The sequence below is a fragment of the Myodes glareolus genome, chromosome 18, assembly GCF_982192425.1.
Source record: "Myodes glareolus chromosome 18, mMyoGla1.1, whole genome shotgun sequence".
Taxonomy (NCBI): Eukaryota; Metazoa; Chordata; class Mammalia; order Rodentia; family Cricetidae; genus Myodes; species Myodes glareolus.
This window is the reverse complement of record NC_142043.1, coordinates 19,695,869-19,961,662: the sequence shown is the minus strand read 5'-3', so window position 1 is coordinate 19,961,662 and position 265,794 is coordinate 19,695,869. Positions and strand designations below refer to the sequence as shown.

The 265,794-nt window shown below is 45.6% G+C and overlaps 3 protein-coding genes and 1 long non-coding RNA gene across 5 annotated transcripts; 2 read left to right on the top strand and 2 right to left on the bottom strand.

Annotated features, from left to right (window-relative positions):
- The first annotated feature begins 65,106 nt into the window (after positions 1-65,106).
- Positions 65,107-141,770, top strand: Tram2 (translocation associated membrane protein 2). The gene is made up of 11 exons (XM_048445705.3): positions 65,107-65,334; positions 106,315-106,378; positions 125,708-125,817; positions 126,325-126,441; positions 131,306-131,364; positions 132,112-132,196; positions 132,681-132,751; positions 134,046-134,150; positions 134,426-134,569; positions 135,400-135,563; positions 136,771-141,770. The coding sequence occupies exons 1-11, from the start codon at positions 65,215-65,217 to the stop codon at positions 136,842-136,844; spliced, it is 1,113 nt and encodes a 370-aa protein (XP_048301662.1). The 5' UTR covers positions 65,107-65,214; the 3' UTR covers positions 136,845-141,770.
- A 2,029-nt stretch (positions 141,771-143,799) lies between these two features.
- Efhc1 (EF-hand domain containing 1) lies at positions 143,800-187,561 on the bottom strand. Its single transcript, XM_087898014.1, has 11 exons — positions 187,394-187,561; positions 179,996-180,217; positions 175,805-176,092; positions 174,977-175,126; positions 172,737-172,929; positions 164,808-165,028; positions 161,815-161,955; positions 158,620-158,833; positions 157,870-158,026; positions 145,439-145,649; positions 143,800-144,026 (listed from the first exon to the last, which is right to left on the bottom strand). Exons 1-11 carry the CDS (start codon positions 187,520-187,522, stop codon positions 143,955-143,957), a joined length of 1,998 nt encoding a protein of 665 aa, XP_087754140.1. The 5' UTR covers positions 187,523-187,561; the 3' UTR covers positions 143,800-143,954.
- A 153-nt stretch (positions 187,562-187,714) lies between these two features.
- Positions 187,715-245,329, top strand: LOC146890732 (uncharacterized). The gene is made up of 3 exons (XR_014998255.2): positions 187,715-187,943; positions 192,491-192,599; positions 244,874-245,329. It is a non-coding gene; the product is annotated as an uncharacterized LOC146890732 (long non-coding RNA).
- Paqr8 (progestin and adipoQ receptor family member 8) lies at positions 203,570-250,582 on the bottom strand. 2 transcript variants are annotated; one of them, XM_087898013.1, is made up of 3 exons: positions 250,468-250,582; positions 211,252-211,437; positions 203,570-208,354 (listed from the first exon to the last, which is right to left on the bottom strand). In XM_087898013.1, exon 3 carries the CDS (start codon positions 208,311-208,313, stop codon positions 207,249-207,251), a length of 1,065 nt encoding a protein of 354 aa, XP_087754139.1. In that variant the 5' UTR covers positions 208,314-208,354; positions 211,252-211,437; positions 250,468-250,582; the 3' UTR covers positions 203,570-207,248. The 2 variants fall into 2 exon arrangements, with proteins under 2 accessions (XP_087754139.1, XP_048301644.1); XM_048445687.3 differs by lacking the exon at positions 250,468-250,582 and adding an exon at positions 233,001-233,223.
- Positions 250,583-265,794: the final 15,212 nt, after the last annotated feature.

Genomic DNA, 265,794 nt, shown 5'->3' with positions numbered 1-265,794 from the left:
GAGGAGAAGCAGGAAGTGGACATGATCAAAACACATTGTGTGTACAAAATTCCCAAAGAATTCAAAAAAATTAATAATAAAAATCGCTGGTTCTCTGAAAGAGGAACAAATTCTTTTTATCACCAAGGCAACTCTTCTGACCTCAAACATTTTTTCATTTTTTCTTTCATTTTTGAGATAATAGTATAACTATAGAGATAATAGTATAAAAGCCACACACTTGAAAATAATATCCCTAACACTTTATAGGTATAGCTTCATCATTACTAGGTCTCAGAACAAACTCCTGATCCTCTGGTTCTTACAATCTTTCCACCTCCTCTTCGAAAGTGTTCCCTGAGTCTTGGGTATGGGAATTATTTTGTAGATGTATCCATTGGGATTAGGATCCCACAACTCTGTATTTTGACTGGCTGTGGCTTTCTGTAATGGTGTCCATCTGTTGCCAAGAGAAGTTTCTTTGATGAAGGGTGAGGACTACACTTCTCTGTGGGTGGAATGACCAATATTTAGAATGTAGTTAGGGATGATGCTTGTTTAGTAAAGGGATGGTTGCAGATTCTCCTCAAAAATTCATTAGTCCTGGGTAGTTGACTAGTTTTCCAGTATCCAGAATGGTTTCCTTCTTGTTAAACAGGTCTTAAGTCCAACTGGAGAGTAGTTGGTTACCATCAAGGTATGTGTACCATTGCAGCACCCTTAGATGTATCATCCCATGCTCGTCATTGTGGTTCATGGCTGTCATAGCTGGGTGGGACAGTTGCTTGATTCCCTCCTTTTGAAGGCTTCATGGTGCTTTCTGATCATGAAAGCTAGTCCTCATGGAGGGGGCATTCAGGACAGTTTTGGCAGGGACCTCTGGGCTCTGTCTGAAGAGCACAGTGTCTTCATCAACAGGGACTTACCTTCCACCTCCAGGGCGCAACCAAAAGCAATATCAATAGTCTGAACTGTTTGGAGAGTCTCTTAGACAATCCTGACCAACAACTCAAAAGAGGGCTTCACACATCTGGTGCTGGGATTTAGTAGGTGGTCTTTGGATCTTGGACAGAGCAATGTCAGTCAAGATGAGAAAAGTTCATTTAAACTATAAGTGTGTATTTATACACATAGGGTATTTTTTAGTAAACTATTCATGGTATAAATGCTTATGATTATTTTCTCTTTTCTTTTCTTTCTTTATCTCTCTCTCTCTCTGTCTCTCTCTGTCTCTCTCTGTCTCTCTCTGTCTCTCTCTCTCTCTCTCTCTCTCTCTCTCTCTCTTTCTTTGGTTTTTCAAGACATGGTTTCTCTCAAGCTTTGGAGCCTGTTCTGGAGTTCACTCTGTAGACCACGCTGGCCTTGAACTCACAGAGATCCACCTGCCTCTGCCTCCCAAGTGTTGTGTTTAAAGGAGTGCACCACCACCATCTGGCACTTATGACTTTTTCAAACATCCTTGCTGTTTTTTAACACACACTCCCTCTCCTTCTTCTATACAAATAAAGTGAAATAAAGGTGGAAAAAAACTGCTCTGAGATCACATGTTACCCCAGTCACAGTGACATCATCAAGACAACAGATAACACCTAATGGTGAGGATGTAGGGAGAGAAGCCATATTCACTGCTGGGGGGAAATATAAACCTGTTCATCCACAATGGAAGTCAGTGTGGAGGGTCCTCAAATAACTACCGCTAAAATTATCATAGGACGCAGCTATAATACTCTTGTGTGGATAACATGACGACTCTACATCCTAAGTCTTCACACCAGAGAGGGTCCTGCACATCCGTGTTTGCTGCTGCACTACTCAGGTTTACCAGGAGATGGACCTAGCCTGTATGACCATCCCTAAACTGCTGCTCCCTTCATTCTCCTTCCAAGGATTTCTTCTACTTTTAATTTTTTTATTTTATTTTTGTATAGGGGTGGGTAGGGTCTTATTTTGTAGTCTTAACTGGACTAGAACTCAAGTTCAAGGCAATGCCCCTGCCTTCCTGCCCCATGTGCTAGACTTGCAGGCCCAAGCCACCATGCCCAGCTCTCTCTTCTCTGCTTCCATTTGCCGGTTCTGTTTTAAAAGCCTTGGTTAGGCGCCTTACATCTTTCTCCAGTCTAGAGGGTGTACATGCCACCTAGTAGCATCAGGCATCTGAGCAGTGATCTCTCCCAGGTTCAGTTTGTAGTGTATCATGGTCATGGTTAGATCCTAGCATGCCCATCTATGAGAATAGGCACAAATTCATATTTATTTTGGTGAGTAACTTTCCCAGTTCCTTCTCTGAATTCTCTCTGGTTTTTTCTGACTCACTGAAGTTTCTCTATTTTACTCCTCTGTGCCCTGCATCTCCCAGCCGGTTGCATTTCTCCTCTTGAGGGTATTGATGCCACTTTAAGAAAATGATGGACCCTGAACTCCAAATTTGCTTTGAATGTTGAGGTTAAATGTTGCTCCCTGTGAAGTGAGAGAGTCCAGGGAAGCTTTCTTGGAAGAAGGATGCTATGAACATGTCTGGGGTAGCCAAGAGCAGAGAGTGGCTTGGCTTTTGTGGTGATTCAAAAGCAAGGTGGAGTCAGAGCCCTAGCATGTGTCCTGAGTCTTCATGTTTGAATTTTTCACCAGAGCCAGGGAGCATCTAGGCTTCTATGTCAGCTGGGGTCAGGTATGAGGCTAAAGAGAAGAGAGGGCCTGAAATCTATCAGTAGCCAAACGTCAAGATAGAACCACTGTTTTCCAGGCATGGTGGCACACACCTGGCGTCTCAGCGCTCAGGGAGTATGAGCTCAGCTTGGACTTTATAAGATATTCAAAGCTAACTGGATCACATCTGAAACCTTATACAAAGGGAAGTAGATGGAAGGGGAAAGAAAAGGGAATCGAAGAAGGAGGAGGAAGAGGGGAGAGGAGGGAAAAGGGAGAGAAAGAGGGAAGAAAAGGTAAAGGAGAAAGAGGAGGAGGGGGAAGAGGACAAGGGGAGAAACCAGATTTTTTTATTACAGAGGTCTAATGTTAAGGATAAACCAAAAACAAAGCCGAATGTTTTACCATCCTTCTAGAACCAGAGCTTCCTCCAACCCCCACCACCACCACACACACATAAGATTTTGGGGTGCCTGAGAACCCTCACAAGCAGGACTGTAAGAACTGTTGTAGAGAAAAGGAAGGAAAACTAAGAAGTTATGATCCCCTTCTGTACCCCTGTATCAGAACAATTGTCTCCCCTGCCCTCTGTGACTGACAATGCCCACTTCTATGTCCAAGGGCATCATGGACGGCAAGTCAGTGGACATCAGAGCAGGGAACAGTTGGAAAATTGCCACCAGGAAGATAGTAATTGAATTCCAGTCTATCTGCTACTGTCTACTTTCCATGCAATCTCACGATGTTTCACAACTGCATTAGATGGGAAGACTAAGGATACACACTCCAGCTTAATATTACCACAGAACCACAATTTCTCACAGTCAGTCTTTCATGGCACTGTTAATTTAGCTTTTTTATTTTATGCATATGAGTGTTTTGCCTGCATGTGTGTATACCACTTATGTGCTCGGTACCCAGGGAGGCCAGAAGCAGGCATCAGATTCCCTGAAATTGGAGTTGCAGATGGCTGTGAACCACCATGTGGGTGCTGGGAATCGACTTTGAACTAGCTAGAAGATCAACAAGTGTTCTTAACCTCTGAGCCATTTCTCCAGCCCTAAATCAGATAAGACTTACAAAACCCCAAAGTTTTCTATGTCCCTAGAAAGTTTAGCACACCCAAGTTGGCTTACACTTTCTTAAACCCTGTACCTCCTATCCGTATTTACAGATTAAAATGAAACAAACAAAAATGACAAAAGTTCCTGACACAAGCACTTCCTTTAGTGTATAGTTACCACCCAAACAGGATGGACTGTGTGTTTCAAAAGGCCACTGTCTGCTTCCCCTCAGTGGTCTGCACATAAATTACCGGATCCACTTACAGCCTGTCTGCTAGGAAGCCCCATGGATTTGAACAGCGGGCTCTTTCATTTTTGTCCCCTCTGTGCTAAATGACTCTGACCCGTAACAGCATCAGAACTTAGCCAGAGACTCCAACACAAGATAGACTCCAGCTCATCTCTTCATTCTCGAGTTTGGCTTTGATGAGGACCACGGGAGCCAACAGGACTGCTGTGTGTGGATGAGATTCCCAGGAGAGGAGAAGGGCCCCCTGAGACCTGATATAAAACACCCCAAGGGGGTTCTTCTTCTCTTTGATTCTGCAGTGGATTTTGAACAGAGATGCCGATAAAGACAAAATTCCCATCAAGAGCTAAACAGGATCCCCGACACAGAGGAAACGTGAGCTTCTGCGAACAGATCCAGTTAAATTAACACAGAGGCTCCATCAACGCGAAGGCAAGCAGCCAAGTAGGGTGCTCAGTCTTCTAAGAGTGTCGGGGATGTGACCCCTTCTAAAGAAGCCGTCCCCACTGTCTGATTGTGAAAGCGCCGTTATCTTCCCTTAGTCATCAGACTCTCGTCGTTCCTTTGGCTCCCTGGACAATTCAGCCTCCTGAATAGCGTTTTCTGTCTTGGTTTACCACCGAGGTGAGTTGCATCGATACTGAGTGTTCTCTCTTGTGGCAGCTTTGAGGCTACACAGAGGAGCTAAAATCTTCCATGAGTCAAATCCAAGTCCCCGGGAGCTCCAAGGAAGCGTCCAGAAATTTCTGGCACAGTAGCGTTGATTTCAACACTGGGTATCTTTCACTGCAGCGTGGAACTTGTTTAGCTACGGAAGAATTTCCACTGGAAAGACGTGGGTTTAGCCACAGAATCTGTCCTAATATCACAGTATCCTGCCATGGTTCATTCCGTGAGTAGGGCTCTAGGGTGGCTTTGGTCCTCTGAAGACCCGGTCTTCCTCAGGAGCCGCTACTTTGCTTCTGGTTGCTCACTGAGAATCGCTGTCCTTTCTTTCGTTGCTGGATTCACCTGATGGGGAAGACAGCGACACTGTCTGTGATTTTTTGTTTGTTTGTTTGTTTGAATTGCTTTGTGTTTAATTTCCTCTATCTTTTCTCCCCTCCAAAAACATGTAAGGGGGGGCTATAGTCATAAATTCATCTTTACCATAGACACCCTGAGTTGCTTTTTATTGCAAAAAAGATCTATCTGAAATAGTTGTGCAGGATAAAAATGTATGTTATAGGAAAATTAGATGAAGGAATAAAGAAAAAGAAAGTAAAACATCCAAAATGTTTTCACTGGTGCTAGGTACACTCCTAGAATCCCAGCATCCTAATGTTACCCTAGCAACCACCGGGGTTTCCACTAGCAAAGCTGCTTTAAGAAAGTTTCCTCCCAGATAAAATAATAAGGAACAGTCAGGTACAAGGAGGGGTAGAGAGAGAGGAAGAAAGTGGGAGAGGAAGCGAGATGGGGACCATATATCTCAGGCTGTCTTCAAACTCATGAACTTTTGCCTCAACCTCCTGAGGGCTGAGGCTAGAGGCCTGTTTCACCAAACCAGGATAAAATAAATGTTTTGAAAACACAATTCAGAGACTTCTCTGGGAAGCCAGCAAGTCTGTCCTGTTTCTTAGCGAGCTTCTACCAACCTCAGTCTCTGTGTTTCTTGATCCTTGAGAATTTGTAACTGACTTTGAAATGCTCTGTATCCTTGAAAAGCAGTTGCTGGCCAGACAAGATCAATCACTCCCGTCCTGCCACACTCACATTGCTGGGAGAGGTTTCCTTCCCTTGAAGAGTCTAGACCCCTACCAACCCCTCCCCTTTTTTTGGTTTTTCAAGACGGAATTCCTCTGTAGTTTTGGAGCCTGACCTGGAACTAGCTCTTGTAGACCAGGTTGACCTCAAACTCACAGAGATCCTCCTACCTCTGCCTCCCGAGTCTTGGGATTGAAGGCGTGTGCCACCACCGCCTAGCCCAATTCCCCCTTTTTGAGCTATAGCGCATAAAAACACCTCAGTGTTCAAAAACAGGCATATAACAAATTTAAAAATCCTTATTTTCTAATACCTTAACTTATTTTCTTCTTCAGTCCTCCATATCATCCAAAAACAAGAGCTTCATCCATCACTATGGGATTTAGACACATACTCACACTCTTCTGGTGTGGGGAACTTGTTTTGAGTCACAGCCTATTTACACAGGCCTCTGCCAAGGCATGCCTGCTCCTCTCCCCTTCAGACTTTGTCCCAGTGACCACTGTGTCATCCTGGACCTGACATTCCCAGCCCCACCTCCCTCTCCCCTCAATTCTTTACTTCCGTTGCAGTGCATAGGATAAAGCTTTTGTTCCCACACAAAGTTGGAGAGAGTGAACATTTGTTAAACTATCAATGGAATTTGATTACTTCTCTGTAGCTCCTGGCCACAGAGGTCTCTGTGGGTTATTTTGGGTCAGTGCCAAGACCTTTCAGACCTAAAGCAAAAAAAAAAATAAATAAAGGCTGAGGACAAGAGATGTCACCCTCCTCTTCCCATGAGCCCACAGCAGAAGGGTAACCTCAAAAGAAAGCCTACTTCGTGGCTAAACACATTTAGTCCCTGGATTGAGGCTGCAGAATTCCAGCAAACAGTCAAGGCCCACAGAGTTTAGGACCAACAGGTTGTTGCCTGGGCCTCTCCCCATGATGCAATGCTTTCCAGATGCAGACTTCTTGACCTTGAATGTATTAGGGCTCTGGTCCCTGACAACCATGGAAGGGACAACAGAACAGGGCCCAGGAAAAGAAGCCAAGTGTACAAGTACATAGTACAACTCGGGGAACAAGTGGGAAAGAAACCACCATGGAAAGCAAGGAGAACAAGAGTTCACAGGCTCCAGGGCTGAAGCCTTGGATCACATACCATCGTTTTCACTAGACTTTTCAAGCAGATATTCAAAGATAAAATCATAATAATGATTGGCAAGGTGTCTTCAGAATCATGTCCCATGTTCAGGACCTTTCTTATTGTGGCATTCTGAACCTACACTGGCTACAAACCCATGAGCAGGCTTTCCCATCTTTCTGATACATGAGAGGTAAGTAAAAGACATCTTGTTCCCCAGACTGTACTACTTCATCCCTTGATATGATGGGAACAGACCGGTTCCAGGTGTTGTCAAGGATGGAAACAGGGAGAAGCATTGAAGAAGCGCCTAGAATTATAAGGATGATAGAAAAGGGACTGCGGGAAATTGCGTTTTAAAAATGCTTTCCAATAACCCAACTCCTGGCTGATTTAATATCTCTGGCCTTCTGAGTGTAGTTTGATGTCTTAGTCACGAGTAGGCATGCCAGCCTGGGAACAAGAGCCCAGTGACCAGGCGCTGCCTCAAGCTCTCAAGCTCTGCTAGGTGGGGCTTGAGTCCTAGGACGGGAGCAGACCAGCTGTAAGGGGTTTGTTACCTTCCTAAGATCTCTTGTACTTCCATGTTTAAGTATGATAAATGAGTCCAAAATGTACTCAGGACTACATTAGCACCACTTGGGAGCGTGTTAAAAATATTGATTCTCTGACCCCACCCTTTTAAACCCATTGAATCTGCATGAAGATCTGCACTCTGTTTTTCCTCCAGCAATCCCTAATCTAGGAATCTTGATCAGTACTATTTCAGGGGTTTCCCTGTTCATTTTTTTTGGACTATTACAAAATAGTATTACACTGTCTTAAGGCTTCTCTTGCTATGAAGAGACACCATGACCAAGGCAACTCTTACAAAGGAAAATATTTCACTGGGGCCTACTTACAGATTCAGAGGTCTAGTTCATTATCATCATGGAAGGAAGCATAGCTGCATTCAGGCAGACACCGTGCTGGAGAGGTAGCTGAGAGTGATACATCTGATTGGCAGGCAGCAGGAAGAGAATGCCACACTGGACCTGGCTTGAGCTTCTGAGACTTCAAAGCCCACCCCCAGTGACACACTTCCTCCAACAAGGCCACACCTATTCCAACAAGGCCACACTTCCTAATTGTACCACCATGCCTATGAGGTCATTTTCTTTCAAACCAATACACACACACATCTAGTGCTCCAGGCTGACAGTTCAGAGAATTCTAAGATTTGACAACTCTAGAATATGTTCCTCTTGTAATGATTGTTCTGTCTCTTTAAGAGACAAGCCATGCCCATTCCCTCCCCCATCCGCTGAGGCAGGCTGATCTTCAGCTTCTGGCCTGAGCTCGCTCTCTTTTCTGGCTTCCTTTCAGAGAGGCAGGTTCGCTTCTGCCTCTCTCCCCACTTCTCTGCTTTCCCCCTACTCCATCTCTTTCTCCTCTTCTCTCTCTCTCTCTCTCTCTCTCTCTCTCTCTCTCTCTCTCTCCCTCCCTCTGTGCCCCCCCTTCTTCCTTCCCCCTCCATAACCCCCTGAATAAATATTCAACCTCACTCTGCATGTCATGTCTATCCATGTCTCTGTCTCTTGTCCACCCGCCATGTGTCTCCCTGTCGGGACCAGCCACTGCTTGGGGAGAGGCAGCTGTCTCTGCCTGGGACTGGCTGCTCTCAGGGCCCACTGTCTGCCGCCACATGGCCCACTACCACCATTTGGGACTTACAGCATTTCTGCTGCTTACTGCTACCAGGGATCTTGCAGCAGTTTTTTAAAAAAAATCATAAAACCTCTTTTCTTCTCTTTTGTGGAGGCCCAGAAACGTGAGCCTATTTCCACCTTGACCAAAGGTCAGAGAGTTAGAACTTACCTCTATTCCTTCAAGATTATTGTGTTTTTACCCAAACAAAGATCCCACCTAGATTTAGACCAGAGATTTCTGCTGTCTCAAGGTTATTGTCAACAGGTGTGACTAATATCCAGATCTAGTATTTCAGGAATAGAGAAGAGATATATTTCTACCTCAAACAAAAGTCTAAGGGTTGAACTAAGGTTTCAGTTCCTTTAAGGAGATAACATCGGATTCCATCCAGGGAATGGTTTGCCTACAGAAGGTTCTGGTCGAGGGTATGAGCATGACTTGTTTTGCTCTAACAACAGAATTTTTAACTATGAATGTAGACTGTGACCTTCAATGGGTATGTTTATTTCCTTGTATCATGTTAATGCAGTTTTTTTTTTATCTTACTTCTACCTCTTGAAGTTGGGGTATTTTAAGCAATTGTAAATTATATGTGGGTGATTTCAGTATTTACTGAAAATCCCTCCCAGCACTACTCTATGTTTTCAATTTTATTATTTTTATGTCTTCATACTCTTTACTTATATTTCTAGTCCCCACACCCCTACCCTGGCAAGTGATATTTTTGTCGAGGCTGGTCCCCGATAGTATGTACTCACTTATAAGTAGATACTAGATGCAAAACAAAGGATAACCACTCTACCATCCACAGATCCAGAGAAGTTAGGTAACAAGGAGTACCTAAGAGGGATGCATGGATCACCCTGGGAAGGGTAAATTAATGAGATTTCCTGTATAAATTGGGGGGGGGGACAGTAGAGGGAAGGGGATGGGGGATAAGAATCTGAGGGAAGGAGATGGTTGAACTGGGGAAGGGACAGAGTGGGAGAGCAATGGAAGAGATATCTTGATAGGGGGAGCCATTACGGGATTAGGGAGAAACTTGCTGCTAGGGAAATTCCCAGGAATCCGCAAGGATGACCCCAGCTAAGACCCCTAGCAATAATGGATAGGGTTCCTAAACTTGCCTTCCCCTGTAATCAGATTAGAGAATACCCTAACTATCTTCATAGAGCCTTCATTCGCTAACTGATAGAAGCAGATGCAGAGATCCCCAGCCAAGCACCAGTCCAAGCTCCGGGAGTCCAGTTGAAGAGAGGGAAGAGTGATTGCATGAGTGGGAGGAGGGGGTGGAGCCAAGATCATGATGAGGAAATCTACAGAGACAGCTGAACCAAGCTCGTGGGAAATGATGAACTCTAGAGCAACAGCTGAGGAGCCTGCATGGGACCAGAGTAGGCCATCTGCGTATGGGCGCCGGTTGTATAGTTTGGTCTGTTTGAAGGGCCCCGGAATGGGACCAGGATCTTTCCCTGGTGCATGAGCTGGCTTTCTGAAGCCCATTTCCTTTGGTGGGCTGCCTTGCAGAGCCTTAATGCAGGGGGAGGGGCTTGGTTCTGCTTCAACTTAATGTACCAGACTTTGCTGACTCCCCATGGGAGGCCTTACCCTTCCTAAAGAGTCTAAGGGGGAAGCTGGGGGATGCGAGGAGAGCAGGTGGAGGGGTGGGAGAGGGATCTGTGATTGGTATGTAAAATAAATAAATTTAAAAAAAAAAGAAAGCACACACACAAAAAAACAAATAAAAAACAAATTTAAAAAAAAAAAGAATACAAATACTGGTGAGGATACGGAGATAGAAGATCTGAATTCACTGCTGGTGGGAATGTGAATTTCCTCAGCCACTACAGAAATCATGTAAATGCTATTTTGCTTTTTAAGCAGATACACACTCTACTCCTGGATGTATGCAAGGGAATCAAAGTCAACACACCATAGACACTAACACATCAGTCTACTGCTGAGCTACTCCCAGTTGCCAGGAAATGAAACCAGCTGAGACAGCCACCAACATATCAATTCATAAGGGAACTGTGCACATGCCTGTGCAAGTGCCAGCAAGCTATGTATGCACACTCATATATATACACACACACAAGCACACATGTACACACAAGTACAAACACAAGGATTGCTGTAAAGAAGAATGAAATCATGGCCTTTGCAGGGAAATGATTTTAATTAGAAGCCATAATGTTAAGTGAAACTAGTCAGAAAGACAAATATCTTAGTCTCCCGTATAAGGGAAACCTAAATTTCAAATATTACAAATATATTTATATATGTGCACAGGGGTAGGTATGAAGCTTGAAAAAGGATCATATGTGAAGGAAATGATCGTAGAGAGGGAGGAAACAGAGGGGAGAGGGGAGAGGGTAGTGGAATGTGTGTGATAAGATGCAACGGGTCAGAATGGTGCTTCACTAAACAGTTTTGCTGACTGCATGTCCTAATCCTCATGTTTATAATAGTAAATGAGCACTGCTCTCAGCCTGGCTTAGGCTCGTAGGAGGCCACAGCTAATGCAAAGATCCTTGACTGGTCAGGGTGCTAAGAATAGGGAACTACCGAGTGTTGGACTGGGACTGAACAAGCACATGATCCAACCAGATTCTCTGAATGTGGCCGGATTCTCTGAATGTGGCTGGCCCAGAGTCTTTCTGAAAAGCCATTGACAGTGACACTGGGGCTTGTTTCCTCTGCATATACTGGATTTTTGGGATCCAGTCTGTTTGGATATTCACCTTCCTGGACCTGGAGGGAGGGGGGAGGAACTTGAACTTCCCACAGGGCAGGAAACCCTGACTGCTCTTAGGGATGGAGAGGGAGGAGGAGAGGGAGTGAGAGGAATGGGAGGGTGTTGGGAGGAGGGGCAGAAATAGAAACTTTTATAATTTAATAAACTTTGGGGAAAAAAAAGAATAGGGAACTACCGAGTGTTCAAATATACTAAATATACAGCCTAAATGTGCCACGGCCCTCCCCACACACAAGCCTCAGGGAACACAGCAGAGCAGGGGATGAAGGTGTCAGGGCATTGGAAGGAATGTGGCGAGTGCTGTCATTAGAACATGACATGGCATTGCTCCCATGAACTCACTGCAGATGGGCTTAAGATGGGGCCTGCCAACATTCCATCCTGAATGGGAGGACAACTCAGGAGGCTCCACCCATCCTGGAGAGCAATGACAGCTTGGGGGAGGGAGGACCATATTCTTCAGTGGTGTAGCCACTGGCAAGGTGCCCATGCCCCAGCCATCACCCTCACCCTTGCTCACACAAGCAGCTCTAATTAAAGTCAGTGTGTCAAAAAAACTTCTGTTTTGTTTTGTTTTGAGGGTTTATTTGAGACAAGTCTGTCCTGGAACTCACTCCAAAGACCAGGCTAACCTAGAACCCAAGAAGATCTGCCTGCCTCTGATTCCTGAGAGCTGGGATTAAAAACATGCACCACTGCCGACTGGCATAATTAATATGAAAGTAGTCAAGGTACTTGTTGGAAAAAAATAAAGGATTCATCAGGAATGGGGGCATAAGAAGGAGTAATGGTGCTTGAAAATAACCCAAATATATTATATGCAGGGATGAATTTGCCAAAGAATGAAAAGAAAAAAGAAAGGAAGGAAGGAAGGAAGGAAGGAAGGAAGGAAGGAAGGAAGGAAGGAAGGAAGGAAGGAAGGAAAAAGGGGGGAAAGGAGGGAGGAAGGAAGGAAGGAAGGAAGGAATATCGGTTAAAGGAAGAAATATAGAGGAGTTGGGAGTGGGTTAGGGAACAAATAAGAACAAAATATAATGACACACGTATATATGAAGATAACATAGCAAAACACATCACTCTGTATGTTAATCTGAAATTTTAATTTGAATACATTATATGTAGGCTGGGGATGTGGCTCAATGGTTAAGAGCACTTACTGTTCTTACAGAGGACCTGAGTTTAGTTGCCAGCACCCACGTGGTGGCTCATAATAGTTTCTAACTCCAGTTATGTGGGTTCTAAAGCCTTTTTTGACCTCTATAAGGACTGCACATATTATGGTGCACATGCATACATTTAAAGAAATGTATTTGTAGAGATGTCTCAGTGGTTAAGTGCACTGACTTCTCATCCAGAGGACCTAGGTTTGATTCCCAGACATTCTCAACTGTCTTTAACTTCAGTTTGAAGAGATCCAATGCCTTCCGGCTTCTGATAGCCCTACATGACCATGATACATAGACATACATGCAGGTAAAACACTCATAAATGTTTATGAATAAAAGAAAGATTGATTTGTTTTTCTGGATTGGGGGTGCACACTTTTAATCCCAGCCTTTGGGAAGCAGTGCCAAGTAAATCTTTGTGAACTGGAAGCCAGCTTGGTTTATACAGAGAGCTGTAGGCCAGCCAGAAAATTGGTTGGTAAGTGACATCCAAGAGATTATGCCAAGTGGGATTTAATTGTGGGCAATAGAAAATACAGTCTGAACTGGTTTAACTTTTTTAGAGTAGTCTATTGACTTTTGTAATAAAAGGCCTAAAGATAATTTTGAAACAACTGTTCAGAAGAGAATTGTTCAATTAGTTGTAAGCTATTCCATGAACTACCTTCATTTTTTAGTTTTGTGGATGCCCCAGTTTAGTCAAACACATCTGTTTTGTGAAATAATCCTTCTGTACACTGTCAATATGTATGACTCTCGCTGGTTAAATAAGAGCTGATAGGCAGATAGCCACACAGGAAGTTAGGTGGGAAAACCAAAGTGAGACTGATAGAAAGAAGGAGGACAGAGTCAGAGGGTCACCAGCCACATGGAGAAAAAGTAAGACACACAAAATGGGATAGAGGTAAAAGCTACAAGTCTCAGGGCATTACACAGATTGACATAATGGGCTAAGTTGTAAGAGTTAGTTTGTAATAAACCTAAGCTACTGGTTGAGCATTTACAATTAATATAAGCTTCTGTGTGATGGTCTGAAAGCAGTTCCCAGGATGGAAAAACTTCACCAACACATCTCAATGCTTTTAGCAGACATTTAAGGACAAACCCTGAAGACCCAGCAACCCCACATAAATGAGACTCGTGGGCTGACATTTCCTTCCCTGAGTTATATACCTATCCCTGGAACAAACACTGCCTCCAGGAGAAGCTAGTCATAGGAAGGGAGGTGAGATTCCATCAACTCCAGAGAAGTCGCAGGAGCTGAAAGTAGGGGAAGAGTGGCTCTGCCCAAAAGTAAAGGCTCTTACTAGAAACTTTAAAGATAGTAACTGGCCAGGAAGTCACAGACATTCACCTCAAGGACTTCTGTTCCAGTTCTTACTCCCTGAGGTCCCAATGGTCTAGAGCCAAGGTGTTGGGACTCCCTGCAGACAGAGCTGGTATGGGATGAGCAGAAGACATCCCGCTTCTGCTTAGAAGACTACACGTGTGCCCTCCAGCAGCCCTGGTGAGGAAGATTGAACGTTCCAGACAAACCACACTAGTACTTGTGTTCTCTGTGAGCTTTCCAAAGTGCAACCTGGCAATGTCACCCTATTCCCCCAACCCACTGCTGCCCTCTGTGCTCAGTGTGACTGTCTGTCAGCACGACTCTCTGTCTCCTAACCTCCTCTGGTTCTCTCTAGTCAGCCTCCCTTTGTCTCTCTCTCCTCTCCATCTCTCACCCTATCTGTGTGTTCTTCTCTAAATCTGCCCATTTTAGTTTTCAAGTTTTTCTTTCTCCTTCTGCTTTCAAGACCACTTTTCTTTTCTCATAAAACAATTCGCATTTTAACAAATAGGAGTCTGAAATGCTCACAGGTTTTGCTTGTTCAAAACATTTACCAGCAGACCAACCAAGTTTGTGAGGATAGAGGAGACGCCCTTACAGGGAAAACGGAAGCAGCAGCAAGACATGGGAGATTTGAGTAAATAGCATCCATTCATTTCGAGACCCTAATGGCCGGCTTCTTTCGTCTATTAGAACTTCCCGATTTGCATAGAAAACTCAGAAGACCTGAGTCTGTGTTCTGATATGAAGATAATTGTGTTCCTTAGAAATATCCCACTGTGCATCCCACTGCAGTGGAAATCCAAGTCTCATGACCACTGGGTTTGGAAGAATCCATTAGCTGTGTGATTATTTTATACTCAACAGTCAGTGGCTCCTATATTAACTGTATATTCAAGGACTCAGAATTTACACTTGGGCCATAATTCACAAGAATTAATTTCTTCAATTTACAAATATTTCCTACTCTTGAAAAATTATTTAAAATGAAACAAAAAGGTCTCTTTATTTGAAAATAAGCACATGCTGAACATACCATTCAGTGGTATGCACTGGAGGTTTTTTTCTGCACAGAATGAGCATTTCTTATCCAAAATTCATAGAAATTTTGTAGCCTTTGGCCACCCTGTCATTTCTTCTAACCACCAGCACTGCACTCCAGCCTCTGGCAACCACCATTCCACTCTGTTTCTGGAACTCTAGTTTTAAATCTGAAGACAGAAGGGAGTGGAGATGTTCTATGTGTACATGTACAGAATTCTTTGCTTGGCGACCCTGTTGATATGCTCTAGAAGTGGAAAGTGTGTCTGCTTTTCTCTACTCTTCACTGTTGCTCTCAGTTTAGAGATGAGACGTCAGCATAAAAGGAGGCACATAAAAGACGACTCAATCAGGAGACTCCACATGAGTCGTGTTGAACATTTGCCCTTCGAGCCATTGTTGGGATGTCATCTTAGCCCTGGTGCCTGCATCTTCACCTTCCTTCATCACAGACTGTACTTGAGGGGAGAGTACCCAAGTTTGTTTGGCTGGATCACCTCATTGAAAAGCTCTAAAAAGTAATTGAAGGAGCACCCAATCATGATGGCTAGTCTAGTGAGAAAGATGTAAAGCCAGGAGGCCAGAGTTCAAGGCTTGAGTTTGGTCTTTGCCTTCTATATAAGACCAAACATGCATATAAACTCTTTGAGCCTCAATTTCCTCATTATGAAATGAGAGGGCTTATATTCATCTACTTTGTTGACATAACAAAGCATCTAAAGCTGGCTGCTTTGTAAAGAAAAAAAATATATGTAATTCCTAATTGGAAAGCTGAATGTTCAAGACTGAGCAGCCCCACTTGTTGGAGCTCTGGTAAATGTCTCCTTGTCTGTGCTACAGCATGGAGGAGAAACAGCATGCTTTGTGCAGAGGTAGACAAACACATTGGATGGTCTTTAAACAACGCAATTTAGACAGGGCTGGGGAGGTGGTTCAGAAGTTAAGAGCACTTGTTGCAAATATTCAGCCCATGAGAAAAGTAGAGAATGAGGGCAATATTTGCATCCGCTGCTGTTATGAAACCTTCATGATGCTCTAATGCCGTGGTTCTCAACCTGTGGACCATGATCCTTTGGGGGTCAAACAACCCTTTCACAGGGGCCATATCAGACATCCTGCATAGCAGATATTTATATTATGACTCATCACAGTAGCAAACCTACAGTTATGAAGGAACAATGAAAAATAATTTTATGTCTGGGGGTCACCATAACATGAGGAACTGTGTTAAAGGGTCACAGCAAAAGGTTGAAAACCACTGCTGTACTTTGATAAAAACTGGGACATCTCAATCCACCCAGTGTCACCTTCTCCAGTTCATTGCCACCTCATTCTAAAACAGTTCAAACAGTTGTGTATAGTTTACAAAAAGAACGACCAGATTTCTGAGTGTCTTAGCTCTGCTATGGAGAATGAAGGACAGTATTTGCCTTAGGGTTTCAATTGCTGTGATAAAATACCATGGCCAAAAGCAATTTCTAGAGGAAAGTGTTTATTTCACCTCACTGCTTGTGGTCCCTCATCCAGGAGAGTCAGGCAGGAACTTGAGGCAGGAACCTAGAGGCAGGAGCTGATGCAGGCCATGGAGGAATGTTGCTTACCTGCTCATCAAGGCTTGCTTGGCCTGCTTTCTTATACACCCAGAACCACCAGCCCAGGAGAGGCACCACCCACATGGAGGTGAACAACCACACAACTGTTGTTAATAAGGAAAATGCCCCCAACAGACTTGCCCACAGCCCTATCTGGTGGGGAGGCATTTTCTCATTTGGGGTTTCCTCTTCCCAAGTGAGTCTAGCTTGTAGCAAGCTGACATAAAGCCGTACATCAGTGTCCTGCCTCCCTGCTCTCTGACGAAGAGTTAAGGAAGGTTAGGTACCCTAGTCTGAGCTCGCAACACATGGCAAGGGCTCTCTAGTGGAAATTCTCATGCCTGCTACTGCAGAATGGACAGTCAGTAAGAAATGTATTAGAGATCACACAGTTCTTAGGAACCAGAGGTTTCTCCGCAATCTGCTTCATTCTTCTTATCAATTCGTCTTCCAATCTGTGAATGGAAGGTAGTGTAGCAGTAACTAACCATCTGTTTCCTTGATGGGATACCAAAACTAACAATATGACTTTAAAACAAATGCATCAATGCAAAGTGTTCCCTTTTAAAAGATGACATTGGCCAAAAATGCCCTAAAAGACAAAGTCTTTTTGATACTTTAAAACGACCAAGATTTTCAGTAGACCTCTCTGGGCCAGACTGTGACATTCCAGTGGCATCCCTGGAAAGACAAAGTGGCACCATTTCTGACGCCATGGGGACTGCTGGGAGGGACACGAGGAGCCTTTCACTAGAAAATAAGATCACACTGCTCTTGGTTCAAAATGCATAGGAGGAAGTTGTGCTGCGCACCTTACACAGTCTGTTGCCGATGGCTGACGCTAGCAAATGACTCAGACAAGCTGGAGAGCCCATTCCAGCATCTGTTCTAGTTCGCATGTATTATTCCATAATACAAAGATTCCTGTTCTGGTTCTTTTTCATTTTCACCCCTTGTTATTGAAAAATCACTTACACCCAGGGAAATAAGAAGCCGAACAAGTCTCACACCCGTGTATCACACGTCTCCTTAAGATATTCACGATGAGGGGCTGAAGAGGTGGCTCAAGGCTTAGGAGTGGTTGCTGCTCTTACAGAGGACCCGAGTGTGGTTCACAGTCCCCACATGGTGACTCACAGCCACCTGCAACTCAAGTTCCAAGGATCCAAAACCCTCTTCTGACTTTGTGGTACTCATATATACATTGAGGTCCATATATCACTTTTTTTTTTTTTAAAGAAAGGCATGTCGTATATAAGCTGTTGTAAAGTCAAGAGTATGCCGTAACTCCTAAAATACCCACCCTGGACCATTTTTCTCATCCCAACTCCACTGTTATCCCCCATTTCTGATTATTTTTCTCTGATACAGTTTTTCCTGGCCCAGAACCTCATAAAAATGGAATCATACAGTATATGCTCCTCTCTGTCTGACTTCTCACACTCACTATATTAACACTGAGGTCTGTCCACTTGTTATAACAGCGTTAGGACTCTCGATGCTGTTATTTCCGAGTGACATTCATTTGACAAGACATATTCAGGTGGTGATTAATTCTTTTTTAATGAGGCCAAGGCTGGAAAAGGGGGAAATATTTAAAGTAAGTGTGTGTGTGTGTGTGTGTGTGTGTGTGTGTGTTGGGAACTGGACTCTGGGCCTCATGCTTGCTAAACATGCCAGCTACCACTGAGCTATACTCCTGGCTGGGTAAAGTTTTTCAAGTGTAATTTTTCTCCAGGAGTATTCTGCATGAATAACCCTGCTATGAACACTTGTGTACAAGCCTGTCCTGTGTCCAGATTTCCTTTTGTGTGGTACTAAGGATTGGAATCAGGGACTTGTGCACGCTACTCTATCACTGTGCAAGAACTCTAGCAGCGAGCTACATCCCTGGCCCCAAATATTCTCAGTTGTCCTGAGTAAATCCCTAGACGCATCTTTCCTGGGTCATGGTGCGGATGCATATTTATGAGAATCTACCTTACCAGGTCCCAAGGTGGTTATGTAATTATCTTCTCACACCAGAAAAGAATGTTCTCATTGCTTTGCACTCTTCCTAGTGTGTGGTACTGTCTATGGGCTTCAGTTAGCCTTTGCCTGATGACTACTGATATTGAGCACTTTTTCAATGTGCTTGCTCAATGTGTGTGTGTGCATGTGCGTGTGCGTGTGTGATATACATGTGCATGTATGTGGAACAGTGCATTCATCCAAATATACACACATGGAGGCCAGAGGTCAGCACTGAATGTCTTCCAAACATTCTCCATTTTACTTTTACAGGCAGGGTCCCTCCATGAACCTAGATTGATTGGCCAGGGATCCTCCTGTCTCTATCCCAGCCTTGGTATCATAGGCATGCACCACCACATCCAGCTTGTTACTTGAATATTGGGGATCTGAACTGAGTAAGCAGAGATTGGAGGCTCATGAGTTCTAGTCCAGCCTGGGGTACAAAGCAAAACCCCATCTCAAAAAAAAAAAAAAAAAGGTTCAGCTAGCATTACCTATTTTGTATTTTATTTTCATTTTCATTTACTAATTGGTCAAAACTATCTTTCCACATTAATAAATATCCTTACATACCTTCATGTTTACTTGTTTAAGTGGTTTTTTTTTAGTGAGTAGACAAAAAATATGTGGTATCTCTCTGTACATTGGATGCCACCCAGTAATGAAAGGCTCAGTAATAAAGGCAACAACCACACAAACCTTCCCTCTGTAGACTGCTGAATGGCAGGCACTTGGAACCTCTGAGAGCCAAGTCTAAATCCTCTAACGTAAACGCTGGGAGAGGGCATACTTGCCTCAATCCTAACTTCAGGGGGAAGTGTTCTGACATTTCAACATTAAATACATTAGCTGCAGACATTTCAGAGAGGTCCCATGGCAAGTGGGACGTTTCCTTTAGTTTATATATTGAAGTGGGTATATGTGTCGTCATCGTCATCATTGTCTCCATAGTTGTCATGGTCGGCTTCCTTCTTCTTCTTCTTCTTCTTCTTCTTCTTCTTCTTCTTCTTCTTCTTCTTCTTCTTCTTCTTCTCCTTCTCCTTCTCCTTCTCCTTCTCCTTTTCCTTCCTCCTCCCCTTCCTCTTCTTCCTCTTCTTCCTCTTCTTCCTCTTCCTCCTCCTCCTCCTCTTCTTTTTCTTCTTCTCCTCCTCCTCCTCCTCCTCCATCTCCTCCTCCTCCTCCTTCACCTCCTCCTCCTCCTTCACCTCCTCCTTTTTCACCTCCTCCTCCTTCATGTATCTGTTTGAATTTTGGCAGATATTTCTATTACATCTACTAAGACAATCATACGAATCATACTTCTCTTTTTAAATCCCCTCCATTCCTATCTAAAGTCCTGCTAAGTTAGCCGTCTTATAATAAACCTATCTAATCATAATAGCTGCCCTTTTCCTGTGGTGCTGAATACAGGTTGGTAGCAATTACAGGCTTTTGCATCTTAGTTACTGACAGTATGAGGCAGTAATATTCTCTTTATATTGTGCTTTTTTGTGTGGTTTTGTTATCACTCAAATCCTGGCCTTATAAAATGAGCTCTAAAGTGTTATCTCCCGGCTTTCCCCTATAAACAGTTTGTGTGCGGTGATATTATTTCCCTCTTAATGTTTGAATTCGCTGGTAAAGTCATGTTTTGTGCTCAGTTTATCTGTATTCTTCACCTCTGGGAGTCCCAGCCTCCGTATAGTCTAATGTCCTCAAACCTTCATTTAATATGCACACAGCATGGTATTGAGGCTAAGAAGCAGGGATGCCCTGGGTTGTAAATTTATAGAGGATAAACAAGATGCCTCTGGTGAAAAGCATGTTTGTATTAATGCTACTTATTCCTGGAATAGTTTTAGATTAAATGGATTCAATATTATCCCAGTATTCGGCTCTAATGGATTGTACTATTGCATATCTATCGAGTCTAACAACTTGAATTAAATGATAATATAATTATCATAATGCCTTAGTCACAAATGCTAATACAAAGAACAAGTCCTAAGCCAGGTGTGGTAGTGCATACCTGTAATTCCAACCCTGAGGATGCTGAGGTAGGAGGATCAGCCACATGTCCAAGACCAGCCTAGACAAATAATAGGTGTTATGTACCCCAATAATAGGCTTTTCCACGGACACAGTAAGCCAAATCAAGCAGAAATGAAAAAGTATAACAGCAGGCTTATTTGAGCAAAGGAACTCCCTGACTGTTTCTCCAGTCACAGAGATTGAGGCCTGAGAAGCCATGTGCCTGAACTAAAGCAGGGATATTATATAGCCTGTAGGCAAGGGGCGATGACACCTCCACAAGCTGGGTTTGTGCCCAAGTCAAGAGCTGGAAAGCTTAGGCAAGGCCTTGGCAACTGGATGCAACAATGAAGGAAGTTGTGATAGCCGCCAGGAATGCAGAACTGGGCTTTTGGGGGCCTTTTCTTTGCTGGAAATTCTCTGAGATGGCAGGGTTTAGAGAGAGAGAGAGAGAGAGAGAGAGAGAGAGAGAGAGAGAGAGAGGAGTAGGATTTTCCAGATCATGTGGGGTGAGCTGCCGATTCCAACCAAACAACACAGAGAAAGACGGTCTCAAAATTCAAAACAAATTAACAGAATGAGGCTTATATCTATTACTTGGATTACATCATTAATAATGTTTTGCTTCCTCCTATTCTGCTATGCTTCGTTGTATGAATGCAAAGCAGCACACTTAAGGGTAACGTGCTGCATATTTCTAATCCCTCTCAGGAATATTTCGCAGTAACTAAACTTCCATTATTTGGATATTTGTGTAAACCCAGAAAGAAAGACTATTCTTTCGATCCAAATCCCCCTACCCACAAAGATGCGTATATATCTCTAAACATCATAGCAGAAATAGGGAGGTTCCCGGTGGCCTGTATGAGAGACTTTTACAAAATCATTTTACAGAATGATTAAGCTTCAAGGTAAGTGAGAACATTAGTAGCCTTCGGGCTACCCACGTGGGACCCAGGACAGAGATCCAGTACATTGCTTATCGGGCTTCCTTTGAGCACAGCTCTGCTTTCTTAGGCAAACAACAAACAACAGCACTTCAACTTCCTCTTTGCAGATTAAGCTTTAATTTAAACAACTGATAACATGGAATTAAAAGCCACCAGGCAGTTGTGGTTCCTGCCTTTTTCACTTAGAGTAAACAGAACGGCCTTTGCTCACCTAACGTGCCTGTCACTCCCCCTTTGGGCCACCTGCGTGCCATGGACCAAACAGCCAGAGTTTGGGGTTACCATGGTACAGCGCTATGACCTTTGACATGGGAGTCAATAAAAGAGAAAAGCGTTGCCGATTGTGATGTTGACATTGGAGTCAAGGAGAACATTACCTCCTTTGAAAACATCTGAAATGATATCGCTGTGTAGAAAGCGTGGGAGAACACGTTCCCTGGACAGCTTATGTGGAGAAAGTGATAATATACAGTCCACACTGGTGGCTCTGGGAAGTCCTATGATCACTATGGACGTTCTTGGCCTTCTGATGTTATTTGTCTCTGACCAGAATTAATCACTGCAACAATGTGCCTTAACAAACGTTATCAGTCTCTCTCAATTTGGGGTCAACAGGAGGTTGGCAGTTTACTTAATCCAGTAGGTTGCAAAAATTACAGTCCCTTAAAAACCATCAAATACCGGCCGGGCGGTGGTGGTGCACGCCTTTAATCCCAGCACTCGGGAGGCAGAGGCAGGCGGATCTCTGTGAGTTCGAGGCCAGCCTGGTCTACAAGAGCTAGTTCCAGGACAAGGCACCAAAAACTACAGAGAAACCCGTCTGTAAAAAAAAATCAAAAAAAAAAAAACCATCAAATACCACAAAAAGCTAAAATGTCCAGACCAGGTCCCTAGAGGTCTGAGTTTTTACTGAGAATTGATTTCTATCACCCCAGTAGTATGAGGTTTTATTTTGTTTTAACGTGAACTAAGACTCAATATTCTTTAGACAACCTTTCCCAGCAACCTCTTCCAGTGCTAACTGACTCTCCTGTGACAAATCCTTCTCTGCCTTCCTTATCCATCACTTTGTTCCTGTTCCTAACTAGATTTTAACCCCCTGGGCTCTAGCACACCTGTATATACCTGCAGCCTGCCCAGATCCCAAGGACTCCAACTCCAGGCTCTTTCTCAAGTGTCTGCTCACTATTTCCTTTGCTTGTTTGTTGGATGGATTGCTTATTTTAGTTTCTGGTTAACTGTTTTGGTTGGGTGTTTGGGGTCTTTCCCTTTGGGTTCTTGGTTTCTGATGAGACCTTCCTCTGGGGTTGACAATATCACTTTTTAAAAAGCTTTAAATCCTTTAAAAATTACAATCAATGGCTTGGATCAGTGGCAGAACACTTGCTGTGAATATGCAAGGTCCTGAGTTCTACCCAAGCACCACAAAAGTGAAAGGAGGAAGTTACTTAATTAACTTAAATAAAACAAAATGAATTTATAATCTTACATTAAAATCTAAACATAACAAGAGTTTTTTATTTGTATAGGTTTGGTTTGGTTTTATGAAAGTAACCTCTGCTATGCATCCTCAAACCTGAGGTCCTCTGGTTTCTGCATCCTGAGTGCTGTAGTAAGCATTTGTAGTTCATTTGTATGCAGTGCATCAGGATGGGATCTAATTTCAGTCTTTTGCTTGTGTGCATCCACTTTCCCAGCACCGTGGTCTTGGCCACCTGTCTTAGCTACTCTTCTGCTGCTGTGTTAAAAACAAAGTGTTTCATTTGGTGCTAATGGTTTCTGAAAGTTAGAGTCCATGATCATCAGGCTATGGAGCTTGGCAGGCGTGGTACTGAAACAGTAACTGAGTGCTGACATCTTGAGACCCAAACACAAAGCAGAGAGAGAGAGAGACTTGGAAAGGTTCAAGTCTTTTGAGGCCTCAAAGCCCACCCCCAGTGACATACCTACTCCACTGAAACCACACCTCCTAATCCTTCCCAAAAGGCTTCACTAACTGCAGTTTCAAGTATATGAGCCTACTAGGGCCATTCTCATTCAACCCACCATAGCGCTTTCATCAAAGATTATTCAACCTTGATACATGAGGGCTCACCTCTGGGTTCCATTCAGTTCCACTATTCTCTATGCCTATACATACACCATACTGTTTATAGTATGTCATCATTTTACGTAATCATTTTGAAGTATAAGAAGTGAGGTTAAACACATTTTGGGCTTCATAGTGAATTCAAGCCCAACTTGAGTAATTTTGTGAATCCCTGTCTCAGAAACATTTTTACAGGGATAGAGAGATAACTGAATGATGGAGTCCCTGCCTAGCCTGTGACGAACCCCATTTGATACAAAATTATTTGTTCATATTTTTACATTTTTGAATTCTGATTAAATGCCATGACCAAAAGAGCTAATTAGGCTTACATGTCCTGATAACAGTCCATTATGAAGGGAAATCAGGACAGGAACTTGAACAGGAGACAGAAACTCAAGCAGAATCTTGGAGAAATTCACTTATTGATTTACTCAGCTTGCCTTCGTATCCAACTCAGGACCATCCACTGAGGGCTGGCACCATCCACCGGGGGTTAAGCCCTTCCATATCAATCACTGATCAAGCAAAAGCCCCACAGGCTTGTCTATATGCCAATCTACGGTGGCATTTTCTAAAATGAGATTCCACCTCCCTGGATGACTAGAGATAAAGTAAAGTTGAAAAAAATTAGCACAGACACTAACATGTTTTTGAACTGAGAGTTAACTGTACAAAGTAGATACCTACTTCTGGCTAACCTACTCACATCTTTGTCCAGAATTCCCCTCTCCTCTAACCACAAAGATGAAGTGGGGCAGCCACCATTTCAGTGTACACTAAGCCACAGTCCATGGCTCCCGTGATGGCATGAACTCCAGTGGTTAGATACAGCTTCCACCTCACCCTGACACAGCCTTAAATTTGTTCCAACAGTTTTCTCTCACTGGTACCAACAATTCTAACTAGTTCTGTTCTTTCTTATTTCTGTGACCAAATATCTGACAATAGCAGGGAGGGAGGGAAGAAGGGAGGGAGGAAGAAAGGGAGGGAGGAAGGGAGGGAGGGAGGGAGGGAGGAAGGAAGGAAGGAAAGAAGGGAGGGAGGGAGGGAGGAAGGAAGGAAGGAAGGAAGGAAGGAAGGAAGGAAGGAAGGAAGGAGGAGGTTAGGGAGGAAGGAGGGGGGGAGAAGGAAGGAAGAGGGAGGGAAGGAGGAAGGGAAGAAGGAAGGAAGGAAGGAAGGAAGGGAGGGAGGGAGGGAGGGAGGAAGAGAGGGAGGGAGGGAAGGAGGAAGAATTTACTCTAGCCCATGTTTTGAGGGCATCATTTCATCATTGTGAGAAAGTTCTGGCAGCAGTCGGACAAGGCATGGTGGCATAAACAGGAAACTGACTGATCACATTGCATTCACACACAGGAAGCAGAAAGTTGTACAGGAAGGGAGGCTGGGTGGCAAGTCTCAAGTTCTGCCTCTAATGACCCATACTCAGTGAAGTTCCACAGCCTAAAGGTTCCACAACCTTCTCAAACAGTGCCACCAGCTGGGGACCAAGTATTCAAACACAGGAGGCTATGGGTGACAGTTTACATTCAAATCGCAAGTGCATGTGTTCAGCTATTCACTTCGCAAATATCCTAAACATAAGATGCAGGCACTGTTGCAGATTCAGGGAATATAGGAGTGATCGAACTGGGCACAGTCTCTACTCTTGAAGAGCTGTGGTCAAAGGGCAGGGGGATGTAAACAGAGAAAAAACAAACACACAGCGCATCAGCGGCACATTTGTAATCTCGGTTTCATTTCTGTTGCTAGTATAAAGCACTATGATAAGAAGGGACTTAGAGGAAAAGGGACAAGATTCTCAGGGAAGGCTGAGTAACAATGAGCAAAATATGACATTCATGTCTAAAGATGAACAATGAAAGTTGTTAATTTGAATGGGTGTTTTTTAAAAAAAATTAAATTTATGGGCATGAGTATTTTGCCTGTATGTGTGTAAGGACACCACATGTGTCCCTGGTGCCTATGGAGGTCAGAAGAGGGTGTCAGATCCCCTACAAGTGGAATTACAGGTGGTTGTGAGCTGCCATGGGAGTGCCAGGAACTGAACTTGGATCCTCTGCAAGAGCAGCAAGTGCCCTTAACCACTGAGCCATCTCTCTAGTGTCCTATACGTTATATTTTTTTCAAGACGATATATCAATACTAGCAAAGGGACAACCTATTAAAAAGCAAGAGGTCTGAAGACAGTAAAGAGGAGAGTCTAGAGACAATGGGAAGAGTTCATGTGAAGGCCAGGCACTGGCATCTACTGGGTATTTTAAAGGTAAAGTAACAGCGAAGCTAGAGTCACCTAAGCAAAAGAGAAGGCAGAGAAAGGGAGCCCTGGGGAGCTAGGGCCACTGGATTCTGCTCTTTGCTGAGAATACTACAGATGTCACTGAACAACTCTGAGCAGAGAGGGAGGCCATCTGCTGGGTGTTGGAAGGATCACTGTGTGTTTTGCTCTGTTATATATGTTGAAGAAACACTTTTTGCATTCTACATATATTTGAGAAAACACACACACACACACAAGCCCTGCAAGCAGATATGCAGATATGCAGACTTCAAGAATCTCAGGTTCTTTCCCTGAAATTTTACAACCCAGAAACCCTCAACAACTTGACCATCCGGGCCAGGCATAGTAAGGCACACCTTTAATCCTAGCACTTGGGAAACAGACAGGAGGATCTCTGGGAGTTTAAGGTTAGCCTGATCCACATGGTGAGTTCTAGGGTAGCGAGGGCTACATAATGAAATCATGTCTCAAAAACTAACTCTCCCAACACACACTTTTCTCTGTCCCCAAAATGCAACCTTTCAATTTTTAAAGAACAGCTTTATTATTTTAATTAGTATACTAAATGGTGGGTTCCAGTATGACATTTTATACATACATATGAGTACACTTTTCTCATATCCCCGCTTCATCTCTACCCCTCTTGTTGGCTTCATTTAAGCAGTTAGTTGGCTGTTTGCTTATTTATTTATTTTGAGACAACATCCCATTATATCACTCACATTAGCATGGAACTCAGTACATACTCCATGCCAGCCTTGAACTCAAAAGTCTTCTACCTCAGACTCCTTTGTGCTGGTATTACAAGCATAAGTTCTCACACCTGGTGAACCTTATAAAATATCAATGTAAACTATTTTTTTACTTTCACCATTGGAATGTGACATTTTTCATTCATTAGTAGGCAGACAGGCAAACTGACTTGCAGGCCATATTCTATTCTGTTGCACCAATCTATTTGATTTTTCTGTCGAAAATAGAAATATAAAGCTTGAAGCTCTGCATGCTGTACTTTAAAATAGCATAAGTCAAGAAGTCGCATCTGGGGTGGGATGGGGGGAGCCGAGGGAGGCAGGGGAAGGAGAGGGAAGGGAAACTGGGATAGTATGCAAAATGAAAAAAGATTTAAATAAAAAAATAAGCTTCTTGATTTTTCTCATCAACGTGTTTTTTGAATTCAAAATCATGTCTTCAAATTAAATAGAGTTAAGAAGATGAAATTCCATTGGGGTTTCCTGATTTTGTAATTAATTCAGAAAAGTTTGTTCACATTATATCACTAAGGAACATAGTCCATCTTTTCCCAATGATTTCAATCTTCTGGTTGATTTCTTAATTAAGTTTTGATTACATAAGTTCGCTACAACATAGGACATTTGCTTTTTTTTCTGTTCTCACTGGCAGAAGCTCCCATTACCACTTTTTTAAAAATTATTCTTTTTAATTGTTCTTAACTTGAAAAAAAACACTAGATATTTCTCAGTACTACTAAATTTAGGGGGAGATATTTATTACTCCAGTATAATTATTAAATGTTTCCCAATGACAACATTTTGGGCTGTGTGTCGTAAGGCATCCCTATACTCTCAGCATTTGGCAGGTAGACACGGAAGAATCAGACATTCAAGAGCAGCTTCAGCTACAGAGCAAGTGGGAGACTAGCCTGGGCTACATGAGACACCATTTCAGAAAAATAATGAATGAATAAATAATTAAATTGAACAATTATCATAAGTAAATCTTCAAAATTTCATTTTGTTGCTGATTTAATAGTACCAAAAACAATACTTCACAATTACAATTTTTTTGCAAACACTTTCTTCTTTAACATAATTTTCTGGGACTGAGGATATAAGTCCTGTACTATGTTTAGCATATGTAGGGCCAAGGGTTCAGCCCTGGGTACCACCCAAAGGGAGAGAGATTTCTTTCCAGCATGAATTTGCCAGGCTGTCTAAGTAGGATTCTCACATTACTAACCAGATCATTTTTTAAAAAGTTATATTGTCATAATGTATTTTATAATGATCACTAATTTCTAATTACGAAGCATATATCTCTGGTTCCAATCCTGAAATCCCTGCCTTGTTCTCAGTTCTACTCTGTCCTTTCCAAAGGACAGAGTAGAACTATCAATCTTCCAAGTATTCAGGGCGTTTGCTCCCACAAAAGACAGAGATGCTCAAGTTTAGTTCCACCCTCATTTCCTGGTGTGTGTGTGTGTGTGTGTGTGTGTGTGTGTACTTAGTTTGGTGCCGTTGATTTTTTTTCCTAATCTACCAGAAATAAGGGCGCCAAGCACGAATTGGTACCATTACTCCCCTTTTCTGTCTGTACACTGCTCCTCATCACGGCTACTGTAGTTTACGAACCCTCCCCATTAGGGGATGCTTAGGTTTCCAGTTTTTGACACTCACACAGAACCATTGGTAGCTGTCATTTACACCCCTGGCTTTAGAATAGCCTGTTGATATTAGAACAGAATTCCTGAGAACTTTTTCTCTTGAGGTTCTAGCCTATTCTTAGGAATGTTCATTAATATTTGTATTTTTAAACAGTAAGATAACGTTGACCCCCTTCCCCCCGATGCAGAGTTTTACTCTCAGACTTGAACTGGCTAACGTGCAGGCTCGGGCGTTGTTTTCGTTACTGGGCAGGGCGATTCCTGGAAACATCATGCAAGCAAGCTCCCCGTGTTTGTTTTTCACTCTGCACAGTTTGGCTTGGAACATGGGTGAAGTCGCGCCGTTCCTACAGAGATAAATGAATGACTGTTTTTGGGTACAGGTTGGTTGGTGGTTTTTAAACCTGGCCGTGCGCCTGTGTTTTGGGGGCTGGGTTGTGTGCGCTTGGTCAAACCGTACAAGGGAGCCTTATGTGAGGAGCCATTCATTATGCTCCTCAAATGGGCCATGGGAGAGGAGCCATTTCGCTCCTGCCCACAAGTTATTACCATAAAGCCTGGGTATGATAGGAAGTTGGAGAGAAACACTAGACCTACTCACTGCATAGCTGACATTCTGCTAGCCAGCGTTTGAGTGACGCAGTCACCCCGGGTGCCCCTCCTCCATTGCCTAGAGTAGCTTTGCTGTGCTCATTTCTTTGAAAAAAAAAAAAAAAGTTCATGTGTAGGAACATCTTGCCTGCGTGTATGTTTGTGTACCACATCCATGCCTGGTGCCCTCAGAGGCCAGAAGAGGGTGTTGGAAGCTCTAGGACTGGAGTTACAGAGGGTCGTGAGCCCTGAGCGGGGGACTCGGAATTAAACCCGGGTCCTCTAGAAGAGCAGCCAGTGCTCCCAGTGCTCTTAACCACCGAGTCCCCACCCATTTCTTTATCCAGTGTTTCACACGTTTGCTGCATGCCGACCACTCTAGACAAAGTTTAGAGTGACCTGCCAACCTGGACCTAAGAGGAATGAGGAACCATGGCGGGAAGGAGCTTCTAAGGCACCTGTGAAGCCAGGTGTGGTAGCTCAAGCCTGTGACTCCGGCACTAAGAAGCCTAAGGCAGAGAGGATCACAAGTTTGAAGCCAGCCTGGGCTACATATATTGTATTTCATACCAGCCTGGGCTAAAGGGTGAGACTCTGCTTCAATTTTTTTTTTTGAATAAAATAAAACATCTCTGATCCATGGAATAAAGTTCAACTAAACTAAACCTTAATCTTCCCACCATTTGAAGTCAGACAGTTCCTAAATTTTGAATTGTTCTAAATGAGCAATTACAAATAACTCATCTCGTGCCAGTTATTCATTCTAGACTCGATTTTCAGACTACAGGACGGCACTATTGTACGTGTGTCTAAACGTTAATCCCCAATGCAATAATTCTACGAGATATTGCCTTTGAAGGGTGACTGCATCATGAAGACTCTGTCCTCAGAATGAATAACTGGAATTATCCAGTGGGTTAGTTATCATGGGGTGAATTCTGAATAAGAGAATAAATTCAATTTTTTCTCTCTTTCTCCATTTCCCTTGCTGTATCCCCCTGTACTTTCTAGCCTCCAGACTCACAAATTAAACTCTGGTTTTTCATTATAAAATATCAAGTCTTAGGTAGCTATCATAGTAACACAAAAGTGGTCTAAGAAAAGCAGAGTGTGGTGATGCATCCTTGTAGTACCAGCTTTTGGGCAGCAGAAGTGGAAAGGGCACAAGCTCATGGCCACCAAGGGCTACATAACAAGATCCTGTCTCAATTTTTTAAAATCATCGAAGGCACAAAAGGTATTGAGAAATCAGTCTGTGACAGATTTTTCCCCCTTTGGGCCACCAGATCACACGAAATGATGCAGAAACTTATTATTAATTATGAAAGCTCAGCCTTAGCTTAGGCTTGTTCTTAACTAGTTCTTATAACTTAAGTTAACCCATATTTTAAAATCTACATTCTTTTATGTGTGGCTTGGTTACCTTTAGTCTGTATTGCCATCCTGCCTCCTCGGCATCTGGCTGGCAACTCTGCCTTTCTTCTCCCCAGCGCTCTCTCTGTCCAGAAGCCCCTGCTATACCCCACCTAGCTATTGGCCGTCTCACTTTCTATGAAATCAATCACAGTGACACATCTTCACACAGTGAAGGAATACTCCACAGCATCAGTCTGCTGCTGTAACGAATGCCTGGAAATGTGCGAACATCCTTGGATCCACGTAGTGAGCAGAACCTAGAGGGTTTGGAGGGTCAGGCTGGAAAAAGTCTAGGATGCCACAAGTGGAGTCATAAGGAAGGTTCTGGTGATGTAGAGGAAGAGAGGATATGTTGATCACCTGCCACTTCTTTGAGACGACGATGCCAGCGGTGATGATCAGACTCCTGAGAGAGAGAGAGAGAGAGACAGACAGACAGACAGACAGACATAGAGATGTAAAGGCAACCCTGAGAAGACCTAAGGTTGACAGGAGGAGACAAGGACTGGGAAAGAGAATAAAAGCTGTCTTTGTTTTCACAAGCAAGCAATCTGCAAAAAGTGTGTCCAGTGCCTAGGACTGCATGGAAGGCAGAAATCAAGAGCAATGATAGGAGATATCTGGACAAAGAGCTATCTGAACAGCGAAGCACCAGAGAGATCGCAATGGCATGTCTCCACACATCATGTGGGCATGAGTGCGCACCAACACCCGGGGACAGACACTGTCTCTATCACAAGAGCCACTGCCCAATTACCTATTTACCTCTCTATTCACTGAGGAGCTCTCAACCCTTACAAGCTTGAGGCTCAGGGCGTGGTTCAAACAGAGGATTTAGACTTCCGGGATTAAAGCAGAATAGATAAAATATTTTTAAAAGATCATTAACAATAATCCCAGAAAGAAGTCTTACTTGTTAATGCTCCAGAACATTCAGTCTTTGTATCTGTATTCGCCTCATGCATCTTAATTAGACATCTGTTATGTGTTGGTTTCTGTGAGATATGGGTCATCAGACTACAAACTTCAGGACAGAGCTGACCTGTAGCTTGTTTTTATAAAGTTTTATCAAAACATATCTATTTGTTATGCATTTGTCTGTGGCTATGAAAGAAACTACATGTGGCCTGAAAAGTTTCAAATGCTATGTGAAACTGGGGGTGGTGGCACACATCAATAATCCTAGCACTCGGGAAGCCAAGACAGAAAGATCTTAGGTCCCATCTCAGCCTGAGATACATAGGTTGAGCTCAGTCTGGGTTACATAGCAAAATCTGTGTTACATGACCACACACACACACACACACACACACACACACACACACACACACACAGCTGTCAAGATCTTCATTTTTAAAGCTCACTAAGGAAATCTATAAAGACACGTCTATCTGAGCAGTATTAGCAACACTTGTAAATATAAGACACACAGCCAGTTGAATATTCATACAAACCTGTGCATGGTTAATACAAAATGACATGAGGGAAATAGTACATTATCTGCAAGCGCAAAAAGGCTCCCCTGCATGCTGATATGGCTAAAAGAGAGACAGCCGAGGATGCGGGGCTTGAGCTTGCTGTTAGGGGAAGGTTTGTGAAAACAGTGAAAACAGCAGACTGACAGGCATAGCAATGACAATGAGACAGAGGGAAGGCTGTCTCTAATACAATCCAGTCTAATAAGGCTCCATGGCTGTGCAGCAAAACGCCTTAGCTGGCTTATGAGCCCTCCAGTTATCAGGCCTTGCTGGCCTCTGCCCCTCCCTTCTTACCTTTTCGCTGACAGTACATACTCGCGCACATATACATGCGTGTGTACGTCATAATCTGAATTCTATTTTAAGTGAAATTTTCTCAGTCACTAAAATCCATATTCTCACAAGGGCACTAAACAGTTTCCTGTCTGATGCAGGCTGTTTTAAAATCATGTCAAACTTCTGCTCATTCATGTATCTTACATGATTCTCTCTCTCTCTCTCTCTCTCTCTCTCTCTCTCTCTCTCTCTCTCTCTCTCTCTTTCTCTCTCCTCCCCCCCTTCTCTGCTACATACTTTGTTGTTTTGCTGTGTTGCTGTTGTTGTTGTTTGTTTGGGTTTGTTTTTTTTCTTTTTTGTTTTTTTATTTGTTTGTTTGATTTTCAAGACATGGTTACTTTGTGTGGCTCTAGCTGTCCTGGTACTCGCTCTGTAGACCAGGCTGGCCTTAAACTCACAGAGATCCGCCTGCCTCTACCTCTTGAGTGCTGGGATTAAAGGAGTGAGCCACGGCCACCCAGCCATGGACTGCCTTCTTTCACATCTCCTAGGCTAGATTAAGGACAGAGTAGACTCCCGCCACAACTCCTCCAGCACTGCCACGGTCAACCCCGTGTCCATATCCTTGACCACACAAGGAACTCTTTGTGTGCAGAAGCCTCTCACCATAGCCCAGCCACGCAGAAAGCAGCCAGTGTGTTCACGGATGTGGTGGCTCATGTGGTGCCGGCTTGGACTAACTAGTGAGTTTCCTGGTGGCTACGGAGGGAGAGCATGTCTAGCAAGAAAATGAACCCTGTCTTTGAGCGTGAGCACTGACTCTCTGGATGGCTAATTAATGTGAACTTCAACTTTTCATCCCGCCTCAAGGAGATGAAATTCTAATCACTTTATCTGAGTAAATGGCGGTAGTGAGAAGAAATAAATCATGTTGTTCTCACGGTTGTCATTTTCGAGGGAAACTCTCTTGGGTAAGGTAGTAAAATGCGGTAAAAGCGATTAAATTTCCCCCCAATAAAAGGGCTCCAGCAGAGCCTAGAGGTCTCTATAGTCCAAGTTGGGGTTAAGTAAATGGTAATGACCCTTCATGCAGTTTTAATGAGAGCTGGTTTCCTTCCCTGCAAGGCATCAACTTTCAAATGTGCTTGGTCCAGGGTCTGTGAAGGTTTCGCAGCAGCTGTGAACCACATGCTGCCCACCCAGACAGCCTGCCCAGCCTTTCTCCAACAAACACACACACAACGTCACTCTCCTGTCACTGAGGTGAATGGGCCCTACTCATACACACACATGCACACACACACAGACAGAGAGAGAGAGAGAGAGAGAGAGAGAGAGAGAGAGATGCACACACATACACACACACACACACACACACATGCGTGCATGCGCACGCACATGCACACAGACACGCACACACACAAGCATAGACTACCCACCTCTTGCATGACTGCACTGCCTTTTGTAAGTGGGAGAAGATACTAAGGACCAATATGGACAACACATTTCTAGAACCCCTGAAGAGTTCAGCCTTCTCTGACAGCCAAGGGCATCACCTAGAGACGGAAACAGTATGAAATGCTAACCGAGTCTTATGGATGGTGTTTCAAAGCACCAAAGTGCTCTTTTATCATCTGTCGGGAAAGATGAAGAAGGGACCTGAGTCTGTAGGACAAAGAAGCAGCACCTACCAAAGAGACCAGTGACCTGCCGGACATGGGCTGTTACTGCTCTAACCTCCCCTCCCTAAGGCTAAGCAAAAAGAGGTCAACTGACTTACCAAGAGACAAAGCAATTGAAAAGCAGACTTCCTGGCCTGCCACAAACCCACATTCCGTCTCAAGACTTCTCTTCTGAACAATGGCAGGTTCTAACATAATATTTCTAGAATTTCTCAGTTGACCATTGTGTCTTTTACTGTGTGATAGCTTCACGTGTGTTGAATTTACTCTCACGGGACTGGTGTCAGCAAATAATATTCATGATGGAATTCTGTACCATCACAACTTCTTAGGGGGAACCCAACAGACCAACAGACCATGCTAGATAGGTGACCTCGTTGCTGAGATTCTGAAATTCAAAAAAGATCCAAGACTGCCACTTTATTCTTAGTAGAGAACACTGGTAGGGAGGCAACTCAACAGGTGAAATATATAGTCTTTCCTCATTCCTTCTGCCTTATAAATGAGGGAAAACAGCCCCAGGAACAGATTGTGTGAGGGTATTCATCTCCTCTTCTAATCTGAAAACCACAAGAAACCGAAAACCCACTACAAACTTTCCAGCATTGTGGTTGTTTGAAAACCTCAGAGAACATTTGTCTTAGTTAGTGTTACTATTACTGTATTGAAACACCATGACCAAAAGCAAATTGGGAAGGTTTTACTTGGTGTCTATTTTGCTTACTTTTCTGCATTACTGTTCATCATCAAAGGAAGTCAGGACATGAACTCAAACAGGGCAGGAAACCGGAGTCAAGAGCTGATGCAGAGGTGATGAAGGAAAGCTACTCACTGTCTTGCTCCCTATGGCTTGCTCAACTTGCTTTCTTATAGAACCCAAGATATCCTGTCCAGAGGTGGCACTACCCACTGGGCCCTCCTGCCCCAATCACTAGTTATGAAAATGTACTACAGACTTAGCTACAGACTGATCATATAAAGATATTTTCTAAGTTGAGGTCACCTCCTCTCAGATGACTCTAACTTGTGTCAAGTTGACATTAAAAACTAGCTGGCACACCAAACCAAGTGTGTTCTTTTGCTTTGAGTCCAGAACAGTTAGATGCTTGGGTATAGTGAAAAAATTCCATAGTTTCACCTTGAGACTGTGGTCCAAAATGGGTGGAGCAAAAGAGTGGTTTCAGCTGCAAGGGCAAGTCCAAGCTCCTTTTTTGTTCAAGCCTCTTCTAGCTGTGGAACATTCATGGCAGAACATTATCAGGACCTATTATTCTCTGACCAGTCTTCTGCAATAGTACATCACATCGCAGTGCAGTGAGGTCTTCTCCCATGTGAACTCCTCCTTGGATATAGACTATGGCACTCTCCTTTAGATTCTCAGGGTCTGCTTCGTGCCTGACACGCTGTCAGTATCCACCACTACATGCTGAATGAGTGTGTCCCTGGAGGAAAAGTGGAGAGACTGGAGATATAGTTCTCAATAACGATTTGCAGGAAGGGACGTTGGAGAACACCGTGTGGATGTGTCATAGAAACCCTGACGCTTCTTCCTCTTTGTGACTCTCTTGGATTGTGCACTTTTTATTGGCTTTGCAAATGGGGAATGCCATGTCTGTTTCTGTTAGTTCCTAAAAAATACTAACTTTGGGGAAAGAGAGGAGCCTCTGCTGTTATTGGACCAAACAAACTTACCCAGCATGCTACCATAGGACGCTGGAAGAGACACGATTGCCCTGGCATGATCACCCAGTGTGTACCCTAGTACCCTGGAGGGACCAGTATTGTCCTAACATAGTCATAGCCTCAGCTTGTCAGCAGAATAGAAGAAAGACCTCCGGAAAAGGCTAAAGGTGACCCAAGAGATGGTTTCCTTTCTCTCTAAAGTTGTCTCCTTCATCTTTGGTTCTCAACTAAATTCCTGAGGAAAGCCTCTCTCTCACTCTTCCCATGCCCTCACCTGAATTCCAGAAGTTCCTCTCTCAGGTGCAGCTGTTTTCTCAGGACCTTTGCATGGACCATTTCCCCTGTCAGAGAACTGTCCACCCTCCCCTCCTGTCTCAGTCTGGCTTTATACTGCTGTGATAAAACACCAAAAGCAAAATCAACTTGTGGAGGAAAGGGTTTATTCGTGTCCAAATACCCACACATAGACACAAACACACATGTACACAATTTTCAATTAGTAAAAGTAATCCTAAAAAAAATATTAGTGGATAAGAATGCTTGCTTCACAAGCATGAGGACCTGAGTTCAAATGTCCAGAACTCATGTGAAAAGCTGGGCGTTGCTGCATGTGCCCTGTAATGCCAGCATTGTACAGGCTGGAGGCAGGAGTATCACTGGGGTTTGATAATACCAGTCTTGATCCAGTGAGACCATCTCTCCAGATAATAAAGTACAAAATGATCACGTTAGATGCCTGATGCCTTCTTCTGGTTTCCATGTGTGTTCACAGGCACACACACACACTATTTTACACACAAATACACATACACACAAAAACACACGCATACACATACATGCACACACAAACACACATAGGCACAATTACATTGCCTTTCACTGTAGAGATAGGGAAAAATCTTAAAATTCATAGAAATCACAAATGATACGAGGTAGCCAAAGCAATCCTTGGCAAAAAAAAAAAAAGGAACAATTCATTATTTCATGTTATGCTGAAGAGTTTTAGTAACAAAGATAATACATTGCTGGTAGAAAAACAAACATGTCCATCAGGAATAAAGGACCCAAAAATAAAGAACCTATGCAGCTATGGGTACCTGATCTTTGATAAAGATGCCAAATGCATACACGGAAAAAAAAAAAAGACATGCACTCCAACCAGTGGTGTTGGGGAAAATGGAAATCCACATACAGAAGAATGAAACTAGATCTCTGTCTCTCGTGCTGCACAGAAATCGATCCAAATGGGTCAGAGAACACTTTGGAATACAGGCACAGACAAGGTCTTTCTTCTGATAAGGGCAGAAGCAAATCAGGAAATAAAAGCATGGACTGACAAGTGAGATTACACGGTATTAGGCAGCTTTCCCACAACGGAGGAAACAATCATGGGAGTGAAGAGACAGCCAAGGAATAAAAAACAAAGCAAGACATCTGGTCAGGATTGGCATCTGGAACACATGAAGAACTGAAGAGGAAAAGGAAAGGAGGAGGAACCTCTCCAAAATCAGAAAAGAAAAAAAAGAAACCACCGCAGTCAATAAATGGGTTAATGAAGTCAACAGGCCAGCAGACAGTTCTTAAAAGATGAAGCACAAATGACTAATAAGCATATGAAACAATGTTCAACACCTTTGGTCATCAAGAAAGTTTGAATAAAAACTACAAGGAGATCCACGTCAAAATGGCTGGCAGTAGGAGGTCAAAGACAGCCTATGGCGGTGACTCACTGGGTAAAATGCTGACTACACAAACTGAGGAGCCTGAATTTGGATTCCCCAGGAGCAAAAGACAGGTGGGACAGGTCTTAGCTGTCACCAGTGTGAGGGGACGGACAGGAGGATCCTGGAGCTGACTGGGGAGACTGTCTAGCTAAAGCGGTAAGCTGTAGGTTCAGTGAGCGACTGTTTCTCAAGGGAATCAGGTGGAGAACACACCCAGATGTCAATCTCTGCACTCTATACGTGCTCAGGTGGGTGAACGTAGCAACACACACACACACACACACACAGGGACACACACACAGGGACACACACACATTTCTATCTAACCCACTCATGCACACACATACACACATTCTCATGCATCTAACACACACATGCACACACACATTCTCATGCATCTAACACACACATGCACACACATACACACATTCTCATGCATGTAACCCACACACATACACACTATTTTTAGAAGGAAATAAGCAACAAATGCTGTCAAGGATGCAGAGGGAAAGAGAACTGGTATGTAGGCAGTGTGCACTTGTGTGTGTATCTATACGCACCCACATGTGCACAGGTGGAGGCCAGGGGAAGGCATCAGGTGTCCTGCCCAATCATCCTCCTGCGTATTCCCTTGAGGCAGAGTCTCTCACTGCACCTGGAGCTGGGCTGGCAGCCAGTGATCCTCTTGTCTCTACCCTTCCTAGCCCCGGCTAGTGGCTAACACCTGCAGCTACACCTTACCTTCCAGTGGGTACTGGCAATTCAAACTGGGTCCGAATGGTTGTCCATTGAGTGCTCTTACTCACTGAGTCAGCTCCCAAAAGCAGTTATCATTGTTACTGGCTCAGGGGCTAGAGAAATGACTTAGCGGCTTAGAGCACAGGTTTCTTTTGCAGGTTTTCATTTCCTGGTACCCACATGGTGGCTGCAGCCACCAGTAACTTCAAAGGGTCTGTTGTTCTCTTCTGGTCTCCACCGTCCTAGGGATGCACATGGTATACATACATACATACATGCAGGTAAAACACTCATACATATACATATATATGTATGTATATTAAATCTGAAAAATTACACACTCCTGGTCCAGCCACTATGAAATCAGTATGAAAATTCCTCCATAAAGTAAATATAGGACCATCATATGACCCAGCCATGTCACTCTTGAGCATATACCTGAAGAGTCTAAGTCATCACACAAGAGGGAGACTTGTACATCCTTGTCTATGATTCACAACAAGGGAGTCATGGAATCAGCCTAGCTGTCTGTCAGTGGATGAATAAAGAAAGGGTAAATATGCAGGATGGAGTACCAACTGGCCGTAAAGAAGAATGGAGTTGTGTGGCTTGCAGGAAAATTAATGTAGCTGGAGATCATCATGTAAAACGAAGGAGTCAGATTTAAAAAGATAAATACTGGCCAGGTGTCGTAGTACTTGCCTATAATGCCAGCATGCTGGAGGCAGAGACAGGGGACTAGAGTGGGCTGTGTAGCAAGATTGAGGCCAGCCTAGGCTATATGATGAAACTTTGTCTCTGGAAAATAAATAAATAAAAGGAAGGACAGAAGGAAAAAATAACATGTCCTCTCGTTTATATGAATACTTAAAATCACTTACATATATGTGGTCAAAGTAACTGATAAACTTGTAGGATATGAAAATGTCTTTATGAAACCCATTTCCATGTAAAATGAAGAGGCACTGATTAAAAAGAACTTAAAGCCTATGACTAGAGATGTTGCTCGGCAGGTAAGAGCATTTAACTGCTCTTTCAGAGGACTGGAGTTCAGTTCCCAGCATCCAGTTGAGTGACTCACAGCCACCTATAACTCCAGTGCCAGAGGATCCCAAGTCTTCCACCAGCTACCCCAAGCAACAACACACACGCACGCACGCACGCACACACGAGCACTTGCATAAAATAAATCTTTTACAAATTTACATTAAAACCATTTTTGTTGGCCATAGTGACAGATAAATATGATCCCAGCACTTAGGAAATGGAGACAGGAAGACAAAAGTTAGAGGTGACTCACAAGCACCTGCTAGGTTCAAGGCTTCCTTGAGCTGCATGAGATCTTTTCTCCAAGAACCTAACAAGCTGTTCTTAGGCCTTAGGCCGGTAAGGAAGTATATGTCTGCAATCTCTCTGTTCACAAAGGCTGAGAGTGAGTATTCAAGTGAGCATAAGACCAGCATGAGCTACATAGCAAGTATAAGGGAAGCTGGATGTCTCCGTCAATCAATCAATCAATCAATAAACAAAAACCTATTCTTAACAAACTCCAACTTTGCCCCCTAATTTTTTAATAAAGACAAAGGTTGATAACTTTCGATGACACGGTGAGTGAAGCAGAGGTACAGGGTCAGGGTAAAGCTGCAGAGATGGGGCCCTGTCCGAGCTAAAGCGGTGTCAGTGATGTAATCAGAGTCAGAACACTTAACACTGAGGTAGAGTCTACAAGACAAATGCCTGTCACACTCTGGCCAGGGCCAGAGCCTGACTTACGCTCTAAGCTGTGAGCAGTTACTTCTCCAACCTTTTCTTCACAGAGGCAAACCTGAGAATGCTGGACACCTGAAGGGACGCGATAGAGGGGGTCCTAAAGCCAGCAGAAGGAGGACGAGAAGCAGGATCAAGTGTATCCCAGAGCATGAAATATTAGGGACTGAGTGGGACTGGAAGACCTCAACAGTTCTTGGCCAAGGTCGGGACTCAGGATCAGGCTTCATCCCCACAGTGGCTGAAGGGATTCATGGAAGGCATTCTCCTTGAATTCCGTTTCTTCAAATATTAGGAATCAAGGGATTGGATCTGTATAGCCATCTTAGACGCTTCAATCAAACGGGATCTTGCTACTTTCAGAATCGTCTGTTCTCATTCCTTGTACACTTCTGCTGTTTTAATCACCCAAATCGTATTACTTCCGTGGTCTTTATAATAGCTAGCAAGTAACTGTGAGTGACTATTCAGCCAAACTTCCTGAGAAACCTTCCTGCTATCTGTAGGAATGGGAACGCCCTACCATTGCTTTGTGGTACATGCTTGGACTATCACTGTGGAAAAAAAATATTCAAAAAGTATGTAAAAAACTTCTCTGAAAATTGAAGTCAGGCATGGTAACATATGTCTGTAATTTCAGTAACTGGGAGGCTAAAGCAGGAGAATTGAAAGTTTAAGGCTAACCAGGGCTAATGTAATGAGAGCCTATCTCAGAAAAAACAACTATTGAGTACTTACTATATATAAAATTATAAACTCTAACTGGGAGGTGGTGGTGGTGCACGCCTTTAATCCCAGCAGTCAGGAGGCAGAGGCAGGCGGATCTCTGTGAATTCGAGGTCAGCCTGGTCTACATAGACAGTTACAGGACAGCCAAGGCTACACAAAGAATTCCTGTCTTGAAAAGCAAAACATCCAACCCACCCCCTCCCCAAAAGAGGAGCATGCTACCCAAAGGCTTGCTACCCAAGCGCATCCAAAGATTGGTGATGCCTTATTTATAGACAAGCCCATGAAATGTGAAAGTGAGTTATGGATACCCCATCTCCACCATCCTCACTACCCAAACTCCCTCTCCCATCTGTAAGACACACAATACCATGGACCATTGATGTCGATCATCAACTCATCGGTCTGTAAGCATGCATCAAAATGCAGACAACTACTCATGCAAATCGGCTATGCTTCCAGAAAAAGAAACTAAAATATTTCAGAACTTGGGTCAGCAAGCAGTCAGTGTGACCTGAAGAGGCAGAGATTGGGTTCCTATCATTGGCTTTCTCTATCTCCTTTCAATGCCAAACATACACTCACCAATACTGTCTTGCCAGCTTCTTCTTCCCAGCCCCAGAGGACTGGTCCTCCCTGACCCCTGAAGGTTCAGCTACCTGCAGAGGGGGCCAACATTTACAGTTTCAACCCTTAGATATTATTGATTCCATCCGGATTGGCTCCGTGGGAAAAAGAGGCCTGCGACCTTCAACAGCACAGGAAGTTTCAAGGATACACTTTAAGAAAAATAAAGAGCAGTGTAGATTAATTTACAGAAACTACAGAAATAAAAACCAACTCACAGACATATTAAAGCTGATTTTAGACCTGCTTTAAACCGTTCTTATGAACCTGTCTGTCAAAACTATTTTAAAAATGCATTTTGAAGCTGAATAAATAAGTAAAGTAGTTGAAATATTATCATCTGTGCTAATTTGATAAAATTGCCCGAGTGAGGGTGGGGGATGATATTAGTGAACCTTCTTTGGGTGTGTTGCTGTTATTGCTGCGGTTTTACAATATATTTACTTGATACCTCTGGAAGCCATTTCCGGGCTAGGGGGAAACCTGATACATGGGAATTTCCCAGGAACCCACAAAGACGACCTCAGCGAAGACTCCTAGAAGTAGTGGAAAGGTGAGTGAACTGGCCATTTACTGTCACCAGATTGGTGACCACCCTAATTGTCAACAGGGAGCCTTCATCCAGTAACTGATGGAAGCAGATGCAGAGATCCACAGCCAAGCACTGGGCTGAGAGTCCAGTTGAAGAGGAGGAGCAGGAATTGTATGAGCGGGGATGGGGGGGGTGAGGGGACTCACAGAGACAGCTGACCTGAGCTCCTGGGAACCCACGGACTCTGGAAAAATAGTTAGGGATCGTCATGGAACCGACCTAGGCCCTTGGCATGTGTGTGACAGTTGTGTAGCTTGGTCTGTTTGTCAGGCTCCCTGGCACTTAGCTGGCTTTTTGGGAACCTATTCTCCACACTGGATTGCCTAGCTCAGCCTTGATGCAGGGAGAAAAACTGGGTGCTACCTCAACTTGATATAGACTCCCATGGGAGGCTTGCCCCTTTCTGAATGGAGACAGAGGAGTGGATAGATCAGTGGTGAGAGTTGGAGGGGGATGGGAGGAGAGGAAGGAGGGGAAACTGTGGTAGGTATGTAAAATAAATGAAGAATGTTAATAAAATAAAATTAAATTAAAAAAAGAAAATTTTAAAAATAAAGTTGCATAAACTAAAAATGTATTTTTTTCTTACTTGGGGTGTGTGTGTGTGTGTGTGTGTGTGTGTGTGTGTGTGTGTGTGTTGTCATGGTTTGCAAGTAGAAATCCGAGAAAAGCTTTAAGCAGGAGCCAGTTCTCTCCTTCCACTGTGTGTGTTAGAGGGATTAAATTTAGATGATAAGGCTTAGCCAGCAGCAGCAAGCTCCTTTCCCTGCTGAATCATTTCACCATCCCCCCAAAGTAAAAGCTCTTCATGATACATCCTTCCCAGTTGTCTGAGCTCATGTAAGCCATCCCCAGGAAATGCAGTCTCTCGGCTTCTGTTTTGTTATGCGTGGGTCAGGAAGCTAGGGGGACAGAGGGTTTAAGCTCCAGTGTGGTCCTCCGGCAGCAAAGGGAGTTGGAAAGGCCTCAGGTCGCAGCCAGACCCACTGGGTACAAACCTACCATGTGCAAGATCCCAGATACTTAACGCACAGGTAGTGTGAGAAGCCAGTCACTTGGAGCCCCTTCCGGTCCCCCTGCCCTCCCCAAGGTGGAGCCCCATTGTCAAGATTTACCATAACTTTCACACCTCCTTGGTGTTGACCTAGCAATAAAACTTTCAACCCTGTGGGAGTAAATGCCTCCTGCTCTAGCCACAGCCCTGAGTTCTGGGAAAGCCCTAAAGGAATGACCTAGATCCCCTGAGGGTTGTGGAGCCTCCAAAGGGAAGCCAAGGTGAAGAGACAACTCTTTGCCTCCCTCATCAAAGTCCATAGCAGAGGCAGAGCTGTTGTGTTTGCTGTCCCTTAAGTCACAGAAAATCATTTGCCTCCGTGGGACAGTGGGGAGCCACATAGCACAGCTCTTTAAAGTCCCTAGGAAGACCCAACACAGCTCTAATTCCTTCCTGACCACATCCTTTCCTTCCTGACCCAGATGGTGTTTTTATCCTTTGCTCTTCCACCAGGGGGCGCAAGCAGGTGCTTGGGTTGGCCACCACCTCCAATCTGATGAGTTCAGATCCAGGACCTTGAGTGATAGAGGAAAAATAGAAACGACAGAAGCCAAAACAGTGGTGTCTGTCTGGGCTGCCAGCCACAACCATGCGTGATCATGAGAGCTTGTCAGAGTCAGAGTGGCCCAGACAACGCCTGCCAAAGGGCTGTGTCCCTCAGACCTAAGCAGGCAGCCACTGCAGCCCTTACAGAAGCAGCACCCTGCTAGGAATAGCTGCCTCTGTGGGAAGACCCAGCCTTCTCGCCTTGAGTTTGTTTTCTTCCTGACAATCGACAGCCGTCACAAGTCTGTGTGACCAGACACTGTGGTCCCTCTGCGTTTTGCCATCCACAACTTCTGTCTCTTTATCCCTACCAAACAATCCCGCTGGTCCCAGCCCTGGCCTTGGCTACCCAGTGCACTCCTGGCATCTGCCTCTCCTGAGCCTGGCTTGAGCTCTTTGGAAAATGACTTGCAGATCCTTCCACGGGAGCATATGGGTCACCTGTGGGGGTCTAGTGCTGGGTGCAGAGGGAGAAGTGAGGGATGTTATCAAGGACTGTTGCCTGACCTTGGGGAGCTCACAAATGTCACCCCTTTTGTCCTGGAAGCTCTCAACTATTTATAAAGTAACAGTATCAGAATACTTACTCTTTCTCTTTCTCTCTCTCTCTCTCTCTCTCTCTCTCTCTCTCTCTCTCTCTCTTATTTTAGAAGTCACTGAATGTAAATGGTTGAAACCTCAGACTCTGGAGCTGCACAGATTTCATCCAGGTTCTGGTTGCCTATTACTAGCAGACTGACCCACCAGGCCTTCGGTATTGTTTTAATTAGTTGTGTGTGTGTTCATAGGATGTGTGTATGTGGGTACACATGCCACAGTATGTGTCTGGTGGTCAGAGGACAACTTTGTGGAGTCAGTATTTCACTCTCTAAAATGGGACGGCAGGGTTAAGAGTGATTAAGAGTGGTTACTATTCTTCCAAGACACAAAAGCTTGCTGAGGAACTCTCCGCGACATGTCTACAACTCCAGCTCAAGTGATCTGATGCCCTCTGCTGGCCTCCATGGATGAGTATATGCACATATGCACACAACGTGCACAAACACACACACACACACACAAAATAACAAAGTGAATTTTTATAGTAAATAAATCGGGGCAGGATAGATGGTTCAGCAGTTAAAAGCACAGGCTGGTCTTCCAGAGGACCCCAGATTGGTTCTCAGCACACACATGGTGATTATCAACCATCTATACATATAGCACCAGTATCAGAGGGTTTGACCTCCTCTTCCAGGCACTGTTGAAAGTTCCTCTTGTGTTAGCTCATTTACTCCTTACTACATCCCCATTTTACATGTGAGGAAGCTGAGACACAGAAGTTGAGGGTCAAGCAGCTGGTGACAGAAGGAAGAGACGGAAGTGGCAATTCCGAGCCAGGCAGTCTGGCCCTGAGCCCGCCTTCTTATTCCTTGAAGCCTCCAGTAATGTAAAGACACCAATTGTGCCTGGGGAGCAGGGGACACTGTGTACTCGTGACAGATTGTGACTAAGTACCCGATCTCTTGGTGTTTGGTCTTCAGCTGGGATTCTTAACCAAACAAGGCACGGAGTTGGGGGACTGTTCTGAATGGCCCTGAGTGTTTGTCTCAGCGGCTAACAGTCCTGAATTCTGTGGCTAAAGGAAAAATGTGATGGCTTCTTAAGCCCCGGCAGAGCAGAATGTGATCTTATCAGGAAGTGGAACCTTTGCAAAGGTCATCAAGTTAACATGGAATCGCTGGAGTGGGCTCGCACAGATATGACTGCTGTCCTTTTGAAAGGGACAAGTTTGAAAGGAACAGACATGTTCTAAGAGAGGTCTCCGTGGAGACTCAAGCAGAGCTATGTGCTGGCATGATGGACTACAAAGCTAGGAGCACCTCAGGCTACAGACATGAGGAGACAGTCATGGGAAAGATGTTTCTCAGTCTCACTGAGCCAGGGAGAGTCTTGTAGACATACCTTCATCTTAGACTACCAGTGCCCACAACTGTGAGACAAACATTTCTGTTGTCCAAAGCCAACCAGTTTGTCATGATTTATTATGGTAGCCCAGTGTAGTAGCTGTGTGTGTATGTGTGTGTGTGCGTGTGTATGTGTGTGTATGCATGTGCATGTATATACATATATGTGTATTTTTGTATATGTATATATAGAGTGTGTGGTGTATGTACATGTTCATATGGATAAACACACATGTGCATGGAGGTACACTATTGTTCTCTACATTATTCTTGGAGACAGGATCTCTCATTACCCTGGTGCTCACCAATTAGACTAGACTGGCCAACCAGTGAGCTTCGGAAATCTTCAAGTATGCCTCACCAGGTTTGAGACTCTATGTTGGGTTGGTACACGGGCGTTCATTTTTCCTGCAAACCCCAGTTTCACAAGATTACATTCTGGTTGCCTACCTGCTTGCCTTCCGTCTTTCCTGCCTGCCTTCCTTCCTTCGTATGAACAGTGGACCGAAACATAGCGCCTGCAGCAAAGGCGCAGGTCATCAGGGGATAGCCAACATGTCCACAGCAACAGCAACAGTGCCCGGATAAAGATTGAGGACCTTAGCAGCACCCCTGGAATCCTCCAACCACTGACCAACAAAGGAGCCACTATCCTGACTTCTAACATCACAGATTGGTTTTGCCTGGTTGTGAGCTTGACATAAACGGGATTTCACAGTACTCTTTTGTGTCTGGATTCTTTGCTCCGCATTATGTTTGCGAGATTTGCCTGTGTTTTGCATAGCGAGCCATTCATTCTCACAGTGGAGTGGAGCGCGCTACACTTCCAGACTGTGGGATGCAATTAAGAAGTGCAGGGAGAAAGAGACGAGCTAGGGGTGGGGGAGTGGAGGGGAGATAAAGTAACTAAATTACCGAAAGAGGAAGAAAGAGAGAGTTGTTTCATTTATAAAGTAATGGACCTGTTAAGAGTCATTTTCCGAAATCACTACCCCATCACGCACCCCCCCCCCAATTCCATTTCCTTGCTTAGATTCCAAGGTCCTAGCTGTATCACACCAGGCTGGCTCTGCCTAAACAGATAGGACAGGACTGGCAGGTAAGGAGCTGTGCCTTGCCCACAGAATAATTCAGAGCCTGGACCTTCCCCAGTTGGCAATAGGGCCCCTGTGTCTTCAGTAGCATCAGAGAGCTGTTCATCCACAGCCAGAGAGGCTGACTGTTGTATTCAACTCTTCGGAGTTAGTCCAGTCAGCCCTGCTAACTCTGACCTGAGTCTGCCTCTGGCCATCAGTGGCTGGAGGGAGTCCACAGAAGGGGTCTGCGGCTCCCCTTTGAAGCCTCTACAAAGAATCACTCCCACGACTTTCTCAGGCTCAGCCCTTCATCGGCAAGCTCAGCTTGACTGCACCGAGGCTGTGCCCTCCTCCTTATCGTGGCCAGACTATAAATCATCTCAATCTCTTCATACTCACCAACTTTTCTGAGGTCTCCCTTTTCCTGGGAACAATGACCTAATCCCAAAATGCAACTTAAGAGGATCCCTGGGGCGAATCGTTATGACTGCTAGTCTGGAGCCTCAGTCCATATATGGTACAGTCTCTACCCCAACAGTAGAACAGACGATAATGCCACACAGCTGATCCTCCAGCTGTCCGCCTGCTCCCGAAGCTGTGCTGGTCCCCTCTAATTTCCACGGAGGTCAGCACAGCCTCCATAGCCAAAGGTTAAGATAGCTAAAATGCAGGGCTTTGAGCTTTTTGGTTTCTGCAATTTACTGCCCGCTTCTGTCTAGGATCCCAGTTCCTGGGAGGCTGTCCTTTCTGGGATGTAATAGAATCATATTCTGGGGGCTCCAGTTATCTTGTGGGTGTGGCTGGGATGTGGGAGGAGAGGAGACAGTTCTAGCAGAGACGCTTGCTCAAGTCCAGTTGCAGCTGAGCTCAGCTCCGCACTGGAAGCACTCAGCGAGCCCCACCCTGACCCTAGGCAGAGGTCAGGATTCACAGCCCAGAGCTGGAGCTTTCGCTCCTTTGTTCCTTCTCCACCCTCAAGTGCATTTCATTTGTTTGGGCCTCTGTAGAGTGTAAAGGAGACAGCCCAGGATCCTCAGACGGCAGAAACAGCACAAACCTTGGTCGCCAGCTATGGGAAAGTTCTTGAGAAGATAACCACACTCTTTATATTACCAGCTGCCCATTCATCCCAGGCCTGTTAGAAAACACAATATCCTATTAGACTCTACTAGTGTGTCCTGAGGCTGGCTTGGCTCAGCCTGTCAATCTGGTTACGTTTTCAGGAATTTTGCAAACAGATTGTTAAACATAATTATTAAAAGATTGAATTACATAGAATTACAATGGGGTAAATGAGTTTTAAAACAGCTATGGTGGATGAAATGGCTCTGTGGGTAAAGACACTTGACACTGGTTCTGGTGACCGGAGTTTGATCTCCTAGACCTGTATAGTAGAAAGACAGATGGACACCCAATAGTTGTCCTTTAACCTTCTCACATGTGCTGTGGCATGCACACACGAACACACACACACACACACGAACACACGAACACACACACGAACACACACGAACACACACATGCACACAAAATACACAGATAAGTAAGTAATAAATAATAAGCAAATAAGTAATAAATAAGTAAGATTTAAAATTTTTAGTCATTTTAAACAGCTGTAGAGATAGCTACCAAGCATCAGGACCAGAGTTCGGATCGCAGCACCCACACCACAAGCCAGGCTCCAGATCCTTCCTAACTCCAGGGCCTACAGGCATGGGCACCCCCACACACATGTGCATACGTTCACCCTGACACAAATAAGTAAAAAAAATAATCAGCTGTAACACAAACCCTGACCCATCCCACCCCCTGTGTTGACTCGGCGGTTACTCACTGTGTGATATCTGTATGGTGGCAACACTTTATGACGTTTGCCATCTCACACATCTTCCCAAATCAGTGCCCTCCTCGTTCTAGTAACTTGTAATCAGTCAGGAGGGGACTACTTACTCTAAAGGACATGTGACCCAGGACGTCTGTCTCCCGCTTGGACAAGCACACCGCTGCCAAGATGAGATAACAAATATCCTTGCCTGGGGGTTCTTTTAACACATGAAGGAAAACAAGTCTGTCAAGTCTTGGGTTGAGCACAGTTTCCTGAAAAATGCTAAAGAAGAGGGTGAGAGGACAGAGGAGAAGTCAGGGAGACTTGCCTTAGCAGTCCCACACTGCCTCGCGCTGACATGCCCGGCCTCGCCTCCAGAACTGTCCCACACTGCCTCGCGCTGACGTGTACCGGCCTCACCACCAGAACAGCAAGCTCTTGGTTTCAGTCACTTGCAAGTGAGGGATGGTGGCTTCTTCCCATTGTGCACAAAAACCTAAAAGCAAAAGATAAACTCCCACATTCAACAACCAGGCCATGACTACGTGACGTCCATGTCCTAGCTACTCATGCAGACACCTGGAACCTCACTCCTAAGAACCCATGTTGCCAGTTTCAAGAAAAAAGCTCAAGTTGTAAAATTTACTTCTTAATAAGGAAACGAGTCTTTTTAGATGTGGACACTACTGCGCCGATGGCCCCAAAATATGACCAAGTAACTTACTTCTCAGCTGTTAGAAAGAAAGGAAGGAGGGAGGGAGGGAGGAGGGAAAGAGGGAGGGAGGGAGGAGGAGGGAAGGAAAAAGAAGGGAGGGAGGGAGGGAGGGAGGAAGGAAGGAGGGAGAGATGAAGGAAAGAGGAAGGGAGGGAGGGAAGAGGACGGAAGGAAGGAAGGAAAAAGAAAATTCTGTTCACTCTCAGCCTTCCTTCTCAGTTTCCTTCTCTGGAAACTCATTCTGCCTCCTTCTAGTGTACTTCAATAAATTCTCTCTGCTTTCCCATGTTCTGGTAAATTCTTTTTACTGCTTATATTACCAGCTTTACTTATGGCTTTCACACTCACCTCCTTCCTCATAAGGCATTTCCAGTAATCCATGGGAAGAGGCAGAGAAATCAGAAGTTCAAAGCTAGCCTCTGCTACATAGTAAGAACAAGACTAGCCTGAGCTATATGAGATCCTGTCTCCAAAAACAAAAAAAGTGGAATTGTGGGAAATCTTTCAATGAAGACTCAGAGTAAAGACCTGTGGCCTCGAACCTGCCACAGTCATCCTTCCTTAGCTTCCTGAGTGCTAGGACTAGAGACGTAAATCATCACACCTGGCCGGCTAGAGGCATTTCTGACCAAGGGGCCAGAAACGACAAAGTAATACTAAAGACTAGTCAGGGCATGACTAGGGTCCAGCGTATGGAGATATTAAGATATATCAGGAACTTTGAGTGGGCAGAGTAGGGATGGTGAACTCCAGTAGCTCAAGATTGACAGGAAGGGTGGAGCCGGGACTGCAGGAGACAGGACTGAGGAAACTAGGGCGCTGCAAAGGAACCCAGCAATCTGATTCCTTGTGTTTGAGAGACAGCCGGGAGAAATTCAGTTACAAGGTTTAAAACATTTAACTAACAGGCAAAGGCTGTTTAAGAATCTCACAAGTGTGGAAGTGGAGGTAGGGCTGGTTCAGAGCTCAGCATGGTCACCAGCTGGCCAAACGCTCCATTCTGATATGGTCACTGCTGTTAGTGCGTCCGTTTTCATTCCTGCGGTTGACATCTGACACAACCCACATCATCTGAAGCAAAGCAGATGTGCCTGGGGCAAACACAACATGTGCCCAACATCTCTGCAATCAGGGAACAATGTTTTCGTCTGGTTCCCAGCAGATGTCTCTTTATGCATGTATCATTGGCCAGAGTGATCCGCACAGAGATGTTCACACTCTGGTCTCCTGCAGACCGTGGCAGTTTTCCTGCACACAGAAGGGACCTTGGATTAAGGTGTGAGCCCTGAGATAGTCAGGCTATCCTATCAAATGCTGTATTGAAGCATATCGGCCCAGCTTGGGGAGGGCAACGGCAGCATTGCAACAATTTCCTATTGATTCTGAGATCCAGTGTGAGAACTGGGGGAGGCTGCTAGGAACCCAGAAGGGGCTTGAGGTACAGCCAGCAAAGAACCAGGTCAGTAGTCCTAGAGCTTCAAGAAATCACAATTTGCCTGCACCCAGAAAGTAAGGAAACCAGGTCTCCCTTGAGTCCCCAGAAAGGAACTTGGCCATGATTTTAGACAGGTAAGACTCAGGGTTATCATCACAAAAGTATAACAAAATAATGTGGTTTATGCCATGCTTGTAGTGGCTACTGAGACAGCAATGGAAAAGTAATACACACGGCCACTCCTAAAGCCAATGGTGGTATAACCACATACAGTTTAGACCAATTGGGCATTTGCGGGATTGGAGTGGCAGGCTCAGTTTGCTCATGTGCTGTCAACTATCTATCAGTTAACTATTGAAGGCATGGAGGTGAAAGGTTGGGAACCAACAGTAATGAGACGGACAGACAAGCTGGGGAGCAGCAGGTGAGATCCAGGACAGACATGCCAGGTGCATTTGTGTGTATTCTGTTCTGGTTGTCATTAAAAACTTTGAACATCCCTCATGGGTATGACTAAGGGAAGCCTTAGTGCAGGTACCAGAGACCACTCCATAACCCAGGCACCTAGCCCTATACTGGGAGAAAAAGTGTCTAAGATTGCTCTTCCTAGTTCCTGGCCTCTGGCCAAGCAGCTAGCACTTGAATCTGGATACTTCACTAAGCATGAGGTGTCTTCAGCTGTAAGAAGGAATACCATTATATTAAGATGAGAGACAGCGAGCTGTCAATATGGCTTCCTGACCAAAAGGGCTTGCCATGCAAACTAGGCAGAGCTGAGTTTGAGCCCCCAGAACCCAAGTAAAGATGGGAGGAGAGAACCGCTCACAAAGTCGCCTTCTGACCTCTACATTGTGGAAAGCGCGCACACACACCCAACACAAACTATACACGAACGCACACAGTGGTAATAAATAGGACAATTTTTAAAAAGGAATGCTGCAAAATGAGCAATGGCAGACCAGTGATTTTAACATCTGTGCTGAAGTGACATGTTAGGAGGAGGTAAAACGTGCATTTTCTGCTCTATCAAATGTGCTAGACATTTTCCACCAGTGGTGAGCGGTATTCTTATGATTCTGTTGAGATTTCTAGACACCAGCTGCTTGCCACTTTCCCAGAAAGTCAGAGGCCAAGGTAAAATGGGGACATGAAGTTGCTTGAAGCCCAATAAGGGCCTTCCTTCCAGTTGCAGAAGGCTCTGACCCCGGGAAGCATCATTCCGGTCATGTGGTCTCTAGTACCTGAAACCGTACTTAGGACTCTTGAGTTGTGTCAAGGTTGAGAGGTCTGTACCCAGTGCAGGCGGACTGAAGTAACTGCTGGGTGACCTTTGTTTTTTGCTGTTTTGAGACAAAGTCTGGCTATGTAGATCAGGTTGGCCTTAAATTCATGATCTTCAGCCTCTGCCTCCTAAGTACTACAGCTACCGACATTCACCATGGTGTTTGACCTGAGGTCAACTTTGAATAGCACTAGCCGGAATGGTCACCTCTACACCAAATGAAAACGCTCAAGCTCCCTTCTCTTTCTTTTCTGCCTTTTTCCTTCCCCTCCCTTCTTTCCACCTCTGCTCCTCCAGTTCAACACATCACACACAGATATTCAAACAGATATAGAATACGGAAATATTCGCTACATTGAACCCCAGATCCATCCCCCCCACCTTTTACCATCCAATAATATTTATAACTTTGATAATGATAGAAGCTAATCAAATTTCAAAGTAAGCTCAGTTGCTCTTTGCAGGGTGGGATGTCTTAACCTTCCAGTTCAATTTTTGAAAAGGCTGACGTGTATTTGTATGACGTATATGTGTGTGTGGAGGGGGAAAATGTGTGCATGTGTGCAGGTATTTGAGGAAGTCAGATGGCTCCTGAGGCTGGGGCTGCAAGTGGTTGTGAGTTCCCCGACTGGAGCTGGGCCCCGAACTCCAGTCCTGCGTAGGAGAAGTACACGCTCTTGATGGTTGAGCCATCTCTTCAGTTCCTTTCAGTTTTGCAGCAGCATTCACAGTATCTTCACTGCTGCTCTTCTGAGCTTCCACGTCGTTTGTTCTGAAGACCTGTCCGAGTCTAGGCCTTAACGTCCGTGGCTGTTTCATCGGTTTCTTTCTCTCTACTCTTGACTTGCGCACATGGACACTGAGTGTATTTTTGAATGTCTAAGACAACTTCACCTTAAACAATGAGCTTTCAGAGGAGACTTTAGGAACCTCTGCCTCCAGTGGGCCCTAGCCTGATCTCACTCAACTTCAGCAGTTGCTGCCGTCTGCAAGGGTAGCTTGCTTTTATTGAGGAATTCACATTTGTTTGTCCTGATGTGCAGGCCCCCTGTGTGCTTTGTCCATTCCTGATAGACAAGTTCTCTTCATCCCTGCCTTGAGACTCTGATGGGGTGTAGGGGAGCAACTAAGCCTGCCTCAAGGACTTGATCCGGGCAGAGAGAATATTGCACAAATGGGAAACTTTAGGACCAACCAAAGACCCATTTGTTTCTTTTATCCCTTTGTTAGTGGTCGGTCGTGAATGTAGAAACTTCAGAGATTGTCCTGAGTGCTTTTATCATTAGGACAAAGCATCGTAGCTTTGGAATAGACTCTAAGCATTTCAGATCCCATTGCTTTCTGATGAGGAAATCGAGGCCTGGGGAAATGAGGGCTGGACTCAAGTAATTAGCTTGAAGGATGACAGAACTGACCTGGAATTCAGGTTTCCTGTCACTTTAGGCCAGAAAGCATGAACACTAGTGCAGAGCTTTATCCCTTGAGGAACAGTTAGCCTGTCTCACTAACCTAGTGCCTTAGGTGAGTTCTTTAACACCACTGGGCTTGCAAAATGGTGATATGGTGTGGGAAGTCCTTCTTTATATGTGTTGCTTTTATTGGTTAATGAATAAAGAAGCTGCTTTTGGCCAGTGACTTAATAGAACATACCCAGGCTGGAGGAGATATCTATAGAGAGAGAGTGCAGAATCAGAGACATGCCATGGAATCATCAAAGGAGAAAGATGCAAGCTGCTAGCTAGAACCTTGCTGGTAGGCCACGAGCCTCATGGTAAAATATAAAATAACAGAAATGGGTTAACCAAAGGTAAAAGAGCTAGCTAGCAATATGCTTAAGTGATTGGTCAGGCAGTGATTTAAATAATATAGTTTCTGTGTGATTATTTCAGGAATCTGGGTAGCCGAGAAATAAACAAGTGACTTCCTCACTACAGTGATAGTGACCGTTACCTACTGCCGCGTGTGGTGAAGATTAAATTTAAAACCACGTAGGAAGGGTTTAGGTGAATGGTGTCTGGTGACAGCTTCACAAAGAGTGACTGTCACTGTCGTGACTCTTTCCCACCATCCCCAGGGCGACCGCTAACTCGGTGTCTGAGAGCTGAACTTTGAGATTTCAAGGTAGAGACATCTACGGAATTTGTTCTCCTTTCTAAACTCACAAAATAAACAAGTCATTTCTGTCCAACCCGAGAGGAGCCTCTGGAGTTGGAGGGTCACAGCACGGGGAGGTTTCAGGTGAAGTGCCCCAAAACCTGCACAGAGAGAAGACAGCAGTAAGGATGGGGAGGGGAGAGATCTATGAGCCGTGAGGAGCCTGGGTGGGGGCACTTGGCATGGAAATGGGGTGGAGAAGGCCAGGGAGGGGGATGTGGTGTGGACATTCATAACTATAAAATAAGGAGACCCAGAGCACATGAAAAGAACCATTTTCTGCGGGTCTCAGGGAGGGCCTCTCACAGGGGATTTCCTACCCAGGGCTCCAGGCCTTGGCTGCCTTCCCAGGGAAAGGTGGTGTTTGCTATGGGGGACTTGAGCACTGTGTGGCCATAGTTTAGAGGCAAATGGTGCCCACTCCTGCTCTGGACAGCAGGCTGCCTGAGCCTTGTCCAGCTGGGAACAAATACGCTCTTTCCTTGAGCCATACGTTTCAGATGACGGAGAGAAAGGGACGCTGAGTTCAGGGCAGGGAAATCTGTGAGCAGTGCTGGAGGGAGGGAGGTGGAGCAGGGAGGGCTGTTCGGAGGAGCGAGCTTTTAGCATGGGGTGTTGTGTGTAGATGGTTGCCGGCCAGCTCCAGGCCGAGACCACAGAGACAGGGCTCCTCATAGGGCAGTGTGATCTAAAGCAAGGCTCCTTGGAGAAAAGGATTTCAAAATTAGAAACAGAACAAAATCAAAACACATGTGACCCCATTGTTTTTTCCCCCGACCTCAATAAAAAAATCAGTACGTGCTATTGAAGAAAAAAAAATCTATCTCGAGTGTGGAGGATGTGGTGGAATTCTCTCTTAGCACGTACAAGGCCCTAAGTTCTATGTACACGCAGGACTTTCTAAAAGAGGGATAAAAGTCACATCTCAGAAACAAGGTGCACGATCTGTCGGCATCCGCCTGGGTTTCTGATGGGAATGATAGAAATATGTTCCATTTTCATTTAGGATAATGAGTAGCTAGGAGTCCTCACACATATGCTCAGGCAAGATAATGATGACATCACTAGAGGCACCAGGCTGTAGATACTATAGTTGCGATTTTCTTTGGGCCGCCAACCAGCTCCCAAATAAAGACATAGAAACTTACTATTTATTGTGAATTCTCATCGTTAGCTTAGGATTGTCTCCCTAGCTCTTTTAACTTAATTTATCCTGTTTCTATTCATCTATATTTTGCCTCTGAGCTTTTAACCTTTCTTTCATTCTGTATGTCTTTCTTTCCTATTTCTTCTGTGTCTGTCTGTCTGGCCCCTTTCATCTCTCCTGCGTCTTTTTTTTCTTCTTTCTAGCCTAAATTCCTTCTTCTATTTCCTCCCCCTGCCCAGAAGTCCCACCTATACCTCCTGCCTTGATATTGGCTGTTCAGCTTTTTATTAGACCAATCAGGTGCGTTAGGCAGGCAAGGTAAAACAGCAGCATGTATTTACATAATAAACAAATGTAATGCATCTTTGCATAGTTAAGCGACTATTCTGCAACAACATGCCATCTGCTTTTCAATCCCTGCTCTTTTTGGCTTCACTTTGTTCCCTCTTTTCTTTCTGAGCTGCTCCCTGCTTCCTTCCCTGGGTTTCCCTTTGTACTCTCTCTTACCTTTCCATATCTTTCTTCTCCCTCTCTTTCATTTCATCTGTTCTCTTTTCTCCTTCCTTCCTAGTTTCTTTCTTTCTTTTGTAACTTTGAGAAAGGATCTCATTATGTAGCCCAGGCTGGCCTCTCAACTTCCCCAGCCTCAGCCTCCTGAATGCTAGGGTTGTAAACACAAGCTGACAATCTCTTATCTTCTCCCTCCTTTTTCTGCAGTGTCTTGGTGCCTGTTCAGTTTTCAGAAATTCACTGGACAAAGTGAGGAATTCCCATAGAATCAGGAGTGGGGGCTGCTGGGAAGCTGCTGGGATCAGAGACTGGGATCTGAGTTCTTCCCGACAATGATTCCTGCGGAAAAGACCCTTGCCTGTGTCTCAGCAAGAATCCATCATCTTAGTCAGAGAAGTGTCTGGCCCTGCCCAATGCATAGCCTCTTCAACAAAGAGTTAAGACAGACAGAGATAGTATGACCAGCTAATTGCTACCAAAGGGGAAAAAAAAACAAATAGAAAAGGTCTAGTGGCTTTTTCTTTTGGGGGGTAGTAAGCCTAGCCTTTAACAACTGAGACATCTCTCCAGCCCAGATCTAAAGTTCTAAACATTCAGGAAAGTTTTATACCATCAGTGGGGTCTCCTGGATGCCCAATTAATTAGTTAATTCTGAGGTAAATTCTCTCTCACTATGTATCCCAGCCTGGCCTACAACTTACTACGTAGCTCAGATTGACTTCATACATAAAGCAATACTACAGCTCCAGCCTCTGAAGTGTTGGGATGATAGCCATGAGTTACTTACTATGTCAGGCTTAGTTAATTTATAATGGTGCTTTAATTTTAGCACATACACTAAAGTCAAGTGTGGGGTTGAGCTTAGTATCAATGGAGAAATCTCTTGAGTTTCTTGAATCACTCATTCTGTTTTCCATTTTGCCTGTAGCATGTGGCAGAGAATAGGTTACTAACTAAGGTGCAGAGATAGAAAGCTGTGATGCCTGCCTTTCAGGTTTAAAGTCCACCTGAAGTCAAACTTCTATTAAGTGTCAACATAGCTTTAGTCCTGGACTTGTCTCCTGAGGGAGAGCAGAATCCTTTGAGGTTCCTTCACTATGCAAGTACTCTGCGTACCACTGTAAAAATGCAATAAAATGGATGAGTACACACTGATCCAATATGCCAGCTCTTCCATATATACAACCACCCATTATTCAGCCATTCATTTACTCATTTATCTCTGTACCCACTGATATACCCAACCTTCTGCCCATCCATCCAAAATATCAGTCCATTCATCCACCCATCTGTGGATCCCTCATCTGTCTGCCTTTCTCTGTCTGTCTATCTATTTGTCTATGTGCCTCCCTACATCTATCTATCTATCTATCTATCTATCTATCTATCTATCTATCTATCTATCTACCTACCTACCTATACCTGTCTGTCTGTCTGTCTGTCTATCTGTCTATGTGCCTACCTACATCTATTTATCTATCTATCTATCTATCTATCTATCATCTATCTATCTATCTATCTATCTATCTATCTATCTATCTATCTATCTATCTATCTATCTATGTGCCTACCTACCTATATCTATCTGTCTGTCTGTCTGTCCATCTGTCTATCTTTCCATACATCAATGAATTCTTTTATTCATCTATTTGCTTATCCCAGAGTGGGGCAAGAGGTCAGTTACTAATCCAGGGAGTCTTGGGATACGCCTGACTAATTGCTATAAAAGGTATCATCGGTGCAAAACAGAGCCTGTTTTTTTGTTTTTGTTTTTGTTTTTTACACACAGTGCCCACGCCTTATAATTTACAACTAAATAAATATTTCCTCAGCACTGGGCAGAGATTAGAGCAGAGATGGTGGGATAAATGTGGAGGAGAAGTTTAACTTTAGTCAAGATGGCATCTAAGTTTCCCTGCAGTCTAAAAAAAGTTGCTCTGAGAAGCGTGGTACAGCAGCCAAGTTTGGTCAGGGGGCCTCTTCTACTGCAGTTTCTCCTCAGTGTGACAGCCCACTCCATTGCAGCGTAACTCTGATTGTTTCCTACTTTCTCCCCATACATAGGAAAACTAAGGTTAAATAGTTTATTGGGCAGATTTAGGCTCACAATATGTTTTTCTTTCCCACCCATCAAAATGATCCAGTAATTTGAAGAACTTGGTGTCTTAAATTGTTGGCTGGCTTCACAGATGTGTGTTAGTATTTGTTTTGTGGTGGGAAATCTTACTGGTTTACTCATCTCGAACACAGGGTTGTAGCCCTTTCTAAACAGGCAGCCCTCTTCCTATCTGAAGGTCAGGCCATACAGTCGTTTGTCACCTGGAATTCTTCTGGAAAGAGGAAATGAGGGGCAGTGGCTAGTGTCCTGGAGCTGTCAGGAGAACTGCTTCCCATGCCTTAGGCTGGTACTGACTCACTAGGCTGTGCTAAATAAGGAAGTTCATGTGTCTGAGCGGCTGCCTGTCTGCTAAGAGGGAGCTAGCACTGGATGCAGTCGGTGCTGGGAGTGACATGCCAGCATGCAGGGGAGCGCTGCACTCAGCCACCTCTCCAGATCCTTATTAGTAACAGCAAATTTCTGGGTCCTCCTTTTCCTGTCTCTAAAGTGAGAGAGTGGATATATGACATTTAAGGTAGCTGCTAATGCATTGGGGTCTTAATCACCTCTCTCTTATACGTAGTCTATTTGATACCTGGGGCAGACCATGAGGGACACCTTGCATCTCTCTATGACGTGACAAATAAAAGAATTACAGAAATATAAATAAATGTAATGTTTCCCAGGAAACAACTCTTAGAATTAGAAATTTGACTACAAATGAAAGATTGAGCTGTGGAGGACGGATAGAAATAGGGTAACTTCTGTGTTTTCAACTTGTAACTGAAATGCAAGAACATGCAGTACCGTAGAGTTTATAGCACAGATGATTCCAGTTAGGTAAGATGACCGTGGGCATTTGAGACTGTGCATCCCAGTGACTAGGTGACACACGTCATAGGGCTAAATTGGGTACAGAAGACAGTGTTTATCAAAGGATAAGTAATAATATGTGCTAAATTAAAGGTTAAATACCGATGAAGGCCAGGTGTGGTGGTGACTATATGTAATTCCAGGAAGCCCTTGGCCAGCCTTGGCCACATGGTGGAACTCTGTCTCCAAAACCAAACGAAGCCAAAGGATCGCACTTAAAATGAAACAAATCACCCATAACAGTACCTCTAACAGTCATTTAGAATGTAGAGAAGAATATTTGAGGGAAGGAAAGGAACTAGGTTATCCCTAACGTTGCTTATAATGGGCAGTCCATGCAATAACAAAAGCAGAGAAGTAAAAAAAATAACAAAAGCAGAGAAGTAAAAAAAAAAAAAATCGTAGTTTGAACAATTTTAGGTTGGCAGAAAAGTTGGAAATCTAGTATGGAGAGTTCTCATGTATCTTCCTTTAGGTTTACACAGCCATTGTCTATTAACTAAAACAAATACGAACACTGGCACATCATGGTTAACCAAAGACAGACTTTATGTGGTCTTCTCCAGTGTTTCCAGCATAATCTCTCTTCTGTTGTGCGTTAGTTCAAGAATTACATTGCATTTACAGGCTTATTGCTGTTTAAAAATCCTCTTCCTAGCTACCCACAGACCCTTATTACTTGTCCCGGGAAGTGACCACTGCCAGCACACTCTGATCCCTGTTATACCATGAATTTCCCTAAGTTGTGATACTTTGGGGACCTGCAAACTGCAGAGTTTCTTCACCTCTGGATGTCTCAGCCTCCCTGAGGATGTGTTCTTGGAGATGTTAGTCTAATCAAGTCTGTCAGTGCTTGTTTTAGGAGTACATTTGGAAGGTGATTCTGGCCAATAGGTTATGAGAAGCCTGGGGTTTCTGGGTGAGTTCCCGTCACTCCTCAAATTACTCCTTTCCTTCTTGTCTGAATTTTGAGCCTTATGGTCTGAGTTATCCTTGGTTGAAGGACAGAATGCCTGGAGCTGTGGCAGCCGCTTTGTGACCATGATGGACAAACCTGAGACAGAAGCAAATATCATGTTCCCAGATGGAAAGACAGTGAAACCCGAACCTTAGATGCTTTCTTTATTCCTGGGAATGAACTGCCTCCTGACTTTATGTGAGGAAGTACACTTTCCTCTTCTAGGGGCACCTGTGGTTACTGACGATGGATGGAAAATCTTCATCAACGAAAAAAGCATGCTGTGAGGCCAGGCGTGGAGCACGTCTTTAATTCCAGCAATCTGGGGACAGAGTCAGCTGGATCTCTGTGAGTTCAATGCCAGCCTGGTCTACAGAGTGAGTTCCAGGGTAGACAGGACCCTGTCAGGAAAGGGGGCGGGGAGGGTGTGATGTGCTCCAAGTAGACAAGGCTAGAAGCAGTGGTCAGTGGTCAGCTTTTATAGAGTCCACAGCAGAATCGTCTGTCCTTCGATCATGAATTCAACACTTCCCAGATGTGGGATTCCTGGGCTTCACTCTCTATCAACGTGACAGCCATCTAGGGTGACGTTCTTGCCCTGCCATCTCTTTCTCTACTTCAAGAACGAGTTCAAAGGAGGAAGAGCTTGTTTAGGATCCTGCTTGGCGGGGGTGGGGGGTGGGGGTGTGCTCCGCAGGGGGGTGGCAGGCTCTATCGTTTCTGTGAGTCTGATGAGGCTCCAAAGCTTGGCAGATAGCTATGGAGCAGCCAAACGGCTCACTTCATGGCCACTGGAAGCAGGAAGCAAGAATTCTCCAGGGAGAAGATACGCCCTTGGTGACTTAATTTCTCCAGCTAGTGCCTACCCCTTACTATTCTGTTCTGCTTTGAACTCTTCAGTGGATTAACCCACTGGTACAACTGTCATCTTCTGTCTCATCACCTCTGTATGACAGCAGCAGCCGGGGCCCAAGGCATCACCATAAGAGCTTTTTGAGGGGATACTTCATATCCACCCCATAATACTGCCCTATAAAGGCCACACCATTCAGCGTGGAATGCAGAGGCATGCACACCTAATGCAGGAGCCCTTGGCGCTATTGGGGAGGTAAATACACGGTGCTGAGGATGCCACCAGACTGGAGTACGGAAACTTAGCCAAGGATGCAGTATCACTGTCTCGAAGGATGCTGTCCATCTAGGCAAAGGGATAAGGAACTCAGGCGCGGAGGCAAGCAAAGATACAGGGACTGGCAACTATCAGACCTTTGGGAAATTGAAATCGACCCGATTTAGATAACTTTTAATTGTTTTATTGTTTGGCAGTTCCACACATTTATATGATGAATTTTAATCACTTTTACCCTTTAGTCCCCTCCCTTATCCTTCTTCCTCTTCTGCTGGAACCCTTCTTTTTCACAAGTCTCTCTGTTGCTTTTTGGTGCTCCTTTGTTTGTGGCCCCCTAGGTTTAATTGCAGCTGTTTACTGAGCAAGGCTGGGAGGTTATTTTGTAGAGCTAGGGCAACTTACCCATGGCTGCACCACTGAAGAAGACACCCCTCCCCCAATGACCATTCATTGCCAGTGGGAGGAGTGAGGTGTCATGGCCCCCTCCCCCATCCCTAGTAAAATGTTAGCGTCCAATCTTGTGCAGGCCCTGTGCATATAAATGCAGCTGCGGTGAATTCAGAGTTGGGCCTGCTATGTCATACCCAGAAGACATCGGCCCCAAACTCAGTCTTATGTTCTTTCTACCTCCTCTTCTGTGCTCTTCCCAGAGCTTTAGAGGGGATGATGAGATAGCCTTTGATGTAGTCAAACTGTGGGCAGCCAGCACTGAGTCCATACAGTGAGATCCTTAGAAGGCTTCCCAGGCAGCAGTGTGGACCATCACCTGAGACTAGGCCCCGAGAGATGGACTCAAGCGTCTAAGTCCAGGTTTGCCACCCACTAATTACGTGGCCCCTGGGCATCATTGTGTCTTGGGACAGCCAGAAGAAGAGATTGGCAATCACTGCCGCTCTTCCTCACAGGGCATCTGCAGATGTATATGTAAGGGGTTATTATTCCCCCACTTCCAGAGGTACCTGCATGGCTGCCCACGCTGAGGTCCCTCTTCTATATCAGAGTTTTTCTTCTTTTTAAAACAATTTATTTTACAGGTTCTCAATCAGTAATCCTGTCTAGGCTAGAACAAACTAAGTAGCCCAGGCTGGCCTGAAACTCATAGTAATCCTCCTGCCTTTGCCTCTTCAGTGTTGGGATGCAAGCATGTTTTAAGATTTCCCATTGTTGCAGAATAAAGTCACAATCCTTAGCACAATTCTCAATCCAACTCTATCTCTCTTCAAATTTATTCCACGCCCCCTCTCTCCCCCTGCCTCTTTCCCTCTCCCATTTTGTTTTAAAAGAAAATCTATCTAAGTAGCTCAGGCTGGTCTTGAACTCTCAGTCTTCCTGTGTCAGCCTCCAGAGGGCTGAAAAACAGATGTGCGCCTCCGCACATGGCCTGCATTCTCTATCAGTAAAATGTGTGCAGATAAAGCCCCAGCCCAAATGTCATCTTCTTTTTAGAGCATGATCAAAATGAGTCTTTATATAGTGTACATATTACAAATTATTAGATGGTCCCTACCATCCCATTCAATTGTAATGATGTCTTTATTTTCTAAGAAGTACTAGAAGCTCCAGCAATGTGTAATAGTTACCTGTTGCTACAAAACAAATGACGAGATTTAATGCCTTTAGATATCAAATTCTTATTATCTTATCATTCCAGTGGGTCAGGAATGTAGGCGTGGCTTACACCTGGTCAGTTCTAGCTCAGGGTGGTTTACAGACTGTGGTCAAGAGGGTAGCTACAGGACTCATAGGGTTGAACAATTTGCTTTCAAAATTGCTTCTTCGCATGTACGATGCCAGCACTGGTTACTGGCAACAGATTTCAGATGTTGCTAGGTGAACTCTTACTATATATCTTTGAGCATACACAAAATATGGCAGCTGGTTTCTCCCAGAGAGGCTGATCCAAACTGAAGGAGAAACTCAAAAGACCTTTTATAACCTAGTATTGGAGGGAAAAGAAAAAAAAATCATATACCATTTTCTGTTAGAAGTAACCCCAGTAAGTCTTCCTGTGGGATAATGCTCTTGTACTCTGTAAAGATTTGTCACTCATATTGGTGTGACAAAATGCTGATTGGCCAATAGTCAGGCAAAAAACCAGACTAAAATTCTGGGAAGAGGATATGCAGAAAGGCAGTCACCAGCCAGACGCAGAGGAAGCAAGAAGAGAATACCTCACTGCGAAAAGGTACCAAGCCACATGGTTAAGCATAGACAAGAACTATGGGTGGATTTAAGTCATAAGGGCTAGTTAGTAATGAGCCCAAGCAATAGGCCAAACAGTTTATAATTAATATGAGCCTCTGTGTTTACTTGGGACTGAATGGCTGGGGGTCTGGGCAGGTTAGGAACCTCTGTCTGTGAAGTCTAGCCTACGGTCAAGGGAAGTTTAACCCACATTTGGATTTGAAGACATATAAACCCACCACGCCTAGGTTGTCATATGTCTTTGTTCTTGTAACTAAGGTGTTTGCCACCTGGTAGATGCCCATGGCCATTCCAGACGAAATGGGTGATAAACAGGATAATAACGAAGGTAGAGAAATGCATTGGTGATATGTGAGGGTCATGTGTAGAATGATGGAGATGAGGATTGGTGAGAGAGATTCTGCCATAAGAATTTACAGGACTCTGAGTGAATAAGAAGAGCTGGGAATAGGCTTGCAAAGTTTTTGCAAAATGTGGGATGCCGTCAGTTTTCAGTATCAGTGTGTATTGAGAGTACAGGGAGCTGGGCAGCGGAGGCATACGCCTTTAATCGCTGTATTTAGGAGGCAGAGGCAGGCAAATCTCTGTGAGTTCGAGGCCAGCCTGGTCTACAAAGGGAGTTCTAGGACCGCCAGAACTGTTGCACAGAGAAATCTGTCTCAAGAAAACAAAAATTAAAAAAAATATTTGGGGAAATGTTTAACTCATTGCTTGTATTAAGATGGTTTGGGCAGTTTAGAGACAACCAAGATGGTTGAAGGCAACTTTCAGCACTTCCTCTACTGGTGTCATTGCGATGCACTCACTATCAAACATCATCTTAGAATTTTATATCTGACTTCTCAACTGTATTTCAAAGGGAGAAGGACTGGCTACCAGCAGCAAGAGTATCGTCTAAGCCATCTCTTTTATTTCAAGTGTCTTATTTATAAATGGGGAAGCACTACTGTTTGTTTTCCCAGGGGTTTTGATCTAAAGTTTTGATGTTAGATTGACACTATTGCGCATTTGAAGGAAATTCCTACAGATCGTGTGGAATGTGGAGGACAGTTAGGCAGTGTCATTTCAAGTACTAAGATTCCAGCTTTCATTTTTTAAGAATTCAGTTTCCCAGGGCTCAGACTGATTGCCTGGGTTGCAATTTTGACCATTAGAACATGTTAACATAGTAAGTCAAGTCACTCCAGAGTTCTTAATCCTTTTGTTCTTCGAAAGGCTGGGAACCTGTTTAAGAAGAGTCTTGGTTGGGGGGCCGGCTCAGTGAGTGAAATGATTGCACAGTTATGCAAGCATGAGAACCTAAGTTTGAATCCCCAGAAGCAGTGTAAGAGTTGGCCACGTAGCAGGAGCATTTCTACTGGGGGAAGGGAGGTGGAGACAGAAAAGTGTTCAGAAGCAAGAGGAGTAGCTAGCCTGGGCTACATAGTCAGAAAACCAACAAGAAGAGACCATGGATCAACAAGGTGGAAGGTGAGGCCTGCCGGGTCAGCTGACCTCCACATGGAGTGAATACCTGCATGAAAACGTTCTAACGTGTGAGCTCATGCATGTGCACCCCCTATACATCACACACACACACACACACACACAGTCTTGACACACTACTTTGACACACCAGGTAGTTCAATATAGGCATTAATATGCTTTTTCTGTTTCCCTGGGAGTTTGAAGAACTCCATTCAGTTCCAGTTGCACTCATACTCTGCCATTTTTTTGCCAACTCATATTTACTCAGAAGTGAAATAACTGTGGAACTAATTTTAAAAAAGAAATTAAACAATTCTTTGTTCATTTTGCATTTCTGTACATTTAGAAGTGATTAGTTGCTCCTCAATTACTGGCAGGATTAAATCCAATATTTGCCAGTATAATTTATTTTAAAAGATCTTTTGTCCTTCCGGAAGTATTTTAAAAACTTAATGATTAAATGAAAACTTTGGATGAGAAAGTTTTTTTGTTTCTTCAGTGTTTATTCTTCCACTTCTGATCAATTAATACTGATTAGTAGATTTTGGGTGAGTCTTGGAAAACTAATTCAGGGTAACACCCGGTCTCTTAAAATGGGGGTTTGTGTCAAACCTTGGCTACTTGCACCCCATTGTAAAGTAGGCCCTACAAGGGCAGGGCCTTTGGGGAGCTGCAGGGAGGTTCTGAGCGGTTGAACCTAGCCTTGTGCAAGCCCTCAAACATTGGAGTAGCTAAGCATTCTTTGAAGGTCCAGTGCGGGGCTGAGGCCAGCAAGCAGGCCAGCACAAAGCTTCCCGCTCCGGGCCCATCCTGCGGAGGAAGAAGCTGGGAGCGAGGAGTGGGATCTCGGCCCACTTCCTGTCCGGCTGCGCGGGCACCGCCTCCTCTCGGAGCGGGAGGACAGGGCTTCTATTCCGCGTCTCAGCGATGATCACCCCGGTGTACCCCGGCAGAAACCGCAACCTGGGTACGGCCCGAGGGTTAAGTACTCCCGGCTCGCTTAGGGGGCGTGGTCGGCGGCGCTCGCTGCTGGGGTTTGGGGGCGGGACGGACGGAGGACGGGGGCGTGGTTGGAGCGCGCGCCTTTGCGGCCAGGGGGCGGGGCGGTCGAAGGAAGGAGGCGTGGCCAGAGGTCCGCGCCTGTGCGGCCGCGGCGGGGAACGGGCTGTGGCCAGGGGCGGTTCCGGGCGGCAGGCCGGGGGCGGGGCGGTCGGAGGAAGGGGGCGGGGCCCGAAGTTGTTCCGCGCTGGGCAGCGGGGCTGGCGGGCGGACCGGGCCGGGCCGGAGGAGAAGTTTTCGCTGCGGCTGCTGAACGAGCGAGGGTGCGGGCCCCCGCAAGCAGTGCACGCCCGCTGCCATGGCTTTCCGTAGGAGGACGAAAAGTTACCCGCTCTTCAGCCAGGAGTTCGTCATCCACAACCATGCAGACATCGGCTTCTGCTTGGTGCTCTGCGTCCTCATCGGGCTTATGTTCGAGGTGAGTAGAGCGGGGAGGGGTACTGCAGGGGCAGGCGGTCCCATCTCCAGGACACCGCGGTGAAGACAGGGATTCCCTGACCTCATCTGGCCTGGAGCGTGCCTGGCTGTCCCGCACGTCATCTGCACCTCTGGCTTTGTGCACTGTATCCACCCTGGCCTGGACCTAGGACACTATGGACAAGCACCCCTAGCTCCTGGCTGTTCGGGCCATGCCATGCTATGTCGCCCCCTTGGGCACCCATGGTACCCTGCAACTGTCTCTCTGCATCTCTGAAACCCACGCCTGGCCTCGAACCAATCGCAGCGCTGCCTTCTTGGCCCCAGGACTGGGGTTTCCTTTCTGGTGTCCTGGTGCCAAGCTGGGAGACTCCCAGATCCACAGTAATTGCACAATCCCCACTCCTCCCAAGTGGGGGCCGCCAGATCTTCTAGGTTCTTCCAGTGGGAGGGACCCTAACCCTTCACCTTTCGCTGTGGCTTTCTGGGCGTTCTTCATCCTAACTTCTGGAGCTTGCTCCAGGTGTTCACATGTGGCCCTGCCTCCATTCCAGGGGGCCTTCTGCGACCAACCTCTCTTTAATTGTGAGCTAAAGGGTTAGTTTTAAGATATCCTTTGGTCTGTTGGTCTCTCCCTGTGGACGGATGTGTGAATTAGACCCAGAGCCTCATCCTCCTTTGCAGGTTCGAGGAGAGGGGCGGGGATACCCTCTGCTTTTAGGTGAAAGGTGATTCTCTTGTAGCTGCAGGCGAATTGGGTGGGAGCAGAGAATGGAGCTCTAAATTGAGCAGTGTGCTGGTGTAGGCCTCAGAACTGTCTGTGTAAACCAAGGGGTCAGAATCCAAGGGGCTGGTGGTCCCTACTACAGAGTAGGAAAAACGATGATACTGAAAAGTGAGGACTGGAGGACACTGAGTATGGGTTTGCTGTGGTGTGTGCGTGTGTGTGTGTGTGTGTGTGTGTGTGTGTGTGTGTGATGTGATCCACTCCCTCGCTCTCACTGTAGCCTCCAGGTCCTGAAGTTCCTGTCCTCCCTTCGGGGTAAGGTTGCTGATCTGCATTCTAAAGGATATTAAGAAGCCATACCATTTAAAAGTTGCCTAACCATCCCTACAGCTACCCGCACGTCTCCCCTCTGTTACTGACATAGGTCCTATTTGGCTCATGAACCTGCCCTCTAGTAGTTTTGTGCCTCTTCTGGTGGCCAGCTCTTGGCTGGATGCATGCCCTTGGCCAGGCTGTAGGGTTTGCAGGAGAGAAGCTGTGACTGGGGTCCACACTCTATCAGTAATACTATCAGTTCTCTCCCCTCCCCTCCCCTCCCCTCCCCTTTCCTACCCCTCCGCTCCCCTTTCCTCCCTTTTCCTCCCTTCCCCTCCCCTCATGTTTCCCTTGAGCTTTTGGAGAAGAATGTTCCCTTGCAGCCTCAGTTTCTCCATCATTGAAGAAGCCATTAAAACCTGCCTTCCTTACAGCGGTTGTAAGGCTGTATTACCAACAAAAGCCCTTCTTCCCTATCAATGACAGAATCTGTTTCTTGCTCCTGGATCCTTCTTATTGTTTAACATAGTGGCTTAATGAGAAAGCAGAGGACCTGCTCTGCTTAGCGTTTGCTTTATGTCTATTTTGTTGTCCTCCATTCTAAGAGACTTCTCAGGGCCTTGCTCCAGTTCTTGAAGGGTAGGGTTGGAATGACACGTGTGTCAATCATAAACCTCGTAGCCATGTGCTCCGCAGCTGGCCACAGCCTCTTGCTTAGTCCCTGGCTCTGCTATCTCTAGCATTTGTTAAGATTTTTGGGTTTTCCTGCCTTCATGTTGTGCAAAAAGAGACGCTTAGTGTTTGTATTCCTGCCTCCTTTGTTCACTATCTTTAGCCTTGCGGGAAGTCCTTTGCCTTAGGTCTGTGGAATCTGCGACGTCAGGAATTGTCATTGCTAGTACCTGATGGAAGAGAAAGGACCAAGGTGAGAAAAAAAGAAAGCCATTTTCCTTCAAGTGGCCTTAGGGTCATAGAACAGATTTGGTGTAGATGCCAGGAGATGCCAGTCTTTCCACAGCCCATCTTTATCTGTAGTACTTTAGCCCTTTGGAACTCACAGGACAGATGTTTCTTTCAGAAGACGCTTTGAGGACTTACCACCTGTCTGAGCTGGCTTAGGAGGAAGGGGGCTCTCCCCTGAACCTCCTCTTCAAAGCTTCCTGATCTGTGCCTAGTGTGTAGTAGGTCTTCACCGTCCATTCTCACCCACTGACTGTAAAGAGATTGCGTCTGTATGTGTGTGTGTGCTTGTGCTGTGCACCCACACGTGTGGGCCTGCATGTGTGCGATCGGTTATCTTAGCACACTCTGCTATCATTGCTAAATGAGAACAGAACCATTCTGGAAAGTAGGGGCTGGGGAGACACTGACTTTTTCTGGGATCTTTCCAAGGGTGGTGATGGTGGTGCTGTGTGTGTGTGTGTGTGTGTGTGTGTGTGTGTGTGTGTAGACATCTAGTAGGAAGGTTTCTCTAGAAGTGAGGACAGAGGGAGCTGTAGGGGAGCAGGGATAAAAGTCCTCAGACCCCTGGATTTGAATCTTGGGCCAGGCTAGGGTTCCTTGATTTGGGAAGCTGAACCAGGAAAGCTGTATTTTAATTCTTCAAATAGAATGTGACTTCCGTCATCACCCCCTCCCAAAAGTCCTCTGCCTAGTCTCTGCTGTTTCCTGTACCCCCTCCTCACACTCTGGCAAGCCACAGACTTCATTTCCAGTCCACTTTCCATTGCTAGTCACCTCTGCAGCCCTCCTGGGTTTTGATTTCCCTCTCAGGGTCCCCAGGGCTTCAGTTCTGTCTTTAGGGAGATGTTGACGCCAAATTCCTTCCCTTGGGATCACTTCCTCTTGGGAGCACATGAAAGACTGTCTGGCCCCTGTTCCCCCAAGCCACACTCAGACGCATTTTTAGTTTAGTTTTGGGTTGTCTTATTTCCAAGGCAGGGACAGCTTCTTCCCCATCCCAGGTTTTGTCCCATCTTATGTCTGTTTGGAGTAGAGCTGTTCTGTGCAGCCGCTGCACTTGGCTAAAAAATGTCAGGAATGTGGAACTTTATCTCCCCCCCCTTCCTTTCCAGCTTTCTCTTTCTTAACTCTGCTTCGGGTGCTAGAGGCCGGTTTTCTTCTCCACAGTTCGAACTTTCTTAGGCGGAGTGTGGTTCTTTGGGGTGTGGGTGGCCAGTTGGGATGTGTGGAGAAGTCAGATTTGAAAGTAGCCACCCCTCCCCTTCCCTTCGCTTCCAGTGCCTTGTGCCACGTTTCCAGCCCGAAACAAGCAGGGAAAGAGGGCAACTCTTTCATTAGCGACCGGAGAATGAGGAGTAGGGGCGCCCGGAGCAGAGGAAGCAATTTCTGTACCACCTTGAAACCGTCATCTCAAGACAGAAACTAGATTCTTCTTCGGTTTCTGCAGCGGCGGGGAAATAGTTCTGAGGTTTTGAGGGTCATTTTTCGGTTTCGTGTTTGGTGTTTGTATCGGCCATGATGAGGATGGAAGGGTTTAGGATGCAGGGGAGTTTGGGAATGGTAGCTGGGTTGGGCTTTTAAACTTATTTCTGAGGCAGGTGTGGGAGGTGGTTCCTTTCTTCCAGAAACTGCTTTCTTCCCTGTTCCCGACCCCATGGCAGACTTGTCAGGAAGAAGTATCTGCAGCACATACAATGGAAGCCCATTGCAGGTGTCATAAGTGTTTAGACTGGGGGGAGGGGGCGGCGCGTGGATCTGTGGCACCAGTTCATTCTCATGGACGTACCTGTGGGTGTCACAACCTGCAACCAGACAGGCAGTCCTGTCTCCTGATGCTAGGTGAAAAGAAACGTTATGCATTGTGAAAAGATTCTTCTCTTGGGTTAATAGAAGCATGTACGTGGCCCATAGGTACACCTGTGGATGCCAGGTCTGTTTTCTTTCTTTCTTTCTTTCTTCCTTCCTTCCTTCCTTCCTTCCTTCCTTCCTTCCTTCCTTCCTTCCTTTCTTTCTTTCTTTTTCTAATTTCTAATGCACTTTTGGAGATTTTACTGTCAGTTTTTATAATATCTGACTCTAGCCTCCAGTCCAGGGGCTTGAGACAGCAGTCTGCTACGGACATTCAAGGCCCCCAGGAGGATTCCCTCATTCTCATGGGTGCCCTGCTTGGGTGAATTTCTGCATGTGACACTCAGTGATTTGAGCAACAGACCAGAAGCTTGGTGTTTGAGCTTCTCCTGATCAGGATTCCAGTTTAACCCTCACCTATGGGATGTAGGGGAATATTTATTATTCTTCCCTTGGCAAAGGTGAAGAATGCTATTGGTCAGCTGGTGAAATTTTGACTTCAAGTACAAGATGAAGACTGATATGTTGAAGATCTCCCAGCACAGGGGTGCTTCCCCGATTCTTCCACAGTCGCACGAGTCACCGTTGGCTCTCAGGGTCTGCTTTCCACTCTTAGACCTCTCATTTAGGGCCCTGGCTCTGTGTCGTTGTAGGGATGACATACTTTGAAATGAATACCTTTCTCTTAAATTCTCCCATCTAGATGACTGTCCCTGGCTTCCCTCATTCCCCCTTCCCCAAAGGATCCCTGGGCTGTGACTGTGCCACACACAACACGTTTTTCCTCTCGGACGTTTGTCTTCTTAGAACACAGGGTATGGGTTCCAGAGGGTCTTGATGCTGCCAGTGTCAGCTCTGGAGCAATAAAGACCACAAGGAAACCGTCCTGGAAGCTAAATAGGTGTCTCTTCTCTTACTGTTTCTGTCCTGTGAACCCTCACTGGCTTCTTTCTCAGAGGCCCTATCCAGGCTGGTCACAGCAGAGCAACTCAGTCCCGACTGTTTGTGGAATAGCATGTGTTGCTATGGTGAAAGCTTCACTCTGGCAGGCATGGACTTTTTTTTTTTTTTTTTTTTTAATGTGCTTCGTTGTGGGCAGGGGCCCCAGAAATCATCCTGTAGAAAATCATCCAGTGGTATAGCTGATGTACCTCTCAATCCAAGCCTGATAAGAGATGAAGCCAAAGGTCTGATAAGAGCGGATTAGGATTCCCACACGGCAGAAACGCTTTCTAATGGGCCACTGTGCTATTAGCTAGCCGTGGTGGGAAACTCTACTGATCCTATCTCTTAACCTTCTTATCCAGTGCTGTGTATCTGGTATCCATTGGTACCTAATGGTTTAAGAAAGGAGGGGCTGGGGTGGGGACGAAAACAGCAAAACTACAAATGGGGCTCCTGAGCAGGTCTCCTTCTTTCAGGGGCAGGCCTTTATCCTCCAAGTACTTGGTTACTTTGCCCTGATTTACCCCCGCTGTCTCAGATGTCCTGCTGTGGAGGAGAACCAGACTCAGCTTTGGCACAGCTGATTAGGTTGTGAGCTAACTGTGTGGTTTAAAGAGCTTTGCAAGGGTTTCTTCTGGGTGGTGTAAGTTCACATGGCCTTTCTTGCTTTTGAACAGAGGAAATGGAATCCTGGTTGTGAGTTGGGGGTGCCAAGTCCTCTGGGCCCTCTGGTGAGTGTGTTGGAGCCTGAGGTTGTGAGGAGGGCTACCACATTGCCTCTTGATGTCTTTCATTTGTCTGTAGGGACTGGCAGCATTTTGCATCTGTGAAATGTTTCACTGGCCTCACCCTGCAACCGGGATGGTTTCTGGGGAATGTCGCACTCATCCAGAGCCTTGGCTTCTCGAGCAGAGATTTGGCCAATGGCCGTCCACTGTAAGTTAGAGTCAGAACCAAAATAAGAACTCAGCAGTTTAGAACTCAGCTCCATTGCCTCCACGAATAGGGTGTCTGTGGAGTATAGGCAGAGGCGACTTTACTTTCCTTTGTCTGAATGGATCTGTTTATTACCTGGAAGTAATATCTGTGAGACATTCCACTGGGAAGCCTTTCTGCCTAGAATGATCATTGAAGTTCATATCTCCCTCAAGGAGACTAAAGAAGAACGGCCCAAGTGGGTGTGTCTGTCCTGTGTGAACACAGATGAATGGGCAAGAGCATTGCCTGCCACTGCCATTATCCAACATCTGTGTGAGATAAGAGGCTTCTGGTTGTAGTTGGCTCACTGACTTATCATCCAGTTAATCCTGTGGTCATAGCTCAAGGGCACATCTATTTTATGAGTTTCTATTTTATGAGTTCATGACCTTAGAGGGCAACTTAAGAAATTATCTGCTGTTTACGGAAGGGAAAAATAAGCCCCACCTCCAAAGAGGTTGAGAGATCTGTCCCAGACAATTAAAGTAAATGTTTCACAAACCTGGAGCCCACCCAGTCCATCTCTGGTGCATCTTCTGTATCTCTGCCTGGAACTCTAGACTCTGACCTTGAATGCCAGTCTCTGTGTGAAGTCTTGAAAGTAGCATAGGATACTGAAGAGCGCTGGGCCCATTCATTTGGCAAATGCTTATTAAATGACAGAGTACCAGTGAGGTGCTTGTGTGAGCTCAGGGAACGCAGAGATGAAGAAGGTTGGGTTCCTGTCCTCATAAAGTCCCAATGTGGTACCTTAACGCTGATGCAGAGCTGACCATGGTGGTCGAGGCCAGTGAACCTAGCTACTGAGGAGGCTGAGTCCAGAATGTTAAGAGTTCAAAGCTAGCCTGGGCAGCATAGTGAGATCCTGCATTATAAAGCAGAACATGGGCTGAGATATAGCTCATAGGTGGAATGCTTGCCTAGCATGCGCAAAGCCCTAGATTCAAACCCGTGGACCATGAGGAAAAAGTAATGAAAACTGTGGATGAGAGTCAGGCCTTAAGCTTGATGTGTGTGACAGGTGCAGCCTTAGACTCTTGGGCTCAACCTCAAGCCACTGTGCATGGTGGAAGAGCATTTATTAAGAACTAGCATCCTAGCGGTGGGCGTCAGGGTTTAGGGGAGACGAACGAGAACTTGCCAGGCACATCTGGCACCCGTACATCTGTTACTACTTTGAGCAGGTCATAGAGGCTACTATCAAAATCCCGTAGGTTTGCGGGCTTTAGGAAAGCAGCAATTCTTTATCACTGTTTTCAAGTCCAAGTAAATTTTGGCAGACCTGGTTTTGGGGGAAGGTCCGTTTCCTGGCTTGCAGTGGCAAATCTGTATCTTTACGTAGCAGAGCGAAGGGAAGGAAGGAAGGACAGAAAGGGGTGCTTGATTTCTGGGATCTCTTTAGTAAGGGCACTAAGCCCATAATGAGGGCTTTGTAATTGTGATTAATTATCCTTCAAAGTCCTACCTCTAAGGCCATCGCACTGGGGATAGGTTTTCGGCCTAGGAGTTTTTGATGGCAGGCATCAAAAGTTCCATCCATAACAGACTGTGTGTTGGGGGAAGGGGGGTGTCCCTGTGAGCACATATGTGTGCATGAGTGTGAAGGCCGGAAGTCAACCCGAGTGTCCTCCTCTGCTATTCTCTACCTTAGTTTTGGAGTCATGGTCTCTCACTGAACCCACAGTTTAACAGTCTGGCTAACATCGCTGGCCTGAGAGCTCCGGGATCCACTTCTTACAGTTACAGAGACTTGCTCCCATGACCAGCTCTGATGTGGGTGCTGAAGATCCAAATTTAGGTCCTCATGCTTGTGTGGCATGTGGGTTACCGACTCACCTGTCGCCCTAACTTGCCATATGGTGTCTTTAAGACTTTTGTTTCCAGGATTGAAAAGAAAAACTAGGCTTTGTGTATGCTAGGCAAGCATTCTGCCTCTGTGCTACACCCCACTCTGGGATTTTGTTGTTGTTTATTATTTATTTATTTATTTAGAGAGACCATCTCCCTCTGTAGCCTTGGTTGGCCTGAAGCTTGCTGTGTAGAACAAGCTGACCTCCAGCTCATAGAGAACTACCTGCCCCTTCTTCATGCCTGGCTCCCTGCTGCATTTTTGTTGTTGCTTCTTTGCTTGTTTGAGGTAGAGTCTCACCAGTGGCAAGGCTACCCTTAATCTCAAGGCTGTCCTCCTGTCTCAGCCTCCCAGTTACCGGAATTGCAACCCTAAGCCACCATATCAGTGGGAAGGAACTTTTTAATGAAACTGGATTTTACAGTCACAGAGTTTTGCTTCCCCAGGCTGTTCCACATCTTCATTATAAAGAAAGGTTCTAACACAGGGAGTGTTTCTTCTTTTTCTTCTCAGAATTTTTTTTATTTTTATTTTATTTTATTTTTACAGGAAATTCTATTGAGTGGCACACCACCAGCGCTAAACCGTCTGTGGCTAGGGAGGGAGAAAGATGTGTCCTCCAGGACAGCGGGTAGATACCGATGGAGTTTCTAGAGCTCTCTCCCCAACCCTGCTGACCTCTGCTCCATGAAGGGAAGATCTCTTTAGTTAATCAGCACTTACTGATTTCTGGTTAATGCCTAGTGTAGCGCCGGAATCTTTACCAAATGGGTGTTGAGTCAGTGAGAACATGGCTCGTGCTTAAAGGGACCACGGATAGTTTTAAGAGCAGTCTGGGGCCTCTTGGATATCTCTAGCCCTTGGGAAAATGAGCCTCCCCTCCAGCAATTCTTAGAGTTCTAAAGGAAACCCCAAGGTCTGCTCCACAATACCCAACTTCCGGCTGACACGAATTCCTCAGACCTCGGAGCAGAGTTGAACTTTCCAGATCCCATACTTCTAGACTTCAGAGTATGTTTTCAGCTTGTATTGGTGCTGGATCACCTTCTGACCTCAGTCGGCAAGGGGTAACTTATCTGTATGGAGTCTTTGACTGCTGGGTGAAATGGAGATGTTGAACTGGCAAAGAATGTTTGATGGTTGATGGATTGATTTCCTTTTTGTTCAGTAGCAGTTTTGTCTTTAGCTTGGGCAAAAAGTCGAGAGAGTTTTCCTCAGAGATGGATTGGTGGCTCGTGTCCTGTGGATGCAGGCAGCTGGGAGGTAGGTGTATAGTAGAAGCGCTGAACTCTGGGATGTGAATTTTTCCTGTAATTGTTGTGTGGTCCCTACAAGACCCTAACTTCTCTGTGCTGCCCTGGTTTTGTATGTGTGTGTGGGGGGGGTGAGGTGAGTGAGTGGGAGTAGGGTAGATTGGCTCCCCTGTAGCTCAGCTGCCTCTTCCGACCATGGGCCTGAACAACAAGGGCAGAGCCTAAACTGCCAGGGAGGAAGAGGAAGGGATTGAAGGAGGAACCTGCCTTCCTCCACCCACCCAGATTGTGACATTCTTTAGCTTGAGCACAGGGGTGCCTCCGTTAGATTAAAGCTTCTGCTTCTCTTTTTGATTTGAGCTGGAATCAGTGTCACACTCAAGTTTTGGTTTGACTTGTGGTTGCAGCGTAGCTGAACTCAGGTAGGAAAGGAGAACGTCCGTATTGAAAAGGAGTCATAGTCAGACCCCTAACGTGTTCTCCCAGGTTGACCAGGGGAGAGCACAGAGTAGCTACCCTGGTCCCTGCCTGGGCTGACTGCCCTATGCACTTTGCTCGGCAAGGCCCCGTTTTGTCACCCCGGCTCTTTGGGTGTACTCTGGGACCTTAGACTTCAAAAACTACTCTTCCCACCTCATGATAGATCGATGCCTCGCTCTGTGTGTTTCTGCCCCTCTCTCTGCCTTTTTCTCTACCCCTGCTCCCACTATCCCTCCACTCCCAGTGTTCTAGCTTGACCTTACTTCCCACTTCATCTCTCCTTTTCTACTCTGACCAACAGTGGCATGTTTTCTTCCACACACGCACTATTGGGGATGACAAGGGGCAGGGTAGAGGTTTGTTTGTTTGTTTTTTTAAGATAGGACCTCCTTCTGGTCCATGCTAGCCTGAAACCCACTTCTGAGTGCTGGATTACAGATGCGCACCACCGTGCCCACTGCATCAGTGCTTAATGCTCTTCTGATGCCTGCATTTAAGTAAGAATCAGCCATCCCATCTGACATGGAAGTGCTACAGTTTGGGGAACCAGAAAGATGGCTTTCTGTGGGTAAAGGGCCCTTGCTACTGAGCCTAATAACTTGAGTTCAGTCTCTGGACTAGAGAAAAATGGCTCCTACAACTTGTCCTGTGACTTACACACGCATACACACACACACACACACACACACACAATAAATGAATAGATAAATAAATATAATAACAAAATGAAATACCGAATTTTTATTAACCCCAGGTTGTTCACACTTATGCCTCTCAAAACAATAGCCACTTAATTAACTACCGTCATACTTAACTATAAATTAATTCGAAAAATCAGTAAGGTAGTTTTAGAGAGTATTTGGTTCACAAAATGTTCTCTTGGATGGTGCTATTTACCACATTGCTTTTCTGACTTTGTTTTTTATTTTCATAGTAACAAGATAGGAAGAGGTCCTTGTGACCTGGCTCTGTTAGGAAACTATTAGAGGCTATAGTTTACAGAGGTCAAGGTCAATCATGGACCTACGGCTAGACTGCTAGAGTTTGCATTCTGCCGACTATATATTCCCAATATAGCCCTGCCATAGTGGGTAACTTATTTAATTTTTGTATGCTTCGTTTTCCTCATCCTTAACATAGGATTAATCATATGCCATCGAGATATGGGGAGTGCTGGAAGTATTGCTATAAATACAGCGCATAAAAGGGGGTAGATGCAGCTCCTTGTAAGAGTCCCGTACCTGCTGCTTAGGTTATGACAATCAGAAAGTGCTGGGTGACAGCTCAGCTATGTATAACTTCTCTTTGTGGCTGTGTCATCCACTTGGAGCAGAGCCAAGAAACAGGATGCAGATTCGAGCTGATGATGATCCCAAACCCTTGCGAGGAACTCCATACTCAGCCTGCCCTCCGGGTCCACTTCACATCTCACCTGTAAACCTGAATGTGTTTCTTGGTTGATACTATGGTAGGGGTTGAACGCAGGGTATGGTGAATGCTAGCAAATTCTCTGCCACCAAGCTAATGCACTTCCTAAATACAAATGAATTTCATGTTTGTGGTTGGGTTTCTTCCCCCAAGATATCTCAGTACATATTTGCAAATATATTCCAAGTCCTGAAGAAAGAGCCTAGAATATTTTCCAACCTATGTACAATCATAGGGGTTTTTTTTGTTATTGTTGTTGGGTTTTTTTGTTTGTTTGTTTGATGTTTTATACAAGACAGAGTTTCTCCTGGCTGTCCTGGAACTCTCTTTGTAGACCAGGTTGGCCTTGAACTCACAGAGATCCACCTGCCTCTGCCTCCCAAGCGCTGGAATTAAAGGCGTGCGCCACCACCACCCTGCTAGGCGTAGATTTTTGTACATCCACAATAACTAATATTGGAGTTTGGAAACTAGAAATGGTTCTATTGGAAGTTAGGCAGTCTGGGACAATTCATTTCTAGAGTTCCTGGGAAGCACTAGTTTTATCACACTGAAATAAAAAGTAGAGCTTGTCTGCTGCCTAGTTTGTTTGTTGTTACCCCCACCCCCCAAATGTGAAAGAAACAGTTTTGGCTTTGTATCACACTCCCTGGGAGAGATCCGAATTAAGCACCCTTCACCCACCTGACCTCTTCCTCCCTTCCCTCCCTCCTTTTTTCACCTTTTCCTTCCCCCATTCATCAACCCCCCCCCCCCCCGACGTGCCAGGCCCTGAAAGCTGAATGGGAAGGCAGTTGACGTTTCTGTTGGCATACCCAGCTTGAGAAAGAAGAGAGCGTGGTGTGGCCCGTGGCCACGTTTCCCCGAGCTGTTTGAGTGGACACGACTCCAGGGATGGCAATTTTGGCTTCCCAGAGCGTGACTCCTCATGCCTTCAGCATTCAGCTGTTCCATAGCCAGGTGCAACTTGTCCCGTGTCTCTCGCCTCAGGGAGGTGCGCAGGGAGTGAGCTGGTTTGTGTCCCTCCTTCTGCAATGCTGACTGCTGGCTATTGGTCTCAGTCAGGGTGTCTATGGCTGTGATAAAACACCACGGCCAAAAGCAACGTGGGTAGGGAAGGGTTTATTTCATCTTGTTGCTGCTAGTCTGTCATCTATGGAAGTCAGGGAAGGCACTCGAAGCAGGAACCTGAAGGCAGGAGCTGATGCAGAGGCCATGGAGGAGTGCTGCTTACTGCCTTGCTCCTCATGACTTGCTCAGCCTGCTCTCTTACACCTCCCAGGGGCCATCAGCCCAGGGGTGGCACCCCCACAATGATCTGGGCCCTCCCACAACATCAGTCAAGAAAAGAAACACTAAAGGCTTGCCCACGGCTGGTAGGGCATTTTCTCTGCTGGGGTTCCCTCTTCTAAAGGACTTCAGCTTGTGTCAGGTTGACATCGAACTAGCTAGCAGTGTTTTTGTAAAGCCTTCACTATTGGGTGCTGAAAGCAGAGTGGAAAAGGATGTGTTGTATGACCACAAAGACATTACCTTTGCCCCTGGAAGGGAGACAGATCAGAAGCAAACAGTCACATCCATATTGAGTTGCGATATTGGTATTACATGTAGCCCCGAGTAGTGACGGGGGCATGGTCATCTACCAGAGAGAATGCTTTGAGAACAGGAAGGAAATATTCCCAATTAAGGAAGGACGGGGAATAGAGTGGATGCGGAAGGACCTAGGCAGAGGAGCAGTGTGTTTTCATGAAGAGTGGGACTCAGTGTGGGACCAGCACTCTCAGCCCATGAGTAATGCTGATTGTTCTGGAGGTAGGATGGAGGGGAGAGAAGATGCCAGGGGGGAGGTGGGCTCGGTCCTAGAGACCTTGGAAGTCATGCCCAGAGTTTAACTCTTATCCTGGAGGCAGTCAGGACCTTTTGAGGTGTATTCAGGAAGGTGGTGGCGTGATGAGGTTGCTCTGGGGCTGTGGAGAGACGCAGGGAGGGTGAACCTGGACGTAGAACCTGGGAAGGTGGCTGCGGGGTGGTCCGAGTGGGAACTTCCATTTGGGAAAGCTTTCTGTGCCAGTCTCTCTAGCCAGGAAGTAAGTTGTAAGAAGTAGCAGAGACCCACATAGCTGGGTGCTCCTAGTGTTGATTCTCCGCGGTCTTTTCCATATGTTTTCTACGACCCATGCTTAGTAGCAAGGCTCTGGTGTGAGCGTGGGGTGGGCTTGCATGGTTGAAACTGACAGTTACCTGCTATTTATCAGGAATGTTGCTTCCCAAACGTCTGTCTTTCCCACCTTTGCCCCACACACCCTGCCCTCTAATCTCGTCGTTAGCTACCCCCTCCACCCCTTATTTTATTCTTATTAGCACCTGCGTCTCCGCTAGTGCTCCCCCTTAGACCTCACCAAACACCTCTGCTTAGGACTCTGTCCTGGCCTTCCTCTTATGGAATTCATTCCTCCTGTAGGCCTTTTTTGTGGTTTCTTATGCACCCAGTTAGCCAGGCTTAAATGAGCATCTGCTGTCTACCGAGAGTTCTTGGGGCTGGAGATAAGGGATGAATAGAGCAGGTGGGGGTCTGACAAGGTTATGGGCTTCTTGTGTATATGAGGTCAGTAATGAAGGGAGCCCACCCCTTTTATATTTAAAAAGAGGCGCTTATCTAGGCCTAAAGCATGTTGGCTAGGCACACTTGTTATGGCTAGAGTGGGAAGCAATGGGTATCCAAATTCTCAAAAATATGCACTCTGATATTTGTTATCATTTAGAAGGGGTCTTGCTTGCTTTGAAGTTGCAGCTGACCTTGAACACATGGCCCTCCTCCCTCAGCCTCCCAAGGCTGGGATCACAGGTGTGTGCACCACACCCGGCTTTCGGGTTATGTGTGAATGGAAACACTAAGAAAGGATGTAGTGAGAGATGAGTCAGCTGTAACTGCGCTGCAGACCTTAAAGGCCCCTGGCCAAAGGCCCGGATTTAGCTGTAACAGGGAGCCATTAAAACAGTAGGGCGATATGGGTCCTTGCCCTTGCTAGGCCTCTCCCGCAGCAAGGGAAGGAAGCGTTTCACTCACCGTGCCCCCAGGACTGTACCCAAAGGAAGGAGGTGGACATTTACTGAGGTGTTCTCCCGTGTTCTTTCTGTCACCGATGGCCATTTCGAACTTGTCTCTCCATGCTCTCAGGTAACCAGTTAGAGGTGCTTGGAACCCTGAGAATCGCTGGCTACTTACATCCACAGACCCCGGGAGCTTTCAAAGGCCAGGGGGCTGGGGCTTGCAGTAGATACCATCCGGTAGTATGCTGATGACTCAGAAGCAGAACTGTGGCCCCAACACCTGTTCTCATCCATCTCTCCTCCACCCCCATCAAGAACCATTTTTGCTATTTTTGGTGTTTTCTAGTTGGGTTATTTATGACAGTGTAAGGAAGCCGTAAAAATGTTCTATAGGGCCAGCAAGACTGCTCGTTGAGTAAAGGTGATTTCCGCATAAGTCTGGTGGCCTGAGTTCGACCCCTGGAGCCCACATAAAGGTGGAAAGAGAGAACAGACTGCAGAAAGCTGATATCTGACTTCAGCATGGACATGGATGCTGTGGCACATGGGTTCACAGAAAGGCCACTCGAACATATAGGTGTGCACATATAGGTGTGCACACATGCACACACACTTACAAATAACAACAGTAACAATAATACTGATCATAATAATGATGATGATGAAAACTATGTTATCAGCTCAGTGTATCAGTACCGATGCACATATCTGTAGCTACATATATTGTTGTATCCTTTATGGTGCACAGCAAGACAAAATTATCCAAATTGGTTTGCACCCAGTGTTTCCTTTTAAGTCTGGGAGGACGTCCTGTCAGTGCGGAGACTCTGCTCATTCATGTGGTAGGGCAGATGGTCTTCCGTTGCACAGCTCAGCTGCATGCATTCTCTGGGCTCCCTTCTGATGGACACACGGACGTGTTTCCCGTCTTCCACTCATATAAGCCGTGCTACAGAGAATGTGTGGGCGTGTGCTTCTCTTTGCCCCTGTGTGGAAATACCTTTCAGAGTGGTTCGTAGAGAGGGCACTTGGGTTAAAGTATAAATGCATTTGTAGTTTTGAGAGATGGTGGCATTTTTTCCTCCCTGTCTTTTTAATACTGTGCTCAAATCCACTCACTGGTCATTTAACTATGTGACGGTGTGCAGTCGTATGTCGTTAGACACGGAAAGCTCTGCCCGTTTCCACAGTAAACTGTGTGCTGTTTCATTCATGTTCTCACCATCAAGCAGAGCCCCGGATAACGTAACAGCAGCAACAACAAAAATATATTGAATTTTTAAAAGCTGTACTGCTTCATAACTTTGGATAAGGGAGCTGTTTCTTACTGAATTTCTTTTAAAAAGTTTAAAAATGTATTTTTTTTATTCTTGAGAATTTCATACATTTGTATAATGAAATACGATCGTATCTACCACCATTCCCCTTCTCCAACTCCATCCTGGTCCCCACTCAGCATGTCCTTCTCCCACTAAATAACCCACTAAGTTCAGTTAGTGCTGCCCACATGTGCATAGTGTGGAGCCATCAATGGGAGCGTTGGAAACCAACCTACCAGTGGTCACAGTGACACAAGAGAATGATCCCCAGCCATCCTCCCCAGCCATCCTCCCCAGCCATCATCCCCAGCCATCCCACTCCCTCCCACTGAGTTTCTTGCCCACCTCCCCATTGTTTCTCTTGCTCTGGCCCTCCACAGTCTCCTCAGGACCAAGTCCACTCCCTCTGCAACTGTTTGTCCTTCCTCACACACCACAGGCCTTTTCTGGAAAAGCCTTCTTTTCCCCCTGACTGTGTAACAGTCCTTTCCTCAGCTCCCAGGTTCCCTGCACTTCCCTTCTGATGACAGCACCTCTGGGGGACACCTCTTCGTCCCACTTGACTGGCAGACCCTGGATGATAGACGTGACTGTGGCAGAGCATCCGGCATCCTGGCTACAATCATGTTATTTTCCACAGTTAAGTAGTGAGTTAGGATTACCAGCTGATAAACACCTTTTCGGAAACTTTGGCCTGAATTTTAGATTATGATACAACCCACTGTCCGTTTACTGCTCTGATGTCAACAGGCCAGTGCTTCTCAGAGCGTTTGCCAGTTTTTCCCGATGTGCATTATCACAGCCCCAGAAGGCTGCCTCATTCCCCAAAGAAATTTTAGCATTCATTTCTCACTGCTGCCTCCCACCCCTGTCACCACCCCAGAAACCACTAATCCTTCTCTGGACTTGCCTGTTCTGAACATTTCATATAAATGCAATCATACAACATATGGCCCTCGTATCTGGCTTTTATTTAGCATTATGTTTTTGAGATGTAGGCAGCTGTAGCATGTATCAGTGCTTCATTCGTGTTGTGCCTGACTCGTTCCATGGTATGGAGATAGCGTGTTTGTATAACCCGCATGTCGGATGATCAACATTTGAGTTGTTTCGGCTCTTTGGAGTTTTGAATGATGCCCCTCTGGACACTCCTATGTAAGCATTTGTGTAGATAGCATGTGTTTACTTCTCCTGAGTATATGCCTATGAATGGCATTGCTGGGTCAGTGAATAATTTCCGTGTAGGCAAGGAGCCAGGGCTGAAAGGATATTGAATAGTTTGTCCTTTGAATTCAAGAGTTTTTATCTCCAGTCCAGTATTGTGCATATTGCCCGTTATTCTGCCTTCACACGGCAGCTATTGAAGTTATATTTACGGACTGTAGGAGACTCATCTGTAATTCACAGGCAGATGTCTGAGTTCATACGACACTGCTTATTGCTTCCCAGGCGGGCTGTGCTTTGCTGACTATGGAGATGACAAGCGCCTATCTTGCCCTGATCCTATGATTCATTCCAAGCCACCAAATATCCATCTGTGTTGAGCCACTTAGTAAGTTATGGCTGCAGCCATGCAGGGGAACGCCATAGCTGTTTAAGACAGGATGAAGCCATGCTTTATGTATGGTCATGGACTGATGCCTGTGAACTAGATTAGCATGTATAGTGTCAGCCCATTTTTAATACAAAACGTATGTTTATGTCTGCAGAGGCAAAGTCAGGAAGGGTTGAAACAGACTGTCAATGTTGATTTTGTTTCCAGGAGAAAGACTAAAGAAAACTTTTTAGCTTGCATTGGTATGTTTCTCTTTTTAAAATAGGTCCCTCACCCCTACTCGTCAGTACGTGTGTACAGCTTTTAAATGGATTTTACATCCGCTAGTTCTCTTTTGGGGAAACAAAACACTTCAAATTAAGCCCTGCCAGAGCTGGGTGGTGGTGGTGTGCACCTTTAATCTCAGCACTCAGGAGGCAGAGGCAGGCAGATCTCTGTGAGTTCGAGGCCAGCCTGGTCTACAAGAGCTAGTTCTAGGACAGGCTCCAAAGCTACAGAGAAATCCTGTCTTGAAAAAAAGAAAAGCCAAAAAACAAAAATCCTATCTGAAGCACCAGGTATTACTGTAAGGTGTGGGCTCCATTGTCAACTCTATCTGGGGGGCCATCCATTCTCGGCTAGCGCATTCACTCACCAATTTCTTCCCAGAGGACAGAGAAGAGAGAGCTTCTAGGCTGGAGCCTGCAGGAAGTCGTCCTGAAAGAGATTGGGGTTGGGGACTGGCTCTCAGAGGATGGGGGGCCTGTGTGTGGCAATTGACTGTTGTGGAATTGGAGTGTGCCACACATGCATGGTGTTTGCTTCCCTGAGGACGGTAGTAGGTCCTTTGCCTCTATTCTCCCATCTGGTCTTCGCAGCCATCCCAGGCTGTAGTTGTTATTACTCTTGTTATACACAGGGGCGAACAAAGGGTTAGAAAGTGAAGTTGACCAGGTGACTCACATTGCTTGTAAATCCTAGAGCCAGAATTGAAAGCCACATATCTGAATTCTCAGCACTGTCCTCTGCTCCGTTTTAAACAGGAGATTGAAGCCCATAAAATGCCGTGCACTGGCCCCTGCTGACAGACAACTCTATAAGTTGGGGAGCGTATGGAGCTAAAGGATTTTTCCCAGAAACCTTTTGCTTATGTTACACGTATGATTCCTTGGGAGTTCCCAGGACGGACCAAGGGGCCTGGAAGGTTCTAGTCGGAGAGGCATGTGGAGTCTCTTGGAGATTCACTCATCATAGGGATTTGTGGATTCTTTGGGGCTTTGGGGCTTTTGTTTTGAGGCAGGATCTCATGTAGCCCAGGCTGGCTCTACACTTCCTATATAGCTGAGGCGTTGAGCTCCCAGTCTCTTGCCGCCACCTCTTAGCGCTAAAATGATCGACATTCATATTCTTCTCAGACCTGAGTGACCGTCTCTCTTCAAGTGGTACGAGGTGACTTCTGACAGGTTTCCCTTCCTGGATGGCCTCTTCGTAGCAGATGCTGGACCGCTGAACAAACTGAGCGGTCAGCACTTGCTCATCTGTACAAATCTCAATAAACAAGAGTGTCAGTTGGTGCTGGTCTGGGTTGAAGTAGAAACCCAGAGTTTGGGTAAAGTAGGGAGAGTGACTTAGTGGGTGGGTCTGGGCTGTCTGTCTAGCCTTCTGTATGTTTTATTAGTAACTTAGTGGGTGGGTTTGGGCTGTCTGTCTAGCCTTCTGTGTGTTTGATTGGATCGTCCTGCTTTAGGTCATGTGGGAGAGAACCTGCTTGTGGCATTTTGTTTGCATAGATCATGATTCATTGTTGATCAGTTGCTTAATTGATTTTTCTGTAGAGCCTAAATTCTTCAACCTACAGTACCAAATTCTAGCAACCATTTCTTCCTCCCCAACTTTCCCCTCCTCCATTGTCATCATAATATGTATCAATATTTCTTAAAGCGAATTATATATTTATATTATGTATAATTATATATAATGAAATATATAATATATATGTAATATATAATACATGTGAAATGTAAAGTCAGCCATCTTGACCATTTTGAGGTATAGTTACATAGTTCTGAATATAGTCACAAAATATAGTCAAGTCTCCAAAACTGTCCTCATTGGTTTCTCAGGTTTATTGAACATCATCCTAGGCGATGGTGAAGACAGACGTCCTGCTGGGTGTGACGGTGCACACTTGTAAGCCCAGCAGTTGGGAAACTGAGGTAGGAGGGTTGCCGTGAGATTGAGGGGAGCCTAGGCTACATAGCAAGGTTCAAACAACAACAACAACAAGCAAGCAAGCAAGCAAGCAAGCAAACAAACAAACAACAACAACAACAACAAACCCTGAAAATAAAAGACCCACTTCCACGCAATCCTGGGAGGATGCTCCAGAAGCGGGGTTAGAGTTCAGTGAGGCCAGAGAGGTGAAGCGTTACTTGAAGGACTGGATCCTTGGGGATCGTCGCCCAGAACTCAGGGCTGCCGATCCTCAGGCTCCCTGTCTGATGACACAGATTGTCCCTCACCCTCTCACTCTCTGGAGGAATCGTTCTGTGGAGCTGAGGGCTATCACCAAGTCTGCGGAATGACTGTGTAATTGTTGGGAACTTTGCTCTGTTGCTGTGCCCATGTGGCCTACGATGGGGGCAGGGCAGGAGAAGGACAGCTCTGCCAAAACCAGAACTTTACCAAACCCCAAATCAACGGTTTGCCCAAATATAGTGTCCTGGACCTTCGACCATGATGCTTAAGCTAAATATACTGTCTTTCTGTTTGGAGGCCTAGCTTCCTCCAGGAATGGCTGCTGTAATTATTATAAAGTGCCTTTCTCAATTTGTCTTGGAAAAGTGTCCATGGTGATGTGGCCCAAGTCGTAAAGACAAGGACCACGTGTAAGACTAAAGTAGATTAAAGAGAACCGGCCCCAGGTAGCCTATGGCTTTGTGCTTTTCCCCAGTGACCTCTCAGCAGTGATAGACAGTGGTGACATCGTACGTGGTTGGTGGGTGGTGTGCAGAGCTCCCAGGCAGAAGGGGGCAAAGGGGCTGTTACAATGGAAGCTGTCTTGCAAGCTCATTCCCCAGGAGAGCCAGCCTTGAGTCCCCATTGATTTCTCTGTGGTTATGCACTTTGAGCCTCTAGCTCGTGTTGCCATGTTGTGTTAGGCTTATAAACACGGGGGTCTTATGTGCATAGTGCCATGGCTGACTGGATCCAGAGCCCTTGCTTTTCTGCTAGCTCCCTCACTTAAGGGGACACCTTGGTTAAGTCACTTAATTGGGCCATTTTCTTCTCAGTAAAAGGGACTGAAAGTACAAAAGGACTTGTACTGCCTCACTGAGATCTCGGCAGGAGCAAGAACGCATGTGTAGTGCTCTTCACAGCGCCTGATACACAGTGACGGCTCGGTCCATTGAGGTTTTCATTGTGCATAATAACTTAGTCCATGAGAGTTGCCTCTATAACGAAGCTACTCTTTTTCTGCATTTCTTATTTTCCTCTTGAAGACAAGGTCTTGCTACATAGCCCTTGGCATAGCCTTGGCATGGTACTGGGTAGCCCAAGCTGGCCTCAAACTCATAGCTTTCTTCCTGCCTCGGCTTTCTGGGTGCTGAGGTTTTAGGGCTCTGCTGCTGTGCCTGGCTCTCATTTTCATTTAGATTACATTCACCCTGTTCTGCTCAGTGCCTCTGCTCCTCCCAGACACACCCTTCACCCCCAGCAGCGCTGGGAGGGCCACTGAAATTGGAACTTGCAGCCTGAGGAGACCTGCTCCGTGGTGGACTGTGGATCCCTTTCCTACCAAGTCCCTGGAACTGAGCTCCCATCTCAGGAGGCCTCTCACAAGCGCTTTAGGCCTCAGAGTTACCACTACCCTTTTCCTTTCTCAGGGGTCATGTGGCTTTGTCCTGCTGTCTTTCCCGCCGGGAAACAACTCTGTGGTTAAATTACACGGGAATCAGCTGCTTGGAGCATCTTATCCTGAAGCATAACCTGACCACCACAATGTTCCTTTTTTAAATACAGGGATTTGGCATTTTACAGGGTTCCTATTGTTGAAAGACCTTTTGTTTCTTAATTATGACTTCTGTAAATGGATTTCCTTAAGTTTTTACATACGGTTTAAAAGCAGTTCTGCCACCCTGAGGGGCAGGGTGGTGTTCAGTGCATGAGCCCACGGGAGACATTTCCTGATTCAGCCACAGCAGTCAGAAAAGGCTCAGTTAGGTTGATTCTTGTTGGAAAAGGGAGGGAATAAAGTTTGGATTCTTGGCAGGGCCATTTACTTGGAGAAGGGAGAAGTGTGTGGGACAGTGGCGGGGTTGGGGAGCTGGTACATGGGGAGGTGGGGAGAGATGAGGGACAGCGGAGCAGCTGGGAAGAGACTCACACCTTGACCTCAGAGACACCATTCCGCCTACTGTGATGAAGGCTTTGACTCAGAGGTGAAAAAACGGATATTCTAAGCTGTTGAGTGAGGCCTGTAAGAAAGTGGCAAGAAAAAAACTCAAGATGGGATTAGGAGTGGAAACCAACTTTTGTGTTGTTATTGTGAAGACAGGGTTTGCCCTTGAACTCCTGATCCTTCGGCCTCCACCTCCACAGTGGTGGACCAATTACAAGCATGCGTCACCACCTCTGGTGTTCTGTGGTGCTGGTGTGTGTGTGTGTGTGTGTGTGTGTGTGTGTGTGTGTGTGTGTGTCAAGTGCTAGATAAGCACCATACCGATTGAGGGACACTTCTGAGTTCCAGAGAGTAAGTATACAGGGTGGGAGGGAAATGGCCTCTGGCAAATTTTAACCTTTTAAAACAGGAATTGTGGGCCAGCAAGGTGGCTTCTGCTCAGTGGGTAAAGGTGCTCGCCACCAAGATTGGTGACATGAGTTTGATCTCAGAAACCTACATGGTAGAAGAAAAGAACTTACCTCATAGGTCCTCTGACATACACACACACATATGCAATAAATAAGTATGTATGTGTGTGTATATATATCTTTAATACATTATAAAATAATTGTAATTAATATATTGGTAATATAATATCATACTTAATATATTAATATACTTATATTAATATATCAGTAGTATATATTGATATATCATTAATAACATTTTAATAGTACATTATATATACTATTAATATGTATAATATTAATATATAATTCTATAATAGATGATGTAATACTAAAAATATACACTAATGATATGGAATGTTGTATAGTATGTGTAAAATATATCTCATATAATGTTATATATTATTGATGTATTAATATGCATAGTAATATGTAAATAAACAAACCCAACAGTGATTGAATAATTAGTTTATTCGTTGCTGCCTGATGGAGGTTTGGTGGAGTGGGTCTCCCAGTTCAGTTGTTGGTCAAAACTGTGTCCTGGGGTCCTTCTAGCAGGAAGGAAGGGGGAGCTGTGGGTGGGGTTGGTCTAGCCACTCACTTGTGAAACCCAGTATATGGTGCAAGGGCAGGAGAAGACCAAATCACAGGAAACAAAGTAACGATTTTAAGCAATGAAATGAAACCAGGCATGGTGGCTTGTAATCCTGTCACACAAGAGACCAAGGCAGGAGGATTTGTGAGTTTAAGGACAGTCTGCACCATGTAGTGAGTTCCAGGCTAGCTTGAGATACAGAGCAAGACCCTATTGAAAGAGAGAAGGGGAAAAAATACACTTTAATTTTTACTTGTTGAATGTCTCTGATGCCATACCCTTCTCTGGCCTTGACCTTCTGATTCTGCTGCTGGTTGTCTCAGCCGTCGTTGTGAGTGTGCTCTTTCTGTCTGCACCAAGCAGGCTGAGCAACTCTCCATTTAGAGTTGGTGAGGGCAGAATTGAGGTCTGGATGTAAAATCCTGGCTTGTAGCCATTGCGCTCTGCCATCTCTCTAGGCCCAGAGTACATAAGATGTGAGGTGGCTTTGGGGGCTGAGGTCAGTCTGGGAAGAAGGCTTCTAGAGGTGAGGCCAAGGCTAGCCCTCACGAGAAAGCCAAGGCAGGAGGGCAAATACAAGGGAGAGCAGAGGCATGTTTTAGGCTAGAAAACACATTCAGAGAATCATTGAAAAATAGTCAGCAGGTTTAACCTGACAAAAACCGTTTCTACAGCCAGATAGGCTGGGCTAAACATATCTCTTTATTGCGAGACTTGTCACCGCCTTTAACATAGTACTGACGCCTATCTTGTGTCTCTATACCAAGCATATTCATCGACTCTGGGAAGCATTTCATGGAATGATGGTATCAGAATTTCCTTTCTATACCCAGGGCAGTGGTACTGAGTCTGTACAGGGTTGTTATAATCCGGGATAGACACAGAAGGAAGGCATAGTGAGCCCTGAGCAGACAATCTAGTGTCTTTTGCAGGCTGCTACCGTGTGTGTGTGTGTGTGTGTGAGTGTGTGTGTGTGTGTGTGTGTGTGTGTCCATTACAGCCCTGGGAGGGGAAAATGAATGCAGTGAAACTGAGAGGGGGGCCATAGAAGTGGCTCAGTGGTTAAGGGCATATACTGCTTTACAGAGGACCAGAGTTCCATTCTCAGCACCCATGTTGGGTGGCTCACAGATGTCTATAATTGACCCTACAGAGGGATCCAAAGCCTCTGGTCTTCCATGGGCATGGGCACTCATATGGGCCCACACACACACACACACACACACACACACACACACACACATATATATATATATGCAAACAAATACCCATGACTGAAAATAAAAATAAAGTCTTAAGAAAGAAACAAAGGAAGAAAAAAAAACAAGGAAACCATAAAGGAGAAAAGCAGCAGGGCTTGGGGGAAGGTGGAGAACCAGAGGGCAGCCTGGGTAGGAGCTTGTGTGATGTTGCTTTCTGGGCGCCAGTATTCTCACGTCTTATGGGAGTTAGTGGCCACCGCTTAGGAAATAGCTGGCTAGGGACGCTTGATTAGGATATCACTGGAACAGAGATAGTGAACAGAGCAGGAAATGCAGGGGCTTGACCCCCCTATCCCAGAGGGCATGTATGCCTCAGAGGCCCCTGGAAGAATCCACAGAAGCAAAGGGACTCCAGAGAGCGTCCTTAAGAGATGGGGACATCTGGCGTAGAGAGGGGAGTGTCCAGAGGCTGCAAAGAACAGGTGTCCTTGCTGCCTGCTTCCTCTTCTTGCTGATGGAGATTGTATGTGTATTTTATATATATATATAGCCTTTTGAGGTGGAGCTGGCTGCAGGTGGCCTTCCCCGCAGGTGTGTTCACACAGTGCCCGCCAGGCCAGGATGGATGGCTTCATCCTGTCCTTGTCCCTCTTAGCATCTGCAGGGCAGTGGGAGGGGTGGTGTGGCTGGCTGATTTGCCCACTGAGCTATCTTTTCTAGATGTTTGCCCTCTGGGCCTTGCCAAGGCAGCTGAAGTCTCCAGGGCTGGAAGCCAGTGTGGCTGCCTGGGACTGCTGGCTCTCAGTGTGCTCCCCTCTCACTCAGCCTCAGTCGGAGCTGCTGGTGGCCCAGGGCCCTGTTTGTCAGCACGTGGCTTGGGTTTCTATGTTACAGGTCCCAAATTGGGATCGCAGGGGATCAAGTGTCCCTGTTGTGTGATCATGCTGAGTCTTCCCATGCGGCTAGCTGCAAACTCTTCAAAGGGCTGTGGGTATTTTGTCTGGGAGATGCTGCAGGAGACTGAGACAAGGACAAAGAAGTCCCTTTTCAAAAAGCGAAAATAGACGGGCAAGAGCTTTGGACTCCGGGTAGGGCGGGGTGCTCGGGCACATTGGAACCCCTTCCTCGTTTCCACTTCTACAGCCCCTCTGGCCAGTCCCTGTCCACCCCCACAGACCCTGACCGTGTAAATACAGCCTCTGTCTCCCCCTCCTTTATTATGCATTCCTTTCATCTGACCCATCTTCAGGTCGCCAGCTGGCGGAGAGAGTGGATTCCAAACCCCAGCTGGTGCCAGAGTGTTTACACGGGCGGGAAGCTTGGCAGCCGACTTGCCCTCGAGCTACTCAGCTGGAGGAAAAGGTAGAAAGACAACCCCAGCGGGGGCGGTGGCTCACGCCTGGACTCCCAGCAAGGCCAAGGCTGAGGAGCTACTGAGAGTAGAGGCCAGACCAAGTTACAGAGTGAGTTTCAGGCCAGCGGGGGCTACAGAGTGAGATCCTGTTGCACTCCGTCTATGCACAACCCTCCACCCCCTCAAAAAGTGAAAGTCATCCCTGAGACTTTTTTTTTCAGCCCCCTTCCCTGTCCCCTGTCCACTTTCACCTCATCCTGTTCTGTCATGAAAAATAAGAGGAGAATCCCTTTGTAAAAGGAGGTGAAGGGCTGGGACGCCCGGTGGCCCCTCCCCCCACCCCAGGCAGTCCTTTATATAGCAGCCTCTGAGCGCTAGAAGGTCCTTGCCCCCTGCTGTGGCAGATCAGATAGTATTCACAAGACATGATTCAGCCGTATATAGCCAGTTCCCATTCATGATGGGTGTGGTCTTTCTAAAATAGTAATAAAAGCTATGTGGCTGAGTGTTAAGCTGGCACTGGGATTTGCTGCCGCAGCAGCCTGAGTTTAGCTCTCTGCATCCTACACCTCCTTTCGTCCCCAGCAAAGCCCCTGAGACACCCAGAGGCTGCCAGCTCTGGTGGTTCACCGCGAACAGTGTGTGAGCAGCCAGACCCACAGCGTTGTGTACGAGAAACCATGACAGGAGCTGGTTCTCAGCCTTCAGCCACTGGGGGATTGCTTGATTCCCATTGGACAGGCTTGTATATCAGGAAGGGAGCTGTCCTGTGGTTGTGTCTTGCCCATTGTTCTGCTGACTGGATCTGGTACTCTCATGTGGTGGTGTGCTGTGTTTTACTTGAGAAACATGACTGCAGCAGTAGGTTCCTACCGAGAAACAAGGGGAAACTGAGGAATGGTGTTGAAAGCACAGTCAACTAAGTACTGAGTGGAGAGGGGAAGCGCTCAAAAGCAGGGGTGGGGTGTAGGCAGAGACTTGTTTGCTTCCCGGTCACCCAGACCCAAATAATCACACAGAAACTTTATTAATTATAACACTGTTTGGCCAATAGCTTATGTGTATTTCTAGCTAACTCTTACATCTTGAATTAACCCATTTCTATTATTTTGTATATCGCCACAAGGCTGTGGCTTACTGGGTAAAGTTCCGGCGTCTGTCTCCTTTGGCAGCTACATGGCGTCTCTCTGACTCCACCTTCTTTTTCCTCTATATCTGCTTGGAATTCCTGCCTTGCTCTGTTCTGCACTGCCATAGGCCCAAAGCAGATTCTTTATTAACCATATGGTAATAAAATATTTTCACAGCATGCAGACGGGAGTCCCCCATCAGTGGGATGAAGGGGGCACATCCTACCTAAGCTGGGAAGGGCAGCAGATTGAAGGCCGCAGAACTAGGAGGAAGGGAGCTGGAGGTACCTGTGGCTCAGGAAGAGGACTGTAGCACTACTAGAGTTGCCTGTTAGAGAAGGAGCTAAGAAGTGGATACTAGGGTTGTTTGAATAAGAACAGCCCCTTTAGGTTCAAATAGTGGAATGCTTAGTCACCAGGGAGTGGCACTATTTAGGAAGGATTAGGAGATGTGGTCTTGTTGCAAGAAGTGTGTCATTGACGGTGGGCTTTGAGCTTTCCAGAGCCCGTGCCTTGCAGACCTCACTCTCTCTGCCTGTGGACTAGGATGTGGAACTCTCAGCTACTTCTCCAACACCGTGTCTGCCTGTGTGCTGCCATGCTCCCTGACTTGATAAGGGACTAAACCTCTGAAACTATAAGCCAACCCCCAGTTAAATGCTTTCTTTGATAAGAGTTGCCTTGGTCATAGTGTCTCTTCACAACAACGGAGCAGAGATATCCTGCTCATGGCCTTGAATCTTCTGCACATCCAACCTGAGGCCCCTCGATGTGTCCTGTCAAAGCCCAGTTCAGGTTGGAGAGCACTTGGATTCTACTTTGCCTCCTCTGAATTCTAAGCTCCTCGTCTGCAAGGGAGGCATCCGAGATGAGGTCCCTGAAACATCCTACTCTCTGGCATGTAGCTCCATCTTCTGCAGCAAGTTCAGATAACACTCAAGTGTCACTTAGACTCCTTCCCTCCTATTGCTTCCGTGCTGTGCACACGGAACCTTGGGACGCACAAGAGCTTTCGATGTCGCCTGCATAGGGCTCTGATCCCCAGTAGCTTTCGAAAACAATTATTTACTTTCTGAGATAGGATCTTATTGTGTAACCCTGTCTGCTGTGGAACTCGCTCTGTAGACTAGGCTGGCCTCCAACTAACAGCGGTCTGTCTCATTCTGCTTCTCAAACACTGGGGTTAAAAGCATGTGTCACTGTGCACGGGCAAGGGAACTGCTTTCTTGACGGGTCTCACAGCAGGTCTCACAGGAAAGCCTGGGCTGACTGACCCATTAGACAGCCAGTTTAATTGGTAGAGTATCCAGGGAGCATTTGAGGTTTTGTTCTAAGGTGGCCTCCTTTACCTTGAGGGAAGCAGTCCTCCCTCCCTTTGAGCTATTCCCGACAGCAAGGCTTTGGAATGTGCAAGGTGCTGGCACAGATGGTGTCCTTCTAGTGAACAAGGAGACTGCCTGGTTCTACTTTGGGACCAGGAAGCCAGCTAACTTGCTTTCTTTCTACCTTTTCTTCCTTATTCTTTTTCCTTTTTCTTTTCAGTTTCCCTCCTCGTGTGTGTGTGTGTGTGTGTGTGTGTGTGTGTGTGTGTGTGTGTGTGTAGGCCAGCTAACTAGCTTTCTGCCTCTTTTCCTTTCTCTTCCCCTCCTCCCATGTATGTGTGGTGGAGGCAGATGACCACTTTGGGTGTCATTTTTCCTCGGGTATCACCCACCTTTATTTATTTATTTATTTGATACAGAGTCTCTCCTTGTGTGGTACTCACTGAGTAGCTAAGCTAGCTGGTTGCCTCACAAGGGTGACCAGCCAGTGAGGCCCCGGGATCCGCTTGTCTCTCCTTCCTTAACTCTGGCATCACAAACGTGCACATCAAATGCCCAAACTATGCTGGGCATTTCCGTGTGGATTCTGAGGCTCAGGCTCAGGGTCCCCATGCTTAAATAGCAAGCTGTAGCATCTGAGCTATCTCCTACCCCCTCACCGCCATAGTTACTTCAGGGCACTACCTGACGGAAGTAGTTAATGAATGCCTGTCTATAGGAATGTGAGGGTGCATTTCCTTTCCCCTTCTAAACCAGTGTGTTCAAGACAGACGGGGCACTTGAGAACTGAAGTTGAAACACACTATGGAAAACACGATTGCCTTCACCTGGACCGCCCCACCTCAGGCCCCCTTCAGTGCTCTCAGCAGCGTGATGATGCTGTCCTAAGCAAGCTCTCCCCTCTACCCGAGGCTACATTGTCTGACTCAGGCCATCCCTCCCAGAGTGTCTGAGAAAATCTGTAAGTCCCCGCCTAGTCCACAGTACTACCAGGTATTTTCTGCCCCCTCCTTCATGACAGGGATATTGAGAATGTGATGATGAACGGACACAGTCTGCTTTTGAGCAAGGGGCAGAAACTCCCTTCACGGAGCCAGTCCTCCTGGCTCACCCCATCTTCATCAACTTTGAAGCAGCCTGCAGCACAGTCTCACTGGGTCATTAGGTTCTGGGCACGGTGCTCAGGTAGTACAGGGATTAAATGTAGACATCCCACACAGGTCAATCTTGGGTTCCCGTCCTTCTGGAGTTTATTAGCTGTGCGCCTCTGGGCAGGTTTCCTAAGCTCTTTGAGCCTCCCTCTTTTGTGTGTTTTCAGGGCACATGAGGAGTTTAAAGGAGAGATTCCTGTGGGTGTTCAGAGCAACCCTGCGCCCAGAAATAGCAGTCACAGCACTATTCCTGGTAGAGCTGGAGGTCTGGAGGAGAAAAGAGGTGACCTCGTGTGTAGCGCAGTCTTACCCAGTCAGACGTCGTTGCTGCACTTCCTGTCAGGTTTAGGAGCGAGACAGTGCAGGGAAGGTTTTTGGTTTCAACTGGGTTGCAGCAAATGTTGAGAAAATTGTGGTTTGCTTGATGTCTCCATCTGCGAGGCAGTTAGTAGGTTGATACCACAGCTCCTGATTTTGACCTCTGTACCTTCAAGGCTGGGGGGTGATCACGTCGTTATTTGAACCTCTCTAGCACTCAGTTTGTCTTGCACAGAGCACGTGCTCAACAAACACTGAGTGAAAGATGGGTTTAGTCTGTGTACTGCGTGTGTGTTGACACAGTCTCACACTGTAGCCGAGGCTGGCCTGGAACTGACTATGCAGCAGCTGACTGACTCAGCTGGCTCACACTGGCTGTGATCCTCCTGCCTCAGCATCCTGAGTGCTGGAATTTTATTGTCTTAAGGAGCATTTCATTTGAAAGATTTCATCTATCTGGCACCTAGAAGCATGTCTGCTATGTAAAGATGAGTTTGGAAGGGTCGAAAGTCCCTTACCATTCAGCTCTGTGGGTGTCCACATGTCTGCCTGTTTGTGTAAACACGCACTCCCACGCTTACCTGAATGGATGTGATTAGCAAACTCATCAGGCCATTGTAAGGTGGGGGAGGTGGCCCTGCTGTGGTGGCTCGCAGTGGGAACTTATCTATGTAGGCGTTGCTCTGTCTGATTGCAAACCCATCAGTCAGTGAAGAGATAAAGGCAGATGGACTGTTGGGAGGCTGCAGTTCTGGCCCCCAGACTTGCAGGCACCCTAGCAACCGTCCTTCTGGGAACTCACAGAGCAAACCGATCCTCATGAAAAGGTGAAGAAAAGCTATGGAGAGTGAGGGCAGAGTGTGAGTTCAAAACGGAACATTAAATAAAAACAAACAAACAAGCAAACAAAAACCACGCAAAAGTCCTTAGGCCTTTGTCAGGGTAACAGGACAGGATGCCTCAGTTTGGTTTGTGCCCCTCCCCCATCCTCCTGTTCTTCACCAGCTCAGTTTGTGACCCAAGGTTGACTGAGCATTGTGTCTAGTATGTGTTCAGAGGCCAAGTGGCTGTGCTGCAGAAGGCTCCTAGGGCCTTGCTGTCTGAGGAGACGAAATTTCTGGAATTGGTGTCCCCCCCTTAACATCTCTTTCCTGCTAAAATCCAGACTCCCAGGTTTTACCTGCAGCCGAAGTTTTTCTGTCTCCTTGGCTCTTTCTTTTTCATGGCCTTTCCCCTCCCCCACACAAGCTCAGGCATCCCTCCACCCTTTGCTTGTGTCCTTTGCTTCCCTTGGCAGACAAGCAGCCCACAGCTGGTGCACCAGCTCCTGATCGCTCCTCAGCTCCAGCGTTTGACCCTGCCAGGTATGACTTAGCTTCTGGGAGAACGTGGGGAGGGGGTGGGGGGAGGAGGAAGGGTTCCACCCTTATGTAGCTCCCACCCCCCACCCTCATGTAGCTCCCACTGCAGTCCAGGGTTGACCCATGCTTTCTGAATCACCCATTGGTGCCCAGTGGATTCCTTCGAACTTTGTCTTCTCTTGGCTTTCAGGACTATTCTAGGCTTTCCAGCTAAGCTGTCCGTGTCTCCTCCATCCACTGCACACTGAGTGACTGTCACCACATGAACATGCTTTATTTATACCATACATTTCCGTGTCTTTCCTGTGCCAGACCGAAGCAGCACTCCCGACCACTCCCTTACCTTAATTTCACATCTACTTGAGTCTTTCAGGTCACCCACTGCTGACCTGCGTCTGTTACCTGTGCCATCCCTTCTCGTACATGGTAGCTTCCAAGTTCCTGTGTCTTCTTATATCTCTTGAGAGTAGAGTTGTTATATGTGTCTGATGGGGGCTGGGGAGGGTACCTGGCTTCCTGGACCTTGCTTAAGGCTGGATTCATCAGCAAGGGGGAGTTTGCACACTGACCACTGGGTGAGAAATCCTGATGCCCCTTGTCAAGTTTAGGTGAGGCCCGTCCTCCCCCTTGGCTGTTTGGTTTTCCTGCTTGCTCCCTGAAGTCCCATACTGGGCACAAAGGGCTGTGATGGGAACGGGCCCAGCTGCCTGAGAGTAAGCACCAAGTCTGTGCAGGCATTGGCTTTGCCATTATTGTTTGACTGGAACCCAGGGCCTTTGCACATGCTAGGCAAGTTCCCTAACACTTAGCAATAGCTCCAGGCCTTTTGCAGTGCCGTTTAAAACATCTCATTTAAGTTAGAATATCGAAATCTTATAATGATGCATATAACAAAGTGTGGCACCTTAAAAAATTATAATTCAGAGGAAGGGGTTGGAACGGGGTCTCACTTTATAGTTTAGGTTGGCTTGAAACTCACCTTGGGACACGCTGGCTTGAACTCTTGGCAGTCTTCTTACCTCTGTCCTCAAGTACGGGGATTTATAATGTGAACTGCAATGCCCAGGTTGAATACAGCATTTAACCTAATATTGACATTTGCTCAGACTTTGTCCTGGGGCTGCAGGGTGACTCTGGCTTGTGGGTGAGCGTGGGTCAGGTTCCTGATGCTTCCATGCATCATCTGGGAGATCTTCCCTTCCCTGTTGCCTTTTCTTCCTGGATGTGATGGTTTGAGTAGCAGTGGTCCCCATAGGTTCATATATTTGAATACTAGTCACCAAGGAGTGGAACTATTTGAAAGGATTAGAAGGATTAAGAGGTGTGGCTTTGTTGGAGGAAAGTGTGTCATTGTGAGTAGAATTTGAGGTTTTCAAAAGCTCTTGTCAGTGTCTGTCTCTGTCTCTCTCTCTCCCTACAGATCAGGATGTAGCTCTCAATTACTTCTCCAGCATTTTTGCCACGCTCCCTACGCATGATGGTGATGGACTAACCTCTATAAGAGTTGGCCTGGTCATGGTTCTACTCGTTACAGCAGTAGAACCATGATTAGCCATGTACCCTAAAGGAATGATGCCTGTCTGTTATTTGCACACAGGAATGTTTGTGTGTTAGATGTTTCCCATTAATCTTCATGGCTTTGGCTTAAGGTTGTGTGTGTGTGTGTGTGTGTGTGTGTGTGTGTGTGTGTGTGTGTGAATGGTCACCCTTAAGCTTTGCCTATAAGGTGCCCTCATGAAGACAGTTCTGGGTAAGTCTTTGTAGACTCAAGCTTAAAAGTGTCCACGCCCACCCAGATGTTCAGATGCTTCTTCTGTTGGTGTAGGATGTGCTGTGGGAGATAAAGGTGATCCCGAGTAAGGCTCACCAGGGCACAGCTCCCAGGCTGACTACTGTGCCTTCTAAACTCCCTGCGGCATTGCTTATTCTTGCACCAGGTCTTAGCTCTCCATGGAAGAGCCGTGTGCTTAGCATTTGAAAATCCTCATATTTAAACAGAACACCTTCTGTAGATTCTTACACAAACATCTAGGGCAGTCCCAGCCTTCCTAATGCTGCGACACTTTGGTACAATTCCTCATATTGTGGTGACCTCCAACCATAAAATTATTTTTGTTGCTACTTCATAGTTGTAATTTTGCTACTGTTGTGAATTATAATATAAATATCTGTGTTTTCTGATGGTCTTAGGCAGCTCCCGTGAAAGGGTCGCTTGAACCACTGATCTGGGGAATCGTTTCCTGTGAGAATGATCTTGGCCAGGCTGACTTACCCCACCCCCTCCTGACCGCGCGCGCGCGCGCGCGCGCGCGCGCACACATGCAGACATACTCACACACACACACACACACACACACACACACACACACACACACACACACAGAGTTTCCCTTAGTTCTGGCTATGTGTACTCAAGGCTCATTTCCCTAGCGAGCTCCAATCCATAAGCCAAAACCCAGGGGTCAACATGCTGAGTGGGAGGGCTCCCAGATGGCAAACAGTTCCTGAAAATAATTTCAGTAGATCCCCAATGACCCGTGTGTCTTCCTAGAAATGTACAAATAAGCAAACAAAAGGCAGAAACACCTGGGCCTTGCCTCCCTTCGGCTGCTCTGGGTCCATGGACCCTGTGAAGTGAATTGCCCTTTTATTTCCCCAAATACCAGGCAATGCCAAACATTCGTTGGGGTGTTTTTGCCTGGCATCCAGTCATAACACTTGCCTGCAATCACTGACTGGCTGGCTGTTGCAGATTTATCTGAAATGTTCTAGCCATAGCTCCCACCACTGTGTGCTTCGTTCTCATGGTACTAAACCTTCTTAAACCTACAGTTAAAACAGCATGGATACACTGGTGAGGCAGCTCCTTTTCTGCTGTCAAGTCTAAAAATGCTACCTAATATTGACTCTTTAAAAAAAAAAATTCCTCATGACCCCCAATTCTACACGCCAAGGCTCCTGTCTGTGTTTAAATTCACTGTAGAAATGATTCTGCATCTTGCCATCCAACTTTGGTCAAAAATAAAATACTTGTTTTTGACTAATACTTGTGTCTTGCTTATATCCGTACATAATCGGTGTTCTAAACCTTAATGTGTGCATATGTGTTTCAGAACACTGATATTCTTTTTAAAAATGTTTTTGCATGAGCAGGTTTTTTTTTCTACTTTTTTTTGTTATTTAGTTCTTAGCCTTCACAAGAAATGTTTTGTGGGCATGTTAGACTGTCAAATCATAGGAAAAGCTTTGGGTAGGTTTAGGTAGAAAGGAAGGTGAAGTGTATGAACAAGTAAAGACAGTTTGGCCCGTTATGGTGGCACACACCTTTAACCTCAGCACTCGGGAGACTGAAGCAGATGGTTCTTTGAGTTCATGACTAACCTGGTCTACACAGCAAGTTCCTGGTAAGGCTACATAGTGAGATCCCATCTCAATAAGGAAAGAAAAGGAGGAGAGAAAAGAAAAACATCTTCTAAATATCTACCTAGGGTTCTTATTTTGAGAAGGTGTGTGTGTATGTGGTGTGTTTGCTTGTGTTTGTGTGTGCACACTGCATGTTGCCATTTGTACCTCTTCAGGCCAGAAGAGAGCAACAGCTCCCTGAAGCTGGAATTACAGACAATTGTGAAGTGGGTGCTGGAAACTGATCTTTGGTCCTCTGAAAGAGGATTCTCTTAACCACTGAGGCAACTCCCCGGACTCCAGATCTCTATCTTTTTTAAAGATTTTTTTCATTTTATTTTCAAGATTATACTATAATTGCATCATTCCTCCTTCTTTTCCTCCTTCTAAACCCTCCCATATACCCCTCCTTGTGCTCCTTCAAATTCATGGCCCCTTTTTTCATTGATTGTTCTTACATATATATATATGTATTTAAGCATGTAATATGCATGTGAATACATGCACTTTTAGGGAAGGGTTGCATTTATTTCCTGCAAATGCTATGAGATTGCACAAAAACACAGTCTCCTGGGGGTTATATGTTTTAGATACAAAGGAAATGGAGAAGGCTTCAGCTACTTTATAGCACTTGAAACTGTGGGTGTAAGCGGCAAGCTTAGGCTATCTTTAAAGATATTAAAAGAGCTGGAGAGATGACTCAGTGTTTAAGAGCTTTCCTGTGCTTGCAGAGGACCCAGGTTTGGGTTCCAGCACCCATATAACAGCTTACAACCATATGTTATTCTGGCTTCAGAGGATCTGGTAACTTATTCTGACCTCTGCAGGTAACAGGCACGTACATGGTACACATACATATATAAAGGCAAACAGTTACATAAAAGAGAAAAAAATTTAAAAGTATCAAAAGCTCCGCATAAGGCAGGTATGATGGCCTAGTCCTCTAATGCCAGCATTCCAGAGGCCAAGGCAGGAGGCTAGTGAGTTCAAGGCCCTGAGGCCAGCCTGGGCTACATAGCAAGCTCCTAAAACCACCAACTAAACACCTGTTTTTGTGCTATGGTATAAATCCCTTTTTAATCTTCATATAGTTTAGATTTTGGCCTGATGGGTATAAGTCAGAGTACCAAAATGTTGTCATAGCCACTGCAGCAGCAAAGTTTCCCCACACCCACACCATGAAGCTTTAGTCTATGGCTCTATGCCTGGTAACAGCTTTTCTGGTCAACTTGGTGAACACAGGCTCTAGAGAACCTGTGGGGTCTGTCTGCTTGGCTTTGCCCCATGCTCGTATCAAGGCGGCCTTTCAGCCACAGAACCAGAATCCCCAGATGTTGCTCCCAAGCCACACAGAAAGGTACTGTCAGAACTGTGTCCCCTGTGTCCCAGCCACTCACCCCTTTCCGGTCATCCAGAACGGAGGCTTGCAGAAAGCCAAAGTGAAAAGCATGTTTGTCCCAGCAGGCTGTCTTCTGCGGAGCTGCAAGGAGTTGCAGACCTCAGACACTGTGTTCTGCCATGACCGTTGTGCCCACAGGTGGTGGTAGATCCACCAGGATCTCTGCCGGAAGCAGAAGCTTAGGGCGATCCAGAAGAGAACTAAAGAACTTTTTCCCCCTTAAATCTCCTCCTCACCAGTTGAGTGTAATTTTCCAGTGTTTTTCCTGTCTTACTGAAGTTTTCCTATTCACCACCTTAAGCAGAAAGATGTGAAACCTATTTCAGGACAGCTTGCTGGAACCATTTGACTTCCTGTGATTGGGGCCAAGCTTGGGAAGGAGGCAAGCTTCCCAGCCTCGGCAGGATGGCTCCCAAGCCTTAGCTCAGTATTCTCAGTGAATGAGTGTCTGTGCTTTCAGCTGTGGGACCTGTGCCACTCTGCGTTTCAGCCTCTTGGGCAGGACCCCAGAGGTTCACAGGGCTTTCACTGCCATGAGTTAATTTCTCGTGCCCCTGGTCTTGCATAGTGTACACACACAGCATCGTACAAGATCCTTTATGCTGATGTGTCTGTTGAGAAGCAAGACAGCATTAGCTGAAGTGAAGGATCCAACAATGTGGTCCCTTTCATCTTAGTTTTTGGTTTCTTTCTTTGGTGGCTGCCATCAACTTCCAGCGAAAGCGACTGTGCATTTTGAAGCCCTGGTGTATCAGTGCCTGGGGGTGGCTAAGGACTTTGCTCTTTTTGCCTGTGAGGCAGGAAGGACACCCAGACTTCCGTTTTCAGGGGTAGAGAAGCAGCACTGTGCTTTGAACTTGAAGGTGAGCACTTCAGTAAGGCTTTGATTTGGGCAGTGAAGGTCAAACAGGCTCAAGAATGACAGCTCTGTGAACTGGAACAGAGTCCTTTACAGACAGATGCTCATTCCAGCCTCCTCCATGGGCCTGCTCATTTCCGTGTCTGTCGATAACAGTGTCAGCGCTTACAGGGCTGTTGAAGGAATAAAGCAAGCGTCTGGTGGCATTTGTCGTCAGTATTGTTGGTACTGGGGAAAGGAGTCCACAGAAGGGACATACTTTACCCAAGGGTAATTCATTGGTTCACAGCTTACCTCAGACTGGACTCTACATCCTGATTGCTTCACGAAAACAGTAATTTCGCTGGCATTCTTCGTGTCTTTTTACCAAGAGCTGAGGTCCATGCGCCTCTAATAGAACATGAATGTGGGATGGTTCTGGTTTTGGTATGGCTGGGTGAGTTCACTCAACATCTCTGATTTTTGTGTTTCACGCCATGTTCTAGTTACAGCTGTAATTAAGCGTGCTTCTCTCTCTCTCTCTCTCTCTCTCTCTCTCTCTCTCTCTCTCTCTCTCTATCTCTTTGTGTGTATGGGGTGAGGGGAGCCCCTCCTATGTAATTCCCTTTGCATTAGTATATTAACACGTTGTCACTTTTAACCTTTCACCCACAGAGCTTGGCATTTAATATGCTATTAAACTCAATATTGTTTCCTATAAACAACCCTAGAGGGATGAGAAATAATTGGAGTGACATTTTTAGTAGGCCCCTGATTCTCAGCCTCTGTGCTGTGTGAACCCCCATTGCACAGTCCCTGACCTCAGGCCAGGGGAGAGTGATGGAATGAAGATTCGGGGTGCCAGGGGGCTTTTGAAAGCACATAGAACGGTTTTTATGAGAGACAAGCAGGGTTACCCTTTGTGGCTAACGCTGCCACTGCTTCCTTCTCCCCCTCCCCCCTGTTTGCCCTCTCCCCTGCCCCCTTCCTTTAATGGATGTGGCAGACTTAGTAGCTGATCTTATTTTCCTCTTTCGGATGATCAGAATGGAGTTCAGACTCCAGGTTTCCGGCCAACTTGAGATGATGCGTAGGGCTTCTTGGGCTGCGCGCCTGTGGCTCAGCCTCATTCTCTAGTCTTTCTTTTTAGGCTTCTGGCATGTGACTTCTTTGGTTTGGTTTTAGTGTTCTAGTTTTTGTTAGGTTTCTGTTAAGGGCTTTGTTGTGTGTCTGCTAAAGTTGTTTCTGGAACAAACTTATAAAATCCCAAGATGATGGTTGCCTGTTGGACTCAAGTGCTCACTGGGTGGCAGCAGGCCGCTTGGTCTCTCTGTGTCCAGACTTTAACTTCTTTTCCTATGAAACAAGAAAACTGGCATTTAGGATACACTAACATGGGAATAAGGACGGTTTAGAATTTGTTTCTACTGCCACCACCCAGAGGGCAGGTATGGAAAAGTACTGGGATCTAGTATGTTTTGCCTTCATTCTGTTCTCTTAGGCTTACATTCAGAAAGCATGTGGTAGACATTCATCTGGGGCCGCTGAATACCACAGTTGCTTACAGTGTGCGTTCATCAAGTGGGCATTTGTGAGACACCTACTGTGTGGGTAGCTCTGGGTGGACGCAATGAGAGAAAACAGTCGTACAGAAGTATAACCATGAGCAGGTCACAGGCTGCAGCTCAGACAGCTCTCCTGCAGGGTGGCTGTGTCCGTGTGTGAGCATCATGTGGCGAGCGTGTACCACCCAGTCAGCTCCGTCCTCTTGCCATTGTGGGTTGAAGGTTTTCAAGGCTTTCTTCTAGAACTTAAACCTGGTGCCTGGTGATGTTAGCCTCTACCAGGGGCTGTTTAGTAAGATCTTGTTGATCAGTGAGACACCAGCAGGTGTAATGCCTGATGCACATGCCTGATGTCCCGAGTTTGAGCAGTGCAACCCATAGTAAAAAAGCTGAATTTGGTGGCTCACAGCCATAACCCTAGCACTCTCATGGGGCGATAGAAGAGGAGACAGGAGAATCGGCTGTGAGTGCACATATGCAGTAACAGCAGAAACAAGAGAGACTAAGTTATAAATAGGCAGAAGACCCAACTCCTGAAAAGCGGTCCTCCGACCTCCACATATGTGCCCGTGCATGAACTTGCCTGTGCACATGTGCGCGCGCACACGCACCAAACAAGCAAACAAATCTTGGCCCTAAGAGGTTTGTCTTTATATATTCATCCACTGCTGATTGTGGATTTCGTCTTTGGGAGTCTGGTTACTTTACTAAAATTTACCTGTAACCTCCAAATTCATACTTGGCTCTCCACAGCATACGCAGGTGCAAAACCTTGGTGCCAACCGAGGTGAAACAAGGCTCTGCCTGCCTTCCTGTTTCAGTTCTCGTGCCGTAAACAAATCATCCCCGTTGCAGTCTATTTGAGGCCATGGTTTTGCATTTTGTGATGTTCATGGGATTTCGATGACCCCTAAGTATTTTCCTGAAGTGCTCCCTACGGTCCTATCTTGAGAAGGAGACAATATGCTAAATTAGGGAGAAACAGAATGACTTCAGCTGCCTCGTTTGGGCATGAGCTCCAGGGCTGCTGACCGTGAGTTCAATGTTAATGAACCAACAGTGTGTATTAAATATGTATTAACTAGGGTGCCCTTTAGAAACATGCATAAAGCAAGGTTAAACGTTGGCCTCTTGGTCACATGTGACTGGCTTGTCGTAACCCAGTTCTGTATTTCTCTTGGATGCGGTGTTTCCGTGTTTGCAGCGGCTTCATAGAATTGCCGTAAATGAGAACTGACTGCATTTGCAGGACTCGAGCAAAAACGTATATAATTCACATACCAAATACCTACTTCCCGGGCTGTATTTGCCTTGTCTTGTTTGTTTGTTTTCAGTGTAATGACTCTCAGAGTTGGCTGCACGCTGGAGTGCTTTGGGGACTGGACAAGACACTGTTGAGCCAGCCACTGCGAGGGTCTAGGTTAGTTGCCTGGGCTGATGGCCTGGGTATAGAAAGTTTCAAGTTCTTTGGGGGATTCTGTCACAGGTGTGGTTGAACAGTGGTGTTCCACACATAGAATCATAGTGCTTCTGAGAAAGAGGTCCTCTGGGGGTTCACGTGTCTGAAGGCACACAGCTGCTCCAGGGACAGGCCAACAGAAACCACAGCAGAAGACTGGGGGCGCTAACCAGAATACTCGCCAGCCCTACTTAGGAGATACAAGCCAGGGGAGGCTGGACTCAGAGTAGCTGGGTCCCAAGGAAAAGGCCATTAGTGGCAAAGGGCGGCTCCCACTAGAGACTGGGGACCTGTGGTTAAATGAATCAAACTGCATTTCATTGAACTCTTATTCAGTGAGCAGTACCTTGTAGGTGGAGGCTGCTTATTCATTTCCCAGTCACACACACACCTGAAATAATTACACACAGACCTTATTAATTATAACACTTTTTGGCCTATAGCTTAGGCTTCTTATTAAGCAACGCTTAGATCTTCAATTAACCCATTTTTATTAATCTGTGTACTGCCACATGGCCGCGGCCTACTGGTAAGATTCCATCCGTCTTATCTTCTTTGGTGGCTACGTTGCGTCTCCTTGACACTGCCTTCTTTTCTCCTCTGTCTGCCTTGCTCTATTCTGCCCTGTCATAGGCCAAAGCAACTTTATTCATTAACCAATAAAAGCAGCACATACACAGAAGGACATCCCACACCAGTACCTGAGCCCTCACCTCGTCTGGGTTCGCTATTTGGGAGGGCATGCAATGAAAACTGAGGTGATGGGATTCCCTGCCTTCTAGGCGGCGACGATGTCCCTCTGTGTGGAAAGGATAGCACAGCAGAGTATGGTATTGAACTCCTGCCTGGGAAGGAGTGACCTTCTCTAGGAGTAGCCAAAGGCCTTGCAGAGTGTTCACGGTTGAGGGGCAGCGTGATGGACGAGAGAGAAAGATATTGACAAGTTGTGGGGAGTAGCAGAGGAAGGGGAATCCATGAGGAGATTCTTTGGGCTTGAGCCAAGCTTATTATTGTAAGGAAAAAGCAGGCAGTTGAACTGGATGGAGATCAGGAATGTAGAGCAAGGTCATAAGGACCAAAATTCAATCCCAGTGGTGGGGAAGTGGGGAACAGCATCTTTGTATGCCTGATTTTATTCATTCTTTCCCTACCAACTTGATAGAGCACACATAGGCATGACTGAGATGGATGAAGACTTTGCACATAGCTACCTGTAAGAAGTAAATGATACCTAACTATAGAGTGACAGCAAGTCCTTGTCTCCTTAAAGGAGAGGATTGACCCCGTAGAATAGGCTAAGGGCCGTCATCTGACCCTAGCATGTCCAAGCAGCCATCCTTCACTTGTTACCACACTGACTTGGATGTAGCCTGGTACACCCCCACTTCCTGCATACAACTGTCCGCCACACTGGAGGAGAACCATAACCCCTGACTGAAGGAGTATCTTCAGAGCCTCTGGGGAAGTGGCTTCTTTCCCCCTGACCTTGTGCATGTCTTTCAGAGTGCTTCTTGGTCCTGACTGCAATCGAGATGGCTAACACCCCAGTCTGTAGTATGCAGCCGAGGAACTGCATGTAGCCATGGCTTTATAGACAAGAGATTTGGCTCAGGGTGTGGGATGACTTCCTCGTGGTTTATAGCTAGCAGAGCCAGCATTTGAACATGGACAGTCAATTTCTGCATCTCAGCTTCAACCCCCCCACATTTGCTCATCTCACCCCTGCTGTAAATGGCCCTGGTACTAATTTGACTACTAGAAACCAGATTGGGACCACAGCCGTCTAAAGATAGCTTTCATAAGAACCAAACCAGAATGGTGGGGTTTCAGAGGTCCGTTCCCTGTTCGATAGAAGGGTAGGTGAGAAATTAGCAGCTGGAATCTACTGTTTCGGAAGCTTCAGGGCTGCTGTCCAGGGTGCAGTCAACTGAAATGCCTGCGAAGTCGGCTTCAGGGCCTTTAAAAGCTGTGACCTTCCACAGAGCTGGGAGTCCAGAACTAAATCAATACGTGAACGAATGAATGGCAGAACCATTTGTGTTGCCCATGGTGGACACAGCTTGCTACATTCCCATATATCCCCCATAGTCGACATAGCTTGCTACATTCCATCTACAGTGAACACAGTGTAGCCATCATTTGGGGCCCAGGATTGCTTTGCTCTTTAGTGCAGGTCCTGGGAGGAGTGGCTCAAAACTGGTGCTTTGGGGTAGGTGAAAACCCTGCATCCTGGAGTGGGAGGACTGACATAAAGGAATGGTCCCCAGGGCAGGGAACAGCCTCTTCCTGTTCCTTTTGATGTGGCCAAGAAAGTAAACAGGAACTTTTCTCCTTTGTTTTCCAGGTCACAGCCAAGACTGCCTTCCTATTTATCTTACCTCAGTATAACGTTAGTGTGCCTACAGCAGGTAAGGAAAGCCCCGCTTAACCCCGACACTGTGAATAACTTCTCTTGTGCTCTACCTGGGACCTCTTAGATATTACTCCTCAGGCTCCAGTGTTTAGGTGGCTGGGCGCTTCCTTCTGTTCTCCACTGAAGGACCAGGAGAAAGTACTGCCCCATGGGGTGCTAAGTGTCCCTCTGCCTCCTTCGAACTTACCGCCTCTGACCACTGATGAAAAACACGGCTTCCTATTTAAAGTTTTCCACAAAGGAAGTGGGTCCGATGTACTTCTATGGAATACGGAAACATGGCGGGAAGGGAGCTCTGTATTGTGACTTGGGTGAGATTAGGAGTAAACCATGCCCTCACACAGAGCTGAGCCATCTCATGAAGGCCACTGACCATAATTGTCACATCACAAACTGACCTGCATCCAGTATTTGCAGGAACAGCAGAAGGCCTAGCTGCCGTGGTTCCAAGTGCCACGTGACCTCAGCTAGCCGCTTCCAGTCTAGTTATGGTGTTCCAGCTCAAGGAGTAGCGTGGCTGCACAGAGCAGAGCAGGGAGAGGGTGGGCCCGTTCTAAAAACGATAGTTGCTGCTCTATTCCAGCCAGCCACCGGTCCAGGGGTTGCTGTAAACCCAGAGTGCCTGCCCAGTTGCTTTCATCATCACTGTGACCAAACCTAACAGAAAGAACCTTAAGAATGAAAGGGTTATTTGAGCTCACAGTTTCAGAGGGTTCCTATCGTGGTCACATGGTTCTGCGTACTTGAGCCACAATGGGGGCAGAAACGTGGCAGAGAATAGTTGTTCGGCTCGTGACATGAAGGAAGCAGAGAAAGGGTGAATACAGGAAGGGGCCTGGGCAAGATACCTACAAGGTGTACACCCAGGAATCTGCTTCCAGGAAAGCCTCTGCTCACCATTTCCCAGTGAGGCCATCAGGTCCAATACGGGACTGACACACAGGAACCATGCTCTTCCAGCCTCCAGGCGTTTCTCCACCTATTCAAGTAGACGGTCAAGTTAAATCAGCACAGTCGCTGGAGTTGTAGCCCTTGAGAACATTTTTATCCCAAGAGCATCAGAAAATATTTCTCCCAGGGTATGAACTTCTTACTTTTTAAATGTTGTCAGTTAATTTTGTAAATGCCACCGTCAGAAATGCAGGAATGTCAGCAGAAACAAGTCAGTACATCAGCTAGCCAGGATCAGCTTTGGGGCCATGTTTCTGCAGCCTTCGGGTTTTGGGGACTCAGCCTAGGAATCAGGTTTTTCTCCCTCTCAGCTGTAAAATACTATGGGCCCCTTGAGGAAGGATGAAGGGAGTTTTGCTGGCCGAGTCTAGGTCTTCTTACATCATTTGGTAGTAGGGGAATGGTCTTGACTCTTATATCAGGGTGCTTTATCTGGCTCCACCAGGTGTACCTCAAGGATTTGGGTGGTGGTGGGGATGGTGGGGGAGAGTAAATGGATGACTCTTTGACCCATGAAGGGGTAGCCATGGATTTTGCATGAGCTCATCCCTGCAGCCAATGTAGTCAGACACTGAGAGAATCCTTGCAGCTGGGTATATACTCCAGTCCCCTTTCTGGAGAGTTCAACTGAGAGACTGTGGTAAGAGAGGAAGAATGTTCCTCACTGTGGGAAGAGAAACTTGAGAGCATCTCTGAGCCTGGGGATCCAGGAAATGCTATGGCCAGACACACGTGCGTTCCAGTGCACACTCCGGTACTGGTGGGCACAATGAATTTTGTTGCTCAGCCCCGTTGGTCCAAGATCAAAGTCAGGTTTCTTTCACTGTCGTCAGCTGTCAGTTGTGAAATACACAGAGAACCAGTTGTTCTTCCAAGTGAGCAAGTTAAATATTTAGTTTTTAAGATGTGGTAGAATAGGTGTGCATAGTAGTGTTTCCCTAGTAGCTGGGCACGTTCCATTGTATCTAGCCCCAAGTTTATTGTATCCCGTTTTAGATGTATGGTTGTAGTAAATACATCCACATTGTGCTGCTTTCTATATCAAGAACTCTTTTCATCTTGCAGAACTGAACTTTTAATCCTTAAACAATAACTCCCTATAGCAACCACCATTCTCTTCTCTCTATGAATTTGTTGCAGTAAGTACCTTATATGCATAGAAGTGTCATGTGTGTGTGTGTGTGTGTGTGTGTGAGAGAGAGAGAGAGAGAGAGTTTAGATTTTTGCAACAGGGCTTCCCACAGTTTTAAGCCAAGCTGACCTTGAATTCAAGGCACTTTCCAAGTGCTGAGAATACAGGGGAATCAGTACACACAGTCATAGATCATATATTATTTAACCTTTGGGTACTGGTTTAAAATGTAAATACATGTCCCCATCTCAAATACATTTACACAAGCATTACGTAAATCTTAGAGAAAATGTATACAATATAGACAAGAAGATAGCAATCACATATGACCCCATTACTCAGCAAGAACTTCCGTTCAGTTCGATACTGATTCATACCTTGCTGTTAGAATGTGATGGAGCTTCCCTATGTGATTATAGTTGCTGTACTGTGACATTTTATAAAATCTTAAAAGTGAGCAACTAGTTCACCCTCCCTTCTTTCGTCCCCTTCCCTTCCTTTCATCTGCTCCTCTCCCCTCTTTTGCACCCCTTTTCTTTCTTTTTCTGGAAGAGGACTCTTAATGAAGCTGGCTTGGGTGGGAACATCCTCTTTTTCCTTTTCCTTCTCTCCTGAAAGTTACACACAATTTTAGGCATTTCCTTAACCCCATTGAACTATGAGATAACGTCTTTTCTCAGAATGACAAAAAAGAAATGTGGCCTCATAACAATATCCCACAACTGCCCACGCTTGAGCTCACTGCCTCCGGTTTTCTTTCTCTCCTAATTAAAAACATATTATCTCATGTGTATGGTGGTTTCCCATGTATGTGTGTCTGTGTACCATGTATGTGCAGTGTCCTCGGAAGCAAGACGTCAGATACCCTGAAACAGGAGTTACTGACCATTGTGAACTGCCATGTGGGTGCTGGAAATTCAACCTCAGTCCTCTGAACGAGCCACCCATGCTTTCAATCTCTGAGCCATCTGTCCAGCCCTTATTATTATTTTTTAGATTAGCTTCTCATGGGCTTCATTAGCATTATCACATATTTGTGTCATTACGTTTTGTTCTTACTCATCCCTCTCTCCATGGTCTCCACCCATGCCATGCCTTCCTTTTCTTGTTCCCCTCCCTTCTCACCACAGACTCCCTTTGCTTTCCTGGAACAGGTATTATATTACTTCTTTCTGCTTTCATAACACACACACACACACATTCACATATACACACACACCTATGTCAGTTTAAATATAGGTTTCTTGGAATTGTCTTGTTTTCTTTTATTTTTAATTTTTTTTTTAAGACAGGGTTTCTCTGTAACAGTCCTGGCTGTCCGCTTCATAGACCAGGCTGACCAGAAACTCAGAGAGATGCACCTGCTTCTGCTTTCCAAGTGCTGGGATTAAAGGCGTGCACACTGTGCCTGGCCTGTCTTGTTTTATTTAACATAATCTTCAGCTCTGTCTATTTTATTGTAAATATCCCAATTTCATTGGTTTTATGGCCAAATAAAATTTCACATTTACTTTGCTCATGTATCTGTTGATAGACATCTCTGCTGGTTCCATTTCTTAGCAATTTAACATGGATGTGCCATGGTCAGTAGTGGATGCTGACAGGGAGTCCTTTGGCTGTATACTTCCAATGGCTGCATGGGTTACGTTCCCACCAACACGCTCCCTGTATTCTTGCCAGCATTTGTTGTTTGTTTTCTCCATGATAGCCATTCTGACTATCATGGTGTAGTCTCAAATCAGTTTTAATTTGAATTTCCTTAGTGGCTCAGGATGTTGAACATTTTTTTCAAATATTTTTTCCTTTTATGATTCTTCCTTTGAGAACTGTTTAGTTCATGAGCCCATTTCTGATTGGATGGTTGGGGTGGGGTTGGGTGTTTAATTTTTGCAGTTCTTTATTTATCCTAGATATTAATCCTATGTCTAATGCATAGTTGGCAAAGATCTTTTCCCACTCTGAAGATTAATTTGAGACAGGGTTTGGCTCTGTAGCCCTGACTGAGCTGGAACTCAGTAAGCCTTGAACTTGCCATCATCCTCCTGTCTCTGCCTCTCTGGTGTTGGGGTTACAGGTAGGCACTAACGCAACTAACTGGGGTTTTTTTTTTTTTTAAGTTGATCCTGGCAGGTATTGCTATGGCAGCGCAAAAGTAATAAAACTGAACGTGCATGTGCCTAAGGCATCCTTTTAGCTCTTTGTTGGAGACGTGAGACAGTAAGCAACACGTCAGCCATCTGCTTCACAGTCAGGAAGACAAGTGTAGACTGTTTCAGGCTAGGCCCAAGTCAGAGCTGCTGGGCATAAAGAGCTTCCTATTGAGTCTTGGGAGTGCGCCACCATCATGGGTTCATTAGTTTAATTAGTTAATTGCTCGTTCTAGACAAATATTTCTGTGTCTCTCGTATGCTGGCCCCAGTTGTAAAACAATTTAAGGAAGATATGGGTAATAAGTAAGCAGATAATTATAATTGGAAAAGGGTGGTGAGGGAAGTACACAGGGTTACCAGGTGAAGAAAAAAATAAAAGCCCAGTGACGTGTTCTTCCAAAGGGATGACTTTATGGTGGGGATGGAGAACATGGAGTTGTGAACATAGAAGATGGGGCAGTCCTAGCGGAGGGGTGTCGATGTAGAACTCTCTAGAGAGAAGCAAATGCCTAGGGTGTGCTAGTGGCTGAGTGTAGCCACTGAGCCCAGAGAATCCCAGAGTTGGCATCTTCCAAGATGTGGCTGTTGAACTCTGTTCCTGAAAACCTCTTCTGGCTTTGTGTGCCCTGGGTGAGGGTCCATTAGAGTGCCTTCCAGATGGAGGGCTTCAGGGACTTTAGAAAGGGCAGAAGGGATGGTTCAGTTGTCTCTCTTACCGTTTGGGGCTATTTGACCAGCCCAGCATGGTAATGCCTGTTTGCCTGGCCTTGCAGGAAAGCAAGCTTCTCACGGGACAAAACCATTTGACAATAGCGGGTTTGTTGAGGTTATGATTTCTAAATCCCTCCTCATAAATCTCCTTAGGGGTTGAAGTGCTTAGAAATCTATCCCCCCCCTCCACTTTGGTATAACCAGAGAAGCTCTGCCTTCTAAAATCTCCTCTTCATAATGTATATGTCACGAGGCAGCGTTTAAAGTTGGATTCTGGTAACGTGGTGGCCTTGTACTCCTGACAGTCTCAGGGCCCCCTCTTCCCTACCCCACTGAACCAACTCCTTCCTCAGCCTCACAAGTACTGGGGGGATAGATGTGCGCTCCCAGGATTAGTGCTCATTTGTGAACCCCTGGGTCGTCCTGGCTGGGATTTCCAGGAACTCAGCGCATCCACGATGTTGAAGAGGCTCTTTTTTGATCGGTGTTCCCGTCTGCACTGGTTTTTCCTACTCTTGTCTCCATCTTCAAGATTCCCACTCTTCTCATGAGTAAGCCTAGCTGCGTAGTCACAAGTCATTTATCGTCTCTGAGTTTGGAGCCTTGACAGCTGAGATCCATGGGACTCGGGCCTCTGCCCCTCTGAAGGTATGAGGGAAGATCTGTTCCCAGCTTCTTTCCACATCGGTTTGACGTGCCCTTCCCGCCTGTGTATTTCAGCCTCTGTCAGATTTCCTTAATCCACCATGGCATCATTAATGATGTAAAGGCGTCAGTAAAGAGCCTGCTTTCAAACGAGGTCACGTCCTAGGTTCCTGGGAGCTAGTATATCAAAGTATGAATTCTAGGGGAGACACACATTAACCCAGACCACATTCTAGTTGCAAGATAGACTAGTTGCAAATTGATGATTTTGTTGCGTTGTGATGAGCAAGTGAGGCTCCTGCAGAGGTGACCACAACGGTGACTAGAAGAGGCTGCAGTGCCTGTCATGCTGACGTTCTAAAGGTTGACATTAAGATTGACAGTGATAGAACAGGAAGTTCCGCCCCCCCTTTCAAAACCAAATCCCAGCTCTTCTTGCTACTTCTATTTGGCATCCTGTCAGGGTTGCCAAAGTTTGCAAACACAAAAGCCAGGACTATTTGAATTCCACATGAACACATTTCAAAACTATAGCTCAAGTAATGCATGGAACACAAATTCAGAAAACATACGTATGACTATAGGAAATTAAAGTGTTTTGTTTTGTGGGAAATGAGGTCTTGTTGGGTAGCTTTGACTGCCCTGGTATTTGATCTAGGCTAGGCTGGCTCAAACTCACAGGAGTCCTCTTGCCTCAACCTTCCCGGTGTTGAGATTACAGATATGTGTCACATACCCAGCAGAGATCAATCATTGTTTATATGAAATTCAAATTTAACTCTATGGCCTGGATTTGTTTGTTTGTTTTGTTTTGTTTTTGCTTTTGTTTCCTAATCTTAACTTCATTAAACACTTTAAGTATGACTTTCTATGTAGAATTCCTCAAAGTATCTGGTATCATGGTCAGAAATATATAAACTATAAGAGGTGGGGAAATAACAGAGGTTTGTTTCTTCCTATAGGTGACTCCTGACCTGGTAGCCTCCCTTCTAACGTAGAATAGTTGAACTTCTGGGTCCCAGCATTTTTTTTACATGGTTATTCGGGTTGTGTCTCTGAACTGCTAAATGTTTTCAACAAACTGTTTAACATCTGGGGCACACCTATCCTTTGCAAAATGGGGACTGATGGTCATTGCCTCAACTCGAGGTCCCCTAAGTATTTGCAGCGTAGATTTTTCTATAAGTCTTTAGCGTGACCTGGGAACTCATTAGAAATGCAGACGTTTAGGCCTCCTATAGCAGCACCCACCTGTAGCAAGATCCCCAGTGAAAACCGTGGAGGGGACTGTGCCTAGTACGCTGGATAAGTCGGGTGTAGATTATGCAGGAAGTCTTTCAAATGCTCCTGTGCTCTCTCTCAGTGGTGAGTTGGGGAGAGCCAGTAAGTCTAGTTACTCGTTTGGATCTTTCTTTTCTCTTTTAGTTTTAGTTTCCCCGCATGTCTTAGTTACTTCCCTATTGCTGTGAAGAGACACCATGGCCAAGAAGAAGAAAGTTTATTGGGAGCTTGCTTATAGTTTCAGAGGATTCAGTTCATGATGGGAGTATGGCAGCAGGCAGGCATGGAGCTGAAGCAGTAGCTGAGAGCTTATGCCTGATCCACAAGTGATGGCGGGGGGGAGGGGGGAGAAGAGAGAGAGAGAGAGAGAGAAGGGGGGGGAGAGAGAGAGAGAGAAAGAGAGAGCTAACTGGGAATTCTGTGGGCTTTTGGAACCTCAAAGCCCACCCCCAGCGACATACCTTCCCAGCAAGACCACACCTCCTAAACCTTTCCAAATAGTTCCACCACCTGGGGACTAAGCATTTAGATATATGATCCCATGGGGCCATTCTCATTAGAACGACCACACTATAACTGCTTAATGGGGGTGGGGTGGAAGAGGTGGCAACTATGACTGAGTAGATTTGGGTTTCAGCTGGGGCTACGGGTTCCCAGAAGTCATGAACACATATGTGGTACAGTGTATGTGCAGCATACATTTTTATGTTGTTAACACAAGCGAGAGTCATCTGAGAGGAGGGATCCCCAATCAAGAAACTGCTTCTATCAGATAGGGCTGTGGTGGGCAAGTTTGTAGGGCATTTTCTTAATGAGTGATTGACGTGGGAGGGCCCAGCATTGTGGTTTTGCCACCGCTGGGCTGATGGTCTTGTGTGTTGTAAGAAAGCAGGCTGAGCAAGTCATGGGGAGCAAGCCGATAAGTAGCACTCCTCCGTGGCCTCCAGGTTCCTGTCCCATTTGAGTTTCTGCCCTGACTTTCTTTGGTAACTGTTTTCCACAGTGATGTGGACGTGTAAGCAAAATAAACCCTTTCCTCTCCAAATTGCTTTTGGTCATGGTGTTTCGTCACAGCCATAGAAACCCTGGCTAAGATAGGATAAGGGAGTCCTGGTAGCTTTGAACGTCCTGGGCCTGCCTGCTGCTCTACACAAAGATCTACAAGGCTGGTAGGGAGAAGTCTCTTCCAGAGCAGGGCTTATTTTACAATGGCTAAGCTGATAGATCCATCCTACCGTGCTGTCCTTTTCTGTTGGTTTGATCACTAGTATGTACTATGTTGTGTTTTGCAACAGGAAGAGGTAGAAAACCGGGGAACCTCCTACACCGTACCTTGACTGTTGTTTTCTAGCCCTTTCTGGAATGAGTCATACCGCCCATGAAAACAGCCTCATTCAGCCCAAGGCTTTTGTTGGGGGATCTGAATGACTCTAGTTTTCTCTCCTGGCCAGCAGGTGTTACTGCTGTCTCCTGCTTGTGTCCTACACTTGAAAGCTTGGCCTCCCATATCACACCAAGCCCTGCTGTAAGGGAAGGACAGGTGGGCAGCCCTGCCTCTGGAGCTGCTTAGAGTGAATGCACTCCAGCCCAGACCTGTGACCCTTACAGCTGGGGGTGGGGTGGGGTGGGTGTGGTCTGATCCTGTCATAGTGGGTAGAACTGGGCCCAGAGAGTTGATTGATGTTCTCAAGGATGACCAGGAAGGGCAGAGAGAGAGACTGGGCTGTCTGTACCTCATACAGAGCCCTAGTGCTTAGAAAGCTGTAGAAAGGCTGGGTTTGTCATGTAGAGATGCCAACTTTTGAGACATGGAGCTGGCTTTGTCTTCACCTTGTGCTAAATGGCTACCAAGACCACTTTTGGCTCAGGGTCCCTCTGAATGAAGAGAAAACTAAAGCAAGTCCCCCACTGTGTCAGCTATGGGAAGCCTCCTCCCAGGAATTATGGTCATGTCTGGACTTGATTTTCATTTCAGTAGCTAAAATTTAGCAAGCAAAACAACTCTTCAGAAGACAGAGCAAATATAAACACTCGGTTTCCTGATGCTCTAGACACTGAATACTTTCATGTAAATGTCAATATGTCACCTTCCAGGAGAGACATGATTCCATCCAGTTCCCGATTTACAGCCAAGAGATCCACGCCAGTGGTTCTCAACCTATTAATTCTGTTCCTCATGTTGTGGTGACCCCCGCCATAAAATTATTGTCATTGCTACTTAATAACTTTAATTTTGCTACTGTTAGGAATCATAAGGTAAATATCTGATATGCCACCCTGGTGAAAAGGTCATTTGACCCCTGGAGGGTCACAACCCACCAGTTGAGAGCCACTGGGCTCTGCTAGTCGGTGTGGCACTTTTGCAGGCTTATTTAGAGACTCTCTGAGCTGCTGTGGTGACTGACTTGATGCTTGAGGTGGATGGGAACACTGGTGTCTGACCGCTTCCTACCTCTCCATACCCCTCTGACCCGGACCTCCACTGCTCACTGTGATATAATTTTGGTTTTGTGGTCTTTACTTCCTTGTATCTCCAGATTGGAGCTTTCTTATGGTTTCTTACGCTGTCAAGCTGGGATATTATCTTCTAGTTAGTTGTTCTTACAACAATAATCTTTTTGACCTTCAGATTAACACATTTGTTCAGATTGTTATTTTTCTGTAAGTAAAAGCCCCGATTAATTTTTTGAATTTCACACGTGAAGAAAAACTCTACCTTTTGCTGCTGCTGCTGTTCCGTGAGATCCTCAAGAAGTGACTTTTTCTACCTGACTCTTGGTGGTCTTTGCCTGAAGTCTGTCCCCAGACATGATGTTCCTGAATGGCACGTCGTGTCCAGGGTGTCACAGGAAGCCCCCGGCTGTGGATCAGAGGGATCAGAAGTACATGCCTGATGCTGAGGAATCCTTGATAGATTTCCTCCCAGCCTTAGAGAAAGTGCTGGTTCTCCAAGGAGACAACCCAGAAGCCGCGACCTTCTACTCCTGAACCCTCTAGAGTCTTCTTTTTATGCTATAGAAAACATCCTTTGTCTTCTTACATTGCTATCACATAGAAGAAAATTGATTCCAGAACATGCACTAAGAGACCGAATGATAGTTAGCCAAGTCTTTCTTTCATTTTGTGATCCTTGTGTAGAGAGAGAATATGTTTCTTAAGGCCGTGCTTACAAATACCACAAGGCCCAGTTCGGGGGGCTGGCAATCTGCCCCCATGCTGCCATCAACGGTGGTTCCTCCTGCACCTGTCAGGGAAAAAGCCCTTCTCATTGGCTTGTGGATATGGATGGCTGCTACCTCCACGCCTCTTCCTGTCATCTTCCTCCTATGTGTCTGTCTCTGTGTTGCCACTTCGCAGGTTTTTGAGGACATAAATCCTATTGAGATGAGTCCCCACCCTAATGACCTCATTTTAACTTTTCACCCCCGTGTAGATCGTATTCCAAGTACAATATTATTGTGAGGTACTAGGGACTTCAGCATAATTTTTGGAGGTGAAGGACACAGTTTAACCCATAGCTGTGTGTATGTATGTCCATGTGTATGTGTACACATGCAGTCTGAGAACCGTTTTCATTGGGAGGTCAGAATCCTGCTCCTAAAGTCTGTGTGTATTCCTGCATTTATTATATAGCTTTCTCTCTCCTGCCATCTCAGGGAGTAGACGAAGCCTTCAGGGCTGAAGGAACGTACCGTACCTCTGACATTCGAAGGGCAGTCAGAAAGCAGAGAGGCCTAGTGAGGAGAGGGTGGGTTTGGCCCCTGGCTTCTGCGGTTGTGGCCCACTCTAGCTACAGATCACTTGAGAACAGCTCCTGTTGTCTCTGAGCCACAGCTGCCATGTCAGTAAACAGGGATAATACTCGGGTTCACAGCGAGGCATAAATGATGTCATTTGCCAGACACGCTTGGTGTAGTGCCTTGCTAATAAAGGGCTTATAATTGCCACTTGCGGTATTTATTCTAAATGAGTACATAGGACTGTTCTGTTCATCTTTCTGTGGGAAAGGGTAATAATAGTTCCATCTATTTGCACAGCACTTTACAGTTTTATAAGTTCTTTGTCTATTTTATTCTTAGAGCTGTGTGGTGAAGGATAGTTTTATTTTATTTTTAGGGTCTTTTGCATATTTACTTTTAATTATGTGGATGTATGAGAGGTGGAGTGGGGGTATATACGCATGGGTGCCGTGCCCAGGAACTCCAGAAGAGAGTTCTAGATCCTCTGGAGCTGGGGTTTCCGGTGGTTGTGAGCATCCGATGTGGGTGTGGGAACCAAACTTGGGTGTTCTGCAAGAGCAGCACATGCGCTAACCACTGCGCTATCTAGTGAGCCCTGACCTTTTTGTTGTTGTTGTTGCCGGGAAGGGTGCCTTGTTGTGTGTGCAGAGGTCAGAGGGCCACTTGCAGGGGTCAGTCCTTACCTTTTCCTCCAAATCCTTCTCACCTACTTTTAGGGGTGGAGATAAGGTTTCGTGTCCACAGGGGCCCTGAATTCCTCTGTCCCTCCTGCCTCTGTCTCCCAGACTGAGATGACAGGCAAGCACCACCAGGACCCAGCAGTTGGTTTGCTTTAGGCTCACTGCCCCCCGTGGGTGATTGAGTCAGAGAGACGTGGATACATGGTAGCAAAGAGCAGCTCTAGAAATGAACTTTCGATCTTTTCGTGCATGGCTTTTCATGAAAGTAAAATAAAATAAAGCAACAAAGTGAAACATACCCCCTGCGGCTCTGCAAAGACACCTCAAGTGTAGCTTCTTGGGGCTCTTTCTCTAAGTAGCCCTGATGCGTTGCAGTTTGAGCCTCCCTTGCTAAGCTAATACTTGGAGCCAGGGTGATTCAGATTTTCAGTGTCTTCGGTTTGAGGAATATTTGCATATATGTATTAAGAAGTTTCAAGAGTCTGAACTAGACTCCATTTATGTTTCCTATTTACCTCTCATTCTGAGAGTGATTTTGCACAGTATTTCTAGTGCACTTGAATTTTAACCGCAGTCTCACGGGAGCTTAGGCATGGAATTTTCCAAATGTGGCTTCGTGTCCATACTTAAAATTTTTCAGATTGCGGATTTGTGTATGAAGAATACTCAGCCTGTGTATCTATGCGTAGTTCCCTTAGATGGCAACATTGCAATGCTGTTGTACTTTTGAAAGCAGTGCTCTGGTTTATAACCAGGAGCATATGCCCTGCCGACCATGGGGCAAATACTAGCTAGAGGGTAGTAAGTTCCCAGAAGTAGAATTGTTATATCAAAGGCTCAGTGCCTTTGTAACCTCAACAGCAATGGCCACATGACCCTCCGTGAAGATGGTCCTACTGTGCACTCCCACCAGCGCTGTGCAAGCAGAGCTTTCCCCACGGCCTCAGCAAGGCTGCATTGTTAGAATTGGGACTTTTGCCCATCTGGTCAGGTAGGAAGTGTTATCTCAGGGTGGTTTTCATTTACATTTTTCTGGGTAGAGCCGAGCATCATTTTCAGTTCCTAAGAGCTGTCTGTGTTTCCTTTTTCTGTGAACTGTCTGTTTGTACACTTTGCCCATTTTTCTGCTGAGTTTTGATCTTTCGTCTAAGTTCCAGGAGCTTTGTACATTCTGGCAAGATGACCCATTTGTCTGAGAACTGGAAATATTTGCCCCAGGTGGTTGTTTAATGCTTTTCCTTTCTTTTCTTTTAATTCTGTCTGTATGTCTGTCTTTCTTCCTGCTTCTCTCCACCACATGCCCCTCCCTTTCTTCCTCTTTAGCAGGACTAAGGCTCAAGCATCCATGCTCAACCTCCGACCCACATCCCCATCCCCAGCCCCATTTGCCTCTAGATTTTGTTCACTATAATTTTTCTCATGTCCATATTCTGGATTTATATATACTGGAAAAGCTCTGAAGTAATGTGGGACCTGTCAGCACAGACGCCCATAGAACGTCGGTACTGGGAAGGGGTCAGGGGACAGCCAGGCCGCAGGTTGCAAACTGGTGGCTTGTGGTTGGAGTTTTCCTGCAGATACATTTTCTTTGGCTTATTCAGTGTTGGCCCACGCCATGTTTAGACTTTTTGAATTAGCCTCCGGTATTGTAAAATCAGATGGTCTCTGGTTTGAAAGTACCGGGAATTGGCCGGCACTGGGCTGTGCCTCTCCCTTGACAACAGTGAGAAAGATCCGTCACCTCTCTACCCTGAACACATGCTCAGTTCTCCGCTCTCCGTTCCTCCCTCCTGGACCCCCGAAACAGACAGTGCCCATCACTCACCATTTATTCAGCCCCATTTAACTGTGTGCTTCCTTTTCCACCGATGAAAAGGAGGCGGCTCTTTTGTGAGCTTGTTTCCTTCTCTAAGTAGACATGTGACAGAGAGGCCGAGATGGAAAGAAAATTAGGTAAGAGCATATCTCTTGGCTGAAGTGCAGAACACTGGCTGCTTCCTGCAGGGCTCCATGTGGGGAGTATGCACTTAACCCACCGGGACCTCTTTGCCTGCTGGGCTCTGGAGACAATTTGCTGTGAGTCTTGACCGTTCACATCACTGACTTAATAGCCTAAAGACGTTATCCTTCTAGAAACATACAGTACGTCCCTGACAACACGAGAACAGTGGTCCACAAGGACCAGTCTAACTTGGATAATAAGAGCAGTGTGATTTTTTTAAACAGTTTTTTTTTGAAAGACTTGGTTTTTTAATTTTATGTGTATGAGTATTTGCCTGCCTGTTTATGCACCACATGTGTGCAGTACCCACACAGGCCAGATGGGGGGGCATTGGAGCCTCTGAACTGGAGTTAGACATGGTTATTAGCCACCATGTGGGTGCTTGGAACCAAACCTGGGTTTTTAAAAAGAGCAGCTAGTCCTCTTGACCTTGGAGCCATCTCTAGCCCCAGAAGCTGTTTTTGTTGTGTTACCGAGCAACTGATTTCAAAATACTTTAAAAAGTCAGGTATGGAGCCAAGTCAGGAAACTGGAGCAAAGTTCCAGTTCCCTTAGCTCTATAGAAAGTAGAAACCAGGCCAGGTGGTGGCGGCACAGGGCGTTAATCCCAGCACGCGGGAGGCAGAGACAGGCAGATCTCTGTGAGGTTGAGACCAGCCTGAAAAGAAAGAAAACAGGAATCAGAGCATCCTTTCTCTTCCTCTAATCAAACAGAAAATAGATAAGGAAGAAAGCAGCAGAGCTGATATGTGACTCGGGGGACCTTTGGAGAATCTGGGTGTGATGTTGTCGACTCCAAGGAGCAACATAGTGCTGGCGATGAAGCCAAGGATGGCATGGAGTTGGCTTGACCTTGGCATCGCTTTAGGAGGTTTGGCGGCTGGGACTCTAGAAACTAAGAGAGCTGAGAAATGTCCACATCCCTGCAGCCACCATCCTTGCTCAACTCCTGAGATAATTTTAAGGTTCTGTTGTGTAACATGATGCTCCTTGAAGAACTCTGAGGTGGTGAGCAGGGGGCTACAAAACATAGGTAAAGTCCTGAACCTGCAGCCAGCCCAGCATGCTTTGCCTGTCCCCACTGATGCACTCCCATCCTAGAGCAGAGGCCCTGTCCCTGTCCCACTATCTGGAGACCCACCTACTGACTGGCCACTGTCTTCCTGCCACCTTGTGACTGCATGGCCAGAAGTGGATCTTTTTAAGTCTTCTGGGGCTTCCTGCTGTCTTAAGGAAGTCCACAGGGTTCACTGTGATCTATAAAGCCCAACTGTGGTTTCCCACTGAGCAGCCCCCGCCTCTGACCCCAGCCTGAGTCTACTTAGGCTTGCATTATTCCTGGCCACTGCTATTCTGTGGTATTTTAGTTATGACAAGACACATAATAAAATTTCTCATCGTAATTATTTTGAAGTAAACAAGTTAGTAATGCTAAGTACGTTCACAGCTTGCTCAGCCAGTCTACATGACTGTCTCTAATAATCGGAAGCTATAGCCACTGAGCAACGGCTCTGCATTTCTTCTCTTTCTGTCACTGTCCCGAGTGACTGCCTTTCTCCTTTCTCTCTGGGAGAATTTGACAGTCTTAGGACAGCCTAGGGAGCCTTACCAGTGGGATCAAACATGTCTTACCATTTGGTGACTGCCATATGTTACCCGATATAATGTCACTGTTAAAGCATGTGTCTGGATTCCCTTTCTTTGAAGGCTGAGAAGTATTTCAGTTTGTGTACACGCCACATTTTATATGTCTATTGATCCACTGATGGACACTTGAATTCTTTCTACATTTTTTTGCAATCCTGAATACCACTTTGCATGTGTATGTACAAATATTACTGTTGTCTTTGCATTGGGGAATACTTGCATGTATATAGAAATCTTAAACTGGCAGGGGAACCCATACCTGAAAGATTTCCTTTATGCTTTATTACTTTTCATCCACCAAAAGAGATTTCGTACGGTATTTCTCATGTTGTTTTCTTTGTGTGTGGATGGATCTGTATTTGTGGGTAGGTATGTTTCTCAGTGTGCCTTGGGGTCATAGGTCAGGTTTGGATATCATTCCTCAGGAACCTGAGACAGTCTGCTGTTGGCATGGAATTGGAAGCGGGTTAAATTAGCTCACCTGCCCATCTGGCTCTTCCTGCCTCCCCGACGCTAGGATTACAAGTACATGCCACCATGCTCAGCTTTTCATGTAGGTTTGGAGGGTGAAACTCAAGTCCTTATGCCAGAAATGCTTTGCCAATTGAGCCATCTCTACAGCCCTGAAATCCTGCTTTCAATTCTTTTGCGTTTATACTCAATGGTAATGCTGGGACCCATGCTAATTATTATTTGAGATTTTCTGAGGAACCACCATGCAATTTTCTGAAGTGGCAGCGCTGAGTTACAGTCCCACCAACGAGGCACATGGTTCCGATTTCTTCACATCCCCAGCAACACATTTGATTTCCTTTAATTGTGGCTAGCCTCGTGGGGAGGTCGTTGTGATGTGCATTTCTCTGATGCTCAGCGATGTCGGGCACCATTTCCTAGGACTGCAGGCATGCGTATACCACCACACTGGTCGTATTTCACTAATTTTAGACTACGCTAACTTGGTTGAATGTGGGTCCCTGTTTCCCTAATGGTGATTTTGATGATAAAATTTTGCACGCTCCTAGTTCTTCCCGTAGTTCCAAACTATGGCCTCGTTTCGCTCCCCCTTGCTCCTCATTTGTGGAGGAGGAAGGGAAACAGAGCCTAGGCCTACAGGTGGTAGAACAGAGATGGGGGTTCTCTCTCTCTCTCTCTCTCTCCTTCTCTCTCTCCTTCCCTCCCTCCCTCCCTCCCTCCCTCCCTCCCTCCCTCCGTCTCTCCCTCCCTCAGTCCCTCCCTCCCTCCTCCTCCTCCTCTTGTCACTGTTGGATGGATTAACACTTCCTGCTCATCCCTTCTCCATCCTTGGCTGCCTTTCTCTGCCTTTCTCTGCCTTTCCTGTCTCTCCTACTGCCTGGATTGGCTCCTTAGCTGGATCCTGGCGTGTCCTCGTGATGGTGTCCTTACCCCATAGGCCTGTTTTTTTTTTGTTCACTACTTCTCAGTACAGTTTCCATAATACAAGTTTCCTATGTGGCTGCTTATTTCAGGTTCTTGGATGTTTCTCTGTTCTTTCAGGATAAAGACCACACCACTCCATGGCACATAGGCTGCCCGTGGTAACCCTGTCACTCACCTTTCCCGAGCCCTGGGCCTGGAATGCCCAGACAATGTACCCAGATTTCCATAACTTCCTGGTCTTCTTGGCCAGTAAGACTCAGTACCTGCACCCCAGCCGCAACCCAGCCTTGCCTGCTGTGCTCTCTGCAGTGGGCCTGATTGTAGTGTAACTGTACCCTTCTCCACCCCCAGTTGGATTTGGTCCCCAAGAGCAGAGACTTAACGTTAGCCCAATGCCTTTCACAAAGGTAGGTATTTGTAGAGAGGTGAAGAAAGTTGGAAAAGGAAAGTGTGAGATTTCTAGATCTTGTCTCTGTCCTAGACATGGCCCTCTGTCACATCCTCCCAGTCCAGGGAGGCTGAAGTTAGCAGGAACTCCCATAGTGACCCAGTTCAAAATTGCTTCTTTCTCTGGCCACCATGAAGCAAACTGACCCTGGCCTACCTTCTGGTAAATGCATCCCAGCAGAGATGACTCATCCGTGTGTGACTCAGGCTCAGCCGCACAGCTGGAAGGGCAGCCAGCACGTCCAAAGGGGAGGGCAGTCACCGAGCCAGAGCCCCAGGCAGGCGTGTGCCAGCCAGCCTTCTGCAACCTTGTGCCTGCTCACCCAAGCAAGCCTATAAGCTGTCCTCTCTCAGCTGGCACAGCTGCACTGGCTTCTGCTGGTCAGGAGGCTGAGGCAGGAGGATTGGCACAAGTTAGAGGCCTACATAGCAAAGCCCTGAGTGTAAAAACAAACAATTCTTCTGCCCTGATTTAATAATTTAATAGAACAGTTCACCATCTGCTGGAAGCCTGCTACAACTTTAGGTACTGTGCTGTAGACCTTGTCTTGTTTAATCCTCACAGTAGCCCAGCAACAGAAGTAATAACAAACATGTACCAAATGTCCACTCCCCACTACACATGTGCACACACACTATACATGTTCACGCACACACACTACACATGTGCACATGCGCACAAGCATGCACACACATGCTTGCACCACTCACGCACACATACATACTCATGCACACACAAATACCTGAACACACCCCTCACATGTGTGTGTGCACACAGGCACACACAATGTGCCACACTTACTGTATTAAGTACTTTTCTCAGTGTGGTGACAACCTAGCTGGTTAAAGGAGAGAGAGTCTGTCCATGGTAGTTGGAGAGCACAGCCTATCATGCCTGGGAGGACACGGTACGGGACTTTGCAGCAGCTGCTTGCATTGTATTCACAGTTGGGAAATACAGAGGCAGGTGCTCAGCCGTCTCTCTCCTTTTATTCCATTCCTTGGGGTGGTGCCGTCTCCATGCACAGAAGGTCTTCCCTCTCCAGTTAAACATTTCTGGGAGCACCTTCAGAGATAGATCCAGAAGTGTGTTTCATGGTGATTCTAAATTCAGGCAGGTTGTCAGAATCATCGCATGGTACTTACCATGAATTCATTTATTTTTTTTTTTTTGTAATTTTATTAAATTATAAAAAGTTTCCATTTACGCCCCTCCTCCCAACGCCCTCCCACTCCCCCCTCCCTCTCCTCCTCCCTCTTTGTCCCCAAGGGAAGTCAGGGTCTCCTGCCCTGTGGGAAGTCCAAGTTCCTCCCCCCTCACTCCAGGTCCAGGAAGGTGAGCATCCAAACAGACTGGATCCCAAAAATCCAGTATATGCAGAGGAAACCAGTCCCAGTGTCATTGTCAATGGCTACTCGGAAAGACTGCAGGCCAGCCACATTCAGAAAAACCAGCCACATTCAGAGAATCTGGTTGGATCACATGCTCGTTCAGTCACGGTCCATCTGGCCTTGGTAAACTCTCATTAGATCCGACCCCTTGTATCAGTGGGTGATAGTATCCCTCGCAGTCCTTCGTCATTTTCTTCCTCCTTTTGCTCCTCGTTTGGATCTTGGGGGGCTCAGTTCGGTGCTCCAACGCGGGCCTCCATCTGTTTCGTCATCCAACGCCAGATGAGGGATCTATGGTGATAAGCAAAATATTCATCAGTATGGTCACTATTTATTATATTATTATTTTTTATAATACTCTGTGATACCGGAGCTCTTATCCTTACTTCCGATATAGAAACTTGAGGCACCGAAAGAGACCTTATAGACAGGTGCCTCACAGTGATGTAGGAAGGACAGAACTATGACATATGGAGAAAACTGAAGCCCAGAGAGGTAGTCATTTACCTAAGACACATGGCCAGGCATTGCCTTTCTGCTGGTTCTCTAGAACCACGCAGATATCACCATATGGACTCGGTTCCATGGCCCTCCCATGGGTGCTTCCCAAGGACTGAGTCCAGAGATAAGGCAGGGTGCTGGGGCAGAAGCTTTCTTCTGAACTTGGGCGCAGCAGAGGAGGGGTACTGAGAGAATGCTGTGTTCTCCATTGTAACACCCGATTCTGTGTTACCCTCTCGGTACAGTTTGCGTGCCACTGTACCGTAGGCGAGCCAGGCAAGGGTCTGGAGACTGAAAGAACACACAAGAGACCTGGGTCATTCAAAAGGAGATCAGCCGAAAGCCTTTTATTCAACCTTGGGGAAATCCTTACATACCTCTCTGCTGCACAAGGATTTCCCCCCAGGCAGGTGGGAAATTACCACACAAAAGATGGAGTAAACAGTGCCCTACAGCTAATCACCAGGCGGGGCAGAGGGAGCACAGGAACAAACAGAATGTTATAGTTGGCTGACCAGAAACTGTCCTCAAGATGAACCCCAGGAGCAGGGGTAGACCTGGACCCTACACTCCATCTCTTTCCCCTTCGGGGTCTCAGAGCATCTCCTCACCTGGGGCATGCTGACGATATCCCTCTTATCCCACAGACAGCGAGACAGTCCACTACCACTATGGCCCAAAGGACTTGGTCACCATCTTGTTCTACATCTTCATCACCATCATCCTGCATGCTGTGGTACAAGAGTACATCTTAGATGTAAGTGACAAGTTTGGATCCTGGGGTCAGAAGCAGGACAGTCCTTTAGGATGATTTGGTTTGTCTGCCTTACCTTGAAGAAAAGCACAGCCCTGATTGGTTCTGTCCACTAACTTAGATCCTCCGGTTGCCAGAGGCTAGACTCCGCCCCTGCCGTGTTTCTGCCCTCTTTCTCAGATTTTTTTCAGTCCACACGCGGGCGACCGTTCATAATGGGGAAAGCTGTCTCAAAGGCAGGATGAGCATATCCTCGGGATCCTTGAAACACAGCATGACTGGAAGATGTTTTCTTTCCACAGAAGCTAACGGTCCAAACACCTACTGCTTTCTCAGAGTGCTTACCTGAAACTCAGCACCGTAGGCACTCAGTAGGCTCATACTAAATAGCCTGGGCTGTGAGGAGTTGGAACTACTAACTCTTTTGTAAAGGGGAGGCACGGGAGCGTGGACTCTGCCGGGGATCCGCATGCTCGTGTAGTAACGCCTGGAGTTTTCTTTCTTCTCTAGAAAATCAGCAAACGGCTTCATCTCTCCAAGGTCAAACACAGCAAGTTCAACGAATCAGGACAGCTGGTCGTCTTTCATCTCAGCTCGGTGGTGTGGTGCCTCTACGTGGTGGTAACGGTGAGTAGTCCTCGTGACTGCTGAGGAGGGAAAGCCAAGCCACCGAGCTTGGCCTTCATTGCCGATGAAATGACGATGAAGGGCTTAATGGGAAGAAAACGAGCTAAGAACAGGTGCCTTGGAAGGGAAGCTTGTTTTGCATTCTCCTGGAATTGTAGGGAGCGGCTAGGTTCAGTAGCATAGATGCCACTGAATGGAGTCATTGTCTTTTACAAAAGCAAGCACTTTTTACACCTTCTGTCTGTGTTACGTGATAGGCACCCACATAGCTCTGCGTTGTTTTATCAGCCCTGTCTTCAAACACCGTCTCACAAGGTAATTTCCCCCCAGTCCTGGGCCTTGTCCATGGCAGATAAATGCTCTTCCCATGAGCTACATTCCCCACCCACGAGATAAACTCATATTCACTCAGAACCTCTGATGGTGACCCAACGCTCCCAAGCTCGGTTTTTCCAGTGCGTCCACAGCCGTGTCCTTCCAAACATGGCTCGGACACGGAGGTCTGGCTCTGTTTGCGTCGCTGTGACACAGACCACGGAAGGAGGGACGACTTATGCTGGCTCCTGGTTTCAGTGCTCTCCACCTGTGGTGACTGAGTCCACTGCTCTCAGTCTGAGGAAAAGTGAGCCATTGTATGGACCTTGTGGAACCGAGTGGCTCACCTCACAGTGGGCGGGAAGCAGGGACTCAGAGAGGAAGGAACCGGGGTCAATGTACCCTCTTCAAGGCCATGTCCCAGTGACCTACTTCCTCTGTCTAGGACCCACCTCCTAGCATCTACCACCACCTAACCATACCACAATTGATGCTACATGATCCAACCACTTCTCCAAAGCCCCAGCCCTGAGCATTGCACCAGGGATCAAGCCATAAATACACAAATCTTAGGATCATACTTCATGTCTAACCAATTAACCAAGACCAGCATTACCCTTCTGCACATCAAATCCTTTGATAGAGGAAAAAAAATTCCTTCAGACAAGGACTTTGAATTGTCATTTGGGGGTTCATTGTAAGGAGACCCTGCCTGTTTTACTGTTGCGTTAGCAGCCACCCTCATGGAGAGCAGGTCCCAGCCGAAAGCCAGCCTGGGATCTGGAAATATCATCAGCTCTCTGACCTCAGAGATTCTTCCCTGCTCTGCCACCTCCCCTCTGCTCTCACTGACAGAGATGGCCCTCCCGTCATAAGGAGCCCTGTCTCCAGAGCTGACCTCGGAGTGACTCCGTAGACGGGAAGCAGGAGGCAACATGTCCCCTCTGTGTGTTGCTTTTCTTCCTATTATCAGGTTCATCTCAAAGCACTTTCTGAGCAGCACACTAGGAATTTTAAATGAGAGACCAAAGACTTCTGTCCTCTCAGCGGGGGCTCCCACATTCCTGCTCCCAGGGGACAGAGGCACATGGCACCAATAGGGCCTGCTGCCCTTGTGTGGTGAGTCTGTGAGCTTTAGGATCTCAGGCCCCTCCCAGCTTCCTGACGTTGCTTTCAATCCCATCTCTTGGAGGCCTTAGGCAAAAAGGCCTCCAAATACCAAAGACACTGGTCTGTGTTGTGGGGAGTGTTGCCTCGTCTCTGAAGCCCTTCTGCTTTTGCATCCTCACTGTAGCCTCCCACCACCGCCTGTGACCCCATTCAGGGTCCTCTTGGGGGAAATTCGCAGGTCCTTTATCTGGGGAAAGCCCTTTCCCCACTACTACTGAATATGCTCTGGAAGACATGGGGACCAGGGACCCATGCAAGCCCCTAGGTTTGCTTTCTGAGAGAAGGATGCTGAAGAATCTGAGAAGCCGGTATGTAAAGGGAGCAGAAACACCTGGTTTTCAAATCACGGTTTTCTGTCGCTACAGAGACGTGTCATGATTCTTCCTTCTCCTCCACTTCCCAAAGTCATCAGATCCTGTCTGCTCTGCCTTCAGGGCCACGCCCCCAAGTCCGTGGACCCCCACATAGGTCAGATGGTGGTCGTATGCCCCTGGCATCTCTAGGATGCTCTTTTCTTTCAGTTGAGAGGAGAGCCTCCCAGGGAAGCCCCTCTGGCTCTTGCTGTCACTAATGTAAAAGATAGGGAACCCAGGCCCCTCCCCCTTTTGCCTCTGCTGCTCATTCCTTCCTTTCCTGGGGAGTGCACTTCCATTCTGAGTCCTCCACTCAGCCCATTAGCTGCTCCTCCAGATGGATCTCTTTAGAGTGTGAGCCAAATCCTGCGCTCTCAGACTTGAAATAAGTTCCCTTCGCAGCTGCAGTGAAGTTGTTTTCTCTTCCTCGCTTATGTGGCCTGGGTCCTGGGACCTTGCTGGTGACATCAGCGTGGACCCTCACTCTGTGCTCAGCCCTACTCCTCCAGTTCTGCCAGCCGCTTCCTTTGCTGGAGTGTTCTGTCCGCAGACGTCAGATGAGCCCTTTCCTGCCATCTGTCCTCCCCCTAAGTGTCGCTTCCTCAGGACCCCCCTCCCCAGTTGCACTTTCCACGCCACGCCTGTTAACGGTGTTTTACTGCTTCATGCATGTATTCTGCGTGTCTGACTCAAGCAGCCTCCTGGCAGGTACTGTGCTCCCTGCCGTACCCTTAGTGCAGCCCCCCGGCACATGGTAGAACAAATGACACGGAGGGTGTCCAGGTCTAGGTAGCAGCTGGCTGTATTATGTCTAAACGCTGCTAGTTTTGCGGTTCTTGTTTGGATACCAGAGAGGAAGGCAGCTAGGGAAATCGGAGGAATTGCTCCGGCATGCTGAGGCCTTGCGTGGGTAGATGTCAGGAATCGGAAGAGAACAAAGTGCTTCACATGTAGCCCCGGGCCACCTGTCGAGGCCTGGTTTGGGCTGGAAGGGGTTACAGCCCATGCTCTGTCGCTTGCGACCCTGGAGCTCAGATGCCTTGGCATGCCTGAACTCAGCAGCCAGCCCCAGCCCTCCTTCATCCTCCCTCAGACAGCTGCCTAGACAGGGCTGGAAAGGGCTCCTCACGGAGTGTGAGTCACTTTTCCTTTGACTCTCAGCTCCACCTCCTCCAGTCCCAGCGGACTGGACATTTGCAAGCAGCCAGCATTTTTTGAGGAGATTTTTTGGCTCATTGGCTTCAAAGTTCTGACCTCTCTGTCTCCTAAGTGAAGAGGCCAGTCGAGAAGTTCCTGTTTAAACACACAGACCCACCCAGGCCTTGGGTCTCTGGGGTGCCACGGATCCTGGCCTTTTGGGCAGAAATGCCCCCCCCCCCCCATCCACTGCCTGCCAGTCCAGGAAGTACCACTCTTCTTGTTAAATACATAGCTGCTTCCTCCAGGAAGGGGCCATCTCACCCTCAGGGTTTCCTGGAATGAGGCCGTGGGGCTCATCGAGTGTCACTGTGCCTGAGGACAGAGGTCTGATAAAGCCTAGAGCGGGGTAAAGAGGTGAGACAGAGCAGCAGTGTGGTGTGTTAAAGTTAAAGCTCACTGCTACCACAGGCCACCACCCCAGGACCCCAGTGCCCAGAGCACGGCACCTCTGTGCCTCACTGCGTGTCACTGAGGCAAGAGGGAGGTAGAGGTTGGACAAAGATTATAGTCGAGACGATATAGGTTGAAATAAGACTTCTTCCTCCCATTCTAGGTGGTTCTGTCTGATACAGATGTCTGATTGGCCCTGTCACTGAGGTCACCTCGCTCCCTGTGCTCCTGGAGGCCCAGGGTTGTAGCTTCAGGACTGTGGACAGTACTTAGAGGGCTTGGCCTAGGGGAGAGGGCCTTAGCCACTTGAGGGCATGTGGGTCGGGGTCTGCTTTGCTTGGAAACACAGCTTGCAGCTCTGGCTGAACACTAGCTTTGAGTGATGTCACTAGCTCGGTCCCCTTTCTCGTTCTCCAGCTCAGATCGCAGCTGGGCTACTGGACAGACCTCATCTTGGGAGATCTTTCCTCTCTGTTTCTTCATCCCTCCCCGCTTAAATTTCTTTAGAGGAGAGCTGTTGAAAAGCATTCACTCATTCATTCTGTTGACTAACATGCGTTTTGGACTTAAGCTGGGCTTGGACTGGTTTCTCCGGTGCCTTGTAATCTTACGATAAAGATTTGTCTTGCCTGTTTTTAGGAAAGCTGTAGGCCTGTGGCTGAGGAGAATGCCTGGTTAGGGTTCCTGTTGCTGTGATGAAACACCATGACCAGAAGCATCTCTGAGGGGGGAAGGTTTATGATCTCAGAGCCTGCGCCCGTCATCCAGGGGAATCGGTCCCGGTGTGCCCGGTTAGGAAGCCGAGCACAATGAATGCTGGGTGGTGCCCAGCTCTCATTCTCCTTTTTATCCTGCGTGGACCCACACGGCGGTGACAACCACAAAGGAGTCTTCCTTCCTTAGCCTAATTTAGAAACTGCCTCCTAGACATGAGCAGGTTGGTCCTGTCGGTGAGTCTAGAACCTGGCGGTATGGACCATCACAAGGATGTGAAAAGCTTCCGTCTCCAGCGGGTACTGCAGTTCTAGTGTATTTAATCCTTTCTTGTGGAAACAATTCCAGAGTGTATGTATGGCAGACACCACATTAGGTACTGTCACATAAACTCACGTTTATAATAACTCTATCAAATTAGTACGCCACTTTACAGACGATCCTAGGGAAACTGGGAAGCTCACGAGCTGTTCCAGTAGAGGTAGCCACTGTCAGGCCCATCTTCAGACACAGGTCCCCAGACCTCAGAACGTGGCATGTCCCTTCACAGTTGGAGGAGTGCCAGTGGGTCCTTCACACTGGGGCTCTCTGTTCCCAAAAGCTGTCTGTTCCTCTTGGTAGCTGATGGAGGCCAGGTGCATCCCTGATCCCTGGACCCGGCACAGACCCCAACGGGTCACGTGACTACGTCTCTAAATGCTTTCTCTTCTCGCCCACCATAGGAAGGATACCTAACGAACCTGAGAAGCCTCTGGGAAGATTACCCACATGTGTACCTCTCGTGAGTATTCTGTGTGACTCACTAAGGCCTGACCTGTCGAGCATGGGGTTGTAGGCAGTAGGTCTGTCTTCGAGAATCTCCGCGTGAGGCATCATCTGTATTAGCTCCAGCCAGAGAGGCACCCAGTCTGCTTGCAACAGATGCAAACAGAACTCCCCATCAGGGTCTCTGGCTTTGTGTCTTACCGGAAGTTCATACATCTTCCGGTACTTCTTCCATACTCCTGTGCCTGTTTGGGATGCTGCCAAGACCTGGGCCTGTCTCCCTCTGGAGGCCACCAGCGTCCCTAAGGGATCTCAGAGCAATAGCAAAGGGGGTGGGGCTTTGAAACCTAGAGCCTCTCCATTGTTGCATTCAGTGGTTGCCGTGACCACACACTGTGCTTAATCGGCTGCCTCCTCAGCCTTTCCTTCTGTGGTTGAGAAAATGACTATGACCACCACTGCTCCCTCCCATGCATGTACCTTGGTCCTTTGACTGGTCTTATATGGGTGCTGCGGGTGTGGTGGTCTCTGCCTTCCTCCCTTCCTCCCTCCTCCCCTCTCTCCATCCCTCCTTCCTTCCTTCCATCCCTCCCTTCTTCCCCCTCTTTTTTCCTCCCGCTCCTCCCTTCCTCCCTCCCTCCCCTTGCTCCTGGCCCTGCTAATTACCAACAACCTTGGCTTAGGCCTTTCCTTGTGTTCTTGGCAAGTACCCTGGGGATATTCTCGGTCCCCCACTCATGTTACTTAACTCCCTTGTCTCCAGCTTCCAGGTGAAGTTTTTCTACTTGTGTCAGCTGGCCTACTGGCTGCATTCGCTACCTGAACTTTACTTCCAGAAGGTACGGAAGGTGAGTACTCCCTTCTCCTGCCCCGCCCCCGCCCCTTGGAGACCCCTCTTCCCTGCAGCTTTCCTGTTGTTCCTGGTGACCTCTCCTTTCTCTTCCTCTGGAGGCCTGATGTGCTGGCTAATGGCAGAAGTTCCACACAGGCCCCCAAGAGAAAAGTGTCCATCTCTGGGCTCCTCCACCAGATGTGTGGCCATTGGCAAAATCTAATCTGATCTAGATACTGGACGGAGGAGAAGATCTTGCCAGCCCCAGTCCTTTTGTAGTTTTCCTCAGGGTTCCCGTGTCTTCCTTCCCAGCCCAGACCTGCTGTCTGGCTCTAGGCTCCAAGCTGCTGGCCCACCCTCTTGTCACTAGCCCAGGGTATGGGGTGACTGTGCTGGTAGGGAGACCTGGCCCTGTCTTGTTCCCCTTACACATCCCCTCGGTCCTCTGCATATTCCTTTAGAGAATGACCACGCTCACTGTCTGCCCGTCTCTTTTCCAGGAAGAAATCCCCCGCCAGCTGCAGTACATTAGCCTGTACCTGCTTCACATCGCTGGGGCGTACCTCCTAAAGTGAGTGAGAGTGGAGCCAGCCCCAGGTCCTTGACCTCCTGTGCCCCTGTGTCTGTCCACGTGGTCTCCAGCTAGCAGGCGTTTGGTCGATACCAACAGTTGGAGGAGTATCATGCTGAGGCTTTGGAATACAGCACGTAGAGAAGGATTCTCTTGTGCTCCACCTGGTCAGAAAGACAGTTGCAGGGAAGACCGTTGTGATGAGCTCTGAGATGGTAGCCATCATGAGAGCCCAGCGTGTTAGCCGCCTCAGTCTGAGGCAGAGCCGAGGAAGACTTCCAGCAAAGCTGTCCTTTGAACTATGCCTTTGCAGCCACCAACTGAACTCCTGCCACATGGCGTCCAAATGCTGCTGGAGCGTTTAGGCCTAGAGTTCATCTCAGTTTGGCTCGTAAAGACATAGAGAGCAGCTGGCTGTCCGGTTGTTCTAAAAGTGGGAAGAGTTTCTGCGTTAGACCTTGAGCATCGCTTTTACAAATAGTACCTTGATGAATGAGCTATGCCATTGGTAACTGGGCTTTCCGTGTATGGAGTAGAACCTGAACTTTGTGTAGACTAGCCTTTGAGAGCTTTCACTGTGGTGCGCAGATGTTGTCCTGGGGCCCTGGTTCTGAGGAGCTCGCAACAGGCTTCCTGTGAGAATGACTGACGTGTGTGTGTGTGTGTGTGTGTGTGTGTGTGTGTCTGTGTGTGCGCGTGCGTGCGCACGAGCGTACGAGCGTGCGCACGCGTGTGTACATGTGTGCACAATCCACAGATCTCAAGCTCTGGCTTCCTGTGTCAGGAGGCCGAGGGCCATGGCAGCTATTCCAGCTCTGCTCCTACTTTGGATGCTCACAGCTCACAGGCAGAGGGGTTATGGCCACTGGTTTGCTCCCCAGCAGTGTATATTGAGCCATATAGGGGGAAAGCTTCCTGTCGGACAGCAGGAATTTTTCATATATGTACCCACAGAGCTCAGCAACCTTATTCAGGGCCCCTTTTGTGTGTAATTCTGGCAGAGTGAGAATGGAAGGTGCATGATACCATGACATGTATGAGTCAGGTTCTTTGTGGGGACAAGTAAGGGTAGCTGACCTAGAAAAAAACAGGTCAAGGGCTGGGAAGTCTGTCCAGGGAAAGTACCTGAAGGTTTAGCAGCTCAACTGTCACAAAAGATAAGACATAGTCTGCATGCCCCTCCAAGAAGTGGGAAACAGATCCCAGGAACAGGGAGCAGCCTGGGCCACCACAGGCCAGTGGCTTCTGCTCTTGGACATCATGCCGGGAAAGTAAGGCTTCTCTTTCTTCCCAGCCTGAGCCGCCTGGGCCTCATCTTGCTGCTGCTGCAGTACTCAACTGAGTTCCTCTTCCACATGGCTCGACTCTTCTACTTCGCAGATGAGAACAACGAGAGGCTGTGAGTGGGGTGCTGGGTGCGGGCCTGTCTAGAGACCTCTGGGGTGGCACCTGGACATCTCTCGTGGTCTGGATGGTTGGAGGTTTTTGCTTTGGCTGTCAGCTGCCCCCTTGTGTGCAAGCAGCACCTATACTTATTCATGTATTAGAAATTCTGGAAATCTCTCCTGGGTCCTGTTTGATTCCCACTCTGGGTTGCTTCTGGAGAAGGGGGTGAAGGTTCCTTGGGGGGGGGGGCTCTCAGAGCTGACACTCCTTTTCTGCCCCTGTGAGCAGGTTTAACGCCTGGGCTGCTGTGTTTGGGGTCACACGCCTCTTCATCCTCACTCTCGCCGTGTTGGCCATTGGCTTTGGATTGGCTCGGGTGGAAAACCAGGCGTTCGACCCTGAGAAAGGGAACTTTAACACCTTGCCTTGCAGGTGAGTTGGCAGAAGCCTGAAGTGGTGAATCGAGGCTCTCTGAGCACTGCCAGGCGCCTCTTGAACATGGCACATCTTCCCAGGAGGTCAGGGAGAAGGAGACCCTTGGGGCTCCCACACAGTGACACTTAGGAGCAAGTCTGTTGACATTGGTCTCCTGCTTCCCCCAAACCTGCTTCACAGCTTTACTGGGCTCAGACCACAGTGAGGACCTATGCAGTACGGACCTCTCATACTCGCTCAGCGCATCCCTGTGCAGAAGACGTTTCTCATCTAGGCTAGGTGGATCGTGACACCCTCTTGAGACTTTGGAGCGTTGTCCTCTGTGTCTTGCTCTGGAGCCTTCCCTAGCGTCAAGGAAAGCAGCCAGAAAGCTACATGATTCATGAAGCTATAGCCATTGGAGTGCAGGCAGTCTGTCTAGGGTTGTTCCACTGTCACGTGGCATGCTAGAAGGAAATTATTTCAGTGCTCTCATAATTTAGTTCACTTGAATGTCATAACATTAATATAACGTTACCATATTTGTGTAGCTGACATTGCCCTGCCTGTGGGCCATGCACACGGGAGAGATACAGCCGTGGATCTGTAGGATGAATGTGATCGTGGGGAATGAGTGTGTAACTGGCACCATCTTCCTCCCATCCCCTTGGGGCCTTCACCTCCCCTTGCTGAAGCGTGCTGGAGCGGAGACAAACTGAAGCACACAGCCTTCCTGGTGCTGGTGCTAGTGGCTGTGGTGGGGAGGGGCTGCAGGAGCTACAGGGATCTGGCCCGGCTGCCCCCACACCTCCTTTCTCATCCTCGGATCCTTCTCTCCCTGTCTGCAGGCTCGGCATGCTGCTGCTGGTGTGTGTTGCCCAGGCCTGGCTCATGTGGCGCTTCATCCACTCCCAGCTGCGGCACTGGCGGGAATACTGGAAGGAACAGAATGCTAAGCGCAGAGTCCCAGCTGCCCCCAGGCTTCCAGCCAGACCCATCAAGAGGGAACCTGGTGAGTGCCAGGGCTGTGGCAGAGAGCCAGTGGGTGGGGTCTGTCTGCGTTGTGTGGAGTAGAGCTGGGACCTGGCTCTTAGGTAGTCTACAGACCGATCCTTCTGGCTCCCCCTTCTAGATATTTCTCTCTGGGCTTGGGGCTCGCTCGATGACCAGCATGTGGCTGGGGCATGAGCCAGAGACCCAGTATGAGCAGGCTGGCCACAACAGGGCCTTGATCCCTGGCCACTATGCTTCAGGGCAGCAGTGGGGGGGGGGGGGGGACTTCTGGAAGGAAGTAAGTCCTCTGGGTGGCGTCTGGCAGCCAGTCAGGTTCTGCTGCTGTTGCTGTTGCTGTCACCCGTGCCCTGTGCTACACGGTGGCTGTGTCCTCACCTGCCCTTGTGCCCTACATCTCAGCCCACCCCTGCCTCCCAGGCTGTTAGCTTCCCATCTCTCTTCAGGAGTGACTCTCAGTGACGCAGTGTTAGGGATAAGAGGCAGGGATGGGACACCCCATCTCCTTTGACTCTTGAGCCTTCTTGAGTGATCCCCTGTACCCAGAGGTCCTCAGACATCCCAGCTTTAATCTACTGCCCAGCCTGGGGGCCCATCTGCATGCCTGCTTTCTGACTCACTTGCAGTTTTCCAGGCAACTGCCTGCCTGGCAAGAGCTCGTGTGTTTGTATGCGGCTGGGTGTGAGGAGGCCTGAGGGAGATGGGTTGGAAGGAAGGGTTTCTGTGCGGCTGCAAGTCAGTGAGTTTGTGGAGATGGTTCTCCTCAATAAAAGATTGCACAGTTCTACAAAAGGAGTGTCAGGATTTGTCCCTGAAGCAACTTGTTCCCCATTTCTCCTCCTCATCACCAGTTGGGTTCTCTGCAGGGCTGAGGGATTGAGGACGCTAGAGGTTCAAGCCAGCATTGCTCAGATGGCGTAGGTTGCTTCTTGTTCCTTGGTTTCTGTGTGTCACCCCAGATTCTCTCCACTAAAAGATAGTCAAAGACCAAAAACCTGAGGCAAAGGCACTTATCAAAGACACTAGGACAGGCAGCAACCATCGCTGGACTGTCTGCTGGCTTCCCTTGGCTACAGACTGGTTTCTCACTGGATGATCTACGTTCAACAAGGCCATGTCCCCAACCATCAGACACTCCCACCCTCCACGCCTCCATTTTCCTGCCTCAGACTTAGCAGGACCCTCACGTGGTCTCTCTCCGTTCCCAGGTTACCATGAAAATGGTGTGGTGAAAGCAGAGAATGGAACCTCCCCACGGACTAAGAAACTCAAGTCTCCCTAAGGCCAAAGTGCTGAGAACGGGATCCACTGGGTGAGGGCCCGGGGGAGGCGAGAAGCACTGGCCCCAGCTCAGCCTCTCCGTCCTCCTAGCTACGCTCCATCTCCATCAGGAAACCTTGGCGTCACAGGGGGAGTAGCTCTCGGCCTTCTTGGCTTTCTCTTCTTCCACAAACCATTTTCAATAAAGCCAAAAATCTTCCTCTCTTGCTCCCTTGAGCCACCTCGTGGCCTCACCTCTGTCCTGTTTTGGGTCTTCTCAGAGACCTAGATTTTCCTAGGTGTCTTTCTCGCTCACCTCTTTCTCCTCCTTCACGGCTGTTTCTCTTTTTCCTCACTTTTTTACTTCAATGTGCAATTTCTCTGATTTTTTTTTTTTTTTTTTTTTTACAATGAGAGGGAGCTAAGATGGCAGCAGTCCTGTCGTCAGTCCCAGGACCTGTCTATCTGGAAGCCCCTTGCCAAGGAGCTTCCCTCAGAGCTGGTGGCAGATCCTCAGTGGCCTTTGTGTGGATGGGCAGGAGAGGGAAAGGCCATCCCTCTTGGATCACAATATTCTTGGTGCTGACTGACTGATAAGATGTAGGATTCTGGTTCTACACATCCCATCCCGAAGCCGTTTGTTTTGGGACACAGTGACTTAATCCAGAAAGACAGTGTTAATTAACTTTTGAGTCCCAGGACTCCAAAGAGCTTCCAGTGCTGCATTTGAGTTGGAAACCAGCCTGCCTTCACTCTGGGGGGACTGTGCTAAGAACATGCCTTCTTCCCACTTCTACCGCAAGAGCAAAGCACGTCGGACAGCTGCCTCTCCTGGAAAGGCGGCTTGACGAGAATGACAGACGAGTCCGTCTGGACCTTCCTCCAGCTGTGCCAGCAGCTGGACTTCCTTAACCCGTCCACCAGCATCTAAAACCAAACCAAACAGCAGTTACAAACCTGCCCAAGACACGCCGCTCCCAAGTCCAGAAGCATCCTGCCCATACGGGGACGGACATGCATCTTAGACTTCATCTCTCAAGCTGCAGAAACGAGAAGCCTCAAGGCCTCCAGCCCTGTGTGGGCCCCTGGGGTCCCAGGGAGGGTCACCTGGCCACCCTTCCTCTGGCTGCTCCTGAGTGTCCTTTAAAATTGTTAGTGTCCTTTGCTGACATTGTGGAGCACACCTAGAGCCTGGTAATGGGGCGGTGCCTCAGGGTCACTCTTCCAGCTGTGTGAGCAGACACAGTCATGTCTGCAGGAGTCTTCTTCTGACGTCATAGTAGAGACCAGAGCTTGAATTTTTGCCCATAAACAGGGAGATGGGTCTTCATCAAGGCAGCTTCCTCTTTCCAAGTCACTAACGTGTGTAAAGTGTAACTTACCAGTATTGGAGGAATTTGATTCCAAACATCACTGTGGCATTCTTTCCCCCTCTGTGTCCAGGATAAGTATACAGAATAGGGATCAGATTCCCTTGGCTGCTTCTGGGTGCACTTAGAAAGCAAGGCAGAATTTTGAAAGTACGTTTCTGCATTCTCCCTCTCTCCTTCCTGGGTTCTTGGCGGCCCTCACAGAGTTGGTCTGACACTTTTTAGCCAGTGTAGCCCAATATCCTGGTTGTGATTTGAATTGAGCTCATGCTTGTGACCCTGCCTAGAGCTGTGTGGAGGTTCAGCCAGTGGTTCCCGAATTCACCTCATGCCATTAGTCTAGGTGTGCTCCCGGACCCTCCCCGAGCTATGTCACTGGCAGGCCATTACCAGCTGTTGGCAAGAGTTTTGTCGCCAGGCTGGGCTGCTGATACTTGTGACAAGCATGTGATATGTAGAGGTCTTGCAGGAAGAGGTACAAAGAGCAGGTGACATTTTGGATCCAGCGGCCTTGACTCTGTGTGTTGGTTTCTGTTATTCTTTCCCGGGACACTTGGAGGCCTGACATGATGTGGTTTCATTCCTTAAATGTCTTGCAAGCTTCCCGTGTTGCTAGTCTGTGGGATGTATTGACAGGAATCCAATATCGGGGATTGATGTAGGCTCTTCTAGAACACAAGTATTTGGTCAATGGTAGGAGTGTTCATTTCCAGAGAAAAGGCCTGAGTCCAACGGCCATACCTCACCAGCCTCGACTTCAGGGATGTTTGTTGGCTTAGGAAAACTACAGGCTACTTTCTCTTTCACCCAGGCTCTCTGGAATTGATGTTGGAGGAAAGCTAAGACTTTGGTAAGTTGGCACAAATCCTGTTGCCAGAATTCCAGTAACGAAGTCCCACGTCATCCTGTAAGCACGCAGGCGAGCTTGTTCTAATTTGAGCACCATGGCCTCACTCTTCATTCTTACCAAGTCTTTCCTGTCCCCAAAGTGTCACAACCCTAGTGAAGGACCTGCCACGCTACTCTATTCTAAGATGCTCGGCAGCATCCACCAAGACCAGAAGATGCTCTTCTCTACCTCAGCAGCCATTGCCTGTTTCTCAGCATCCCTGGGATGCCAGCAGGCAGGAGTGGTGGATGGTGAATTCCCTGCTGCCGGTTGCCCTCCTCAGAGGATTGATGATGGGATGTTTATTTTTGCAGGTGGTCCAGGCATGGGTGCCTACACTATGAGTAAGCTCTGTGTACTCCTCCTACAGCCCAGTGGTTCTGGGGGAAGTGGGAGAGAAGCAGACTAAAGCTAGGAAGGGTTTTGGAGTCAGTCCTAACCCTGTGTGCCTAAATGGTTGTGGTTAGCGCCACCTAACCTAGCTAAGGGTGATCTTAAATCACTTAGATTTAGATGCCTGTGCCATGGCTATGGGCACCATGTTGTTGTGGAATACCTGAGATCGTATGTGCCCATGAAGGTAGATGCCTCCTTCTTCGTCCCCATTGGCATTTTTCCTGAGTGGTTAAAAAGGGGCGTGGGGAGCAGAAAGAATGCATTCTCCAAAAACGTCTACAATGCTCATGTTGATTCCCTGCATCCTTAAAGAAACCCACTGACTCTTTCAGCTAGGAAAGACCTTTGTTTGTATTTGCTTTTGGTAGGCTTCAGCCTTCCCAGTTGGATTTGCAGAAGTGCGGAGTAGGAGAAAGTAGAGGGTCTAGGCATAGCTAACTTTCTCTGCTTACGGGCCTCCGAGTCTCCAGCAGACAAATTTACATCCTTGATCTCTGGCCTCTGCACTTCACTGGTGTGGAATGGACTTAAGTAAGGTCTGTGGGTCGGGACAGTGGGGTGGTCGTCCCCTTCCCACGGCCTCCTGAGCTTGCAGCTTCTTTCCTCAAAAGATGGACAATATTAATGTCAGAGTTGGAGATACCTATAGGATTCCTCTCCGGCCCCCGGTTAGCATTAGGAGGATGCTGTCACCAACTTCTCACCCTTCACCCTGTTCCTCGTGCAAGCGTTAGTTCCATCATGCATCTTTCGAAGCTTCGCACATGTGAAGCCAAGTCCTACCGAGCAGCCTCTGTAAACTCTTGTTCTTCTCCTCAGCAGGCCCTTGTTCTTTTGTGTAAAAAGTGCCTTATAATGCCTTGTGGCCTTCACTGGTACTGTATGGCCAGCCCCCAACTGCCAGGGCTCTAGGGCTGACCGTCACATGCGGCCAATGACACCATACCTCAGCACGGCTCCAGGTAAAAGGGACATGGGTTGACAGTGGTTCTGACCCTCTTCTCCTCACACACAGATCTCGTGTGTTCTCTTCGTCTCAAGCTCCCCCTTGTCTGTTGCCTTTGGGCTTGGCTGGTGGCTGTGGAAGCTTGGTAGATGGTCCCACTGCAGGCGCCCATGCCTCATGTAATAAGGAAAGCGTGGGGGTTGGAGAGAAGGTCACTTTGTACCTCCGCGGAAGCCCTGCTCTTCTGGTCCGCTCACTGCCACCCCAGACTCGAGACAGCATCCTCCTCCCACCTGTTGTTCCTCCGTGTCGCCCCGGGTTTGTACGAGGAATGCGTTCACTTGGACTCATCGGGAACTTGCTTGGGTACCTATGGTCTGGTAGCTCCCAAGCTCCTGGTTTCCTGTCAGGGTTACCTTGTGTTCCTAGCACCAACCCCTTCCCTGACCCTTGCCTGCCTGCCTGCCTGTTCCCAGTCCTCTTCCGGGTTGTGCAATAACCCTCCCAACCAGTGGTCATTCCCACAGGCCTTCGTCCCTTGCTGTATCCTGCAGAGTGGGAGAGAGGGGCCCCATGGGAGGGGTAGTCATCATCCCTTTATACAAGAGTCAGCCTCTTCCTTGTTGCTGTCATTCTCATGGTCCGGGTGGGTTTCTATGGCACTCTTATAGAATGGGTAGCATTGTCTTAGAAATTCTTTTTTTTTTAAAAAAAAAAAAAAATGTGTTGAAAGGAAAAACAAAATCCTCAGGCTGGGACATTATCCCTGTCTGGGAATATGGTCTGCTCTGGTGTTGCCGGCATCACCGTCACCGCTGAAGGCATTCCAGAGTTTCTGTCCCTGTGGGGAAGGTGGACATTATTTCCAAGAAGCAGCCACAGTGGTGAGCGCTGCCCATCCCAACAACAGGACCTGGCTGTGACAGTGAGTGCTCTCGTTCTTTGGGGCACAGACTGGCGTGTGATGAAACCTCACTTTTCAGTTACTCTGTTTAGCAAAACACCTGGAGGATGAGAAGAGGAGCCGGTGCCCTGGGCAGCGCAGGATGCGAATGAGGACACATGGACTGTTTCTCTACGTTAGCCTGTTCATGTTATGGACCAAATTCAACAAGGAACTCAAGGAAAATGTGTAACTGCGTATTTATGCTTTCGTGTAAAAGGGTTGGGGGGAGGGGTGTCTTTTTACTTCTGGTGAATTTTTTTCAAAGTCCTTTTTCCACTATTTCTCTCTGGTTTTGGAAACAAGCTACAGTTTTGTATGGATTTTTTAAATGTAATTTTGGAACAAATGATCAAATATTTTCTGAAATACCTGAATAAAGAGCATAGAATTATTGATCATCACCATTTCTGGTAGAACTCGCTGGTGTGGTTTTATAGGATATTTTTTACTCTAAATTCTTCCATTTGTTTTCACTTTGAAAAAAACACATTCGTGTAAACTTTAGCTTTTGTGTCTAAAATGTTTCACTGTGTAGTAATTGGGTTAGTATGTATTATTTTTATCTCATCTGTAACAGTGAGTTAGAAGGGATTTCCTAACAGGTTTTGTAAGTTGGATGCCCCCTCCTTCAGGAAGGCCTCCACACTTTCACTCCTCTCCAGCGATGTCATGCGGCTTGAAGGAGATGTATGTAGGTCTTGGTCTCTATAAATGCAGTGTCCCAATTTGGTAAGAATGGCAACAACAGGGTGACCAGTGTAGCGTAAATACCCTGCTATTGCATGCAGCTATGGCTGCATTTTCCAGAACCATCCTTGCAGAGTCGCAGGAGGTGAGTGCAATTGCTGGTGGTAGCTAGCCAAGGGAACCCACGGGGGTAAACACCACCCAGAGACTTACATGACGTGAGTGGTGCTGATGGCAGCAAGCTTTGGTGCAGATGGTTTCCATCCTGCTCTCGTGTGGCATGCCGGGTGATATCCGGCACTGAGCTAAGGTAACCTAGCCCGTTTCTCATCTGCGTCCTGCCAGTTTTGTTTCCCAGGATATGGCGGCGGGCAACAGCGTTGAGTTCATGGTACACATAAAACTATATATCATTTATTTTTGAGACAGGCTGGGCTGTTGCTGGTTTTCTAGCCCAGGCTGGCTTCGAACTCCTGGCAATACAGCCTCTGCCACCTAAGAGTTTGGATCACAGGTATGTACCACCATGCCCACTTTTAAATTGGCTGATTTTGTTTTTGTTTTTGAGCCCACGTCTTACAGTATAGTCCTGGCTTGCCTCAACTGCATTGCAGACTAGGTTGGCCTTGGATATAAGCAGTCCTCCAGCCCGAATGCTGGGATTGGAGGCGCGCATGCCCATACCTGGATAAACTGATGTTAATAAATGTGCTTGTGCTTGTGTGCCAACAGGATATTAAAAAAATCGCATACCCAGGAGCCCTTGGAAACAATATTTAGAGAAATCTTCATCTGTTCGTCCTGAATATACTGAAGCGTTGTAAACACAAAGGGAATCCCCTTAATTACAGCAGTATGTTCAAGGCCCCCTAGTGGTGTATTTGGGGGACATACCCTGGACTGTACAGTGGCTCACTACCAAGCCAGGCAGCTTTTTTTTCTGTTCTGAAGCAATGAACAATCCTTATTAGCCTTGAACACATTCTTCAGTTAAATCTGATGGCTGTGGCTACCAGAGTGCTGCCCCTGCAGAGGGTAACTGGCCATGCTATGGCTACCAGTGTGCTGCCCCTACAGAGAGTAACTGGCCATGCTGTGCCATATTTGAAGGGGTGGTCATCTCCTAGTGTAGCTCACCACAGTTACCACTTAGCTGTCATCCATCACTTGAGCCCAGGCCTAAGGATGCACGCCAGCTGTGACAGTACCATATAGTACTTAGTGGCATCTTGTCGCTGCACGCCTCTTCAGGGTCTCAGAAGAGATCTGCTCTGATTTTGGAGTGGACAGTAAGTATGCTACTTCCCAAAGAATCAGAAAACTAATTGTGTGTGCCGTGATGTGGGTGGTATGAAGTAGTGTGTGTGTGCTTGTGTGGATTGAGTCCGCAAGCTTAACTTAGCTCAGGGTCCGGCTCCAGTCTGCTGGCTGCATGCTCAGCACACGGCAGGTTTGCATGTGAGGGCCAGAGAAGGCTGTGTGGCAGTTTAAAGGCAGCCGGGCAGGGGGATTCTCTTACTCAGAGGTGGGTCAGTCTGTGTTTCTATTCAGGTTTTCAAATTAATGCTGAGGGTCTCCTTACTCTGAAGTCTATTTTACTTGTCTACCAATTCAGATCTTAGCCTCATCCCAAGCACCATTACAGACATATTCAGGATACTGTTTGGCGAATCCTAGAACCCCCTGGACCCCATAAGCTAAAACTACCATGGTACCTCTGCCACTTCAAATAAGGCACCGGTCTTCCATTCTTTGAAAAGTCAATTTACTTTGGACTTCAGCAATAGTGAAATAGAAGAGCCAAAACCGACGACGTGAATACTTGCATGGTAAATACAAGGTAGGTTTCTTGACGTCAGCTCGGTGTCTAAGATTTACATCGCATTCTCTCATTCAGGTCAGTTGGAGAAAGCTCGAACAAAGTTATAGTAGTTAATCTTGCCTTCTCCGTGGGTGCACATCCTGATTAACTGCAAGGGAACAAAGAGGGTAGGTGAGGCAGAGCTTCCTTCAGCTTAACTGCGGAGCGCACTTACGCATCAAGAGCCCCAGTTTTTGCCAACCCAAACAAAGTTCAGCCTTTGTATCCTCAACTGACTGTGAAGTAATCCTGTGATCCTGGGAGGTAGGTCAGACAGTAAGCCCCATAGTATACATAGTGAAACCGCAGCAGGAATACCCATATTTATAAGGGTGTTGGTATCACAGCATTTTCCTTTTTTATCTTCTGAGGCAGTACCTCACTTGTAGCCTCCATTGACCTTGAACTCATGATCCTCCAGCAGACCCAGATCCAAAATGCTTTTATTGTTATATTCAAATATAAATACTTTCCCCCTCCCAGGAACTAAACACTACATAGCAGGCTGCTGCTGTTGCAGCCTAGTAGAAGAATCTAGTTGTATCACTGCTTTAACTGTCCTGGGACTCAACAGTGATTGGCTGCGGGTGCCTATGCCACATGCAGATCTGTCCTCCTTGCCCCACTTCCCAGTGGCTACAGTGCCTCTTTCGTGTCGGCTCCCATGTCACACAGTACAAATGACTTGAAAATTACAAAGTGAATTAGCCATGCTGTCAATGAAAGACTTCCCGAGCTAACTGGGTATTTGGCTCACATGACCAGGTACTTTCCTATCTGACCATTCATACACCTTGACAACATTCTGTCTTTAAAGAGACCAAACAAAACCCTCCATCCTAACCTAGTTACTTCAACAAAACCATTTCCTAAATGAACCTTAATTTCCAAACATTTCTCTTGCTTGAAAACCTTCAAGAAGGTCAATAAAGCCCCCATGTTCTTAGTCAATGAGCATGCCTTAATATTAAGCTAGAATCTTGGTGGTGGTGGGGAGTGGATTTTGTTCTGACTTCCAAGGGAGTTCTGGCTAGTGGGATTTGTAATGAATAAAATGACACCCTTATTTAACAACCATGAACATCATAGGAGGAATATTTCCATCCCTTCCCCCATGCATAGTGAGCCATGTTAACTTCCAGACACTGTTGCCTCAGGCAGGGGTCATATCAGCTTCCATGACAGTCCTACTGATGGGCTGGCTTGGAGGGATCTCATAGCCTGCAACATCTGTTCATTAACTTCTCTTTGGGTCCCTTCTTGGCAGCTGGTGCCTCGGGATCACCGATACTACCCTCTAACCCTAACATGCTAGTCTAGCATCTTCTCTGCTGTGGGTTTCCAGCCCCGTCTTACGATACACCCTGCAGCAACGGTTTGAAAAGGAAGTTGAGGCTGCCACATGGGAAATCCCATCCCCGTTCTCAGGACAGGATGGGAGATCTGATTCTTGTAACTCCTTAGGGAGGAATGGCCAGCGCTTAGTCTCAGCAGTCAACCCAAGTCACGGTTCATACTAACCTCTTTAATCAAAGAGTCATCGACTGGGACGTTAAGAGTGTCACAGACTTTAAAGAACGTCTCTTTCTCTACGTATCCAGAATCCTCCTTGTCATATATTTGAAATGCTTCGCGGAGGTTATCTTTGCAGGAATGGTCTTTCAGGTGCATCTGGATTGTGTCTATCAGGGTCTCCAGGTCCTGTGCCTTAGGCTCCTCCACAGCTTGCTGGCTGTAAAGAAAAGGAGGAGATGACTGGATATATATATTCATTCTTGACCAATCGTACCTCAGTGACCTCAGTGACCAAGGCTATTAATTGGTGAAATCTGCAAAGCATTTAAAAAAAAAAAAGCAAAACAAAAACCAGCTGACTGGCTGCTGCTAGTGGCTGAACTCCACATCGTAAGGGCTGATCTAGGGCAGTGTTTGAATGGCGTCCCTTCTTGTCATCAGTTAAATCACTCTTCCACAAAGTACCCGGTCTCATGTACTGCCATTCCCTATTTGCTATTAGGAATCCTGTTGGCCTCTACCATTGCAGACTAACATTGCCTCATCCAAACCCAAGTGCTGGAGTGCTTAGAAGTTCTGCATGTCACTATGCAGACAGGAATCTCTCGCCCTCCTTTCAATTCTCAGTGAGTTATAAAAGGCCATCAATGGGAGCTTAGAGACTGCTCTAGGGGATGGGCAGGAGTTTAGACTTTGCATTGCTGAATCCATGGAGAGATCAGCAGCAGAGCGTTAGGAAGAGGGATGTCTGTCCCTTCCCAACAGGACAGTAAATAGAAGCTCAATTTGTACTTCCTCTGAGTACAAAGCTGGTTCTAAAACTAAGGAATGTCGGTGCCAGCGAAGACTCCCTCACATTCCTAAATCCTTTCAGAATAAAATACACTCAGAAGTTATCCCCACACTCCTGTAAGCATTTATGTTTCTCAGTGATGAGAAAACGGACTTGAAGGTGCTATGACGTAATCCTGATGCCACAACAGAGGCAAGATCAGAACTTGTGTCTCTTCCCATTCCTAACAATTTTATATCCTAATTCCCTCTCACTGAGTCCCTCTCTCCGTGACTCCCCCAGGCCTTCTCTGCTCTTCTTATGGATAATATTCAGAACCTCACTGAGTAAAACAGCATGGTTTAGCTCCTGGTTCATTCTATTTCTTAACCATTCATTTGTATGTGGTTGTGCACACATCCAGAAGAAGGCGTCTGGTCCCTGAGAGCCAGAGGGATGCCAGTTGGTTGCATGTTGAGCCATCTCCCCAGCCCTAGGTTCCACTGTAGCCTGCAGCAGCCATTGTGGGCTCTGAGGCAGGGGACGTAGTGTGGTCTCTCAGGATCTTTTCGGAAAGAAGAAACAAAAATCTAGCAAAGACTTTTCTTTTCCTTTTTTTTCTTTCTTTCTTTTTTTTATTTTTATTTTTTATTTATTTATTTATTTATTTTTGAGGCATAGTCTTACTGCGAAGAGCTAAGCTGGCCTAAACTGTGTAGACAAGAATGGCCTCTAATTTACTGGGATTACCTGCCTCTGCTTTCTGAGTGCTGGGATTAAAAGTGTGAGCCACCAAAACCAGCTCCAAGCAGTGAATCTCAAACAATGTATCCTGAGAAAGAACCACGGACTCTATGGAAAGACTGTTCTGATCAGTCAAACTGTCCAAAAGAAGGAAATGAGCTAAATAATTTACACTTTAATCGAGCAATACAGTAAAGATGCAGCCACTGATAACATTGTAGAAAGAAAATGTGTTGTTAGCAAGAGATTTGAGGAACCTACGTGTGTATAGAGTGCTAGCTTTTGTCTAAAACCTATAGAAGTATAAAAAGATATATTTGAAATTTTTTGTTTAAAGAAACCGCTTTTAAAGAGAAAAGTGTGAGGCTGGACTCAGCAGCTAAAATCACTTGTTCTTGCAGAAGACTTGGGTTCTGTTTCCAGTGCCCACATGGTGGCTCACAACCACCTGTAACTCCAGTTCCAGGGGATCCTATGCCTCTTCCTGGCCTCTTTGGGCACCAAGCACGCATGTGATGCACATATATACACACAGGCAAAACATACTAATGAATATATATTTTAAAATAAATTAAAAAAACAGGGCTGGAGAAATTACTTAGCAGTTAAAACTGCATCCTGTTTTGAGGAAGAGCTGAATTCAGTCCAGCAGCTCAGAACTGTAACCCTAAGAGTCTAGAAGGACAGTGGTGGCCACGCACACCTTTAATCCCAGCACTCGGGAGGCAGAGGCAGGTGGATCTCTCAGTTTGAGACCAGCCTGGTCTGTAGAGTGAGCTCCAGAATAGACCCAGGACTGTTACACAGAGAAAACCTGTCAGAAGAAAGGAAAGAAGGGGGGGGGGGGGAGAGAGAGAGAGAGAGAGAGAGAGAGAGAGAGAGAGAGAGAGAGAGAGAGAGAGAGAGACCTAGCAACAGAGAGAAGTATATAGATGGAAATGTGACTGTAATGTTTTCTTAAAGCATTTAACTATTGACGCTTCATAAAATGTTCTAAAATATCTGAAATGTTCATGATAGACTGCAAAGCCAGTAAATAGTACCCAAGAAGTATTATATCTTATATGTCTGTTAAACAACCAAATATTAGAAATAGTTGCCTCTGGTTTACTAGGGTTTTTCAACTAGTTTTGCTTCCTTCACCTTTTATAACCTAAGTTTTGTTCCCTCTGTTCTGTTTTCCTTGCTGCTCTTGAGACACAGGCTCACTGTGGAGCCCATGCTAGCTCTTAACTCCCAGTCCTCGGGCAAACCTTCTAAGCACTGGAATTGTGAGCATGCACTACCACCCCGGGTTACTCCCTTAAATTTTAAGCAGATACTACTTTTATAGCAAGGCGAATGCAATTAAAATGTCACAAAACTCCCTAGTAGAGAAAGGGTCCCATGAATCATCTACTATAGAAGCAGAATATGATTATCTGATTCACTTATACTAAAATGTAAGTGAATAGGCAGGCGACCATCTTCATGACAGGAAGTACCTAAGCCTCCATCTCCTCGGGACATAAGGTTTTCTGCCGGCCACTATGTTAATACATAAAATTATCAGATCATTTGGGGGAAATACATACTTCTATACACCCCGAAGGACCCAGATACCCACTCCTCTTCAAGCAGCAGAGAAAACACCCATGCAGCGTGGAAGAGATGCGGGTGGATGGCAGTGGGTAGTGGTGCTTAGCTTCCCACCAAAGCCCCATCTGGGTACCTGTGTGGGTTCAGGTGTTCCCTAGGGCCGGCTGCTTCTCTGCCTGCTTTTGTCCTTTTTGTTCATAGCTGGTTTTATATGACACTTTAAAATATTTTGCCTTGTTTCTATTTCAAAATTAATTTCTTAAGTTTTTCTGAACATCAGCATATTCTTTAAATATTTTGAAATGATTATTTTCCTAAAACCAGCTAATTTTGTTGTTTCTCAAGTGCCCCCTCTTACAACTGAATTTGCCTGTTATTTATTTCATACAAGAATTTAAATTGCTTCAAAAAGTCATGAACTGTTGGCGGGGGGAGGGCTTGGATTTTCTTTTTCTTTCTTTCTTTCTTTTTTTTTTTGTTGTTTTTGACTTGGATTTCAGATGATATGTGTTTAAGGCCAGAGTTCTTCTCAATATTTTATTTTTCTAGTATTTGTTTGGAGTGATACAGCCCAGGCAATGAAATGGGAAAAAAAAAAAGAAGAACTTGGTAGGTCGTAGGTATGGGATTCTGAGAAAGTCTTTTTAAAATTTAATTAATGAATTATAGTTTTTGTTTGCTTGGTTGGTTGTTTTGATTTTGTTTTCATTTTTTTTTTAACACAGGCTCTCATAAGTTCAGGTTGGCTCTGAACTCCTGTCTCCAGCTGAGAACAACTATCTGCCTCTAGCTAATGTAGTACCTGAAAAACATAAACCCATTCTGGGCTAAGCCAATGGGAGATTGTTTCTGCTGTCATTGTTGTAGGTACCAAGTGTGTTCAAAAGCAACTCTCATTAACAGCTTGCTTTAAATCAAGAGGAGGTGGTGATATTGAAAATGAGAGATCAGAAGGAAGAGGTATTTTAAGGTCAAACTAAAGGACACACTGGCTTTGGGATCTGCTTTAAAATATACGGTTCCTTTAAGGAGAAAAGGACGGAGCTAACCCATGTGGATAGCCTCCTCTACCCATGTGGATAGCCTCCTCTACCCGTGTGGATAGCCTCCTCTACGGGCACGGAGCTGGTGCTTCCCATGTCACTACAGCTCCTAGCTCAAGCCTAGAAGAGAGCAAGAGAAACGGAGAGGAAGAGCAGGGGTGCTGGGAGAGGAAGTGACAAATGGCTTTTCAGTTGTAACCAGCATTTCAAAAGACACCGTAAACAGGCAGAAAAGAACACAGATATCAATTCAGAATGGCTAGGACAGAGAGCGACTCACACTTGTAAGGTCTAGTGAGTTTAGAGGGGCAAGCACAAAGACAAACCCAGGATCTTGAGAAACAGCAACCTGGACGACCTAAATAGAAAGATGTAGCCGATGGGCTCTCAGAGGGGATACCAGACTCTGACTCCTCAGCCTCCAAAGGAAGGTGGTAAAAAGTAATTAATACTGTCTGTACACCAAACTAGCTAACTGGGAAGGGAGGAGTCAGGAAACTATGAAATGGGCCAAATCCAGCTGAAGACTATTCTTCATTCGGGAAGATCTATCGGAACACACCCACTCCTATTCATTTTCTTTTGTCTGAGGCTGCTTTTGTGCTGGAAGGGTGGGGTTGGGTATTTCCAAGAGATGCTATGACTGAATCACCCAGTATCCGAGCCTCTGCAGACAAAGGGCTTGCCAGCCTCTGCTCTAGCTCACAGCTCCCTATGTCTCACATGCTTGCTTAAGTTAGTATTAATGTAAGGTCTAATGCAGGAGCAAGCTCAAATATCTGCTCAACTAATGAGTACGTGAGGCTACTTTGTTTGAAAACCATCAATGACCTTCAGGAAAGCAATTTGTGGATTCTCAAGCAGGTAGGGAGGAAATGGTCACAGATGCACAATTGAAGCCTTCCATTTGGAAAAGGTGAAAAAAGAAGAACACATAGACATTCTGAAGGAGAGACAGGAGAACTGGGGAAGGGCCCACTCTGTTGCTTTATGTCACATTTGGCTTTTTTTTTTTAAGGCTTAAGCATTTAATGCATATGAGTATTTTGCCTGTGTGAATGTATGTGTACCACGTGCGTCAAGTCTGGTACCTGTGGAGGTCAGAAGACAGCATCAGCTCCACTGGAACTGGAGTGAGGGATAATTGTGAGCCATCCTGTGTGTGCTGGGAGCTGGACTGAACTGAACCCAGGCTCTCCGAAAGAACAGCCTGTGCTCTCAATTGTGGAGAGCCATCTCCCCGGTCCTTGATTTCATATTGGAATTGCAAAGCGATCATTAAAGAGTGGGGGCTTGAAGACGATGGGAGAGTAAAAGAGATGCCTGACTCTCTATAGATGTGCATTCATACTGGCCACAGAGACAGACTTCGTGTTCAAAGTGGGCTGATGTGGCACATACATGGTTTTTATCCTTAAATTTGAGTTCACAAATTCTTTCACAAAGAAAGGCCTGGAGAGATGGTTCTGTGGTTAAGACTCTGGCTGTTATTTCAGAGGTCCCAGATTCAGTTCTCAGCCCCCAGATAATGGCTCACAACCATCTATGACTCTGATTCTAGGGGTTCCCGAGCCTTATTCTAGGCCTGGTGGGTACCAGGCACGCAGACATATGCAGGCAAAACATCCATATACATAAAATAATTATTGTTTTAAAATCGCAAAAGAGATCCCAGACTCCCTAAGAACTTCAAGCTGAAATCAGTATTCAGTTAATTTCCTGTGTGCTATGCTAATTTTCTGCCTCAGGGAAAACAATGGCCAGCTGCTCCAAAATCCATCTTCTAGTAATTGTTACCTTCCATAAAAAGACACAGACTTAAGCCAGATGGTGGTGGCTCGCGCTTTTAACCCTAGCACTCCAGGGGCAGAGGCAGGTGGATCTCTGAGTTCAAGGCCAGCATGGTCTACAGAGTGAGTTCCAGGACAGCCAGGGCTGCACAGAGGAACCCTGTCTGGAACAAAACAAAAGAAAATATGCAGGTCCTTGGGAACATCTTAAAATCATTAGTTGAATGAGGGATGTGCATTTCCTATTGTAGGGTTTATTATAGATTGGGATACATAAAGGGCCAAAGTTGGAAGGGCTTGAAGATACCCCAGGATTTATGTCATTTTCGAGCATTTCCTTTCTTAGAGAACAGCTGAAGGAAGGAAGGACAGAAACACGGAAAGCAACAGAAACACGGAAAACAGCAGCCCTCTCAATCCAAATCCCGCTTTCCCCCGCACTTTCATTGTTACAGTGGTCTGGGAGCCCCTAGTGTACTTTCCCCCACGGCTTAATATAAAATAAGGTTTTGCTGGTAGCATGCTTAAGCAAATAGCTCCCAGGGCCCACTGGTATTTGCACAGACACGGGAGAATAGAAGGGACCCTTTTGAGAAGGAGTTGAATTGAACATAATGGCCATGAATACCAAGTGGGCCTTTAGAGCGCACCATGCAGCCTCCCACTTTCCTAGACAGTCGCACTATTTCTGCAGTTCTCACGAACCAGGGTGGATAGAGGGACGTTAAAGGGAGAAGGGAGAGGGCCGCAACCCTCCCCCTCGGGTATCTGGATTAAGCCTCTCACTGAACAGTATCAAGTCACCTGTGAAGGACTTGAAATCCCATTCTTGAGAAAAATCTCATAAGCAAGATAATGAACAGGTTTATAATCAAGACATGTGCCTTGGCTCCGTGTGACCTATGATGCAGTAAGAACCCTTTGACCTTTCTGGGCCTGTGGTTTAGTCAGAACTCTTTCTTTTCTTTAAACATTTATTATTCATTTCATAAACCATTGATAACCTCTGTTAATTAAGATACAATCGGTTTATTATCTATGTACTTTTGCGGTACTAGAGATTAAACACGAGACCTCACACATGCTAGGCGAATGTTCTCCCTCTGAGCTACATCCTCAGACTCATTTTACTTTGTTTTCGAGACATGGCTTCACCATGTCCGTCAGGCATGCTTGAAGCCCGGAGCAGCCAGACCACAGGCCTGGGCTCTAAAGACTGGCAAGGAGAGTTCTTTAGAGAAAATAATTATATCAAAATGTTTCTAGTTAATCTTTCAGATCCTCTGAGTAATGTGTTCTCAGTAGCCACCAATATGCACGCACTATTATTAATACACTTAAATATGACTCCCCCCGCCCCGGAGCCTGGGCCCTCCCTAGGGTATGTCCAACAGTCTTTTTTTTCCAACATCTCCTCTAACACCCTTCTCCCCACTCCCCTCTCCTCTCTCCCTCCCTCTCCACTTCTCCTTTCCAACCTTCTTCCCCCTCCCTCCTTCCTCCTTCTCTCTTTCCTTCCCCATCCTTACTTCTCCCTCCCCCGCCTCCTCCTGGAACTCTCTCTCTTTTCTCCTTCCTCCCTCTTTCTGTCCCTCCTCTATGCCTTTGCTTCAAATTCTATAAAAATCTCTCTTTTCATAAACAGATCTTAACTTTGCTTCATACCCACTCACCTAGAATTTCTTTCCTACAGCAGACAGTTCTGGCTACCCTTGAACAGAGTGCTCCTCAGGCCACACTGACACAAAGACCATTTACACACACGCACACACACACACACACACACACACACACACACACACATTTAACATCCCTAGAATTAAGATACATTTCTTTTATGTTTTTTTTTTAATTTTTGTTTTTCAAGACAGGGTTTCTCTGTGTAACAGCCCTGGCTGTTCTGGAACTCACTCTTGTAGGCTATGCTGGCCTCGAACTCACAGAGATCTGCCTGCTTCGGCCTCCCGAGTGCTAGGATTAAAGTTGTGTCCCACTGCTAGGCTAAGATATACATTTTTCAATTGATGGTGAATAAAGATTATAATTGGTCATATTTTTTCTGTTGCAGTAGTAAGCAAAATGTATTTAATTTGTTGTTCATTCTCTTGATGTTTTATGCATATATATACATATAGCCTATATATTCAATAAAGTAAAGCATTTCACAAATTTCAGTTCCTACTGTACGCCACACTAACACAAACAATTAGAAAGGCTTGCCAACCACATTTTTCCTGTTCATCTGTGCCTATTCCCTTAGGTTCTGACTTCTTGTCAAAAAGGTCAAAGTTTCCGGGAATAATGCCTAGACTCCTGGGGTCTCCCAAGGCCCTTGTCAGGGTCTTCTACAAGGTGAAAAATAACAACACTGTGACTGTTTGTCTTTTTGCTCCTTTTTCCCCACAAGCACTCAAGAATTTCCCCAAATATTATGCAATAAATGATGTTTTTCCTGGACTGAATTTAAAACATAAAAATTCAGCTGTCTCCTCTTTAAAAAAAAAAAAAAACCCCAGACATTAAAGGTATTCTCAAAAATGTAAAGCGCAGTTCTTCCCAACAGTTATTTTTGTTTGGAAGGCAGAAAACATAGTTATTTTCCACAGAAACTGTTTTCTTTCGGCGGCTCAGTTCATAGTGTCTTGACTAGCATGTGTGAGGCCCTAGATTCGATCCCCAACACCATGTAAAGCCAGGAGTGGTGGCATATGCACATGCCTATGATCCCAATGTGTGGGAGGCACAGTCAGGGACTCATAACTCCAGCCAGCCTCAGCTATATATCAATTCCCAGGCTAGCTGGGCATACATGTAAGCCTGTCTAAAGAAACGTTACCTCTGTTAGTGTATTATTCTAAAATGAAGTATTTTTACATTGTCAGATAGGACTTCTAACATGCTAACTACAGACTAAAAGCCCTTTATGGTCCTGTTGTGACAAATGCCCCTGGGATGGCTATTCTTGGTTGTCAACTTGACTACATCTAGAAACAACTGTGAGGGGTTTCTAATTAGGTCTTTTGAGGTGAGAAGATTCACCTTTAATCTGACCTGCACCTTCTGCTTACATCCTATATAAAGGACACGGAAGAAGAAACCTGGTTCTCTTTGCCTGCTTGACCTTGGTCTCGAGGGCAAGTCCATTCCTTTACTGGCACTAAAGAATAGTCCTAGTTCTTCGAGATTCTGGTGTATACTGAAGACTGGCTGAGACACACAGCCCTGTGTACTGAACAACTATTGGATCTGTGGATCTTCTGCTGCTAAACGGTCATTGTTGGACTAGCTGGATCACAGCCTGTAACCCACTCTAATAAATCCTCTCTCTTTCTCCTGTCTCTCTCTGTCTCCTCTATTTCTCTCATATATACATATGAGGTATATTCATATATCTACATTCATTCTGTCAGTTCTGTGCCTCTAAAGAACCCTGGCAAATACAGTCCCCCATAAGCTCATATCTCATCACTTGGTCCCCAGTTGGTGGCACTGCGTAGGGAAGCTGTGGAACCTTTGTGAGGAGGAGCCCTGCTGGAGGAGGTACTTCACTGGGGAGAGGTTGTTTCTAGTCCAGCCTCACTTCCCACTCTTCTCTTTGGCACCTCCTGCTCCTGCTACAGTGCCTTGATGGAGGAGGGTTATCTGTCTATTGTGTTATTTTCACTGGTCAATAAAGAGACTGCCTTGGCCCCTTGATAGGACAGAAAATTAGGTAGGCGGAGCTAACAGAACAAAATGCTGGGAAGAGGGCTATGAGCCAGATGCCATGGAGCCAGCCACCAGGTCAGACATGCTGAATCTTTTCCGGTAAGCCACTACCTCGTGGTGCTACCACGAGATTATTAGAAATGGGTTAATATTCAAGATGTGAGAGTTAGCCAGTAACTAACTCTCTAGAGATAATGGGCCAGGCAGTATTTAAATGAATACAACTTATGTGTTGTTATTTCCGGGGCTAAGCTAGCCGTGCGGGAGCTGGGCAGGATGAAAAGCAGGCCTGCCTGCAGCCCCTCACTACAGTGCCTGCTACTTCCTGCTATGCCTCTCCCACCGCCACAATGGACTCTCACCCTCTGGAATCAGAAGGCAAATAAACTCCTCTTTCTATCAGCTGCCTTAGTCATAGTATTTTACCACAGCAACAGAAAAGGAACTGATACAGGTGTAAAGTATTTTTTTTTAAGTTTGAGTGTCCTGAAACTACTTTTTTTTTTTTTTAAGGATAACTGCCCTGGATAAACAGTGCATCTACCTAGTGCCGAGTTCTCTCCACCTACTCACTAAATCCCATCATTCTGTCTCTCACACTTCAGCCAGTCTGAGCATCTCTCGCACATCTACCAGTTCCCTTCCCCAAAGAATTTTAACATACACCAATATGGTTGTTGTTGCTTGAGACAGGGTCTTGCCTGTGATGCCTCAAATTTGCGATAGTGCAAATAGGCAGCTTTTGTGTTAATTTTTGTTTGTACTTTTTCCCATCTTCAACCAAACACAAGACAAAACTTTCAGCTGACTGCACCTCCTCTGCCAGCTACTGTTCCATTTCTCTGCTCCCCTTTGAGCAAACTTCCTCATAAACACCAGGTGTACATTTTACACAGAGCGCTTCCCATCCTCACTCACATCTTCCTCTTTTGAGCTTTCCTACCATCTAACTGTGCTGAAAATCCTCACTGAAGTACTCGGTCCCCTCTAACAAACTCCTTTACACAGAGTCCCCATCATCCCTGTCTTCCTGCTGCTCAGACCCCAGTCTTAGCATCTTCTTTAGCTCTGTTAACTCTCTCACATCCCGAGTAACTTACCTTTCATCTCATTGGCTCAGCCAATTAGATCACTTCCTTGTTTCTGTCACCTTCATGAGAGTGAAAGAAGTATCTCCTACAGTATTGTTTCTCTTCTTTTTAAATATCTATGTATTACATATACAGTGTTCTGTTCTGTGTGTGTATGCCTGAAGGCTAGAAGAGGACACCAGATCTCATTGTAGATGGCTGTGAGCATTGAACTCAGGCATTGAACTCAGGACCTCTGGGAGAGCAGCCGGTGCTCTTGCTCTTAACCTCTGAGCCATCTCTCCAGCCCTACAGTATTGTTTCTAATCTCCCTCTTGATCTCTCCCCGCCCCCCCCTTCTCTCTCTCTCTCTCTCTCTCTCTCTTCCTTCCCACTCCCTCTCAATGTCACAAGCACAGACTGACCTCAAACTCCCAATGTAGCTGAGTGAGGCTGGTCTTGAAACGCTTGATCCTTCTGCTTGTCCCTCTGAAGTGCTAGAATTAGGTTTGCCGCACCACTTGTGACTCTGACTGGCATATCAGCACAGCAGCGGGCTGGTCCTTTAAAAGCCTATGTCACACCTATTATTCTTCTACTCCGAGACTCCCAAACGGATCACACCTTCATTCAGAGAAAGTTGGTATCTTCCCAAATACCCAGTGGCTCTTATGCAATCTAGCTCCTTGCTAATTTCCCTTTCCGGTTGTCTTCTCCTTAGCTTTCTAAGTTCAACACTTGGCCCTCCTTATCTCCCTCACTCATTCTAGCCATTCTCATTCGTCCGTTTCTTGCCAGTTCCTTGACCATGCTAAGCGGAGCATGCTACCTGGCAGGTCTCTGTATTCAACAGTCCCACATCCACACATCTACCCAGAGAACTCCCTTCCCTTCAAGGGTTTGCTCAGTGTTGCCCTCTGAGGTGGTTCCCATCTGCCAAGCAAGTGCACACCACTGCCAGCCTCCAGAAATGCTTGTTATCTCTAGGTCCTTTAATTTTGTATGGTATTTATCACTGACTGTGCTGTATGATCTGCTTGTATTACTCTCTGTTCATTCCTGCTTAGGTCAGTCCAGAAAGACAGCAACTTCTCAGCTGTTTTGCTTACTGAACAGACCAGTGGCCTAGTGATGACGTCTGAAACTGATACGACGGGCATCCATTCAACCATTATTTGCTACAGGTATAAACTGGGAAAACTTCTAAGGTGGTGGTTATTATGCCGAGCCCAAGAAGCCATCTACATCTGCCTGACAGCTCCAGCTTGGGGGGGAAAAAAAGTTGAAATTCTAGAATATCATTATGCTTTGATTTCGACAAGAATTCCTTTCTGGCAGCCTGCATTGATGGCTCAGTGGCTCAGCATGCTTGCAGTGCGAGCACCCAGTAAGAGCAGCTCAGGTCCCAGCATTTGTGTAAAAACAAAACAAAAAACCCTGGTGGTGGCTGCACCCTCCACCCCAGTGCCGTGGGGAGCAGAGACAAGGGGATCATTGGGTTGCTGGCCACCAGCCTAGACCCAGACTTAGTGAGAGGCTCTGCCTCAAAGAAATAAGGCATAGCACAATGGAACAGGGTGCTTAATGTTCTCCTCTGGCCTCTGGACATGGGTGAACAGCCCTGGGTACCTATGTACCTATGCACATATACCACATACAACACACACAGAATGGAATTGCTTTCTAAATAGCTTGCATGTGCCAAATCCCGACCCTAGGCAGTCCAACATACTTTTCTGATTCTGGTGCCGGAGCCTCCTGCACATCCTGCTTCTGGATACGGTTCTTGATGGAGGCGAGGGCTTCCGGGGAATACTGGGAAGCGTTGCTCTCCATGTATTTTAAAACGTATTCATCTGTATCAAGGATGACGAACCGATGGCCGAACACTGAGGAGAAAGTGTTACACTTAGTTCAGCTTTGCTTCTCTCATGCAGTCAGGAGCAGACACTGTTAACCTTCTAGCAATAAATCCAACAGGAATCACCTGTGGCCGGCAGGTGAATCCATTTGTTTTGTTGTTGTTGTTCTGTTTGCTTGCTTGCTTTTGAGACAATGTCTCTCTACAAAGTCCTGGTTGTCCCAGACCTCACTATGTACACCAGGCTGGCCTTGAACTCACAGAGATCCACCTGCCTTCTGCCTCCCAAGTGCTGGGATTGAAGGTGTGTGCTAATTAATACTGCCTGGCCAGACTGGTGAATTTTGAAAAGCTGTATACATTAATATTCAGTGATTTTCTTGGGTTCCTCGTGTTAGTATCTAACAAATGGAGCCAATATATACAATAACATAGTATCAACAAATGCAACCAATTTAGAATTTAACTGATAAGCAAGGAGATTAAGAAATGGAAGCATGAATACTATCAAATTAGCATCATCACAGCCCAGTTGCTTCTTATAAGGCTTAAGAATGCATTAAATTACAGCAAGTTCATTTTCCAAGCCATCAGGAAACTCTAAGCCAGGTTTAGGCTTACCCTCAATCACGGCACCAATGAAGAAGTCACTTGGTCCATAGTAGACAGGGTTGTCAACCGAAGAGAACGGTTTAACAACTTTAGTTCTGCCCAGGAATTTACCCCCAATGATACCAGAATTTCGAACAGGAGGCTCAAAGATACTGATCATATCGGTGGCAAGAAAATAAGAGAAGATAAAGCGCCGGTCTTTGTCTTCCGGGATTGGGGATTCCTAGAAAAATGGATAAAGAGAATGTCAAGGCTCATACTCTTTCCAGGAAGCCCAAAATGAAACCAAGCTGAATTCATATAAACATGCCATGTATTGAGGGTCTGGCTGGGACAAACAGGCTTCATTTTGGGAAAGGAGGCCACCCCAATGTAGCTCGGGTTGATTGCTGCCTTGTGGGAGTGCAGGCCCAGAAGAAAACTCTGGGTTTCTATATACGAACCTCTGGCTTTCATATGTTGACTTGAGAATTCAAAGCAAAGAGTAGAAGAGCTTCAGTAAGTCACAAGAGGAAGACTGGAATGCAGAAGAGAACCACAAGGGCAAAGCACTGGAAAGACACCAGGCTGAGCACAGTTCCCCAGCCGCATGGCTCCCAGGGACACGGTCATCCCCCCACCCCATCCCAACCCCCCCCCGGGCCGCATGGCCCCTCAGCCTCATGGCCCCCTATTTGCATGCCCCCCCAGCCACCTGCCCCCCCCCAGCCACATGGCTCCCAGGGACATGGCCCCCCAACCACATGGCCCCCTAGTTGCAAGGCCCCCCAGTCGCATGACCACCCCAGCCGCATGCCCCCTCCAGCCACATGGCTCCTCAGGCAAGAGGCTCCCCAACATGTGGCTCCCAGCAGAGGGAAGTCTCATCTGAAAGGTAAGCCAGGCAACACAGCAAGTCTACAGACTTGACAAGACTCAACTACAGTACAGAAGAGTCCCCAGCTCAGAGGGCAGGCGGCTGGGCACAATTTTGAGAACTGTTTTTCAAACTGTTGTTTTAACACTGAGAACAGTATTAAACTGGGGGCCTGAGAACCGGCGACATACACAAGTATAAAGTCAGTTTGACATGGAGGAGGAGGCTTAGAGAAGGCTCCATTGAGCAGCAGCGGAGTGCAGGAGGCCCGGATGTTGACGAACCAAGAAGAGCAGGTAACAAGAGGCTAAACTGAGGCAGGAAAGTGTGCCCGGAAAAGAGTGCCAACTTTGCGTGTCTCACCAACTGAGAATAAACCGGCTTTGCAGCCTTGAGCCTTTGCTCAGGGAGTAGATAACATCCAGGGTTACTATCTGCTGTGAGGTACCTGCTGGAGAGAGAGTCCAAGAACTCTGACATTCCAGTGGACTACCTGTACATTCAAAGCTATGTCCCTCCCACAGAATGATTGCATTGTGTTTCTATTGCTGTGGGAAAACAAAAAAACAAAAAACGCCACCACGAACAAGGTTTGTTTTGGGCTCACGGTTGTGGGGCATTAGAGTCCATGATGCTGGAGCAGCTGCTGAAGATCACGTGTTTAAACACTATCCGCAGGCAGAGAGAACTAACTGGGAATGGCATGGTGCATTGTTTCTCAGCCTCAAGGCTCCACCCCATCCCCTCTGTGACAAACCTCTTCCAGCAAAACCACACCTCCTAACAGTGTCAAAAAGTAAACTAGGAACCAAGTATTCAAATGTTCATGATTTACTGGTAACATCTCACTCATACCACCACAGTGGCCAATACTTAGGATTGAGGAAGTATGGGACAGGCCTTCTGCCACTACAGGGCTCAGTGGGGTGCAGTGGGTGCCTTTTCTACCCCTAAGGCACTTAGAGCCCACTCACGGCTACAGTATTAGCTACCCCGAGGTTATTTCCTGTTCCTTCTCCCTCACGCTGTTCTAGCTATAATCTCCTGAACAAGGTTAAGCCTAAGGTGTGTGGCAGTCACACCTCCCGTGCTTCTCCCTGAAGGGTGTATTTTCTCAACTCTTCATTACTTCATTACTCTGTTTACAGTAGGGTTTGTGCATGTACTTTTTAAGATTAAGGAATTTCCAGTACTTAAGAGATTTATTTTAAAATGCAATGGATTTATTTTATTTTATTTTTCGTTTTTCGAGACAGGGTTTCTCTGTAGGCTTTGGACCAGGCTGGCCTCAAACTCGCAGAGATTCGCCTAGACACTTAGCTTGGGCATTGTTTCTAAGTCACATGAACCCATCTCATAGACAAAGCCATATATGTATTTTGTAAAGAACTTCAATGTAAAGATGCCTTAAGATTTTCTGTCCGCACAGGATTGACTTAATTGTTATCAGAAAACTAGGAAGAATGACTGAGGCAAACACAGTGCCTGTAGGCATCAGGATTTGGTCTGGCCCTAAGATAGAACAGAAGTCACTTGGGCTGTTGTAAAATACAAATGACATCTCTCACAAGGATGAGTTTTATGGCCTAGAAGTAATGCTTAAGGTTTTGGGGTGAAGGGTCTGAGATAGGCAAACATAATTCTGAGGGATATGGTGAAGTCTGGCTCATCAGATAGCAAGGGATCACCAGGTTGAAAATTAGGCCCATTTCCAGCATTCCAGGAGGAAGACTGGTAAAATATCTCCTCCCTTTGAAGGATGCCTGTGCATTTAAGCTACCTGGCTTCTCCAGATTTTAACTGTGCACGCAAGAGCCTTTTGTCCTCTACAGTGCACAAACCTGAAGGCAAAACACGCATACATATGAAATAATTGAAACTTTCAAAAGGCAACCTCGATTAAGTTAGTATAATTCAACTTTTTATAGTTAATATAAAATAATACATTTAGATATCATAGCTAGTACTAAAAATCAATAAGACATAATTTCTGTTCTTCAAGAAATATTCTCAGGAAGGGTCTATCAATGCACAAATGATTCAAATATGATGTAGAAATCTACAGTTGCTTAACAGGCAAAATGGATGAAAAATTTGAGGTATAGAAAGGAGAGATTATGGATCTAGGAATGGCTCATGGGGGGGTCAGGAATTGAGCTGGATCTTGGTTCAGAAGCACTATACTTAGTACTACCTAACATTTCTGAAGGCTGGCTACCACATACAGTGTTTGCTGTAGCGAACACGTGACTATAACACTGTGACTCTATACCCTACGGACAAAATGAACAATTGTCCAATGTGCTGAGATAGAGGAAAAACATCTTGGGTATAAAAATATGCCTCACCAGTACAGCCAGATAGCGGAGCACCTTGTTGTCATTCACCAACATTTTAATGACATCTTTTCTGGGAGCTTTGGGAATGAGAGAAAAACAATTCTGAGCAGAATCTTCGATCAGTCCATAGCCATTGTATGGAGGTAACTCCTGGAAATAAACAGGAAGAAAGAGGTGAGGCTCTTGGTACTAACATCACGAACACGTGCGTGTCTTCTTCGGTGTCTGCTCACAAGCACGTACTCCAAAGCAACTCCTGAGGACTGCACATTCGTGGTCAACCTGGGTTACATAATCAGACCTTGTCTGAGAAGTAAATGAATAAGCATCTCATTCTTGACAAGTCACAAGACATATTTAAAAAGTAGGAAATTGGTACATAAAGGGAAAAAGTTAAGAAGCAGAGGTTATCCCTGGGAAAGATCCAGGGAGGGTATGCTTGACAATGGCTTTAAAACAACTATCTTAACAATGCTCCTAGCGGGCAGCCCACATGGTGGTGGTGGGGGGTGTGCAGTACGTGCCACAGAAGCTCACAACCTAAACTTGAACCCTGAAATCCACAGTAAAAAAACAGAGTCAACTCCCAAAAGTTCTCCCCTGACTTTCACATACATACCATGGTATGCACACGGCACGCGCGCACATACGTGCACACACACACACACATACTCACACACATACACACATACACACACACAGTTTTTTAAAATGCTTAAAGAATTAAAGGGAGATGTGAAAAGTCTCAAGAAAAAATATAGTATAAGAAAGTGAAATATCAATCAAGTCAGAAAACCTAAAATAAAACCAAAATTAAATTTTAAAAAGGATCAGTGAGATGGCCCAATGAATAATAGTGCTCACAAACAACCTGAGTTCAATCCCAGAACACACAGGGTAGGAAGAGAGATGATTCCCATCAAATTTCCCCCCTTACCTCCATTTTCATGCCATGAGCACATGAAAAAAAATAAATTATAAATTTAAAAAATTACAGAGTTGAAAATTAAAATGAACTAAAATGAAATTTTCACTCTTAGGAATCAAAAGCAAATTTAAGTAAACAGAAGAGTGAATGATCCCAGAAGAATGATACCCAGGTACGGCTGGGCATGCCTGTAATCCCATCACTTGGAGGTAATGACAGGAGGGTCAGGAGTTCAAGGACAGCCTTGGTTACATAGCTAGTTCAAGGATGGCTTGGGCTATATTAAACCCTTGGAGAGCGGAGAAAGGGAGAGGGAGAAAAAGAGAGAAAGAAGGAGTGGGGAGGAGGGAGGAAAGACAGAAGGAAGGGAGGAAGGGAAGAAGGGAAGAAGGGAGGAAGGAAGGAAGGAAGGAAGGAAGGAAGGAAGGATTCCTGAAGTTAGGCTAATGCAAACTGTTTACTCTGAGGACTATAAAGAGAAAAGACTGGCAAAAAAAAAAAAAAAAACCAATGACTAGAGTTTAGAACATCCATGGGATGCTCTGAGGGACCAACGTAAGTTCCACATTTCATAGAAAGAGGAAAAAGAGACATAGGGAGAGAGTATCCGAAGAAATAATATTTTACATTTCTTCAGCCAATGGAATAAAAACATATAAGGAGATTGAAGCTGAGTTCAGGGACTCACACTGTCAGACCCTCAATAATCAAATGTTCCAGCGAGAAAGAGAATCTTGAAAGCAGGGGAGACTTTCTTCGTCACACACAATAAGATTACTAGTCGATCTCTCCCTAGCAACTCTGGAGATCATAAGGCAGTGGGGACCAATATATCCAAAAAGCAGTGCTTCAGAAATGTGGATCAAATTAAGATATTTCTAAATGGACAAAAGCTGGAGAGTTGGCTACCACTGCACCTGACTGGCAAACAATGTACCAGGGAGTCCTTCCAAGTTAAGCAAAGAGACAGGACACAAAACAATACTCAAACGGTTCCATAATGGTGAACATTATTCCATAATGGTTAACCAAGAGACATTATAAACTAATCTACAAGTAAGCATTCTTAGGATTTGGGGTTGCAATGCCATAATTACTCTGCTATGTAATTTAAGAGAGCTAGAGATATTGCGATGTAATAAAGCACTGGTCTACTATGTGCAATATCCCAGGCTTAACGGCTACCATTTAAAACAAGAGAACCTCCATGATATGGGAGACTAACTGACTCCAAGTGGGGAATCCATTTGGATCTACAAAATATCCTTTAGTTTAATACCATTGAACTAGATACTTTAATGTAGTTAAGATGCTGGGTGCACTTGAACATGATTTAAAATAGAAGAAAATTAAAACTTTTTTTAAGGGTAATACAAGCTTCGCTCTAAGAATAAAAATTAGCGTGACATAGGGGCTATCAGAAGCGAGTTCCCTGGTCATCTTCTTGCTTTACCTTCCCATTCCCACAGAAAGAACCAGAGGCCATGAATGATGTGGCAGCTGTGTCTGACAGCTGTTTCTCAGCCTTTATGAACAGAGGTTATGCACAGAAACGTGAACACTTACTCACTTAAAATATGCGATGGACATTTCCCATGCTAATATACATAGACTTACTTTATCTTTTACAGGCCTTACAATTTTCTACTAGTATGGACAGATGCATTTTGCCAACCTCTCCTGCGTAAAACATATTCCTTTATAGTCCTCAAAGCAGAGTTTGTAGACCAAAGATAAACAATAGTCTAAAGAATTAAAATGGCAGCAAACAGCACTTGAGAAAGGTGATTCTACCTGGCTTTCCTAACAACAGCATATGAAAATTGTGTTTTTAAAGAGACAAACACTAGGTACTGAAGACCTTTCAAATTGAGCAGAGCATAAAGCCTCATTATTGTCGTTCTATTTTTTTGATAACTAGACTGCGGGTGTTTTCATATGGTGATGGGCTCTTCGTATTTCCTCTTTTGTGAGCCTCTATCATATAGAAGTCATTCGTTTTTATTGAGTTCTTTCCTCCAGTTTCTATGTCGTTTTTTTTTCTTATCACACTCGGGACTCCTATTCCATGTACCTGTTTTACAGGAGGTGGCTCATGCTTGCTCACATCAACGCGTGGTAAATCAGGCATCCCGAACTTGTCTCTGTAGTACTGTCGGGTGAACGGATCACAGTCATAAATGAAGAAGGTCCTCCCGAGGATGGTGAGTGGCTTCCCCACAATGAAGTCCTTGGCAGTGTACCATTCCAGCACCTCCTGATCAGAGATCTCCAGCACACACTGAGGGAAGTTCTCTAATAGGACATGGGGTTAGAGGGATGAAGGAAAGAACAGAGGAAGAAGGCTTAACACAAGAACTGGATATCCTTGTTTGCTGGCTCTGGCTAAGGGATGAGTACCCACTGATATGTCAAAGGAATAGGTAAGGCTGTATATTTTGATCTTTGACAGAATACACGGATAATATGCCAGATATTTTTTCATACACTCTCCCTTCTCCATTCAGTTAGAGCTATCATCAAAAGCCTCCAAGACCCACAGAATTAATGTGTGGTCATGTAAGACATATAAGAGAGTTGACTCTGGATGGGATCTAAGTCACTTAGTTCTAACTCATCACCCAGTTTTCTACATATCCAACAATTATTAGGGTTTACATGTATATACAGTGCACTGCTAAACTACTGAGACTACACAGTTGATTGTGCAAAATAACTCCTACCTTTGAGTTTGTTGAAATAGACAATAAATAACAACATAGATAATGGGTTCTTCTACACATACACACACACATACACACACACATACACACACACACACACATACACACACACACACACACACACAGCTACCACTGCTATCAGGAGACTATGACATAGCCATACACATGATGTAGGAGCACAGACAATTAATGAGATGATTGCAATAATCCACGCACATAGCAATCACCTCCAAATACTGAATAAATCTTGCATTTTGGAAATAAGTACACTTTTATCAGTGTGTTGTGAGAGCTAAGGGTTAACTTATTTCAGATGGATTTGATGCAGCATGGCCTCTATGAACATCACAAAAGCCAGTGGTGGGGTACCACACTACATAACCACAACCACAGAGCTGGAATGCAAGGAGCCAGAAGCAGGGCAGGTCTCTCCTGACAGGTAATTACTGAGATGGAAAATTAGAAAAAAAGATGGAATTTCTGAAGCATAATAAATAAAGGCTCATTCAGGAACCCTGTCACTTTTCCAACAGATCCATGAAAACATAAAAATTATACACCTTAATAGAGTACCGTGTGACGTTCTGATACATGTATATATTGTGTAGTGATTAAGTCAGGTTAAAATGTATTGATGTGCTTTATTTCTCGATGGTAAAAATAGTCAAAGTGCTTTGTTTTTTTGTGTTTTTTTTACTTTTTCTCCTTCTTTTGTCCTGTTTGAGACAGGGCCTTGTTATGAAGCACAGGTTTTCCTGAACTTGTCGTAATTATCCTGCCTCAGCCTCCTATGGACTAGAACAAGCAAGGTCTGATGTGGCTGTCATAGCTTTTTGAAATATTAGACTTGTGGTCTATAGCCAGGCTGCTATGCAGCAACACTAGTCAACTCCTTCCCATCTCTCCTCTCTCCTTCTCTGTTCGTGTGTGTGTGACATGTGCATGTGTGTGTATGTATGTGTATATATGTGTGTGTGAGTGAGTGATGTGCATGTGTATATATGTGTGAGGTGTGTGTGTTTGTGTGTGTGTGTGTGTGTGTGTGTGATATAGGTGTAGATATTTGAAAGCATGCTTGTAGGTTCACATCAGTGTGTATGCACTACCCATCTGGAGGTCAGGGATCAACATCAGATGTCTTCCTTGGTTGACTAGACTGTTGGGCCAGTGAGTTCTGGGAATCAGCCTATCTTCTCCTCCCGTGCCCCAGGTCTGGGGATATCAATTGGGTAAGCTGTTGTGCCCACCAGGTTTTCTGGGATTTAAACTCAGACTCCAATACTTGCACAGCAAATGTAGTGCAGACTGAGCCATTTCCCCAGCCCCTCCCCACATTACTCTTTCCACCTTCTGATAATTACCATTTGACACCGACTTTCCCAATTATTTTCTCTTGTTTTAAGGCAAAGGTCTCACTACGAAGCTGAGGCTGTCCTTGCATTACTGAGGCCTCCCAAGTACTCTAATTACAGGTGCGTGCCACTGAGCCCCAGCGAGGTCAACTTCATACTCAATGCACAGGTGAGAGCATGTGGTACATTTCCTTCTGTGCACGATTTATGTCACTTAGCAAAACGATCTCCAGTGTCTGTCCATGTTGGCACATATGACAGGGTTTCGCTCTTTGTATGGATGCCTAGTTTCTCATGGTGCATGTACCACATATTCTTTCTCCATGCATTAGTTGATGGACACTTACGTTGTTTCTATTTCTTAGACACACATGTACAGATACTTCCTCTACAGACTAATTTCATTTTCTTTTAACTAACACACACACACACACACACACACACACACACACACACAGAGGACTAAGTGAAGTTCTAGCTTCAACTTTCTGAGGAAGTGCCAGTCTATCTTCTATAATGGCTGTATTAATTTTCACTCCCATCAGCACCTTGTAACTGGAATTACAGATGACCATGAATGCCATTCTGGGTGCTTGGAACTGAACCTAGATCCTCTGAAAGAGCAACTAGTTCTCTTAACTGCTGAACCATCTCTCCTGCCCCCAATAAAGCATTCTTAATGGAGTGAGGTAATATCTTATTGTAGTTGAAATTGAATGATGCTTACTAATTTTGAACACTCATTCATCTAGCTGTTGGCCAAGTGTCTTTTTCAAAAAAAATTGTTTGCATATATTTATTTATTTATTGGGGGGACAACATACCATGGCAAGCATGCAGAGATCAAAGGGCAACTTGTGGGCGACAGCTTGCTCCCTCTACCATGTAGGTCTCAGGGACAAGATTCAGGCCATTAGGCTTGGTGGCAAGAGCCATCTTGTTGGTCCTGTATGACTCTTTTTTTTGATAACTATTCATTTAGATCTATTTTCTTCTTCTTCTTCTTCTTCTTCTTCTTCTTCTTCTTCTTCTTCTTCTTCTTCTTCTTCTTCTTCTTCTTCTTCTTCTTCTTCTTCTTCTTCTTCTTCTTCTTCCTTTTTTATTTTTGGTTTTTCAAAACATGGTTGCTCTGTGAACCAGTCCTGGTTGTTCTGCAACTCCCAACTGCCAAGACCTATTTTCTATTCTTAGCTGGGTCACTTATTGTCTGTATGTGTGTCTGTTTTTGCTATCGAGTATTTTTAGTTCGGTAGGTATTTTGGATATTAATCCCCTATAGAAGTCTAGTGTGCAGATATTTTTTTATTCTATTATATATTGTCTCTTCAAACTTTCTTTCTTTATTTGTAGCAAGAAGCTTTTTAACTTAATAAGTCCCATTGGTATAATTTTGCTTTTGTTTCCTGGGCTTTTGGGATCTTTTTTGTTAAAAAAAAAAAGTTCCTGCGCTTAAGCCATTTTCCCCTCTTTATTTCATGTCTTGCATTTACATCATTACTCTCATTTGAGTTAGTTTTTGTAACTGGTAAAAGTGAGAGTAACCATGTTTTGTTTCCCATCTTAGAGAAAAAGTGTAGCTTTTCCTCATTCAGAATAATGTGATGTTTATTATACGTGATCCATATTGCACTGAAGCAATACACTCTAAATATAATTTGTTTAGTAATTTTATTATGAAAGAATATTGAATCTTATACAACACATTTTCTGCAACTACTGAGATGGTCATGTGGTTTTCATGGAGGACTTAGTACTACCAAGTCAGTCATGGTGTTTGTTATTGGTCTGGTCATTTTAAAAAAAAATTCTTATGTTGATTCTATCTTCGAAAAATTTTCTTTTAGTTTATATTTAAATTTATTCAACACAGAGGTACTGGGACTTATAGTGACAGCCCGGAACACACTCAGGAGGCAGGTGACACAGGTTGAGAGGGCTCTCATCAGCCTGCTTACATAAAAAGTTGTCTTACATTTGAAGTCATTCTCAAGATTCAGTGACTCAAATATGTCCCAAAGCCAAATATTCCCTCCCGTGAGGAACAGCACTATGTGGATGAATGTCAGTTTACAGATCAAGTACATGGGCTTAGATCTGTGGCCTAGGATTATGAAAGTGTAAGAAAAAATGAGAAAAATGTAGGCTAGGACTCCAAGTGCAGCTTGGAAATTAAGGACATTTTTTAATGGAGACAAACGTAGAAAGTGTACTCATCTTAACACCATAGTAGAAGCATATTTCTGGAATAAATATATGCCTGGAATAAATAATAGTGTATACATCAGACTGTGATTCACTAGTCAGTGTCTATATCATCATTCAATTGCCCCTATTTATTCTTTTTTCTTGATTTTTATTGAGCTCTATATTTTTCTCTGCTCCCCTCCCTGCCTTTACCCTCCTGCCTTCAGCCCTCCCTCAGGGTTCCCATGCTCCCAATTTACTCAAGAGATCTTTCCTTTTTCTACTTTCTACTTCCCATGTAGATTAGATCTATGTAAGTCTTAGTGTCCTCACTGTTGTCTACGTTCTCTGGGATTGTGGCTTGTAAACTGGTTTTCTTTGCTTTATGTTTAAAGACCACTTATGAGTGAGTACATGTGATAATTGTCTTTTTGTGTCTGGGTTACCTCAATCAAAATAATGTTCTCTAACTCCATCCATTTTCCTGCAAAATTCAAGATGTCGTTATTTTTTTCTGCTGTGTAGTACTCCATTGTGTAAATGTACCACATTTTTCTTATCCATTCTTTGATCGAGGGAAATTTAGGTTGTTTTCAGGTCCTGGCTAGGACAAACAATGCTGCTATGAACATAGTTGAGCACATGTCCTTATGGCATGATTGAGCATCCTTTGGATATATACCTAAAAGTGGTGTTACTGGGTCTTGAGAAAGGTTATTTCCTAATTTTCTGAGAAATTGCCACACTGACATTCAAAGGGGCTGTACCAGCTTGCATTCCTACCAGCAATGCAGAAGTGTTTCCTTTTCCTCACAACCTCTCCAGCATAAGTTGTCATCAGTGTTTTTGATTTGGCCATTCTTAACAGGTGTAAGATAGAATTTCAGAGTTGTTTTGATTTGCATTTCTCTGATGACTAAGGATGTTGAGCATTTCCTTAAGTGTCTTTCAGCCATTTTAGATTCCTCTGTTGAGAGTTCTCTGTTTAGATCTGTACTGCATTTTTTTTATTGGATTATGTGATCTTTTGGTGTCCAATTTCTAGAGTTCTTTGTATATTTTGGAGATCAGACCTCTGTCTGATGTGGGGTTAGTGAAGCTCTTTTCCTATTCTGTAAGCTGTCGCTTTGTCTTGTTGACCGTGTCCTTTGCTTTACAGAAGCTCTTTAGTTTCAGGAGGTCCCATTTAGTAATTGCTTCTCTCAGTGTCTGTGCTGCTGGAGTTATATTTAGGAAGTAGTCTCCTGTGCCAATGCATTCAAGTGTACTTCCCACTTTCTCTTCTATGAGGTTTAGTGTGGCTGGCTTTATGTTGAGTTTTTTGATCCATTTGGACTTGAGTTTTGTGCATGGTGATAGATATGGGTCTATTTTCATTCTTCTACATGTTGATATCCAGTTATGCAAGCACCACTTGTTAAATATGCTTTCTTTTTTCATTTGATATTTTTTGCTTCTTTGTCAAAAATCAGGTGTTCGAAGGAGTGTGGATTAATATCTGGGTCTTCTATTCAGTTCCATTGGTCCTCCTGTCTGTTCTTATGCTAATACCAGGCTATTTTCAGTACTGTAGCTCTGTAGTAGAGTTTGAAGTCAGGGATCATGATGCCTTCAGAAGTTCTTTTATTGTTCAGGATTGTTTTGGCTATCCTTGGTTTTTTTGCTTTTCCATATGAAGTTGAATATCATTCTTTCGAAGTCTGTGAAGAATTTTGCTGGGATTTTGATTGGCATTGCATTGAATCTGTAGATTGCTTTTGGTAAGAGTGCCAGTTCTACCATGTTAATTCTGCCTACCTAAAGAAAAGTATTGTCTAGGAATCTGTCCATTTTTCTAGATTTTCCAATTTTGGGTGTATAGGTGTTCATAGTAATCTGTAATAAACTTTAAAAGATATTTATTTTCTTTCTGATTGTGTGCATGTGTGTGTGTGTCTGTGGAGAGCAGAGGTGTTGGCCTCTAGAACTGGTGTTATAGGCAGTTGTGAGTCACTCTATATAGACACTGAGAACTTAACCCATGTCCTTTGCAAGCGCAGGGTGCGCTCTCAACTGCTGAGCCATCTTTCTAGGCCTGCAGTGAGCTTTTATACGGCTGTAGTGTCTATTGTAATGTCTCTCTTCTCATCACTGATTTTGAGTCTTCTGTCTCTCTTTCTCCTAGTCCAGCTACAAGACTGTAGGCGGAGACTGCTTGCTTCCTGGCTGCCCAGACCAAAAATGATTATATAAAAACTATATTAATTACAACACTGGTTGGCCAACTAGCTCATGCATATTTCTAGCTAACTCTTACATCTTGAATTAACCCATTTCTATTAATCTATGTATCACCACTAGGTTCGTCGTTTACCGATAAAGTTCTCTGGCAACTGTCTCCTTTGGCGGCTACATGGCGTCTCTCTTGTTCTGCCTTCTTTCTTTCAGCATTCAGTTTAGTTTTCCTGCCTAACTCTATTCTGCCCTGCCACAGGCCAAAGCATCTTCTTTATTAATCAATGATAATAAAACATATTCACAGCATAAGAAGGGAATCCTACATCACAAAGTAGTCATTTTTCTTTGTCTTTTTGGAGAACAAACTATTTTAATTATCTTTCACATTTTTTTCTTTTTATTCATTTCATTTAATTTTTTAAATATTTGTTTATTTATTATGTATACAATATTCTTTCTGCGTGTATGCCTGAAGGCCAGAAGAGGGCACCAGACCTCATTTCGGATGGTTGTGAGCCACCATGTGGTTGCTGGTAATTGAACTCAGGTCCTTCGGAAGAACAGGCAATGCTCTTAACCACTGAGCCATCTGTTCAGCCCCCTCATTTCATTTATTTTTTGCTCTGATCTAGTCTCCCTCCCTTCCCCCTCTTTCTCTCCAATTTATGGGTTGGTTTGCTCCGGTTTTCTAGTTCTCTGGCATACCCTGATTGCTTATTTGAGATCAGGATGAACCAGAGAGTTTACAAAAATGATTTATCATCTCCCCAAGTCTCTACCCAGAGTAAAGACAGGTACAGACACTTCAGCCACAACTCCCACTCTGTATCTAAGCTCTAATGGTTTTTCCTTTCTCTGGGCAGAATCACCACAGAGCAACCAGCTCCAGACTCCTAAACCACAAATATACAGCTCTTTAAATGAATGTGCACCACAGATACTAAGAGTGAGTTTTACTTTATGCAAATGTATCTCATTTTACTCTGTTTTTAAACTACCGAATAATGCTTCATAGGACCTAACCATTTGCTGTTTGTGTAAATCTCATTTATTGCTTCCAATTACTGTATATGAATCACGATATAAAGTAAGCATGGTGGCACACACCTTTAATGCCAGCACTTGCAAGGCAGTGCTGGGTCTACACAGTAAGCTCCATGCCAGCCAAGGTTATGTGGCAAAATGCTTTACCGGCACCCTGGATTTAATCTCCAGCAGCACCAAGACAAACAAGCAAACCTAATAGTAAATGGGTTCAGTTAAGAAGCCTTGCTCTACCTGTCTTTAAAGGAATCACCTGTTGCATTTTTTTCTTCTGTTTTGCTTTTATCTGCTAAGTCATCTCTACTGGAGTGCCCAGGATGCACACCTGGACTAAGGCAATGGAGGAAAGTTGCAGAAAAGAAAAAAATGTTATTAAAAACTTAGGAAAACACTGACAGAGCCAAGAAGAGTGACCACACTGACTACTACCTCCCTAGAAGCCCCAAACCCCAAGTAACAGAGGCTCCACTTAATGAAACTTACTTGCATTCTCCACCAAAATCTTGGGCATGCGCTGGCGGTTCATGAGGAGTGGGAAAGGATCTCTTCCGTTGTTCCGTTCATGGACCTCTCGGATCTCCACTGTGTCATCCATGAGGTAGTAGTGAATGATGTAGTGTCGGCACTCCCCAAACAAGCTATCCGTGTCGTCCCAGATGGCATAGAATCGAAGAACCTTTGAGGAGTCCAAAGTGATGCTTTAAGATTTTAAAACAGAGTCTTAACTTCGCTATGGCAAGTATCTATCAGACAGTGCTAGAACGTAGCTGAATCAAAAAAACAAAACAAAACAAAACAAACCAAGGATAGGAAAATATCCAAAATCATGTAAATCATGTACTACATATTAACATACCAAAAGAATAGCACAAGCTTTCTCAGTTTGTGCCAAGACAGGAGAGCTTACTTTGGCCCCAAATATTAGTCTGGGAAAGAGAAGCTGAATAAAAAGGAAGGGGGAGGCTTGCCTATGAAGGTAATTTATGCATAGTAACAAAGATACATGGTGAATTGTGTGTATAGAACTGGTATGGAAAGAATTTTCATTAATAAACCTATCTTTCTATCTACCAAAACACATCTACTACAGGATGGACAGAATCTTCTAATTTAAGGTAACGGCAGAAAGCCAGGTGTGGTAGTATGCACCTGTAATCTCAGTACGTGGGATGCAGAGGTAGAAAGAACACGAGTTCCAGTCCAACCTGGGGTGGACAGCAAGTCTGAGGCCAGCCTGGGCTATTTAGAGACACTTTGTATTCTGGAAGCAGAATTCCCAGGATTTCTGGGACTTTGAAGTACCTCCGCCCCCATAGCAAGCTCTGAGCCAACCAGAGCTACATAGTGAGACTCTGACTCAATAAAAGAAGCCGAAAGTAAACAAATGAACAAACAAGATCTCAATCCTAAACCTATGGTAACACTGGGTAGAACTTTCTGAAGAAAAAGAAGTTAAGATTGCAGGAAATTAAGGCAAAAATTTCAGAGTAATCCCTATTATTTTTCCTCTTTATCGGTGAATGAAGATTCAGCTCTACTTCCCCACTGTAGTTCACAGGGGTTGGGGCTGCCAATCCGGGCAGAGTGAGAAAACACGTTCAGAGCATTCTGCACTCTAACACTAATGCAGTATTCAGCAGGGATGCATTTCAGATGGGGTTCCTGGGAAATCAAGGAGCATAACTATTTGAATTAACAACTTTATTTCATTTTAAGAGCTATTCAGTACCAGAACATGTAACAGTGTTAAACTTTCCCCCCAGTTCTCCTAAGCCTGCCCAGAGGATTCTGTGAGATTAACTCATCGGGGGTGTAGTGTGCCAGCTGACTTTTATGTCAACTTGACACAAGCTAGAGTCATCAGAGACGAGGGAGCCTCAACGGAGAAAATGTCTCCAAAAGAGCTGAATGTTGGCAAGGCGGTAGAACATCTTCTTAATGAGTGATTGATTCTGGAGGGCCCAGTACACTGTGGATAGTGCCACCCTTGCGCTGGTGGTCCTGGGGTCTATAAGAAAGCAGGTTGACAAGCCATGAGGAACGAAGCCAGTAAACTGCACCCCTCCATGGCTTGTGTCAGCTCCTGATTCCAGGTTCCTACCCAGTTTAGTTCCTGTCCTGACTTCCTTCAGTGATAAACAGTGATGTGGAAGTGTAAGCTGAATAAACCCTTCCTTCTCCAGCTTGCTTTTGGTCATGGTGTTTCTTCACAGCAATCGTAAGCTTAAGTAAGACAGAAAAAAGAGAGGCGGGATTTGAAATGGAAAGAGAGAAGTCGATGTAAGTGGCTCAGGAATTGCTTTTCCAGGTGGACTCATGCCGCAGGCTCCATTACATCTCTAATAATAGAGCTGAGGGCCTGCTAGATGGCCCATCAGGTAAAGGAACTTGCTGCTAAGCCTGACCACCTGAGTTCGAGTCCCAGGACCCACACAACAGAATGAAAAAAATCAGTGTCCAGAAGTTGTCCTCTGACCTTCTCCAGTAGGCTGTGGCACACCAACATACATTTACATATCCCATAATTAATAAAATTTTAAGATAGTAAAAAATAGAAATCTAGGCATTGGTATACTTTTAGTCCTACAGGAAACTACTATGTGCCAATGGTTAGATTATATATATTTTGATATATGATATATATGTATGGCATCAAAACGTCTTCGCAATAAGCACATATCCATACTCAAACAGATGAAAGCCTCCTCTATTAGGTCCCTTACTTGTTTGTCAAAGGTGAGAAATTGCTTCAGTTGGTCAAAGTCTGACGGGGTGATGTATTTACGAACAGGTTCTTTCCGGAGTTCAGTGTAAGGATCGAGAGGCATCTTCTCTGGTGGATTCACTTCAATTCCTTGACTTTCCAAAAATTCCTAAAATTTCAGGATTAATGTCAACATCCTTCTGAAGGTTTTAAATGTCATAAACCAATGGCCTGAAAATAAGTGTGATGGGACGAATGCTTTGCTGACATATTGGGCGTGTCTGAGAGATACCATCTCCAATGGCCCCACTCTACAGTGCAGACAACCACTGATATCTCACTGAGGTCTTCTTTATCGTATGTATGCTAAGCTAGTTGGAAGGCATCATAGTAAGATAACTGGGCATCTTACCTATGAACTTATATCAGTCACGTTAGATGCCTAGGAACAAAATCTTGGCGTTAGTTTAAGACAAGCATCTGGTACCCAAGCATGGTTTCACAAGACATGTGTCTCACTTTTGTTATGGAGGTGAGTGCACCAGGGCCAAATTAAGGTGGAATAATGTTCTTAAACTTTATAATTCACTTAAAATAAGTATGTTATCACTTTTAAAAAAAAACTAAGACAAAGTTGGCATTGTTTTCCTAATGTCTATACTCTGTACTAAAGGTGTGTGTGTGTGTGTGTGTGTGTGCACAGTCACACAAACACTAACCTGCTTAGTGACGTCCCCCTCAAAGCCAGCAGGGTCTTTCCCAATCCACTAATGGATGAAGTAATGAAATGCATCCCACCAGCTAGGGTGCTACTGCGGAGTCCCAGCCCACAATGGATACACCATACCTGGGTGAATCGGTCACAGTTGACAATTCGGAAAGTTTTGCCATAAATTGTGATGTCGATTCCTCGATTGAGGTCTTTCCAGTGGTAATGGTCTCCCACATTATTCTTGGGTAGTCGCTGGCGTTTGATTAGCTTGCCCTGTGGGATCCCGGAGTTCTCCACAACTGGCTCTATGACAGACATGCTGTCATCCTCTAGATAGTAGTAGATGTTCACCTGGCGGATTCGATAGTGCTCCTCGCTTGATATAGGAACATCTTCTTGGAAGTAGGCGCTAAATTTCAGCACCTGCAGTACACAAGAGAAGGGTTTTCATTGTCATCTGAGGAACACAAGCTACAGTCCTTAGAGGAGAACAATATAGGAAAAGTGGAACCCAACCGGCCACAGACCCATGGGACTGCATCTAGAAAAGTGCCCTCCCACGCTCAGAAGCATGTGTACTCTACACAGACCAAAGCCTAGTCTCCGAGGAGTACTCATTTAATGTGAAGTCAGAATGGTTTACAGGGTGCACATTCACAACTAAATTAAAACATATGATGAAAGCATATATTGACATGCTGTGGGATTACTTTCCATTTGGGGTACTTTATTTCATTTAGTGTTTCTGTTCAGAGAGACAAGGCATTAGAATTATGTTTGACATAGCCAAAGGTGTTTACCCAAACCTCTCCTTAAGGGGAGAGTGGAGGAAAATTAAGATCCTTAAATGAAGACATATATGTCTTAATGAGAAAATAAAAGTACAGATTTTTACAAAGTAGAAAATCAAGGTGAGAAGAAAACATAACGGGCTTCTGTTTGGTTGGAAGTGTCACCTCAGTCCTCTGGCGCCCTTTTTCTACAAAGAGTCTGGATTGTTTTGTCAGGGGGCTTCACCCCAGCCCCTGCCACCCATTTTTGGCCATAAAACTTCATTTCAGGCCACCTCCCCTGGGAGTTGCCTCAATCCAAACTCCACTTCCATGAAAGTCCGCCAAACAGTGACCCCCCCTCCCCAGGGAAGGTCAAGACCACTCCTACAGGCTATTTAAACTGCCCCCAGAAAATGGACACGTGGTCTCCTCTTTTCCCTCGCTGGTGGTAGGTCTGGTTCTCCTTTTCCCTCTCTGTGTTTTCTCGGGGGGCCACCTGGGAGCGCTGGCAGCCGTTAAACCTGGGCATCTTTTAATTCAGTCTGATTTGGTCTAATTTGGATTATTGCATCAGCGGAGAGGCTTGTGAGTTGAGAAAATACTTAACAGCTACTACTTAGGAAAGCTATGACTGTAAAGACGAAGTCCTTAAAATTCCAAAGAGAAAGAGGAATAAGACACATTCAGTGGTATATTTAAAGGAAAAGAAAGGAAGAAATGAACAATTTTAAAGTAATATATTGAAACAAATGGAAAAAGAATCCAAAGGAGAACACCACTACAGTAACACATAGAAAACAGGATGCGTTTGCGTCACAGAGTTATGAATACACAAAACATTGAAGTCAGAATTCATCAGCTCACTACTTTTACATAAGAAGAAACCTAGAATCTAGACGGTAACATGGTGGCTTTTTCTAAGGCCATACCTGAGTCAGAGCTGGGACCAAAGCTCTGCTGGACCCATGTTGTGTTCACACACTTCATGTCTTCTTAGATAGGGGCTACAGTGATTCAGAGGAGGAACCCACCCGTAAGGAAAAAGTGGTCAAATCATACTTCAAACTGAGAAGTGTGGAATTTGAGAAATGAGAGAGTTTTAGACTAAGCTGAGAGGGAAAGGGAGCGAGTCTAGACAAGGGTGACCAAGGGCAGGGGAAGGGAACTTGGGAGCATGCATAGTGTGGAGGCTAAGTGCTGGTCCTTCTGAAGAATGGGTCTGCCATAGGGAGCCAGCACAATGGGACAGCAGGAGGAGTCTGACAGGACCAGTGGTGGGGTGTAGGGTGTGGAGTGTGGGGCAGCAGACACCAACTGAGGTACTGAGGAAAACACAGTACTAACCGTACAGAGTGACTTCATAGAAAGGTAAATATGAGGAGAAGACGGCATTAACAGTGTGAGCAGTAAGGTGAAATCTGATCATTATAACCGACATGATAGCGTAAACTGATACTGTAGGGAGTGATTTTAGATGCTGATCTGGGTTGCTTTTTAAAAATACAAGAAGTAGCAAATTCATTTAATTTGTTTTTATACTTGTTTAGTTTACCTTAATGCGTATGACTGTTTACTTGTGTGCCTCCTGAGTCATCTGGCACTGGGGTTACAGATGGTTGTGAGCTACCGTACAGGTCCTGGGGATCAAACCCAGGTCCTCTGCAAGACTTAACTGCTAAGCCATCTCTTTAGCTCCTCAAATTCTTAAGAATATGCATTTTAGCCCCTAACATAAACAATCGATGTAGATTACTCGATCTCCTATCTTCACACATCTACAAATGAACTGCTTCTATAAGAAAATTTTGTAAAAACTTAGAAAGGCTAAATAATGTACATACCTTAGTTCTTGCTTTAGAGCAATTTTATTGTGTTTAGACTCTTATTTTAAGTTTTATTTAATTTATTTATTTATTTGTGTGTGTGTGTGTGTGTGTGTGTGTGTGTGCGCGCGCGCGCGTGCACATGTATGCAAGTATCTGTGGACGCCCAAAGGGCATCAGGGTTCCTAGAACTGAAGTTACTGGCAGTATGGTTGTAAGCCACCAGGGAAGAGCCGGATTGAACCTGTATTCTCAGGAAAAGCAGCCAGTGTTTCTAACAGTGAATTCTCTCTCCAGCCCACTAACTGTTAATTTTAAAAGTTAGTTACCTTGTTCTTACTAAGAATACAGAGTTCTAGACCCCAATAAGGGAGCAACTGAGAATAATGCTAACACAAGAGGCTCTTAAAAGGTGTTAGGATGATACCAGCTGTGCCAGGCAGGATGAGAACTGAGGAACATGTAGAAAGGAGGGGAAAATAATATTTAGATACTCTGTTTAAAAATGTATCTTTTCACTGAATTAATTTTACAGTGGCCTTGGCTCCCGATGGTGTGTTCAAACTTTCTGAGTTTGTAGAGATCATATTGCTTGTTTGAACTTTGAAAATGATAGCAGAAATGAAAGAGAAATACTTGGCTTGGCATCTTACTGAACGTGGGGAGAAAAGGTCAAGCATGAATGCTCAAAATCCAAACGGAGGAAGCAGATCTCGCAGCCCTCAGGGCCGGGTAATGAAGTACAGAGGCTAAGTGTGAAGCACAGCTCACCCAGGGGAGGGTTTCCCACTCTCGGGCGTGGCCTGTGGCTAAGGTCTGGCACTCAGCGAGGGCAGAATTTATAAATACTGACAGTGGAGAGCACCGAGCAGAGCGCTGCAGCCACAGCAGTAGGTGAGGTCTCCTAAGAAGGGAAATTCAAGAATGAGCACAGAAATTTGCAAACGCCTACATCAAGGAAGCAGTGAGACCAGAGAAAGAGCAACCTGATAGACAGGAGGGGGAACCAGGAGAATGAACAATCGTGTGTACAAGCTAAGATAGAGCCTGGGAGGGAGGGAGTGAAACAGGGCCTAGGAGAAGGGCCATGGACGTCTGTCCAAACTCAGCAAACAGGGCATCACTGTTCGTTGTCTCTAAGAAAGCAGTCTGGGGCTCGAGGGTGGGATAAAATTCTCTTCCTAAAGGAGTGCTAGGTAGGAGGGGGTTTGTTGTATTTTTTTTTTTGTGACAATATGAACTTTGCTAGAGAAAAACAGTCACTAGAGTGTTTGAAATAGAAATAACATCAGTGACGAAAGGGTGAATGAATGGATGGACGAATGAATGAGTGAAATCTTGCGAAAAAATAACCAAGAAACAGATGGGGGTATTCTCGGACTATTTTGCACTTCATAGAGTTAGGACTCATTGCTATAGAATAGGAGGGAAGCAAAGAAAATGAACATAGTGCACCATGGATGTGGGATCTGGAATTCAGGCAACTTGTCACTGTATTTGGAAAATATTCTGGGGAAGTCTACAAGGAACTATTTTCTCTAATCTGCTTCCTGCCTTGAGAAAGCCTCTTCCAAGACCCAGTTCCACGGTCTGTGACTAAGGGTTGAGGCATCTGAACAATTTTCTCTCTGAGTACTCAAGGAATTCCGTGGTTTACTGATAACATTTCTGCAAGCGGTCAAGTCTTCGACATCTGAAGTCAAGGGGGACCCTAAAATCCCAGACAATACCTTTTTGTCAAAAGCCACATGCGCAGGGACAAACTCTGCAGGTGGGGCCTGCTTGGGTGGCCCATAAGTTAAGATGGGGGCTTTATTGGCCAGCTCGTCCAGGTCAGCCTGAGACAGCTGGTTGTAGTGGAGATGGTCTCCACCTATCCCGACCGTCGGACGCCGAACCACTGCATAGCCGTTTCTGTAGCCGAGCGTCTGGCTTCTGTGGAATGCTGTTTTCTGAAGAAAAGATGGACACCATTAATAACCCCATACGTATCTTTAAGGGAAACAACTAACTTCCTAAACTATCACAGCTTAAATTCTTGCTTTAAAACATATATTTTAAAATTATGTATGTATGTGCCGATGCCTTCAGATGCGCTGAACCAAGATGGATAGGAGCCCCCGATGTGGGAGCTGAGAATTGAACCCAGGTCCTCTGCAAGAGCCGTTCTTGTTCTTAAACTTTAATGTTTGCTTTTAAGCATCACAAAATGTACATTAAAAGTTTTGCTGCATCAAAGGGTATTTTCTTAAAATAAATTTATTTCTCTTTTTATTTTACATGCTAACTGCAGTTTCCCCTTCCCTTCCCACTCCCTCCTCCCTAAAAGGGCATTTTAAACCAGAACACTTGATCTGGAGCAAGGAGAGAAGGAGAAGCCTCCCAAGGTTGAGATAAAACAGCCCTGCTCTGGGATGTCAGGCTCACCTCACCTCTACTGCACCATTCATCTGTACTGCAATATATTTTTATTTTTGCTAATCTTGCCTTTCCTCTTCTCTTGGTGGTCATGAACCATAGCCTGAGAAGATCTGGTTTTCTGAATTTTAATTTTACCTCCAGCAACAGCCCTTCTCATTATATCTCAGCCCTCCTTATTATATCTCAGCCTTTCTTATTATATCTCAGCCCTTCTCATTATATCTCAGCCCTTCTTATTATATCACAGCGCTTCTTGTTATACCACAGCCTTTCTTATTATATTGACACTAATACATTTCGTGGAGGTCTGTGGGGAGCGGCTTGCCAGCATATATGTAAACATTCAGTATTCCTGCCTTTCATTTTTTAAAAGACACGTCCCAAAATTATGAGAAAGAATGATGTGCTTGAAGCTGGTCACAATAGTGACACATATATGTGTTTATATATGTTGGAAACAATCTAAATGACAAAAAGAAGAAGGGAAACGATGTAAATTTCACTCATTGGATTACTATGCAGGAATTAAAGTAGTTTTAAATATGATGCAGCAACTTGGTGAAGTAGTCATAATTTATTAAAACAAAAAAGAAACCCAATCCTAGGACACTGGCAGACCAGGATTGGGCCAACGACCTGACTCAGAGTCTGCAATCTTTACAGAACCGGAACCGGAGTGGGACTGAACCAGCTACCTAGGACACAGAGAGAACAAGCAAAAGCCAGGAGCAAACACAGGCCCTGGACATGGGCGAATCAGGATTGAGTCAGCGGCCAGATTCAGAGTCAACAATCTCCACCAGAAATGGTACAGGGGAGTAACTGCTGAGCCAGTGAGCCAGAGCCAGAGACTACTGAGGGTCTGGACATGAATCTGGGACCTTCAAGGGAGTAGACCTAAGCTAACACTTCGGTGGGTCTGGATGAGAATCTAGGACCTCTCAGGAACTAGCCCAGGGCCAGAACCTCTGTCAGTCTGGGCATGAGTGAACCTGGGTCCTCCAGGGAATAGACAGGAACCAGCAGGAACCAGAGATCTCTGCAGGACCAGGCATGAGTCTGGGACCTTAGAGAGAGTAGGCCTGAGCCAGGACCTCTGTGGGTTCGGGCACTGGTCTGGGACATCAAAGGGAATAGGCAGGATCCTGGAACCCCTGCACGTGCAAGCACCAGTCTGGGACCTCTGAGGAAGTAAGCAGGTCCTCTGCAGGTTCGGGCACACCCGAGCCTGGGACCTCCGAGGCAGTAGATGGAAACCAGAAACATTTCCAGGTTCAGTTCCAACCCAGGGACTTCTGCAGGAGAAAATTCAAACCAGAACTTATAGATGTAGGTCAAAGCCAGTAACCTAGGCCAAAGTTGCCCTGAGGCAAGGAACTCCATCTTGGGCAACAAATTCCACAGGAGTGGAACTCACTCCTAGAACAGAGTGGGCCTGAGGAATCAAGCTCCACAGGGAGCAGAAGACAGGAGTAAATCTAGTCCTGGGAGCCAACCCAGTCCCAGAACACTGGCGGATCAGCGACCAGATCCAGACTCGGCGATCTCCATCAGAACAGGTCCAACTCCAAGCCAGGGACTTCTGTAGGAGGAGATCCAGATGAGGATTTACAGAAACAGATCAAAACCAGCAATCTAGGACAAAGTAGGCCTGAGAGAGCAAACTCCAAGGGAGCAGACAAAGCATAGGATCACTGAGCAATCTCCAGAAACAGGAATAACCAATGGGGTAACTAGAACTGTGACACGCACTATACCACGAGGAACAACCATCTGAGCTTGGGATTCACTGGCACCTAGAAGATTATTCAACAGAATCTCAGGCAGCCCCAACCACACCTATTAGAGGAAAAGACGAATAGAAAAGGTAAGATCACACACTACACCACAAAGAGCAACACAACACCAGTAAAACCTAAAGACCCTACAACAGCAAGACCTGAACAACCAAATATGGATGGACCAGAAGAAAATGACCTAAAAAATAACCTCAAGAGAATGTTTGAAATTCTTAAAGATGAAATGAGAAATTACCTTAAAGAAATGGAGGAAAAAACAACAAAAAAATTGTTAAGCAAGTCACTTAAAGAAAACCAAGAAAAAGAAATCAAACATATAAAACAAACTATTCAGGACTTGAAAACTGAGATAGAAACAATAAAGAAAGCACATGCTGAAGGAATTATAGAAACAGAAATCATGAGAAAACGATCAAGAACCACAAATGCAAGCATGGAATGCAAGAAATGGAAGAGAGAATCTCAAGCACTGAAGATACAATAGAGGAAATAGACTCATCAGATAAAGAAAACATTAAATCTAACAAAAGCTTAACCCAAAATATCCAAGAAATATGGGACACCATAAAAAAGGCCAAATCATAGAATAATAGGTATAGAAGAAGAAGAAGTTCACTGAAAGGCACAGAAAATTTATTTAACAAAATCATAGAAGAAAACTTTCCCTACCTAAAGAAAAATATGCCTATGACGATACAAGAAGCTTACAGAACACCAAATAGACTGGATCCAAAAAACAAAACAAAACAAAAAAAACCTCCTTTTGCCACATAATAATCAAAACACTAAACATAAAGAGTAAAGAAAGAATATTAAGAGCTGCAAAGGAAAAAGGCCAAGTAACATATAAAGGTAGAACTATCAGAATTACACCTGACTTCTAATTGGAGAAAATGAAATCCAGAAGGTCATGGTCAAGCATTATGCAGACATTAAGAGACCACGGATGCCAGCCCAGACTACTATACCCAGCAAAACTGTCGATCACCATAGAAGGACAAAACAAGATATTCCATGACAAATCTAGATTTCACCAATACCTAGCCAGAAACCCAGCCCTACACAAAATACTAGAAGGAAAACTCCAACCTAAGGAAGATGGCTATACCAACAAAAACATAGACAATTGATGATCTCATTACAGCAAATCCCAAAGAATAATAAATGCACAATTTAACATCACCAACAATGAAAACTAAATTAACAGGAGATAGCAACCACTTGTCATTAATATCCCTTAATGTAAATAGACTCAACTCACCTATAAAAAGGCACAGGGTAACAGGGTGGATATGAAACCAGAATCCATCCTTCTTCTGCATACAAGAAACTCCTCTCAACCTCAAAGACAGACATCGTCTCAGAGTAAAGGGTTGGGAAAAAAATATATCAATCAAATGGACCTAAGAAACAAGCAGGTGTAGCTATCCTAATATCTAACATGCTAAAATAGGCTTCAAGCTACAATCAGTCAAAAGAGACAAAGAAGGGTGCTGAGGAGATGGCTCAGAGGTTAAGAGCACTGCCTGCTCTTCCAAAAGGTCCTGAGTTCAATTCCCAGCAACCACATGGTGACTCACAACCATCTGTAATGAGACCTGGTGCCCTCTTCTGGCCTGCAGGCATACATGCAGACAGAATACTGTATACACAATAAATAAATAAATAAATAAATAAATAAATAAATAAATAAATGAATGACAAAGACGGTCATTTCATATTAGTCACAGGAAAAATCCATCAAAAGGAAATTTCAATACTGAACATCTATGCCCCAAATACAAGGGCACCTTCATATGTCAAAGAAACACTTCTAAAGGCTTAAATCATATATTAAACCCCACACACTAATAGTGGGAGACTTCAACACTCCCCTCTCAACACTGGACAGGTCAATCAGACAAAAAATAAACAGAGAAATAAGAGAACTAACAGATGTTATGACTCAAATGGACTTAACAGACATCTATAGAATATTCCACCTAAACAGAAAAGAATATACCTTCTTCTCAGCATCCGAATATCAGTCCACACATCTTCCAACACCTGATCTTTGATAAAGAAGCAAAAAATATCAAATGAAAAAAGAAAGCATATTTAACAAGTGGTACTGGCATAACTGGATATCAACATGTAGAAGAATGAAAACAGACACATATCTATCACCATGCACAAAACTCAAGTCCAAATGGATCAAAGACCACAACATAAAGCCAGCCACACCGAACCTTACAGAAGAGAAAGTGGGAAGTACATTTGAACGCATTGGCACAGGAGACTACTTCCTAAATATAACCCCAGTAGCACAGACACTGAGAGAAACAATTACTAAATAGGACCTCCTGAAACTGAAAAGCTTCTGTAAAGCAAAGGACATGGTCAACAAGACAAAACGACAGTCTACAGAATAGGAAAAGATCTTCACTAACCCCACATCAGACAGAGGTCTGATCTCCAAAATATACAAAGAACTCAAGAAATTGGACACTAAACGATCACATAATCCAATAAAAAAAAATGCAATACAGATCTAAACAGAGAACTCTCAACAGAGGAATCTAAAATGGCTGAAAGACACTTAAGGAAATGCTCAACATCCTTAGTCATCAGAGAAATGCAAATCAAAACAACTCTGGGATTCCATTTTATACCTGTAAGAATTGCCAAGATCAAAAACATTGATGACAACTTATGCTGGAGAGGCTGTGGGGTAAAGGAAACACTCCTGCATTGCTGGTGGGAGTGCAAGCTGGTACAGGCCCTTTGAATGTCAGTGTGGCGATTTCTCAGAAAATCAGGAAACAACCTTCCTCAAGACCCAGTAATACCACTTTTGGTATTTGCTATATCTAAAGGATGCTCAATTGTGCCACAAGGACATGTGCTTAACTATGTTCATAGCAACATTGTTTGTCCTAGCCAGAACCAGGAAACAACCTAGATGCCCCTCGATCAAAGAATGAATAAGGAAAATGTGGTACATTTACACAATGGAGTACTACACAGCAGAAAAAAATAACAACATCTTGAATTTTGCAGGAAAATGGATGGGGCTAGAAAATATAATTTTGAATGAGGTAACCCAGACACAGAAAGACAGTTATCACATGTACTCACTCATAAGTGGTTTTTAAACATAAAGCAAAGAAAGCCAACCTACAAACCACAATCCCAGAGAACTTAGACAACAATGCAGACACTAAGAGAGACTTACATAGATCTAATCTACATGGGAAGTAGAAAGTAGAAAAAGACAAGATCTCCTGAGTAAATTGAGAGCATGGGGATCTTGGGGGAGGATTGAAGGGAGGAGCAGAGAGGCAGGGAGGGGAGCAGAGAAAAAATGTAGAGCTCAATAAATATCAAAAGAGAATGTTGATCCTCCGTTAAAATTGAAACAAATGCTGAGAGCATTTCAGAGCTGGGGTTGGGGTATAGCTCGGTGGATAGTGTTTTCCTGTCACTTGCAAAGTTCTGGCTTTGGGGATCTGACTGTAATCTTAGCACTCAGGATAAGTTCAAGATCACCCCAGGCTATATAGCAAGTTTGAAGCCAACTTGGGCTACATGAGACCCAGTCTCAAAATAAATGAGTAAGTAAAAAAATGTTAAACTATGTCAAGAGGAAACCAAGCTCCCATTACAGCTGGGCTTTGATCCGGGGCATTTTTATTTTGGTGGTAGTGGTGGCAGCATGTTTTTCTCTGAGTGTGTGTGTGTGTGTGTGTGTGTGTGTGTGTGTGTGTGTGCGCGGTGTGCACATGTCTGCTTGCAGGTATGTGGCATACATGTGACAGACGTACATTGACATGAGGAGGCTGCATAATATAAGGGCCAGCCTAGCTAACCAGCTTGTTTGTGGTCTAGTGATTCGAATTCCACTCCTCACATGTGAGCAGCAGGCCCTTCCTCCTCTGAGCCACTGTCCCAGCCTGGTTCATGCTTTCTTTTTAAGCTGTTACTGTGCTGTCTGATTTGGATTTGGTGTTGCTTGGAGACAGGGACTGGCTATGTAACCCAGGCTAGACTCAAATTGGCCATCGTTATGGCTTAGCTTCCTGAAAGCCGTGATCAAGGATGTGTGCCACCACATTGGACTTTTTTAAAAATTTAATTCCATTCAAAGTGAATTTAAAATATCCGAGGAAAGAAATAAAATACAATCTGAATAAGGACCCTTCATGTTGGCATGCCTTTGAACCGAGCATTTCTGGAGGCTGAGGCAGGTGGTTTTCAAGTTCAAGGCCCCTCTGGGTTGCATACAAGATACAACAAGCAAGCCCCCCCCCACCCCAAACACACACACAGCCTGAAAATGAGTTATATATTATATACAATATATGCAATGTTAAGAATGTTAAACACAGGCTAGGGAGAGAGAAAGCACCAAGTGGTCCATGAGGTTGAGGTAAGTGAGATGAGAGAAATACAAAGCAGAAAGGAGGAAGATGGGCATGCAACTACAAGAAAACCAAGATGAGCTGGGGAGGGAGTCAATTCTAGAGAAGGTTGAAGCTAGAGAGAAAAGTGACTCTTAACTCAGAAGCCCGGAGACCTGAGGGAATGACCCATCAGGAACGAGTGCGTGGGAAGGGGGTTGCAGGACAGCAATCTTGAGGATTCAGATGAGGTTGCTGGGGAGAGGAGGTCGGAGAGGATGAAAGCAGAGAGGCGCTGAGGAGGGTAAGAATGAATCTGGGGAGAAGCGATGGCCTGGGGTAATGGGGCCAGAAGGCGGGTAGGTGAGGTAGGAAAGTAAGAACAGGCAGCGAGGACCCATAAGGTGTGTGGACTACCAAGAGACCGAGCAAAGCCCGCAGAAGCTGGTATGCAGGAGGGCGGTGGAGCCTGAGTGATGGAGGAGAGCGGAGGCGCGCGGAGTGGAGAACCCTTCCGACTGGCCCTCACCGTGGAGTCCGTAAAGGACGAGCCCGGGAGAAAGGGCAGGCCGTGCACCGGGTTAGTCACCATCGCAGCCCTGCAGCAGCCGCCACGGTTGCCTTCTGCCGCTCGGGTTACCCTGGCAACAAACAGCATCCGCGGGCCTCTCCAGACTCCATGGTAACGCCAAACACTACGCCAGGGAGCGAAGAGGCGCGCGGAGGGGGCGGGGGGGCGGGCCGGCGCGGGGGAGAGGTCTGCGCGTGCGCGTAGGACCCCTGAGGCTCCTGGTCACTGAACGTGGCTAATGGGTGTGACAGAGGCGGCTCCGCCTCTTCCTTCCCCACCCCTTCCCTTCTTCCTCTGCACCCACTTAGTGGCTCCCTGGGGATGCAACCAAGGAGCGACTTAATGTGCGCGGCTGAAGAAGGCTGGTGTCCTCAGGCCTTGGCTCGTGCAGTGAGGTCACGTTCTTTTACGGAGGAGAAGTTCCTTCTCGCTCCACGTAGTCCTCCCAAGAGCTCAGGAACTCTTTCCCAACTCTGGGAAAGAGCTGCCGTCCTAGTTCACACCCGACGTAAGTAGTTGCTCCCCAGTGAAAGGGCTAATTACTTCAAACTCAGGGGACGGGTCGTGAATTAGATTATAATTGACTGCATTTCTGTTGCTCAGACGTGATTTCGACCCCCCCCTCCCCTACCTGCCGCATGTGCACTTCCTCAACCTTTCCCCAGCTTCCTGGTTCCCTCTCAGATGTCCGTTTCTCGCTACTTGTGCCTGCACGCTGTGTGCTGAGGTCTCAGAACTGTCCTTAGTATCTGTTGACTACAGAACAGGATAGTGGCCATGCCAGTCCTGCTGTGTAGCTACCGCCCAGTGATAAATCAGAACCACGGAGGAGAGCACCTTAAAGAGAGAGACCGAGTCACAAGAAAGAAGCAATTAAGGGCAGTGAGATACTGCTGAGTACGGCACTTTCTGGGCAACTTAATGGTCGTATTCCTGAAACATCATCAGGAAAAGAAAAAAAATCAAGAATCCATCAGCACTGAGAGCTTAAAAGTAAAAAACGAAGCCAAGATTCCCAGGGTTTGGATTCGTCGTGTCTCAAGTTTTCTCAGGAGTCTGGTCTTCAAAACATGTGTTTCTGACCTATGAATTTAGAGACATGATAGAGTAGTAAGCCTGATGGAGAAGATACAACTTAGCATCATGGGTCACTTGCTGCCACCAGCAGTTCGGATGGCAACTGTATTGGGCTTCTCTAGAACAGAACTGATGGGATGAATTCACACACACACACACGCATGCACACACACACATGATTTATTAGAGTATCTTATAGTCCGTGGTTCAACGTCTAACAATGGCTGTCTATCAACAGAAGATCCAAGAATTTAGTAGCTGTTCAGTTCTTAAGACTGAATATCTCAGCTAGTCTTCGGTGTATGTGAAACTCCCAAAGAAGTAGGCTCTAATGCTAGTGAAGAAATGGTCTTGCTAGCGAGAGTGAGACCAAGCAGGCAGAGAGAGCAAGCTTCCTTCTTCCATGTCCTTAATGTAGGCTTCCAGCAGAAGGTGTGACCCAGATTTAAGGTGGATCTTCCTACCTCAGAGATCCAGATTAGAAGTGGGTCTTCCCACTTCAAATGATTTAATTAAGAAAGACCCTTCACAGGTGTAGCCAGCCACTTGCACTTAGTTACTTCTAGAAGTAGTCAAGTTGACAAGAAAGACTAGCCATCACAACAGCTTTGCTTTTATGGGTGCTTACCACAGCAAGTCTTCCTGTGGGTTTCACTAACTGGCATGGAGCTGCAGGGGCTAGGATAAGAATACAGGAAGTGGTAACTACAGCCATCACTGCTATTACACCTACCCATCAAAATTCCCATCTAGTAACTCTTCATTTCTCCTTACTACTGTTTCTTATTCTTGCCTGTCGGCAGTCTCTTGTCTTCCTCCTCCTCCTCTCCTTCTTCTCCTTTTCTTGTTCTTTTTAAGACAGGGTCTCATTATGTCCCCCTTGCTGGTCTCCTGGAACTCTCTATGAAGACCAGACTCACAGAGCTGTGCCTGTCTCTGCCTCCTAGTGCTGGGATTAAAGGTGTGCACTGTACCTAGCATCAGTGGCACCTCCTCTTCTTCTTGGGACAGTCTGGGTTGTGTGTGCCACCATACCCAGCTCTTGTCCCTTAAAAAAAAATCCTTTCTCACTTACTTTTCTTATATTCATTAGCTTAATTAGGACTCCCCAGGATTTAATTAGAGCCCTCCAGGAGCTGATTAACATCACAGCAGTTACTGCAAACTTTAAAAGCCCCTGCTATGGCACTGTATCTGAGACACTGACTAGGATGGTGACTGGGAGAATTAGTCATGTTGGTAAATGCAGCTCTTCAGTTTTCCACTCCTCTGTACCTCTCTGCTGCTGTGTAGCCAGCATTGCTGGGAACTGACTCAGTGTGAGAAACTTAAGCTATACACTGTGGCCCACTGTGTATCATTTGAATGTAATGGGCCCCCATAACTCAAAGGGTGTGGTAGTTTGAATGTAATTGTCCCCATAATCTCATAGAGAGTGGCACTATTAGGATGTGTGGATTTGTTGGAGTGGGTATAGCCTTGTTGGAGGAAGTGTGTCACTGTGGGGGTGGGCTTTGAGGTTTCCTATGTTCAGGATACTGCCCAGTGTCTCAGTCAACTTGATGCTGCCTGCAAGATGTGGGACTCTCAGATACTTGCCCAGCACTATGTCTGCTTGAATGCCTCCATGCTCCCTACCTCGATGATAATGGACTGAACCTCTAAAACTCTAAACAAACCAACCCAACTAAATGCTCTCATTTATAAGAGTTGCTGTGGTCATGGTGTTTCTTCACAGCCATAAAAACCCTAACTAAGACAGGGAGACGCATCATTAGGAGGTATGGCTTTTGGGAGTAGGTGTGGTCTTGTTTGAGGATGTGTGTCACTGTGGAGGTGGACTTTGAGGTCTCACATTCTCAAGACACTGCCCAGTGTCTCAGGTCACTTCCTGTTGCCTTCTGATCAAGATATAGCCAGCACCATGTCTGCCTGCGTACTGCCACGTCCTACCCTGATAATAAGGGACTGAACCTATAAACTCTAAGCCACCACAACCAGCTGATTTTCCTTTATAAGAGTTGCTTGGTCATGGTGTCTCCTCACAGCAATAGAAACCCTAACAAAGACACTCACAGTCTCTCCATCTGTATTACTTCTCTTAAAGGACATGTAAACACGCTTAGAAGCCTTTTTGTTGATCTGCCTGGCTGATCTGCATCTATATTCCCTGGTTTGGGCAGGGAAGGAGCTTGCGGGCCTGGAAGGATAAATCACTCCTGAGCCTACTGCTCATGAGGACTCTGTTTGTGTTTGAGGCGTGACTTCTGTCCATGTACTTTCCTTTCTGAGGAAATCCTACTAGTCAAATAGTTAATGGAGTTTACCTCGATTCTGGGTGGCCGTGAGGACAGTTGGCTGGTAGTGTGCCTCATAGCACCCTCTCATATTTGTCTCCACCATCCCCATCCTCCTGGAGCAGCTGATCGTAGTAGACGGCTGACCTTGCCACACCTGTGACCCCAGCATTCTGGAGGAAGACACGAGGATCGCAAATTCCAGGCTGCAAAGTAAATTCCAGGATACGAAGTGTGCTGGCTAGTTTCATATCAACAAGCTGTCAACTTGATAGCTGGGGCCATCTGAAAGGAGGGAATCTCAATTGAGAAAATGTCCCCTTAAAATCCATCTGGAAGGCATCTTATTAATGGGTGACTAATCGGGGAGGGTCTAGCCCACTGTGAGTGATACTGTTCCTGGGCTGGTGGTCCTGGGCTCAATAAGAAAGTAGGCTGAGTGAAGCAAGGGGAATATCCCAGTAAGCAGCATTCCTTCATGGCCTATGTATGCATCGGCTCCTGCCTCCGAGTTCCTGTTTGAATTCCTTCACACCAATGAAAACGAAAGAGTCCTCGTTTAGCACGGGAGACATCACTGAACTCACCTCCTGCTTTTTAAATGACTCTGGAGAAGTAAGACTTTCAGCTGTAAAAATGATGGGATAGTAATATTGGATATAGTTTGGGCTTCCAAATATGGATAGAAACATGTTGACTTTAAAACAACAGGGAAGCCAGGCACTGTGGTTCTGACCATCAGGAAGCTGAGGCAGGAAGGTGACGAGTTCAAAGTCAGCCTGAGCTGGATAGTGAGTTCAAGGCCAGCCTGGGCAACTTGGGTGAGATCCCATTCCATAAAAATAAGGGCTTGGTTGTAGCTCAATGGTAGAGAGCTTGTCTAGCATATGTAAGTCTCTGGGTTCATCGCCTAGGACTACAGAACCCCTGCTCAGTGTCCTGCCAAAAGTACACAGGGAGTGTCCTTGATGACATCAGAATATCTGAAAGTCTTCTATTTCCGCCACATATGCAGTATGGAAAGGGAAACCAACAGCAGCTTGGATTCTTGCAGCTGTATTCTTACCCTACCTGAGTTGTGAAGGCTGTGTTTGTACAAATGGAAGCCGAGTGCCTTCTTGAGTCTTTTGTTTCCTTATCTCTAAAATAGATGGAAAATAAGGCTCATTAGTTGTTCCTGGCTTACACAACTGGTATCTCTTCCTGTTTCTGAGATTAAAAAAAAAAACAACCAAAAACCAAAATAAAACAAAAAGACACACTGACAAAAGTAACGTAAGGGGAAAGTTGGATTTTTTTGTGCTTTGTTTTGTTTTGTTTTGTTGCTCACAGTTCAAGGAAGACTCCGTCATGAATCTTTGAGCAGTTGGTCACCTCACATCCACAGTCAGGAAGCTGAGAAAGGTGAATCACGCTGCCGCTCAGCCCCCTTCCTCCACGTATGCTGTCCAGTACCCCAGTCAGAATAGTGAGTCAACCACAGTGAACAGATTTTCCTACCTCAAATACAACCAGGATAATGCCCCATGGCAAGCCCAAGTGGCCCCCTTCCAGGGGATTCTACCTTCTATCTAGGTGACAGTTAACACTGGCCATCCTGGGGATCATGTAGGAAATCAAAGTCACCCAAACCAATACATTTATTTATTTATTTATTTATTTATTTATTTATTTATTACAGATGTATGTGTGAGCGTGGGGGTGCCATGGCATATCCGTCAGTCAGAAGACAACACTAGGTAATTGGTTTTCCACCATGTGGGCTCCAGAAATTGGACTCAGGTTATCAGGTTTGTATCAAGGACCTCTGAGCCACTCTCAGCAGCCCCCCAAGCCAATGTGTTTACATAAATAGACTTTACTTACAGTTTCCCCGTAGTCAGTGAGGGAATTCCTGTGGGCCTATGACTTATTGTCGACCTCTTCCCTGAAATCTGAGGAATGAGGAGGAAGTCCTGGCGGAACCCTGAGACAGGGTAGAGAAGCTGATCAGAGTAGTTACTTTTCCAGGACATGAATTCTTGCTCTATCAATAAATCCAGGGTCTGTGGCAGAGGTGAGTGAAGTGGAAGGGGCCTTACAGATAAAAAGAAACATAAACAGTGGCCAGTTGATGGCAGTGTGGGCTCTGTTGGGACCTTGATCCAAACACATAAACGTCATGTTGGTTATTAGGAAAAGTTACTGGAAGTCAAACCGTGGTTATTTAAGGATGTCAAGACATTGCTTAATATTTTAGACATAGTGGAAGTATTATGATTTCACTTTGAAAAAAATTTCACATTAGCCCTTCACTGAGGCAGATGGATTGCTTCAAGCTCAAGGACAATCTGGGCTACCCAGAAAATTCTAGGCCAATCTGGGTCACGAAACAAGACCCCATCTCCGAGGAAGTACAAAAGGAAAAAATTAAATAGATACAAACAAGACAAAAATCTCTATTTTAAAAAAATAAACAATCAAATATTATGGGGAAAAGTGCATAATTTTATTCAAAATACTGTGTAAATGGACAAGGGTGGTATGGGGGCATAAATGAAATTAGATTATCTACAAGTGGATACTTGTTGACCTGATTACATAAGGATGCATTATACACTTCTGTCTGACTTTGTGTGGCTGAAGTTTTTCCATAATACAAGAGCTCCAAAAAGGGGAGGAGCAGGGAAGAAAGAAGAAAAGAAGAGGGAAGAGAGAAAGAGGAGGGGGCTGGGAAGGGAAGAGAAGGAAGGGGCCTATGGACAGTCTCTGAGCAAGACCGGAGAAGTAAAAGCCCTGATTCCGTCATTTGCCAGTCCTGTGACCTGCTGGAAACTTGTTAACCTCTCCCTTTCCTAGCTGGAAAATGGGATAACAACAGCCCCTTCCCAAACCACAACATTGTGAGCATAGGATGAGTAAGCACGTGGCGGCTCCTGCTGTAGCCATTGACATCTCGTAAGGGCAGTGACCGTGGTAAGCATTGTCTGGTGGGGAACTCCGAACAGATGGTCTAAAGAGTGACTGGGGACCGGGAAAGCTAGAGATGACGAAATCAAGGTACAACTAAGGAAGAAAAGAGGGAAAGGATGGGGGGTTTTGCAAACAGTATTTATTTTTATGTGTATATGTGGCTTACGTGCATGTCTGTGTGGCACTTGTGTACAGTGCCTGAGGAGGTTAGAAGAGGGCATGGCATCCCTTGGAACTGGAGTTACAGGTGCTTAGGAGCCACCTTGTGGGTGCTGGGGATTGGACTTTGGTGCTATCCATACTTTGATTTGTCAATAGTTCTCCATCTGGGGTATTTAGACAGTTATTCACAGCTCCCCATGAATAGTCTCTCTCTTTCTCTCTCTCTCTCTCTCTCTCTCTCTCTCTCTCTCTCTCTCTCTCTCACACACACACACACACACACACACACACACTTGTGTGTGCATGCTCAGGCATATGGAGGCCAGGGGACAGCCCCAGGGATTGCTTAGGAGCTGTCCATTCATTTTGAAGCAGGGTCTCTCTGTGCTTTGAAGATTGCTAATGAGGCTGACTGGCTAGGCAGCCCCAGGCTCCTCCTGTGGACACCTCCTGTGTCCCAGCACTGGGATGACAAGTGTGCAACATTAGGTCCATTTTTAAAATCATGGGTTCTGGGGATTGAACTCATGTCCTTGGACTTGCACAGGGAAATAGCCCCTTGGCATACTTTTTGTCGGACATAACCCCAAACAGGTGGGAATTAAGATGAGAAGAATAAGGGGACCGTGAGGTTATCCTGCAGGCCAAGAGCCCTTGGAGCCCACAGTGACAAAGGATGGGTAAGCCAGCCTGCTTGCGGTTTGGGGTACTGATAGAAGACTTTCCCTGCCCCCTGATGCCTGTGAGAGTCTGTGATAACTGGTGCTGAGCACGAGGGAAGAAATGTGGAAGAAAATAGAAAAAAAAAAAAGAAATTGCTCCCCAAGACACAGCAGGACTCCCTCTCTACTCTCTGTCCCCGGGATGCTGAAACACATCTCACTCCATACTGGAGGACAGAAATCCTTCCAAGAGCAAAGGACGTCTGCTCTGGAGTGAGATGGCTTAGATCCAGAGAGAGGGTACTGGCCATCGGAACCCACAGCGTTCTGCTTTGCAGACAGCATTTGTCAAATGCAAACAGCTCCAGGAGCCGAGCTACGGCATTCTTCCCATAGAAGAAGCAGAGCCTATGAGAAAGTCTGTGGGATGTTTGACATATTTCCCTAGCTGTCTTTGGGAAAATAAAATTGGTTCAGCCTGGAATAGTGCTCAGATTTACTTTGATGGGGAATGGGATCCATTTACCACATCCTGTGTATTGATCCCCTTCAGTCATCTTGTGCACACTACAGAAGTACAGGGAGAGAATCCGAGGCCAATTGGTGGTTCTTTCAGCAGGTTTATGGTCTAGGAAGTCTTTCTGATGATTATAGATGAATCCCAGCACTGCGCACATACGAAATTTGATCTCTGGTACCAACAACCCCAGCAGCATCGCTTAGAAGAAAAGTGTGGGCAACCTGTATAGGAATGCCAACAGGACCGCACATTTAGGTTTGCTAACTGAGGGACATGAAGGTGGGGAAGCAGGGAATCTGCATCACAGGCTCCTCTCTGTTTACAAACTTTTCTAGTTCACACAATGGTGTGTGGTAAAGTATTTTCTACATTCCCTTGATTCTGATGGGGAAGACTGGGAGCTTTGGATCCAAAAGGCCAAGTTTCTGGGAGATCAGTTACTAACCACACAGTCCTGAGTTAACCTATTTGGTTTATGCCTCCATTCCTTATTTGTAAAACAGGGGCCAGAAAAATGGCAACTAACCCTAGGTAGTGGTGGTACACGGCTTTAATCCCAGCACTCCAGAGACAGAGGCAGGTGGATCTTTGTGAGTTCGAAAGCCAGCAACAGAGTGAGTTTCAGGACAGCCAGGGCTACACAGAGAGAAACCATGTCTCAAAACACAAACAAACAAAAACAATTTAAAAAAAATGGTCACTACCAATAGGCTTGTTATGATGGGGGAGTGAGAGCTCATCTCAGGATAAGTCAGATAATGTAGTGTAGACCACATAAGCTGCTACTGTTGTTTATAGACTCTACCCAGGACGTGTGAGTCCATTTCTGCCCAGAGAATTACCCAGAGTACAACACTAGCATCAGCAGAATGAAGAAACATTCAAAGTCTTTCTAGGAAGTGGAATCCAGTGTCTTAGGCAGTATAAAAATACTCTGGGAACAATCTGCTACCCTCAAGAGTGTGCCCACAGGAAGGCAGGGCTGGTTGGGCTGGGCCCATGAATCAAAGAACTTAACAATAACCTTATTTTGTGTAAATTGAAGGAAATAGAAGCATAATGAGTAATAGGTAGCGAAAAAAATTAACAGTGACCTCGAATACCCGCCTCTATTTCCTGAAGTTACAATGAATCCTCATAAGATTGGACATGCTTTGTCCTCACCTTTACCTCTGTTCTCGCCAGTCTCCCTTCCAATCTGGCCTACTTTGGACAAAATACAGCTGGTTTCACCTCCCTTCCAGGGGCCTTCCTTAATCCTAGTCAGAATCGAGGGGACTAGAGATGTAGCTCGATTGGTAAAAGAGTTGCCTACAAGTAAGAGGCCCCGGCTTTGTTCATCATCATTGCATAAAGCTTGCACGGAAGTACAAGGCTATGATTACAGCACTCTGGAGCTGCAGGAAGCAGGCCATCCTCAGCTACGGAGCAAGCGTGAGGCTAGCCTGAGCTGCCTGAGACTCTGTATCAACGTCAGATGGGCCGCGCTGATGGCTCATCTTTTAATGGTAAGCTGCTGGCAGCTCTGGCAGGGTATCTGGGATCCATACAGGAGACCCAGTGCCCTCTTCTGGCTTCTGTGGGTCCTGCATAAATCTGGTGCACAGGCAAAATGCCCATGCACATAAAACCAAACAAAACAACCTGTACACTCACCCTAGTCCTTCAGCCCCACCCTTCTTTGCTCTCTCTCCTGGACCAACGCCTTCAACACACCAAATACTTCATTTATGTGGTTTTCTGTTGATCTACCACTAAGGGGATTAAATGTTTTCTTTGCTACTGTGTCCCAGGTGCTTAGGGCCAAAGCCTGGCTTCTGGCAGTGCTCAATGTTTGGGGGATGACTATCCGTGAATTGGCTGGGCTGGCCAGGCGCCAGCAGAGGTCTCTCCAGCACAGCCCTTGCTGGCCACTTGACTCCTAGAAGGCATTTCACACAATTCTTTCAGTGAGTGTATTCCTGGCTCTCTTTGCTAAGCTGGTGTCATCAGATTACCCACACAGTGTAATGTCAGAAGGGAGTGCAATGGAGCTCTTGGCCTTGCTGTAACCTGATCTGAAGACTGTTGGGTTTGTGCTTTATAAAATGAAAGTACCAGGCTGCTGAAAAAAATTCAACTTCCTTTTTGTCCCCCCCACCAGGAAATTTTAGATGGCATTACTAGCTTACATTTTATGATTGAAAATATTTTGGTAAAAGCATTGCTTTTCCCCCCAAACATTTCATTTTATTTTATTAATGGCTCCTTAGGCTATCTTTTCTTCTCACTTTTCTACATTTCCTTCAATAATCAGATATTACTTCAAAAAAAAAAACTTTTACTAGTCTATGAAATCTACACAGCTCCTTGAAAGGCAAAGAGAAATGTTTAAAGTTCCATCCTTATATTCTTATCTCGTGTGTGTGTGTGTGTGTGTGTGTGTGTGTGTGTGCGCCAATTGCTTGAGCAACAGACCAGTGAAATGTGAGAAGGACCCGGGATTAGGCAATTATCAGACAAGACGATTTTCTCATGTAAGGATCCGACATTATTCTCAAAACCTCAGTGGGTTTGACTTTGCAATTCAGGCTGACAATGGACAATGGGCCTGTGGGCTTCTAAGAGACCTCTGTGGTACACGCAATAATCTCTTTGACATCCGAGAAGACGGTGTGGGGTTTGCTTTAGCTGAAAAGGCAAGAGCAGCACAGCCGTGGCCACTTACGCGGTGTCCAGGACCAGAAGTCCCAGTGAAATTATGAAAGGCCGCATGCTGCACAAAACTGTTTCATATGCACCACCTAAGACTGTGGTTATTTGGGGTTGGCCTTTCTGATTAGCTGGGCCCCAAAGTTTTCTGAAAATTACATTAGAATGAATTGTGTGGCTCAGAAAAATCACTACTTTTCTCCTAGTCTCTAGAGCAGTGGTTCTTAACCGGTGTATCTTGAGTCCCTTTTACAGGGGTTACCCAAGAACATTGGAAGACACAGATGTTCGTGTGACAATTCACAACAGTAACAAAATTATAGTTATAAAATAGCGACGAAAATAGTTTCATGGCTGGGGTCACCACAACATGAGGAGCCGTATTAAGCATCCCAGCATTAAGAAGGTGGAGAGCCCTGCTCGACAGCAATGGAAACCCTTTGTCCTTACTTGGCTCATAGCTACTCAGGAGCTCAAATGGATGTGGACGGGAAAGCATGGTGTGTGTTAAAACCTGATTTGGTCAGGCCTCCTGGCGTCTAAGGTAGCATGAATGCATCTTCCTAGAAGAATCATGATATGATAAAAAAAAATTTGTGGGAATTGCTACCCCGAGTTATATCTCCCTGCCCCCATTTGAGGTGCTTATCTGCAAAGAATCTTAACTTCCCTCTGCTCCTGGAGTTGGATGAGGAAGTTTGAGTGCACGTGATTATTCCTTGATCCCTGCTGGGTTCAGGTGACAGTCCCTACTGGGGACAGGTGAAGGTGGAGTGCATGTGATCAGTCCTTGACCTCTACTGGGGTCAGGTAAGAGTTCCTCCTTGGGTCAGGTGACAGTCCCTTCGCAGCCCCTTCCCCATTTGGTATAAAAGCTAGCCCCAGCAGAACAATAAACAAGTTGCTGTTTCACCTCAACCACGTGCTCTGTGGATTTCATTCAACCTGGACACCCTCCGCCGAGACTCGTGGTTCCAGACCGTGCTGGCGCGGTAATTGGAGGTCCCCACCGAGATCGGAAAGGTGAGGAAAGTGGACTGGGTCATCCTGTAGCCGGCCAGGATGTATTGGGGATTAAGATATAATTAAGAAATAAGAGATACTTGAGATAATTAAGAGATAAGAGATAATTAAGAAATGGGGAATACCCCGGGTAAATCAGAGTTAACGAGGTTGTTGAAAGGAACAGCTGTAAAAACTAAGACTTTGGATGATTTTCTTAAAACGACAGAAACGTGGAGTCCCTGGTTCATCACCAGTGGAGCCCTCAATATTTCTGAGTGGGAACAGGTTCGCGGGGATCTTCAAAAAACTTTGAGAAAGAAGGGGCCTGAAGTCCTGCCTATTGCCATGTTCTCCCTTTGGAGACTGATCAGGGATGCTTTGCTTACAGAGAAAGTCTGGGTTAAGCAGGCTTTAAAAGCAACTAAGCTAGCTCAGCCCGGTAAGGTAGAGGAGCGAAGGATTAAAAAGAAAAAGCCTCCAGACAGGGAGGGGCAAATGAGTCATGGGACAGAGTTTCCTCTCAGAATTTAGGGGCTCATCCCAAGCTCACAATTTTCACTTACTGGTGTTTTTTGGCAAGGGGGACCCATTTATTGGTTACATCTACCCGCTTCCCCTAAGAAGGTAGTGACCCCCTATTATGAAATGGTGCTACAGCTTCTATGGAAGGCATATGATTTTAGTTTACAAGTTTTTGGCAGGATCCCAAATAAATTTCTAATCCCTTATCAAAAAGAGAAAATAACAAGGCTACAGAGGGTTCAAGATGGATGGACCTTGTTCATCACAACCACTGGAGCCAATTTTGATAACCATTATCCTGATTCTCGTTTAATTTCATTTTTTAAGAATCATCCTGTTATCTTTCCAAAAATTATTAAAACTTCCCCCCTTAAGGGAGTGCGTTCAGTGTTTACTGATGGTTCTTCCAAGGGCTATGCAGTGGTGGTCTCTGGTTCAATTAAAGAAAAGCAGCCTCTAGGTCCGATTTCTGCCCAAGCTGCAGAACTTACAGCCTGCCTTATGGCATTTTCTCTTTTCAAGAATCAATCCTTCAATTTGTATACTGATAGTATATATGTGGCAGGAATTGTTGGGCCATTGGAAACCTCGCCATATATATTACCTACCTCTCAGGTTTTCCACCTTTTGGTTCAGCTGCAAAGTCTTATATGCCAAAGAGTGTTTCCTGCCTTTGTTGGCCATATTCGGGCCCATACTGATCTGCCAGGGCCCTTGGCAGAGGGAAATAAGCTTGCAGATTCCCTCACCCGCCCAATGGCATTGTTCCTTTCTGAGGAACAACGAGCCCGTCATCTTCATGAAAAGTATCATTTAAATGCCTCTTCTCTAAAGTTTCACTCTGGCTGTACTCTAGCTACAGCTACTCAAATCACATCCCAATGTCCAGCTTGTGCTCCATTTCATAATGCCCCCAATGAAGGTGTTAATCCTCGAGGCCTCCGTCCTAAACACCTTTGGCAGATGGATGTTACCCATTTGTCTCAAGCTGGCAGACTTAAATTTTTACATGTTTCTGTAGACACTTATTCCAAGGTAATTTATGCCTCCCTACATTCAGGAGAAAAGATTAAGGACGTTGTTGCTCATTGTCTACAGGCTTTTGCTTATATGGGCATTCCAGATTTTCTTAAAACAGACAATGGACCAGCTTATACCAGCCAAAGGTTTGCAAAATTTTGTCAAGAACATCAAATTACACATACCTTTGGAATTCCACATAATCCCACAGGACAGGCCGTAGTGGAGCGCACGCATGCTACCCTTAAACAATTTTTTTGTAAAATAAAGAAGGGGGAGTATATCACCTCCCCAAATGCCCAGTTATCTACAATTTTATACATTTTAAAATTTTTAACAGTAGATAAACAAGGTCTATTAGCAATGGAGAGACATTGGCAGAAACCTTCCCAATCTCTGGGTTGGGTTAGATGGAAGGATAGTATCACAGGACAGTGGCAGTCACCCACACCCATGTTGGCTAGGGTGAGGGGGGCCGTTTGCGTTTTCCCTCCAGGAACCAAAAAACCCATCTGGGTGCCGGAGCAGAATGTTCGGCTAGTGGAGCCAGGCCCTACTGGTCCTGACAATATGGATTCAAGTGAGGAACATCGAGGGAGCCCTGAGATGTGCACTGGTGAGGAATCCACCCATACTGATGCCAGTAAGTAAAGTAAGCTCTGTTTTTCCATCCTTTTATTCCACCAATTATACCTTGGGGGTTCCTGCAGCAAATACAGCATTAGAAAGATCTTCATTGGGTAATTTAACGTTTGATATATCTCATGCCCTCTGCTTCCGGAAGATTAGCAATATTTCAGAGATGCCTACTATCTCTCTTTCTGGACCATGTGCGGTCCTTAGTAATTATTCTCTGGGAGACTTTTCTTCTGATTCTTCAGGGCATCCTTGTTATGGATTGAGAGATATCTTTTACCCAATAAATTTTAAAAGAAATGTTTCTGGACTTCCAACTCCTCCGAGACCAGCTCCCTTATGTTGGAAGACGCCACAATCCTTCAGATTGTACTTACCATTATCTTGGGGAAATTGTGCTCCCAAGAAACCATGGAAATTGGAGGGAGATCAATATTTATGGTGGTTTGGTCACCGACCTACCTCTAAAAACTCCTTGAGAGGGGCCTTTGATTACTCTTATAGAAATCCAAATATGCCAGGAGTTTCACCTACGTTTGCAGGCATGTTTCTCTGTGGCCCTCGTGCATGCACAGATATTAGGCCTTTAGCCCTTCAAAGGGGCTTGGCTTTCAATGCTACAGCCAGATGGAACACATCAGACATCTTTGAAACATCCCTCCAGATTAACTATGCAGCGGGAATGAATTTCTCTATTGTCAGTCTGGCTTGTGTTCTGCCTCCCTTTATGTTTGTCTCCTTTAATGGGTCGGTCGGGGAGGATGGTGTCCTTGATTGTTCTTCCAGCTCCTGCTTTTTGAGCAACTGCTGGTCCCCGACTGATGAGTCCGTGCTGATGGTGAGAATTCCTGCTCTGGTTCCCCTGGTGGTAGAAGACCCACATGATGGACGAGAGCTTATCTTGTATCGAGAGAGAAGAGACTTCGGAATCACCGCCGCAGTCATCGCAGCCATCGCCATATCAGCCACAGCTGCCACCGTTGCGGGAATCACCGTGTCCCAGAATGCAGCGACTGCAGAGACTGTTAACACTCTTGCTGCCCGTGTTACCCAGGCCTTAGAGACTCAAAATACCATGGACTCACATATTCAATTAGGGATGCTAAATTTAAATCAGCAAACAGCCTTATTGCAGGAACAGATTAATGTGTTGTGGATGGTGCAACAAGCTTCTTGTTCTCATTTCTATCATTCTGCCTGTGTGATTCTTATGAAAGTGAAAAATGTGTCCTTTGAGGTGCAACGCCTTAATGCTTACCTTAGAGGGCCTTGGAATGATTCCTTTGTAAACTTTACCCACTCTTTGGTACATGAGATTATTGCAGTTAATGAAACCCATGTTAAACCTATATCTGCTGAGGGATGGTGGAATGCCATGGTCCAGATTGGTGGTTGGGCACAGCGATGGGGAGGTGCCTTGTCCCTGGGGATCTTGGGACTAGTAGGGGTAGCAGTAGGTCTGCTCCTCTTAAAACGACTTCTAAACACCTTCACCAAGACTGAGCTTGTCCACCGTCAGGTGTTACTCAGTCTGGCCCATGACTCTCCCGGAAGTCATGAGGTATGGCTGCAGATGCTAAAAAAATGAGGGTCTCCAAGGACGGGCAACCTGTGGGGTGACCCTCCCGCCTAAGACAGGGTATTGGGGGCCCAGTGACGGGTAAGGGAAGGTACTTCCCTTGCAGGACCTAAGACAGGACCCCTCATTATAAAATAAAGTTGGGGGAATTGTGGGAATTGCTACCCCGAGTTATATCTCCCTGCCCCCATTTGAGGTGCTTATCTGCAAAGAATCTTAACTTCCCTCTGCTCCTGGAGTTGGATGAGGAAGTTTGAGTGCACGTGATTATTCCTTGATCCCTGCTGGGTTCAGGTGACAGTCCCTACTGGGGACAGGTGAAGGTGGAGTGCATGTGATCAGTCCTTGACCTCTACTGGGGTCAGGTAAGAGTTCCTCCTTGGGTCAGGTGACAGTCCCTTCGCAGCCCCTTCCCCATTTGGTGCCATGGTATAAAAGCTAGCCCCAGCAGAACAATAAACAAGTTGCTGTTTCACCTCAACCTCGTGCTCTGTGGATTTCATTCAACCTGGACACCCTCCGCCGAGACTCGTGGTTCCAGACCGTGCTGGCGCGGTAAAAATTACCTTAGATATGCTAGCAAGATTATTCTATATTCTTAAAGTTATTAAATCAGAAACATGTACTCTGGTGGAAAACCTACATTTCCTTCTGCAAAGGGTCAAGCGTTATGTTCCTAGAAATCTTACATTGCTTTGTGTAACTCCTAACATTTTTTAAGTTCAGAGTGTCAAAATCTTTAATACAATTGTGAATGCAGCCAGGAGTGTTTATGTAATTATATTGAAATTCTCACAGAAATTAACTCCATGGCTCTCCAACAGGTAGTTTGCTCAGCCCGAAAGTAGACAGGTTAGCAGCAGACCTATTTCTGATGGATAATGTCCCCACTTCCTCCACCTGGCAGCCCAGTAAGCTACAACCCAGCTTTTGAATGAGTATTAGGTCCAGGCAGCCCTGGTCAAGGGATGAAGGAAGGTAGCTTTCTTTATATTGTTAACACGACAGAAATCCATGTACAAAAAAACTGTTTAATGATTATTCATGTAAGTAGATTTGTAGAGACAGAAAATAATCCCACATTTTCTTTACCAAGCAATCAAGCAAAACACAGTAGCACGAGAGGCAAAGCCTTGGTAAGAAGAGCAGAGAAAGCATCGAGTGAGACGACACTGCCCTCTGGAGGACACATGTGGAACTGCAGAGCAGTAAGCGGAGACAAACGGGGCAACACGAAACAGGCCCTTGTGTCATGGCTTGGAACTATTTCAAGCTTCCAGTCGATGGCGACTTAAAAATTGAAGTCGTAACCCTAACACCTTTAAGAACTTTAAAAATTAGTTCATTTGAATTGAGTGTGATGTGGGCGCAGCCTGTATTCCCAGCTCCTTGGCTGACTGAGATGGGAGAATCAGGAATTCCAGACCCGAGACCTTTCTCAAACACAACACAAAACAAAACACCCCAAACCAGAAACAACAACAAAGACAACCTTCACCAGCAAGTAAAAGCCAGGATTCTTAAATGAGAAACAGGTACTTTCCCAGATGCATCCTGTTGGCCCCTCTTCTTGAACTAAGTAGGGCCTTATATAAATCTATAGAAATTTTATTCATGAGAGAATGTAAATGATTGACAGTTTAATTTTATCAGAGACGTTTACATGTTAATGGGTTGCAAGTCTTTATTAAAAGAGAAGTGATGACAACCAGAGTTTCTGGTACTGGAGACTAAAATATCCATCCCCTGTCCACCATCTTTCGTTCACATTATGCTGATTTTGGGGGGCGGCAATCCCACTGCAAATCAGTAGGCATCCATACCCCTTTGTATAATTCTTAGTTGTTACTTTGAAACTAACCAGGCCTTTTCCATACTGAAAGACTTATTTTAACGGCTGTTGGAAAGGGAGCATGAAGACCTAAAATCCACCCATATTTACGCTATTCTAACTAGATACTGATGTTTGGGGGGAAGTTCACAGCCCCCCCACCTCAATGCCTTCCAAATATCTATTATATGTACACTGTTCCCTGGCCCAGGGATGCGCGTCAATGGAAGACCTCTTGGTTAGCAAGTCGGAGGTCTTGGGTTCAAGTCCCAACTCCACAGAAATCGCTTTTAAACTTATAAATCGCTAGTTAGCAATATTTGTGTAATTAAACTAAAAATTGAGTGCCACTATCTCTTTTTCACACGTATGGTGTCATCATGAGCCCACCAGTGACAGAGTTCAGCTCGGCACTGGCCTGCAGGTGCACGGAAGAGTACTAGAGCTCTGCTTACAAGGCTAGGAGTGGTGGCACACACCTTTAACCTTGCCACTTGAGAGAGACAGGTTTATTTCCAGAGTTCAAGGCCAGTCTGGTCTGCATGATTTCTAGGCCAGCCAGAGCTATAGAGTGAGATCTTATCTCAAAAAAGAAAAAGAAAACAGAAGAAGAAAAGGACAAAAATCTCTGTTTATAGACACCTCCACAGTTACAGTCAAGAGCACCTCCCCACCCCTTTCCTCTCTCACGTTTCCACCAACTTTTAAAAGAATACCAAGTCTTTGAATCCATAACAACGAGTACTCCCAACAGTTTCCGGTTCCCGTTTTAGACAGATCCTCTACTTGTTGCATTTCCACGACCTCCACCCCCACCCCCAGCCGACCCCCAGCCATCTTTTGTTCAGTTCAAACCAGTTCAATTTTGCTTGTCATGAACTTCGCCTAGGCAAGCTTGTATAGACACTCGACTAGCGTGGAAGTTCAGATTCTTGACCATGAAAAAAACCCATCTAGTAAAACAATGCAGCAGACACGTGTTTTCCTGCTTTAAAGGCAGTAGGGAAGTTCCAGTTGGCCCTGCCTCCCTCCCATATAGATAAATAGTTGTTTGACAAATCACTGTAGCTTTCTGGGGTTCTTCTTCTTCTTTTTTCTTGTCTCAATAAACCAAAACATGAAATTCCATGGAGCATATATTAAATAAAATGTCTAGACATCCCCACTATAAGGCACAAAACTCACAAATCTCCCACAGAAAGATGAACAACACACAGACAAACAGAACCGAAGGTTTAAAGACAAGCAAGTAACTTCATGGAGGAGAAAGTTCATCAAGCTGGAATTGAAACAGATCACTTCTCCTTTTAGTACAGAGGGACCTTATACTGATCGGAAGCGCAGCCTGAGAGCGGAGGGCATCGCGGCTCTTCCTGGACCACAGCCTCCTTCACTGGGTTAACACAGAAGTCAGTCCTCAGGGAGAGCAGTGTGGCCAGAGCACATCAGCCGCAAGCACTGCCCACCTCACAGTGGCAGCTCCCAGCAATGTGACACACAGTTCCTTTGGCCATCAGGTGCCTCATTCTTACACAAAGGACCTTCAGGGACCAACCATAGTGAGCACATATTACCTGTCCTAGGACCTGTTTTAAGGTTTCTCCTCAAATCTGAGGCAGAACACAGATTGGGGTAGCTGTGTTGGTCCTTCATAGGACAGCATCTAACAGGAATTCGAACCTTGGGTCTTAGCTTCCTCTTGAAATAATCAGACCCCTGGAGCAAGTTTAGAACTAAGCTTTTAAGAGTCTGTTCAAATCTTCAGATAAGTAAGTTCTTGGCCTGCAAGGCAACCCTAAATAGCTTGCAGCTAGTACTGCAGTCCACACATAGAGACGAAAAGGTCTCCATGTACCCAGACAGACAAAGGTATCCATGTTTGCTGGCTGGGTCTCCCGGTAGCTCTTGGCACTGTTGCGTTTTCTGACGTTTACGTATTCCATGAAAATCAGCTTCCTGGATGGTTCACATGGCTCCAGCATTTCCCGGAAGTGTAATAGCTTTGGAATTCTTTATGTTACCATGCAGACTAGGGGTGGGAACAATCAGCCAGCTAGTTGGTTATCCTGAGAAAGGGACCAGTGCCGCAGTGCATGAGACCAGAAATCAGGGAAATTGAATAGTCCATTCTGTCCAAGGGTTTCAATGAGCCTTCTTGAAAATTATGACTCTTCCACCCTAGACGATCTGAAGTCCTAATAAGACAAAGTAAATCCGTGGGTCAATTCATTCAGTTACCAAGGCCAGCAGCATAGGGTGGCTGTTCTATTAGGGTGAGGAACACCCACAGTTTACATGGTAGTTCAATTAGATTAGCTGTCCAGTTCAGGACTCCGCTTTGAAAGCCACACCCAGAATTCTGCTAAGTGTTTGTGGGTGAGGATGCTTTCCTTAGTTTGGCATCTCATGAATCTCAACCAGGATCCCTCCCCATGTAAAGCTATAACCCAGACAGAAGATGGATTTTTTTTTTAAAAAATTCTCAAATGCCTTGAATTTGAAATTTTATATATCATGCCCTTGAAAATATGCAATGATCTTTTTTTTTTGAGAAAAGGTATCATGTATCAAAGGCTAGCCTTGGACTCACTATACAGCCAAGGATGACCTAGAACTTCTGATCCTCCTGCCTCTGGCTCCTTCAGTGCTGCTCCTGGTTTGTGTGGTACTGGGGATCCAACCCTGGGTTTCCTACATGCTATGTAAGCATTCTCTACCAATCGAGTTTCATCCCCAGGCTGTGAGACATGTTAATTTAAAAATCAAGCCTTAAAAACGAAAAGTCCATTTCTATTATTGTGTCAAGTTTTTCTCCAAATCACAGTAGGACATCGCTCCATCTTTCTGCGCTGGCAGACCTCAGGAATCTTTCTTAACCAGTCTGGCCTTGACTTTGTGCCTCAGGAGGGAGGCGGTGGCCGCACTGCAGGCAGCTAAGAAGAAAAAGGAGAGGCAGGCCGTGTAGACCCACAGGGGACCGTGGCGCTGGAGGAAGATCTCATGCCTTCCCTGGTAGTCTAGAAGAATGGCCTCCAGCTGGGAGAGCGTGCAGATGGAAAGGAAGGCGTGGAAGATTTGATGTCCGTGGCCCACAATGTCACAGGAACCTGGGAAGTACTTCTCCGGTACCGGGCAGGAGAAGAAGTAGGCGCTAACCAGGAAGAAGACGATCTGGAGGGTGTGATACCAGGCCGCCTGTTCCTGGCAACCAGCCAGGTGACAGAGAGCCACCCGGTGGGCCACCGGGCTGATGTCTAGAATGAAGGCCAGCCCGGCTGGCACCACTTGACAGATCTTCCGCATCACTGGATAAGGCCTTCGGTAGCGATACTTGGCGTAGCAACAGCCGGCACAGGAGAGCCAGCCACAGAAAGCAGCTGCCGGCAGGAAGAAAAGCCAGAACCGCTCGTACCACGCCTGGTCCGAGCTGTAGAAGAAGTGAGCCAATGCGCTGCCATACTGATAGACGCTGACCCCGACGTAGTCCACAAAGTAAAAGGTGTAGTGAGACAGCTCTGACTTGGACTGCAGCAGGTGGGCCAAGAGGCTGCAGGTGAGGTAAGTGATGGAGGACAGGATAAAGAGGAGTAGGGGTAGGGTGTGGGGAGAGGCCCACTGCAATGCCCCAGCCTCCGCAAAGGCCCAGAATCGCAACAGGACCGCTAGGGCCGCCAGCAAGTGGGTCCAGACGTTGACCACCTCATTGTGCTTCTGAAAGAGGCTGAAGAAGTAGTAGCGCCACTCGTGCCCCGTAGGGCGGTAGCCCGCGTGGATGTAAGGCTCCCTGAAGAGTTGGGGCACGTCGGATTCTGGGACAGTGCAGGGCATCTTGGGAAGCCCTTCTTCGAGAATCTTGGGCAGACGGCGCAGCTGCTGCCCGCTCACAGACAGGGTGCTCAGGCGTTCCAGGATGGCAGTCGTCATGGCAGCGGTGGCCCGGGCTTCACAGGATTCGGTAGGACAAGCTGAACGGATAGAGAGGAAAACTGAGAGACAAACGCAACCAAGGTGGCCATAAAAAAAGCACGGCTTGCACAGACAACCCGGAAAGCCAGGAGGTTCAGATGGATTCTCTGAGCCTCGCTTTCATCTGTACCGAAGAGTTGCAGCATCCTGCCTCACCCTGACAACATTCTGACGCCTTGGCTACTATTCACCAGTGTGAGGAAGAGGCATCTCTTGTATAAGGGCCATGATAACCTAGCATGACCTAACGATAAGTGAGAGAGAATGATGCCTAGAAGGTAAAGATACTCTGAAAAATCACTATATTCCCTAGATATCACTAAATGCAATCACCAGATGCCCTTGGATTATTAAGTAGGTTGAGAGACAAGAATACACTTTAACTGGGCATGGTGGCACATGCCTCTAAACCCAGTACTCTGAAGGCTGAGGGGGGAGGGTGACAGTTGGAGGCCAGTCTGCCCTCCTCAGTGAGTTCAAGGCCACCCTGTGCTAGATAACAACGCTTATCGATAAAAAAGTAAGGTGTCCTATTTCTTTAGCACCCAGCTAATCTTAAACTATTGGCTAATCTTACTGGAAACTTTAAGCAATTAGCTGAAACTCAAATTAAAGGCAGATTATTTGTCAATGAGACTGGGAAAGAGCAGTGTATATACACTGTTGTGGAAAATTATTTTAGGGTGTTACATTTGTTTATGACACAGAGCATTTGTTTAAGGGTGCAAAGATGGTTTGCTTTTGTTGATGGTGCGTTTGTTTAACTCTGTGAAGCTGTGATTCTTTGCCTGTCTAAGACACCTGATGGTCTAGTAGAGAGCTGAACGGCCAATAGTGAGGCAGGAGAAAGGATAGGGGGACTGGCAGGCAAAGAGAATAAATAGAAGGAGAAATCTGGAAGAGAAGGAGAGGGACTCAAGGTGTCAGTCACCCAGCTATACAGTCAGTCACCCAGCTACACGGTCAGCAAAGAAAGGGATACAGAAATAGAGAAAGGTAAAAGCCCAGAGGCAAAAGATAGATGGGATAATTTAAGAAAAGCTGACTAGAAAGAGGCCAAGCTAAGGCCGCACATTTAAAAGGAATATTAAGACTCCGTGTGTGATTTATTTGGGAGCCGGGTGGTGGGTCGTCCCCAAAAAGCCAAAGGAGGAGTTAAAGAAAGCAAACAACAGCACACCGCGGGGTAGCTGAGCAGTGCGGAGCCGCCAGCTCTTGAAAGATAGGCATGCTGGGTATTTTGGGTAGCCCATTTGCAAAAGCCTCATCTGCTTCTAGGCCATTACTTCTGTGCTGCCACCAAGTAGGTCAGTCCCAGAAGCTCAGGCTCACGGATCCCTCTGCTGGCCGACGGTGGAAACACAGCTTAGCTTTTTCTGCCTGTTTTTGGAGGAATATGTTCTGTTGATCGCTGATCGTTTTCTTTCTTCATGTAAAAACAAAATAAAAACACTGATTTGGCTTCTTATTCGTGTGTGTGTATCTGTCTGTCTTTCTTTCTTTCTTTCTGTCTGTCTGCACATGGGTGCCATGTCAGATGGTGCTCAAGAAAGCAAGTGGCTTGAGATTTGCCTTTCCCGGGAAACTACATCCATGCATGATGAATTTCAGACCTCTGAAATGTTTGCTGTATCCATCTGGTTTCTAGGTGATGGCTAGGACAGATGCACACAAGAGTTACTTCAAAAATGGATGAATTTCCACTGAGTAAATTGTATTTTAATATGCAGGTACTTTCTGTGTCTTTTATTTTCTATGCTTTTTTTTTTTTTTAAAAAAAAGAAAGTTAAATCCTTGTTTTATCTAAATGGCCTCCTTTCTTCAAAGGTCTTCAATTAAAAGGAATATAACAGGTACTTCTCAGGAAATAAAGTCTCTCAATCTCACTGTTTTTCCTTGCTTTTTTCCCCCCTTTGGTTTTTCAAGACAGGGTTTCTCTGTGTAGCCTTGGCTGTCCGGAAGCTCACTCTGTAGACCAGGCTGGCCTCGAACTCACAGAGATCTGCCTGCCTCTGCCACCCAAGTGCTGGGATTAAAGGTGTGCGCCACTGCCTGGCTTGCACCATTACTGCTCAGCTAACTTCATGTTTCCTTTTCCTTTTCCTTTCTTTCTTATGAGTCCTTCTTATTTTTATTGTTTATGTGTATTGGTGTTTTGCCGCATGCAGATCTGTGTGAGGGTGTCAGATCATCTGAAACTGGAGCTACAGACAGTTGTGAGTTGCCGTGTGGGTGCTGAGAATTGAATCGGAAGAGCAGCCAGTGCTCATAACCGCTGAGCCATCCCTCCAGCCCAACTTCACAGGTCTTGATGCTGAAAGAAAAATATCTAATCAGGTAAAAAGAAAATGTCAGGAATGAAAAGGACAAAAATGTGAAAGAAGGGTGAGTGGTGAGGGTGCACCCTTTAATCCCAGCACTCAGAAGGCAGAGGCAGGCGGATCTCTGTAAGTTTGAGGCCAGCCTCGTCTTCAGAGCAAGTTCTAACACAGACAAGGCTACAAATAGAAACCCTGTCTCAAAAAAAAAAAAACCAGAAACAAAAACCCCAAACAAAATAAACAAAAAAACCCCAAAACAAAACAAAACAAAACAAAAAACAAAAAAATCAAAGTGAAGGAAGTTTAGGGAAACCTAGAGTCAAGCCCTGTTTTCGCTGCTGTCTGAATGGCCAGTTAGAACGTTACAGGTCTCAGTCTCTTCTTCATAAAACAAGGGTAACAATTTTAGCTGCTGCATACATTACTGTCATGTCTAAGTTGGGTGGTTTGGGATGGTGATCAGAAAATGCTAGACTGTTCTGCGCTAGGCTCTGTGCTCGGTACTAAGCACCAGGTACTAGGTACTGAGCACTAGGTAGTAGGGATGCAATGACCAAGAAAGGTAGCCTACTTGCCTTTGTTGAGTTTAACGTCTGTAGTGTTACTGGGTGGAAAGCTACGCTGTGGAATTATGGGAGAAAAGTGCTGTCCATGCTCCAGCTGAGGCACGCGATGACCCCCCAGGGTCTCTGCAGACAGGGTGGGTGGGTGGGTTGGGAGGCAGGCTACTTCAAGTACTTCAGTCAGGGCCTGAGGAATTCCTGAAAACATGAAACAAAACATAAGACTTTAGGCAGAGAACAAACCATTTACTTTAAAGTTTTATTTTATTTTATATGTGGTATGCTTTCTGAGTATGTTATGGAATGCGTTGCCTGTATGTGTGTATGGGCACCACACGTGTGCCTGGTGCCGGTGGAGCTCAGAAGAGCATGTGGCTCCCCTGGAACTGGAGTTACAGATGGGTGTGAACCAGCCTGTGGGAACTAGGAACTGAACCCGAGTCCTCATTAGGAGCACCGAGTGCTCTAATGAACAAGCTCTCTCTTCAACCCCTCCTACTTTTATTTTTGTGAGGGGGTTATGTTCTGTAACCCGGGCTAGCCCTTGAATATATGAAACTCCCACTTTAGCCTCCAAAGTATGGGATTCCACCACGTCCTGCAACTCAAAGAACTTTTCTTTAGTCAAATCCCGCCTCTGAGTGACGGCCCTGCACCACAGCGGCACCAGGGACCCAAAGCTCCAGTCCTGAGCACAGTTTTTCATAAGTCATGTGCTTTTAGTCTGCAGTCTCTGCCTGTGAAAGAGTTAATGAGAAGCTGTCTCATATGCTGACGTAAGATCTACGAGACATAGTCTGAGAGGTATTTTAACAAACTGTTCTTCTAAATCCTAATTTAAAACCTAATTTGCTGTCATTATTGCCACAACTTATCTGAAACACAAGAATGGTTTGTGGGTACCTTGTTCCTCTGTCGTAGCACCCATCACCCTGTACTGACACAGTCACTCAGCCAGCACCAAACAGAGGTGTCTCACCAGGTACAGGCTCTGAACTAAGTAAAGTTCAGATAGGAATTGAAGGTACCAAGAGAGAAACAACAAGGATTTACAAAATCAATCAGAAAGGGACACCGAAAAATATATAGCAACAAGTAATGGTCAGGATCCCTTGAGTCACCTAAAAAGGGGTGGGGGCTACTTGGTGTCTCCACTGTTGGGCCAGCAGAGATCAGTGCCTGTGCTTCTGTGCTAAGCTTAAAGGGCATCTACAGGATGCCTAGGAGGTCGGCTGACTTTTCAATATGTCCTGCCGCTGTCAACCACATCCTTTCAGGAGATGCTCGGCGTTATGGAACTCTGCCGTTCATACATAAGCTCCCGTGATCTCTCTTGTAAAGCAGTAAAGAAAATGAGATGAGGGGACTGGAGAAATGGCTAGCATTCAAGAGCTTGCTGCTCTTTCGGAGAGCCTCGGGTGGCTCAGAACTATCTGTAACACCATTTCTAGAGGACCTGGTACCCTCTTGTGGCCTCTGTGGCCACCTGCACACATGCAGCACACACACACACACACACACACACACACACACACGGATAAATTTAAATCTTTTAAAAAAAGAAATAATGACTACCATTCCAGTTTATGGTTAGGAGAAGCTGAGGGTGTTTCTCCTCATAAACTGCACAAAGAGACACCTCCCAGTAGACTTCATCTGGATATCATGACTATAAGGATATTTCCATTGTGTTGAGAGACCCGTGTCAATCACACACAGTTCTGTATCCAGAGGTAAAAGATGCACTACTGCGCAAACCCATCCTTCCTATCTTCCTGTCCTTGAGGATAGGATGACTATTCGATGCGTTCCTATGACCCGATGACAACAGAATTTCTAAAGACTAAACCTTTAGGGTTTGGTTAAAGGATGGAATGGATTGTAATTCAGTTCTGGGAACTAATGGCTGCCTTTCTGCTCCGAGAGAGAAGATAGAGTGTGATGCTGACCTCTTGATTCTCTTCAACAGTTTTGGCTGCTGAGCCGTGACAGTTCCTCCAGTCTTCCGACTGCTCACACCCCTCTTGACTCTATATTGAATCTCTACTAAGACTGAGTACTTTTACTTTGCTTTCACAAAAAAAGCAAACTAGGAAGAGGTTTATAGAAGTAGGAAGTGGAAAGGGATGAGACTGAAGGAATATTACCTTTAATTTCAAAGGAAATCCCATGTGTGTGTGTGTGTGCGCGCACACACACACACGCGCGCACAAGCACACACAGCAGAATCACTCTTCTCTTTGCAAACTAGATGTGTAAAATGCAGCCACGTCAGCCCTTCTTAGCCGTGAGTGTTGTATAACCTGAAAGTGGATGCTGGTAATCCAGGAATAAAGCGCCATTACCTCCAACCCAGAATATGATTCCTTATCTGGCCCAGCAATTCCAGGATCCCAGGGATTCAGTCCTCTTTCTAAGGGTGGAAAAAGTTTACATTCCCTTCGGGAGTTCAGGTGTATGAAATTCCAAACCTGTCAGAAAGACAGGGTGCTATTTCTCTGTTATTTCTTTAGTAATGACCTTTTTGTCAGATATAAAATCCTTCCTCTGAGAGTAACCAAAGAAGAACAATCACATAGGGCACTTAATGCTGGTTTGCTAAAAAAAACCATTGGCTCCTTATTTGGGCCTACAAAAAAAAAAAAAAAAACTGATTGCAAGATGAAAGTCTGCCATTGCTGCCTTCATGTTAGATCTGCCATCTTTTCTTTGGAACAGTCTTCTGCCTGAGTCCCTACAAGCACATTCATCACTCAGATGAATGAGTGGTCTGAATGCATTTTACACATCTAGTTTGCAAAGAGAAGAGTGATTCTGCTGTGTGTGCTTGTGTGTGTGTGTGTGTGTGTGCACGCGCACACACATGGGATTTCCTTTGAAATTAAAGGTAATTCATCACTCAGATGAAGCTGACTCAGAGTGTCAGCCTCCTAACCTGTTTCATCTTCCTTCACAGAGATAAGTCACTGTCCTAAACTTGCAGTCACCTTAGATTCCATGACAAGAGAACTTTCATGGCCCTCTTTATGCCAAAGGAATCCATGACATAACAGACCGTCTTATCACATTTAAAGATAGGTTGATCCCTTCAAGAAACAAGGACTTCTTCAGACCACGTCAAAGACTCAGAACTGAGACTGTGCTCAATCAGGCCACACCTGAACCAGGATTTCTCAATTATGAATACCTCTTGCCCCTTCACCTCACCTCTCCCTCCAGTCACACCTAAATCTCATGCTGGTGCCTTGAAGACCAGCTTGGGAGTCAAGAGACTCATTTGTGTGTTCCCCTTCCCAATCTATATTCCCACCACTACTTGAGTCTTTACTTGACATATTGGGATAGGTGGCTAACCCTAACTCAGTATTGATGCTGGAGCTGATATTTTAGTTCTTAATTTCCAGTTACATACCGATCATGGTACATTAAATTCCTAAGACGCTATCTTATGGCATCTTGGGATCCTACCCAGATGGTCTTTATTTTCATCAACCCAGGGTGGAGAGTGCTCACAGGAGGTTTCAAAAGGACAACTGTAAAGTTTGAGTCAATTTGGGGAGAAACTGAAAATTGGCATCTCAATATTGATTCAGGCATATGACTTTCCTCTAAGCAAAGATTCATCCCTCACTCCCAGGCTCTTCCTTTAGCTACTTCTTCCTATGATGTGGTTAGTAGCCAACTAAGATGCTATCTCAAAGTGGTGTTCTCACACAGGTCCACTCAACCTTCCTCCCCTTGGACAGTTGCAAGTCCGGTCCTCAAGAATCCTCTTCAAATAGATAAGTCAGTGATTTGGGTCAATGAGAAGTTTCTTACAAAAATAAATAAGCCAGTCGGTGGTGGTACAGGCCTTTAATCCCAGCACTTGGGAAGCAGAGAGTGGTGGATCTCTGAGTTTTAGGCCAGTCTGATCTACAGAGCTAGTTCCAGGACAGCCAGGATTACCTAGAGAAACCCTATCTTCAAAAATAAACAACCAACAAACAAAGCAAAGTGACAAGTATTTAGTTGCTAGCCAACTCAAGACTCCAAAGGCCACAGAAAAAGATTAAAACAAGATCCCGTTCCTCAAAAAGCTTATTCTAAAGAGATTAATTCTCCAGTCTGAAACACTAGTTAGCCCAAAATCAAGTGTAAAGTGGAGTTAAAGAGAAACAAATCTCTATGGGCAGACTAATCGAGACCAGTCATGAGGGAAATTGACTGGTATCAGGTCTAAAAGGCTACAGAGGGCCGACATATAAACCTAGGGGTGGTGTGGCTTCTTGGTGAGTTCACAGCAGAGGAACTATTTGGAAGCAACAGGGAAAGGGATGAGGTAAAGAGGAACATCAGGGAGAGGGGGTTCAGCATTATAGACAGAAAACAGGGATTGTGCCAGGAGGGATGGCACAGCTTTATAATCCCAGGGAGCTCTTGGAAAGAAGGAGGATTGAGAATTTAAGGCCAGACTAGGCTACCTTCTCAAACATTGTCTCAAAACAACAGAAACAAAACCAAGAAGGAAGCAGTCCTCTCCCCTTAGTTAGTTCCAATGTTGCCTCTGTGTGACTGTTACGCTGTCACGCTCATCTTCAGCGTCCCAACATCCTTGGCAACTACGGTGGACCCCTGCACATCTCCATTCCGCTTCTCACTCAGGTTCCTCTCCCCGGCCCTTAACTTCAGCTACTATGTATACCCGAAGAGTCCCAAATACTCCTCTGGCCAGACCATTCCTGAGATTGGGATTTCGATAACCAACTGCTGGATGGGATTTCAGTAACCAGCTGCTCTAGAAGTGTCCAGCTGCGTGGCTGCACGGGCTGCATGGGCATTCAAACTCAACATCTTCAAACATCGTCAGTCCGGTCTTGTTCCTGAGCCCACATCTCAGGAATCCAGGCCTACTGGTTTTAACGCGGCATTTTTTACAACTCTCACAATAACTTCCATTATAGCAACATCAGTCCCATGAGCATCTTTTCTTCGGTTAATAACCCTCCCCTGCCTCACACCCCCAATGTGCAAAATGGTCTCCCACTACTTTCTGGAGAATTAAAATCACATCTTTACTTCCTCCAACGCCCAGTTGTTTACAATACAAACTCTACGCCTTGCCTCTCAAGGTGCCCTTTTCTCTGCTGACTATCTGCCTAGTTTACCCTTTGCTCCCTGAACCCACGCCCCCAGGCCTGGATGACAGCTCCGAACTTTGCTGAAGAGTGCCCAGTACTCTCTGTCTCCCATGCTTGCAACCTTACTATGGTCTAACCATTCAAGCCCAGCTCACACAGCAAGGGCGTGCCCCCCGACTGGTGTGCCTAACTTACGGCTTCGCCTGGTCCTTGTGTCCAGCCTTGCCTTTCCCTACTCTCCTGAACCCTGATAGTTGATATATCCAACCACTTCCTCATTAGTCGTCAGTTAGTTCAAGGCAGGGATTGTTTACTGCAGAAGTTTCCATATTCGAAATAGTATCTAGTATTTGGAAAACACTTAAATTATTTACTGACTAGATCATAAAGGGGGGGGAAGGAACTTCTGGGCTGGGAGTCAGGACATCTGGCTGCCAGTGTCTGTTCTACTCCACTAACGACGTGCCCCTGCCCAAGACATTGAACTACTCAGTGTGACTGCCTACTAACAGGGTAGGCAAGAGGAGGTGAGTTCCTCTCTAGCCATGTCTCAGGAAAATAACAAATAAGAGTAAAGTAGGCAAGCCATGTGAGACAAGCCAGCAGGCAGCGCTGCTCCATGGCCTCTGCATCAGCTCCTGCCTCCAGGTTCCTGCCGTGCTTGAATTCCTGTCCTGAGTTGGTGATGAACAGTGCTGTGGAAATGTAAACCTAATAAACCATTTCCTCCCCGACTTGCTTTTTGGTCATGGTGTTTCACCGCAGCAACGGAAACCCCAACTAAGAGAGTAACTAAAAGTGGGGTAACAGCCTTCAGCTTGTGTCTCTCTCCGTTAGGCATTCACCCCCAGCTTTCACAGTGTCCTGTATTAAAAGGTATCCAGTGATTGCCCTGGACCTGCAGTCGTCTGGGAGTCCAGGAACAGCAGAGTTTTGCAGACACGTCACCCTAAGCAAGAAGGATAACCTATGGGAATAGCTTGTCTCTTCTAGATACAAGGGTTTCCTCAGTCCACCCTGTAGAACCAGTCAGTGGTCAACTAGACGAGTTTACCTGGATGGTTTAGTGGTCCCTGGCTCTTGTTCCCTGACTGATTCTTAGTGTCTTCACACTAGTTTGGGCATTCAGACAACAGATTTGAAGTCACCGAACACTTTTTTTCAGTTTGCCAAACACGGCTTCCCAGTGTGGCCACACTGGCTAAATCTTCTTTTTAGAAGATTTAGAAGGTAAATCTAAATCCTTTAGAAGAAGGTAAATCTGTCGTTTACCATCAGCTATCCCTTTAACAGGCACACTGGACTGGATGACTGGACTTTATCAGCTGGGACTCCTAACATATTCACACTCCTGACACACTCGCCAGCACAGTTGTCCCTCAGTCTGTGGGTTCTGCATCCACAGAGGCCAGTAATTATAGATCAAAAATATCTCAGTCATGTCTCTACTGACTATATAACAGGTTTTCTTGTTGTTTTTAAACATTTACACGGTGCTAGCTATTATTGGTAACCTAGACTGTAGACTTGCAGTATACAGAATGTACAAGGGTCATATGCAAATACTGAGCTATTTTACATACGGTACCTTAGCATCCTCTGAGTCCTCCGATTTGGAAACGGGAAATGGAAATGAGGGCTAATATTTTGTACCTTGAAACCTATTATAATTTTTAATGTTAAAAAGGAACATACTTTTTTGTTGTTATTGTTTTATTCGGGGACCCCTCCAAGAATAATTATTCTCCCCCAATTCTTTCAAGGCTGTGTGTATGTGCAAACGCGCGTGCGTGCATGCATGTTTGTGTAGTACTGGAGAGTGAATCCATGGCCTTACACTTGGTAAAAATGCACCCTGCCACTGAGCTGCACCTGCAGCCCAGAGTTAATCAGATTAAGATTAGACTGGGATTGCCGTGAAAGGTTTTGCCAGATATGGTATGTGTGCCATGAATGCATGTAATAAGTAAAGGTAGAAGTTACAAAGTGTTATGTCATGTCCGTGTTTTATAAGGCTCCATTCTGAAAGTTTTACCCTAAGAAACTCTTTTAAGTTATTTGGGAAAATGCAAGATGAAGGCAAAACAGAGAGATAAAAGGAGGGTAAATCTCACATTGGTAGCAGTAATTTGACATTTTAGTCAAAACTGTGCCTTTAGATGTTTTTGAAAGGTATCACAGGCAGGGTGTGGTGGCACACACCTTTCATCTCAGGATTCTTGGAGGCTGAGGCAGGTAGATCTTTGTGAACTTGAAGATAGCTTGATCTAGATTGTGAGTTTCTAGCCAAGCAGGGCTACATTATGAGACCCTGTCTCAAACAACCAAACAAACAAACACAGAAATTACAGCACTAAACAGAGCAGTATTTTTAAAAGGATACATGTATTGTTGTTGTTGTTACAGTTTATACATATGGGTCTTTTGCATGCATGCATGTCTATGCACCACATGTGTGCTGAGTGGCCTTAAAGACCAGAAAAAGGGTGCTGGATCCCCCCGAACCAGAGTTAGAGAGAGTTGTAAACTGCCATGTATATGCTGGGAATTGAACCCGGGTCCTTTGGAAGAGCAGCCAGTGCTGTTAGCCACTATGCCATCTCTCTAGCTCCTAAATGTAAGGCTTGGTTTTGTTTATCTAGTTTAGACTGCTAAAAACACATAGAACACATTTCCCTTTTAGTAAAGACAAAATGACGAGTTTCTAGTGTAATCCCCTGAAAACAGTTAAAATACATGTGCCCCCCTCCCCTGAGGAAAATCCAGCTGGCTTCCTCCTACGGTGGCTCACCCCTCGCTTGTGTGATCCCAGGGATGTGAATGATTTCTCCCAACCTGCAAACATCAGCTCTCACAGACTGAGCTCATGGTCTCCAGAGATTTCTCAGCAGTGATTCTGGTGCCTGAGGGGCCAGAAGAGGGCATCAGATTCTCCTGCAGATTTCCAGGTAATTGTGATCCAGCATGTGAGTAGGGGAAACTGAGCCCCAGGTCCCTCTGCAAAAGCAGCACGGTGCTCTTAAGAGTGGAGCCACCTCTCCAGACCCATTGTGGCTAGATTTTCAAAACTAATACACTGAGACATTCCAACCTAAAGACGCTGGTAGAAGGCACATGGACACAAAAACACATGTACGAGAATGCCATAGTGAAATCGATGATTTTGTATAATTAATGGGTGTTAATAAAAACTTAAACAGAGACGAGCCACTGAAATCTGCTACTCGTATTCCATGCATTCCAAAAAGCCTCTCCCAGATCAACAAAGAAGAAAATTAAGTAGATGCTCCATATTTGGGAAACTGACATAGCTTGGTATGAAAGACATTCTAACTGGTAACCACCAAGACGCCCTCCAAAGCAATGGTGTTCCTTGACCCATTCCAAAGATCCCACACAACCCACCACAAACTCGGGCTTGCCAATCCCGTGGGATGAACCTGGATAAGAAACAAGAAGTTCCAGCTGCTAATTTGACTCTTCTACTAACCACAAAACTTGCGGCAAGTCATTCATCCTCAATGCATCTGGGCGTCCCTGGCCATAAAACAAGGGTATAGTCTGTACAAGGGTATAGTCTGTACACGCTCAGTTACAGTGTGATTTTAGAATTCACTTGGGCTACATTTCATACTGAAATCATCAGCAAACAGATCCTATGACATCACCTCATGCTATTATGGGCAGGGCACACAGATGGCAGGCAGGTGGCCCTGCTGACTGTTGGGCAAAGAATAGAAGAGTAAACACTCTCGGAAGAGGTCAAAAGGGATGCTTCCAGAATCCCCGGGTCATCCTTGCACATCGCTGCCTGACCACAGGGGAGGGGTGGAGAAGAAGCAACAGCTAAAGGAACAGCATGGGCTCCATTAGAACCAGAGCTTGCCCCAGAAGCCTTGGAAACTGAGAGAGCGAGCAGGGTACAGATTCAGATGCTTCCAGAACCTCCAGTCACCCATCAAGCAAGAGAATGCTGGGCCCTCCCAGATCTTTGCAACTTCTGCCAAGAATCGAATCACTGTTTATAATGTCATAGTTTAAGGCTTAGCATTGCCAACCAAATACTATTATTAGCAGAGGTAATTTTAACTTGGATTCACCAACGGTCGAGGCATGTTTTCCTTATATTTGAGAAAACCCAACGGACATCCTTATCTTGACATCCCCAAATGGAAGACTAGACTGAATAAATTATAATTCGATACAAGATTTATTACACCTCCTTCCTGGAAATATGCGCACAGTAGAATTGTGTGTCCCCATTTTCCTCAGAGTGACCGTGCACTTTGAGCAGTGACTGGCAAACACATCATATAAGCTCAAAAAAGACTTGCTGAATGAGTGAATAAAAGGCACTATTACAAGGAAAAGATAAATCAAAAGTGTGTCCGATTTTTGCCAACACAGAAGTGCGGCTCAGAAAACACAGCTGTGCACAGAATCAGTGTGACCCTGATAACGGTATATGGTGGTATTTCAGGAAATTTGCTTCTCGGGTAGACACCATCATTGCAGTCCTTGTCAGTGTGTACTTGCATAATTGGAAAGTGAGGGATATTTCCATTTTGCAAATAAGAATATTTGACATACATATGTAAAGACTGATAAAATGTGATCAATTAGTAAAACAAACATTAACAATTAAGCTACCATTCTTCAGAAGGCATTCATTATTTTAAAGAGATACACAGGTATGTGCATTATTCTGTGGATTTTGAACTTGTCTGCTTAACATCCTAATAAGGCTGTTCGGAATACTTGCCCAATCCTGCTATAATATAAACCAATGGTAAAACGGCTGGGTGAGAAGTGGGATAAATCACATTTGTGAAAGTAACAACCATGTTTTCTTAAATCAAGACAGGCTAGACACACAGGAACAGAATAGCCTGAACCAGCCATCTTCTGTAACCAGGCAAGACTTCCAGTGGTAGGACTGGGACACCATCCTGGCCATAAAACCTTCGACCTACAATTTGTCCTGTAAGCAAGATGTGCTGCGGAATGGTGGCCAGCATTTGTGGGAAGTGGCCGACCAATGACTGGTCCAATATGAGGCCCACTGCCATGAGAGTGAACGCATGCCTGACACTGCCTGGATAGCTAGGAACCAGAGTCTGGACAGCCCAGAGACCCGGCATAGAACCAAATGCCCTGACCCAAAAAAAAAAAAAAAAAAAAAAAGGCAATGAAATACTTCCTAATGATACTCTGCTACAGTCATAGACTGGAGCCTAGCACAGCCATCAGTAGAGAGGTACCATCCAGCAACTGATGAGAGCAGATACAGAGACCCACAGCCAAAGGTTAGGTGGAGCTCCCAGAATTCCACAGAAGAGGGGGAGAAAGGATTGCAGGAGCCAGAGGGGTTGAGGACACCAGAAGAACATGGCCCACAGAATTAGCTAAGCAAGGCTAATAGAGGCTTGCAAAGTGACAACCAGGGAGCCTGTATGGATCTGACCTAGGCCCTCTGTATATATGTAATAGTTGTGTACCTTGGTGTTCTTGTAGGAACTCCTAACAGTGTGTGTGTGTGTGTGTGTGTGTGTGTGTGTGTGTGTGTGTGTGTGTGTCGGGGGGGGTGTCTCTAGCTTGTTTGCCTGTTTTACAGACCCTTTCCCTTCTACTGGGTTGCCTTGGCCAGCCTTAGCATGAGGGTATGTGCCCAGTCTTGTAGTAACTTGTTATACCATGTTTGGTTGATATCTTTGGGAAGACTGTTCTTTTCTAAAGGGAAATGGAGGAGGAGTGACTCTGGGGGAGAGGGGGAGGGGAGGGAGGGGAAATTGTAGTCAGGAGAAGAATTAAAACAAGAAAAAAGAAAAAGAAAGGCTGGACACACAGGAATCAAAGACTTTCCATACAGCACGCAAACCCAAAGGGCACTAACAAGCAAATCAATCCTTGACTGTGTGGTTCATGGCATGACAGAAACCTTCCTATGAAAACTGCTCTGTGGGCAGTGGGGAGCTGGGGGGCTGGAGAGAGGACTGAGCGGTTCAGAGCACTGAGTGCTCTTCCAGAGGACCCACGTTCAGTTCCCAGCACCCATTTGGCAGCTGAGCACTTCCTGTAACGCCAGCCCCAGAGGTTCTGACACCTTCACACAGACATAGGTGGAGAGAGAACACCAATGCAGATAAAAATAAGTCATTAGAAAACAACAGCAGCAACAAAACCTACTCCTTGGGTGCAGGAGGGGTCCGTTTAGCTTGGTGTTTGATTTCTGGCTGGAGACACGGCCCTGTGCTACGGGTTTATTTGATAATGGTGCTCTGTCCTTACATGCTCTGCCACCACATCTCATCTAATGCCACTCGAGCAGGTCCTGTCCTCAAAACGCATCACTGTACACACAGAATGCATCTACCCCACGCAGCAAGCAGTATCTGTATCACCGGGAGGAGAATTCAGGGCAATTGGGAACAATTCAGAAGAACGCACTCAACAGTCTACCACCAATCAGCTACTCGGTTGGCCGCCTAAGGAGGCTCATCTGCTCTTTCTAGACTTCTTGTTTGGGTCCCAGTAAGCGCTGCTGTCTGAAACACCTGCTAATTAAAGGCTAGGGACGAGAAGTCTCCAGAGACATCCCTCGCAAGCATCGCTATTGGCTTTGCTGGGTGTGGCTTGGCTTCGCTCCTGCAGCCTCTCAGCTTGTTCTAGCTTCTGGCAGGCAGACAACTTCCCAGGATCTGCAACCCCACTGGGACCCAGGCCAGCCCAGGTGAACTGCAGGGAGCGGCTCATCTCCACTCATGGGTCCATCTCAGGAACATCCTTGCTTTCTTACTGTGGAGTCAGAATGCCGCACAGACGCCTGCCTTCCCTTGCCACCCTAAGCGCTTCTGCTGTTGATAGGGTGCACTCTGCAGAGGGTCCCAGATCTGATCTTTTTATTTGCTCTAAGTTCAAGCAAATCACTTGTTTATCAGTTTCTCTTTCGTTAACTAGAGAGTTTTAGTTCAGTTCTGAATCATCAGGAAGCCTTTTTCAAGTCGTTTTGATGGCTTTCCCTTCAGAAAAGCTTGCTTACCTGTTTCACAGACTGTGGCCCGAAGCTCAGGTTCATTCACTACCGTAGCATAGGGAGCTTTGTTCCTACAGCCCAAGCTCCTTTGAGACTGTAACATGGCCTTACTCCTCCTTTCTCCTGCTTGAACACTAGCAGGAGAAAAGAATGCGAGGATTCCTCAACAGATAACAACGCTTCAAAGACAAAATGAAGTAAGGCATCCTTGGCCTGCTTCTAAAGGACTGGTCAATGAACAGGTGGCTCACACCTAGCATCCCAGCACTTGGGAAGTTGAGGTGAGAGTCTGCTATGAGTTCAAGGCCAGCCTGATCGATATTGGGAATTCAAGACTAGCCTGGGCGACCTAGCAAGAAGTGGGAGTGGATAACTAAAAACAGTTGTCGTCAACAAGATGGCTTTTGCCAAGCCTAATGACCTAAGTTCAATTCCTGGGACCCACAGGGGGAAAGGACAGAACCAACTGTCACAAGTTGTCCCTTTACGTTCACATGTGCTCTGTGACACACTTCCGCTTACATCCACACAAAAGTGGTGGAAGTTTAGGTAATGAATGGTGGTGCATTTTGCAACAGGAAGCAATGTCTGTATTGGACAGTGGCATCTGTGGTTCATCTACATGGTAGACGTCCATAATGATATTTACATTGCTGGCTGAATTTCAAACCATCAGCCTGCTTCTAGTCTTTCATCTCCTATCACTGGTGGAGATGATTTCGTGTCCCAAGAACGCCTAATAAAGAGGCAGGGAATGGAGAGCTAGGCAGGGGAGAGCAGGAAAGGCCAATAGCACTGGAGGCGAGTCAGGGACCTAATTTCTTATTCTTGGTGCATAGAGAAAGCCAGAACAGCCTGTCCTGGTTCCCTGAGCAAGCCAGACACTGCCAATGTGACTGTATCCCACTGTGCCTGGCAAACACAGCTTCCTACTTACCCTCAGGCTCAGAACCTCCCAGTGATGTTTAGGGCTTCCCCACGCAGAAGAGACTACATCTGCCCCTACCTTAGGCATTTCAGGTTGCCGTAACGTAATATCATAAGCCAAATGGTTTTTTTAACAGCAAACATTTTTTTCCTCCCAGTTGTGGAGATTGGAAGGCCAAAACAAGGCCCTAACAAGCCTAGTGCCTGCTGCGACCTCGCGTCTGACTCTCAGACAGCCCTCTTCTAGCTGGGTCCTTGCAAGGCACAAGGGCCACAGAGCTTCCAGAGTGAGCTTTTTAAAGTCATTGATGCCATCCGTCTCCTAACCCCCTTACATTGGGATGAGTGTTTGACCATGTGGATTTGGGGGGGGGGGCACATTCAGTCCGTAACACCACCTTAGCATTACGCTGCAACTTACATGTTTTCCTTTACTTGGAATCGTGAGCATCACCAAGACGCATGTGAAAGTTGGACAAACACTGTAAAGTTTTAATTAATTAATTAATTAACTGGATTCATTATAGTACTGGAGATTGAGCCTAAGGCTTTGAGTTTGGTTGGCAAGTACCCGTTCACAAAAATGTCCCTTCCCCCTGGTTTGTGGTACTCCACTGAAACAATGGAGACAGAGCGTTAAAGCCTCACAGCAAAATGACAATAGTCAGAGAGACCCCATGCTTCCAACTCTCCCGTCCCAAGAGTCCAACAACTGACTGCATTTCAGTAAAAGAAAATCCACCAACCACAAATGAACAGGAAGACCTAGATGGCAAGCGGGTGGCCTCTGAGCTGATTCTGGGTGAAGAATCCTGGGGAGTCACGCCGAAGCTCCACCTAGACCTTCATTTCCCGGGGTTACTCTATGAGGGCTCTCATTTCCTGTAACCATTAGCAATCCACGGTGGCCTTTTCCATTGCCGTTAGTAGTAATCCATAGTTGCGTTTTCGTTAACTGTTAGTAACCCAGAGGGCTGTTTTCCATACCTGCTAGTAGTAACTCATAACCAGCAGTTAGTTGATTTTTTTTTTTTTTTTGATTTTTGAGACAGGGTTTCTCTGTAGTTTTTGGTGCCTGTCCTGGAACTAGCTCTTGTAGACCAGGCTGGCCTCGAACTCACAGAGATCCACCTGCCTCTGCCTCCCAAGTGCTGGGATTAAAGGCGTGCGCCACCACCGCCCGGCTCCAGCAGTTAGTTGAAATTGTTAAAAGTTATTAGTTATTTGACGGAGGGGCTTTAATTGAAAAGTCAGCATGCGCACCTCACAGCAGTAAGAGCTGCCACCCAGGACGGCTTTCCTGGCCGTTGTACTAACTGCCTGCTGCACTGTCTACAAAGGCTGTGATTGTTCACTGCTCAGTCACTCTGGCTCCGAGATACCAGGTTTATGATCCCTTCTGATTACAGGGGTCCTAACCTCTGCGCAATGTCTCTGTGGACCTTGGGTCCCTTATAGCCTCCAGTTCTTCTTCTCTTAGTCCATCTGCATGATTGGAGCCTGGGGCATCCCAACACAAATGGGACTCACGTCATCCCTCGCCAGCACACCCTGCCTCCATCCCTCCTCCGTTCCCATTGGTTTAATCTGCCCCCCCCCCCTTCACCGCCCCAATTACACAGAATTTCTTTTACTTCTCATCTGGTGTGCTGTGGGAAGTCCGAACATATTGTGAGACCGTTGTGGCTTTGACCTTTTAAACCACGACTTCTCTAGATCTCACTAGCTATCCTCACCGCTACCACAAGCAAACTTCCCCTGGTATGCCTAATTTTGTTATTGAATGGCTAATTTCCTTCTTGTAGACCCTTGGAGTCTAGACTGACATCTGTCACCAGGTTTGGTAGTGCAGGCCTATAATCCCAGCTACGCAAGAGGCAGAGGCAGAAGGACAAGAAGTTCGAAGCATCAGACTACACAGCAGTGCGATCTCAAGGGCAGCCTATATACCTCAGTGAGATCCTCTCTCAAAATAAAAACTAAGACCACAGGGACTATATAGTGCCTGGTGGCAGAGATGTGTTAAAAAAAAAAAAAAAGAAAGAACCAGTCTCCTCTCTTTGCCTTCCACTTTCCTTAAAACCTTCAAGTCATTTAAACTTAAACATTTCCAGCATATACAAACCCTGTCCTTTCTGACAAGTATGTCCTGGGTAGAATGGCTATAGAGAAAACCTATTGCTTTGTTTCACCTCTACGGACCTGTATCTTGCCCCAGGGACATCAATGGTGACAATTTCCTAACTGTTCTTGACCCCAGTTCTGTGTTATCTGATTGACCAAAATTCAGTTTAAAAAACAATGTACTCCAAAGCCTCTGGTAACTCCCATTTGCCAATTAAAGTCCACATTCCTGAGCCTGCCAGTCAAAGCATTCCATGACCTGGCCCTGGTCCACAACTGTGGAAATCATCTCTTGAAGCCACGCAGGACAAAGGAGAGTAAACAGAACATAACACCAGAGCCAAGGATATCTCTCTATTTTTGTGTATCCCTGTATCTCTCTTTCTTTCTTTCTCTCTCTCTCTCTCTCTCTCTCTCTCTCGTCATTATCTATCTATCTATCTATCTATCTATCTATCTATCTATCATCTCTATATCTCTATCTATCTATCATCTCTATCTATCTATCGATCTATCAATCTATCCATCCATCCACTCACCCACCCACCCACCCACCCACCCACCTATCTATCTATCTATCTATCTATCTATCTATCTATCTATCTATCTATCTATCATCTATCTTTCTATCTGTCTATCTATCTATCTATCTATCTATCTATCTATCTATCTATCTATCTATCTATCTATGCATCTGTGTCTGTCTCTTCCTGTATGTATTTCTTTCTCTGGTGTGTGTGTGTATGTGTGTGGTCTATGTGTTTGACACAAGATCTCTGTCATACCCATGATATCCTGAAGCTCACTAAGTAGCCCAAGTCGTTCTTGAACTTTAAATTCATGGTTGTCTTCCTGCTCCAGCATGCTGGCCTTCATGGGACATGGGATTCATTTGCTGTTCCTTATGCACCATGACTTTCTATTTTTTGAACTTCTGCTTCTCCTGCCTCTATATCCCTTCCAAGTACCGTGACACAAGTATGTGACTTTAAAATTTTTAAAAATTTGAGTGTATAGAAATGTAGACAATAAGCAGGAGTTTTCCAAAGCTTAGTATGCTGTGTTTACTTCAGATTTTAAATAAATGCATGCGTGTAAGTGTATGTAACTTCCTGTTGATCCTTTACTGTAAGACAGATTCAGCTAAAACTTCTTTCTCTCCCCAGAAACAGTTGCTATGTACTGGATTAGTTGTTCATCCCACTACTCTTTTTACTTGAAGATATTCATTATAAATAAAATTTGAATAGGTATCAACATGTAATATTATAAAAATATCATGAAATTACATATTCACAAATAATGTACCATTTTGTACATTTTAACCTTTATGCAATTTTCAACATTCCACAAGCTTTTTTCTTAGATCCATTATATATTACTTTGGTTTTTTACTACATTAATTATTTCATAATCCTTATTTGATTTATTTTCCCTTATGATCATTTCTCATTGGCTAAATATGTCCTAATTCCTTGGACTACCCTCTTGTGAATAAACAGAGACATTGGCTCTAGTTATTTATTTTGACAAACAAAGCTGAGTGCTCGTGTCTTTTTGAGTAGATGCTCAAGGCAGACTTCCTCTGTGGTCTTTGTCCACATGGATCTCTTTACCTGGAATGACCTCCTCTCTCTCTGTGAGTTTTGTCTCTGGAGGCACACTCGGATGCTAGCTCACCACATTCTCCAAGGCACTGAGTCAAAGCAACACCGTCCTCCATCCATCCTCAACAGGCAAAACATCTGTATTTCTGTTCGTCAGGGGGAGCACTCAAATGCAATTGTCCTCTACTTCCATGAGTGTTTCTTCCACGTCCCTATCAGGACATAATTTCTTGGAGGTAAATGCTGTGTTGCGTGAGGTTAAATTCCTTTTCCTCTCTAGTGAGAGCACAGAGTACACATCAATGAAGGCAGAATTCACCTGGGCCTTTCTGCTTCCCCGCTGAAGGACACAGATTCAATAGAGTAACGAGTGGCTGCATCCCAACTGCTGTCACTTGAGCCTGGCTCTCTCACCAACACTGTATACTGAGAGAAACTAGAGGCACTGGGGTTCTCTGGGCTCGATAACCACGGGTAGACGACTGTAATCAGCTGAGTGTGCACAAAGAAGAAGAAAAAATAACCCCCCCCCTTTTTTTTTTTTACTGTGAAAGCATGGGTGGTTTGAAAAAAAAATGGCCCCCAAATGGAGTGACACTATTAGGAGGTGTGGCTTTGGTGAAGTAGGTGTGGCTTTGTTAGAGGAAGTGCGTCACTGTGGCAGTGGGCTTTGGGGTCTCCTTTGCTCAAGCTGTGCTCAGCATGGATCAAGATGTAGCACTCTCAGCTCCTTCTCCGGCACATCTGCCCGAGTGTCACCGTATCCCACCATGGTGGTAATGGTTACCAAAAACTGGAGTAGAAGACCATTTTCAAGGTTGGTGGTATAGTTTTTCGCCCCCCCCCAGACAATCCATGATGATTGCTATGGTGTAGAAAGAACAGAGCAAAAGAAGCTGTCCCTACCCCCACCTCATCCCTGCAGTGTAGCTTCAGGACCCTTTGACCAGAGGGCGGGATTACAGGAGGAGCAAAGTCATTGGCCACCCATATGTGCTCCTCGTCCTCTCACGGTCAGCACAGGGTGGGGGGAGGGGCATCTTCCTGACTGCAGAGCAGAGATTCATTATTCTCTTACAACATCTAGAAAAATGACATAGAAAAGTGACATAAAAAACGGCATGTGGGATTCAGTTCAAGACTCCAAACAGAACCAATTCCTTCCAAAATTTGTCCTAACGACCAAGTATTGGTGTGAACGATGGTAACCTGATACCTGTCTATTCTGGCCTCTTCAGTTCATGAGAGGACACGTCCAGGTCACAGACTCTTCTAGGTGGCTCCCTACTCCATGGCATATGATCTACTAGGTAAAGAGTAAGTGGAATAAGCAGAATCTGAGCTCCTTCCTTACTGAGGAGTTGACAAGAAGGTCAGCTGAAGCTTGGCAGAATCCCAGGCTTATGAGGGGCTTAAAATTCATACCGGAAATGAATGTTTTCTCAGCTCCCAGGAAGCCAAGACTCTCCAGGCTAAATAACAACCTGCAAAGCTAAGATTTAAGAAAATAAGAAAAAGGGAAAAAAAATCACACCTCTGTTTTCTATTTCTAGGCTATAGTTTGACTCAAGAGAGGGTCACATATAAGAACAAGCCCTTATCATTGCGGTAACCTGACCTGCGGTCTCAGGTGACATCTCATTAAAGCCAGCGCAGGTGCCACCCGAGTGTCTGGATTGTCTTTCTAATCAAGTTGAAATGCATCCATCCCCAACTTCAACACCAGCTGCCTACACGTGACACTGTTTGATCACTGTCTGAGCTTTGCACAGCACCCATGAGCCCCGGGAGATTTAGACATACATTACTACAGCTGCCAGGAGATAAACAATTCCTTCCAGGCCTTGCTGACGACTCCCATTCTCCGGGAGTTGCAGTCGCCCTCTTGATTGAAAGCTGTTTGACACGCCACCCAGCACCCTGCTCTGCTCATTGGTTTCGGCTTGGATTTATCCCTTGTAACTTAATGTATTCTCTTCTTTCCTTGTGTGTTCAAGTACAGGACATTTGTCGCCTTAACCCACCCCCTCTCCTTCCATCCACTCCCATTATTTGGTCTAGCCTGGCCTCCACTTTGTCATCCTCCTGCTCAGGATACTAAACTGCAGAATCACAGGGGTGCACCAATGATTTCAGCATCCCATCTTAAGCCTTCTCAGGGTACAGTTGAGCACATGTGCTTTACAGAAAACATATGCACAACTATCTCCCGCTCCAAAACAAAACCCAATGTCTACCGACCAGTTCTCTGTTCTCCCTCTCTCTGGCCCCCAACAATTATTTTTTTTTACTTTTTGGTTTATTTCTGGAATTTCATATTCATGGAATCATAATCTTTTTGTAACTGGCATTCCACTTGGCACAGTGCCCCCTAGTTTTGCCCACGTTTGTAGTACGTGTCGACGGTTTTCTTCTTTGTGGGTCAGCGTTTCAAATGCGCCTGTGGCACACTCCTGTCTGTCTGCTTGTCTGTCAGTAATAGTCCCACCTTTTGGTTATTATGAGTGATGCTTGCTACGGGTGTGATGGACACATATCCTCTCAGTATGTCTCGTTCAATCTTTTAAAACATATACACCCCGAGGTGGGGTTTACGGATCACAGCAATGTTATTTTTAATATTTTGAGAAGCCACCAATACCATCTTCAACAGCAGCTGCATTTCTGTTTTTCTTTCATAAAAAATATTTTATGTTTATCAGTGCACCCCCTCATCCCCACACATGTAGGTCTGTGTACTACACGCATGCAATGCCTGTGGACGCCAGACTAGGGCACGAGATTCCTGGATATTGGAGTTACAAATGATAGTGAGTGACCATGTGGGTTCTAGGACTGAACCTGCGTCCTCTGAAAGAACAGCCAGTGTTCTTGACCACTGAGTCCTCTCTCCAGCCCTATTTTCTGTTTTTTTTTCTTAAATGGCAGCCATCTGAATGGATATGAGGTATATTCTGTATTTGTGTATTATGTTGAGTGTCTCTTCTTCCTAACTTCTCTGCTGACCCAGACTACAAGTTCCATCAACAAAGAGATCCTTGTCTGTTGTGTTCACTGTCACATCCTTGCCTAGGACAGTCTGAGTTCACAGTGGGTACCTGGTGACTAGTCTCTGTCCGCATGAATACACAGAAGCTGAGCCTGGTAGAGCAAGCCTGTAATCCAGCTTGTTCAGGAGGCTGAGGCTGGAGGATTGCAAGCTCCATTGTGAGCTCAAATCTAGCTGGACAACTTAGCAAACTGTGCCTCAAAATAAAAAGTAAAAAATTGGATGGAGCTATACTGCCTAGACAGGCATATGCAAGGCCTTCATTCCATTCCCAGAACAAAACCAAACCCAACCAAGAATGAACTGAATGGGTAAGAGAAAGACACAGAAAAGTGGACTCTTTCTGGTCTTTATATCCAATCTCAGCGCTGCTTTGCTCATGACATGTTTCGGTTTATGTTTACATATTACCTTTATATGTGACATTTAGGACTTAGGAAAGAAATCCTCCCTCTTAAAAACATACTTGATGAATTTTTAATACATTCCATTATCATACTTGTTACTATTCATGAATCTGAAGCTTGTGGAACTTGGGGTTGTGGGGAGTTTACAAGAAGCTTGCAGGAAAACCAAAGAGAATCTGTGATAGCTAAAAAACTTAACTCTCATCCAAAAAATGCCAAGTCTGCTGCCCACTTGACAGCTCTGATGATAAAGAGAGTTCAAACTGAACATTCCCCAAAGACAATCAAGTGTCCCCAACCTAAGTGTCCCATGTCCCTTACTAATTAATATACTTATTTATTTAGAGACAGAGTCTCAAGTAACAGGGTGCCTCAGAATTCCCACGCAGCTGTGAAGGTCTTGAACTCCTGATCCCTCTGCCTCCACCTCCATAAGCATTTGCTGTCATCCTGTGCTCCTGCCAGAAACAGGAGATGGCTTTTCCCCCCTCTTTCTGACTCAGCACCCTTATCTATCCACCTGCAAATAAATTATTATGACTCACATACATTAAATACTCAGTCTGTGCTAGGCACTGTTTTAGGCCCATTGCATGCATTGTATTTTTTTTTCTTCAATAGCAGCCATCTGAGTGGATATGAGGTATATTCTTTAGTCTTCTTTACTTACTAGATGAACTACACTCTACTGATTTTTAGATATGATCCAGAGAAGAAAACACGTCAAGTCCTTTGTCCAAAGTTCCTCAGAGAGGAGGTAGCAGAGCCAAGAATCATCTGGCTGCTGAGTTTGCCTTTAGCCTAAGTGCCCGTGCTATTTTGGACATGCTTTCTGTTTCAACCTTATTTACTGGAAATCAGTGCAAAATGCCTAAGTCTACTTCCTTCAATTGATATGAGAACAGGATCCTAACAATTCGGACCTGGCCACATTCTCCAAATCTATACAAACTTTGGCTCATGCAGGTGACCATAGCCAGGGGCAGATTGAATCGACAGTGTCTCTAAGGCTTTGTCGGCAAGTTGAGCTTAATAAAAAATCCACTAGCACTCCATTTTCCTGCATTTTGATGTTTTTTTTTCAAGTGGAATATGTCAGTAAAAACTGAATTAAAGACTACACTAAACCAAATATATTTTATAGATGCATTCATTAGTAGCAAGGCACATCTGTGATAAACACCAAGTTTTCTTCTTTGGAGGATGTATTGCTCTTGGAAGCAAAGGAGGCTGGGAGGCAGACAGCCCAAGCCCTCTGCCCCTGTCACATTAAATGAAGCATAGACTTAAAAATACACCATCATCCTATTGCCCCCAGCAATGCCTCTCTGAACCGAGGATAATAAAGACTCGCAAATTGGGGGATTCTGATATCTGCAGATATCAAGACCACTACAGGGTTAGCAAGTAGCACTTCTCAGTTTCAAACTCATTCTGTATATAATCACCCCCATCACATTGGTTTGCCATCAGATGAACATTCCAACACGATACCTTTAAGCCTTGGCTTGTGACTGTCATCCTAGCCCCCATCAGACTGAGGCAGGGGGACAGCAAGGTTGAGGCCAGCCTGAGGTCCAAAGTGTGATCGTGTGTCTCGATCAAAGCAAAGTGTCTTGAGCAAAGTAAAGCAAAACAAAACTAAACAAAGATTCAGTTTAAACCCAAAAGGGCATACGATAAAGGGCCCAAGTTCCCTTCAGCAAACAAAGGAAACGGCACCGACTCAAGCTGTTTGGCAAGTGCAAACCCGGGCTAGGAACAGACAAGTACTCAATGTTACCAGGAAATTCAAGGTCAGCATTTGCAACTTCATTTCCATCACCCAGCGCTGCCTTTGACAAAGGATTGTCCTGTATTCTGAAACGTTGTATTCATTCCCCGGCTCACCGGTTCAGCCGAGTTCAGTTACTTCAGCGCTCCCAAATGGTGTTTGGCCTTTTTCTTTCTTCCCTTAGATAACATCCACAAAGACACAGAAAATAAAGAAAAACAGCAAGCTTGAAATGATTTCAGCCAAAGTCTTTTAGCTAAGTGTGACTACACAGAAATTATTCTTAGTGGAGCAGGGAGAGTCCTCTAAATTCTACCTTAAAAAAAAAATACCCTTAAAATAGTTGGTCAAAGGAGTGCTGTCTGACCTATATGGGTTTTTTACCTCCTCCATTCTCCATCCCTCAATACACAATTGAGACCTTTCAAATGACAAAGGACCTCTGTCTGTCCTTGCAGCCAAATCAGAGCACCCTCAAAGTGGCTGGGTTTGACTTTGCCTTGAAAAAAAAAAGTGCTATTGATTAAAACAACAAAAGCAAATCTCCAGCATTCAGAAGACAACCTGGCACCTTCTGTCAGTCTCCCTAGGGACAGCCGGGTCTTGTGAGGCAAGGCCTGCAAGTTCCTGCCTACATAGCTTATCAGGGAAATGCTTTCCAGTGAACACAGACTCAACTACACCGTTCCTATTTCCCAACAGGTGACAAGAACCATCGCCAGGCACACAGCAAACAGCTTCTACCAAAGAAGTCTTGGATTCTTTCTTTTCTTTCCCTCTGCCCCAGCCCTTGGGTTTTTTGAGACAGGGTTTCTGTGTGTGGCTTGGCTATCCTCGAACACAGAGGTCCTTCTGACTCTGCCTCCTCCTGAGTGCCGGGATTAAAGGTGTGCACCACCACAGCCAAGCTAAGTCCCATTTTCTTAACACTTTGCAGTTTCGACAACAGCAAAGAGAATTGTGCGGCTATGAAAGAGTTAGCCGTAACTAGACAGAAGATTTCTTGTTTTCTTGTCTCATGAGACCCCAGTGAATCTAAACTCAGTCATGTATAACGGCTCTGATAGATTAAGGACTCTGTTAGGACACCCTATGGGTTTGGGTTCCTGTTACCTCGCATGAGGACTGCAGTAAATATTCCCATTCTCCTCCTAAAAGAGGGGCTTTATTAAGGTGGGTGAAGTGACACATAACTGGAATTACAGCCCCCAGGAGACTGAAACAGGATGACCACGGGTTAAAGGTCAGTCTCGGTAATGAGAATCTCTGTCAAAAACAAACAAACAAACAAACCAAACGTCAAAATACAAGAAGAGTGACTATACTTAGTCTTACTGATTATTCAGCCAATCTCCAACTTTCCTAAAAGACCTACTCTGTGCAGAAAAGGAGAATTCAACCCCCAAAACCTCCAGGAAAGGTTAGCATTTAAAATATTCTCCTGAGCCAGAAGTGGTGGTGCACACCTTTGATCCCCTCACCTGGGAGGCAGAGGCAGTTCTCGAACCTGGTCTGGTCTACAAGAGCGAGTTCCAGGACAGCCAGGGCTACACAGATAAACATTGTCTTGAAAAGTTAAGTTTTTAAGTGTAAAAACCCTCTCTTAACTGGATCTAATGGCACATGCCTTTAATCCCAGCACTCCCTGTGAGTTCGAGTCCAGTCTGGTCTACATAGTGAACTCCAGGACAGCCAGGACTACATAGAGAAGACCTGTCTCAACAAAGAGATGGAAATCCCTCTTGTTATCTGTCTTCCGGAAGTATTTTGGCATCCTCGAGTAGTATAATCTCTCCCATTCTTGGCTCTGACTCTCAGAACCTCTTCGCACATGTTGGGGAAGGAACCAACAAAACCTCAGGTCAAAGTCTGGGTTAGCAGTGGCACATGGGCTTCTTGGCTCTTGTCATCTGCTGTTGCTTGGTAAGGGCTTCCTGGAGTAAGGTATTGGGGTGTGTCCTATGCCTGAACTGGACCTGGGAAGGGAAAGTATTGTGACTGAAAGGTCTGCCACGGTTATGGGAGGCCAACCTCAGGGGAGCCATCGCATGGAGCAATGATGTCATCTCTGAGCCCACTGCAGAGCCGTGGTGTCATGCCTGAGCCTACTCTACTGGCGAGAGCTAAGTGACTTGTGTAGCTGGAGGTTTCTCTCCCACCCGCCAGTTCCTACATAACCACACTGAGGCTTAATATTAATTACAAACTGGACTATTAGTTCAGGCTCTTTACTAACTAGCTCGTACAACTTAAATCAACCCATTTCTATTATTCTATATTTTAACACGAGGCTCGTGGCTTGTTACCTCACATCTTGCTTCTCCGGAGGCTGCTGGCATCTCCCAGACTCTGCCTTCTTTTTCTTTTACCTTTGCTTGGATTTCCCATCTGGCTCTATTCTGCCTGGCTATTGGCCAAATCAGCTACTTTATTAACTAACCAATATGTCATAAAACATATTCACAGTATGCAGAAGGGCATCCCACATCAGACTTGTTCTCCACTGTTTTGCCCATGAAACTTTTTTAAAATGTAGAAATCACATCCATAATGAAAAGATACTTAAGAAAGTATTTCCACAACAAATGTGTAAAAGAAATAAATTCCAGAGCAGGGGATATATCAGGGTGGGTACAGTTCTTGCCAATCAGGCATGAGGACCTGAGTTTGGATCCCAGATCCACGTAAGAAGCAGGGTGGGCCTCGTGGGATGTGCTGAGAGGCAGAAACAAGAGGATCCTGTGGGATCGGTGACTGACTATCCAGCCTAGACAATCAGTGAGGTACTGGGCTCAGCGAGAGACCCTGGCTCAAAATCTAAAGTGGTAAATGATAGAGGAAGAAACATGATTTCTCTCTGGCCTCTACACATGCAGCCAAGGCACACTCACCCTCACATACATGTGCACACCCACATACAATACACATACAGGGCACACTCACCCTCATATACATGTGCATACCCACATACAACACACATACAGGGCACACCCACCCTCACATACATGTGCACACCCACATACAACGCACACACAGGGCACACTCACCCTCATATACATGTACACACCCACATACAGCACATATACAGGGCACACTCATCCTCACACACATGTGCACACCCACATACAGCACACATACAGGGCACACTCACTCTCACGTACATATGCACACCACACACATAGAGGAGAAAGAAATGCTAACGAACATACATGTTCCCTGGACAGGACCTTGATTAGGAATTAGTTGGCATATTTCATGGGTGACAAGGGTGGACTTTGTTCTCAGCCCTAAGAGCATCACGACAAAGAAGACCCAACTGTCCTCCCCAGTGAGAAACTAAGAAGGCAGATAAGTCCTCCCGCAGTCACACAGCCTCCGGGGTGGGACTGGACGGGGGAGAAGGCAAGGGAAGAAACTCAGATTCAAGACTTGACAAACATCAGTGGTCTCAATGACAGGAAGCAGAAAGTCAAGGGGCCGCTTGTTTAAATAGTGAGAATGCAGATTCCAGCTTCTTAGATTTGAGGCAGCCAAGTGTCTTAACTGATTGACAAACAGGATTTGCTTGCTACCTGCTCTGTTCTTAACCATGTGATGGACCAGGTGGCTGCATTGCAAGGGAAGAATCATTGGTTCTTTGTTGGTTTATCCCAGGCTTCTCTACAGCAGGCTTGAACGCTTAGAAGAAGCCTGCTAGGTCAGGTCTCTGGAGGGGTAGGTTTCGCCTCTCCAGATCTCCTTTGTTTTGTCAGCCAACTGACTCCCAGGTGGGGAAGCATTTCTGGCGGTGGAAGCTGTACCCAGCAGGCAAGAGACCTAAGAAAGGGCTGGGGAGGGAAGGCAGCCGTGTGACACGGGAGACAAACACAATTAACTGTGCTCCAAACAAACTGAAAAGACACAGTGGGAAGACTGACTCCCTCTGCCAAGAGAGGAAAGCAAAGGGAAATTCACTTGAAAAGAAACCTTTCCGTTCCCTTGGTAGCGGCCGCCAATGGCAGTCACATTTCCTGTCACATCCCTTCTCAGTGTGGATTTCTCCCACACATTAAACTATCACAACAAGGGCTTGACTGCTTCATCAATGCTCCTTACTAAATAGACTTCATTAATATTTCAAGCTGGCCCTTTCTTTACTAGAGATGACACCAGAGCCTCTTCCAAGCATTCCATCCTTGTGTGCCTATAGAGACCCAGTCTGCAGCCATGACTGGGTAACTGAACTTGTGCAAACCAATATGGAGATTGTCTTTATGGAATGCAGTCACAGTCCTGGGAGTACACTCTTCTGAAGGTCCTTTAGTGTGAGAATTAACTACAGCAGTGGGGTCCAGAGGTGCCTCTATGGTATTTGGTAAGCAGAACAGGCTCACAAGTTAGGCAGCATGTGTGGGTGACTCTGCCATTTATTTATAAACCCAGTGACCCGAACACGTCTGTAAACTTGCAGTCTCACTGTGAGACACAGACTATCACGGCCTTCCATTACTAGGGCTGTTGTGAGGCTGAAAGAATTATAATGATGAGTCTTTATCTTTTAAATAATATTTTAGAGGATTGACAAGTGATATCTGGGGTGTACTTCAAAATAATCTGGAGGTTGTGGGGCCCTGGGCAGCCTGGTCGGTCACACATGGGACCCAGGTGGCACAGCTGCCATGGCAGGCAGCACCGAGTTCCAGGAAAAGCCATAGCTGATACCACCCAGGCAGGGCCAACGACTAAAGGGAAGTACCTGACCTTCCAACCAGTAGATAAAATGAGATAAGACCACCAGATGTCCTGGAGCCCAGGACTCACCAATTCTCCTTTTGCCGATACCCCATAGACAAATGCCAGCCAATCAGAGTCCTGAACCCTGGAAATTGCCTCACATCAACCTCTACTATGATAAACAAAACAAAACAAAACAAGACAAAAAAACCTTCCCTGATTTGGCTTGGCATTCTCTCCTCTCAACCGCTACGTCAGATATAGATAGATAGATAGATAGATAGATAGATAGATAGATAGATAGATAGATAGATATAGATATAGATATAGATATAGATATATATCAAATAAAACACCTTGGCAGACCAAGAGTGGTGTCACCTGCCTTTAATCCCAGCAGTCAAGAGGCAGATGAATTTCTATGAGTTCAAGGCCAATCTGTTGTACTTAGTGAGTTTCAGGACAGCCAGAGACATGTACAGAGACCCCGTCTTAAAAAACAAACAACAACAACCAAAAGAAAAGAAAGAAACTTGGTTATAGTTATCCAGATTGGAAGAGAACATTGGGAGAGTCTCAAAATATTTATAATACAATTCTTTTTTTTTTTTAAAAAAAGAGAATAAAATGAATTTAAACTCTTCAAACACAGCATACATGTGCTCAATAAACCTAATCTGCTAGAGATCAGGGGAGGTCTCAAAGGCATTATTTCCCCTTACAGAGTCACCAGGAGTTGAGCCCAGCACCAAGGGACATGGATGGGTGCACTGCAAATTTCACTGTCACTTGAGGCCATCCATGACTGGCCAAGTTTTCTGTTTGGAAGTTTGCGAAATCATCTGAATCCACTGAGTATTAATTATACTCTGTCCTTTACTGATACACACAATCCCAAAGAGCTATCGATTTGCAGGGTCTTCAAACAGTTGTCACCCCAACCCAAAGCACAGCATTTCTAAATTCCTTTGACCTGAGCAGCCCTTTGACACACAGACTTGTGGGATTGCAGAAGTGTGAAACAATGGAATGAAAAATGTTCACTTTCCCAACTCCACCCCGTGCTGCTGATGTACTCCGTAAACCACTCACACCAATTCAATCGCCACCAGAAACTCTTAAGTTTTCTAATTCCTTCAATGAGGTGCTGGGCTGGATGGGAAGCTCGACCCTGAGGTAATTCTAGGTTGGATATTCGGGAACCCTTAACTTAAAATTAAATCAGCATTTTCTAACCCCATCGTTATGAAGCAACTTAGGGTACCAGCCCTGATCCAGACCCACTTCGCTCATTTGTAAACGGGAACGAGCGCTCTCTCCTCATGCTGCCAGAGAGATAGCAGAAAATACAAATACTGCCATCGCACAGAGCCTTGAACAAAGCAGTTACTTGGTATACCTTCCTAGGTTGTGCTTTCCTGTAGGAATGGTTGTATTATCATCTCCTTTGGACTTCAGTTAGTCCTTAAAAATAGTGGTGCTGCAGGCATGAGACACGTCACACAATCACGGACACTTCGGAGTTTTCTATTTCACAAGGCAAGATTTTTATGCGGCTGTAATCTTCTACACTGAGTTTAATGTGTGGATGGCTGTATTATTGTCATTGGTGCCTATTTGTCCTCTCTTATAAGATCCCTGCTTCCGTAAACGTACTGTGACAGTGTATTTCTCATACCTGAAGAAAAATTTTAGGTAAAAAGTAAAGAGGAAAAAAACATGGCCCAATTCAAGTCTAGGAATGACTGTTATTATTATGAAGTGCTAACCGAAAGGCACTTCATAATACATGTGTGTGTGTGCGTGTGCGTGTGCGTGTGCGTGTGTGTGTGTGTGTTTGTGTGTGTGTGTAAGAGAGAGAAAAAGAGAGGGAGAGAGGGGGATGGGAGGGAAGACAGAGATAGAAAGACTGAGACCCAGAGAGAGATATATTATGTTTCTTAAATCATTTTATCCCTTACTGTCTAGTTTTCTGTTGGGGATTTATTAAGTGGTCAAATCCCTTTAGATGAATGAAAATTTCTTGCCTGAAGCCCATCTTTGCGGTCTGATACCATTTATACCCCAGCAACATAGATTTCTCTTTTCGTCCATTACCTCTATGTCAGAGTGACTTTCTGGCTCCAAAGATCTGAAACTATTAACATCCCAGATAAAGCAGAAAATCCTCAGTGAGGCTGGGCCTGGCGGCAAGGACCTGTGATTCTAGCTACGTGCGAGTTGAAAGCTGGGGGGGGCGGGAGAAGGGAAGTTATAAAGAAATGGGGAGGAAGGCGAGGAGGTCAATGTTGCAACCTGAGAAATACCAGTAGCATTGCCTGAATGGACCCGAGCCTCTTGTGCAGCCCTGATGAATCACCTGCCTGCATGGCATTTCATACACTGTGGCCATTTCAGTATTAGCCCATGCAGAAAACAAATTCCCCTTCACTACAAATCGAGAGTCTCGCTTAAGTGTGGGACTAGAAAAGCTAAGGTGGGATTGTTTCACCGAATTCATTTTGCAGAACACAAATGTAGTGATTCTGTATATCCTTGCCTGCTGACTTCATGTTATCCTCCGCTTATTGTATTTCATCAATTTCCTTCTTGAACAAGTTCAAGAAGAAAGCTTCCCCACCTCACCAAGAAAAAGAAAAAAGGTTCATTTCCCATAAAGTCATTGTCTGTAGGTTGAGCATGTATATTTCTCTTCCATCTGCAATTGGTTTGAGCAAGCACGGCCTCCCTCCAGTTTCCAGACTACAGCCCTAGTGTCTTGTGCTAAAAAGAGCCGATGCCACGGATGGGGCAAACACACACTTTCCAGACACTGATGACAAACTGCGAACGCTCTCTTGCTTGCAGACACAGAACCCGTCTTCTTTCTCTTTCCCCTTTTAATCTTTGACAACATTAGCTGAGAAGCAAAAATGTCACCACCTCTCCTCTTCATTATGTCTCAAGATCCACAAAGAAGCCTCTTAAATCAGTAACCCTCACACCATCGCCTGGGAGGCAGGGTTGATTAAAGTCGGGAACTGGGTCAGCCCAGATGGGGAGGTCTGCCTTAGCCACGTAGGTTAGTTTTTCTTAAAATCTGGATTATGGTTACACCTGTTGTATAATTATCGATTATGTAGCCTCCAAAGGTGGAGAGATGGCATCTCTCCTCACTCCATCCACAGCATCTATTGTGGGCGCTGATACTTGCAGGCCCTTTAACTTTGATGGATGAATGAGTAAGTGAATATGGTTTTCTATGGTTTCTAGACCACTGGGAGGTCCATCAAAGATCTCCCTGCAGGGTCAGCAAGTGGCTCAGCTGGTAAACATGCCAGTCTGATGACCTGAGTTCCATCCCTGGAATCCACAGAACAAGCCAGATGTGGTGGCATGTGTCTGTCGCTTGAGTGAGTAGAAACAGTTCAGGATATAGTCGCTACCTCAACAAGGTGACGGTGAGAACTGACTTCCCCATACATCCAGTGACACTTACACACCTGTGCTTACACGCTTACACACCAGGCCAGTCTGGTCTATGGAGTGAGATCTAGGCCAGCCAGGGCTACACAGAGAAACCTTGTCTCGAAAACCCGATAATAATAGTTTGAGTAGTAGAGCGCTCTTCTGCAAATCAGTGAAGAGCAGCATGCCTTTGGTCCTGGGCATTTCCTCCTGCTACGGCAGGGATCTAAGGCTTAGAGAAACACTAACAAATCAGTACTGAGACAACAGAGAACACCGGTCAGACTTTTCTTTGAGCAGTACCCATGGTTTTTGGACAGGAAACAGCCTCTCCGACTTCAGTCTCCTCATCTGGGAAATGGAACCAAAAAATGGTTTCTAAATGAAGCAATGTAAATGCCCTGCCTGCCACTGATTAAGTGCTGAGCTGTGGCAATTATTTAATTATGGTGAAGCCAACTGACACTCCCCCCGCAGACTCCTTCCTTAGCATAGGAACTGTTTAGTTCAAAGGGGTACAATGACCAGCCATGGTTGGGCACATCTTTAATCCTAGCATCCAGGAGGCAGAGGCAGGAGGATTTCTGAGTTCAAGGCCAGCCTGGTCTACAGAGTGAGTTCCAGGATAGTCAGAGGTACACAAAGAAACCCTGCCTGTGTGGGTGTGGCGGGGGGCGGGGAGTGGGTACAAAGATGTGGCAGGCAGTCCTGTACCAGGACCTGTTCCTTTTTTCTCTTTGCTGTTTTCTCTTTGTTATTTTGGCAACTTTATTCTGACTTCCAAACCTAAGTTGGAAAAAATACTAGGAGTCAGTGAGATGGTTCAGAAGGTAAAAGTACTTTCCACTAAACCCTCTCCGCCACAGGGGACGACCAGAGTTCGGTCCCCTAGACAGACATGGTGGAAGGAGACCCAGCTCCCACAAATCGTTGTCTGACTGCCATACATGTTACACACGGTGTGCATGCAATCCTCCCCTAAATAAGTATCTAAGTATAGTAAGAATTTTAAAAACCATGGTGATGATATTGTTGTCCATGCCACAAAGGGTGAAGCAGAGTTGTATCTGACAAGATTTATGAAAGTGCCCTGAAAGGTGTTTGGCTGAGGCACAGACAAGTGTTAAACAAGGTGAAGATATCAGACTTAGCGAATTTCCGAAGCAAGGCTCTGAAGCGATGTGTCCTGACTGCGCATTTGTCTGCACCTGTCATCCGAACAAAAGCACAGTGAAACAAAAGCTTTTATTTGTACCATCCTGTGTGTGTGTGTGTGTGTGTGGTCACGTGGGTATGTGTGCCTATGTTTGCCAATGTGCATGCAGGGGCCAGAGTTCTTTCCTTATTTCTTGAGACAGGATCTCTCCATCAGAATTTAGAGCTCACTGATTGGCTAAGCTGGCTAGCCAATGAGCTCCAGGGATCCACATGGCACCCTGATTCTCCCCCCAGCACCCCCACCCCCAGTACTGGGTCAGCAGATGCCACCACCCTCATCTTTTCCCATGGGTTCTGGGATCAACGCAAGGCCACCCTTCATGGCAGCACCCTTAGCAACAGATCTATCTCCCTAGTCTTGCATTTTCTATTTTGTCTTCTTCTTCTTCTTCTTCTTCTTCTTCTTCTTCTTCTTCTTCTTCTTCTTCTTCTTCTTCTTCTTCTTCTTCTTCTTCTTCTTCTTCTTCTTCTTCTTCCTCTTCCTCTTCCTCTTCCTCTTCCTCTTCCTCTTCCTCTTCTTCTTCTTCTTTTACTTTCCTGTGTTTGTTATTTCTTTAAGGCCAGATCTCATTGGGTATCTTAGGCTGGGCTTGGAACTCAGTGATTTTCTGGCTTCAGCTTCCCAAGTGTTGAGGTGATAGTCATGAGCCACCACAACTCAGTCTCCCGCTGGTCCCCCCCCCCCCCGCCCCGCTGCTTTTTTAGTATGCAGGTCATTAATCTAACAAGGCAGTGACCCTTGACTTTCAGAATCAAAGGGTGGTTTGCAGTGGGGTTGAGGCACCCCAGGCAAGTCTACTGTGCAGCGGAAACAGAGCCACGGGCCCCGTGGTTTCTAACCTTCAGCTAAAAAGCCACTTATTTACATCCTTGTCTAGAAGCACGGAGCCTTCCCTGGAATGTGCCCTGCTCCCACGCCGGGGAAGGTCCGCTTGCTCGTTACTCACTCCAGTGACTCCGAATGGAAAAGAAGAAAACAGCAATGAATAGAAATCAAAGCAGAGCGTGGGCTTTCCCGTCCTATGTGTCAGGTCAGGCCGCGCGAGACCAAAAGCCAGTGACTAACAGTGACTTGTTAAAAGCAAAGGGACTTCTACAAGGCTTCCTTGCATGATCAAATGGAGCAGGGAGAGGCAAAGGTGCATTGCTAGACCTCCTTAACTGCTCATGTAGCAGAAGCGTGAGCCCTGAAGGAGGGGCGCAGAAGAGCCTTCATTGCACAGCGAAGGGTCTCTCGCCCTGGCTCTCCTCTCCTGCCAGGTAAAACCACGTGGAAAAGGAAAGCCTTCATCCTCATACACAAGATAAGTCTGGGGACTGTCCTTCCTGACCTGCAGGCTACACTCACCTGCCTGGCGAGTCTGGGCTAGACTGCAGAAAGAGCCCCTCATTCACGCCTGCCCTACTTTCGGGCACATGGATGGATCAAGAAAGATGAATTCTTTCCGGACACAGGTTAAAGACCCAGCTCCATCTCTTTTGGAAGAAGAATCCAAGGATTTTTTTTTACGAAGTCACATTAAAAGGATAGTTTATTGGTTTCTGTCGCGCCCTATGTGTTTCATATAGACTGTCTCACTTATTTCTATATTATCTCCTGATAACCTACAATGTGTCTACATTATTGGAATATCTTTGTAGATATGCAAATCAAGTAACTCACCAGGTCTGTGCAGTGAACACCTGCCTGCTGTTGATGCCAGGATGCTAGGACAGGCTTATTCTGACACCAGATCTGGGGCTCCATCCTGGGGCTGCTTGACATTAGTGACGTTTTAGATTGACATTTAGACAGTTTTGTGTTGGGAGGGACGGTCCTGGGCTTTATAGGATGTCCAGTAGCATCTCTGGCCTCCCTTCATCAGAGGCCAGCAACAACCCTCCCCACGGTAATAACAATCGAAAATGTTTCCAGACATGGCCAAGTCTCCAGAGGTGGGCAAGGCTAGCCTCCCTCCCCATTAATGGCCACCACTCTAGGGTGAAGCGTGTGCTATGTATTGCTTTCCTGGTATAAGTAAATACACAGGGCATTGCTCAGAAGAGGAACTTCCGGAACAAACAACAAACCCTCAGCACTCCACAAGTCTCTAGGGGCGCATGATATTACAATAATGCAAGCCCACTCTACAGTTATGGATCATTATGTGACCCACTCTCCATGTAGCACAAGGTGATCTAGACTTCACAATTCTCCTGTCTCTGTCTCCTGCAGGCTAGAACTATTGGTGTGCACCACGAAGCCCGGCCCCTAGGTGCCTTGGTGTCGTTTTCCCCTCGTGGCAGCTAAGCCCGGAGCGAGAGCTAATCCTCAAAGAGCTAAACCACCTCCAAGAGATGAAGGCAGGGGAACTGTGATGGCCTTTCTTCTTTCTTAACTTGACTGGTTTTGAAATCACCTGGGAGACAGAGCTGGGCCTGTCCTTGCTTGCCCACAGGGGTTTAATGAAGGAGAGAAGACCCACCCTGACCATGGGTCATGCCATCCATCCCCTGGGGTCCCAGACTGAATAAAATGGAAAACAGGAGAAAAATGAACGGAACATCAGCATTCATCTCCCGCTGCTTCCTGACATCAGAGCTCTTGGCTCCGCCACCATACCAGCTACCATGGTGAACCATTCTCTCAAACTGTGAGCCGAATAAACCCTTGCCTAATTTGTTTTTATTAGTTATTTTGTCTCAGCAACAAGAGAAGTAGCTGACACAAGAACGCTCTGTGAAAGTCCTATTAATGACTTTCACACTGCAAGGAATTAAGAGAAGTCTTTTGCTAGTACAAACTCCCAAGACAGTATATAGCACCTACGTGAGCTCTGGAGAGGCAAAGTCCACATTTTATGGCTCTATGCAGTTCTGGCACTTGCTGGTCTCAAGCCCAGGAGCTCTCGTGAAATATGATGTTTTATAATAACTCCTGATCATTTGATTAAAATGACTATACCATTTTCCCGGCTTATAGCTGAATAGTAAAATTCACAGAAAAACTTAATGCCAATATTTATGAAAGAGCTGAAAACCTAATGACAAGTTGTTCTTCTTTGTCCTTAAAAAAAAAATAAGACAGAATGAACTCCCATTTTAATAAAAAGGAATGTTCATTATAATCATCCCCAGGGCTGGCGACATACTCAGTTGGGAGAACACTTGCACAGCATTCATAAGGACCCAGGAACAACCTCCAGCACCATATAAACCAGGCACAGTGGTAGCAGGTACCTGGGATCCCAGAACTCTTGGTGGACAAGGGAGGGTCAGAAGTTCAGTCACGTCCAGTGAGTGCTAGGCTAGCCACTTCAAAATCTGTTAAGCGAGCTATATATATTTCATTGGAAGGAACGGAGGGAAAGAGAGGAAAGGAGAGGGGGAAAGGCAGGCAAGAAGGAAGGGCATTGTTATAGGATGGGGTGCGAGGAAAGGGCTACAGGAGAGACTTTTAAATGACCTTTTTCTTTAAATGTTCACTACCATGCCGAGCTGTAATATACAACCACAGCAGGAATGCTCATGTTCAAAACATCAAAATTAAAAGTAAAACAATTGTAGTAGCTTTTAAAGCCACGATTTGAAAATTTAAAACAAAAACAAAAACCTAAGATGTTAGGAAGATAAAAATAAAACTTTCTCATCCATATATTAAGATACGAAGCTTAGCTAAAAAGACTGCCATTTCCTACAAAATTATAAATTTTCACATGAACACAAAAGAACTTTAATATAAGCCTACTAATAAATAATTTGACTATTAAAATAGCCAGACGTCACTCAGTACCTATTCTATTGTGCACAAATCACATTTAATCTTCCTCCCAAAGCCATGGAATCCACACCTATTATTATTCCCATTTTAAACAGATGTCACTTGAAATTAAAATTACGATCCATGTGGTAGAAATGGAGCTTCAAAGAGGTAAAACAACATGGCCGAGAACACACCTAGACCAGAGTCAAGCCACTATGGAGTGAAAGAGGGGTTACATCCTGGTTCTGTTGGCTTCATCCAGTGTGCCCTGGAATCCTTATGTTAAATGCATTTTCAGAGGTAATTCTCTTCCATTAGCCTGTATAGAAAGTTAAAAATCCAACTCAAAACTCAAGTGCTAGGCATAAGTATGTATAAGCATGGCTTCCTGCATATTTCATGTGGTGTGTGTGTGTGTGTGTGTGAGAGAGAGAGAGAGAGAGAGAGAGAGAGAGAGAGAGAGAAGGGGGGAGAACTCGTCTCTCGTTTTGTTGCTTGTAAAAATCTGCAGCAATACAAATCGCCCAGCCAAGAACATCAAGGAGAAAAAAAAGATTTATTTTCACATGATCTAATACATTACAAGGTATACCAATTAAAGGGTATTTCTAAGTTATTTTCCCTACATATGGTAGAGCATAAACATCCAAATGAAGGTGATACATTTACTGATTTGCATCTCAATTTTTTTTTTTTTGAGATGGTCTCACTGTGTAGTTTGGGTTGAACTTGCTATACAGATCAGGCTAGGCTCAAACTAAGCGAGACCCACCTGCTTCTGTTTCCCTGGTGATGGGATTAAAGTCATGTGCCACTACATCTGGCTGTTTTGGACCTAAAATGTCTCCCAGTAGCCACTGTCTAGAAGGTTTGGACCATGGCATTGGAAGTGGTGGGGGAAAGGTTGGTGGGGGGATAACCACAAAAGGCCCTGGTCGTCCCCTCTGCCTCTAATTCCCGACTACCATGAAGTGAGAGCTGGCTCTGTCGTGTACTCCCAGCCCTGCTGCTCCCAGCCCTGCTGCTCAGCCCTTCTATAAACCCAGATCACCTGGGCCAAGCGGGCAACTTCTATGCCTTTCCCAGGGCGTTCCTTCTCGCCTCTAAGTTGCCTTGCTGCTGTCATAAATCTGACACAACTTCCGAGTAAGCTCGGAGAGAAACACTGCCCTTTGTTTACCGGAAGCCCCCTTTGAACTTCTAATCCTTCAAGAGAGCCATATTTCATATTTCATTGTAGAACCCCGGTTCTCCAGAAGCCCACGTTGGCCTCATTCTGCCTTTGTCTCTGCCAACTGCAGGTTTGCAGGCACTGGGGCAATCAGCAAATGTGCTGCAGCATCTGAAGACAGCTCCAAAGCAGGCGCTCCGGGACTATTCTCAGCAATGACAGCATCATGAGATTTAGTACCCTGCTTGCCAAAGGAATGCTTTTGAAGGGGAGAAATATTCACTTGGATGTATGAATACAGACGTATTTGTTTTAATACTTAAAGAAAGAATTGAAACTACCAGCTGGATTCATGTTGAAGTGAATAGCTAGACTGCTGTAACAATGATATTTCAGATTTTTCAAGCCAAGGGTCAGGCCATTTAGCAAGCTCTATGTAGGCACAAAGCAAGTTCTAATATGATGTTTTGAAATGAAAGCATGCTTCTCCTATTAGTTTGCAGAGTTATTGAAGATTTCCATTTCTTGAATGAAAAAGGAAACTTGAAATAAACAAAAAATAAAATTAAAAAGCACACCATCACCACCCACAAAACAAAACCCATACTTGGCTAGCTGGGTGGCACACACCTTTATTCCCAGTACTCGGGAGGCAGAGGCAGATGGAATTCTGCAAATTCAAGGCCAGTCTGGTCTGCATAGTGAATTGCAGGCTAGACAGGTATACACAGAAGACTCTGTGTCTCAAAACAAATTTGTCTCAAAACAAATAAAATCAGATCCACTAAATGTCAGTTCCTCAAATACCTCTTTGAGATTGGGACTGGGGTTTAGGGGTAGAGTGCTTGCTTCACATGTGTTTGGCTAAGTTTGATCTCCAACACCAAAAAAATAAAAAAAAATAAAAACTAAAATTAAAAACTAAAATACTTCTGGTAATACACACGCTTGTAATTCCAATACTTGAGAAATAGAGAAAGAAGGATTAGCTATGTTTGAGGCCAATATGGGCTACATGAGTCCTTGTCCGTCCCCAAGAATGTTTAAAAAAAAAATAGCTCTTGGTTTTCTCAGGGAGCAGGCATTTCAGTGTGTGCCAGAGGATAGTCCTGTACTCACAGCCTAGAAGGAAAGAATTCCTTCCCAAACACAAGTACCTTCCAATGGCAAAGAAAGCAGAGTCACCATGAATCAGTTGGTATATACAAATAAACTACCCACCACAAATAACTAGCAACGCAGGGTAGGTCGACCAGATACTCGGCATTACTTTAAATGAAATGACTTGTACATGCAAGTTAAACCAAAAAAAAAAATTAAACAAAAGCCTAGGTTGTGTTTTTAGATCTGCCTTAGACACCTATCCTCTGAGATGCCAGGGATGGAACATGGGAGCAGGCCATGAATAACTTCAATAGAGCAATTGTGGCTAGTACCGTCTACAAGGGCAGTTTCCTCTTAACCACAGGAAAAGGAATCCTCGCTAGTACAGACACCGACTATAGGACACTAGAACACTAAGTTTGCCTGTGGAATGCAATGCGCTTGTTGACCCTCTCACCCACTATTTTTTTTTTCTCAGAAGCTGCCCCTGACTGCACAAGAGCAAATGGTACGTATGGATTACGACTATACACACACCTCCATTATATGTGTTCCGCCCAAAGCACACAAGGTTGATAACCCTTATGCATCGGAAATCTCACTCTGTGACTATTCCTTTCGCCCAGTCTCTACTCATCACATGCCCACGCAAAGCCGTTTCTAACCCAGGTCGGAAATCTGAGGTGGCACTTAAGCAAGACAAGGTGCTCACCAGGACCGAGGGTCCCTCTGTTATCACTGGGTACTTCCTACTGCTCGGGAAATTGAGACACTTGGTTGCCTCCAGGTCCTGGCGACTAACTGATCACCCTCCCACTAGGTTCCCAATACTCCATGGCTCGCTGAGCGCTGGGCCCCAACTTGTCCTGTCAATCTCAATCTGCTCCTCAATCTGCTGGCAAGGGGATACCCTCCTGGGGTGTCCACTAGCACCTCCACTGAAAAGACAGCATTCCCATGTCTTAGAATGCACTAAGAATAGCACTTAGAATATCTAGTGCTTAGATATTCCCAGCACTGTTCCACAGACTTCTGCAACTTCGTCCTCTCCAGTGCCTCTTTTCACCATAGCCCCCGAATCGGCAGCCCACGGGTTTCAGCACAATTAAGCTCCTTGTAGCGTCTCCTAGGAGTACCCTGCTCCATCCTCCTCAAAGAGGAGCTCATGCCTTGCTCACCTTACTCTTTCCGGGGTTCCCCTTCCTCGGGCACCCCCTTCCGTCCTGTTCTTCCTCTACTAGGCATTCCCCTCCGGGGTTCCGTTTCTCTCTGCCCTGTGGAGGGCGCCCCAAGAATGCGCACAGGACTCCCCCTCCTCTGGATCCTGCCTCTTCCACTCTCTGCGTTCATACACTCTCAATTAACGATCTGACATCTACCCCAAACCCCAGTTCCCCAGACTCCCATCCCCACCCAAGCTCCTCAACACCGCAGTTTGGATTCCCTAGATCCAGCCCTTCAAGGCTCTGTACCTCCCCGACTCCACGGTCTGGACTGTGTATCCTGCATTCTAAAAAACAATAAACAAAAACAAAACAAAACAACAACAACAAAAAAGCAGGACTGAAACTCCAACATCGGGTCCCAATCCCAGTCCCTGGGGTCGTGACACCTGTCAATGCGGTTCTACATCCTCGCTGCAGAGTCGGGTCAGGCGCTCCCCAACGTCTCGATTCTGACATCCCCGCCTCTCGAGCCCTGGCAGAGACTCTCCAGCATCGCAGTGGAGACCTGCACCCCGCCCGCTCCCTGTCCTCCCACCCCCACCCCACCACCCCGCGACGGAACTCACCAACACCAGGCGCGACCGAGCTCCGGCAGCCCAGCCCCGGCAGCCACACTCACGCCTCCGGCTCCGGGAGAGCTCCCTCCGAGCCGCCGCGACCGCGGAGGGCTCCGCACCCGAGAGCGGCGGGGAGGAGGGGACTACCCGGGCGGTGACGCCCAGCTCCGCCCCTTCCCGGCCCAGGGGAGGGCGGCAGAGCCCGGTGCACAACCAGCTGCCACAGCCACCGCAGCCGAGGAAGTTGACTGACGCCGCTTCCTTCCACCCACCTTCAGACCCTAGCACCCCGACTTTAACTGCAACTCCTCCGGGGGCTTGAGGAAGCAAAGGATGCGGTATGCACTCTGTGTTCTTTCCCAAAACCATTTACTAAATCCCTCGGGAGGGGGAATAACAAACTTCATCTGCCATTGCAGAAGCTGATCCCAACACCGGCCTTCTTTTCTCTCCCTGCCCTGGGTGAACGTTCATGGTAGCCCAAGAAAACACGCACTGCATCCCAAGAAGGCCCTGCAAACACACTTTCACTGCCCCTGTGCAAGACTCATACTTCTGCTGTGATTGCATCACACATGTAACTCGGCTGTTCCAAACAGACCCATGTAACCTTCATCCAGTTAGTCCTGCCCCCCACTCCAGGACCTCTCGCCAGTGGCCAGAGTAGTTCTTCACCCACAATGCACTCTGTATTTATCATGATTATTTTTTTAATTCATTTAGGAAGCAGGACCGTCAGTTAACAAATCGAATTGACTTTGCTGCTGAAAAGCTACCTCCATTATAAGGAAGAAAGGGGGCGGGAAGGTCAGTCAGATCCTGGGAAGGTGGTCTGTAGCGGTTTGGATGTAAGAGGTCCATCTTTGCTGGACTGTTGTTTGTGGGCTGCCCAGCCTGATCTCTTTCAGTCTAAACCCACCCTGTTCCACTGAAGCATCTAACAAGGTTTTACCATTCCCAATGTTTAAAAGTCTGTGATTTGGTGAATCTTTGGCAAAACAATCAGAAGCAAAGTGAACCGTTTACTGAGTGGAATCATTTCCAGTCCACAGAGGAAGATGTTTGGACTCTGGGCTGTTTGCAGCAGTTGAAGCACATTCAGACCCTAGAGGAGTCCAGGGACCTGTCTAGGTTTCACTGCTTTCTCCACAGGACAGTAACCCAACATGCAAAGGCATGGGTTCAAAAGTTCCTGCGGGCCCTGAGCAGCCTTCATTTCTGCCTCACCCCAGAGATGTTCGGGCTGCTCTTGCATCTGGAAAGCCAAAGCCTTCCACGTTAGCAAGCATTCATTACTTTAGCCAGAGAACTCAGCTGTACAGCAAAGCTAAGAAGAAGGAACTCCCCCCTCTCCCCCCCCCCCACACCTTCTGCTAAGATCTAATCTAAAATCAAAATTAAAAGTCCCCAAATAGGAGGGTGTACTCCCAGGTTCTGTTGAACTGGTGTGAGCCATAGCAAGAGAGAAAAGGGCCATGATACCATCTTGTCTGTTTTTGCAATACCCTCCACCCCCTGGGGAGAGCTACTTTGTCTCAAATCTAAAGTCTTACAATGAGACCAATTCCTCTGATCCACCATTTTAAACTGTGGTTGCAATCCTGTGCTAGGGAAATGAAGGCAGGACTGCAAAGACCCTGACAACTTTTGAATAGGCAACCCTGGAAAGGGAATCCGCAGTCAAGTGCACAAGGGAGCCGAGGTATCTCTGCAGGCCTTCGCCTCTGGAGTGAGTCCCTTCACAGTGGCCTCGGTTCTTTACATACATGTGCACGTTGAACTATGCATGCCATCGCAACATGCAACCCTAACTAGTATTGCCTGAAATGCTTCTGCTCAGAGTCTTTCATTAAGAATTGCAGTGTTTTGATTGTACACAAGGTTTTCTGCTCGTACCCAACACAATAATTCGATTACCGAAAACAAAGACTTTTAGATTTCTCTATTGTCCTTCCTCAGCGTGTTAGTGCCAAGTTAGTACATCTGTGGATTTTAGCTGTGTTAGAGGGCTTAAGCTTAGCAATCATTCCTTGCACGGCTGACGTAAACTTCACTTAAAGTCTGTTAAATGAAATTTGGTTATAGATTAGGACAGAATTGCCTACAGTTTCTGAAATGTCCTTAAACATGCTTCTACCACTTAGTGCTGTGTTCATGTGAAGATGTGTTCCTGGTCCTGGTGACCTTAAAATCACCGCACGGATCAACCCTGGAAAAGACTGATGATGTTCTATATCTCTGAGTCTCAAATATTCAGACAGTTTAACTACTTATAAAGAAACAAGTGCATCTATCTCATTAGCATACAATGTTTCTGTGGTCTTTAATAAATGGTAAAATCATAAGTGGTATGATCTGCAGACCTGGCCTGTCCCCTGGTACTCTGTCCCTTTAAGAGACAAACCCCGCCCACTCCCAAACCCTGCCCCCTTCTGCCTAGGCAAGTGGATCCTCCTGCCTCCTCCAGTTTTCATTCTCTCCCTTTTCTTCCCTCTCCTGAAGAGGTAACTTCTGCTCTCTCTCCCCACTTCCTTTCTCTTCTCCACTTTGTCTCTCTCTCTCTTCCCCTCTGCCTCTCTCTCTTCTTCCCCCCCTTTTTCCCTTTCCTTTTCCCTCCATAACTCACTAAATAAACTCTATACCCAAACTCTCTGTGTATGATGTTTCTGTCTGTCTCCCATCCACCAAGGTGACCCGCCAAAGCCTCAGGGGACTCGCCAAGGCCTGGGGGACCCACCGAGGCCCAGGTGGCCCACCTGCAGCCCCTCATGGGACCAGCTGCCCCTCGTGGAACCACCGCTCCTCATGGGACTGGTTCCCCCCCACCACCACCACCACAATATCTTTTTTTTTAAAATAACAATATGTATACTAAAGAACTGTCTTAAAATAATGGCCTTTTCATTTGTATTGGGGCTATAGGGAGGGGGCCTCCTCCATCTATAGGAAGTGTTCACAGGTTTTTCAGCCATTGCAGGCTTGTACCCCGGTGGGGGAGCTGGCTGGTGACTGAGTTTGTGGGCATGTTCCCACTATCTCAGATAGGCACTGGGTAGAGCGTGTGACCTTGTTGATGCTGCTGACACATCTGGTGGGGCAGCTGAATGGGAGCAGATGTGAATTACATCAAGATCTGCGCTGGGGATGATGAGGGACGCGGCCAGCCCCAGTTACTTTGCTCAGACATTCCTAAAGTGGAGAGTCTCACAGCCATCTTGGTCTCAGACTCAGCAGATTCCTCGAGGACTTATCACCATAGGCAACTGTTTACTTTGTAGTATTACTTTATATACCTGTACGCCTGGGGTTGTGGAAACACTTCCGGGGCAGTCTTGCGTAGAAAAGCTTAAGGAGCCCTGTTTTAATCCTTCCTCGTGGAAAAAAATTTTCCTTTTCCTCCAACCTTTCATCAAGGACGACTGTGTATATGTGTATGTGAAAACAGTCAGGCATTGAAACCTGGGTGAGAAGACCTGTTCACCACTGACCTTCTCAGAACCACTGGACAGCTAGCAATGCTTTCTCGTCGTTCATGTCTCTTAAAAATAATTGGTGTCTGCTAGCTATCCATCACAGTGCCAAAGGGTGGTGTGCAGGTGTCTAGCGGAGGAGAGCCAACAGTCTTAACTCAAGTGTGAACCTAATGTGCAACCAAACCAGCCAGCACAACTAGGTGAGTCCACTGGAACCATGGTGGCACGTCTGTTATGGGGTAATCAACCGCTCTCTCATCTTATTTGAGTGGCACTCCACAAGACTCACGTCGGGACCAATCAAAAGCCTGTAGCTCATAGGCCTTCCAAGGAAAGCTACTGCTGTTGTTTTGTTAAGTAGACATAGTGTATCCTTCTAAACAATTATGTGTTAATCTGTGACCATCGACTAGTGTTGGTCAGGGAAGCATCCCTACCCCACCCCCACCCACCAGAGTGGTCAAGAGTAGCCACAGGGACTCATACTTGGCCAAAGTCCTGGGAATAAGTATCGAATGCTCAGCCACTATGGTACAACAATCCCAAGCCTATAAGGTGCTTTAATATCATAGAGGAAGGAGCAGAAAGAATGTAAGAAAGAAGGATGAGTGATGTGTGTGTATCAGTGACTTCTTGGCATGAAGTCACTGTTGCAATCCTGAACTCATAACCGTGGTTTCTGGGACAAGATCTACATAAGATTTCACACTTCAGCATCCTGTCATGGAGAGAGTGGGGTTCATGGGAGCCTCATCCTCCGTGGAGATTTATAAGCAGTTAATGGCTGATGGAGAGTGAAGGACATTTCTTCAGTGGTATTACCATTGGAAAAGTACCCACGCTCTTGTGAGGCACCCTAAGGAAGCTAATCAGACAACAGTAAACAAAAGAAAGTGTGAACGTATGTGAACATCGAGGGGAAGTTATTTGCTAGTTGGTAAGAGGAAGGGTATCAACCAGAGTAGAGAAAGAACTAGAGTGAGTAAAATGGGCTAGTGGTGAATAAATACATTGCAAACATGTACAAAAAATGTACTAATAAAACCCATATTTATGTAGAATTAATATATGCTAATAAAAAATTCTTTAAAAAGTAATACATAAAATTATTGGGTCTTGAAGAGACCAAATGCCTACTTTTTACTATGAGGTGATACACGACTTTAGTTTGGGCAGGAAAAGCGATTTTATTTATTTATTTATTTTGTAACTCTGGGGAAAACAGGCCTACAATGACCTTTCTATTTTTTGCATCTGAATAGAAATCTTTGGATCTTCTGCTGCAGGGACACTCAGGATGCTCTTTGGTATGTGGAAATTCACAGCCCAACCCCCTGTCCTCAAGTAACATTTCCACCAGGCAATAACATTTTCATTTCAGAGTTTTCTAAGATCTGGACGTGTATGATATCTGCAGTGGCAGTGCTAACCCAATAAAAAGACCACACTGCTGAACCAGTCCACAGTCTCCCAGACACCATGTTCTTCCAGATTGCCCTTTAAAGCCATGATAGGTACAGCGTGACAGAAGAGTTAATTTGCAAGTTTAAGAACTATTCGTTCCCAAAGTCTGGCAAAATAATTTGATCTGTTTCATGCTGCAAACCAATCACACTTGTACTGTCTTCCACAAAACTTCTACTGTGCACTCAAAGAGCATATGAAGACATCATCTATCAACCTTCGCACATTTACAGGAGGTAGGGCAGTGCTGGCCTTATTGTGACACATGATAAACTGTGCTTGGAGTTCTGGTACACATGTTGGTTTATACTAGCCTAGACTAGGATCAAGAATCATCACAAGAGCCACTTGTGACAATGTACACAGCAAGGAGAATTGTTTAAAAAGCTCTGGTTACTATTGTTTGCTTATCTCAGGGGAGGACTGAGGGTCATTCAGTTCATGGCTTGGTGAAGAAAAGGAGAGGTGCTCTGTGTACTGGTTGAAAGGATGTGTTTGCCCCTTAGCCAATCTCCAGTCTGAGACCCATTAGGGCTTCTCAGAGTCTGTGGTCAGTAACCAAAGCCCTCTGTGAATCAGAGTCTTTAAGCGTAGCATGGAAACAATTATCTTACCCACTTGTTGCAATTATTTCTAGGGTGAAATGAAAGGCACGCAGCATGTACTTAGCATTGTGCCTAACACACAATGGGGGCTTGCGGAAAGGATATAAAAAGCAAGGGGTTGAGTGGAAAGGTCCTTCATTTTTTTCTGCTGGAAGAAAAGATGTATTATTTCAGTGAACTTTGTGTGTGGAACTCACAGAAACTTGTATGCTAACGTCAAAAAAACAAACAAACAAACAAACTGAGATCAGATCTAACCTTCTTAACACTCTGTCATCAGGGTATCTTCATCCTGGTTTTTCTGTTCGGATCCCTTGCAGCTAGACAACTAGAGAAAGCAACCCCGACTCTAATTTCAACTGCTGCATAGACAGAATGAAACTGAAAGGAAAACAAAAGCTGTGGGTTGGCCAGGCAGTGGTGGCACACCTTTGATCTCAGTCCTCAGGAAACAGAGGCAGGCAGATCTCTGTGAGTACAAAACCAACCTGGTCTACAGAGTGAGTTCCAGAACAACCAAGGCTACACAGAGAAACCCTGTCTTGAAAAACCAAAACAAACAAACAAACAACTCACAGTGGGTGTATCAGGCTAAGATAAATAAGAATAACGGTTTTCTTGTACTGTGTATCCATTTTGTCTCATTTCACAGTGGAATGGTCAGAGCTCATGAGAGCTTACTTCACTTTAATTTGGAGTTGGCCACTGTTTTTGTCCTCAAAAAATGTTTGTCTATTTATATTTTGTGTATGTGTTTCCATGTATGAATGTCCACTACGTGCATACTGGTGCCTGGGGAGGTCAGAACAAGGTGACACACTTTTTGGATCTGTATTTACAGGCAGTTGTGAGTCAAACAGATGTGGATTTGGGGAACCTGGGTCTTCTGCAAGAACAGAAAGTCTCTTAACTGCTGAGCCAACTCTCCTGGCCCTCTTTTTAGTTCTTTATAACAAATAATTAACAATTTTGAGCCAGACACATGGTATGTAACCATGTATGTAACCCCCATACTTCGGATGCTGAGGCAGAAGGTGTCAGTCTAGCCTGTGCAACACAGTGAGTTCACAATGAGCTCCAGTCTCGAAACATCAAGAGCTGGTGGTGCAGCCCAGTGGTAGCATGCTAGCGTAGCATGGGCACAGCCCCGGGTGCCATGCCCAACACCAGAAAACAAAACAACCAGCAGCAACAGAACATTTCTGAGAGCAAGTCAATTCATGTAGACAACAGACACAAGTAGACATTGCCCCTGGGTCCTCAGGAACCCTGGGCTCATCTGGAGTTTGGAAGCCTTGGATCTGATCATAACTAGTTCCTGGTATGACTATAACAGGAGGCAAAAAGACCAGCCAGGGACTTATTTGTATCACTAACAAAATAATGTGAATTCCTGAATTTTAACATTTCTACGGGTGCTAATTTTAACGCTTCTTCCTAAACAAACCCTAAATTTAGAAGATGCATGATGTAATTAGACCACAGTAATATAATGACAAAGAAGAGTACAGATCAGAGATGGGGGTGTTGTGCTTCTTCCTTATTTGTCTATAGAAAGTTGCAACTAAAAAAAACATTATGGTGGCCCAGGAGTGGTGGCACACTAAATTTCAGCACTCTTGAGGCAGAGGCAGGAGGATCTAGCTCAAACACATTTCAAAAACAAAAACTGCTATTCCTGGGAACTGGTCAGCAATTTATAGGAATTATGTACCATTCTGGATTGTGTCTGGTTGTAGGGAAAGTTCCATATAATAGTTAGCTTAATGTTGCAAACAGTAGAAGAAATACACAGCCTGAGATAACTTCTACTTTTTGCCCCCAGGAGTAAAACCAGATATAACTATGTGCAATGCACACATCCAGGGCTCTCGGAGCAAGAGAAGAAAGTTTCCCAGGGGCCATATTCACCAGGGATAGCTGTGGTTATAGCTGAGACTCCTTTCAGCATATGGATGTTGCATACTCTGTGAATTGATGAAGGGATCCATCACTTGGACATTGAGGAACATAGCTGAAGTCTGGAAGAGTCTTCTTATTGACCAAAGATGAGAATACAAGGAAATTTGCTGAAGATTAAACATTAGCCCACTGTGGTGACATGTGTCTTTCATTCTCAGATACCCAAGAAGTGAAACATGAAGATCACTTGAACCCAAGAACTCAGGACTGGCAGACGACAAGAAAGTTTGAACCCTATGTTTCTGTTTGAAGGACCAGTTCATCACACAACTGGAAGAGCCTTGAATACACTGTGGGGGAAATTCCGGACTGTTATTATTCTATTCATTAAAAAAGTATTTAGAGTTGGCCATCTGAAGTGGTTAAAATGAAAATGCTCCCTATAGGTTCATATATTTGACCTCTTAGTCCCTAGCTGATGAGCTGTTAGGAAAGGATTAGGAAGTATGGCCTTGTTGGAGGAGGTGTGTCAGCGGGAACAGGCTTTGAGGTTTCAAAAGCCCAACCCAGGCCCATTGTTTCTTCCTCTGACTGTTGCCTATGGCTCAGATACTGCTCCAGCACCATGCCTGCCCACTTCTTGCCAAATGATAATGGTGTCTCTTCTTTGCAATAGAACAGTGACTAAGGCATCATCTGCAGACACAGAAAGATGGTTCATAGCTGCCACAGGCAATGAGATCAGGAGATGGCCAGTTTCCTTTGGGAGATGATGGAAATGTTCTAGAGTGGATAATGGCCATGGTTATAGTAACATAATGCCCCAAACTACTGAACTCTATACATTAAAATGGCGAATTTTAGTGTATGTAAATTCTATTTCAACAACAAAAGACACAACAAAGCTAAAAGTCTGTCCACCTTCTGGCAAAGGCAACTCTTAAAAGAGAAACCATTAGTTGGGGGCCTGATTACAGGTGTAAAGAGTTGATCCATCATCATTGTGGTAAGAAGCAGGCAGGCATGGTGCTTAGAGCAGTACTAAAAGCTTGGCATCCTGAGTCACAGGCGACAGTCAGAGAAAGAGACACTAGGCCTAGGCTAGACTTTTGAACCCTCAAAGCCCACTTTCAGTGACATACCTCCTCCAACAAGGGATACCTGTTGGAGACCAGCTTTGACAAAGGTACCATTTACCAGGTTAGGGGCATGGGGAGTAGAAAAATTAGTAAAGGGAACAAAGATTTAATTGAAAAATAACAAACAGAAGCATAGGATAGTATCAGGAGGGAGTTCCAGTGAATACTGAAATCGCCCATGTTTAATTTCCATTTGCGTAAATACCCTGACTCCAAAAGCTGGGAGCAAGTTAAAAGAAAAAAAAACTGCATTCACATACTACAAGGAATGAACTGACCAGTTGAAGATTGTGGGCTATATTCTTAGTTAAACATTCCGCTGCTAGAACAAGATAAGTAACGCTCACACCCTGCACCAAAACATTCTGCAGGCAAACCACTACCAGGGTGGAATCCATTGCTATCTCCTTAAGGGAGGAGGAACTAAGTTGGGTCCTTAGACTTTTGTTTGAGGTAGAAACAGATCTACTTCTCAATATTCGAAATACAAGGGCTGGACATTAGCCACACCTGTTGACAATAACCATGAGAGAGCAGAACTCTCTGATCTAAATCTAGGTGGGACCTTTTAGATAGAAAAAGACAATAAAATTGAAGAAATAGAAGTTAAGTTCCAACTCTCTGACCTTTAGACAAGGTGGAAAGAGGCTCACATTTTTGGGCCTCCACACATACCTCCGAATCCTCTCCCCAACAGTTCATCACAGCAATAACATGTTTGTCCCTTGTTTCCTGTTTCATTTTCTATGTTTGGTTTCCTAGCTACCCCTGTGTTATAAATGATCATCTGTCTGTTCACTGACAATGCCCACATTTATGGTATCAGAATAAAACTGTCCCCTGGTCTCCAGTTGCATCTAAAACATCTTTTCTAAAACCCAGTATGTTGGACATAAAACTGCAAGGAAGGACTCGAGCCTTTCCTTCCCTTTACATCCCCTTATAGTTTCTCTAACCACCAGTGTGACAGTTATTCTTTATGTCATTTGTTCATTCATTCATTCATTATCCATTGAGCTAACCCCTTCCCAAGCTCTGTATCTATCAGGCACTGTGCTATAGGCTGGGGCATAGCAGTGAACAAGATGTCCATGTTGTCAGCCTTTATGGACTTGTATAGGAGAGGTCTACTTGGTTACCAGATGACATTTTACTTTCCTTCTGAATACCTCTTGGCTCTAGCCTTGGCTCTTCACCAAGCCACATCCTCACCATCCTCCAGGCTCTCATCAACTCTCCCCTTCACCACCACAGTTGCTTCCTTGACTGGTCCTGCCTCCATTTCTTTTGCCCAGCCTTGCTAATCTCTGATCATTCTTCCATATTTCTGCTAACAAAAATCTTCAAATTCAAAACTTTGGGTGGGCAAGATGGTTAGTAAAAAGCGCTTGCTATGAAGCCCGACAACCTGTTTTATCCCCAGGACCCACATTGTGGAAAGGGAGAACAGGCTCCAGCAAGTGGTCCTCTTACCTCCTCGTGCACACTGTGGCCTGAACGCCCACACAAATACAAGCGTGCCAGTGTGCACACATGCACACACATACCCCCACACACAATTAAATAAATGTAATAAAATACTCACCTCCTATTGAGTTCCCTTATTATCAGCTTTCATCTCTTAAAGCAAGCCTCCCAGAACCTGATGACTATAACATGTTCCCCTTCAGAACAAAAGCCAAATAGGGCTTAATGACAAAGGGGGTTTGCCTTTCTTCCCTAACTCAATGGAAAAAATCATTGTGTGGTTTAGGTTCCATTGAAATTTGACAAATTGTCTTTCAATTTTTTTTATGACTTTTGGGGTGAGTGTGTGTGCATGTGTCTGTGTGTGTGTGCATGTATGTGTGTGCATGAGTGTGTGTGTGCGCACATGTGTGTGTGCATGTGTGTGTGCATGTGTGTGTGTGTTCTGGCTCCCATGTGTGCCATAACATATGTGTGATACGTGTGCATGTCTGTTGAGTTTTCTCTCCTTCTACTATGTGTATTTGGAAGATCAAAATCACACGGTCAGGCCTGACATCAAATGCCCTTACCTACTGAGCAATCTCGCTAGCTCAGACTTTCTTCTGTTGTGATAACTTGTAAACACCTTGTTAGCAGGTGTCAAGAGGAGACATCATGAAAGGCCTGACAATGTTTTTTGGATATTTACCCTGAAGTCGATTTATAGGCCTTGTCCCACGATCTCTTAGCAAAAGTGGACAGACGGGCCACCTGTTTCAGACTGTGGTGAGAGATGAGATGCCGGCAGACCTGTAAGTTACAGAAATTGAAATACATCAGAGAAGTGGGGAAGCTGTGAGAAGGCAGAGAGAGCTCAAAGGAGAAAAATGGTACAAAATGCTGTGAAAATTGACTCTAAGTATTGGGTGGCTATAGGAACTGGTGGCAGGCAAGGGATAGAGAACAAAGGTTTCTTTAAACTCTTAATCTACTGAGGATTTTACAGACCCCTAGAGGCCAAAGCAAAGGACTGTGCTTACCTTCATGTGTTCCTTGTGTGTGACTAAGTGATTGACAGTAAAACTCTTAGGTTGTGATGGCACAGTGTTTTCCTTCCACACTGAGAAAGTGATGAAGGCGTGTCCCAACATCCTGGCCATCATGATGCTAACATGCTATTTGTTTCTCTTTTCATGCCCTCTGTCTCCTCAGACACACAGGCCTTCTCTCCACATTACCAGGAACTTAGCTAACTCCTTCATGACTTGTCTTGATGCCCCTCCTAATGCTGCAAAGCTAGGAGATTAGAGAGGTTTTGGTTTTTTTTTTTTTTTTTTGAGACAGGGTTTCTTTGTAGCTCTGAAACCTGTTCTGGAACTAGCTCTTATAGGCCAGGTTGGCTCAGTGTTACAGAGATCCACAAGCTTCTGCCTCCCAAGTACTGGGATTAAAGCGGGTGTGCCACCACTGGCTCCAATGGTGCTTGTAACATGGCCTTGTGAAAAGTCTATCTCAATATGTCGTCTCCCCTAGGTAGAAGGGCTGGGTTGCACTGTGCTTATCTATTTAGCTTAGGTCCTAGGAGAACGTTCCTAGCACCAAGGTGGTTTTCAAAGAGTAGCTTCTGGATATACAAAAGAATTACTAATAGAAGGTCGTGTACTGAATGCTGACCTTGTGTCTCTTGGTTCCCAGAATAAATCTCTCTTAGTGTCCCCAGGGTGGCCTGGTAAGGTGCTTCCCTTCTAAACTCAGTGACTTGTTGTCCTTTGTCAGGACCGTGGGGGAAGCAGGCATAATCAGATCTGTCTAAGGATGAGGAGAAACACGTAAAGCAGCCAGAACCCATCCTGCTGTGCTTTGCTGCATGGATTCTCAATAAAACTATAGAAGCCTGCACCATTGCCTTGTAGCCTTGACTCAGCAGTCAGGTTACTCAGTAGACTCAGCTGAGTGTGGGAAGAAAGGAGACTGCTCATGTCTGCTAGAGCTGACTGTGCCCGTTAGTGACTAAGAGAAGGGACTGTGTCACCACCAAGACCCTCGGGTTCCTCGAAGTCTGAGCACCTCTTGCTGCCCGCTCCCACCCTGCAAGTGATGACATGCCAGACGGTTTGTGGTTGCCTTTAGCAGATTGCCTCTCCTAACTGCTAGCTGGAGAGAAGATAAAGGTTCTTCCTTGTCACTGTTATGGTCTCATAAGCACAGGGTGCACACAAAGCACCCTGTATCACCACCGCAATTACCTGTAATTAGCTCATTGCCGTTTTGTACTGTAATAATGCATGGCTAATTATAGAGCCTCAGAACCATACTTTGGCTCACATCAAAGAGCAGCAGCCATCCTTTTATGTATTTATTAAGGATAGTTTCAAAAACATTTACAATTATAAACAAGGAAATTGAGTTCTAGAAATGCCAGTATGAGTATCCAACTTTCTTTCCCTTTTCCTTTCCTCTTTTTTATTGTTCCACACCACACACACACACACACACACACACACACACACAAAGTTCATATCATCTTCCCTGCCTTTGCTAACCCATGTGTATCCTTTACTTTTCTGTTCCTGTGATGAAACACTGATCAAAACCAACCTCTGTGTGTGTGTGTGTGTGTGTGTGTGTGCCTCTCCTCTTCTGCTGCTCCTGTCTTCCCCCTTCCTTACCCCCCTTTCCATCCCTTTCTCTTAATAAAACTTCCCACTTAAGCTCTGTCTACCTGGTGTCTCTGTCTCTCACCCACTGTGGTTTGGACCCAACCGTCCAAGGTCTCTCACACACAGAATCATAACCACTTTCCCTGAGATCTTCCTGTTGTGGAATATTAGTTGAAGATGTGTTATATTTGTTTATACTGTGGAACATTTGTTGAATGGAGCAAAGATGTATTTTATTCTTTTATGTTGCATTTGTTTAACTCCGTGAAGTTGTTACTTTGCTTGTCTAAAATACCTGATTTCTCTAATAAAGAGCTGAATGGCCAATAGCAAGGCAGGAGAAAGAATAGGCAGGACTGGCAGGTAGAAAGAATAGATAGAAAGAGAAAAAGAGAGAAGATGGTGAGCAAGAGAAAGAGAAGGAGAGGAGGTTGGATGTCAGGGCCCATCCACCCACCTACACAGCAAGTCATGGGATTAGAAGTAAGGAAAAGTGTATGGAAGATAAAAGCCCACTTGCCTCTGCCTCCCAGGGGCTGAGATTAAAGGCGTGTGCCACCACCCCCTTGAAGAGCATTCCAAATTCTTACAGCTCTGGGACACTCTTTATTGCACTGTAGCACACCCTGCTCAGGACTCAGATTCGCTGCTGCTCTTTCTTTTCATTTTCTCACCTCTCCCCAGACGGTGTTTGTACCACCCGATTCTGCATTACCCTCTCGGTATGGTTCCTGCGCCTCCATACCGATCACAAGTCCCACCAAAGGCCTGGAGATTGAAAGAAACACACACAAGAGACCTGAGTCATTCGAAAGAGAGATCAGTCGAATGCCACTTTATTCAGATTTTTGCCAAACTAATATACTAGGGCCCCAGTAAAGGAATTCCTCCCGGGCAGGTGGGAAATTGCCATACCAAAGATGAAACAATGCCCTGCAGCTAAATCACCAGGCTATGGCAGAGTGAGCACAGGAACTATCAGGAAGCTTAGCTGGCTGACCAAAACTGTCATCGAGATGCACCCCAGGGAGCAAGGGTAGACCGGGCCCTACAGGTGTTAGGGTTAGTTTTTGTCAAATCAACACACTTTCCAGTCACCCGGAGAGATGGACTCAATTGAAGAGCTTCCTCCATCAGACTGACCTGTACCCACATCTGTGAGGTATTTTCTTGATTGGTAATTGATGGAGAAGGGCTCAGTCCACCATAGGGGGTGCCACCAGTGGGCAGGTGGTCCTGGGTTGTATAAGGAAAGTAGCTGAACAAGAGGAAACAAACCAATCAGTAAACAGCATTCCTCCCTGGTCTCTACTTCGATTCCTGCCTCCAGGTTCCTGCCTTGAGCTCCTGCATTAACTTCCCTCACTGATAAACTATAATCCGTAAGACAAATAAACCCTTTCTTTCCTGAATTGGTGGTGGCCGTTGTTTTATTATAACAACAGAAGCAGCAAACTCAGACACATGGGAATACATATTTCTCCTCAATTGCTTTCTCTGGACTCTACTGTTTCCACCCCATGAAGCCTACATTCTTCTCTTAGTCCATTTCTTGGTCATCCTAACGTCTAAGAGTTCTGGATTAAATGGTCTTGGACTCTTGGACCAGTGGATTCCCAATGTGCTAAAGCATCAGCATTGTCTGGTTTATTCTTTCAACAAATGTTTTCTGAGCACATGCTATATGCTGTGTTAGGACAGTAAGGACCATGTATACAGACCTTGGTCTATAGAATGTTGTAGGAACTCTTGCATCCAACAACTTTTAAGATACTGGCCCTTTTCACCTACAATAGTGTTGGGGAATATTTGTTGTCTGGGTTTCTGCCCTGCCTGGTTTCTGTCCACCAGGTCCCACATCCATTTAGCCCCAAAAGAAATCACACAGAGGTCTACATTAATCACAAACTGATTGGCCCATTAGCTCAGGCTTCTTATTAACTCTTATAACTTATATTAGCCCATTATTCTTATCTGTGTTAGACACATGGCTCAGTACATTTTTCAGCAACGTACTCACATCCTGCTTCTTCGGTGTCTGGACAGGACTGGGGAGGAATGGGCTTCCTCCTTCCCAGAATTCTCCTGTTTTCAGTGACCCGCTTCTACTTCCTGTGTGGTTGCCCTGCCTATACTTCCTGTCTGGCTACTGGCCAATCAGCGTTTATTTAAAACATAGTTGACAGATTATAGACAATTGTCCAGCACCACAATAGAAGCTTGGAGCTCAGTGGAGAAGCCAAAGAAGTAAAAAGAGGAATATTAAATGACAAGTAGGAGTCAAGAAGAGAGGTCATTTCAATATGTTGTGTTCCACTTACCGAAATGTCATCCTTGACCAAGCCCACAATTTAGCCAATGTCTATATCCCTGGGGCATACAAATATGACACCTCAGAAGATTCCAATTCATCTGCTACTGTCCTGAGGTTTAGACTCGGGTACAGCCTAGGTGGCATCTATTCTCAGAGGCCTTCCAGATGGCCACACAGGCAGGCTGTTTCTCGCTTCTGCCTTGCCCCTCTGTAGCTAAAACAGACTCAGTAAACATGTGCTGAATCAAACTGGTCATTGTTGAATTGATTTTTTTTTCTATTTAGATGATTAAAACTCTGAAGCCCATCCAGAATCGAGTATGAATAATG

Coding starts and splice junctions, on each gene's coding strand:
- Tram2 (XM_048445705.3), top strand. CDS start 65,215: ATGGCTTTCCGTAGGAGGACGAAAAGTTACCCGCTCTTCAGCCAGGAG. Junction 126,442..131,305: donor GCCTCTACGTGGTGGTAACG/GTGAGTAGTCCT, acceptor CGCCCACCATAG/GAAGGATACCTAACGAACCT. Junction 131,365..132,111: donor TACCCACATGTGTACCTCTC/GTGAGTATTCTG, acceptor CCTTGTCTCCAG/CTTCCAGGTGAAGTTTTTCT.
- Efhc1 (XM_087898014.1), bottom strand. CDS start 187,522: ATGCTGTTTGTTGCCAGGGTAACCCGAGCGGCAGAAGGCAACCGTGGC. Junction 176,093..179,995: donor ATGTGGCTTTTGACAAAAAG/GTATTGTCTGGG, acceptor TGTGTACTGCAG/GTGCTGAAATTTAGCGCCTA. Junction 161,956..164,807: donor AGCCACCTCCTGTAAAACAG/GTACATGGAATA, acceptor GTTTATTTCCAG/GAGTTACCTCCATACAATGG.
- Paqr8 (XM_087898013.1), bottom strand. CDS start 208,313: ATGACGACTGCCATCCTGGAACGCCTGAGCACCCTGTCTGTGAGCGGG.